Source organism: Thamnophis elegans, chromosome Z (genome assembly GCF_009769535.1).
Source record: "Thamnophis elegans isolate rThaEle1 chromosome Z, rThaEle1.pri, whole genome shotgun sequence".
Classification (NCBI taxonomy): Eukaryota; Metazoa; Chordata; class Lepidosauria; order Squamata; family Colubridae; genus Thamnophis; species Thamnophis elegans.
This window is the reverse complement of record NC_045558.1, coordinates 36,811,898-37,052,907: the sequence shown is the minus strand read 5'-3', so window position 1 is coordinate 37,052,907 and position 241,010 is coordinate 36,811,898. Positions and strand designations below refer to the sequence as shown.

Sequence of the window (241,010 nt, the reverse complement as noted above, 5' to 3'; positions counted from 1 at the left end):
GATCACAAATACTCAAAAAGACATAAGCCACCCAACATTTTTAAAGAAATGTTTGAAAGGATTTATTTTAAAGAAAATAAATTTTAATAAATAAATCCTACATGTAATTTAGCACTAATAATAATGTAATATCCCATATCATAGAACTTGTCAGAAGAATAATTTGGGGTTTCAACTTGAGCTGGGGCTACTCAAGATTAAATAAAAAAGAGATCCAGACAATTCTGAAGAAGAAACATTTATTCCTAAAAGCAATGAGTTTGCTTTTAGGTGCAGCGGCAGAGAAATGGGGTACAGCAACCCAGTTTTAATAGGGGAGCTTGTCCTTGGTGTGGAAATATCAACATGCTAATTTTAGGGTGATGGGTGTCGGTGTCTGTATCTGTATGTCTCTGATGTTTCTTGCTTGCCAGTTCTGCTGGGAGTCCTAATTTAATTAACTCTCTTTGTATTTACAGACCCTATCCTTTGATACGTGGTTTAGGATTAGGTAATTTATATTAAAGGTTTGTGGAAGTTTGAGTAAAAGTTTCCTTTCCCCCCTTTTGCTATTTTTACTTCATTAACTTAGTTTCATCTTAACTGTCAATGAGTGGAGATGCTGATTCTAAGTCCATTGCGGATTCTGTTAAGGTTTTTAAAAAAGATGGAAACAGTATAAAAAATAAAATATATTTTGATATAAAACTACTCACAATTGTCCCCTTGTTTAGGTAGAGTGGTCCATTAGTTAACATTGTTAGGGGGGAAAGCAACAGCTCTGCAATCCTATGTTCTGTGGACTGATAAATTATTTTGGGAGGGAAATAATTTGAAAGGGTGAATAAAAGACCAATTATCACACTCTGTTACATCCAGTTTTTCCTGAGTTTCATTTCAGGGTAGATTCAGTTATAGTCTTGTTTTGCCCATAAACATTGTTGATACATGGTACATCAATAATAATAGCATATAAAAGCATGCCAATAATTATAAGCATACAAATGAATATCCAGTTTTGTCCCTCTATATCCCCCTTTTCCACGAGTCCCAGTATAAACCCAATCAACTCAATTGCTCTTCAGTGGTGACAATCTGGTAGGTTGGTATTGGCATCCGTGGTGATCAGCAGGAAGAGGCACAGTAAGACATCAGCAGGCAGTTTGGTTGGTGAAAGCTAACCAAATCCAATGCTGTTTAATTTTCAGTAGCTTAGAGAACTTTTCCTGAAGTAACTGCAGTTTTTCCTATTAGAGTCTACTGATCGTTACAATTGTTAGCATTATTGTGAGGGGGCCAGGATCCCATTAACACTCACCATACATCTATAACACAGTAGAGCCATGCCTGTTATTAAGTATCCATTCATGTTGCACATTGATGATATTGGGCATTTTTCAGATCTATTACTGTAGTTTTCAATTATGTCCACCAGCAGGAAAGCACAACCTGCTTACCACATATGGGGTGTGCAAATATTTTCTCTTAGGGAAAGGTTCCCTTGCTAGGTAGATTGGATGAGCCTCAACAAATTGAGATTCAAGGTGGCTTAATTTCAACGTGGCTTCCATTTCCATGGTCAAAGGCCATAGATTAGCAAAAGAATACTTTAAAAATGATCAGTGGTATAACTAATTTGGGCTTTTTTCAACCTCAGAATCTGGTAAGCCTCCTGTTTTGGGCTTTAGTCCTGTTGCCAGTCATACTATGATAGGACTATTTGCATTCTGCTATATTGAAGTCTTTAAAGCAAGACTTGATTTGACTTTTACTTGAAGTATAAAGGTGTCTAATGCTTTCATGTTTCTTAATAATTACCCAGCATAAGATCTTGCAAAGCTGGGTGGGTTCCAAAGAATATATTTATTAATATCTATTTCTATGTTGCTTCCCAAGGCAAGAATGGGAAGCATTTTTTCATGTTTCAGATAAACTATTGTTTAATCAAATACTGCTTTCCCTCCTCCCTTTTCATCCTTGCCAAATGTCATGTTAAAGGACAAAGATAAAACCCAATAAATTGCTGTCATGACCCATTTAGGATTTTTTTAAAGGTAAAACACATGTAGAAGGTAAAAAAAATTACACACCTTTAGATATTTTTCTGACTAACCCACATGGAGTCAACAATGCTGAAATGTTCCTGGGTAAGATAGTTGATGGATTTACTGATAGAGGATGGAATGCAAATTTGTCTTGGAGACAGCACAGCACATTAGACATTTTAGGCATTTTAGGCAACATGCATGTGTATGTTTAGGCAACATGCATAACGGTATGCAGTATACAGTTGGGAAAGCAAAAATGTGCCTTTTTCCTATGGCTGAGAGAAAATGACTTGCCCCAAATCATCAAGCTGACTTTCATGGATGAGGTAAGACTTGAACTCACATTCTTCTATTTTCTAACTTTGTGGTTTAGACTTGGGGTCTCCAAACCCTGGCCTGTGGCCCACTAATGGGCCCTTCCCTATTTGGAATTGGGCCATGCAAGTAGGTGAGTGCTTGTGCAAACAGCAAATGCTTGCACTCGTGCAAGTGTTGGGTCCTTGTTCTCGCACATAAATCTTTATTCACTCAGAACCATCACTCTTCTTGTCAACACCTCTCCATTAATTAATTAGGAAAGAAAGACCACAAGACTCCATGTGTGGAAATCAAGTGTACTTTTACTAATTAAGAATGATTAAAGGCATAGCGAAGCGAAGTCTGATTATTTAGGCACGAAAGCAATTGATATATAGAATAGCCCATTCCCCACCCCTTGGCATCACAGTTCCAGTCCAATCATAATTCTTCCAAGTGTCAGGTGTGAGATAACTTCAAAAGGCATCACAAAGATGGAATGTCGGTGCCGTTAGTCCTGGCGGGAAACACCCACGCATGTGTAGTCTGATCAGCCGGTGAACTCCAGAACCTTCCTCCAGCACAATGAGTAACCCCTCCCAAATACCATGCCCTCCCTCCCCGTTTCATGGCAGCCGAAGCGATAGCAGAGCAGAGGCTGACATCCGGCCGTCCCCCGGAAAAAGGCGGTCAGGCCTGGAAAACGAGAAAACACAAACAAACAGACGAACAACAAAACATAGAAGAGAGAAAAAGGGGGAGGGAGAAGAGAAAATCAAGGTTTGTCAGGATAAGTAGCATAAAATTTCCGAAGCAGCCGGGGGGCACGAACATGGGATTTGTCAACCCATTCCGTATGAGAGGGAGGAAAATGCTTCCAAGTCACTAAGTATTGGACGCGATTACGCCCCCTGCGGGAGTCCAGTATTGCACGAACTTCAAAGTGCCGTTCACCATCAATCAATAAGGGAGCAGGTGGAGGGTCGTCAGGCGGACGTAAAGTAGAAACACGAACAGGTTTAATGAGGTTAACGTGGAACACGGGATGAACACGGTTGAGATGCTTAGGCAGCTGCAATCGAACAGAAACAGGATTGATGATTTTGATGATGGGAAATGGATCAACATACTTAGGCCCCAATTTTTTGGACTTCTGTGTGGTTTGAAGGAATTTTGTGGACAAGTAAACCAGGTCACCCTGCCGGTACTGATAAGGTAGCGCACGTTTCTTATCAGCTTGTTTTTTATGAGCACGATGTGCAGCATCCAAAGTAGCAAGAGTCAAAGGCCAAACATGGCTCAGACGTTCGCTCCACTCAGCGACGGAAGAAACTTGCGGTGGGTCACGAGGCAACTCAGGAATAGGAACAAAATCTTGACCAAAAACAACACGGAAAGGGGTGAAACCAGTGCTGGTATGGACAGAATTATTGTAGGCCACCTCAGCGTGCAGTAGCAAGTCAACCCAATCATCTTCCCTCCCCACTGCTTTACACCAAATTGATTTTCATCACAAATGTGTTTATCTTCTTTTCCTTGCTTTTAAGAAAAAGGAAAACAAGTTTAGCACTCATTTAGCAACAACTAGTATCATCTTTGTAGTTCCAAGTGCATTATTAAGGATACATCCATATTAAAATATAACAATTACTCACATGCTAGCTTCAGATTTTCTGAATCTCATTTCTTAGACTTTTGTGTTACTTTTAATATGTAGTATAAGCTTTTCTCCTGCTTGTTCTCTTTATCTATCTTTAGATATCTAGACTACTTTTCTAAAACATGACATTTCTTTCCAGACTCCCCTTCTACATATAGTTACAAATCATTACAAATGTAACTTTCTTACAAGAAAAGCATATACATTTCTGAAAATTATAAAATTACAACATGCATGCATACACAATAACAGTAAAATAGTCTCATTTTCAATTTACTGTGCTTTTTCAGGAGCAACTGGACTTGTTTTTTCTTTAAAACATTTCACTTTTCATCCAGGAGCTTCTTTAGTTCTAAAATACTTCATTTCAGGATGCAAATGACCAGCTGTCTGCAAGGAATATAAATCCTTCCATTTCTCACTATCCTGTCAGACCTGAAGAAGCTTATTGGATGAGAAGCAAAACATCTTCAAAGAAAAAACAAGAAAGTTCAGTGGCCTCCTGAAAAAGCCCCTTTGGGACATTAGTATGCTCAATAACAACTTTTCCATAAAATAGCAGTAGACTTATATACTGCTTCATAGGGCTTTCAGCCCTCTCTAAGCGGTTTACAGAGAGTCAGCATATTGCCCCCAACAATCTGGGTCCTCATTTTACCCACCTCGGAAGGATGGAAGGCTGAGTCAACCCTGAGCCGGTGGGATATGAACCGCTGAACTGCTGATCTAGCAGTAGCCTGCAGTGCTGCATTTAACCACTGCACCACCTCGGCTCTATAGTTCAAGGTCTGTTTTTTTTTAATTACAATTGAAAGTACCTCTGTTTTGCCAAATTAAATTAAATTAATCTCATCATATATATTGCTCATATATATATTTTTAAAAATAAATTATGTGCTTTCCCTTTTTTCAGTTTGGGGTATACACATACACTGGAGAAGATCTCCTAAGTGAGATAACTAGCCTTCTTTCTTTAGCAGCCAGCCAGTTTTCAAGTCTTTCTCTTGGAAGGAATTCTATATTTGAAGCAGTCTGGGAAACTCCATCCCCCCTATCACTTTGTGAGTGGAACGCCTTATTCGGAGGGCTTTTTATTAAGAAGTATGAGCACCTCCATATCTATATCTATATAATATATCTCTATAATATCTGCCTGCCTACCTACCTACCTACATACATACCTACATACCTACATACCTACATACCTACATACCTATCTACACCCACCCACTCACCCACACACACACTTTCTGAACAGTTTGGTTGTTAAATTTGAATCCTACCACTTGCATAAATTCGACGTATAGAGGAAAAGAAGGAAGGGAAAAACTCACGCAAACACAAACGCAATTCATTAATCCAAAAACTAAAAATTGGAGTACTTATAAAATTCTTCTTTTCAAGCAGCAGTCCCATTCAAAATTCAAAACCCTTTACTACCAGTGCCAAGTGGGCAGAATGTGGGAGCAGTACCCACAGACAAAAACAATCTGCTGCTAACTATGTGAACTTACCTAGGCTAGCTCCATTAGCTAAGTTAGTTTTGAGTTTCCATCTGGGATACCATATTATCAGAAGAATAATTTGGGGTTCCAACTTAGCTACAGGGTTGCACAAAAAGGAATAAAAATGAGATCCAGACAAGTATGAGGAAAGAAGAAATATTTATTTCTAAAAACAGTTTGCTTTTAAGGGCAGCTGCAGAGAAATGGGGCACAGAAATACATTTTTTATAGGAGAACTTGTCCTATGTGTGGAAATGTTAATGTGGAAGGTGGAAAAAGTATAAAAATGAAATATATTTTGATATAAAACTTTTCACAAGGTCAAAGCAAGATTAAACTTAAGGTTTATTGCCATTTGGCAATTACCTGACCATTGAAAGAGAGTGCAAACAATAACCAACACTGAAATTAAAAGTAATTGATTTCAGTGTGACTTACTCATCTCACTTTGCTGTTCTTTTGCTGTATTGCTGTTTATTGTATATAACAACTTATCGTGTAGGTATTTTTTATTCACTTTCAAATTTGAGGCCATCCTTTTGCTGTATGACAAAAGTTGAACTCTTAAACATACAGCGTCTGCAGAACTGCCCTGCAAAAAATCTGAATTACTAAATGCAATAAACATTTGCTGCCATCTAGTTGTCTAGATTTTAGCAGTTCAGATGTGGTAGCCCTAAATAACTCTACTTAATAGTTATGCAACATTTATACAATTAATTCTTGACATACAACCATTCATTTAACTGCAGTCCAAAATTATAATGGCACTGAAAAAATGATTTATGAATTCTTTTCACACTTATAACTATTGCAGCATCCCCAGGTCATGTAATCAAAATTTAGAATCTTGGCAACTGACACTTATTTATAATTGTTGCAATGTCCCAGCTTATGTGATCAACTTTTGTGACCTTTGGAGAAGTAAAGTCAATGGGTAAGCCAGATTTACTTAACTACCTTGTTACTAACTTAATAACTGCAATGATTCATTTAACAACTGTGGCAAGAAAAGCTATAAAATGGAGCAAAATTCACTTACAGGCTGTCTTGTTTAGCAATGGAAATTTTGGGTTCAACTGTGGTCATAATTTGAAGACTACCTGTACAAGTTTATTTAGAGAAGTACAGTGAATCGTGAGTTGCCATTTTAAAAATACAGAGCTGCTTCATATTAATGGACTTTCTTGATTGATCAGTCAAATAGCGTGTGTAATAGCTGCCATGTTTAATAGTTTTGAACTGAAATATTCTACAATTTCAATTGCTTTATTCTTCTATCTTACACTATTTTATTTTTTATATGGCCTGGACATACTGGCAGTGCAGGACCATTATGTCACAAGCAGCTGAGGTTTTTTTTTAGATATATATCATGATCTATTTGGCCTACATACTAATTTTGAATATTTTAGATGTGGTGCCTTTCCCGTCCCTTAACTGAGCGAGTTGCTGAGTTCATACAATGAATTAGATCTAATAATAACCCAGTTTATTTTGATGAATAACATGTAGAACTTTTAATTATATCTCCATCCAATTGTATAATAATAATAATAATAATATATTATAATAATATAATAACATTTAAAGACAATGGTATATTACTTAGGGAATCGATCAAGACCAGGAAGAGACAAGTTGAAAACCATCTTTAGTCATGAAAGCTCACAGTGTGACTTTTAACAGGCTCTCTCATTCTAACCCAGCTGTCATATAAGTTGAAGTATGGATAACATTGGAAGAAAAATTGAGTTTCTGGAAGAAGGATGATATATAAATTTGATCTCTAAAGAAGGGGGAAAATACATTTTAATAATCCATCCCACTTCTATTATTAGAAATACCTTTCTTGTCTTTCATTGAGTATTAAAGTAGGAATTCTCTGTGACCTTCAATCTGTGACCTTGTTCCAAGGTCATGCCTCTTATGACAGAACTGAACTTACAATAGTCCCATGTCTACATCCTGAAGAATGGAATAAACCTTTTTCTACAAGGCTCCTCTACAAAATACCTATACCTATGTATTTGGAAGAAGAAAACATAGATATACTGATATTTTGTCTCTACAAATCAGATTTTTAAATTATCATATAAATTTATTTGACATAATCAGATGGCAATTTTATTTACATATTTCAGTCATAACATCAGAGCCCTATGAGTTTCATGCACTTAAATTTTGGCCAAGCACTTGCAAAAGTACTCCATTAATACTAGTTCCTGATCTTAATTAGGCAGACGCACTATGCCACCTATGCCAGCTATATAAATCTATATGCTTTGAATTCTATTCTGTTCTATTCTGTTAAATGATGAAACTTCATTTTTTAAAAAAAGTTTAATCTTGAACTTGATCTTCTCTTCCTTTCTTGACAAGACAAACAGAACAAGTTAAGAACAAAATATTAGTCCAAGGCTTTGTGCTGAATTTTCTGAATTTTTTCCAGTTGAATTTCTTGGATCAATATATATTTTGGATCTGTACAAACAACCCATACATACAATGAGTGATCAGCTTGAGATCTGAAGCAATATTTAATAGTTGCTGTGTTGCAACTGAATATACTATTTATGGATTTTCCCCCCCAAGAAGATTTGTGTATATAATTGTTAGTGACCTTAAATAACAACAACAAAAGGCTTTGTTGAAGATAAACAGAGAACAAGGTTCCTAAGTTCTGGCAGCTATGTTCCTAATAGAGTTAAAACAGAGAGAGAGGGAAGGAGGGGATGGGGAGGTACAATTTTAGACATAAAAAGTCTCAAGGTTTCCATCTGGATGAACTTTCCCCTTTGTTGTTCCTTTAATTGCCTTTCACATCTCAGGGGAATCTACTAGGTTTATAGGCAAACTCATGTGCTCCATGGCAATCTCTGGAACACACACACACACACACACACACACACACACAGAAACACACACACGGAGAGGAGAGAGAGGGGGGAGGGAGGGAGGGAGGGAGGGAGGGAGAGAGAGAGAGAGAGAGAGAGAGAGAGAGAGAGAGAGAGAGAGAGAGAGAGAGAGAGAGAGAGAGATGTATCCCCAAGGATAAGTCTTCTTACTTATAGGACATTTTCCATCTGAAGTCAGAATTACTGTCCTAGAGGTATCTGAAAAAGTGTTTGCTTGTTTCCTTTTAAAATAGTTATTAAAGCCTAGTTTGCTATATGGCTATATTAATCTAGGTAATTTCAGAGTCATTTAATAATCTTTGCTTTTGGTACATATATTTTCATTCATTAGAGTTTAAATTAATAGTCACTTTGGAGTTCAAACTTTATAGAAATGGGAGTGCAATAAATTTTATTCTCATTTTAATCTACCTTGAAATTATTGTATATTACATAATACAGAATAACAAAATTGAAAGAGTCCTCGGAGGTCTTCTGGTCCAATTCGTACCTAAGTAGGACATCTTATACCATTCCAGATAAATGGCTATCCAATCTCTTCTTATAAACCTCCAATAACAGAGTACCCCAACTTCTGGAGGAAAGCTGTTCCACTGATTAATCTCACTATCAGGACATTTCCCTTAGTTCTAGGTTGGATCTCTCTTTGATAAATGTCAATCAGTTACTTCTTGTCTTGCTATCTGGTGCTTTGGAGAATAAACTGTCTCTCAACTATTGAAAGATTGTTATCATGTCATCTTTACTCCTTCTTTTCATTATACTAGACATATTCAATTCCTGCATCCCAAACATCGCAATCATCTTTGTTGTTCTTTTTTGAAATGTTCCTAGAATCTTGAGATTTCATTTTTTGTACTCATGTGACCAGAATTGGATGCTGTATTCCAAGTTTGGTCTTATCAAGGCAATATAGTGGAACTAATACTTCAAATGCTCTTAATACTATTCCTATTAATACATTTTGAGACCACATTGGCTTTTTTGTCAGCTACAGCACATTGCTGGCTCATATTAAAGTAGTCATTCAGTAGGACTCCTAGGTCTCTCTCACTGCTACATGTACCACCTATTCCCAGGATGGCAAACCTATGGCACATGTGCCACAAGTGGCACGTGGAGCCATTTGTCAGGGCACTTGAGGCGTTGCCCTGTCAGCTGGCCAGCGCGCACAGTCTTTTTTAAAGCCATTTTTTGCTCTCCCCAGGCTCCAGAGTCTTTATAGCCTGGGGAGAGCAAAAAGAGCCCCCCCAGAGGCCCTCTGGAGGCTTCAGGAGCTTCCCTGAAGCCTCCGGAGCGCAAAAACCCGGCCCTCTGGGCAAACAGGAGGTTCAGGAATGGACTTCCAGTTTGCTTGTAGGGTCAGTTTAAGCCCTCCAGAGGTGTCAGGAACCTTCAGGAGGCTTCCCCGAAGCCTCCGGAGGACTAAAAGGACCCTACGAGTCCTTTCTCGGAGGGTCGGTTTAAGCCCTTCGGAGGTTTCAGGGAACTCTGAGCAAATCGGAAGTGTTGCGTCCCTCTGACGCAGCTGGCAACCAAGCCACGCCTTGCAAGAAGCTGATTGGCTCTGGTGCGACTGCCGGCTGGCGGGAGAATTGCAGCCACCCCATTGGTCGCCCGCCTGACAGCTATCAGTATAAATAGCTGTCAGGCGGTGCTATCCAGCATGCATGTTCTGAAGTTGCTGTCAGTTCGGTCTTCAATAAAGATTTATTGTTGAACGTTATCTCAACGCCTCCTTGTATATAAAAGGAAGTGACTTATGGTTTGCTCGTAGGGTCATTTTTAGTCCTCTATAGGCCTCCTGAAGGTCCCTGAAGCCTCCGGAGGGCCTCCCGGGGACAGGGGAGGCTGTTTTTGATATCCCCAGGCTCTTATAAAGCATCTGGAGCCTGGGGAGGGCAAAAAAAGCATGGAAAAATGAGGGAAGCGCCTCTCATGTGCGCATGCATACTGGGGGGGTGTCACATATTACATTATGGGTGCGGCACGCGCATTATCCCCCCTGTGCTTCCCCCATGGCACGCGAGCCAAAAAAGGTTAGCCATCGCTGACCTATTCTATACCTGTATCTTTGATTTGGTTTGCCCTAAAGTAAAACCTTGCTTTGGTCACCATTGAATTACATTTTGTTGCATAGAGCCCAATGTTCAAGTCAGTCAAGATCTTTCTTGATCCTGAACCTATCTTCTAAAGTGTTGGGCATTTTTTCTAGCTTAATGTCATTTGCAAATTGGATAGGTTCTGTTTCTATACCCTCATTTGGATCATTTATGAAGATATTTAAGAGTACTAGGCCTAAGACAGAACCTTGAAAAACCTCAATGTATAGGAACCCTATTCCTTTCATGTAGAGGTAGTTTCACTGAGAATTAAAATATAGATTATATTCAAAACAATTTGAATGTATATATGTATTTACAATTAGATGAAACACATAATCTTAGTAAATTCCAGGAGTATGTTTCCCAAAAATTCTTCTGAGTTTTCAAGAAAATCTATGGAAAGATCTGGGATGTTTTCTGAGTAAGTACTATGGGAGAGTGAAAATAATAATAAAAACATGCAGGGGTACATGCAGGAGTATTCCAAATCTTTCTGACTATATAATTCCTAGGGGCTGGGTGTAAATGTTTATTTTACCAATGTTTTCCAAGAATGTTTTCTGACTTTGCTGCAGAAATGATAGACATGGCCTAGAAGTGAAGCAAGAGCAGGCTTTCTTCCACATGGCCCATAAGGGATCCATTGGAATCAAATGTCTTTAACTGTTATGAAATTCTTGATCTTGTAGTACTTTTCCTCAGATCCCTGGGAACTGTTCAATAGGTTGCAATTCACATTTCCATTTTCCCAAACCAACAAATCTCCAGTTCTTTAAATTTTGAGCATGATGTATAACTAGAATTATAATTGAATAATAAGTTTGACATCCAATGATTATTCAGCTAATCACTATTCTGTATAAAAATTTGTTTGAATATCAGGCAGCAATGTTCCAAGTGGAACAACTTATCCACTTTAATATTTTTATTTTTCATTTTAGTAATTATGCCTCTAACATTAACAATGAAGAACACTTCTAGATCTAACATACTTTTCCTTAAGAAATAAAAAAATAGTAGTTGTTTGTATCAAAGAATTTGCTTAGAAGTGTGTCTACCCACCCCCAAAAGAAAAAGTGTTATATTGTTAGAAACAATTTTTGGGAAAGGGACAGAAGGAGACAGGAAACATGAATCTTCCCAGTTTACATTTAATAAATGGATATTATCCATTCCATGATAGCTATTATATAAGACTGCTCAAATTCCATATGTGTGTACTGGTGTAATAGTATTAAGGACAAGCAGGATAATTTTAACGGTGGCTATTTAAATATTTTTAATATTTCTTAAAACCATGGAGCTGCTTTTGCTGTCACTGTTAACCACACCCATTGGAAGAAGGATCAAGAAGGCTTCCATATGAATGCTCTGTTTTGAAATTTCAGTTTGGTTGGCTCTAAAAACATTAATAAAAATATACATGAAAATCATTTTGAATGACATTTATACAAAAGATAGCAATAGCATTAATGCTCTAAGCTGTTTACTGAGTCAGAATATTGCTCTCAATAATCTGGGTTTTCATTTTACTGACCTCAGAAGGATGGAAGGAAGATGTATTTGTCTTGCTTTTATAAAGGATGTATCATTGGTACAAAACCCCCAAGAAATTGTCACAGTTTTATAAAGGTTTCTCAAATATATGCTAAATATAATTGTAAAAAAGGTACTTATTATAATCTCTGGTGTACTTGTGATAAAGCAAAAAAAAAAATGAGGCCATTTTTTTCATTAATTCATAACGTGTTTTAAAACAAACATGAAAGAAAATGTGCAACTTTGTTATTCTATATGTTGATAGTGGCAAAAAAAATTACATGTGCAAAAATTGGAAGACATGTCAATTTTCAAAATGGAACAATGGATAGAAAAGGTGATGGAGTTGGCAGTCATGATAAAGCTGTTTTAATTAAAGAGAAGAAATTATCCAGTTTCTCTCCACATGGAAATCAGTTCTGGATTTTATCCTTGAAACAGAAAAAAAAATGGAGATTTGATGCTTACATTAACTTCATTATTATAGAAATGGCGTGTATCTAACAGAAATCCATAGCAAAAAGTTGAGGGTGTAATGTATTTTCTATTATACTGCACCAAAAGAATTAGAATTAACTGATTTTTTCATTTTCATTTTCTTTAACCTTATACTACTTTTCCCCTCTCCCTCTGATCTTTAATTCAACTTGCATGTTTTATTACAATAAATTGTAATATGTGTATGTGACATATTCGTGTTAATGATCTAGAAGGTTTATCTGCCCTCTGGAGGCCAGTTCTCAACATTTCGTATTAGTGCTACACTCCAGCACATCTATATTGGAATTTTATATTAAAATTTTCTATATATACCTATTTAAAGTATGAATTTATAAATTAACAAATTCATATTTTTGCATAGCTTTACTAACATGTAATTATAAAAAACCTGCTGAACAATATAATACAGTACAGCACTTCTTATTTGCTATTATTTGCTGATTTGTTTTCCTTTTCTGCTTTAGGAAATGCCTCTAAACATTTGCAACTAGAGCTGCAGATGTCCAGTTGATAAAACATTGAACGATGTGGTTGCTAAGATACATTTTATCTTTCAAAGAGTCTCCATAAAAGACTTGCACAGAAGTATAGTTATTTCAGCAAAGAAGTAAATATGACTCATCAGTAACAGTACATGACATTGCTTTTAACTCTTATGAACACTTACACATATGCAATTTAAAGAGGAAATGTCTATGTGACCTTTTAATTCATAAAGCATTCGAACTAGAAATCAAAATAATGTTATTACTTCAGACAAACAGAATTGCCTTTTTGATTGTATCATGCATGAAAGACTCCCTAAAGTAATTCTTGCTGTTTCAGAAAATTAACTCTAGCCTACTTTGAGATCAGCGCAAACAGAATACATGCACAGCTTCCTATATTCTAAGCTATTCCATCTCTTGAATGGGGAGGAATAGAAGTGTCAAATTCAATAGTTTTCTCTGTACAACAATGCAGAGAAAACCTTGTTCTTACAACATCACGTATCCCTGAAAACACATAGCCAGTAGAAATGAACAGCACCATTTTAAAGAACCTTAGAATTTTCTCAGATAAACCAGACAGTGCATAAGGCTCTATTTTGGAGGCTTCAATCCTTTTTAGGAGACTTTGGGCATTTGGGCATTTAAATGACAAGAGGGCCAGACATTAGCTAGAAACAATGATGTTCGAGTTCTGTTTTAGGCTCAAAGACAGTTGGGTGAACTTAGGGCAGTCACTCTTCATATGCCATAGGAAGAAGCCAATGGAAAGCCATTTGTGAAAATGTTCTCAAAAACTTCAGGAGTTTGTCCAGGGAAGGAATCCATGTTAATTCAAAAGCACAATTATGTACATATCGCAAAATGAATTTTTAAATGTATTTCTATATACGTGTCCAAGGAGGAGGAAGAGGAGGAAGAGGAGGAAGAGGAGGAGGAGACCTGCAATGTTTCAATCAGGAGACAGGAAACAAGATGAGCAATAATGGTGTCCTCTATAACAACAAAAAAAAAACCTTCAGTTTAATTGGAAACATAGTAAAAAATAACAACAAAAATAAGGAAAAAATTAAAAATAATACCATCTACATCAGTGTTTCCAAACGTGGGGCCCACACCCCACAGGGGGGGGCATTTGATTTTTAATGGGGACAATTTGAACCTTTTTTAAACCAACTTAATTGCCTTTTAGGCTTCCTCGGGTTAGTAGAGTTGACTTTTTGAGTAAAGTAAGAATTATATGTCACGGGGTGGGGGCATCATGATTTTAGAGATGCTTAGGTTGGGCATGGCCAAAGAAAGGTTGGGAACCCTGATCTACATGATACATAAAATACTTTTTAACATTTTAATTCAGTGAGGAGACCTGACTTTGGGCTGAGTTTTTTTTTATTTTAGTAAATAATGATTCTTTGTAATTTGTTCTTTTGGGAATGGGAAAAGTTGAATAAATTTTATGGTCAAATCTTGTATTACAACTGAAAATTAACTTTATGATATAAAATTTATAGCAAACTTTATAAATTTAGAGAGCTTCAATTAGCCAACCTAAAATCATATAGTAACAATCTGAATGTCATGATTCTTGGAAACCAAGATAAGCATGGTGCTTAACAAATGTGCAAGGCTGGATAAGGGGAGGAAAAGAAAGAAGTTAAGCTCCTTCCATTCAAATGTCTGTCTTGAATTTCTCACAGTTTTTGCAGACTTTGGCTTGTTTCCAGCATACATCATTGAAGTCTGGTATGAAAAATGCCATCTGTAATGTATGAAATTCTTGTCATTAAAAGAGAAAAAAGTGGACTAATTATTCTCTGGGCAGGGGTCATTACAGGGCAGTCATGTGTCAGGCATCATATTATTTTAGAATGGCCTAAAATTGTCATATTGTACCAGTAAAGTACAGCAAAGGATAATATAACAGGAAGATAAAATTAGGGAGTTTGGTGTAATACAGAATAGAGAGATGGACTACCTTTAAAAACATTAACAGACTTTGAGTTTGGTCTCCATGCAAGCTTCTTAATATGAAGGAAACTCCCATTTATTTTTACACATTTAAGTTCAGTTCCTTTATATTCTAGCTGAAACATTTCAGGGAATTATCAGATTTCAAAAGTGAAATTATTTATTTTCCCCTCTTGATGATTTTACAGACATCTAGGACAATTTTTATAAGCTAATGTGGAATAATTATATAATAATTTGAGCTCTTCTGAACCCAGATGACTCAAATTCTTATGCTGAAATATTCATGCACCCATTCCTTGTTTAGGGAAAACACAAATTGTTATATGTATTGCACACAATACATTGTAAAGTGCTCTATATGTCACTTATTTGCTGTATATGTGACTCTGCAACAGTGACGTGCAGTCAGGGGAGGCAGGGGAGACAGAGCCTCACCGCTATCATCATGAAAAGAAAAAAAATATGTAAAAGGACAGGTCAGGCTGAGCTAGTTGCTGCCAGAGTCACCGTGGTTGACTCTACTTAGTGCTTAACTGTTTAAAAAAAGCCTCTTAAAAAGCGCCCTCCACAGGAGGATGCAGGAGAATGACATGCCTCATCTAGTTTGACTTTAGGCGTTTTATGATCACTCAGGCAGAGTTAAGCAAGGGTTAAAAGCCGAAAAATTCCTGACATATGTGAGGCATGTCGTTCTCCTGCCTCCTCCTATAGAGGGTGCTTTTTTAGAGGCTTTTTTAAACAGTTAAGCAGAGTCATCCACGGTGACTCTGGCAGCAACTAGCTCAGCTTGACCTCAGCTCTCGCCTTTTTCCTTGTTTAGGGAAAACACAAATAGTTATATGTACTCTCCTTTGAAGAGTGTTCGAAGACTTCAGCTAATCCAGAATGCAGCCGCGCGAGCGATTGTGGGTGCACCTAGGTACCCCCACGTTACACCTATCCTCCGTGAGCTGCACTGGCTTCCCATTGGTCTCCGGACACGCTTCAAGGTGCTAGTCGTTACTTTTAAAGCCCTACATGGTATTGGACCTGGCTACCTGAGAGACCGCCTCCTGCCAAATCACCTCCCAAAGACCTATTAGATCGCACAGACTAGGCCTCCTCCGGATTCCATCTGCCGGCCAATGTCGGCTGGTGACCCCCCGGGGGAGGGCCTTCTCTGTAGCTGCTCCAGCCCTATGGAACGATCTCCCCGTTGAGATCCAGACCCTTACTACCCTTCCGGCCTTCCGCAAAGCAACCAAGACCTGGCTGTTCCAGCAGGCCTGGGGCTGTTGAATTATCCAGCCCCATCCTAGGTTATGAATGTTGTTGAATTTTTAAGTTTGTTTTTATTTTTTTTATATTCCCCTTTCCCTTCTTATTTGTAAGCTGCCCTGAGTCTTCCGAGAGTGGGCGGCATACAAGTTAATAAATAAATAAATAAATAAATAAATAAATAAATAAATAAATAAATAAATAAATAAATAAATTTTCCTTTTACATTTTTTTTTCATGATGGCAGAGTTGAAATCCTCTCTGAAACAGCTGGAAAAGGTACATGTGGGTCGGAGGGAGGGGGAGGAATTCTAACTTTATCCACCTGGTGCAGGGCTTTGGGCAAAGGCTGGAGGGAAGTGCTCTCCCTCCCCAAGTGTAGTTTGATTGCAGGCAGAGCCACATTGTCTTTTCAAACCTGTAATCAGTGAAGCTGGGTTGGATCCTTCCCGGGCTGGGGGAAAGTGTGTGTGCTCCAGTATGGCTCTTTGACTGGCTTCCTGCCTTCTCCTGTGACTCCCTCCAATTCAACTTTGTGTGTGTGTGTGTGTGTGTGTGTGTGTGTGTGTGTGTGCTTGTTTGAGAGAGAATTTGTTTGAGTGAGAGAGGGAAGGGGGTAGGAGAGATAGTCCAATCCAACTTCTGTGTGTGTGTGTGTGTGTGTGTGTGTGTGTGTGTGTGTGTGTGTGTTTGAGAGGGGGGAGGAGGGAGAGATGGAGGAAGGAGGGGAAGGGAGAAGAAAAAGAAAAAGAAAGAAGGAAACTTATTTCGCAAAGGAGAAAAACAAATGCTGTCGCTTTAAATTGGAACTGAGCATGCCTGGCTGTGGAATTTTGGGAGTTGAAGTCCACAAGTCTAAAAAACTTTGTGTCAGTGCCTCACCAGCCATAAACCTCACCGCACGTCACTGCTGTGCAAAGCATTATCATAGAAAAAGACAAGTGCTATGAGAAAAGCTTTACCAATGATTACTCAAATTTGTGAAGTCTCCCTTTCAAAGGCTTTCAAAGTTATACAGAAATATCAATAATTATTTGATTTTCATTTATAATCATGGAAATGTTTCCAAAGAACATCAAATATAATTGATTCTTCCAAAACATCAGTAGATAATAATGATATAAATAGATTTTCAATTTTTCTATCCTAATCCATACTGGATATTTTGGAACAAGTCCAACTATTAATTAAATTCTTTCCTTCTTTCTATTTTATTTTGCTTTCAACCCTTCAGCAAAATCCCTCCAATAATTTAAAACAATATTACAATGCACATGAGCCATGAATCAAAATTAAAGCCCTAGAAAACAGCTATAAAAATTAATCAGTGAGCATATTAATAAATAAAAATCTAGATAAAAAGCAGTGTAAAGGCATATACTGTATATAAAGCCATATTTAAAGAAATTACACAAAGCCAGCTGAAATCTATTCTTTCAATGCAATTTTTTCCTCAAATAAGCATTTGCACAGATCACATAACTTGATTAAGTAAGCTAGTAAAATGTGTGCAAGTAAGTCATGCTTTACTGTGGCCATCAACTGCTGCCTTTTAGCCGTGTAATCCTGAGCATGTTTACTTACATGAAGGCATCCCAGAATTCAGTTCAGACTAAAATGTGCTGTATAGGATTTCAGTCTAATTCCTTACAATGATTTGTGATGTCGGGCATGTTTCCCTTAACATTAGATGCTGCTTTCCAATGTAGAACTCCACAAAGTACAGATGCAGATGGGATGCCCAAGAGAAATTTTTTCCTTTCTGAAATAACTCTGAACAGCAAGCAGATAATCCGGCCATGTCATAAATTGCTTTTGGCATTGTCTGTACTTCGAAGACTGGACTTTATTTTATTTTTTTCTAGTTATAGTCTACATACATCTGGTTAATATCAATGGTTAATCTGTATTGAAAAGCTTCCCCCTCCCTTCCTTGACATGCAAAAAGTATGTTACAGGATTGCTCCTAATGTTCTTAAAACACAGAGCATCCCCAGTACTTTAATACTGTAAATATACACTGATGACCCCAATCTTCCCAGCAGATTGAATATCTGATGTTCTTATAGTTTATAAACATGTGATTTACAGCTTTTATTTTTCCTTCATACAATTATGTCTGATTCTGGATGACTGCCTGGGCAAGTCCTTGCTGTTTTATAGGCAAGGTTTTTAAGACACGGTTTGCCTTCTAAGACTGAGAGAAACTGATTTGTCCAAGGTTATCTAGTTGGTCATGTGCTTAAAATAAGACCAGAAATCCTAGTCTCTAGCCTGATCCCTTAATCATTACACTGAAGTGGCTTTTATTTACAGATTATAGTTCAACACAATTAAATAATTAAACCCTACATTGGAACTGTGTGAAACATACTGTATATTATATCTAGTTAGTATACACCCGCACATTAAAATTACACACACACATAACTTTTGTATTGTATCATTTTAACATTTTTCTTCCTTTTCTTTTTCTACTATTGTTATTTTTTTCCCTCTTTGTTCTGTTCTTTCTGATAAACGCAAGAAAAAAGAACAAGGAATGAATTTCAAAGGGCAACAGACAACTACTTTACTTTCTTGGTTAAAACACCAGGCTAGAAACCAGACTTGGAATTCTAGTACCACCTTAGATATGAAAACCAGATGGATAATTTTCAGCCAGTCAGCAACTCCCCCTCATAGTGTTCTTGTTGTGGAGAAAGAAGAAGTAGGAAGAAATTTTAAAGAAAGTTGAGCTACTTATAAAAAAATGGGACAAACATCCTTCTAAAATGAAATAAATATAAGCCTAAAATAACATTATTACTTGTAAATTGTATTGGGCACTAAAAAAAAAAACATTTCCAGGCTATAAACAACAATACACATAAAAGGAAAGTACAAATTTTAGCTCTATGTGGTCTTTCTGAGACTTCTGGTTACTTCTATACTACTGCTTCTATTAATGTGATTATTTTTTGTGTATAACAGTTGAAAGGAAAACACTTAGAAAAATGCTGAGAAACTAAGATGGCTGTTTCCATTACATAGTGTACATTCACAAATCAGTTCTATCAGCAAAATTATGATGGGTTGGAAATATTTGCAATTTAAAACACAATATATCTTAATCACAAATTGGGCAACTTTAAGACTCTGCTTTAATCATAACTTCTCCAAGTCACGTAAAGACAAATTAAACTTAAAGCACCAAATACAAATTCCTTGTGTGTCCAATCACACATGGCCAATAAAAAATTCTATCATCCATCCATCCATCCATCCATCCATCCATCCATCCATCCATCCATCCATCCATCCAATCTATCTATCTATCTATCTATCTATCTATCTATCTATCTATCTATCTATCTATCTATCTATCTATCTATCTATCCATCCATCCAATCTATCTATCCATCCATCCAATCTATCTATCTATCTATCTATCTATCTATCTATCTATCTATCTATCTTCTATCTATCTATCTATCTATCTATCTATCTATCTATCTATCTAATCTAATCTAATCTAATCTAATCTAATCTAATTATTTATTACCTAAACAATGTATTCCTTTGTTAGAACAAAATGAAATGAATCTATTTGAAAACCACTTTGACTGAATCTACAATAAAACCTAAATATTAATATGGAAAGCATGTGTCTGTCTTGTGTATAAGTCACAGTCTTATGGTGGGGTAGACCCTAGTATTTATACATTCTGAAGTTTATGTGCTGTCATTTATATTGACATATAATTAAGGTAATAAATGTAATATCAAAATAAATCAACTGGCAAATCCAGAAATTGGAGTGGATTATTGTGTTTATACAGGATATTTTGTCATAGATTTCTCCATTCTTAATGACTTCACAGATAGAAGGGTTTTGGAAAAAAAACAAAAGGCTATGTTCTGCTTGTTATATTGTCAGTTTTTTTAAAAAAAAACCACTGCAATTAAGGCTTTTGGATTCATAAATGAAATTGGTCACAGATGTAAACAGCTTAAGGAACTCAATCAACAGAACAAGAATGATAGGAAAATAAGCTGAGCATTGGGCAAGATATTTGCAACTGTGCCAAATACTTTTCTGTGAAGAGGCTTCTATTCTTTTCTGCAAGATCTATGAGGAACCAAACAAGTTTGTAGTATTTATTTCTCTTAATTATTTTTAAAGGAAAAATATTACTGGAATCCTGCTACAATATCACAGAATTATTACAGGTTGAGGACATTACAGGTTGAGGACAATTTACAAACTGATTCCACAAGAGGTCAACACAATTGTTGCTTCAGCAGAATACACAAATAACTGTCTATAAAAAATACTATGACACAGCCTTTGCTAATGGTGCTTCTCCAGTTTAAAAAAAAGGTGGGAGAATTTTTAGTCCTCATTAAAACCTTTAAAAGCCATATATTATCAAGCCTTAGGCTTTTTAAACTCTTTCTTATGCCTTTTTAAAACTCTTTCTTATGCCTCATTCTTTCACTGCACCTCCAACAGACATTTTCTTCTTGTCCAGGATATTAGATCAATATTGACTCAAGGAGAAAAGTGTCAGCTTTTGAGTCCTCAAATCAACATGTAATGATGCCACTTCAGAATATTATGATTAAAAAGTCTAAATATAAACACATACCGACCACTTGGCACAATTAGCTTACCTAAGCAGTAATTTCACATGAAATATTGGATGTAGAGTTTATTTGTGGAAAACGCAATACATGTAATACACCACACAATAAATGTGTTTTATACACTATAAATGTGTAAATCTTTTTTTGTAATAGTTATATTTACAGATTTATGAAATAAAGCATTCATAAGAGCTAAACATTTGATTTCTGTAAAAATCTATTATGGCATCTATATCACCTTTATCCTGAGGGAATTATGGCAGGGTCAACACTTCTTCTAAGGCAGGGATGTCAAACTGGTGGCCTGCGGGCCAGATGTGTCAAACATAGGCCACGCCCACACCAGCTCCACAAAGGGGAAATAGTCACAAAATATCATGTGATGACAATGTGATGCCACAAGTTTGACACCCATGTTCTAAGGTGTTGAATCATATTTATGTACTATATTTTGGAAGTAGTCTCATACTTTTCATTGATATTTATGAAGACAAGACTTAGTAGGAAAAAATGTCTCAAAGACTGTATTCATTTCCTACAATACTAAACAGTCCTTGCTGAAATCAGCAGGATTATTATTACGAATAATGGGGTTTGGGCAAACTTAGAGGAACCATGCCATTCTGCACCTGAACATATTCATCTTTTGGCAAAAGTCCCTTTGATGAGTGAAGAGAGGGAAAAGAAATTTGGCTTTCTTTTCAAAGCTGACAACAGGCTCTTAGCAACTTACATACCTGTGGAGCACCTGGAAAAATGATTTATGACACTGGGGTACATGGTCCCACAAAGGGCCTCAATTATTAGACTTCAAAGTTAGTATAAAATCTTATGAGTTGTACAGAGCAACAAATCTGCCTCCTGCATTTACTGCAGTTCAGAATGTATCTGTAGATAAGATTTGCCTCTAATTTTTAGGATTTAATGCCTCTAATTTGCTGCCTGCTGCATGTACAGTCCATACATGTAGCAGGCAGCAAAGTCTGTATTTTAAAACTGGCAATTTGAAACTGGTTTCCTTTGTATGAAAAGATAAGGGTAGTTTGCAGCAGCTAAGCTATCCTGAAACGAAGCTAAGCTATCCTGAGATGCTTTCTGTAAAAGTCTCCCTTACCAAATGTCTGTGAAGATTCTCAGGTCCTAGTTGTTTCAAAAGTGCTCTTTTTTAAAGGCAACTGAACTATTTTTTTTTCTTGAGGAATAAGAACAAAACATTTTATAACTGGTTAAAAGCAATATTGCTTCTGGCTACAATATGGTGGAATTTGGGTGCCTTTGGTGAAGGTAAACAAACATTTGGTAAAGAAGAACAAAATGTTTTGTTTTGCTTTTCTTCACCAAATGTTTCTTCACCCTCACCAAATGCACCCAAATTCTAGCATACTATAGCCAGAAGCAATATTGGTTTTAACCCAGTTATAATACCAGCACTTACTGGTCAGCAGGCACTAAAAATGCACTGGCAATTATAAAAGAAAGCCTATGGTGGATGATTAGCATTTGTAACCTGCAGATAACAATGTAACATTATCTTGAACTGAACTTGAGTCTGATGACCGCATGAACTTCTTGGCAAGCAAACAAAGATCTTTGGAAATCTAGCATATTTCCTGGGATTTTCAGGTGATCTCCCACACAGTAATAAAGCATTGTGAAACTGCTGCTAGGTACAATTAGATTATCATCCTTTTCACATTTCCAAGCAAAGTGTAAATTATATAAGTACATTTACTGCAGAGCAGCTTCAGAAAAAAAAATCTAAGCTCTAATAACATAAAAATATCCTGATCTTTATATTAGTCTCCACAATGAATCTTCTCCCTACCTTTTTAGTAGATGCTGATCTTGAAGATTCTTTTCTTCCATTCTATATGTACAGAACAGTTTTTTCTGGCACCTTCAAATCTTTTTCAAAATCAAGTTTAATCACATTCTGATTAAACATTTGTTCTGAAAAATATTTTTTTTCTTCCCTCATGGCAGTGAATAAAACATGTGAGAATCCCCAGCTGAAGGAGATGGGTGGTTTAAAAATATGATAAACAAACAAACAGACAGACAGACAGACAATTATTTTACAGTATTACTTCATTCCATCCACCTGTAGGACAAGTAAAGTGGGTAATTCTATCTAATAATTAGAGCACCTGTATTTTTAATTCAGTGAATATAAAAGCAGTTTAAGATATAGAACATTTTTGAGAAGTAGGAGATCAAAAACATGTTTCAGTTCCTTCTCCAATTTTTCTTCAAATTGCTTCAGACACTGCAATATATAGACGTACAAGCCAATCCTCACTTTTGTTTTAAATCACAATTCAATTACAGCATGCATTTTGTGCTAAGTCGTAATTATTTTTTGACTTAGTATGCTGCATGGATTTACCACAAGATGTGAACCAGGTTGTTCTGTTGGACATGTGAAGGGGTGTTTTAAAACAAAGGAGGGCTTGTATGGCTCCCTTTTTATAAATGGAACACAACAATTTACTTCATGATTTTTATATAATTATTTTATTTAGGAATGTGAATCAACCTAAAGACCTTATGCATAAATCATCAATTAACCAAATGGTTTTTCTATAACGTGGATTGTCTATCACATGATATACGGTTCAACTCTGTACGTCATCCTTTAAAATAGAGTAATATGGTACATATTTATTAAAGCCTGCCAATGTCATCAATATGCCTTGAATGAAATCCCATATATTCAGACTTTTTCAAATTAGTAAATAAAAATACACTAAAAAAAATCCATCCACATTTTGACCACAGTTGTTGTCAAAACACTCTGCTGCTTGGAAGGATTCCTCCCAATAAATATAATTTGGTAAATTCCAAAGTTATGACTTTTCCTTTCTAATTTTGTAATATTCTTCTCAATGGATTTGGAAACAGCCACTGTGTGGAAGCCTGTTACTTACTGAAGGAATGACAGAGGAAAGAATTATGTGTTTTCCATACTTGAAAGGGCTGTAATCCAAAGCATTTTTATAACTGAATTGCAGTCGAATTTCCAATCTTGGGGAATTCTTATTATTCTTTCCTGCACATTATGCCTGTTAAGGCATTTGCTTGAAACAGACAGAAATGAAATGACACAAAGTGGTTAGCATCTTACACTTTTGCAGTTGGCTACCTTTTGTGGTTTAATACATCTTACTAAAGCATAAAGAAGTTCATTCTATTTATGTTAAGCATATTGGTGCCTGCAGCCTGTAGCCAAATTGGTTTCTTCTATAAATTGTGGCTAAGCAAACTATGGCTTAGCATAAAATACAAATAGGCTATGAAGCTGTGAGATACGAAGAGAATCTAGCCACCCACTCATCTGAATTTGAATATATTGTAACTTTCCAGATGATCTTGGCCCATGGTAATGCAGAGTTATGTTTTATCACTTTTCTCCTCCAATTCCTTGTTCGATATGGGAACTGAGATGGCAGGATCTGATGCTCTGGAAAGCAAATTCTGACTGTGGCCCATTGTACTGCATAGGGAGGAAATAGATACCAGTCCTATGAAAAATCAATCAGGAAATGCAGCAGAAGGATTAAATGCACAAAGAAGCAGATTGATAAATTGCAAAAATAGAATAAAAGAACTGTTCTTGTTCCCATTTAATAATTTTATATAATTTTAATTTGTTTAAAGTAGTAACTGTGATAATACTTAGTTCCATATTAGGTTATAGTGTGCTTAACACTGGGCTCATGATAAGCCATGATAAGCATTTCTCAACTTATGACCATTCACTTAATGACCGTTTGAAATTATAGCAACATTGCAGTGACTTATGACTGATCCTCAAACTTACAACCATTCCAGCGCAGTTGTGATCTTATGATCAAATTTCGGATGCTTGGCAACTGGCATGTATTTACATTGGCTTAATTAATATGGCTACCCCATTTTCAGTGACTTACAAAAACTGTGGTATGGGGGGAGGAGGTTCCACAGGATTGGCATTTACAACTTTCATAGAGGGCTTCTGAGAAGCAGAGTAAATGGAAAAGCTGAATTTGTTTAATAGCCAAGGAAACTTTGTTGTTGTTAGTTGCGAGGTTGTGTCTGACCCATTGCAACCCCATGCCTTTCTCCATGCCTTCCTGTCCTCTATACTTTGGAGTCAATTTAAACTCATGCCTATTGCTTCGGTGACTCCATCCAGCCACTTCATTCTCTGTCATCCCTTCTTTCTATTGCCCTCAATCTTTCCCAGCATTAGGCTCTTCTCCAGGAGTCCTTTCTTCTCATTAGGCGGACCAAGTATTTGAGTTTCATCTTCAGGATCTGGCTTTCTAAAGAGCAGTAAGGATTGTACTTATTCATGGCTAAATATATAATCTCAGCTGGAATGGCTAGTTGAAGAACTCTCGTTAAAAGTGCAAGTTCAAATCTTCTTTGCTGAAGATGAAAAAAATCTTTTCTGCCTGTAATTTTCCCATCATGCATGAATGTTTACATCTGTTCTAATAGCAATTGGAGTTCTACATATCTTTTTTACATTATAAGATTTTAGTTTTTATTATTAGGTTTTTTTAACTAGTGGCACTTGATTTTTTTTATTGCTTAATATTTGTACAATAACGAAAACACAGATCTTCTTAGTAAATAGATGGTCAGATACAAATCCTACCAATTTTATATTTGTGATAACAGGTTGCAAAGAAAATGTATGTAGCTTATTTAAAATATTAATTAGCACAAAGTTTTCTCCACAAAACTATGTATACCCGACTGTAGGGATGGTAATTTAGACATTTTCAGGTCTTGTTTATGAGGATTAATCATTTATTTAAGTGGCAAAATAGGTCAGTTGCTATCTGCAAAATATTTTATTGGATACAATATTAATCATGTGCAGATTAAAGTTAGATACTGGGTTATGAAATCTTAAGCAACGCACATATACAACTTTATGATTATGTAATGATGAACTTGGGACTCTTTTGCAATTACAGTTATCGTGTTATTGCACCAGATTAGGGCATAGGGAATAATGAACACGCAGAATCTTATCATATGAACAACAGATAGGAATAATTTGCAGTATTGCTACAGTGCTTACAAAATCTAAACTAAAATGTGGTCCATTTTTAAAGATCTAACATTTTTATTATGTAAAGCTATTCCCCATATTTAATGTAACTTAAATTCTTGTTCATACAAATTACTCTCAGCTCATATCTTTACAGTGAATTACTGCCAAAGCAAATGGTATTGCCCAACCCATTCTAACCCTATCCAATCCTATTTAATGTTGATGCAGTGTTTTGAAGACTCAAACAGGAAGCCTCTGGGTGTTTTCTGTTATAGAGTGGGTGGAGTTCTTCAGCGAAAACAAAAAACATGAGCTGCCTGCTGATCACATTGGATCAGTTCCTTAATATCCTCTAAGAATTTAATTTCCTTGGATACTGAAATAATCTTTTAGTCAATAAGAGAATCCCAGCCTTTTAGATGCATTTATTTATTTTTAAATTGTAACACAAAGAATCTTAACAAATATTAACATTCATATGGAACGCTGCTTTCTATGATTACCCACAAATTTTAGTGAATGATGATTGTACATACAAATAGGTATTATTAGATATGTATCTTGTCTTTTTATGTACATGAGAGCATATACACCAAAGATAAATTCCTTGCGTGTCCAATCATACTTTGCCAATAAAGAATTCTTTTTATTGGAAAAAAATTAACACCAATATCCTAGTTTGACTAGTAAGTGAAGAAGCTTTTTTAAGGAAAAGGGACAATATAACTAATTTTCCAAGACCACAGAAATAGATACAATTTCCATTCAACCCAGCTTGGCATTTATATCATCAGATAGATCAACGTTTTATTCAGGGAAATAAAAACGATGGGTTATAACATAATCCCAACAGTGATGGAGTTTATCTATATATACCCAATACTGAGCAAAGAAAAAATGAGCAAAGAAAAAAAACCATAAAGAAAATTCAACAAGAAAATGGAAGGAAGCTTAAAGGAGTATTCCAATCATGAGAATGTTTCATTTAGCATTGCATTTTCATGCAATCATTCATTGTGATGTCTCTTCTTTATCAAATTCCATATTTGAGATCACAATAATAAAACACCAAACTCTGATCACATGGTAAATATACAAATACAGAGAAATCCCTCAGCCATTTACTGAAACACAGTGAGATGTTGCTTTCCATAATGGGTGGGAAAATTACAGGTTAATATCATTTTGAAAGGATGTGGCATTAGGGAATTACTACCGACACATCCTGTGGCACTAGTCTATGTCATTTTCAGAGGGACTCCACCTCAAATCTTCAAAATAGATGATGTTGGAGAAATGAGAAACCTTGCATTTTATATGACAGTCTTAATTTCCATACAGTACTATGTTAGCTGTGTTTCCAGGTGCTATTTATAGAAGATACCTTCTAACCCCAACTAATTAATTACTAGTTATAGGTGCTCAGTAGTGCAAAGCATATTTTTAAAAAATAACACCATGAAATCAATGCATAATTGCAAAAATATTAAAATACTTCCCTTGTGCAGTTTAAAATTAAATTAAGGCACAAACCGACAACATTCAGTTTAGATAGTAAACCGCTATTTACTTAACGTTATTTCTTTGATTTTATCCCAAAGCTTTCCTCGTACAAGAGAATACCGAGAATCTAATTCTCCCTATGACATAAGATGACACGCCGCCCCTGCGAAACTAATCGCATTCCGAAACTAATTGTTTTCTAGCCTGTGAATTGAACTTTGTTCCAGTTGACAGAGCTAAAATATCTCCGTAGCCACATCGGATTGTCTCTCTCATTCTAGCTTCGCTTCAAAGAGGAGGCGCCACTTTCTAGAAGCCGAGGTGCAAACGTTTTAGGCCCTCAACCATGGCAGCCACGACCCCTAAACAAGCTGTCTCTGTTTTTCAGGAGTTCCGCGCCATGTTTTACGTTCTTGGCCCCAACGAGAGCTCCTTCCGCAGCGTCGAGGAAGTTCCCGATTACGTGGACAAGGTGAGAGCTCCTAATCCCACCTTTCTAAGTGTCCCCCCTCCCTCTTTTCTGTGCAACAAACTGCTACAATACAATTGCGAAACCCGCTGCGCTTGGAGAACGCAGCCCGTTTGCAAATGTCTTGGGTGAAAACAGGACCTTGAAAATTCACTTTTGAAAACTCACTTTTGAATCCTCAGCAAGGAAGAAAAAGTTCCTCCTAATTTTTTTTTTTCAGATTTAGGAAGTGTTTTCTCTAGATTCTTTCCGCCCACCCCAACTCCCCCGCCTCCGCGAGTGGAAGGAGGTATTTATGAAATCGCCTAATCGCTTGAAAGAAGACCCTGTCTTTTGTGAATTTTGGAGTTAGGTTGTAATCTTTAGCCAATCTTAGCTGATTCCCAAAGAAGCTGGGTTTGAATGGCGGAACGCGAGAAAATTCGGTTCATGGCTGCACTTAAAAAATAATATCCCAGGAGGAAAAAAAAACCTGGTGTTTCTTAACTAGTGTTAAGAAAACTACATGAAGATGTTTAATGAAGTCACCAGCAAGCAAGCTGAACTGAAAGGAGACTTATTTTATCTTTTGAGGTGCAGCTCCCATTGTCTTCAGGTTGATGGAAGCTATACAGTAGTGCAATACATTTGGAAAAGATCCTGACATCTTTCCTGTTAAGCGATGGCAACGACTCCAAAGTATGCTATATTCTGAACCTGTCTTGAACGATATAAGTGTACATCTGGTAGACATAGCCTTCTTATTTTTTACTCCTCCTTTAGTTAGGAAGAGCATATTATTTTTCTATTTTTATACATTTCTTAGATTAGTGAACTTTTTTGCTTAGGTTTTTGAGTCACAACATAAATAAATGCAGAGGAGGTGGTTGCATTTGTATATTTTGGCCCAGTCACAATCTCTTAGCCCAACTTTCCTTTAAGAATATTTTTGGGGGAAAATGGAAGAGTGATTCTCTGTATGATGTCTTACATTGTATAGGAGCCATGGTAGTGTAGTGGTTAGAATGCAGTACTGCAGGCTAATTCTGCGGTCTGCTGGCTGCCAGCAATATGGCAGTTTGATTCTCACAGGTTCAAGGCTGACTCAACCTTCTATCCTTCTGAGGTCGGTAAAATGAGGACCCAGATTGTTGGAGGCAATATGCTGACTCTTTAAACCACTTAAAGAGGACTGTAAACACTGTATAAGTTTAAGTGCTATAGCTATCCTTTAAAATATGAAAAGGAAACAAATAATATATTATGTTACTGGCAGCAATACAAAGTGAGCTGTTGTTTCTTCTGAATAAAAGAGATGTATCCCAAGCAAATAAGAAAAAATTCCTGACAGTTAGAGCAATTAATCAGTGGAACAACTTGCCTCCAGAAGTTGTGAATGCTCCAACATTGGAAGTCTTTAAAAGAAGATGTTGGATAGCCATTTGTCTGAGGTGGTGTAGGGAGTTGGACTAGACTTCCAAGGTCTCTTCCAACTCTGCTATTGTATTTATTTATTATTTCAAAGCCAAACAATGGCTTAGAACAGTGATGGCAAACCATTTCGGCACCCAGTGCCCAAACCAGAACACACATGTGTGCTGAAGACCTGGAAACTCAGAGACCAAGTGGCCGATGTGCACATGCCAGGTCTTCTGGTTTCCGGCATGTGCATGCGTTCCTGCCAGTTGGTCTTCGTATGTGCTGGAGCGCCAGAAACCCGAAGAGCAGGTGATATGTACGTGCCTGATGCATCCTAAGGATGCACGAAGATCAGCTGGCCAGCGTGCATGCATGCTCTAGAAACCAGAAAAGCAGCTGGAGACAGCATGCGTGCCCACAGAGCGCTCTCTGTGCCACCTCTGGCATGCGTGCCATAGTTTCGCCGTCACAGGCTTAGAACAATGTAGAAATATAGTTCTGCCTTTCGTTCAATTTCTCCTCCTGGATGGAATCTGAGGTTATCCCTATAAGTATAGATATAATGCAAAGAGGGATTATTACTTATAATTAAAGCACTGCACTGGCATAAGACACATCTCTCGATTGGCTTGCTACCTTTTTGTCATGTTACTTTAAAATATGTTAATTTTTATTAATATTAGTGCAAATGTTTATTAGTCCAAATTCAATGTTTTCAATCTTTTTGAATTTTTTTCGAGGGTATTGTCACAGAATGCATTGCAATAATTCAATTCCATCAGCAAAGAAACATTTGGTGTTAGCTGATGATTCATACCTAAATGTGGTAACTATATGTCTTAAAAGTGAACTTGTGCAGTGCACTTCCCAAGTGCAGAACATCCTCAGAGCAATCTGGAAAACATTACATTAGTGTAATCACATGTTATGGCTATATATGTACAGTTTATCTACAATGATACACTCATTAAGATATACAGATAATGCTGTACAGCAGCAGTGGTGGGATCCTAACCGGTTTACTAATGGTTTGCAGAGATGACATTTTGTGCACCATGTGTTGCTGGACATGCGCAGTTGACTGAAAACTGTCCTGCGCATCTGCAGAAACATGCCGATGACAGCAGAAGAGCCCGGAAGCCGGTTCGGGGTCGTGGCAGGGCTGGGTTGCTGCCTGTTCCAGCGACCCAGGCCACCATATCATACCGGTTCGGCTGAACCGGTAGGACCCTACCACTGCTGTAGAGGAAGTGATATCAAAATATGAGTGTTTAAGTTTAGATCATTATTGGAAAGCAAAAGCAGAGGGTACATAATATGCTTATTTTTTTATGTCTGTTCCCTTTCATTTTAGGCAACTCCCTTGTTCATTACCCTGGTTTTGCTGGAGGTCATAATTAAGTGGGCTCAGAAAAAACATTTTTCATTCCTTCACAGTGACGATATAGCATCTCTTTCTGCAGGTGTCTTCTCAAGAATTCCAGAGTAAGTTTAATCTGATGTATAGTTTAGTTGACTCAGATTTAGAGAGGGGAAATGGAAACGTAGGGGAAATTCCTAATTTTTCTTAATGTTTTTCCTAAACTTTGATTTTTAATGATTTTGATGACCAAATATCTACTCATGTAATTTTTACCAAATTTGCAAATGATAAAAAGGGGCGATAAGACATCTCTCGATTGGCTTGCTACCAACTGACATGAATAAATTTCCAAATATCATGAAGCCATGAAGGAATTCCAGCAACTGGTGTGCATAAAATACAGTATTTTTTTATAGAGAAGAAAAGTTTCAAATGCTTTTATTTCTTCATCTTGGTCATGCAGTGTGACAGATGTCACTGTCTTTAGGAACAAAATATTGGTTTCCACATTTAATTTTTATAATGGAGTAATCTGGTTTAACTCTTTGATTCTCACCTTTTGGGAACTGGCTCTCACTCTAATAATTTAAGAGGTATAAACAGTTTAATATAATCTTTATAGACTAGTTGATGGGCTAAGAACAGCATAACGAAGTGTAAATGAAACTTCAGTAATAAATCAGTAGAATATAAGAATTGTTTAGTAATAAAGGACATTGCAATTGTAACTGTTCAACAGTTGGATATGAGTCAGTAAGATAGTTATTTGAAAAGGCACAACAAAAGAAGCAGTTCTGTTATATTCTGCTTTAAACAGACTCATTACTGTAATGTCTGCTAATGTCAAACTGGGTAATGTGTAACAAAAAGCAGGAAAAATTATCAGGTGGCTGGAAAGTAGGAAATCCTTTGCAGTTCTATTATATATCTGAGGAATGTGCAACTAGAGAAGGAGTGGAGGGGAATCTCGGCAACAACAACACAGTTTCCTGGTGTGAAAAATGGTCATTAGTCATTTTTTTTCAGTGCTGTTGAAACTTTGAATGGTCACTAAATGAATGGTTGTAAGTCAAGGACTTCCTGTAATCTAATGTCAGGATAGTTGGATTCCTGTATTAAGAAGGGATTTGGATTCAATAGCTTCAAAAGCTTTTTTTGAGTTATGTTCTCATGAATGAGCAATCACTGCTCTGTAATGTTACTTGTACTTTTTGGTTGCCTTGGCGAACAAGCATTTAAAATGTTTTGTTTCCAAAATATATTTTAATGTTGATTTTTTTAGAAGACTACATAATTGCTTTTTAAAAATATAATTATAGTTAGAAACATGATTTGATTAACCAAATATTATTTTGCACCTCATGAGTAGAAACATTCAATGCCTTGCTGGGTTACTCATAGGATTATACAGGAGACAGGTGTGTAGGCCCCAATAATATGAAGTGAAGACATGCAGCATTCATCACTGATCTTTTTACAGCAGAGTATCTGCATTGGCAGGCAGTATAGATAGCTGACCTTTGACTGGGAAATCCTTTGCAGTTCTATGATATATTGAAGTCTAATCTCTCTGCTTAATGGCTTGATAAGTATCCCAACATTATTTCCTTAAAAGAATGACAACTTTACAACTTCATTCTAAGCAACCTGTTCTGACCTAAGCTTCCTGATACAGTAAAAAGCACACAATTAGGTTAAAAAACTTTCTTTTTATTTCAATGGCTGTGAATTATATTCATTCACTGCCAAATTAATTAGGAATTACCTTGGCAAGGCCACACAGAGCAAAGAGTCCAAACAGAGTTTCAAAAGGCAAACTGACCAGCATGAAACAAATTGCTTCCTGCAAAGGTTCGTGTGCCTTTGCTCCGCTTTTATGTCCTAGGGAGGGGCCAGTTACCTCCAAACCTTACTCCCAAATCATCCCTTCTGTTTTAACTGTTCTTGTCTTCTGGCAGTTCTGCGCATGTGTGCACTGGGAACAGGGGGAGCCTGTTCCTCTGCCTCACTGCTGTCCGACTCTGGAGGCTCCAGAGGCAGCACATAACTCCCAGATGGCCCCCTCTCTGTCTCTGATGCAGCGCCCTCATCTAAGCCTTCCCCAGATTCCAGGACTGGCCCATGTTCCTCCCCAACCTCCTCGCTGTCCGACTCTGCTGCAAGCTCTGCAGGCTGCTGGCAGACCACAAAACAACCTTCTCAGAAGAAAATGTTGCATTTAGCAGGATTTAAGCAAAGCAAGCACTGAAAATGCCAATTTTTTTCTGCATATATTCAGAATTAAGTTCTTTGAATACAGTAAGTAATTCAGGTAACTATAGAACTTAGTTACAGTACTTGGAACAGGACACACATTTAGTGGTATAAAACAGAGGGAGAAAATGTGAGACATAACTGGACTCTAAACTGCAATCATTGTATTAATGTAAAGTTTTTCTCACTTTAACCAACACCATTAAACAAGTTTCAATAAAGCACTCTGGCAAACCATTATTGTACAATACGGTTTGTAAATATTAAAAATATGTAATGATGCTAACTCAATAAAACAACACTTAAAATTCTCAGTTGGATATTACTGAGACATATTTATTCAAAAACTTAATCAATTTTATTTATTATGTTCTTAAAATATGTGTGCTCTATCTGCTTATTTAGTTTCATCCGTCTCTGAACAATGAAATAAGAGGCACAATTAGGTTTATGGTTTAGAAGTTGTCTATTGAATAATATGAAATATGTTTGCTACTTCACTGCTATTAGAAATCTGTAATCATGCTTTTTATTGAAACGTGTATAATTATATTGATACAGATGCTGCTGAGTGTACAAATTACCATACAGTTTCCTAGTTAAACATTGATGCAGAAATATTTGCAGCAAATATTATAGTTGATTTGGTAGTTACTTTGATGGTTTGAGCTCCGAGCTTGGCGATGTGGTTGCAAACGTTTCATCCTCATTCAAAGAAACACCTTTGATGCACTTTGGATTATGCTTGCCTAGGGAAGCACCAGCCTTTAAATACCTTTCTGAGTCCTGATCTGATTTCGGGTTGTGTGATTGGCTGATTTAGTTGCTGAGTCAGAGTCCTTGGTTTCAAGTACTGTTTGTGTGATGTGCATTAGTGCTGGTATTGTTTGGATGCCTTCTGATGATGTCATGGTCTGGTTTTGGGTTGATTAAATTGCCTGTGTGTGATGTGGTCTGATTTCTTGTGAGCTGTCGAGTTATAACTTCGTTTGCAGCATGGCTGTTTGTTGATCTTCATGTACAAATATTGCCTTCATATACTAGTACCTAAGTGCATAAACTTTTGCAATGCTTCAAATGTTTATGCAATTGGGTGCATAAGATTCTTTAATTTCTTCTAGTTAGTATGATTAAACATTAATATGCACTTGAAATGAATTATAAACAATAGGAAAAAACTAAGAAGATTTAAAAATTAAAAATATGTTTTGTTCCTCCAAAATACAAATAGTTATTCCCATCAATGCCTTTCAGCGACTCCATTCTCAGGTAACCTAGCTGAAACTGTTAAAATAATATTTCAGTTGAACTCATTGTACCAAGGGACATGGCAGTGTAAATCATTAACAGCTGAGGGCCAGATTAACGTGCTATTGATAGTATCTTCCTCTAAGATTAATTTTCATTTTTTTAAGGTAGCAGTTGAAATTTGTGACATTCTTAGAAAATTTGTCATTAACACATTTACTTAGTAGATAAAGCAGAGTTCCAGGTATAGAATAAATTAAAAACTTTTTTGCGCTCATTGGAAGAATATGAAACAGTGGTTTCTGGCTTAGAAAGGAAATAACATTTGGGCTGCTGTAGTACTTAATATACTTTTAGTAAATCAGCTGAATCGAACATAATGTTTACTTTTTTTCTTATTTTGATTCACAAATAAGTTATATGACAAAATCCTTCAAAATTGTTCATGAGAATATAAATATTTTATTGAAGAAAAATATTAGAAATGAACTCTATCACTTTAATGATTTTATTTGTCTCAGGGCCCAACATTGGTATCTTCAGAAGAAAGGTACTGTATATATCTGTAAGAGTGTAGGTTCTCCTCTTCCTCCTCCTCCTCCATCATCATCATCATCATCATCATCATCATCATCATCATCATCATCATCAATAACCTACCATTATCAATATCCTTGTTTGCTTCCCCTGTGTATGCGTAGGCAGTAATATTATTAAACTGTTTTGAACTTACAATATTTTTGTAGCAAAACTTAGCTCTACTATTATGGCCAGGTTTACAAAAAGTATGCCTGACTTTTTGATTGATTCTTGATTAGATAGGTTTTATGCAGTAATCTTCATATGCATATGGTTGCCACTTTCCTTTTATTTAAGTAAAGGTTAGATAGCTCAGGCAAAATCTGCCCATCTTATATGGCGTAACAAATGGAGGGAGTTGCATACCCTACAAAAGTGCAGCAATGAATACTGGATAAAGATTTTTTTCTTCCTTGAGATCAGGTTGTGTCCCATCCCTTTGACCCTTAAGAAATAGTAAAGACAAGCCATTAAGACAGAAATATCATAATTAAGACAGGATCATATTTTATGATCAGACTTACATGAGAGAAAACAAACACAACCTTCTACAAAATGCATGCACATATATTGTTCTGAATGCTTTTTTTTGTGGAAGAACAAATTATAAAACTTGCCATAAACCGTGAAGAACTTACTTTAACAGTGCCTCCCTCCCCAAAGAACAAGGAATGGAATTCTCTTAGGATATATGCTATATTATGCTATATATAAGCTATATATATGCTATATAATATTATATGTATGTATGTATGTATGTATGTATGTATGTATGTATGTATGTATGTATATGTATAAAATATTGTTAATTTTCATTTGCTGAATTAGTAAAACATAAGCATAACAACAATGGAATAGGTTTGGGACATAATCTTAATAAATATGTGTTTTAAAAATATTTTATATCTGAAGTAATATCCTATTTATTTCAAAGAAAGAATATAGGACTGTGGAAATAATTTATGTCCCTAATTTAGGAAACATTTTCTGTTGCTTTGCCAATATCCTTTTGGAGAAAAGCCAGAGATGGGAATCCTGTGGGACCCCAGATGTTTCTGGGATTCAGTCTTGTATGTTTGAGTGTATAGTAGTGATCAGAGAGGATGGGAAATCAAATCTAATAACATGTGGAGAGCAATACTGTGTGAACATGTATATTCAAAAAGTAAAATATTAGTGTGCGCATACCACCTGTTTGCAAGTACATAAAGCAGCTGTGTCTTTCACTGGGTTTGCATGGTTGCCTTCCACATCTGGCTTCCCATATTTGGGGAGATCTTGTGTGGTTTAAAATATTTTTTCCATATTCAGTGGGAATAATAGTGGTGAAATATGGGTTCTGGCAGGCACCAAATTGTTCTGTGCACACGCCCAGTTTCCATATAGTGTGCTCTGCTACTCTACTATTCACAGCATCTATATTTCTTAAAGCAATTTTGCATCTTTAGACTTAATCTCAAATGCAGCCTTGTGATTAGAGGCCAGAACGATGAAGATTAAAATAATTTTTTTCTTTTTTTAAAAAAAAATCTGGTTATTAACTGAAAATAATTTGCCTGTTGGTGTCTCAAATACCAATAGCTTTTTATTCAGGTAGAAGTAGGCTTAAAGTTATAAGTATAATCATTTGTTTGTTAACTCTTTGACTTTGCAACAGTGTTGTTGGAGTGCTCCTGTGGTCACTTGATGAAATATCAGGCACTTGGCAGCCTTTGCATGACTACCGAATGTACTTCAAAAACACAGGCTATTTATCTCTTCCCCTTCTCTGCCCTTTGGCTCCTGTACTCTTCAGTCACTAACCCTGTACAGGATTGTGCTCTTTGTCATTAAGACAGCAGCTGATTTTGACAACTCTTTCCTCTTTCTGTTGAGGTGTACAGGCTGTGTGCATGAGCCTTTATTTTTGAATCCTTGCAAGCCTGCTGACAGAGACTTCAGGATGGCAATGGTGGCTGGATCTAGGGCACCTGCAGCTTTTCCACTTTAATGGAGGAACAGGATTCAGCTTTGACAATGTGCTGTGCTAGATAATTGTGGCTTCACAAAAGGTTAACCTGGCCAAGGTGGCGCAGTGGTTAAATGCAGCACTGCAGGCTACTGCTAGATCAGCAGGTCAGTGGTTCAAATCTCACCGGCTCAGGGTTGACTCAGCCTTCCATCCTTCCGAGGTGGGTAAAATGAGGACCCAGATTGTTGGGGGCAATATGCTGACTCTATGTAAACCGCTTAGAGAGGCCTGAAAGGCCTATGAAGCGGTATATAAGTCTACTGCTATTGCTATTATTGCTATTGCTATTGCTTGCCTTATCAGAAACAGGAGAAAGAAGATAGTGAAGGATAGTTGGATAATAGAACATATGGGAGCTTACCTATCCCAGCAGCCATTATGTTTGGTATTTGCATTGGGCTGAGGCAGGCGTTTACTGACAGATCAGTCTGCTTGACTTTGCTTGTTGAAAGTCGGCAGGTATTCATTTAATGACCGGCAATCCTGCTTAATGATGAAATTGGGAATTGCCATCACTAAACAAGGACTATCTGTAATGCTAATTATCTTTGAGGTGCCAAAAGTGCTAATATTTGGAATTGGCGTATCATTACCATAGTTTTTCTAAATTTAGACAGTCCAAATTCTTTCTAAGTCCTTGTTGTATTACACCTAATGACCCAAAAACAATTAACTGTCTCCCAAATGTTTACAAGCTGTTTATACATACCAGTATTTTAAAAAGGTTTTCTACTCCTTGTCTTCAACTTAACTGTCTTTTGAAATGGCTTCATTGAGAAAGCAATCAGAGTTCTTTTCAGTGACAGTAAAGTTAATGTGTTATATTCCAAGTACCAATCACTCTGCATTGTAAGAACTCATAATATTTTTGCTCTATTATATTTAGTGACTTTCCATGAATTCATATTGCAAGTAATATGAAAGTAATGTTGGTTTTCTACATAAATGCTATTGCAATATTTTGCTAACTCAATCATGCCTATTTTTGTAACAAGTCTGGATTTTACTGCATTTAGTTATTAAATGGTGAACTGTGTCACCATGCATCTAAACATTTACTCTCCAAACTAGTATTTTCTCTTTTGGGTTAATTAACATTTGTGCATATGGCTTGTTCTTGGGTAGCAAAAAAAATCCCTCTCTTTTCTTCCATTCCTAAACAATTGCTATATTCAGGCACTGTCCAATTTTCCTTCAATATTGTTCAAACAATGCCTATGGAATGCTTTAGTTTTCAAAGTTTCTAGTTTCATTTCATATTGCTTGTAGTAGTCATAGTTATATTATATTTCTGTAACTAGCTTTATTTCTGAATTTATTTCAATAAAGTTTCATTGGCTGTCTTGATTAATTATTAACCATTTGTTTTTCCACCACTACAATTTATTTAACCTGGTAAAGTTATCATTCACCAAACCTTTTTTGAAGATACTGTATTTACAGTAACATGTATATTTTAGCTTTTTATGTAAATCCAAAATGTAGTGTGTGCACTATATCAATATTCAGTTAAATTTATTTTTCCCAAATATTTCAAAAGAAAATAGTAAAATGATTAATAAAATTAGATTTCCAATTAATTAGGAGAAACAATTTGTTACAATATGTAAAATGCTACTAACATTAATAATGTGCTACAAATAAACAATTGTGAATAATATAAGATTTCCTAAATATGGTACAACATTGCATAATGATTTTAACTATTTTTTTAAAATATGGTCAATTATTTAATCTATTAGGAACTCTTGTTTGTACTTAAACAAACACATGTAAAGTATTGGATAGGAAAACAAATACTTGGAAAAATATTTGAGTTTTCACTTAGGTTCAGGCTGATATTTTAGATGTTGAAATTTTATCTCTTATGTGAGAGATATTTCAGGCTTTTTCCAGCGTAATACTTTTCAGGGTGAAGAAGTGTTGTCAAATTATTAGTTTTACATCCTGTAAATAAGAACTTAACACAGGAAAATGTTCTAACAGCTTTCCAAGATACTGTTAGCAAACAGATAAATTTATAACTGTTTGGATATTAAAAATGATCATACTTGTAGTGCTGAGTGAAGACAGGGAGTAAAACTCCCAGATCTTTCTCACTTTTTCCAGCATCTTCTGGACTGTTTGACTATATAATAAAATGTAAAAGCAGAATGGGGAGAAACTATGACCATTATATGTCACTGCCTATGCAGCTGTTCAGAAAAATATAAGAGACTTTAAATTTAAGACAAGTTGTTTTCCTTTTCCAATGTGAGGTTTGACAAGCACCTTACACATCCTCTTCTATCTTTATTTGATATAGTCCTTGTTATAGGACATACATATTTCACATGTTCCAGTATTTCTGTGTGTTTAGCTTGACAGATTTCAGTTAACCTTTGGTACTTGATGTGCATATGAAAATTTAAGAGATATCAATAATTTATTGTTTTATTGTTTACAACATTATTTTATAAATTATATATAAAATATATAAATAAATTAAGATATCAATTAATTATCTTGCTTTGAATTTCATTATACTGTAGATATTTATCTTTTGACATATTTTTGAATATTTAAAATTGGCTGATTGTTATTAATTCATAATATCACATTTTCAGTAGTTGTCCTCTAAAATTAATAACAGTTAATGCATATTTCTATGTAATTGGGTCTTTCACATGCAGAAGTCATTTTTGATGAATTTTTGTTCGAAATAGAGAAATTTTGAAATCAAATGGGAATGAATAAATTAATTAATATTTCCACTGTTTTTCAGTGAGAATTTGTCAGACTACAATAGACTATATCTTAAAGTTTCATTTGCAATGAGTACAATTACCAGCAAAGTTCAGATTAAATATATTCTTAATTAGTTTTCTCAAGAAGGAAAAGGGAGATTTAAAGAGTTAGATTTAATAAATGTTGCTTTTGACTTTGGTAAATGTTCTTCCCAGATAAAGCCATTGTAAATTAATTTCCATATTTGACAAAGCTAACCCATTAATAATCCTGTTAGTATACTAGTGAATGATTTAAAATATGCAAATTTGACTTATATAACTTCAGGTGTAAAATGTGTACTTTATAATTCATGTCTACTTTTAGCGACAACCCAGTGAAAAAAGAGCTCAATGATCAAATAATCTCTTCTGTGTCTGGATAAGTTCCAAAAACATTTATAGTACTTACTGAGGCCAAAATGAGAAAATAGCACCCTATGGCCATAATCCAAGCAGAATCATGCACTTTTTAGTCTTCTTGATTCACAGGGTCTTAAGCATATATAACTGTATTTTGGACAATAGCTGGTAAGTGATATTAGGCAAAAGTGTCTTTTTTTAAAAAAAATCCTGGCAAAATAGGATTGAGAGAGTTTTCCCCTCTCTTTCCCAGTCCCTTTAGAGCAGCTAAAGTTCCTTTCTGGTTAGTTTTCTAAATGATTAAGAATTTAGGTTAAGATTTGCGGTGATATTTCAAATTGCAAAAATATGGTGAATTGCATTTTTAAAAACATCTTTAATAATATTTTGTAAGGCTCTTACAAAGGTTAAACATGTTCCAGGTGTTTTGCTTCAACAAAGAACAAGTACACCTGCCATTGAAACTTGTGTGAAATTGTTGGTTCTCCAGCTGCCAAAGTGAAGTTAAACAGATATGTTGGTTTGAAAATCAGGCCAGCTGTTAGAGAGCTATGAGTGAGTCACAGGTGGGCCTTGACAGCCAGGGTGAAACAGGGTCTTCTTATGCCCTCCCTCCTTTTCCTCCCATCTCCAACTCTTTGGGGATTTGGAATAACAACTAAGAAAAATTGAGGTTTTTCTCAAATGGTAATTTAGTGATATCAGACTTTGATCAGTGTGGGTTTTTGCTGGGATAAAAGCGAGGTGGTCAGAACATTACAGTCATTTTACTTTCGTTAGTTATCATATAAATAGACATCATATTCAGACGCAAGCATTTGTGCAATAATTGCTAATGGATTTTGATCTTTTGGTGATTTTGCAGCCATGTTGCTCATGAGCAAAATCTTTTAATCTTTAAAAAACATTTTTGCTTGATAGATTACAGAATTGCTCTATTTTTAGCTCCAGAGATGATTCTTCCATGCGACTTTGACAGACAGGTCTTCAAGCAAAATACTCTGAAGATGCATCTCTAATGTGCCTTTTCTGTTTCTGAATTTCAGTGTTATTTCTCGAAGTGTTGAAATATCAGCATATATCTATGTGTGGAACAACTATAGAATGCTGGAACTACCATGGGATTCATCATGGACATGGTTTTTGACCTTCATTGGAGTAGATTTTGGATACTATTGGTTTCATCGTATGGCCCACGGTAAGATTTTTATGTAATTTCTTTTTTCCTTTTGAGAATGGTAAACATTTTGAGATGTTTTCTGAAGGGTTGCCAAGAAAGAAAAGAGAATAGTAACAGAACTATATTGCTGTTAATTAAATAGTTGCTTTATTTCCAGAAAAAATAATTCTTGGATTATAATATAATACATGTATTTGTTATTTCTACGTCAAAATTTTGTATTTTTCTACATATAGAATCTGTATTAAAACTACATTGATAACTAGATTTCTAATATTATTATGTTGTAATTTTAACTGGATATATAATATTAGTGTTGACAAGTAGCTTGAAGCTTAATCATAATTTTTCATTTAAAAGTTCTGTAATTTCATAAGTAATATATTGGAAAATTAGAATTATTGTGTCATTTTAAAAATTTTTATTTACCTGGTGTATTATTAGTAAGTGGTGAAGTGACCTAGAGTTGAAGATGCCTACCTCCCACTTGGAAGGTTCGGAGTTCAATCCTAGGTACCGGCAGATGTTTCTCTATCAGGGTGCAAGAGAAAATATCTGCTGCAAACTCTACTTTTTTCATGTCTTATATTTTCCTTTGTATATTATTTTTTAAATAGAGTAGAATACAATAACAGAGTTGGAAGGGACCTTGGAGGTCTTCTAGTTCAATACCTTGCTTAGGCAGGAAACCATACATCACTTCAGATAAATGGTTACCTAACATCTTCTTAACCACTTCCAGTGTTGGAGCATTCACAACTTCTGGAGGCAAGTTGTTCCACTGATCAATTGTTCTATCTGTTAGGAAATTTCTCCTTAGTTGAAAGTTGCTTTTCTCCTTGATTAGTTTCCACCCATTGCTTCTTGTCCTGCCCTCAGGTGCTTTGGAGAATAGCTTGACTCCCTTTTCTGTGGCATCCCCTGAGATATTTGTATTTGTATTTATTGATATTTGTATGCCGCCCTTTTCTATCATGTCTTCCCTAGTCTTTCTTTTTATTAAACTAAACATACCCATATTTAATAATAATTAAAATATTTAATAATAATTAAAATATTTAATAATAATTAAAATATTTAATAATAATTAAAAAGTTGATTCCTTAAAGGAGCCACATTGTTTTCAATAGCCGCAGTTGGATGATGTGATAATTATATCACAAATACTTACAGAGATATTGACAGATATTGATAGAGCTAAAACTTTTGTCATTGACACTTTTTCATCTTTAGTACAGTATAGGTATTTGAATAATCAGGAGGAAAAAACATTGCATTTTATCTGCCTGTTCCTTAGGCAAATATAAAGGTTGCAAACATGTGCCTCATAATGCACACCTTAGAGCTAGATTGGGCCTTTTTTCATCAGTTGAATCAATTATCTAGCCATACTCTAAGTCAAACTTGATTTCATTGGGGCTACATGTGTTTCACTTCAGGGGTTGGAGTGGATGTGGCTTGGTTAGGCATGGCCCAATGTCACTGGTGTCGGGGTGTCTGCGGTGGCCCGAGCACTCTGCCAGCGAAACAGTCTCTCGAATTCCATTTTTGCCTGCAATGGCCTCCTGCAACCCTCTGCCAGTGAAAACAGAGCTCGGCAGGCCACGGGAGCTCTGTTTTCACTGGTAGAGGCACCGTGGCTAGGTTCTTTTCTGTTTCCAGGGGGACCCCGCAGGTCAGATCTAAGCACCCCATGGACTGAATCCAACCCTGGGACTTGAGTTTGAAATCCCTGCTCTAAGTATCTAAGGTTTTTGTTGTCAGATTTTTCGTACATGGATTAAATAGTTTGTAACTTTGCTGATATCAGAAAATTAAGTCAATGCAGTAAATGGCGGTACTTCTCTATAGAATCTACTTGGTTGCTCCAAATTAGTGGGATGAATTGGAATTTTCTTTATATAACAATTAATATTATTAGATTTTGTATGTGGAAAACATTGGAACAGCCTTTGAAAAATAATGGGAACATATGTTAAATTAATGCATTAATTAATGGAAGAATAGAATAGTCTTTCTGATTTTTAAAAAGTTTTTATTTTAATGTAATATAAACAATCCATCGTCCATTAAACAGTATGTCATCTGGCTACAAATATTTTGTGTCATAACAATTCAGATTTACAATCATATTCATTATTTATCTATTCCAGTTTAATACCAATACTGTAAATAGGTATTGTTTCTGATGATGATAAAACAGGATGGTGTCAGAACCAGGCGAGTAGAAGGTCGGGAGTTTCTGAGTTAAGTAGAAGAGGAAGGAGGTAATCTGACATATAGCAATGCTATGGGGAGGAACTTGATTTAGGGAGAGGGTGGGTGGGATGTTAGGAAATGCATGGAGATGAGACAATAATATAATGAGGAGAGGAATATTCATCATAAGAAGTAGCCAAGTTTGGTGTGTGGGTGTGAGAGAGACTGGGGATATGCTTCATAAACAACAGCAATAGATTTGTCCTTCTGATTTTCATTTTGGGAAGAATAACATTCATACCAAGATATATGAATATATATCATACCGAACACAAAATTCTGTCCCCCAAGCTCATTCTAACAGAAGGAAAATCCATCCTGTGTAGCAAAAGTGCCTTGAAAGCTGAAAGTTATGAAAGTCTTTGTTTCAGTTAGATAATTTTGCTGTATCCAGTGTGATCTTTTAAAGATTCCAACAGAGTAATATGACAGTGGCAACATTATTTCTTCAAGTATTTCTTTTTTATTGCCTTTTTTAAAAACTATGATGAAGACTAACAAAAGCAGCTCATCTTGCCATATCCTTATTTTCCTATCAATGCGGGGTCGAGGAAAGAACATAATAATATACTGAGCATAGAAAGAAGCACAAATTGAACACTATATGTTCTGTCTCTCAATTGGAGAGGATTATATCCAAATGTCTGGTTTTTTGCTTTCAACCTGTATCACTGAATGGATGCCAGTTAGCAAGTGGAACAAGCTTGTTCCATCATATTTGTATACAGTCTGGAAAACACTCTTGAAATAATACCCTTTTTATAAGAACATAAATAATAGCAGAGTATAAAAGCTTTGCTATCTCCATTGTGTTTAATCTTTTATAATAGCCAGGAAGATTCACAAAAAGTACAGCCTGGCGCCTCCTCCACTGAGTGCTATTGCAGAAGTGGTAGGGGGCCCAGGCCTACCTCCCGTCCTAGAATGATTGATATAAATCGCCTGCTGGAGGGAACGGAGGCTGTGAGAGGGGAAATGGGGTCTACGGGTGTGGGGGTGGGCCAGAGCATTATGGTTATTACGGGGAGGGGCAGGCACGACGGGAACTTCAGGGCTAGCCATTCCTGGGGAAGGAGTGTTCGCTACGTCACAGTGATCCCCCCTTCCGGCCCTGTTAGCTCCACTCCAGGACCAGATGGTGAGAGTTGTCAGGGCCCTGGTCTCAGGCTGTTGTTGCTAAATGCCAGGTCTGTGGTTCACAAAGCTCCCCTCATCCGGGACCTAATATTAGACGAGAGGGCAGACCTGGCATGTATTACTGAAACCTGGCCAGGCCCGGAGGGAGGAGTCCCCTCACTGAAATGTGCCCAGAAGGGTTTCAGGTGCTCCATCAGCTGCGACCCCAGTGAAGTGGTGGGGGAATGGCTGTCATCATCTGAGGGTCATTGGTTCCTCGTAGGATCCCTGCTCCAGAGCTTGTCGGGTGTGAGTCCCTGTTGGTGAAGTTGGACCTTGAGGGTCAAGTGGGCTTGTTGTTAACGTACCTACCTCCCAACAGCATTGCAACAGTCCTCCCCTTGCTCCTCGAGTCAGTAGCCGAGCTGGCGGTAGAGTTCCCCAGGCTTATGGTCCTGGGGGATTTCAACCTGCCTTCGCTTGATGAGCACTCTGATGGGGCGCAGGAGTTCATGGCTTCCATGACTGCCATGGACTTGACCCAAGTAATTTGGGATCCAACTCACTCAGCGGGTCACACGCTTGACCTCGTATTCCTCTCGGAGCAGTGGAGACGTGATCTAGATTTGAAGGGCATTGAGATCTTGCCCTTGTCATGGTCTGATCACTCCCTACTGAGGCTTGACTTTCAGAAACCAATCCCCCACTGTAGGAGGGGGAACCGATTAGGTGGTTCCACCCCAGGAGCCTGATGGACCCTATGGGATTTCAGACAGCGCTTGGAGAAATACCTGATGCTCTTGCACACAGTCCAGCGGAGTCCTTAGTCACTGCCTGGAATACAGCGGCGGTGGGGGCTCTTAACCGGATTGCGCCTTTGCAGCCTCTCTGAGGTTGCGGATCCAGGAGGGCTCTTTGGTTTACCGAGGAACTCCGGGAGATGAAGCGCCAAAAGAGACGCCTAGAGCGCTGCTGGAGGGCCAGTAACTCCGAGTCAGACCAAGCACTGATGAGAGCCTATATCAGGACCTATCTCGTGGCAATATGGGCGGCGAAATGTGCGCATTTTGCCGCTCTTATTGCATCCGCTGAATCGTGCCCAGCTGCCTTGTTTAGAATAGCCTGCTCCCTCCTGAAAGGGAGGGAGGCGGACGACTCTTTACAAGGTAGAGTTGAGGAATTTGTTCAGTTTCTAAATCCGAGCGATAAAGTCGCTCGGATTCGGACAGATCTGGACTCCAATTGCACGGTACTAGCCAAGGTACCGGGGGAAGATCTTGAGCGGATTTTATGGAGCGAGTTTCAACTTGTCGCTCCTGAGGAAGTGGACAAGGCCATGGGAGTGGTGAGTGCCTCCACCTGTATACTGGACCCATGCCCCTCCTGGCTGGTCTCGACCAGTAGGGAGGTGACACGTGGCTGAATCCAGAGGACAGTTAACACCTCTCTCCGGGAGGGATCCTTCCTGCTCCTCCTAAAGGATGCGGTGGTGAGACCCCTCCTGAAGAAGCCTTCTCTAGAACCAGCCATTTTAAGTAACTAACATCCAGTCTCCAACCTCCCCTTCGTAGGGAAGGTTGTTGAGAAAGTGGTGGCCTTTCAACTCCGGAGGTCCTTGGATGAAACCAATTATCTGGATTCCTTTCAGTCCAGTTTCAGGCCTGGTTACAGCACGGAAACTGCTTTGGTCGCACTGATCAATGATCTCTGCCGAGCCAGGGATAGGAGTCACTCATCTATCCTAGTGCTCCTTGACCTCTCAGAGGCCTTCGATACCATCGACCATGGTATCCTTCTGCGACGGCTACGGGAGGTAGGCGTGGGAGGCACCGTCCTATGGTGGTTCTCCTTCTACCTCTCAGACAGGTCACAGTCGGTGTTGGTCAGAGGGCAGAGGTCGACCCCTAGGCCCCTCAGTTATGGGGTGCTGCAGAGTTCGGTCCTGTCCCTGCTCCTACTTAACATCTACATGAAGGCCCTGGGTAAGATCATACGATGGCATGGGATTAAATACCACCAATATGCGGACGACACGCAACTGTATCTGTACGCCCCGTGCCAATTCAGTGAAGCAGTAGAAGTGATGTGCCAGTGCCTGGAGGCTGTTAGGGTGTGGATGGGAACAAACAAGCTTGCACTCAATCCCGACAAGACCAAGTGGCTATTGATGCTCCCTCCCAAAAATGGTCCAGCTATTCCATCCCTAAGTCGGGGGGGGGTGAAATCATTCACCCCTCAGAGAGGGTTCGCAATTTGGGAGTCCTCCTGCATCCACAGCTGACGTTAGAACATCACTTAATGGCTGTGACCAGGGGGACCTTTGCCCAGGTTCGCCTGGTGCACCAATTGCAACCCTACCTGGATCGGGAGGCCCTTCGGATAGTCATTCATGCCCTCGTCACCTCAAGACTGGATTACTGTAATGTGCTCTACATGGGGCTGGCCCTGAAGAGTGTTAGAAGACTTCAGTTAGTCCAGAACGCAGCTGCGTGAGCGATTGTGGGTGCACCTAGGTACACCCACGTTACACCTATCCTCCGCGAGCTGCACTGGCTGCCCATTGGTCTCCGGACACGCTTCAAGGTGCTAGTTGTTACTTTTAAAGCCCTGCATGGCATCGGACCTGGTTACCTGAGAGACCGCCTCCTGCCAATTACCTCCCAAAGACCGTCTCGATCGCACAGACTAGGCCTTCTCCAGATTCCATCTGCCAGCCAATGCCGGTTGGCGACCCCCCGAGGGAGGGCCTTCTCTGTTGCAGCTCTGACCCTCTGGAATGACCTCCCCGTTGAGATCCGGACCCTTACTACCCTCCCGGCCTTCTGTAAAGCTATTAAGTCCTGGCTGTTCCGGCAGGCCTGGGACTGTTGAAGTATCCAGCCCCACTTTAATTGTGAATGTTGTTATATTTTAAATTGTTGTATTGTCTTATTTATCCCCCTTCCCTTTTTATTGTAAGCCGCCCGGAGTCCTTCGGGAGTGGGCGGCATACAAAACTAATAAACTAAATTAAACTAAACTAAACTAAAATTTGACAAGAAGACAATAGCTTCCTTTCATTTCCCAAAAGCTGGTAGTTAAACAGACTGAACCATTTTTAGCCTGATCTTCCATAAATTCAGTTAATCATCTTTGGAAATGCTCTAAACCAGGGGTCCCCAATCACCAGTCTGGCCAATGTATGCCAGAAACTGTGCCACACAAACAAATGAAACCTCATCTGTACGCAAAACTACCCAGAAAACTCTTTCCTTGGAACCGCTCCCTAATACCCAAAAGGGACACTGCTCTAAACTATTGATAAGCACCACAAAATTGAAAATTTTGGCAAATAAAGACTTGTGGCTAGAAAAATATTCTGTTTTAAGCAATTATTAGATGTAGTCTGATTATTGTTGAAATAATTATGAATAAAATAGAGACAAAGATATCTATAAAACTGAATCATATATAATGAATCATTACCTGAAAATGTGGAGATATTATAATAGAGGAATATTTTCTATGGATTTTTGTAAAACTAAAGATTTTACAGTTACAAGTCCATCCTTTCCCTGTGACCCTGTGACTCCCGAGGGCATGGACAGGATTATGGGGAGACTCAGTGCTGCCACTTGTGTGTTGGACCCGTGTCCCTCTTGATTAGTTTCGGCTTCCCAGGAGGTGATACGAGGCTGGCTCCAGGCAATTACCAATGCTTCATTGAGAGAGGGGTTCTTTCCCACTGCCTTGAAGAAGGCGGTGGTGAAGCCACTCCTTAAGAAGTCTTCCCTGAACCCAGTCTCTTTAGCCAACTATCGTCCGGTCTCTAATCTTCGCTTTGCAGAAAAGGTTGTCAAGAGCGTGGTAGCATGTCAACTTCCCCAGTACCTGGACAAAGCTGCCTATCTAGATCCATTTCAGTCAGGTTTCAGGCCCGGGTACAGCACGGAAACAGCATTGGTCGCGTTGGTTGATGATCTCTGGCAGGCCCGGGACAGGGGTTGTTCCTCTGTCCTGGTCCTATTATACCTCTCGGTATCCTATTGCAATGACTCGGAAGGTTGGGAGTGGGGGGCACATTTTGTGGTGGTTCTCCTCCTACCTGTTGGATCAATTGCAGTTCATGTTGACTGGAGGGCAGAGATCAACCCCGAGGCGCCTCACTTGTGGGGTGTCCAGGGGTCAGTTCTCTCATCTCTCCTGTTCAACATATACATGAAACCGCTGGGCGAGATCATCCATGGTTATGGGGTACGGTATCATCAATGCTGATGATATCCAACTTTTCATCTCTACCCCAAACCACCCAAACGATGCCCTCAACGTGATGTTCCGATGCCTGGAGACTGTACGGATCTGGATAGGGACGAACAGGCTCAAGCTCAATCCTTCCAAGACTGAGTGGCTGTGGTTCCCGTCATCCCGATTTATGCGGCATATAAGTCCAATAAACCTCAACCTCCTTTCACCTAAAGATACTGAATAACTGACCCATTACATAAACTGTAATTTTTATAAAATGGAATAAATACTTCATAACACTGCAATCTACTTTAAGAATGACCAGAATTTGATCTTCAAGCTGAAGTTAGGAAAAAGTAGCTAAAAAATAAAGATAAATAATGCAAAACAAAATTACAAAAACTCAATTAAATAAAATCCAATCCAAACAAAAACTCTTCTTTCTCTTTGTCATAAATCATCTCTGAAGAAATTTTTCAGCAAGTCTTCTTAAGATCTCCAGTTCAGTATTCCCCAAGTATTCAACTTAACAGGATGGCTTCAAGATAATATCCTGGTGCTATTCTTGCAGTATTACATGTTATGCTATATAACATTTGTTTTTGCTATGGATGTTTAAATTAAATTTTGTGCTGTTAACTCTGGTCCTTATACATTAAAGCAGGTTTTCAGAGACCAAAATGTTTTTATTCAAAAATATGTGTTTCCCCATTAATACTAAAGCATTTCTTTAGTATTGATGATACAATTCTCAATTGGGGCCTGAAACAAATGGATAACAAATGTAACAATTTTAGAATTACAGTTAGCCCATAGCGATAGGAATGATATGTCAGCAGTCTAGTTGCAGCATTCTGGACCACCTTAAGCTTCTGAGTTGCCTCCAAAGACTGCCCAACACAGCACATTACAGCAGTCCAACTGCTTTGGGATCAATGCATGAAGTACCATCACCAAAGCAATTAATACTTCAATCAAAGACAAGTGAAGGTCTTTCTAGATACAACTTCCATTTTCTTCTTGCACATGCAGCAAGCCTAAGAAGTGTTAGAAGACTCCCAAATTATGAACTCCTCATTTTAGGGGATTTGATCTTGCCAAGAGTAATTATTTCAGCCAGTGGTATCAAACATCTTGTCAAATTTCCGAAAGATGCCCTAATTGATTCATGAGTTGACATATCTATCGTAATAAACTGAGCTTTGGAACTGTTTAATATCAGCTTGTTTTGATCCATTCTTGGTTTTGTTAATATACAAAGGTTCAGCCTGAGAGATTCATATATAAATGACTGTAATCTGCTTATAATACTAGGATAACTAATAAATATCCTTTGTCAGCAAATTCATATGTTAGATATTGTAAGGAAAATCTCTGAGCCTGATACTCTCCCCACTGGAACAAGCAAGTTCTTCAATATGCCCACAGATGAGAACCACTCCCATTCATGTAGGAGTTGATTTCTGAGATGCTCCAGCAAGATATTCTGGTAATAAATGCTGTCCAGTGATTTGAATGTAGTTCAAATTAGGAAACTTCTGTTAAAGTAAACATATTTAATGGGAAAAATCTATCCTGATTTTCCAGTCTGAATGCAGGCTACATTTCGGTGTGAGAACATCAGCAGAAACAATCAAAACTGTGGAAGTGACCTTTCAGGATGCTTTGAAGACTATAGAAAGCTTGGGGACTCTATCTGCTATATTCTGTTCAAAATATAGAAACAAATCATTTGTGAGGTTAGGATGCACAAATTAATTAGCATTTTGTATGCCTCGCCCTCCCTTCATTCTTAATCCAGCCATTGAAACTTTTGAAAAAAAACCTTCACAATTGTATTAATCATTAGAGCTCTCTGAAAATAACAAGCTTATACAATTTTCAGAAAACAGTATTGTTATCCCAGTACCCTTGCAGTGTATAGTAATACTGTGGTCATAAATATATACAATGATGATAACCAGAAATGACTGCTCTGGGCAAGTTCTCGTAAAGGGATTTGTTTTGTGTTATTGCTAGTACAGATGAAACCCTCCCTTAACCTGCCTTTTAGTGATTTGAGCTGTCACCAAGTAGAGGACCTAGATTGCCTGGAAAAAGTCAGAATACACAGAGGGATTTCAAGGGTACAATAGGCAGCTTGTTTTCTATGAAATCTAATTCAATGAAGCTGTGTCTACAGGAAAATGCATAATATGCTACACTTATGGTAGTAATCTAGCTTCATGCTAGCATCTTACTGTAACTAAGTGCAAAAAATAATTGTATCTGGGGAAGAAAATGAGGAATTTGGCGTGCCAAATTTACCCACAGAAGCGGAGATCTACATAGAGTGTCTGTCTTCATGTCAGGCACAGCAATAAATCTAGACACCTCGACCTATACACAGGAACTGGCTTAGAGAAGTTCATGGACATGATATGGTTAGATAAGTTATTTTATTACAAGGAAATAAAACTGTATATGCAGAAAAAATCTAATCCTTTTTCTACCACTCTGTCAAAACAATTGAAAGTGTCCATTTATGTTTCAATTTACAGAACAGACACTTGCTTAGTGTTAACCTAGCAGTTCTGTCTTGTCTGAGAACTGCTGGTCCCTGCCTGACCAGCATCATGACATGCAAAATGGTAGTATAAATGGCAGTATACTTCCCTTAGTTGTATGTATTATTTATAAATAATTCATTTTCTTTGTGAAGGGAACGTTTCTGTGTCATGGCAAGAATGTAGCAATCTATTATCTATAAGCAACACTGCAAAGCCTCATTATTCAGCCCCAATCAACAAAATTCTAATTTTGATCAAATAAACTAATTTTATATTACTTTTGCCTTCAAAATTATCGATCTTTGTTTCCTTCAAAAAAAATATTGGAACTTGATTTGTTTTAACTTCTTTTATTGTTCATTCTCACAAAATCTTCAAACATTTAGAAGCCTCTTTCATAAATCCATGGAAAAATTATTCAGGTCTTGCTTTTAATTTCTTATCTGTACATTTAATTATGAAGACATTATGTTGTATGTCCAGTGTGGCCTCTTTTTTCATATTATTCTTGTAGTCTGTATTTGTCAAATCAATCTTTTCAGGTAAAATATTTTTCTCTTTTATAATGTCTTTAAAATACAATCTTTCTATTTGGGAGTTACTCTTAAAAGTTACTAGAAATCTTGAGGTTTTTCTTGTTCTGTCATTAATACAATCTTCAAAGTCTCATCCTCTCATGTTCTTTTTTTTTTTTTTTTAAATCAAAACAGTAGCATTTTCTCATTGAAAGTATTCTTATAATTGATTCCAAAGTCTTATTTCAAATCTATCTGAATCATTGGTTCATTTAATTTTCCACAATCCAAGTCCTAATCATCTTTTTGTTGTTTATTGCAAAAGATTATTTGTTAAAGTCCTTAAATTTGTATGTAAAACTTCTTTCAGTAAGAATTGAGGGAATTCATCCAATGTTTTTCAAACTTGTGGATCCAAATGTTTCTAATAGTTGCAAAGTAGTTAACAAGAAATTTCCAAAGGTAATTTGAAAAGAACATATTGAAATCCAGTGTAAATTAAAGATGCAAGCTGGATTAGTCAAGATAACTATTGCCTTAATTTCAAAGAGCTCTAAATCCATTGAAGACTCCTGTTTTGCATTCTTCTTGCAAGAGACAATTATCCAAAGCACTTATGGTCAATTTCAAATCTCCTCTTATAGGAATTATGAAGAGACAGTCTACTTGCTGGCTCATCATTCCATTGTAGTTGTCAGCTGTGCTCTTCAGTTTGCCATTTCCCCCCAAAAGTCTGTACATCTCAGTTCTTATTAACTAGTAAAAGAAAAAATGTTGAAAACCATATCTGTATATTTACACATTGCAATTTTGGAAGTGGCTAATAATTCCTAGTTCTTTTTTTTGAGCGTAACTAGGTATTAATTTATGGGATGCATTTTTTAAACAATTTTTTTAAACTCAGTTGTCTAATGAATGAAATTAATTAAATATATTTCTTGTGTGGCCCTAGGAATTAATATGCATAGTCTTAAAACCACAATAAAAATACTTCAGACTGTTTATATTTATACTTATTGGCATCCTAGGGAAAAAAGTAAAGTTCAGATTATAAAACTTGGACAAAAAAGAAGGTATTTTTTTCTTTTCTCCCTTGGGGCAAATCTCAGCTGAAATAACTGACAATTTCTGGACTTACAGAAGGAAATGATGAGCTAAGATGAATATCCAGATGTTTGCTAGCCAGATGTATAATGTTACATTCTGGAAGACAATGTTATACCTGTATCTTCCGACAGGAAGATGTAGATAAACTTTTTTTTTTTTTTAAATCTCTGTATTCTTGATTTTGAGAAAAAAAAGTATCTGCATTTCTAAGAAATTTACAGATTGTTAAAAATAAGCTTGTAACAAATTTGAATAAGTCAGTGTGGGAATTAGTGTTGCAATAATAATAGAATCTTAATAACCTTACTCCCTTAAATTCACAAGAGGCTAAGCTTCTAATCTATTTCCATCTTTAGAAAATAGGCATACTATTAATTCACATTGGTGTAGTCATTTTCCATGTTTCATGCTATTTATTTACAAATCTGAAAAGTATGACTCTTTCCTTTCTACACATCCACACCATTTTGCTCATTTACTTAGTATTTGTTTCTGTTTCATTTCAAATACATTATTTGAAGCAGATGTCTTATTATTCAGTAAAAGTTAAGCTCACAAGGAAAGAATACATACTAAGGTTATTCAACCTTTAATTTAGCATTGTATGCTATTGAAAAGTTTGTAACTTATTTCTTAAAGATTCGATCTGTTTTTACACTTATCCTAGTAGGAAACACTATTGCTGAGTTTAAATGGAAACTGTTATATAACATTCCAATTTTTAAAAAAATCCTTTTTTAGTGATATTTAGGAGCTGTATGTAAATAGATTGTGTCAATTCAGATTAGGGATTTTCTGTTGGATTTTCCTCATCTAAATAGTTAGTTGATTGTCATATAGATTAAATGATCTCTGATTGAAATGAAAGCAGCATTTCTGCCAACATATTTGTTTATTTTCATTGTATTACCCTTTTTCCATTGTATTAGGAATTCAATAGGTCCTTGTATCCCTGGATTATTTAGAGAGAGACTTTGATGGGCATCCCACCAGAAATAAGGCAGGAAATTATGTCAAACTATATACCTGTTTAATTTGAGTATTCTGCAACATTGTAGATATCAAAATGCCATCAAAAATCCTGATTTATTATCTCCATAAAATATTAAAAGTGTATTTACTAACCTAGTTAATACATTATTCTAAACCATACTATAGTACTCAGGCCCTTTAAAATGCTTTCATACATCTTCTATAATTCCATCAAGGTTTTCTTCTCCACCTACTATTCTTTTCTTAGATTCTGTTAGCTAAAAATATTAAATGGAGGCTGGTAGACCTAAACATTAGCATTTTTCTTTCTAAGAATGTCTTGGATGTTCAATGCAATCAACAAACTTAAAAAACAACAACACAATAATCATGGGTGGCTGAAATGCACCACTTTGTTTGGCAATTCCCCCCCTCCAATAAAACATCTGGAGTAGTAGAAAATTCTCTAGAATCTATAAAGCTGAGCACACCACTCTGCTTTTTAGTAAATGAAAAATTAGTGACAGAACAAATATAGTATAGCTGGCATTTTGTGTGAACACATATGAGATTATGGTAAATCAATCACTTATAAGTATTTTTTTGAGTGAAATATCTCAACAACAATCCCAAGATTATGTGGATGTTTTGGAAGCACATTTGAAACATCAGAAGGTATTAGAAACAGTAAAAATCCTGGCCTGGATGGTTTTCATGTTGAATGATAATCATTTATATATTTGCTGCACCCAGCTTCATTAGAAGTTTATAATGAATTGTTTATATCCATTAAAGTTTTATAAACTTTAATAATATTCATTTTAAAATTAGATAAATGTTCTAAATTATGATGCTCTACAAGTCATTAGATATTGTACTAAGATATTAATTGCTTTATTGTCCACTTGATTGCAATGTGTTATAATTCATCTATATTAGTTTTGGATTTACCAAAAACAGTCTCCTAGCAACAGTCTGGATGAGTCCATACAGTTTTCTTTGCACAACTTTTGCTAGCTTTCTTTTGTACCACGGTGTCTGGTACAAAATCTGCCTGCCAGCATAGTGTCTAGGGCAGTAGTACAATTTGCAGCCTCTTGGTTATATCTTGATGTCTTAAACCATTGCACCAAAATGGCTCTGAAATAGGTACTAATCATGCTAAGTAATAAGGAGTAGCTACCATAAGGTAAAGGTTCCCCTCACACATATGTGCTAGTTGTTCCCAACTCTAGGGGGTAGTGGTCACCTCCATTTCAAAGCCGAAGAGCCAGACCTGTCCAAAGATGTCTCTATGATTATGTGGCTGACATGACTAAATAGTGCATGGAATGCTGTTATCTTGCAGCCAAAGGAGGTTCCTATTTTTCTTCCTGCATTTTTACATGCTTTTGAACTGCTAGATTGGTAGAAGCTGAGACAAGTAACGGGAGCTTACTCCATTACGTGATGCTAGGGATTCGTACTGCCGACCTTTCTGATTGACAAGCTTTTTGAGCGTCTTAGCCACTGAGCCACCGCGTCCCTTGTAGCTACCACAGCAATGGTAAAATGTCCCCTACAGAAGTATATTTCGTGGAATAAATATATTGTGACCAAGGATTAATTAAGGTATGCAGGATTCAATCAGATCACCATTTTAGATCATTGATCACAATGGTGATCACGGATCATCATTCAATTAGATCACTGATTTTAGTTGCACACAATTTATTCTTAAAGTGTGCCATCAAAACAGATATCTGTTTGAAACAAGGGAAAGAATTAGCATCATTTGAACTTTTTAACATGTAGTAACCCTAGGAATGTGAAATTAAAACTGTTGAAACAAAGCAGTTGAAACAAAGCACAGAAAGAAAGCTATGCCTTGCAGTTTTGTCCATTGTTATATTATTGCAGAGTCCCACAAGCAAGCCTAACATGACCGGTACAAAAACTTCACATCCTGACTCTTTTGATTCTTTTGTTTGCCCTCCAACCTACACGACCAGGAACTTTCAGTTGAAAAAGATTTATGAAGCCCTCACTTGCAGGGTCAGCCTTGTTATATCATCAGAAAGGCTCCTTCGTAAAAATAATAACATCCATCCGCAGCTCTGTAGGGTGGCCTTTCTTGGTATCAGTGTTCTCTGTTTGTCTTAACAATCTGTGCACACAACGGCTTCCCCCTCCCAATTCCAAGGAGGACGTCCATCATTCTGTTAGGCACAGTAGCTCCAGCTCTTGTTATCTGTCATCTCTAAGTCATCCAAGGTAATTGATATATTGGAAAGTTGCTAGGAATTTCGGAAAGGTGGGACCAAAAGTTATAAGGAGATTTAATATATATTTGGAAATTCCACATTGATTTCTATTAGCTCTTAATTGCTACATGCAAACATAAACAAAAACTTACAGATCTAGAGCCTGTAATAATTTCTCCATCAAACTGCTAAGTTTATTGCACTTTAGTTTAATAATTTAACTTAACCAACCCTTGTTGTTTATATCTATTTTCCAAAAGGTGAATAGAAAATTTAATATCCATATATATTTACATCTCACAATATCCTTTGATTTATAATAACTTTATAACTTCTTTTTTTCTCCAATTCTCATTTAAAAAATTCTTTGTCTACTGTGTAGAGCGCTTAAGCTTCAATAACACACACACACACACACACACACACACACACACACACACACACACATTTCTGGGTACTTAGCCAGACATTGTTAACAGTTAATATTCCCTCTCTTCTTTGTCAAGAGTCATGGGATTTCTAACATCCGCAGAATAGACAGGAACTTGGGTTTATGCCTTAAACAAAGGATTAATTTTTTCCATCACATAATCTATAGTGCAATTACTAGTAAAAAAGCAATATTTAAATACAATAAATCGAGCAATCTGCAAGAATTTTTTTCCGGTAGGATACAACCCGTGAAGTTAAAAAGACATGTGGAATTTACATCATGTGCATATATAGAATTAACAAAAACTGGATAGGTCGCCAGGTCTTGAAGATGGAAGGGTAGACAAAGGAATTATGGAAATGTTTGAAACTCAGATAATTAAGCTTTACATCTTTTTAAAAAGCTCTTCTGTTTCCGGGCTGTTCATTGGCTTCTATATTTAATGCATTACTCAATGGATGCTCCAGAGCATACAGTAGTTTCTTGCCATGTATATTGTGTGCTGAGGAGTAGCCTTAACAATTCTTCTCTTGTATAAAGAAAGAGTTGTTCCAGTGTAACTGAAGAACAGACTATATATGCTGGGAGCACATTTTATGATGTTTGCTGAGAAACAACTAAATTATACTTCTGCAACTTATGTTCCAATAAAGTTCATCCCATTTGGTGTTAACTCTTTCAGGATAACATTAATTGAAAACAAATGTCATTCAACTAGATTCAATCTAAATTGTTATATGTTAATTTAATGCAAGAATTATTTCAATATTGACCTGAAATTGGTAAGACCTTCTGGATCCAAATATTACACATTGTTGCTCGTTTGAAGAAGAGTCTATACAAGATAATAGCAATTACTCTCTGCCCAAACCTTCAAACTGTTTTGTTATTGAACCAAGATATACAATTGAGAGAAACTCATTTCTCCCAGAGCCTTCATTTTAATTTAGTTGTACATGGAAAATAGCTTTCTTATTTGGATCATAATGGAGGGTAAATTATGTAGATTTCAAATATAGCTTTAGGGAATGTTTTTTTTTTTTTTTTAAGAAAAACTAAATTAAAAAAACAAGCTGGTGTAAGCTGATTTAGTCTTATGAAACCAGATGACTGCAACTACATTGAAACAGATCAATATTTTTTATTTCATTAACAGCAAATTATGCTGTCCTAGCATACGTTATTTATTTTTATTCATTTGATTTATAAAACTGTCTATCTCAACACTTGGGGTGACATACATCTTTAAAACAAAATTAAAAGAAACAAAGTGAAAAACAATAAAATAAACAGTTAAAATAATAATGGGTACTACTAAAATTTAATAAGGTGAATAATTTAAAAAGTAAATTGTACAGTTTGATTTCAGAAGCTTAGCTTTCAAAGTTGGACAGCAAACAGTCTTGCCACAAGTGTTGACAGTATCTGACGTGACCAGAATCTCAAATCCAATGGTGGTTTTGCTTGGCTGGATTGAATAATTACATTCCTTAAGTTTTTTGCATTGCATTGACTGTGCTGGTGACAAGAACTAGTCAACAGGCTGAAAGTTGCCACTATTCAGCATATTGCTCACATGTGTTAAATTGTACTGTCTTTCTTTTTTCCTGCCAAGGACTTCGGATATTTTATTAGAAGAGTTCTATAGGAATACATTTAGGAAACAGCAAACAGTAAAAAAATTCCATTGTATTTTTCCTCCTTCTCTTTCAGTTGTTGCTTAATTTATTTCAATTACTAATATTTTAATAGATTCTTTTCCAGTGTTTTTAAAACATTCACACTTTCAACAGAAGCAATGGTATTCCATTTTGTAATCAATCAACTAGTCTTTCTGCTACACAATAATATCTTATGGCAGCTAATTAGCATAGTCAAGAGGACTATTGCCGTATAGCTAAGTTGAGTGGATGTCCTAGAAAGATGAGGAAATAAAGTTGAGGGCAGAACCAAATGGGACTCCAGAGGCAGCATAACTTGCAGAAGACAAATGGAAGTGTTTGACTTAGCTTGCAATGAAGAAAAAAATGAAGACATTTAAGAAACCTCTCTCCTCTCCTTAATAGATTAGGCATCATGGGGCACTACCTGCAGCAATATTTTTTTGGAATGGAACGTCACTTTTTCCATACTCCCCCCCCCCAAAAGGACAATGACAAGCAACCAATAAGAGAGCTAGAGAAGAGATTTAAGTTTAGAGGGGTTCTAGTAATGGGAATAAGAAATAACCAAGAGAGAAGTCAAATACATCAATAAATTATACGCAGAAATATAATTTGAAGAAATATTTCAGACATGATCCTTCCTTGGAGAGCTGACATCAAGCTTTAAAGTTTCAGTGGGTTTTCCCTCTCTCCCTTTATCTTCATGAAAATTAGGGAAGGTCATGTGTCTAAAATGCTTCTTCAAATTACCTTCTGGACTTAGATTTCTTTTAATTTACCATTGTCTTGGTCATGGCTCTTCCTTCTGTTCCTCAGGATTGTTTCTTCTGCCCACTACAATTTTACATGGAAAGCATAGGAACCACAGCCCTTTCCCCCCTGTTATTTAAGAAAAATACTAAGGGCAATACATTATACCCAGTGATTATAATTTGAGGGGCAATACAGCATTTACAATCTTTTATAATCCAGAAAGTATTTAGTTGTCCAAAAGAGACTGCTACATAATTGATACATTCTAGCTTCATAATTCTAATTTATGATTTAGGCAGCTGGAAGGTTCAGCTATTGCACAATAAATAATACTTTTTCATGCCCGGAACACATTTGGTCTAGTGGTTAACGGATAAAAGCTGTTGTGTGGATTGGAGCTAGTCTCTCTCAACTCAGCTTGCCTCATAGTGTTGTTGTGAAGGAAACAGGAAGGGGAAGTAGTATTATGGTTGTTCACCACCTTGAGTTATTTACATATATAAGTAATAAAGGAGGGATTTAAAAAAAATCTAAAACACATAACATACACTTATTTAAATAAAGCATCACTGAAAGTAACCTTTTTGTTATGGTAAGATGACCAAATGGTATACAGTGGCCATTTTAGGCTTACTCAAATGTTATTTCATTTGCTGCTTTTTAAAAGTTTAAGAGAGTTTTGCAGTGCAGTAATAAAATACTAGATTTTAACATAATTGATTCTGGGTTCATCTAACAGAATTTGCCGTGGTAAATGGCTCCTCTGCATGTGTGGACACTTGATCTTTCTTGGACATGTTTTCCCCAAAGGCACTTTCTTACACATGTAGAGGAAAAGTGCCAAAGTTACTGGCTATTCTCTTGTGACAAGCAATTAAAACCTATACTGGATATATATATATATATATATATATATATATATATATATATATATATATATATATATATATATATATATATATATATATAATATAGGTTTATATTTATATATAAACCTATACTGTACACACACACACACACACACACACACAAATTTATACATATTAAAATTAATTTCATGTCCTGTAGCTTTAAGGTGCTGGAAAAGGGAGGAAGTTTTTTTCTTTTACTGCGTTCTTGTGTAATGCGATGCGTGCATTTATTCTCCTGTTCGTTTGTTCTATGTATGTTGCAGGGCAGATTTTGCATGGTATTTCGTAGACTCCTTGGTTTTATAGCTGGATTTTGTCTTTGGGGTTTCTTAAGATGTTGGCTATTTTTTGGTCAGTGTTGAAGGCTGTCTTGATATTGTGTTTGTGGAGAATTTTGCTGATTTTATCTGTGGTGCCTTTGATGTAAGGGAGGAGGGCGATGCCGTTGTCGTTTTTCTGTGCCTCAGTTTTTGGGGGGAGTCTCCCTTTGGATTAGGTTGGTAATTGTTTTTCTTTAGAATCCGTTGGAAATTAATACGTTTGTGAGAGTGTTACAGTTTTCAGGTGGTCTTTCAGGTGTTTGGTTCTGGAGATGAGGGTCTTGGCTACAGAGTTTATCTGTGCAGGGTGGTGATGGGATTGTGTATTTAAATAGTGGTTGGTGTGTATTTTTTTCCGGTAGATGGTGTGTCCTAGGGAGCCATTGGGTTTTTTGTAGATTAGGACGTCCAGAAAGGGAAGTTGGTTGTTTGCTTCAATTTCCATAGTGAACAATTACCAACCTAATCCAAAGGGAGACTCCCCCACAAAACCAAGATACAGAACAGGACAACGGCATCGCCCTTCCTCCCTTTTTCAGCACCTTAAAGCTACAGGACATGAAATTAATTTTGAAGGAACCAGGTTAATCTCCAAAACTGAACACTTCAACAAGAGAATCATTATGGAAGCTATCGAAATAGAGAAACACCCCCACAACATGAATAAACATGACAATACCTCCCGCCTACCAGAGATCTGGAAACTAGCCCAAGTCAACAAACGAGACCCACCCACCACCCAGGCCGTTATGACATGAAACAATAACGGACACATAGCTGCACCAATCAGCACCAATCTACCAATCATGATACAACCACATAACCAATCATTCCACTTACTGAAACAAAGCAGCACTCCACATACCCCACCAAGATTTATAGAAGGAAGGCACTCTGACCACGCTTTAAGCCCAAAATCCAGCCTGAAGATAGCGAGTGAGACCTCACTGAAACATTGCCAAGACAATCTCAATCTTACATGGGAAAAGACCCAAATACAACAAGACCAGCATATACATTGTATATATGTGTATGTGTATGTGTATGTGTATATGTATGTATGTATGTATGTGTATATATATGTATGTGTGTGTATGTGCATATATAAGTATGTATGTATGTATATATATATGTGTGTGTGTGTGTGTGTGTGTCTATGTGTTGTATTTGTGCTGAAAAATAAACAAACACACACACACACGCACGCACACACACACACACACACACACACACACACACATATATATAATCTCCAGGTAGAATGGATCCATTTGTCTTTTAAAGGCTGCAGTCCCTGCACTGTTTTTTTCCCTAAGTGACATTTATGAATTATACAAGTATCTACCTCTAAAAGTGCTGACATGATAATAAAAGCTGTATGACACACTTGATATTGGTAAGCATTCTCGTGAAAGGAAATAAAATGGGATCCAAACCAACAGATCAGCATAATGTGTATGAACAGTGTTCTTTTTTTAAAGGAATTGGAGCTGGCTTTGGGGTAGTGTGATGCTGTTAATCTCTTAGATTTTGTGAAGATTCAATTCACCCAAATTAATAACATGTTTCCCAAGAAAGTCAGCATCATACCGCATATGGAAAATAAATACCAGAACAGAAAATTTTTGGTTTAAATCTTTCTGCCAAAATGTGTTGAATATTTTTAGATGGCATTGGTAACTAAAGATAAAATGGTTGCCAGCCCTAATTTGTGTTATACATGTTGGTTTAGACCACGGGTATCAAACTTACCACGTCACATTGCTGTCATGTGATATATCATGATTTTTTTTTTCTTTGTGGATCTGGCATGGGTGTGGCCTATGTATGATACATTTGGCTACCAGTTTGACACCCCTGGTATAGATGTTCTAATCATTTGGTTTTTTACAACATGTTTTCTCGGACTACATAGGTATAAGAGGAGAAGCACGATTTTCCTTCCATCCTCCAAGGTTGGTAAAATGAGGACCCGAATTGTTGGGGTCAATATGCTCATTCTGTAAGCCACTTAGAGAAGACTGTAAAGCTGAGTGAAGTGATACATAAGGTTAGGTGTTATTGCTATTGCTAGTCCTGGAAAATGTTCCAAACGATTCCTACTCCAAAAAGAAAATCTTTTCTTGAATCAACAATATAAACATAAGAGTGCCATTCTAGTTACTCCATTTTCATTAATTCTTGAACTATTTTTACATCAAAATGGTTTTGCCTAATAATAGTTAATGAAGGATAATGTAGGCCGAACAGCGAAATAAAATGGATTTTTCTATGACCATTTTGCTTTTTTCCTCCTCTTAAAATATTGATGCTTCAGCATCCTCTATGTTGTTTTGGCAATACAGAGTGAGCACCAATCTGTTCATGCTTGTCTTCCTTAGAAGAGTAATTGAACCTCTGTTATTGTCCTCCTGGGAGAGTAGTTAAGTTCATTTGTCCTAACTATTTTTTAAAAGGGAAAAATTGGCCTTGCTTAGGATCTCTGCCTTTTGGGAAGTGCTCAGAGTCTTAAATCCTGCCTATACAGCACCATGTGATACTGCTTCCTAGCCATTAAAAAAAAAATCATAGCTGGGAATTTTGGCCGTAGAAAGAGTTTTTTTAAAAAAAACAACCCTGTTATGTTATACATCCTACAAACCTTATTTAAGCATAACATATGAATTCTTGGCTCTATAAATTCATCTCAGATCAGCATTTTCTTCCTTACTCACCCCCGTTCTATGTGGTCTCAATTTTTTACTTGTTTATTCTCTTTCCCAATTTCCACTTATATATAATACCTTTGAGGTGTTGTGGAGCCATTTGAACTAGTTCTCTCCCACAAATATTATGACCAGCAGTCAGACTGTGCAGGTTGGAAGGGTTTTCATGAAAAGAGATATCCTTTATACAAATGCTGATCCTAATTGTGAAAATCATGTTTATATTTGTGGTAGGGAGCTTAGCCTACATTCTGTTTAGAGGTTCTTTCTTTTACAATTCTTGGCTACTGTATTGTTTACATCCTCTTTTGTCATGCTAAATCTATTGGAATGCTGAATGAATACTAGCTATTAAAGTCACCTGTATATCTCCTCCTTCCCCTTTTTATTTACTGTAAATGACAGTTCAGTTTAGTCTGTACAGCTTGATAGAATTATAGGAATCTGTAGGTATCGGGACTCAAATATATGTATACATTCAAAAACCTATTTGTTTCTGGGTCCTCTTTGCTACTTCTTTAGTGTTTGGGTTTGACCTTGAAATATGATTGTTAAAATGAGTTTTCCTGTCCATTCCATTTTCAGTCACTATGTACTGGTGCAGTGCTATAATGGAATACTATATAGTATGATGTTTAGCAACCACTTAACTAGTGGTGCAAAGTAGTTTAGGGAGAACATGATTTCCTTTTGTAAATGATGACATTGCCAATAAAACAAAGCAAAAAGAATTCTGCCAAGCACCAGTTGAGCATGCTGGGAAAAGGAATTAAGTATCTCAACAGAATGATACAACTCATAGAGGTTTGAATTTAGGAGCCAATATAAATAACACTGTTCTATTATCCGGACATACTTTTTGGTTGCAACTCAGAGGAAAACTGCTCCCACGATGAGAAACAATTACTCATATGTATTGTTATTATCTTAACAGTATCTATTGATATCTGTTATATTATGATAAATTCAATAGGGTCTTTTCCCGTGTAAGATTGAGACTTCTTGGCAATATTTCGGAAAACACCAGCCTGAAGATGGTGAGTGAGATCCCGTCAAAACGTTGCCAAGACAATCTCAATCTTACACATGAAAAGACCCGAATACAACAAGACCAGCATACCTACACCCGTGATACACACACACACACACACGCGCACACATACATACATACATACACACACATACATACATACATATATGTTTAAAGTCACAACCCCTGGTATGCCCAAATATGGGAGGAAGTTCACTGCTTCCATTCTCTGTCCATCGGCTCGTCACAAGAGACCATCCAGACAGAAACCCAATATTTTTACTGTTGCTAATAGAAAATAGAAAAGAACACTTCCATTTTCCTTTGCATAAAATGTATGTATGATTACAAAATTGTATCTTACTATATAATTACAGAAAAACCCAATCATTTTTTTAATTCTCAAACCTACAAGTCAGAAATTCATTTTTCCAGTTTTATGCAAAAAGTCTACATTGGAAATAAGCACAGTAATTTTTATTTTCTCTAATGGAGGAAATCAGTTTAGTCATTTCTACAAGTTTTCCAGAGTGGGAGGAGGGAATGGTCACACGTGGGTTTTATCACAGCCTGATTGGTCCAAGACTGAGAGGAAATCTATAAATACTGGTGCCTGTCCACTGTTAGCCCAGATTCTCTCTCAGTCTGGTCCAAGTCTCTTAGAGTAGTTTAGTCAGTAGGATTTCTATTTAGGGTAAGTTTTTCTTGCAATCTGACTCTATTTGGCTAATTGGGCACTTTAAATCGTTTTAAATTCCAAATTGTTCTGCCTAACATGTTCTGCCTCGGGCGGCTGGGGGAGGGCCCCGTGGGGCGTTAATCTCCCCCCGCAGGCCAGGAGCCTCAGCCCGACCCCCAGGTGTGCGGGGGTGCCAGCTCCGTTTCGGCTGCTTAGAAGCAGCCCGTTTGCAGCAGAGGCTTTAAAAGCGGCTTCGGAGCCTTGAGCACGCGAGCAGCCCGCCTTACAGCTGATCGCTCCGGGCAGCTGCCGCGCTGCAGGCTTGTTTACTTTCTTGCCGTGGGGACAGAGCGGGGGTGAGGGGAGCGTGCATGGGTGCCGTGCGGCTCTCCCCGCTCGTTTTTAAAGAGGCGCCGGCTGGAAAAGCCTGGCTGGACTGCTGGTGATCATTTGCAGCCTCTTTCTCCCATGCACGGAGTTCTGGTGGCCATTTTGGGGACTGCCACGTGCGCGAGGCCTTGCCTTCTCTTCGGGCCTAGTGCGGCCTAGTGCGAGGCCTTGAGCCTAGGTCTCCCCACAGGCTTAAGGCCCTGGTCTCAGGTGGGACTTTGGAGGCCGGTTCCCTGCTCCTTTCGTCGGACATGTGAGTGGGGAATGGACAAGGGAGCGGAGATTCTCCAGGGGCAAGTGGCAGGCCCAACTGGGAGTGATGAGGTCTTGGATCAGGAGGTGTGGGGGGAGTCCCCCCTCAGAGATCCCTCTCTTCTAGACGCCCTTCTAGGTCATTCACTAGGGAGGAGGCCAGGCGCCATAGGGCGCTGGAAAAGACCTTTGCCAGGGCAGAAAGGCAGGCCCAGTCCTCTAAGCCTTTATCTAGGGACAGATCCAGGTCCCCTCATGGGCCTATTTCAGACAGGTCTCCCGTTAGGGGATTTAGCTCGGCTTCTTCATATAGCTCCCCTGGTAGGTCTCAGGCCTATTCCAGGAGGGGGCGCTCTCCATCCCCCACAGATGATCCTCTGGAGGGTACGTCAAGAGGCCCCTGTTCCCCCCAAAGGTTGGCTCCTCAGGGCCCTGCTTCTACTTATGGGGATGTGGAGGATCTGGATAATCTCCCTGAAGGGATTAAACGGCTTATTTCTGCAGCCATCATTCGGGGCATTGCCCAGTGGGACAAAGGCTCCCTTTATTCTAGACATGGCGGCAGGGCTTAGTTTCAGGCTTCTTCTCCTTCCATGGTCAGTGAGGCTTCTTTCTTGGGGGGGGAGTTACCCCTGGAGATGGGATTCTCGGATGATGAGAATACCACTGTTTCTGAGGAGCCTTCTTCCAAGGTCCTCTTTGTGCCCGCCATGTTTAAAATTCTCTTGGATAAGGCGAGGCACACCACCAAGGTCGGAACAGGGGATCCTTCAGTGCCCCCCACTAGGGATCCCGACATGGTTATGTTCTCCGCCACGGCCACCAACAAGGAGGAGATCCCTGCCCCTCCCTTGTTTTTAGAGGTGCTGACTGACCAGTGGGCTAGACCTTCCAATTTCTCTTCTCCAGGCAGTACTGACCGTCGGCATTATAACATTGAGCAGACCTTTGCTCAGGCCATTCAGCTCCCAACGGTTGACACCCCTATGGCCGCTCTGGTGTCCTCCTCCCCGGTGGTATCGGGCGATGAGGCAGACAAGATGAAGCCAGAGGATAAGTGTGCAGAACTTATCTTGAGGAAGAACTTCAACGCCACAGCGTGGGCTATTAAGGTGGCGGCCTCGGCTTCATACTTTAATCGTGCCACGGTCATGTGGCTTAAGAAGTTTCAGAAGCGCATCCCCATACAGGAAGACCAAATTCATCAAGATCTGGTCAAGATCTTAGCAGCGTGTCAGTTCTCAGCTGATGCGACCTTGGATACGGTCAAGTTTGCTTCTAGCGCCCTGGCCACCTCTGTCATGTCCCATAGGCTCCTGTGGCTACGCCACTGGCAAATGGACAACAAGGCGAAGTGGGATTTGGCGGCTGCCCCTTCAAAGGGCCCGATCTTTTCGGGGAGGCCCTTACTCGCATCCTAGTGGAGGATAAGGACAAGAAGAAGGTCCTTCCCTCCACAGCTAAGAAGGCCGAGAACAAGTCGCGTCCCTTCCATTGGCAACGGTATAGGGCTCCTAGTTACGGCTATAACCAGCGCTTCTCTTCTTTCTCTTCTGACAGGCAATTCTCTGGGCAGCCCTTTCAGGACAGGAGTCGCTTCCAGGGCCAGGCTCTGCGGCCCTTTCGTGGAGGAGGAGGCCGTCCCTACCGCAGAGGGAAGTGACTCGATCCTGAGTCATCCTATTGGCGGCTGCCTCACTCTTTACGCGGACCGGTGGGACGAAATCACGTCAGACGCTTGGGTCTGAGCCACGGTTCGTTACGGGCTCAGGTTAGAATTTCTCTCCACTCCTCCAAACCTCTTCCGGTCGTTCCCTCTGTCCCGGAGTCGGGAGCACCGCCACCTGATGGGTCAGGCGATCACCCACCTCCTCGAAATTCAAGCGGTGGAGGCGGTTCCCGCAGGGGAACGGGGCCTGGACCACTACTCAAATCTCTTCGTGCTCCCGAAGAGCACGGGGGGCTGGAGAGCAATTCTAGACCTCAAGCGCCTGAACAGGTTCCTGGTTTACAGGCGATTCAAAATGTCATCCCTCAAGTCTATCCATCAGAAAAGGCGATTTCCTGGCCTCCATGGATCTCACGGAGGCCTGTCTTCACATTCCCATCCTGCCTGCTCATCACCGGTTCTTGAGGTTCTCTCACGGGTCCCGCCATTACCAGTACAGGGCTCTTCCCTTTGGCCTGGCCTCGGCCCCGCGGGCCTTTACAAAGGTCCTAGCTGCCCTGGAGGCTCATCTCCGATAAGTGCCAGTTCGGATCCAATGTTATTTAGACGATGTCTTAGTTCAGGCGGGATCCCTGTCTCAGGCTGTCTCAGATCTTCGGCTTACCATTCGGAGCCTTCAGGCCCTGGGGTTCTTGGTAAACTTCGACAAGAGCCATCTTACTCCCTCCACTCGCATCCTGCATCTGGGGACAGTCATAGATTCCAGGTTGGGGATGGTGCGGCTGTCTCAGGAGAGGTAGGTAAGCCTCCGTCGGCTGGCAGAAGGCGTTCGCGCAAAGCGGTCCACTTCCATCCTCTCTCTGTCACAGTTGTTGGGCAAGATGGTCTCTTGCATCGGGATTGTTCCCTGGGCCAGGCTTCATCTCCGGCCCCTTCAGTGGGAACTCATCCCCTTTCAGAGGGGACGAATGAGCAACTCCCTTCGGGCTCTCCGCATCCCGGCGGGAGTCCGTGCCTCCCTGGCGTGGTGGCTTTCCCCAGCCATCCAGCGGGGGTGTTGTTTCTGGGAGCCGAACAGGGTGACCGTCACCACGGACGCGAGTCTGTTCAGGTGGGGGTCCCTGGTGGGCTCTCGGATGGCGCAGGGCAGATGGACGGCCACGGACCTCCACCATAACATCAATTGGCTGGAACTGAAGGCTGCGCGACTGGCCCTGAGTCACTTCCGCTCCTCGGTGGAAGGACGCCACGTTCTCCTCCTGACAGACAATGTGGCCACCAAGGCACACATCAACCGTCAGAGCGGGGCCCACTTGAGAGCTCTCTGGCTGGAGGCTCTGCGATTGGGGTCATGGGCGGAGAAACACCTGCAGTCCCTGGTGGCAGAGCACATCTCGGGGCTCTCCAACGTCCAGGCGGACTGGCTCAGTTGAGCGACTCTGGACAACGGCGAGTGGCAACTCCACCCGTCGCTGTTCCAGAAGATCTGTCGACAGTTTGGGCCCCCTCAGGTGGACCTGTTTGCGTCTCCCGAGAATTCCCAGCTTCTGCGGTTCTTCACCCGTTTCCAGTCCAGTTCGGCGGAGGGCACGGATGCCCTCAGGAGCCGGTGGCCCCCGGGCCTTCTCTATGCCTTTCCCCCCATTCCACTCATCCCGGGGACCGTCAGGAAGGTGGTGGCGGAAGGGGCCTTGGTCATTCTGGTGGCCCCGTTTTGGCCCAGGAGGCCCTGGTTCGCGAACCTGGTATAGCTGTTGGTGACTCCCCCGTGGAGGATTCCGCAAAGGGAAGTGGTCTTGCGACAGGGGGCCCTGATTCACCCGGAACCTCAGTGGCTCCAGCTGACCGCGTGGCTCTTGAACGGCGGCTTCTGAGGGGGGCTCATTTGTCTTCCGGGGTCATTCACACCATTGAAGCGGCCCGTCGCCCCTCGACGACCCGCATTTATAACTCCACCTGGGCGGCCTTTGTCCACTGGTGCTTTCCCAGGGGCATTCCTCCCGACAGGGCCATCATTCCCAACGTCTTGGACTTCCTTCAGAAAGGGCTGGAGGATGGGCTTTCGCAGAACACCTTACGTCGCCAAGTGGCTGCTCTGTCCTCGGTCTTGGGGGGGGGTCTTCTTCCCTTTCCCAGTCTGCTCTGGTCAAGCTCTTCCTCAAACGGCGAATCTTAGGCCTCCCCCCGTTCATAGATTTCCCACGTGGGATCTTCCCCTAGTCCTCAAGGCTTTAATGGGAGCTCCGTTTGTGCCCCTCCGTTCTGTACACTTGCGCTTCTTATCGCTGAAAGTGGTTTTCCTAGTGGCTAACACTTCTGCCCGGCGTATATCCGAGCTGGGCGCCCTGTCTTCCAAGGACGACCTTTGTCACTTTCACCAGGACAGGGTGGTCCTTCGCCTTGACCCGGCCTTCGTCCCGAAAGTGAATACCCCCTTTCACAGGGCCCAGGAGATCGTCCTGCCCGACTTTTGCCCGGGTCCGTCCAATGACAGGGAACGTCTTTGGCATCGGCTGGATGTCCACCGCGCCCTGCGGATTTACCTCTGGTGGACCAAGGAGTTCCGCAAGTCGGAGGCCTTGTTCGTTTCCTTCCAACCTGGGGCGCTGGGTTCGAGGGTGTCTTCGGCTACCATCGGCCGTTGGCTGCGTCAGGCCATCTCAGAGGCCTACGTGGCCTCAGGGCGACCAGTTCCGTCAGGCATCACGGCACACTCTACCAGGAGCGCAGCAACCAAGACAGTGTGGGCCACGAGGGCCCCATTTGAAGACATCTGCCGTGCGGCTACCTGGGCTTCTCCAACCTCTTTCATCCGGCACTATCATCTGGATGCTTTCGCGTCTGCGGACGTGTCTTTCGGTCGTAGGGTTCTACAGGGGGTGGCGGCTGAGGCTCCCCTTGGGCCCTAGTGTTCTATTTTCTCTCCCTGGGACTTTAGCTTGGGTATGTCCCACGTGTGACCATTCCCTCCTCCCATTCTGGAAAAAGGACGTTGGTCTTACCTGAACGTCTATTTTCTGAGGGGAGGAGAGAATGGTCACAACCCGCCCTGAGTTCTGTCATTTGGGGCCAAGGGGAGGGCCCGGTGGGTTCCCGGGGTTTGTTGTGTTGTTGTTTTCTTGTCTTTTCAGTTGTACCGTTCATGTTCGAGAATCTGGGCTAACAATACACAGGCACCAGTATTTATAGATTTCCTCTTAGTCTTGGACCAATGAGGCTGTGATAAAACCCATGTGTGACCATTCCCTCCTCCCCTCAGAAAATAGACGTTCAGGTAAGACCAACGTCCTTTCTGTTGTCTTGGTAATGTTGTACAATCATGGGATTGAACAGCATCATGCAATCATGCTGTTGTCTTGGTAATGCTGTACAATCATGGATTCTGGGCAAGAATTAAGATACAAAACACCGAGAACCAATGCCACAAGATAGGTCTGCACACTATATGGACCATTAGCTGCCTGCTGCTAGCCAAGTAATCGTGTATGCTCTCCTAACAATGGTCAGTCTATTTACATCAAATAGTGATTCACAACAAAGAGACTGCCACTTGCCATCTAGTTTTTTGCAACTATTATATTTCTGTCCAGAAAAACATGCTAGCCCTCCGGTCCTAATGGACATTACCAACTCCATCATTCCTAGGCATTAAACTGATAATTGATTGGCTAGCTTTTCTTTTGGCCCACAATTATTTCTGCTCCATGTGCAAGTTTCCCATAAGACATTATTTTAAAGGATGCATCATATGGTAAATATTGTTTTAAAAAGTCTTCAAATACAGATAGCTTTCAATTTACCAACACAACTGAGCCCAAAATTTATGTTGCTAAGTGAGACATTTGTTAAGTGAGTTCTGCCCCATTTTATGCCTTTCTTGCCACAGTTGTTAAGTGAATCATTGCAATTGTTAAGTTAGTAACAAGGTTTTAAGTGAATCTACTTTACTTATTGACTGCTTGTCAGAAGGTCACAGAAGATGGTTACATGACCCCAGAACACAGAAACTGTCATATATATGCGTCAGTTGCCCATAATTTTGATCACCTGATATGTAAGTGAGAAAAATGGTCATAAGTCATTTCTTTTCAGTGATATTGTAAGTTTGAATAGTCACTAAATGAACAGTTGTAAGTCGAAGACTACTTGTACTTATTATGAGTGTTAGTATGTATTACACTATAGATGCATATTTTCATATGCAACAGTATTGCAGGAAGTTAAAGCAAGACCATCACACAAGATATGTAACCATTATGAAATATGAATAAGTATTGAGAAAGACATGTTCCCTTGACTTTGATTTGTATAAAAAAATATGTTACTAATATCTGCTCTGGACAAAGATTCGTATAAATAGCAATGGAATTTTCTCTTAAAAAATGTTGGTCATAGTTTATTCAGTTTTTTGGAATCTCTTCTGTTTTCTTTTTTACAAATTCTGATGTATTTAAAAGGAGTGGAGGAGTAGAAATGAAGTATGAAAATGAAACCGAACAATTGATAGAGAATATCTAGTTATTTTCTAATAATAGCTTTCTATGTTCCTCCTAGCATTCTTCCATCAATGAATTGTTAATAAAAGTTTTGGTTGGGTGGCATTTTGAACCACTCTATACAGCAGATAATGTATCCTAAGCCTTCCCACAAAATAGATCAGTAGGGAATTTTTGCTAAAATGCTAACTTTCTGAAAGACAATTTGCTAATTGCTCTCTGTGAACTTCTTAACTTTTTCCATATTTCTGAATGCTTTCTACTTGTCATTTTCTCCCAAAGGAAGTTCTAGGTGTTGTAGCCTCGTAAGTCCTCGGACTTACGAATAACAGCTCGGCAGCAGCCAGGCGCGTCTTAGCCAATCAGACGCGCTTGCCAGTTGCCGGGCTGTCAGACGAGAGGCAATTGGTTGAACATTTTGGCAGCCGAGTATAAAAGGCTGTCAGTTGAAAGAGACCTGCCGGTCTACTCACAGTTGTTGTTCTATGCTGTTCTTGTTCGAATAAACGGTTCACAGTTACCTCAGACGCCTCCTCTTAACTTTCTACCGCCGATTTAACATTGGCGACGAGCGGTGTGGGACTCCGGCTCTGAGCACAACCTGAAACCGAAGAGCAAGCAACGCTTATATTAGGCGCGTAGACCGGACAAACCAACCGCGCCTCATTCGCTTCAGCTGCCTCACAGACATCGCCTCAGCCGTTAACTGATGGCAGGCATGCCAGCCTTCGCTCCTTTCGGAGCTGGCGGAGAGTCCTGGGAAGCTTTCTTAGAAAGGTTCGAGTGCTTCCTCATAGCCAATAACAGGCAAGGGTACTCTCAAGCCAGAAAATGTGGCTTCTTCCTAACCGTCTGCGACTCTGAAATGTTCGCAACGGCCAGATCTTTCCTCCCTGGGAACTTGGTATGGGCTCAGAACTACTCTGGTGATCCTCGATGGGTGCCTGCCACCATCATCGAGGTAATGGGACCCGTCTCCTACAGGGCAAGACTTCCTGATGGCACCATTTGGCGGCGGTACCTGGATCAATTGAGGAGCCGCCACAACATCGAAACGCCAACTCAATCCGACCCGCAGGGGCCAGCCGCCGACGTCTCACAGCCAGCCCCGGTTCCGCAACCAAGCTCAACAGTTCCACACCATCCAGCCTTTCCATATGCAGGCCAGCCTAGTCCAGCCTCCGGGTCTACATCTTAGCTGTCAGATCCAACCCATCTCAATCCGAGCCCGCAAACCTCCAGCCCGAGTTAGTAGGCCTCTTTGGGCCTGGCCCTCCCCAATCCCAGGCCGCCTACCGGCCTATTCGAAATCCACCACCATCCTCGGCCGCGTCTCCTTCGCCCAGCCTACCTTCTCCTTCCAGTCATCCAGTACAACCGGGACGTCCGTCTGACGTCACCTGGAGCTTCACTCCCCGAAGGGAGGAGCTCGTACAGGCACATCTTCTTCCAGCTCCGCCTGCAGTCCAACTGCGGCGGTCGGGGCGTGTCCGCCGCTCCCCTGCGTACTTAAGCAACTACACTTGCGCAATTTCAGACGCATGCGCATCGTGGGGGGGAAGGAGTGTTGTAGCCTCGTAAGTCCTCAGACTTACGAATGACAGCTCGGCAGCAGCCAGGCGCGTCTTAGCCAATCAGACGCTCCTGCCGGTTGCCGGGCTGTCAGACGAGAGGCAATTGGTTGAACATTTTGACAGCCGAGTATAAAAGGCTGTCAGTTGAAAGAGACCTGCCGGTCTACTCACAGTTGTTGTTCTATGCTGTTCTTGTTTGAATAAACGGTTCACAGTTACCTCAGACGCCTCCTCTTAACTTTCTACCGCCGATTTAACACTAGGCATTAATTACTAATCCTTTTTAAAAAAAGAATATATTTAAGATATATGTAGCATCAAGAGATCACACAACAAAGTGATATTTGGTACTTTGATTTGTAGCATATCAGCTTATAAATACAGCTAGTTTGCTATTGGCTTCTAAATTGGATAGTCTTTGACTTAATATAGCAATTGGAGTTTCCATTGCTAAGTGAAGTCATAAAATCATAAAATGCGACTGCCTCTTTCCATCATTTCTTCCCTCTCATTTGTATCATACATAAAAGAAATAGTACTTAGTTAATAAATACCCTTTAAAAAAAAAGAGATATCATGTGCTCACTTGATATATGTTTTCCTCTCAAAATGAATTCTCAAGGCATCTTCCAGTTTAAAATTAATGCAACAAAAATGTAGAATTTATCCAACAAAAGCAAGTAAATTAATATAAATAAAAAATAACATCTTGACACTTTGGAAAATGAGTTCTCAAATTGAGGATCCAAGGCCTTAACCCACCACTCCTAGCAAGATAACAGGCTCCATAAATTTAATATTTCAGATATGCTTACAAGTAGACTATAATCTCATTTTAATGGACCATTTGGGAGAATAAGATAACCATTACTCTCAAGTGTCCAGTAGTATAAAACTATATTCCTAGTGCAATTTACATCATTTGCATAATAATATAGAGCATACATTTCCTTTCCACTGACAAGATAATCTCCATCACAGGAGAAATATTTTTTTCTAGAGCAGTGATGACGAATATTTTCGGTACTGAGTGCCCAAATTGGAATGCACGTGTATGTCTGCGTGCCGGAGTACTGGAAACCGAAAGACCAGCTGGCCTGTATTTTTCAGGCCATTTTCAGGATGTTTTCAGGCTGTTTTTTGGGACATTTTCTGGCTTGAAAACAGTCTGAAAAAAGGCCTGAAAAACAGCCCAAAAATCAGCCCGAAAAAAGGCTTGTTTTTTAAACCAGAAGAGCTGTTGGTGACAGCACACAGAGAGGGCTCTGTGTGCCATCTCTAGCACGTATGCCATAGTTTTACCAAGGTTCTAGAGGCTCCCTCCCTCTAGAATATACATATCTCATGTCTGTCTGTCTGTCTGTCCAACCATCCATCCATCCATCCATCCATCCATCCATTCCACCCATCTATCTACACACACACCTATCAACTAATGTATCTCATCTTAAGGACAGGGCCAGTCTTATATTGGAGCAGTGGTAGGTTCCTACCGATTCGGACCAGTTCGTCTGAACCATTAGTAGCTTGGCGGCCTGGGTCGCTGAAACCGGCAGTGACCCAGGCATGCCAAGCTCCAAAACCAGTTCTCCCAGCGGCACTATAGGAAGCGCTATCTTGTTTTTTTGCTGCTGCGCATGCACAGAGCATTTTTTATTGCTATGTCCATGTGTGCATGCGCCTGCAGCGCACCCACAAGCGAATTGGCAGTAGTGACTACTGGACCCCACCCTTGCATTGGAGCTAACGATGGCCTACAAGGTGGGAGCCAAAGCAGAAAAGACCCAAAGAGAGCTTATTTGCCAATAATGCCAGCCTTCTGAAAAGTAAAAAAAAAAAAACCTTTGGAAATTGTGAAAAATTTGCCAATTTTGTTTTTAAGGTCACTATTCTTTAGATAATAAAATTCTTATGATTTTTATTGATAATTGTTACAATCTCCCCTTAGCTTGAAAAAATTATTACTTTCATATGCAACCATGCAACAAATATTACTGGAATCAACTTGGATTACAGTATGTATAATCTTTATTGTCATTGTACTTAAGTACAACGAAATTGGTTACAGTAAACATAATTTACAATATTAGCCTGATAAGTCATCCTATATCATTTAAAAAAAAATAAAGAATAGAGTTTTCTTTTGGAAGTGAGGAACATACTTTGCATGCTGATTACCTGGATTATTAATAGCAAATGTCAGATAAGCTGCATTATTTAAAGGAAAACTGGCATATGCTAAACAATCTGCCTTTATTATCTGTGAGATTTCTTGGCTTGTATTATATAAAAAGCAAATTACTTTTCTTTTTTTCCCTATGCTGATGCCGGAAAAAAATTACACAATGAAACTTACTCTTTTTTTGCACATGCTTTTTGAGTGCAATTTTTCTGAATAAAATTGGCCAATAAAAACTCTTACTTACATGCAGGGCCACTTTAAATCCATAAGACAGAATCCAAAGAGCTACTTTACATTCCTTGTGGACTTTACACATCCCCAGTGGGATTTGTTATTATTTTCTTTTCTACTTCTCTGAACCTCTGGCTTTTATGTCACAATACAATGCAGTCCACTTTCACAAATCCCTTTCATTTTGAATGCAGTTTGTCATCAGATATGAAAAATGCTCCTCAATATTCTGGATGTGGAATTAGTTGTTTGTAGTTCTTTGGAACCTTGTTATGACATTAAGAATGAAATACGATTGACCTGTTTTTTTATTTCCCTGACTCTCTTTAAGAGTTTTCAGGATTTGCATTCAACTGCATTAATCTCAGTGGTTTTCCTCCTTGTGTAACTGTCTTTCTGTTTCTTTAATGTATGCATATTCAGAATTTTGGACGTTGTGGGAAAAAGGTTTCACTGGCAACTATTCTTGCCATTAAAAGCACTTCCCATCTGAATATCGGCTGCCAAAGTATGTGGTATCCAACAGAGAAAGGGGATGAGGACATAGATTGCAATGAAGCCGAACAGTCTGCACTTCCTAGAAGTGACACCAAACATCAATCTTTAACAAGACAGCCCAGTACAGAGAAAAATAAGAACTCTTAAAAAAAAAGAAAAAGAACAAAAGGAGAATTATCTTATTTCATTCTCATTCCAGTGGTTTCCTCTTCAGATCCTTCCAAAGAAAATACATTCTCTTTGACATTTCAGGTTGTTGTTTTTTAAAAAAAACATTATTGCAACTTTAAATATAGTTTTAAAGTTTTTAATATTTGCACTTCAAAAGTATGAACCCTTTGATTCTTGAAAAGCAGCTTCACTGTACATACAAGTTCATACAAAATAGGCAAGTAAACCAAGCATAGTTGCAGAAGTGTACTAGAAGATTTTTGTTTTATAATCTTAATTTTGAAAACTTTGAGGGCCACCAGATAGCAAAACTATATAAATGTTAAGTACCAAAATTTCAGGGGTTGTCTGAAAAGATTGCTAATAAGCTATGGTTTATGCCACAGCTTCTATATTTTGAATCTGCTTTCCTACATGCAATTTTCCTGATGCCTAAACTTGATTTTTTTTTTTTTTTTGATAAATTTGATTTTACCTCAATGGTAAATTAGGAAGAGAAAACTTTGTAGTTTTTGATGTTTCACCACAGCAGAGAATTACACACTTCTCCACTTTAGTTGCCAGTTGATATTTCTATCTTTCAGTACAACAAAATCAAATTAACAAAGTCAAATGCTAGATGTTGTAGTACTGAAAAAAAACCCAATAATTTGCAAAATTACTTAATGAACAGATGAGGCAATAAATGATTTACCATCTTCTCTCTATGAAGAAAAGCAAAACAAAACTAGTACTGGAAAATTTGGCTAATGAAGGACTTTTAGAATGGAAGGAGCCCATATTTAAGAAGTTTGGCAGATCAGTGCAGAATATATTTGAGTGATTTGACAAAATGCTGATTTTTCAAATTTTCAGAATGGCTTAGAACAGGGGTGTCAAACTTGCGGCCTGCAGACTGGATGCGTCACATGCTGGCCACTCTCACCCACATTTTAGTGAAGGAAAAAAAGGCACAATATGTCATGTGATGCCGCAACTTAGAAAGAAGGACTTAGTAAAGATTTGAAGGGTCAGAGCAGACAGGCTTTCCATTTTCTTACTTTACAATATCAATTAGCCAAGCTTGATTACTAATATATTTTCCCAATTAGAACATGAAGATAATTTTTATTTCATACTAGCCCTTTATAGTTGTATTATTCAGGTATTGTTGACTTCTGAATGAACACAACCATTTACAACTGTAACTCTAGGCTCAATTATGGTCATAAATCCAAGATTATTTGTGTATACAGAATTAAAGCTTTAATAATTAATAATGTTAGTACAGAGGAACTGCATAAGTACCATGTTTCCCAAAAAATATGACAGGGTCTTATTTTCTTTTTACCTACAAAATATGACTTGGGCTTTATTATGGGGGGAGAGTTTATTGTTTTGGGGGTTGCCAGACAGCTGCTCTCTTGCAAGCGGGCTCCCAAAGTTCTGTACACAGCCTCATGAGTGAATGGCTGTGTTACGCTGTTGCAGCAGTGCAAAACAACAGCCATGAAGCAACCACGCTCACGAGCAGCCACGCGGCAAACTCTCTTTGCAGCCAAGCAAAGCACCATTCACTGACCTAGGAGTATCGCCAAGCTGCGTGAGTGCTTTTTGCCACCACTCGGCTCCCGTGGCTTGATGACTTCCAAATGCCAGTGAATGGCGCTCTGCACGGCCGGAGAGGGGGGTTGTGTGAGCGGCTGTTCCACTCTTGCTCACTCGCCTACCAGACTCACGATGCATGGCCCATCTCTCATTATGGAGCCAGGCTTCCAACACGAGTCTTTTGGCAGTGGCCACTCTAGGCACACACCCTATGGTTGTGGGCCAACTGCCTGCAGAGCGTACAACCATAGAGCATGCAGCCAGAGTGGCCACTGCTGAAAGACTTGAGTTGGAAGCCGCGGAAAAAGCCAGGCTGAGATGGCAGCAGCGGCAGCAGCGGAGGTACCCTGGTTCCTTAATGAGAGCTGGACCATGCATCGTGAGGCTATGAGGTGGGTAAGCAAGAGTGGAAAAGCTGCTTGCACAACTCCCTTCTCCAACCATGCATTGGAAGGTGCCAATTTGGAAGGTGCCAAGCGGCAGGAACCGGGCGGCGGCGAGAAGGCACTCAGGCAGCTTGGCAATTTCTCTAGGTCAGTAAATGACGCTGTGCCCTGCTGCAAAGGAGGTTTGCTGGGTGGCTGCTCGTGAGCGTGGTTGCTTCACGGCTGTTGTGTTGCGCTGCTGTGACAGTGCAACACAGCCATTCGCCCATGAGGCTGTGTCCGGCTCTTTGGGAGCCCGCTCGCAAGAGAGCAGCCACCTGGCAACCCCCCCACCTCCGGCCAGGCAGAGCGATGCTCACCAAGCAACGCGATCACCTTTGCCTCCCCCAGGTTCCCGTGGCTTGGCACCTTCAGGATATTGCTAGGGTGGTGAGCGGCGTTCTGCCTGGCTGGAGGTGGGGGGGTTGTCCAGGGGGCTTGCCCACCAGAAAAATGTTGCATGGCTGTATTATGAGGACATGTTGTATTTTCGGGAAAACCCGTATAGATTACATACAGTGGTTTAAAACGTAATGTATTTAAAACTAGAAATTTTTCCTTAGTTCTAGGTTGCATCTTTCTTTTTATGTTTCCATCTGTTGCTTCCTTTTTCTAGCCTCAGAGGCTTTGGAGAATAGGTTGACCCTTTCTTCTCAGTGACAGAAATATATTGTAAATATTGGGATATTGTTCATCATATGGTTTGGTTTCCGGTCCCCTAAACATCTTTTTTTTTAACACTTGTCTGCATTCTTTCTCAATTTGTTTTTTGTATCTTGATAATCAAAACTACAGTATTTCAAGTGTGGCCTTACCAATGTTCAAAGTGTTATACTAAGAAAGTTTTACCTGTGTACTGACCACTTTCACTTCACCTTTTCATTGCATTTTGTTTTATTAAAATTATTTCTGTGTCTTAGATTGTGAAGCTGATAAATGACCAAAATAAAGAATTGGTTTTTTTCTCTTCAGATAATAACAACAAGATATACTCTTTAAGATATAGTGGTATATAGCTACTTTGGGATTTTTCTGTGGGTGTGATTGCCTCTATTGGGTGTGGAACTTTATATCTAAATTGCATTAGATTGGTGGTTTGTTTGGATTGTTATAACTTTAGTGGATCTTATCTGTGGGAGGGATTGCTGTCCTTCTCAAATGATATGGCAGGAGATTTCAGTTTGGCATATATACATATATTTCTAGGGCAGGTTTAGGACTCATTCTTGGCATGTATATCCTGGGAACATTTCCCCTAATTTTCTATTTGATACTAACTGGCCCATTCCTTGAATCCTTGAAAAGACCACACAAAGATTTTAATTTTTGAATGATATAAATAAGATTGAATGAAAAAAAGAAGTTATATCGAAGGAGCAAATTTCCCAGTTTTGTTTTCCCAAAAAGCATTTTACATCTATCTCACTGTTTTCCCCCACCCCCTGCCTTTTAATATTAAACAAGTTTGTATAAAACAATTTAAGGTCAATTATGTAAATACCAGTATTTTGTATCCAAACCTTAGGATGAATATGGGAGAAAGTCCAACAATTGATGTGAAACAAAAGAGAGGGAGAGAGGGAGAGAATATGATTGTAAGCAATATAATTTTTTTCACACATATGAATTACTTCTTGATCTAACATTTCCAAAGTAATTTATAGTAATAAAAATGTAAAAATAAGCAATAAAAACAGTAATGTAAACAGCAAATAAAATGAGCAAAGCAGCAAGTAGCAGTTAAATTTGAGTCAATCGTCTAATCACTTGGTAGAAATGAAAGTCAAAACCTGGCAGCAACATGATGTATCTGTCTAGACTATTCTAATAACATAGGACCCATGAAAAGAGTTTCCTTCTTGTTGCAACCAGCTAAGTGTTGGACAGATTCAGCATCATCATACAGCTTTCAAAACTCCAACATCATGTTCAGTCTCAACACTGACAGCTAACTTAAATATCTAACTTTTCAGTTTTCCTCTGGCCAATATTAATGGCTGAATTAAGTTCTATCACTTATGTTCTTCACAATAATCTATAGGGAAGGTGCTGTATATTAGTGATATTTAATAATTATATCTTGCAATATGTCCAGTAATTTATGACCTCAGATATATTTTGATGTTTAAATGATTAAAAACAAAATGCTGAGGATAATGTAGTAATAATGAATTAAGAACAAACTTGAATAAAACAAAGTTGTCAGTCACTCTATTAAAGGCATTATCCTAGTGTTATACAGGAGTGTAACAATAACATTAAATAATAACACTTATTGTTCTGGGAAAAATGAGTTTCTTACCATTCTGACAAAAAGGCATCAATTGGTTTGTTTCCTAGAGAGACACTGTAACTGACAAAAGCACAACTGATAAATATTGTTTTACAATCCCAGTCATTGTATATTAGTATCTTTATTTGACTCTAATTTAACTTTCTAAACTTTTTAAAGAGATTGCCTTGTCTAATAATAATGGCTATTAGAATAATTATTTTGTTTTATAGAGGATGTATAGAATCTTGAGAGCAATATCCTGAGTGCAAACATAATGGCTTGACTATTCTCCAGTAAGGGCCAATTTTTTTCTTATGTGCACAATATTTACCAGAAAGCTTCCTTGTGAAACTATTCCATGCCACACCTTGAATCCTGCACTCATTGCTCAATTTATTTTGATTATGTGCAACAAGTCAGTATCAACCACCTAATGTAGAACTAATCCTGCAGTTCTAACCATTCATCTAATGACTGTTCAAAGTTGCCACTGAAAAAAGTGACAGGACAATTTTTCACATTTAGTGGGCATTTCAGCATCCCTGTGGTCATATGTTCAAAATTTAGATGTTTGGCAATTGACTCATATTTGTGAAAGTTGCAATGTCATGAGATTATGTAATCACCTTTTGCAACCTGACAAGCAAAGTCAATGAGGAAACCAAATTCACTAAACAATCATGTGATTAGCTGCATTGCAATACAGTGCCTTACAACTGCACTGATTCACTTCACATCTATGGCAAGAAAGATTGTAAAATAGGATAAAACTTACAGAACAACTGTCTTGCTTAGCAATTGAAATTTTGGGTTCATTTGTGGTGGCAAATCAAGGTCTACCTTTATAACAGTGTTTTCCAAGAAGAGTTTACGGAAGAGTTTACCAAATCATATGATTGAGGGTTGAAAGAAAGGTAACTATTCTCATTGTTTCTTTCCACAAACATACCTCTTAAAATTAAAAAAAAGTTTCAATCTGGTATTCAATTTAGTTCTTGAATTTTTAATGTAAATAAGACTGAGGATAGATTGATATCATGGTTGTAACATGAATACTACATTTCGTCTGCAAAAATTTTGCTTCAAAAGTAGTGAAAGTATTTCACATTTGACAGATTGGATTTAATAAAGATTCTGAAATAAAACCATGCTGTATTTTATTCAACTCATTTGAAAATTATATTCTTCTAATTTTTATACTAAGGTTGGGGTAGAAAGCAAAGCCATGAGGTATATTGTAATTAATTCAGCAAACAATATTTTGAGATGAAAAATTTCCAACCAATAAATGTGCAGAATGTGAAAATTTCTCATAGAAGATTGCCATTTGTATAATAAAATTAAAATTTTAACTTTGATTATAAAGATTTCTTAATCCAAGTTAAGTCTGCAATGCTATATATTATTATTTATGAATGAGTCAAATCAAACTCAGTGGACACTTTGGAATGGCATTGTATGAAATAACTCATATGTTGTTTGATTGAAAGATATATTAGAGGATCTTTTTCTTTCTATTTGAACTAATCATTTATTTCCTAATAAATAATGGGAAACACTACAACAGTTGGAACTCCTATATGTCTCAAATCCACCTGTACATAGATTTTCTTGCTGGTTTTTTAAATGCACTAATTTCCCCGTTGACTGTTTAATGAATTTAAAATGAAGAACATAATTTGTTGTTTTTGCTAGCTTAATTGAATACTGTTTAGCAATAAAAAGGACTTGTAGTAATTGTTTCTGAGTATCATTTCACCTTCACATGAATAAGAGCAGAATGTAAAATCATCATATATTCTTTTCCTTGAACTTTTCACAATATAAAAAAAATGAAGGGGCTGCAAAAAGCAAGATTCAGTTACAGTATTGTATTTGTACAGCTGTATCTCATTGAATTGAGGCTTGTGTTACACACAGTTTGTGATAGGAAGTATATGCTTTTAAAACAACTAAAGAGACAGATCTTTAACCTCCACACTTTTCAGATTTTTTTTTTTTAGTTTTCTCATTTAGCTTCTGTCATTCTCCTAGGAAGTATTTCAAATGTAAATTATTTTGCACTTATTGTAGTTTGAATGATTTCTAATGAACTCATTAGGAAGGGTGGTTTAAGTTATTTGGTTTTCCTTAAAAATTGAAGTTTAAGAATATTGTATACTTGAACAGAATATGATTTTTTTTAAAAATCGCTTTAGAATTAGGAATTCTTTTCCAGGTTTAAATCATAAAGGGGGGGGGTCTAGCTGTACATATAGTGGGAGCTTCATGCAGTTATGTGTATAAAATATTTTATTCAATTTTCACATTCCATTTGCAATCATTTATATACAGGGTATTTACTATAAGAAAAGAAAAAAAAAGAAAAAGGGAATAAAACGAACAAATAAAAAGGAAACACAACTCATCATTCACAACCCCACCTAACCCTTGCATCCTCCATACACCCCATCTACCCCCTCCAACTTTCCTTTCTCCCTCTAACACTCCCCTCCTACTTCCCTTTCCCCTCAAACCTTCCTTCTCCCCTTACTCCCCAGACACCCTCCTTACATACTCCTTACATTCCCCTTACTCCTTCCTTACTCCTCCCTCTTCCTTCCCTCTACCTCCCTCCTTGGTGTATGCCTTTATTCGAGTATTGTTTGATCTGATAAAAGTAAAGTGAACCAAGGAAAATAATAATAATAATAATAAAAAAAGGACCACCGTATATAAATACATTCTTGTTCTTATTAAAACTATATTAACACCCCCCACCCCACCCCCCACAATCCCCATCCCTAATCCTCCTGACTTCCCAGGGCCCACACCTGGCACTACCTTCTATCTAAAATATCTTGTATACATATGGATTAAAAAATAAAAGTAATATATCAAAAAAAAAAAAAAAAAAAAAAATAAAAGCAGAGAAATAAAAAAAAAAGGGAAAAAAATAAAAGAGAAAAGAGAAAAAAGAAAAAAAGAAACCACTCTTTGTGTTGATCTCAGCCCCCCATCTTTATCTATGCTTAAATAGTATAAATCATTCTATCTATATTTTATTCTCATCTCTTACTTCTTTGCTATTTACCCCGACCTTCTGTAGGCTCTCCCGTTCCCTTCCTAAACCTTATGATCCCTTCCAATAAGATTTAAGCAACGTGGTTCATGCCATATATTCAAATATAACTTTACAGACAAGTAATCAAACTTTCCCTTCTAGTAAAATTTAAACAACGTAAGTGATCTTTCTTTACCCCTTTTTCAAACAGTAATTCAAAATAATCTAACCAGATTTCCCCTTCTTAGTAAAGTTAAGCAGCGTAGATCAGATATTACTTTACACAGGAATCAATTTCTATCTTAAGATAATTCCAACCGACTTCCCCTTCTAATAGAATTTAAATAACTTAGTTCATTCCACATGTATTTTACCCTCATCCCCCACTTGTCTGATATTTACCACTATCAAATTTATACTACCATTTGTTTAAAATATAACTCAGAGCGATTTGTAGCATAAATCATTCCACATATTCCAATAATACTTTCAGCAAGAATCAGTTAACCTTCTATTTTAAGGTAGTCGCTTCTAACAAAGTTTAAACAACATAAATCATTCCGCATTCTTTTTACAGTTATCTTAAAATAATCCCAAGCGGCTTCTTATTCTAATAAGCTTTAAACAACATAAATTTTGCCCTCTTCCCTTGCTTGTCTGGTATTTACCTCAAATAACGTAGTTCATTCCACATGCATTTTACCCTCATCTCTTGCTTGTCTAATATTTACCACTATCAAATTTATACTAGCGTTTATTTGAAATGTAACTCAAAACTATTACAACCAACTTTCCCTTCAAATAAAAGTTAAATAGCATGGATCATATTCAAATAATACTTTCAGCAGAAGTCAGTTAACCTTCTATTTTAAAATAGTCCCATCTAACAAAGTTTAAACAACATAAATCATTCCGCATTCTTTTAACCACTATCAAATTTATGCTAACGTTACTTTAGAATCTAGCTCAAAGTAGTTTCACCCAGCTTTCCCTTCTGATAAAAATTAGTCCACTTTTTCTACCGGAGAGAGGTCTCAAACCCCCATTCAGTCCTCAACTTTAGGAAGTCTTTTGAAGTATCTAAATTCTCGATCTGCGTTCTTCTGCTTCTCCGAGGGAGGAGGGGCTACCCCCTCCATCTTGCAGCCGCATGGCCAGCCGTTTGCTTTCTCCTTCCGCTTGTCTCTCCTCTCTTCCAAGCGCATCAGGAAGTCCCGCCTTCAGAATCCTACAATAGAAATCTTGAGCCTCTGAAACAGAATTAAGACGAAATCTTTGATTCTCAAATGTAACCGTGATGCCGGCAGGGGCCTCCCATCTGTATCGAATCTGTTGACTCCTAAGCTCTTTAGTTAAAAAGGTGTAGTCCCTTCTTGCTTTCAACATCTGGGAAGGTATATTTTTGAAGACAATCACGTCCTGGTCATCAACTCGGAGACTGTTATTATGAAACTTTTGCACAATCGCGTTTCTAGATTCTTTTGTAGAGAAATGTATAATTATATCCCTCGGGAGCTGTCGCTGTTCCGCTATCAATGAATTCTGGCGATAGATTTTCCGAATCTGCCAATCAAAGTTAAGTCCCGGGCTTCCCAGCGCATAGCTGAAGGCTTCAGCAAAGGTCTGTTTCAAATTCTCTTGCTCCTTTTCACGGAATCCTCTGACTCTTATTGAAAATGCCTTCCTATCAAAATTTAGCATCATAAGCTGTTCTTCGTTATTTCTAATTTTTTCTTGTAAAATTTGAATATTGGTAGTCAAATCAAAATTAGCCTTCTCCAGACTTTCCAATTTGTTCTCTATTTCAGCAGAGTAATCCGACAGGGCAGACACGGCTGCAAACGTATTCGCCTTCATTTGATTAACTTTAGATTTTAGATCATCATAAAGTTGCAATACAAATTCCTTAAGTTCTTGCTTAAAGGCATCAAAGATTTTAAAGAGATATTCCTGTGTTAAAACTTCTCCAGTAGAGGGCGTAGGAGACAAAGGCTGTATTTCCAAAAAAGATTCTTTAAATTCTTTAGACACATTTGTAGCAAGACGCTTCTTTGATCTGGGTGCCATAATAAATAAACAAGTAAGCAGCGCTTCGCTCCCCTCTATTTCCAAAGAAAAAGAGTTTATTTTGTTAAGGAGCGGTCTGCAGGAAGATAAGCCCGGCTAAGTACATCCAGTAATCATCCACGGAGAGAAATCGCCATTTTGAAGTCTATTTAAACAAAGAAGTCTTTAAGACGAATGGTGCTGGTATTTAAGATAGTAATAAAAGCATAAATCTCACAGGGGTGGTACCCTCAAATCTAGCTTGAAAAAAAACTTTGTTTTGTCCTGGGGGGGGCTGGCCTGTCTGGGGCTGCCAAAAAAAAAAAAAAGGCAGCTGAGAAGAACTGGCCGGAGATAAAAGCTCCGCTTCGGCTGGATCTAATCTCTTCCACAGCCAAAAAAAGAAAAAGGCTGTGGCTTACGAATAGACCCTAGTCTACGGAGCTACCCTCCCTGCCCCTTTCTTAGCCAAAAAGGGGTGCTATCTGTGATGTTATTTAGATATACAGACCAGATCTCTGAGGAGCTCGGTGGAGCCCTCCTCGGCAACAGGCCACGCCCCCAGGAAGCCCAAGCTTCATGCAGTTATGGATGATTGTTTCCTATAACAGGTTATAATTTTCTGGTTATCAATGTTGATATCTAGCTTAACACATAGTTTGAAATTTGTCCAGTACTTGGTCTTAAGATCTCTTAATGCATTTCCTTTAAGAGATTTACATTTTGGTGTTAAGCACCCAATGTGGTTTTTGGCATAGAAGATATTGTTGTATTAATTTTTAGAATGTCAGATAGCAGATGTATCCCAATTTAATGGCATGTTTACATTATTACAAAGAAGCGTTATCCTGGTCCTGTCCAGTCAATTTTCATATTATTATCATATGCTTTATTTAAATTTTACCTATCAAAACTTATAAATACTACAAGGCAGCATCTGGAGTCCACCAATCACCTTCACTCAGTGATGTACTTAAGGCTTTCTCACACCTCTTAGGCTTTACATCCATCAAATCCAAAAGAGTTAGTCTTTTTAGCGGTGTTTGCCAAAGACATATTCACATATCCAAGATTTATAAAATAATGATCTTAGATCTACTTTAAGTAAATGGCAATACTAAGTGGCTATTGACACTGAGTATTGAAGAGATAATTTGTTGGGCTAAAGAAGGAGTTTCCAAACCTGGCAACTTTAGTTTGTAGACTTCAACTTCTAGGATTTCTCATCCAGTTATGTTTGGAAACCCCTTGGCTAGAGATTAGCTTGTATCTACTTTCCTTTGTCCTGAATGAAAATATATGAATAGTGGCATAAAGTGTTAAATAGAATTTCATCAGTACCTCTAGACTTTGAGTTGTGTAAAGTGCAAAGTTGCTACCCCTAATGGACAAAATTAGGAGGCAAGTTCAAGTGGATCTTAAGAGGACTTTTCAGGCTTGAAGTTCGTCTGGTATAACAGTAAAATGCAAAAAGAGGGAGAGGGATTGCCAGCCTTGTATAAAATCTTTATCTGTCAATGTTGTTTTTATTCCCCAGTATGAAATTTATTTATACCTACCGTATTTTTTTGAGTATAAAACCCGCCTTTCCTCCCCAAAAAGGGTGAAAATTTGGGTGCATCTTATACACTGAATACAGCACTTTTGACCTCCTGAAACGTGTTTCACAAAAATGGACATGAATAGCCTTTAGGAGGCCCGTTAAGTGCTCCTGGGGGGTGGGGAGGGCAAAAATGAGTGGGCCGCTTTTTGCTTGTTTTTGCCTCCACCCCTTAAGAGCACTCTACAAGCCTCTTAAAGGCTATGCATGCCCTCTTTTTTTGGCAAAAAACAGGCCAGTTTTTGTGAAAAACAGGTCATTTTTAGCTTGTTTGTTCCACTCCCCCCAGTCCCCATGAGAACTCTACAAGCCTTCTAAAGGCTATGCATGCTCCTCTCTTTTTTTGGCAAAAATGGTTCCGTTTTTGTGAAAAACAGGCCATTTTTTTGCTCATTCCCCTCCCCCCCAGCACCCAGGAAAATTTTGCAGGCCTCTCAAATTCTCTGCATAACCAAAAATATGAGGTGAGCAGAGAGTTTGGAAGGTCTGCAGAGTGCAAAAACTTTTTTAAAAAATTACCTCTTCAAAATCTTGGTTGTCATATACTTTGGTATGTCTTATACTCAAAAAATACAGTATCTGTTTATTTACATATTTTACTTACTGAATTATCAAAAACCAAAAATATATATAACTACAATATGAAACAATAAATAAATGAGGAATTAATACATTACACAGAGATGGAGGTAGAAATGAGCCTAGGCTAACATAGGTAATCAAGATGTAATGGAAGTACTGGGGCTTCGGGGGGAGGACCTGCCGCCGTCGGGAGCTCAACGGAGCTCCTCTCAGGGTTCTGGTCTGTATATCTTATAAGATCTATAGATATCTCCCCTTTCTGGCAGAAAGGGGCAGGGAGAAGGTCAGTCGTTAGGATCTCTTTGTAATTCATAGCTTTTTTTTTTGCTGTGAATGGAGAAGAGGTTCAACATTAGCTGAGCTTTTACTCCAGCCAGTTCTCCACAGCTGCCTTTTTTGCAGCCCTAGGCAGATTGCCCCCCCCCCCCAGGACAAAGCTAAGCTATTTAAAAATTAACCCGGGCGGGGACCATTCCTGAGGAATTTCTTTTATTACTATCTAAAATACCAGCTTCAACTTTGCAAAAGGCTCCCTTTTCTAGCTGCGTCACAAGATGGCGATCTTATAGCTTTTGTGTTTGATGTGACGTACTTAGTCAGCCCCATTCTCCTGAAGGCTTCTCCGTATTAACTGTTAAAAGATTAACTGAGGGGAGCAGAGACTTTGATTCTTGGCTAGCCTGATTGCTTGTCTTTTATCTTTATTCTGGAATGGCTCCCAAATCTAAGCAGAAGCGCTTCCTTAATAATATATCTCAAAAAACTGCTATGAAGCCGCTACCCTTGCCTCCTACGTCCTCCACTGGAGATTTGTTAACACAAGAATTTCTTCTCAAAACGCTTAATAATTTCAGACAGGAAATTAATCAACTGATATCGGATTTATATGATCAATTTGATGCTAAAATTGCTCAAGCAAAGGAGGATATGATCGGAGTAATGACAGTCATGACAGATTATATTGCTGAAACGGAGGATAAATTGGAACTTTTGGAAGAAACTAACTTTAATTTGACATCCAAAATTCAAATGTTACAACAGGAAATTGAAAATGCTCAAAAACAACTTGTCATGATAAATTATAATAAGACTGCCTTCGCAATAAGAGTTAGAGGACTGCGTGAAAACGAACAGGAGAATTTGAAACAGATCTTCTTTGAGGCTCTTAGCCGCTCGGTGGGAAGTCCGGGACTTAACTTTGATTGGCAGATTCAAAAAATTTACCGCCAGAATTCGTGGGTAGCAAAACAGCGACAGCTTCCGAGGGACATAATTATATACTTTACCACAAGGGAATCCAGAAATGTGATAATACAGAAGCTTTACAACAAGAGGTTGAGAATTGATGGACAGGACTTGATTGTTTTTAAAGAGATACCATCTCAAATATTAAGAGCAAGGAGAGATTACATTTTCTTAACTGAAGAACTCAGAAATTCTCAGATTCCATACAAATGGGAAGTCCCAGCTGGCATTACAGTTACATTTGGCAATCAAAAACACCGCATTAATTCTGTCTGTGAAGCCCGAGAATTTTATTACAAGACCCTGAAGGCGGGACTTCCTGATTCATCCGGACCTGGAGAGAGACAAGGAGAAGGAGAAGACAAGCAGCGGGACACGTGGCCACAAGGCGGAGGGTGTTGCTTTCCTCTTCCGGAAGGGCAGAAGAGTAAAGAATAAAGACTTAGCGATGTTCTTAAAACTTTATGATTTCTGCCTGGGATAAAATGGAAAAGTTGTATATCGATGATGAGACATGGAGACTGAAAGAAGCGTTGCTGATTGTGGACACATATTGTATATAAGATTTGTTTGAACTCTAACTCAAATTGCGCATGAATTATTTTCCTAGGCGAGGAGAGCGGAGATCGCGATCTTTTTGAGTTGTGGTCTGGGACGAACGCAGTTGGGAGGCGCGTGGGAGAGGGAAGGGTAGCGAAAGCTTAACTAGAATACTTGGGGCTAGAATGCAAGCTGATGTTTGTATCAGTTGCTATTTCAATATAAGGTTAAGAAAGATTAGTCAGAGAGTCTCCAGGAAGGTGGAGTAAATATGTGAGGAGCAATGGACGCAGATAAAATATATATGTGGATATGGATAAAGGCAGGGTGGAAGGTAAAAAAAATTTACATGTGGATGTGGGTAAGGATAGAATGGGAGGTGTTGGAAATGAAAAATGCAAGAAGTACTTGAGTTTAATGGTTTTATAGAAAGGTTTGGATATTCGGATAAAAATGAGATAAATTAAAGGTCTAAATAGATAGATAAAGCAATGAGACTTTTAGTTGGGGAATCCTAATTGATTAACTTACCTGGCTCTAACACAGTTTGAAACCCTGCAAGTAGTAAAATAACCGAAATTTGGAATGAGCTACATTGTTTAAGATTTACAGATGATGGGAAGCTGTGTTAATGTAGTGGGTTTATTGATCTTTCTTGTTTTTCTTTTTTTTTTTCTTTTTCTGTGTGTGTTTTTTTCTTTTCTATTTTTTACTATTCCCTTTTTTTTGTTTTTCTTTTATTTTTTTTTAACTTTAAAGTTAGCTGGCTTTATTATACTCAAGTGCTTGTTAAAGAACTATGCCGGGTATGGGACCTGGGAAGCCGTAAGGGGGTTAGGGAGGGGGGATTATAGGGGGGAGGGGGGAGGGTGGAATTACAGTTTCAATTCTTAGAACAATAAGAATTCACTTGTATACTGCGGCTCGTTTTTCTTTTTTTTCTTTTTCTCTTTTATTTTCTAAAAAATAAACTGAATAGATTAATTGCAGGGATACACCAAAGTGAGGAGAAGAGGGAAAGAAGAGGGAGAAGTAAAGAGGGAGCGAGAGGGGAATGTAAGGAGGGTGAGATGGAGGGAGGGGGAGATGTCTGAGGGGGAAGGGAAGTAGAAGAGGGGAATGCTGGAGGGGAGAAATGAAAGTTGGAGGGGGAGAAGAAAGGGTGTATGGGGGATTGAAGTGTCATGTTGGATTTTTTTTTTTTTTTATGGTGGATTTTTTCCTTTTTTTGTTTTTTGTTATGCACAGTATATAAGTGATTGTATAAAATGAAAATGAAAATGAAATAAATAAAATGTTTAGAGGAAAAAAAAAGATGTAATGGAAGTACTCACATTTGAGCAGATATTCACTGAAATATCTGTGGTCAATTTGTTTGTAAAAATCTTACTATCTCTAAGGCAAACCATGTTTCATTACAGAAGGAATACTAACATGGAACATTCTTTGTTATGGAGAACACATCTAGATATACAAGATTGTCTTTTGAGGATTATGTATGTATGTATGTATGTATGTATGTATGTATGTATGTATTCAAATATCAAGTGTTTTTTTACTAACTACCTATACTAATATCTTCAAACATTATGCAAATATTTTATGCATGAAAGCTACTTTACTAGAAAAATTATTTGGAATAAGAAAAAATATGCTACAGAAGCTCCTCATAACTTGAGGCTTTAGATATGGTCCAAGTCAAGAAGTTTGGATTGGTCCCCTAACAAATACTTTTCTGCACTAATGGGGTGTACTAGATCACATGAAAGATTATTTCCTCCCTCCCGCTCCCCAAAGAAAATAAAAGTCAGTTATAATAGACTGGGCCAGGGTCTTATCACATAGAATATGCTTAATATAGTCTTTCTTACCCTGGAAGAACCAATGAAGTAATTTTACCCTAGAACCGTGATAGCAAGCATAAGGCACATGTGCCAGTTGCCACTGCAGAGCCCTGTCTATGGGCACATGCGCTGTCACCAGCTGTTCTTCTAGTTTTTGGCACAAAGACCAACTGGACGGTACACATGCACAGGCTGGAAACCTGAAAATTAGGTGGCTGGCGCATGTATGCACACCGGCCAGCTGATCTTTGAGTTTCTGGGGCTGCAGTTCCATACTTGCATTCTGCTTTGGGCACTCGGGGCCAAAAAGGTTAATCATCACTGCCATAGAAGAATCCAAAGAGTATTTTTAAGGTCTTTGGATATCATGTCCACAAATTATGATTTTATACATATGAAGTTTTTAAAAAGCCAATTTTTTTTCCCCAGTCATGATCTTTCATGGAACTCCCACTGACCTCTACTGAACCCCAAGCCTCCTTGACTCCAGGTTGAGAAAAGCTGGTTTATCCCAATATTTTAAGCAACTCATTCTTTTGTGGGCCTCTTATCTTTCCTGTTATTGAACAAGATACTTTAAAATTGGTGAGGAATATGTTCTATTATCTTAAGAAAAGATTAAATAGGTTAGTTACCTGGACAAGTGGATGTTGTTGTTGTATATACTTAACCCAACCTTGTCTTGACATCTTGTCTGAAATCTTTCTGTAGTTCTGTTTTGTTCTGAAAAGAAAGGCACCACCTGGGACAAATGGCAAAAAACTCTGTAAAAACATCTGTGAGATGTTGCAAAACAAACAAACAAACAAAAACTGACAGGACCAAATTAATTGCTTGCCTTCAATAATACAGGAACACCTTTCTGTGACTTGAATCTGTTGTAAAACCCTTTTTTAAATTAAATTTAAAATTTCAATTTGATGATCAATTTGTGAACAGATCCTATTTATTTACCATTAAAAAAATTAAATTAAAGATTCTATTCTATGCCAAATTGAAGAATTCAGTATTTTTTGGGGGGGCGGGGGGACTTCATGATTAGGAAAAAGCAACACCTGATTTTTCTGCAGTAAAGCATAAAACATAAAACATTTAACTTCAAAGGAATGTATGAACTGAGCTTTATCTAGAGTATGCAAAGGAATTGCTGTAAAATAAGCAACATACTTTTCTTTATTTCACGTTTCCTTTTAAATTCAAATAGCAATAGCACTTAGATGTATATATCTCTTCATAGTGCTTTACAGTTATCTCTAAGTGTTTTACAGAGTCAGCATATTGCCCCCAACAATCTGGGTTCTCATTTATACATAAATCATACTTGTCTGTTCAAATGCTTGTTTCTTTACTTCACAGTTTTATTTTTTAGATACTCTTTTCCAGATTAAAAAGAAACATTTTTTAACAATTATATATTGTTATTCTTTCCCCCAAAAAATAGAATATTGGAAATAAATTATATACAGAGGATTTGGGTATCTGTTGTATTCATCTGTCTTTCCATCAGCAGAGTAACTGAAAACTAAATAATACAAAGCGAAAGTTGCATATGGCAGGAGATGCTGGCAAAAGAAAGACTGAGTAAGAAAAAGGATTAGTTCAAGCAAGGGCTGCTATAGAGAAATATAATTTGTTTCCTCTTGACTACATGTGGTGGTGGGTTCCGGATCCCGTTGCAATCGGTACGCTTCAATGGGGCCAGGCATCCACCATGTGCATGTGGGCAGTGCGTGTGTGCATACCCACTGCCTGCGACATTCCAGCTGCTTGGCGGAGCATTGCACTGGCACCGTATGCTCCATGCACATGCGCAAATGCCTCAGTTGGCATAAATAGAGGTAAGGAGAGCCCTCTTGAGCACCGTACCAGAATGGTACCTGGTGCTCCCAGCAGACACCTGTATGCCAGTACCGGGGCATACCGGTCATAACCCACCACTGATGCACATCCATGCATTCTGATGAATATGCTATGTTATTACAAAGAAGAAAATAAAATGCCTCCTACTACTATGAAAAGAGTTCGGGAAAGAATTCCAGAAATCATTCTCTGCATTCTGTCAGACATTTTTTTTCAAAAGTAACTGCTAGGGTATTGATTGGACTGACACTTTACATATGTTGGGTATCATGCATATTTCTAAATGCAGAATTTCTGTGCACATAAAAGGATTTATTTGCTTATTGCTAAATTTTGTTTAAAAATATAAATTTAATCATATTGTGCATGGCTCACAAAATAATTTTCTTTTATTGCAGAAATTAATTTTTTATGGGCTGGTCATCAAGCACATCATAGTTCCGAACATTATAACTTACTCACAGCATTAAGGCAATCTATTCTGCAAAAATTTGCATCATGGGTGAGTATGTCCAGTGTGTAGTGCATGTTAAAGAAAAAAAAGAGTAAAACAATTAAAGATCTTATAGTGTTTTATAAACTATAAAAAGGAGTAAATTGAACTAGAAAAAAATTGCTTTTAGATACTTTTTAGATAGAGAACTAAAAGTACAGTTCCCTTACATATGAAGATCTAGTCTACATGTCAAACAAGGGTGCTTCGTCTGTCACCAATTCACTCTGTGTCATTGTGTGTGTACTCAAGAAATGATATTCTGAGTAGAAGTACCATTGAAATGGAACTCTTTTCAGTTGAGATATGTTTAGCATCAAATTAGGATGCATCTGTTCACTTGGGCATTGAGTTAAAATGGTACAACTATGGCTCCTGATCTGATTTTTAAGTTGCTTCCCATTTTCAAACTCATTTTAATAACGAGACATGGTTTTAAAATAAATTTCAAAAATCTAACTCTAATCTATAATCTAAGGCAGCGATAGCGAACCTTTTTTGGCTCGCATGCCATAAGTTGGAGCATAGGGGAGTTGTGTGCGGGCATGCCACACCCATAATGTAATGTGTGACCCCCCCAGTGCGCATGCCCCCTCATTTTTTGCATGCTTTTTTCATCATCCCCAAGCTCCAGAGGCTTTATAGGAGTCTGGGGAGGGCGAAAACAGCATCTCACCCCCCCGGATGCCATCTGGAGACTTCAGGGACCTTCGGGAGGCTTCCCTGAAGCCTCCGGAGCAGTCAAAATGACGTTCCGAGCAAACCAGAAGTCCGTTCCCAAACTTCCAGTTTGCCCATAGGGCCTTTTTTTGCGCTTCGGAGGCTTCACGGAAGCTCATGAAGCCTCCGGGGGGCCGGGGGGAAGCTCTTTTCACCCTCCACAGGCTCCTCTAAAGCCTCTGGAGCCTGGGGAGGGCAAAAAATGGTTTTAAAAAGGGTGAACTCAGTTGGCCATTGCACCTCGCATGCCCTGACAAATGGCTCCGTGTGCTACAGGTTCGCCATCATTGATTTAAGGTATATTCTCTGATTGTAAGACATTCTAATATATTGTTGGTCTATTTCTATGGTATGTATTACACTAAAAATTTAAAAACAAAACAAAAACCAACCCTTGATTACCATGAAATAGCATTTACCCAATATACCCAATAAAAAGATAATAATTTCATAAATTATTAATTAATTTGATAATTCTCAACTAATGCAATAAGTGTGATCAGAGGTAATTGAAACAGTAAATATAATTTATTTTGAAATGTTAGAATTTCTACTATATGTTAAAAAAAAATAATGTGAGTATTAAGATATTTAGTTGTAGCTGATGAGAATTGTACCATGATAAAATGATTGTAATATAATCCCTCTGAATGATGAAAACAGAAAATGGGCTTGTTGCAAGGCACTCAGAGTGCCTTGCTTAGTGTGGCTTACAGTGACTTTTCCTTAGTGACTCTGTTTATTACTTAGTTTAGCCTCTTCTTAAGACAGTTAATTTGTCAAATGATCAAATACACCTTGACCTCCATGGTGGATATGAGGGCAATCTTACTGTGACAGCCATTGATCACCATTCCTTCTCACACTATTGCTGTAATTTGAACCAGAGCTACAAGAGGGTGAAGAAGTTTATTCTTTCACATAAGTACTAGTCAACTTTGCTGACCCATGATCACAAAGCCTTTGGAATGGAATAGTTACAATGTAAGAAGTATATATGTAGTTTATTAATAAACAACAGAAAATATGAAAATAGATTCATTGAAAATAAGTTTAAAATGGAGTTGAAAACTATCTCACTTTATATTATGCCTACTTCTTTGAAAGTAATTCTCTACTGTTTTTATTGTGAGTTATTTCCACATAATGCACTAAAGTTTTTTCAGACTATGCATTTAAATTAAAATTATAATTTGTCTTTGCTTTTTGATATATTTCACTAACATTCACCCTAAAAGCTCTGTAACGTAGATGTATAACAATTTAAATAAGTATCACAATAATGTGCTAATTAATAAAATCACTAATCTAATAAACAAACTACACTGTTTAACATCATTGATGATTGGAATAAACTCATAAATGAATTAAGAAGCAAGCAGATTAATTTATATGAGTGAAGTTTTTCTCTTAATTAAAATGAGATGTCCTTGAAGATATGAGAGCTTATTAACTATAGAATCAGGACATATTTAAATAAGCACTTGTTGCAGAAGGAGACCAAATATTCTAATTCGTGTGGCATAATGAAAATCTCTGGCCTCCAGTGAAGCAATCGGTTTCTATTTAGATGGATTCAACAAAAAAGCAAAAATATTTTATGCTGCTTGTTTTGTTTCACTGTGCTAAAAATGAATTTTTTTGTCATACCAAAATGGAAAATAATCAGACTTCTCATAATCTTTCTTTGTTGCTTTGGAAAAGGCTATATGCTGTCAGTTCAAAATTTTCTATTTCTCGGATAATAACTGTTCCAAATCCTTCTCTTAAAATGCTTTATATAAATATACACTAGTTATACAAGCCTTTGTTGGATAAAAGTGCTAATGTTTTTGGCCTGGAGGTTTTAAGATTCTTTCTTAATGATAATTAAACGGAGGCACATGAGTTGTATGGAAAGTATTGCTCCTTTAGGAATTCATCATTCTGAGTAGTAATGTATTCCATATCAAAAGAGCAACAAGGAAAATAGTTGAGTTAAGAAATTTAAAATAATAAAACATGGCAACCCATTTGGTTATTTTCTCATCTTTATCGCTACTAGATTTCAAAGAAACATATTTCACTGCATTAGATTATCATAGGATGCCAAGAGTTTTCTGTTATCTGGCTCTTTCTGTCCATATTGTTTGAGGCATATCATGATTATGCAGTTAATTTTACATCCACAATACAGAGAGTTGCACAATGGAATCCAACCTTCCCTAATTTGATTTTGGCTTAGGAAAATCAAATTTTAGAGCACTGTATTTGGAGGATAAGAAATTGCTGAAGTTTTGTGACTTAATTTCTTAAGTAAGTTTTGTGACTTACTTAATTTCAAGTAAGATTCTTTACTTGACAAATTTTGATTTTAAAAGAATATTTTGGTCATTATTATTCCCTTTTATTTTTAGATATTTTACCTCCCATTGGCTCTTTGCATCCCACCTTCAATATTCGCTGTTCATCTTCAGTTTAATCTCCTTTACCAGTTCTGGATACATACAGAGGTAAATTTAGATATTCAGCAGTGCCTGAACAATTAGATTGGATCAATGTCTTGAAAACCTATTTGAAGCTGATTCATTGTATTAGAAAATTATTTTTATAACTCATTTGAAAAGAAGCTGAAGTTTATTGTTATTTTTCATTCTCCATTATATACTCAATTATACAAGTCTACAGGCACTTGGTCCCAGTTGTCATAAAAAAAAATTGTTTGTTTAATTTATTTTGCCCTAACCAAAATATTTTAAACAATAACAAGCATAAACTAATACTATACATCTTCACCTTATAAAATGTTTAAAACTGCAACACTAAAAAGAAAATTCATATATTAAATATTTTAAGAAAAATAAGACTATATTTATAATGCATTTATAAATAATGAAACAATTTTTCCATTGGCTTCCTTGGTTTCTTCATGAATGTTGCAGTTTTGTGTGTATTTGTGTATAAAATACTATCAGTTTTTATTTTTTTAAAAATACATCTTATTCCAAGTATTTTTAATATGCCAAAATGTGTATGTTAATTCTCTTGAATTTATGCAATGTGTTTTACATTTTTCTATACTCGTTGGACACGAATGATTACATATGCTATTTTAAAATTGTTATTTATTCGTTTATTTTTTATATAGAACATTTATTATAGATAGTGGTCCTTATTAGCTCTTAACAGAAACAGATCAAAACCTGCCTAACATCTGTTAAATGCACCACTGCCACCACCACCACCACCACCATCAAAACATGAGGCTAAAATAATAACATTTAAAACTTGAAATTAGTTTTGAGTTCTTTCCTAAATTGTAGTTGGGAAAAGATGGATATGTTTCAGCTCTGCTGGTAATTATTTTCCATAATAGGAAAACTGCCATATAGAATGCTAAGTTCATCAATGATCTCAAATATGTCCATGATGGGACCCACACACACACACAGACAAAAAAACGGATGAGAAGAGCTGATGTCGCGACGGCATGACGTATGACCTTGGTGCTCCGAGATTGCAGTTGAATTTCTGCCGCTGGATGGTCCATTTGGATCTAAACCATCCCGCAGAGACGATGATTGAGAAGGGCACCTCCTGCTGATCTCAGGGACACCGCAAAGTCCCTGAAAGATCCAGGAATAGCCCTTTTTTTCTGGCAACAGAAACGCAGCTAATGAAGCTACTGAAGTTCCGGAACAGGAAGAAAGTGGAAAGAGAAAGTATGTCGAATTGGTGAGGAAATTTAATTATTAGAGGAAGAGACTACCCAAGAAAAAAAATTAAGTTAAGATTGAAGACAGAAGACTGTAGGTGGCGAGATTGATTTGCATTGAACTTAGTATGTTATCCAGTTTCTTTTTTTTTCCACGGATGGAACTTTTGCAAGGGCTCCCTATTTTTTAAACTGAATGGATTAATTCTTTCTTCTTTTTTCACTTTTGCTTATACCTATGGATTAAAATTCTTCTTTTTATATAATGCTTGATTTGATTGATTGGATTGTTTTTGATCTCTATTTAAGGGTTTTTTTTCTCTTAAGCTTGGAATATAAAGAAGATAATAAGAAGGATTATAAAGAGGGTTGTAGCAACAGAAAGAAAAGCAGTTATACTGCCACTTAGAGGCTGGAGGCTGGATACATTGTTTTTCTTCTTTCCCTTTGATCACTTGAGATTCAAGGTTCTTTCAGTTTGTTTACTGATAGTGATAGTAGGAAGAGCACAAGTTGTTTATACAGGTGCCTTTTGGAAGTACTATCACTAGCTATTGGAGGGAAGACAACATTTTGATTTGAAAGATAATAAATGAACTTGTTTGAAGTTTATTAAAATAGCCTTAAACCCTGTAGTGGCAGTGTCTGCAAAATTGAAAGAATGGCTCAGCAGGAAAAAAAAACATTGCAAATGATTATGTTTGAAATTCAAAATTTATTAGTTATGACAGAGAGAATTGAAAAGAGATTGGAAGATATGGAATACAAAATAGAAAAATCTGATGGAGAAACTGAGGATGCTTACCAAATGAAGAAAGTGGAGGACAGAGTTCAAAAGATGGAAGAAAAAAAATGAGCAAAGAGATAATAAAACTCTGAATACTGATAACAAAGTGAGTGTGGCTGGTAATGGCAAGAGTGAAATATGGAAAGGGGAGATAGATGGATTGGAACTCTACCCCAGTTTTCAAAGCACAGAAGAAGAAAAGAGAGAAAAATTGATGGAGATAAGGAAAGAAATCTTGACAGAAGCACCAGTGCTAACCAAAGATAACCAAATGCTCAAAATCTGTTGTCATACACAAATATGTAACTTTTCACCATCCTGAATAGGTCAATGGACAGGTACAATGTTTTGGATTTTCTTTACCTAGTTTTAGGACTTGGGTGGAAAACAGATCATATTTTAGAACAGATTTATCCAGACATATTGAAAATTTTGTAAAATGTTAATTACTGCTGTGTGTGTTATTTTGCACCTAGATTTACAATATTTTGTAAATCTAAGCAATATGTTGCTTAGTAATGTTTGCTGTAGGAATACTACCATTCTTACAATCACATCATAGACATCTGTCTCTAGTTTGTGGCCCTACCAGATATATTATGCTATAAAGTCATAATTTTCAACCACATATGTAATCCAGTATAAAATAGTAAAATAGGTTTTGTATTATATTTTGATATAATCGGTTTAGAATAAATTGCATGCACATTCATTTTGTGTTACTTATGGTACTTTATTATTTTCTTCTTAATTTTTTTGTCTTTTAATGACCTTGTAATCCCTTGCATCTGGGTGGAGTTTGAGCAACTGAATGGAACTGAGGGTTTACTGGCCGATGCCCTTCCTGTCACCATTGCTAAGTTCGCAGCAGATATTTATTTATTGTGCCCCAGAGGGACAAATATCTGCTGCTACCTACAATCAAACTCACACTCTCCTCATTGTGAGGCAAGAATTCCACCTGTAGGCCACTGCACCACTTATTCTCGCTATATATACCCACATCTTGTTAATGTGTATTTCTTGATTAAGACTTTATAAATTAGATTAATTAGATTAATCAACAGTTGATTAGTGTCTTTAGTTTAAATGTTCAGTGTTTTTAATCCTTGGGATTCAATCTCTGGCACAACCGGAGGGTATCAGATTGAATTCAGATATTAAGGGATGTCTTCATATTATTCATGCTTACTTAATGTATTATTGTTATTGATTTTAAAACTTTAAGTGCACAGACCTATTGAAGTTACACTGAATTTTATGAGCCTTACATTAGTTGAGTCATGCATTAATTGCACTGTAATTTATATATTTTCTTTGTATAATAATCTAAAATTTGAAATTGGTTTGTATTAAATGTAGATATTAACCAATACATATGTCAGATCTGAATACCCTCATGTCCTGAGAATTTACATATTATGTTATTTTTCTGGGCATTCATATGAACAAGCTCTATATGTGCAGTTCTGAGTATACGAAAGCTTTCCCTGGTCCCAAACCAGTCTTTTGAAGTCTCTACATGTATTTCTGTAAATCTAACTGCTTCTCCTTTCATAGAGATCATAAGATACAGGGCTCCTGTCCAAGGGTGGGTTGCTGCCAGCATTACTGCCGGTTCGGTGTGTGTGCAATTCACTGCTCTGTGTGCATGCACATTTGCACAAAAATAGGTCTGTGCATGCGCAAAATATTAAAAAATAAAAATAAATAAATTTCTGCACCGAAAATTGTTCTGCACATGTGCAGAACTGAAAATCAAGATGGCGGTACTCTTGGAAAATCAGTTTGTGGGTGTGGCAGGCCTTGGTCACTGCCAGTTCCAGTGACACAGGCTGCCAAACCACTACCAGTTTGGCCAAACCGGTCTGAACTGGTAGGTACAGATGTGACATAATTAGATTGTTTGATTCAAACATACTAGAAGGACCATCTGACTTGAGTTCCAACAGGGAACAGAATATCTTATCAAACATTATAGCTGATATAGATGCATTATATGCCAAGTTCAGTCATAGGTTTAGAAATGTGGGTTTAGAAATAAAACAACAACAAAAAATCAGATGCCAGCACTCTGCCCTCAAGATAATTTATTACAAATATGACCTTGTGTTTCTTCTCTAAACAGTTTTGAACCCTAAATCTTCACTTCTTCATACCCAGAATATAGTTATATTAGAATTCAAACCCCCATGAATCCCTTTATGATCCCAACAGGCTGGTTCTTTTAGCTTGTTTTTACTTGCAAACCAAAAATATTATTGTTTCACTCCTCAGTGTGGAAATTTGGCTACCTCCATATTACATGCTTACTGAAGTAGAAAACTGCCTAATCAGATAGGAAAACATTTGGCGATGAATAAATCAGGATTTGCCGAAAATTTCAAAGTGTGCAAGCAGGCAGACAAGCGCATATCCTAGGGTTTTTGCTGTTCCCAGGTCCCCTGTAGAGAATTCACATGGCAAGTATGGCCACCAAGTCCATCTGTAAAAATACATGGCTCGCTTATTTTGAATTAACACAACAACTTTAGTAGAAAAGCAAACCATGCTTTTATTTTTATGTTTCCTCACCAGATGGTCTCAAATATGGATTCATATTCTAAGGGTGTGTGTGTAAGTCATGCTGAATTTGGTTAAGGAAAGTATAATAGTATTTTGAAGAAAAATACATTATCTAACAGTTTGATCAGTATAAATAAAAGTTCCTTGGCTCCTAAGCTTGATTGGATGTTTGTTTATAGGAAAGAGTTCTGTGTATTTATATATTTTTGTTTTATTTTTAAATGAATGAAAATAATTACAGCTACATATATAACAAAAGGTTTTTTAAAATCAGTATATTTCTCAAAAATTGGTGCTAAACATCTACAGGTGCTATTGAGAGAAACCTGTATATTTTGTTATATGCAACTTTCCTGGTTCCCAAATTGTGTGGATTAATGTCCAGAGAACCGAAGCAGATTTAATAACAGTTCCATTTATTAAGTAGTAAAATATACTATGACATCCCTGTGAGTTTACTATGGCACTATTGGGCCCTGTGATGTGCAGTTTTTGTTGTTCAGTTGTCAGGTCTGTCAACTTCTCTGTGACCCCCATGGACCACAACACGTCATCCCTCCCCTCCCCATCCTGTATTGTGTCTTGGAGTCATTGATGTCCACTGCATGTCTAACCATGTCATTGTCTGCCGTCCCTTCCTCCTTTTGCCTTCACTCTTTCCCAACATCATGGTCTTTTGCAATGTGGATTATTACAATATTACTACAATGTAGTTATATTGCACTGATGATACTATGGAATATGTAGTATGGAGTTGTTTTATGGCCCATGGTTTCTCAAATTACCTTGAATTCACCAGGTAGAAATATACAGAACATTAGAAGGGTCATTGATTAGAAAATGCTATATTTCACAAAATAGATTAAATACGGATTTGTGTGCAGTAATGATATAAGCTTGTTTCACAAGGTGTAAAATTTCCCTTGGATAAGGGAAATACATAATTCCTCCACCCCTTATTTGAACAAAAATTGCATTCAATACCTTGAGGTACTAATAGGTTAAATAAAGAGTAAAACATATTAAATTAAAGATTTATGTGCAGTAATGATATAAGGCTTCGCTTCACAAGGTGTAAAATTTCCCTCGGATCTCATCACATGGATTATTTTCCATTATTTAAACACAAATTGCATTTAATACCTCGCAATATTAACAGGAAAAAAGTTTCCCAGTATTCAGCCAGGCTCTAAGGTCACAAATTGAGATATAATTGTTGCAAAAAAATTTGCAAAATTTATCCAACCCCTAAAATTTGCAAAGGAATCAATTTATTTCTCACTATAGTATATCACTTTTTTATTTATATGAAGTAAATGCATGTGTATGTATGGATATAAATTATATATACGCATATATGCATAACATATACAATGTATAACAGCACTGATTAAAACAGATTATAGACATAAACTAATGAGGCAACAAGGATATGACATTTTTAACAGACCAGATGCTTTCTTTTTTTGAGATAAATTTCAAATTATACTTGACAAATATGTCAAGACAAATTTAGAGCTATATTCTGAAAACAATGTAGTGACGACAATCACTAAATTTAAATGTTACTGAAATGAAATACAATTATTAGGATACTGCTTAAGTCTTAATATTTTTTGCTTGTTATAATTTCAAACCAAAATATAGATTTCTGAAGGCCACATCCCCAAGTTTTCAGGACTACACAAAACCTTAGATTATATCTGAAAGATATAAGAACTGAATGGTTATTTGTTTAAACACAGCAGTAGTAGGAGTAATATTTGTAGGAGTACATCTATCTTATTTATACTAGTCAATAACAAATTCATAATTGTTTTAAAATTCCAGGATGAAATTATTGTGCTGAATTTCTTTACTGTGCTTCTGGCATAATCCATGGAAACTAAATTAGTAATCATAAAAATCTTAGTCTAATTACTGTTGGAGGAGATACAGAAACAACTTATTTAATATTCATGGTTATGTATCGAGGCTATAAGTTACTAATGTCATCAAAAAAGATGGTCAGCACTATACATCTTGGCAATTTCAGGTACCTGTGTGTAAATGTGTGATTCCAGAACTACCTTTATTCCTTTCATTAAGGGCTGGCTGAATACATGCTTCTAACTTGCATTGAAGAGAAGCTGTTTTAGGCAATATAATCATCCTCCCCATTTCATGACATGTTTGTAAATCTTTTTATAGCACTTTTTATTGAACAATATTTTTAGTCCACTTGGATGATGAAAATAACTTAAGCGTAAGTTAGTCAACATTATACACAGCTCGTCCTACCCTTATTGCAACACTTTCTCGTGGGTGAATAACATCGGTGTTTTGTTCTGTGATTTGAATTGCAGCCTACTGCTGTGCTAGAGATGTGGGCCAGAGGTTAAAATCAAACTCTTCAAAGAATCCATATTGTAAGCAATGCTGTTCGCAGGGATTTTAAAAAAATCAAAAGTGTCTACTTTGATCAAAAGTAGAGCCCTAAGCCACTTCTAAGCAAAGCCAAAAAGTATGAATTGGTCTATAATACTTCTGTTGAAAGTCTAAATATGGTATATTTTTACTAAAGCGTTTCAATGTTTATCTTAAAAACAAGCTGAAACTTGCTAAAGCAAAGTTAGTGTGGTATTTTAGCTAAACTGCTGATTTTTCATTTTATGAATCACAATTCATGGAGAATCCTTCCCTACTTTTAAAATAAGTAGAATACAGTTAAGTTTTTATTCAAAAGCAAGTACTTATGATTTGAATGAGGCCATCTCCCAAGCAAGTGTGTACGGGATTTATCCTTCTTAAAACAATAATGCTTTAAGAAGAAAATAGAATTAACTTGAAATGTGAAGATTTTTGTTCCAATCGAAGATAATTTGGAGAGCTTGAATTTATTTTGGGACAATATTCAAAAGCAAATGTTTCTGTTGTCTTTGAGTTTTGAATATTAAGAATAGAAATAATCATCTTATTGCTAGAGGGATCTGCTCTGTAGAAATAAAATTGTGACTCAGATAAATATGTGATCATAATTAAAATACATTTAGGTAATAGATTTCTTATTTAGTCATAAAGTATAATTATATCAACTTTATATTTGGAAAAAGAGCATAACGTATAAACACACCTCATTTTACTGCATTGAAATAATAATTTGAGATTAATAAATATTGCCATGATTGGTGAAGAACCCAGGGCAGGGGTGGGGTAGTGGTGGTGGTTATTAGGGAAAATCTCAGACCTCAGGAGGTCACTGTGCCTCGGATAGACGGGTGTGAGTCCCTTTTTGTGAAATGGGGTCTTGAAGTTCAGGTGGGCCTTTTTGTTACATACCTGTCTCCCTGCTATATTTCATCGGCCCTGCCGGAGCTGCTGCATATGTTAGCTGGATTGGCGGTTGATTTCCCCAGGCTTATGATCCTGGGGGATATCAATCTGCCATCTATTGGCAAGACATCTGAGTCAGCTCGGGAGTTCATGGCTTCCATGACGGCTATGGACCTAACTCAGTTAATTCAAGACCCCACCCATAATGGGGGACACACGCTCGACCTGATTTTTGTCTCTGGGCAGTGGATGAATGATCTAGATTTAGGGAATATTTCTATCCAACCTTTGTCATGTTTGGATCATTTCCTAATCAGGCTTGACTTCCATACTGCTACCCCTCATTGCAGGGAGGCGGAACCAACTAGATGGTTCCGCTCTAGGCGCCTGATGGACCCTGAAAAGTTCCTGATGGAGCTTGCTCACAACTCCCTTGCTCACAACTCGACCAAAGCCCTAGTGGAAGCCTTGGATAGAGCGGCAACTGGGGCTTTGGATCATGTTGTGCCTTTGCGGCCTCTGACCTGATGTCAATCCCGGGTAGCTCCCTGGTTTTCTGAGGAGCTCCAGGAGGTGAAACGCTGGAAAAGGCGCCTAGATAACGGTTGCAGGGCCAGCCGGTCCGAATCTGATCGAACACTAGTAAGAATTCATATTAAATCCTACTTAGTTGCGATAAAAGCAGCAAAATGGCAACATTTTTCCGCTCTTATCGCGTCCGCAGATAACTGCCCAGCCGCCCTGTTTAGGGTGACCCGCTCCTTACTTAACCAAGGAGCTGGGAAAGATCCCTTGCAGGTAGGGCTGAAGAATTTGTTCAGTATCTGCAGGATAAAACCGCTCAGATCCTGACAGGCTTGGACTCTGACTGGGTAGATTCGGGCGAGTTGACGGGGATAAAACTTGTGGAGACCATCTGGGATGAGTTTGATCCTGTGACCCTCCCGAGGGCATGGAGAGGATTATGGGGAGACTCAGTGCTGCCACTTGTGTGCTGGACCCGTGTCCCTCTTGATTAGTCTCGGCTTCCTGGGAGGTGACGCGAGGCTGGCTCCAGGCGATTATCAATGCTTCATTGAGAGAGGGGTTCTTTCCCACCACCTTGAAGGAGGCAGGGGTGAGGCTCCTTAAGAAGTCTTCCCTGGACCCAGCTTCTTTAGCCAACTATCGTCCGGTCTCCAACCTTTGCTTTGCAGCGAAGGTTGTTGAGAATGCGGTAGCACGTCAGATTCCCCAGTCCCTGGATGAAGCTGTCTACCTGGATCAGTTGGGTTTCAGGCCTGGATACAGCATGGAGACGGCATTGATCGCATTGGTTGATGATTTCTGGCGGGCCCGGGACAGGGGCTGCTCCTCTGTCCTGGTCCTATTAGACCTCTCAGTGGCTTTTGATACCATCGACCATGGTATCTTACTGCGACGACTCGAGGAGTTGGGAGTGGGGGGCACTGTTTTACGGTGGTTTTCCTCCTACCTGTTGGATCGGTCGCAGTTTGTGTTGACTGGAGGGCAGGGATTGACCCCGAGGCGTGTCACTTGTGGGGTGCCCCAGGGGTCGGTTCTCTCACCCCTCCTGTTCAACATATATATGAAACCACTGGGTGAGATCATCCATAGTTTTGGGGTATGGTATCATCAATATGCTGATGATACCCAACTTTTCATCTCTACCCCAAACCACTCAAACGATGCCCTCGATGTGATGTCCCGATGCCTGGAGGCTGTGCGGATCTGGATGGGGAGGAACAGGCTCAAGCTCAATCCCTCCAAGATGGAGTGGACATGGTTTCTGTCATCCCGATTTGTGCATCTTGTTCCATGATACGGGGAGAAATTTTAGCCCCCTCAGAGAGGGCCCGCAATCTGGGCATCCTCCTGGATATGCGGCTTAGAACACCTGACGGCTGTGACCAGGGGAGCCTTTTACCAGGTTCGCCTGGTACATCAGTTGCGCCCCTTCCTGGATCGGGATGCTCTGTGCACAGTCACTCATGCCCTTGTCCTTTCTCGCCTGGACTACTGTAACGCTCTCTACATGGGGCTGCCCTTGAAGAGCACCTGGAGGCTTCAACTGATCCAGAATGCGGCTGCATGAGTTATCATGGGGGCACCTAGGTGCTCCCATGTTACACCCCTTTTAGGCTGCCTGCACTGGTTGGCAGTTATCTTCCGGGTGTGATTCAAGGTACTAATTATGACCTTTAAAGCGCTCCATGGCTTAGGCCCAGGTAGCTGCGAGACCACCTACTGCCACCGGTAGCCTCCCATCCAGTGCGATCTCACAGAGTTGGCCTCCTCAGGGTGCTGTTGGCCAGACAGTATCGGCTAGTGACCCCCAGGGGGAGAGACTTCTCTGTGGGAGCGCCTTCCCTCTGGAATGAGCTGCCCCCAGAGCTTCGTATAATCCCCGACCTCCGGTCCTTCCGACGCGCCTTAAAAAGTTGGCTTTTCCAGCAAGCCAGCCTGGCCTGAACAAAACAAAATAAATTATTGATCACTGTTAATTTTAATACAATTTTTTTAAAAAAAATGTCATTGTCAATTTTAATTGGGTTTGGGATATTCTATTTAATTTTTTAAAACTTTTGTATTATGTGTTTCTTTTAATGTTGTACGCCACCCTGAGTCCTTGGGAGAAGGGCGGCATATAAATCTAATAAACCTAAACCTGAATGTAGATGATTATTATTTTTCTTGCAAGTGTTCTCAATTTCTTAACTATTTTTTCTATTGGTATGTGAGTTTGCAAATTCTACATTTACAGAAATGTTGAAATGTATAATGACTAAAAACCAAAAGTAAGAAAAGGCTCAAATATGCAGTGGATGATCTGAACAGATAATATAACTTGAAATTTACACAATAATGTTTTAAAAATAGAATTCAACAAATATTTCCTGGGACTCCTTCAGAAAAGATTATGATAAAATTATAATACCATATGAATGAAAAACAGCTTAATTGCAAATAATCAAAATGATAGAATATCTTACGGGAAGTAAGAAATCATTCTGAATTGTTATTGCTGCTGTGTTATTGCATACTGTAGAAATATCCATTTCATGAAAACTGACTGAGTTTTCTGAGTTAATTAAATATTTGTTAATCAATTTTCCTACCCTTTGTTTTCTTCTGTTGTAGCATCTGCTATCATTTTATTGATCTCCAATCCACTGTAATTATACTGCATGTTTTATTGTTTTTTCCAAAGGTCATTGAAAATCTTGGTCCGTTGGAGTTTATTCTCAATACTCCTAGTCATCATAGAGTTCATCATGGTAGGCAACACTGGATGTGTACTTATTTTGTTAAATATTATTCAGTGTGAGAAATTAGATAGAATTCTCTTTCGCAATGCCTTTTGGGTAAATGAATTGTAAAGTAGTGTTCTAAAATCTTACAAATGTCCTGGGTTCTCATTTCTAAATTAGATACTGGTTACCTATGGATAGATTATATGATTATATTTCTGTCTGTGTGTCCAAGTATCTATCAAATATTTTACTTATACAGACACAGACACGCCCAGAGAGTGAGAGAGACAGAGATATTATGAAATAATTATAAGTGATGGCCTTGATGTAAATTAGGTTAATAACGCTTAATTAAAACATAAGCATTTAAGTAATAATAATTACTCTCTTTTCTCATTTGTGTCAATGTCTGGTTTCAGCTTAATATATTGTTCCAATCCAATGGGAAAATGCCTTATTTTTTTCTGTTTAGGCAGAAATCGATATTGTATTGATAAAAACTATGGTGGTACATTAATTATTTGGGACAGAATTTTTGGTAAGTCACTTTTGTCATTACCTTATGTTCAGATTACTGTAAAAATGCTCTTTCTTGGACTTTCCTTGAAGATTACTTAAAAATTTCTGAATGCTGCTCTTGATAACACAACAAAGGTTAGTTCAGTAGAATCAGAAGTTAAAGAAGTTAATTTTTTCAGGTTTCTGGGTATAATTCAAAATAAATGTAATAGTTTACAAGTATTACATTCCAACTAGAAATAGGACTGCAACAATTTAGATAACTTAAGACAATTCAAGAATAAAGAATAAGTCATATATATTGGGGTAAAAATAGGAAGCCAAACAAAAGGAAATTCAGATAGTCCCCAAGAAGTAGGCCAAGTGACAAAGACATGTTTCAAGTCTTCTGACACTTTTTACCCATCCAAGCTAACATAATACTTGTTAATGGTCAGATTTATTTCTATCTTATTTTTTACTATCAGTGTGATAAGCAACGTAAAGCCATGCAGAATGATCTTCCATGACCAGAGTCTCCCTGACTTATACACTGTGGTACCCTTCTCCTCACCCTCACAGGTCTAAGGAGGCAGGTTTATGGAAACAAGCTAGAAACAGTAAAAAGACACTGTTTTTCTATGAGTTTATTAGGTAGTTAATAGGCTGACTGTATAGTAAGTAGATGATTAATTTATTATATACATCAACATATTTTAGTTCAGTGTTATGGCTTTCTGGTTTTAAGATTATTTTATTTGATGTTATAAACCATCCAAGGAATGTCATGTGGATCATATCTATGCATGAATGAAATGAAAAAAAAATATTTTTCTTTAAATTTTATTTTTAAAGCATTGTATTTATATTCCATCTAGGTACCTTTGCTGCAGAAAAAGATAAAGTTGTATATGGTCTAACACACCCCATAAATACTTTTGAATCTTTAAAAGTTCAGGTAGTCCCTTTTTATTAAATTTGCCTATTTTATTTTTATGTTTTAATAAAAGTTTTAGATCTAACTATCTCATTTCCCCCCCTAGGATGGTGATTATGTTCAAGCATCATTGCTTCCTATGGATTAGAACAAGTAGTCCTTGAGTTACAAATGTAATAGAGCCTGTCCATTCCATTTATAACCCAAGGATTCATGGGAGTGAATCTCATATCTTTAATGAAATCACTGCTTTTGTCTATATATTCGCTAATTTAATGTGTGGACGAATGCAGGGTTTGTTAAGTGAGGTATTTCCGGGTGGGGAAATCCATGTGGGGGGCCTAGTGATGGAACAGGCCACCTACTTTAGACTATCCAAGGCTTCCACCGACCCACAGACACCTCATTCCCTCAATCCTGCTGTGCCTGGTGACTTACTTATGAAGATCTGTCTCCTCTCCAGCGTGTTTCTTTGTCTGCTTCCTCCTTTCTCGTCAGGAAAAGGCTTGATGAGGCCTTTGATAATGAAAAAGGAGACCCGGGAGGCCATGCAGAACCTTCTGGACCTCCTTTCTGTCTGGAGAGCTGCTTGAGGCCTTTGGTGATAAAAAAGGAGATTCGGAAGGCCCCATGTGACCTTCCAGGCTTCCTTTTTCACTACCGCTTGAAGATTGTGCCCTTTAAGCTTTGGCGGTCCTTTTCAAGAAGCCCTTGCCAGTAGTAACAGTTTTGGAGGGACACACTCGCTCCTCCAAAGCTCTGCTGGTGCCAACAAAAGCTTTTTCCAAAGGGCTGCCAAAGTTTACAGGAGCACAATCTTGCTGCAGGCTTCAGCAAGGAAATAGCAAGTGGAGGAAAAGCCTGAAGGACCTTCCCTCTGTTTGCAAAAGTCAAGGCCTCAATTCACAGATAATAAGGCCTAAAGTGCAAGATCACATGAGCTCTATAGAATGAGATCTCATGCTACTGATCATTCATGATCTCATGGTATGTTAGGGTTAGAGTTCTCTGTTCTCTGGGAATGCATCAAAAGCCTAAAGCAATGAAGTAGGCAAAGAAAGTGTGACAGGGGAGGCCATCTCAAGGTAAGTTTCCACAGGTGAAGTGACAGCCCGGGGGGGGGGGAATAGGTGAGGCAAATGTTGCAGAGCCTCTGTGGTTATTCGTAAGAGCAAACAACTGCTATGGTGTTGCAATATTCATAATTTAAGGAACTTGTTTGTAAAAGCTAGGGGCCGCTTATCACATAACTTCGAATATTCACTAAGGGAACACTCCTAACCCGGGGATTACCTGTATATGAGATTCCAGGTCAAAAGCTCTAAAATAGTTTCAACTTTTGTTTTAAAAAAAAGAACAAACCCTTTCTATTTTGCCTATTCTGTCCACTTAGTGTGCTCCTTAATTCCCACATCCCCTGTACTTTCTGCTACTCTTCTGCCCACTTTTTAAATTTCATATTATTTGTAGTTTCATTTTTTACTTGTATTCATTTATTGCTTTGATATTGTTATGCTTGCCTTATTTTGATGTGCTTTCAATGTTATCTCTGGAAGCTGCCCACAATAGCCCTTAGTAAGATAGGCATCAAATACATTTAACAAATAAAAAAAATAAACAATCTTGGTCTTTCCCTTGTTTAATGAAGCTTTCAAACATTAAAATGATTATGGAGATTATCCAGGTCATGATTGTCCCAAAGAAAAAACTTTTTTTCAAAAGGCAACTGGAGGTTTTTCCTTGAAGACATTTTGCTTCTTATTGAAGAAGCTTCTTCAGTTCTACACACACACACACACACACACACACACACACACACCTCCTATAATTATTAAATTGCTTTAACACAATAAATGGTCTCATAGCCACTGGCCTGCCTTATATTATATTGTCATTTACATTACATTATCAGAACTTTAAATTATATACTAAAATAAATTATAATACATTGAATAATTTTAAACGCTTCTAATTTATTTCAGATATTTTGTTTATAACAATAGGTACTTGGGGCATAAACTTTTTCTGTTATTTTGTGTGTGTGCATTCATAAATACTTTGGTTTTCTAAAGAATGAACTACAAGGGGGAAAGAAAGTAAGTTAAATATGAATTTTATATTCCTTTTTCATTAGCCCATTGAGGGAACAAACTTTTGTTCCAATAACATTCAATGAGCTGTAATAATAAAAAAGAACAGGCTGCAGGTACATATTTTGTTATTTTACAAAATAATTCATAATATGTGATGTTAGCAGTGGGCATAGACCTTCCAACTTTTTCAGATTTTTTTTCATTTTTACATATTTCATGCTTTTTAAAAAAAATTGTAACATGCTTCTCAAATTTTCTATGTTCTGATTTTGCACACTGGTTTATTTCATGTGCCAGTTTCTATAAGTTTTGTGCACATTTTTCACAGTTATCTGCTTTCTCTACTGCCTTTTTTATTACTGTAGTATGAACATAAGATGCAAATGATGATGTCTATAGATATTTTCAACTAGCTGTAAATGTATCTAGTGCTAATTTGATTTAAGAAAACAGTCTTGAGATTGAGATTGAGATTTGTTTTATTTATATGCTGCCCTATTCTCTGACGGGACTCAGGGCGGCGAACAACTCAAAGGAGAAAGGGAACACAAAAGTACAATACAAACATTTAAAATAGGCAACAGCCACACAAGTCGAGAGGGGAAGGGAACTCATCAACCCCAGGCCTGCCGACACAGCCAGGTTTTAATGGCTTTTTGGAAGGCCTGGAGAGAGGTGAGGGTCCGAATCTCTGCGGGGAGTTCGTTCCAGAGGGCCGGAGCTGCCACAGAAAAGGCTCTCCCCTGGGTAGTAGCCAGATGGCATTGGCTGGTAGACGGAACCCGGAGGAGGCCCACCCTATGTGATCTAATGGGTCTTTGGGAGGTAATTGGCAGCAGGCGGTCTGTCAAGTACCCAGGTCCAATACCATGAAGGGCTTTATAAGTGACTACTAGTACCCTGAAGCGTATCCGGAGACCGATCGGTAACCAGTGCAGCTCGCGGAGGATAGGTGTAACGTGGGTGTACCGAGGTGCACCCACAATCGCTCGCGCGGCTGCATTCTGGACGAGTTGAAGTCTCCAAATGCTCCATAGATTCTGAATCCGGTTTATTTCATTAAAACATACTGACAAACAAAAGTTTAAAATCTTTTGTTGCAGTTGTTTTTATTTTGTTTTGGTGACTGGTTTCCCATTTCCTTCTTCATAGGGCAAAGAGAGAAAGTTATTGGTCAAAGTTACCCAGTTAGGATCAGACTGCAGTATGTCAGTTTCTGGCCTGATATCTTAACCACTACATCAGTCACTAGCTATCCTTAAATCAAATAATCCAACTGAAGTAAAAGTCAAAAATTAATTTCTCCATTCCAATAGAATGGGGAAGAAAGCACAGGGGATTAAAAATTGCCAATGATATTTAGACTGTTTATCTTCTAAAAAAACTCAAGCAAAACTTTGTTACAATCTATATTCAAATATTTTGTTTATAACAATCAGTAACGAAAGCTTCTCTGTTGCTTTGTATTCTCATTAATTTTGAGCAATATAAAGCTGGATGTTTTCCATTCCTACAGTTTCATCATTGTGTTTATATATGGAGCATATTTTGGACCACACCTGGATTTGTCAATAAACTTTCAGTTATGTTCAAGGGACCAGGATGGGCACCAGGCAAGCCAAGACTTGGCCTTATTGAAGAAATTCCAGAAGTAAGTATTAATGTCCATTAAGTTTTAAGCAATTTCTAGATACTATAGCCCTGTGTCTTTGCAAACAACCTGGGCTAACAGTCAGAAAGCCTGTATTTGAGACCCAACTACTGCTATGCCATGGGGTGAACTTTCATCATTTGTTCCAGCTCCTGCCCGCCTAGCAGTTTAAAACTGTGCAAGTGTGAGTAAATAAATACTTTGGTAAGCACATTAATGAGAACATTAAAGGAGTCCCAAACTGGGCATCCCCTGGCAACAATAAAGTTATTGTCTAATACTTTTAACCCAGAAGCACTTTGATGCTTCTGACATGAAAAAGCAACAATAATCATTGATTAAAATAATATATTAGTTAAAGATATCCCAGGGAAAGTTATTTTCAATAAAGGTAAAGAGAAATTATCAATAAAATATATGTGACAATGCATTTTAAATGACTGATTACTGATTATTTTAATAACAAAATTAATCTGCTTTATTAATTATAGATCACTGGGAAGGAAGTTCCTTTCAATCGCAAATTACCAAGCTACATGTATATCTATGTAATAGTGCATTTTGCCTTAATGATGGGATTTTATGTCGACTTAACTACGTCCAAATATGTAAGTAAAATTTAATAGAATTTAATAGAAAGGCTACTTTTGATTTTCTGAAAAAAAAAATTACAAATTGTTTGCATTGTTTGATGAATAAAACTGAAAAAAACTTGAACCTGACATACTACTGTATATTGTGAGGCATGATTGGCTAATTACCTTTAAAATATATATGATTTAAATATGGTAAGAAAATGGTGATTTTTATTTGTCATTTCTACAATTTTTAATCTTATGCTTATCCCTTAACTAGTATAAGCATCTCATTTCCTACTTATCTCTTAGCTAGTATAAGCATCTCATTTCCTATAACAAATGAACAAGTATACAACCATTACTATTTAGTGGGATTTGTTCAAAGAAGTAAGAGGTGGCATATTTTTTCTATGAACCACATTGTGTCCTATCTTGGAGAAATGTTTTTAGTTGCATTAATAAGGTGAACTGATTGAAGACGTCTTAAAATTTCCTAGCCTCTCCATTAAATGTCTGTTGTGAGGATATAGGGCATTTTTCATGGTACAATAATCAGAGCTAGAAGTAACTTATTACAGGTGATTCACCTGTGTCCTGCTTATTATGCACGGCTTTTGCTGGGTAAACTAACTGGTTTTTTAAAACCTGTCAATCAAGTTATTCCTCTCATAAATTCTCATAAAATCAGTATACCAAAGGAAATGTATTAATGATACTAGGGACGGTCTAGTAGAAATGTTTAGAGAAAATCCAGAATAAAATGCCAGATGTTTCTTACTTTATTACAATGTTTGATGGTCTGGGAGTTACTGCAAACCCTTAGTGATAAACTAATTTCATTGGATTTACCATGGTCATATTGCCAGAATTCTTTTACCTTACCCAAACATAGCTAGCTTTAATAAGGCTTCCTTTATATCAATTAATTACTTTTGAGTAGTCTTATCTGATTCATTTGTCTTTTTGTAACCAAGTACTTTTATATTGCTCCATCTTTTCATGTTCTGCTGTTAGGCAAGTTCTTAAGTAATGGGTGGAGGAAACTCCTGATTCCTCCTGTTGGGTTAAAGGCAGGGAGTCAAATATTTGGCAATTTAGTTACTGGGATAAGATCTTAGGATGCCTTATCAGTAAGAAGAACTCTTGAGAGAAGACCATAATTACTCTGCTCTGATTAAGGAGGTTTGCTTGGGCAGACAACATCAATTTAAGAGTATTGCAGAATGTGGACCAATGATTAATGCAAAGCAGGCAATAATTGTTGAAAGGGATAATGTTACAAAATAATGGAAAAACTGTGTAAGAGTCCACATTTCAGGATTCTTGGCCTAGGCATGTAATAGAGATTCAAGCTAGACAGAAATCTATGTTGCAGAAATCCTAAAAAAAATCTAGAGCTATTGTAGAAATAAAGCATGTATGTGAATAATATAACTTGGCATATATCTTCAATATCAATTTTCCACTACGATGAATTATGAAATGCCCGTAGACACAACTGGAGCTTTTTCCTTGGCTATGTCACAAATGTGGCAATAGTCCATATATAGAAACAACTGTTTTCCTCATTTTTAGACATATGTTCCATTCTACAAAGCACTTGAAACAGTATATAACTTTATAATTCTCATTACTATAGTGACTCTATCTTTGCTGTTACACACGAGCACATAATGTTTTTTTCTGTCCATGAAGTTCCTCAGCATGAAATGTTTTTCTTGGACAAAATAAGAAACACAGAAAAAATATATTTGGACCAGACCCCCCCCCCCCCCCCCATTTTGGTAGATGATTCTTCCACAAACAAGTTTAAATAGAAGCCCAATGGGGGGAAAAATCTCTACTGATTTCTAAAAGGATATGACTATTTCAAATTATATTAGATGGATATAACTTGAAACTTAATAGTTTGAGACAGCAAGAAATGCTCAGTTTAGTTTCCTTTCAGATCTCGTTCTATGTCCTTTTCTTCTCACCAGGACCTAAATGATGATTAATTCTGATTACTTTTGGTCTTAGTAAGGAAAGGTGGATACTGACAATGAATCACTGATTATGTAAGTTATATTGTTGAAAACAGTTTTGTTTCACTAAACATGGCTTGTAATACAAAAGTTACAATTGATGGTATCTAGCAGAATCATCAGAATGGATTTATTTGGCAGGAGGAAAATAAATAACCTAAGTGTCAACTTCTTGATTTGGAACAATAGAAAAATAAGAGTTGTTTTATAAATACTTTACAAAATGCAAAATTTGGATTTTGTTTTGACATACTAAAAGGTAGGTAGGAGATTAATGGATTCAAAAGCAGTAAACACAGAAATGAGGTAAAGCTGAAACGTTTTATTAATCAAGGCATAATATAGATAGGAAATAATTCCAGAAAGGACGAAGAAGGATGTATGGCAACTTTCAATAGAATTTCTGAGTTTGAAATAGTAATATTCTGATATTATTGATGAAAAGTCTGAAATAAGCATATAATTCTCTGTTCATATATGTTTAAAAGTCAAAAGAAAAAAAGACATACATACATACATACATACATACATACATCTCCACCTATTGGTTTACAACTTATAGGAACCATTGTTACTACTACGACTACTACCACTTTCTTGTATTTTTCTGCCTGAATTGCAGACAGACAGACAGACAGACATATATACTTACATACATACATAAATACAAATAATTAATTTTTGAATAAACACAAACAGACAAAACACAACAAACACCATAAAAATATATTCCATTACAAATTGTAAAAAGTGTGGCAATTGGTTACAAAGAGCTTTCGTGCATCCCTTCCACAGTCATCACCTACAATTCATATCAAGTTATATATATTTAAATCAAATATATTTATATATGTTACTATCATACCTCAATCTTCATATGAATATAATTGTTTTTACGTTCCTTTATATAAAATATTCCAAAATTTAAAGCAAAACCACATGATGGCATTCTGTTATCTATTTTCAATATCATCCAACAACATTATATCTTTATAACACTTTCTAAATAAAAATTAAGTATGTTTAATAACAACGTTTCTAGACCTCCTTTCTTAATCACTGTTTACAATTTATATACAATTTCCCTTTTATCATGTCAATACAAATATTACATTATTATAATTATCAATCATTTATTTAACAATATCCGTCATCATTTCTTTTTTTTTTTCTCATCTTAGTTTAACTAAATGATCACCATTTAGAATTTATACCAAATTTCCTCTTATCAAACCAATACATATGTGCACATTGTTATTATTATCAATTATTTATCTAACTATATCCATTATCACTTCATTTTAATGCTCTAATTTTAACTACATTTGACTAATATTTTGTTATTAGTTTTCATATCTCAACCTGTGTCTTTCCAGTAATAGTGCAGTCTGATGTCTTTTGCCATTTGTGGAATTAGTCTTCTGGTTATTTCCTTAATCAAATTTGTGTGGACTTCTCTTCGCAATTTATTGCTTTTTACTTATCTTGTAAAATCTTGAGAGCCTCCATCAACTTCTTTAATCAACTTATCTTTGGTTATCAGTAGTGCTTTTGTTTTTCTCCTTGAATCCATCAGTTTTTCTCCTTGAATCCATCAGTTCTTCTCTTCTTTCTTCTTCTATGCCTTGAAATCTGGGGAGAGCTCGTTTCCATCTATCTTCCCTTTCTATGTTCCACTCTTTCCATCTCCAACAACACTCAGTTCATTGTCAGTATCCATAATTATCTTGTCTCTTTGTTCATTTTTTCCTTGGGTTTGTAGGACTCTAACCTTCCTTTTTCCATTTGCTGGATTTCTTCAATTTTTCCATCTAATTTTACTGAATTACAATCAATATTTTCTAATCTCTTCTCAATTCTCTCTGTTGTTTCTAATAATTTTTGAATTTCAAACATAATCTGTTGTAATGTTATGGTTTCTTTTTGGTGTTGTGCCATTCTTCCAACCAGTAAACATTGCCACTCTAGTTTCAAAACAAGGTTTTGTTTTCACTTGTCTCCAGCTGCCAAAGAAGCAGCCAAAGAGCACCTGTATAAACAACCCATGCTCTTTTCCTTATCTCTTCTGTAAACAAGCTGAAGCCTTTGAAGTGTAAAGTCAAAATGATCAAAGAGAAAAAAGCGAAAGCAATATTTCCAGGACTCAACCTTCAACCTCCAAGTGGCAGTGTAACTTCTTTTCCCTCTGATGTTACTACCCTCTTTATATTCCTGTTATATCTTCTTTATATTCCAGGCTTAAAAGAAACAAAATTCTTAAATGAAGCAAAATAAAGAGAAAAAACCCAACCAAACCAATATTATCAAAGTAAAGAAATATATTTAATCCATAGGTAAAAAAGAAATAGAAGAAAAACCAATACTTTCACTTTAAAAAGTAGAAAATATTTGCAAAACTTCCATCCATAAAAAAGGATAATATATTGTCCAATAGAGCTTAATTTCGCCACTTATTTTCTTTTCTTTGCAAGTTTAATTTAGCTTTGATTTCTTTTGGGGGGGGGCTGTCTCTTTTATAACAATAAAATTTCCTCACCAGATGGACACATTTCTCTTTTCGCTTTCCTCCCGTTGTGGAGCTGACCCAACTTCAGCAGCTTTTGTCTGTGCTTCTGTCGCTGGCAAGAAGAGATTCTCTTGGATCAATCAGGGACTTTGCGATGTTCCTGAGATCAACAAGACATAGTCTTCCCTATCACCATCTCTTTGGGACGGTTTAGGTCCAAAAGGACCATCCAGCGTCAAAAAAAAAGCTTTGAGGGAGGAGGAACCAATGTCGCGATGATATGGTTGTATGGTCTCAATGCTCTGAGACCACAGCCAACACTTGGGCCACTGGGTGGTTCAAATGGACCTAAACCGTCCCGAAGAGACGGTGAACAGGAAGAATAGGTCTTGCTGATCTCGGGGATATCGCAAAATCCCTGAAAGTAGCAAGAGAAGTTCTTCAAGCCGACAACAAAAAATCCAGTCAAGGCTGACGAAGTCGGGGTGGCTCCAAAACGGAAGGGTATGAAAAGAAAAAGTGTTCCAGCTGATGAGGAATTTTTATTGTTTTAAAAAAAAGACTGCCTATAAAAACTTAAAAATCAATTTAAATTGAAGAATAGAAGAATCAAGCGGCGGAATTAAATTGGAATGGTTTTGGACAGTGGTTATCTTACTTTTTAAATGCTATTTACATGGATCAAATCTATGCAAACCTTTTGAAACGGGTGGATGAAGTTTTCTTCTACCTTCTCTTTGTGACTCTCTGTAATCTATAGACTAAAGTTTTCCTCTTTTATTGCTGTGGGTATTTTTCTAATTCATTTAAAGATTGGACCTCTTTTTCTAACTTGAAATACAAAAAAGATACAAAAAGAAACTCTTTAACAGTGTTTCCACTTGGAGGCTGGGAGGTTTTGTTGACCGGAGTTTTGTGTATTCAAAATGGAACGTTTTTTTCTTCTCACTGATTGTTTTGTCTTGGCACCACAAGGTTTTACCATTTGACTACAGAGTGATAAGAAGGGAAACACACAGATGTCCCTTTGAAGTATATTTTCAAACAGAGAAAAGTGAAAACAACATTCTTTGTGAATCTATGTTTTAATTTTATTAGCCTTGCAAGCTAGAGCAGCTGTGTTTGTTAGAATGGCACAACGTCAAGAGAAAATAGAGGTCTTAACTTTGCAAAATATATTTTCAGAACTACAGAAATTATCAAATATAGTAGAGATAAAACTGGAATACCTAGAGCACATAACAAGAAAATATGATGAAAAAATTGAGGATGTTCATCAAATGCAAAATGGGGTGATTGAAACTCAAAAAACCAAAGTGGAAAATGAATATATAAAGAGATTAAACCTGCTGATATCTATGGTAATTGGTTTGTTCCTGAAAATGGAAAGAATGGAATACTAAAAGAGGAATTAAATAGAGAGGAACTCTATTCCAAAGGTCAAGATATAGAAGAAGATAAAATTGAAGAATCTATGGACTTAAAGAAAGAAATTTTATTAGCCAAAGTATTGATAACACTGCTGACAATGAAAGACAAGCAGAATAAGGAAACAGAAAGAGGGCATCAAGATTATATGAGAGATCTTATAAGCAAGGAGCTACTAAGAGAAGTCCATACAAAGCTGATCAAGAAGATAATTAGAGGATTGGTACCACAAATGGCAGAAGATAAGAGATTGTTTTGTTATTGGAAAGATACAGGTTGATAGATGGAAGAATACAACTTAAAATTAGTTAAACTTAGTGAAATTTAGTGATAATAGATATAGTTAAATAAATAATTGATAATGATAATAATGTATACAATGTGTAGTATTACGATAAGTAATAATTGGATATGAATATTGAATGGTACCCATGAAAGGAAGATTAGAAATCCTTTTGGATTATATACAAAGGTTAATAAAAAATAACTACCGTATTTTCATGACCATAAGGCGCACCGGATTATAAGCCGCAGTATCAGTTAACGTTAATTTTTCAAACTTTTTCCATATATAAAGTGCACCGGGTTATAAGCCGCACGTTTTTTTTGCAACATTTTCCCGCCCTGCCTGCATTCCGTTTCCTAGCCTGCCTGGCCACTCGTTCATTTCGTTTCCCCCCCTGCCTGCATTCCGTTTCCTAGCCTGCCTGGCCACTCGTTCATTTCGTTTCCCCCCCTGCCTGCATTCCGTTTCCTAGCCTGCCTGGCCACTCGTTCATTTCGTTCCCCCCCCCGCCTGCATTCCGTTTCCTAGCCTGCCTGGCCACTCGTTCATTCCGTGGAGTGGGGTGGGAATGGGGATTTCATAGTATCCTTCCCCTGGAGTGGGAAGGAATTGGGGATTTCATAGTATCCTTCCCCTGGAGTGGGGAGGGAATGGGGATTTCATAGTATCCTTCCCCTGGAGTGGAAAGGAATTGGGGATTTCATAGTATCCTTCCCCTGGAGTGGGGAAGGAATGGGGATTTCATAGTATCCTACCCCTGGAGTGGGGAGGGAATGGGGATTTCATCGTATCCTTCCCCTGGAGTGGGAAGGAATTGGGGATTTCATAGTATCCTTCCCCTGGAGTGGGGAAGGAATGGGGATTTCATAGTATCCTTCCCCTGGAGTGGGGAGGAAATGTGGATTTCATAGTATCCTTCCCCTGGAGTGGGGAGGAATTGGGGATTTCATAGTATCCTTCCCCTGGAGTGGGGAAGGAATGGGGATTTCATAGTATCCTTCCCCTGGAGTGGGGAAGGAATGGGGATTTCATAGTATCCTTCCCCTGGAGTGGGGAGGGAATGGGGATTTCATAGTATCCTTCCCCTGGAGTGGGAAGGAATTGGGGATTTCATAGTATCCTTCCCCTGGAGTGGGGAAGGAATGGGGATTTCATAGTACCTTACCCCTGGAGTGGGGAGGGAATGGGGATTTCATAGTATCCTTCCCCTGGAGTGGGGAAGGAATGTGGATTTCATAGTATCCTACCCCTGGAGTGGGGAGGGAATGGGGATTTCATAGTATCCTTCCCCTGGAGTGGGGAGGAAACGTGGATTTCATAGTATCCTTCCCCTGGAGTGGGGAGGATTTGGGGATTTCCTCCCCACTCCAGGGGAAGGATACTATGAAATCCCCAATTCCTCCCCACTCCAGGGGAAGGATACTATGAAATCCCCAATCCCACCCCACTCCAGGGGAAGGATACTATGAAATCCCCATTCCTTCCCTACTCCAGGGGAAGGATACTATGAAATCCCCATTCCTTCCCCACTCCAGGGGAAGGATACTATGAAATCCCCATTCCCTCCCCACTCCAGGGGAAGGATACTATGAAATCCCCAATTCCTTCCCACTCCAGGGGAAGGATTCTATGAAATCCCCATTCCCTCCCCACTCCAGGGGTAGGATACTATGAAATCCCCATTCCTTCCCCACTCCAGGGGAAGGATACTATGAAATCCCCAATTCCTTCCCACTCCAGGGGAAGGATACTATGAAATCCCCAATTCCTTCCCACTCCAGGGGAAGGATACTATGAAATCCCCATTCCTTCCCCACTCCAGGGGAAGGATACTATGAAATCCCCAATTCCTCCCCACTCCAGGGGAAGGATACTATGAAATCCCCATTCCCTCCCCACTCCAGCGGTAGGATACTATGAAATCCCCATTCCTTCCCCACTCCAGGGGAAGGATACTATGAAATCCCCAATTCCTTCCCACTCCAGGGGAAGGATACTATGAAATCCCCATTCCTTCCCCACTCCAGGGGTAGGATACTGCAAAATCCCCAATTCCTCCCCACTCCAGGGGAAGGATACTATGAAATCCACATTTCCTCCCCACTCCAGGGGAAACTTGCTTCAAGTTTGAGCGTAAGTAAAATCGGGAGGGAGAGACCCAAGGGACGTGTGCGTGCTTCAAGTTTGAGCATAAGTAAAATCGGGAGGGAGAGACCCAAGGGACGTGTGTGTGCTTCAAGTTTGAGCGTAAGTAAAATCGGGAGGGAGAGACCCAAGGGATGTGTGCATGCCTGCTCACGGTCATTCGCTTGCGAGCTTCAAGTTTGAGCGTAAAATCAGGAGGGAGAGATTTTCGATCTTTTTCCATATATAAAGCGCACCGGGTTATAAGCCGCACTGCCGGTTTTTTATCAAATTTTAGGATTTTCAGTGCGGCTTATAGTCGTGAAAATACGGTAAGTTAGATACAGTTAAGTTTTGACTATTGGGGGAAAATGTTATGATATAGGATATAGTCAAATAAAGGAGGGATAATAATGACAACCTATATATATGTATGGGTACAATATAAGAAAACTGGATGAAAATTGCAAATAGTGATTTGGAACGGAGGATTAGAAAACTTTGTTATTAAATATTATGGATGTTTAGCTAGAATAGGACATAAGGATTCGGAGTCATTGGATGATTTTAGAAATAGTAAATGAAATGCCAGTATGTGGTTATGTATTAAATCTTGGTATATTTTATGATGAAGGACGTTTAAACAATTATAGTCAAATAAAAATGGAGGTATGATAAGGGTAACATGTACAAATATCTGAGTTACAATACTTGAGTTAATATGAATTATGCTTGATGACTGTGGAAGAGATGCACGAAAGCCTTTTGTAACAAACTGATACACTTTCTACAGTATGTAAAGAAGGAAGATTTTATGTGTTGTGTTTGTTTTGAAAATTAAAAAAATAAATAAATAAAAAAGCTCCGAGATCGCACGCACATTGTACGTTGCGACGTCAGCTCCTGTCTCCCGCTGTTTTACAATTTTTGTTGTGATTTTGACCAATGATTTGTGTTTAATTCTAGAATTATTCTTGCTGCAGAGTTGTTGATGTTGCATAGTACATGGCCATACCTGCAAGTGTACTTCTCATATTTTCTCAGAAATGGAAGCAACACCAATATTTTTATATGTGTTCATTTATCACTCTGTCTAGTCACAACCATTTAGCAATCTCACCTCCATATTTTTGAGAGTGTGTTTCTTTGTTGCTAGTCAACATTCCATAACTTATATTACCACTTTTCTGATGAGTATTCATAAATTTTAAGTTTCAGATATAGAAAAATTGTCTGATTTCATCGAACATCAGTAACAGTGAGTGTTAATTTCTCTTTAGTCATCCAGTGGCATGTTACAGTCTGAAGTCATATATGAACTCAGATGTTCACACTGGCTAATGCTATTGAATTTGGATCTATCTATTGTGACTATACCATTGGCCTGGACACTGTATTCAAGATATTTTGTTTTCTTAATGTTGACCTTCAGTTCAGTCATGAAGATGCATATCAACTCCTGTTATATAGTACAAATTAGAGGCTGTTTCATGTTTTGCTGCTGATAATAACAGCATCAGGAATATAACAATTAAAGTACACGTGGTATTCAGCAGGTTCTGATTAGTTCTGGCGAACCGGTAGCAGAAAGTTTGAGTAGTTTGGAGAAACACCTCTGACTGGCCCCATCCCCATCTATTCTCTGCCTCCCGAGTCCCAGCTGATCAGGAGGAAATGGGGATTTTCAGTAACCTTCCCCTGGAGTGGGGTGTGAATAGAGATTTTACAGTATCCTTCCCCTGCTATGCCCACCAAGTCATGCTCATCAAGCCACACCTACAGAACCAGTAGTAAAAACTTTTGAATCCCACCACTGAATCAAAGGATGTTGTGATTGGAAATTCTAGTCATAAAGTCTATACAGGAATGAAGGCGATGGTCAGAATATGGATCCCTTGTGGACACCAGTATTTCTAGAAACAATGTTTCAGCACTTAGAGATTGCTGGTGTTTCTGAACTTCGTAGTTTTCTTGTAGATGTTTCATTATCAAAGCTAGGTATTATCAGCGGCAGTGATAATGAGTGCTAGCACTGGTAATGTTACCTAGTTTGGGTAATGAAATGTCTGCAAAAAAAAATCAAGTTTGAAGAGCACAATGATCCCCTCATTTAAAGCCTGACCTACAAATATTTTCTTTTATTGTTTCACCACTTGTTGAATGTTACAGCTGGTAACATTGCAGTACAACAGTTTTAGCATGCAGATTCAGGAACTAGGTAAATCTAATTGATATCCTGGGAAATGCATGAGGACACTTTTCTTAGGTCAGTAAATATATGTTGTTGTATAGGGATATTTTTCCCTTCTTGTTTTTCTCAGTAAGCAGGTAACATCTATTACATCAGTTTCACAGTTCTTGATAAAACCACAGTGGTTTGGCTAAGTATTGAGTATCAAATCATATTGAACATTTAAAAATGTTCATGGTATAGAATACCAGATTAGCTTGTACTTTGAACAGTGATGTAGCCTTTCCAAGTGGGAGTGTTGTATTAGTTTGCCAGATACTGGTAGTTCATTTCCTTCTGCAATTTTATTGAGCAGTACTAAAACCATTGTGCTCCCTGCATTGTAAGCAGCTTCCCAATTAAAAATTCTGTTTTTCTGTAAGGGAAAATAGTTTAGCCTAAATCAGTGTATATTTAATTATATAAAATGTGCTAGTAACTATATTGTGCTGAGGATAATTGCTTCAATGAACTACCTTTCAACATCACTTTTATCAGTATGAAAGTGGCTCTGTGGTTAAAATGTTGGCACAAATGAGAAATTTGTGTTGGCTTATAAACTGACTAGCTGAATACCTGTGCCCCTCTAGGAAATTATGTGATTAGGCTTGATAAATCAACACCTACAGCTTGAAAATAAATGAGTAGTTACCATCGACCACTCCTTTCCCCTTCTCTCCTTCAGCCTTGCCCCACAGAATCCTCCCCTATCCTATCCCGTGTCTCCTGCAGGTTTGCCCCACAGAAGCTCCACCTACCTTATAACCTTCTCACCCTCCGGTTTGCCCCACAGATGCTCCTCCTGTCATATCTCCTCTCTTACTCAAGTTTGTCCCACAAAATCCTTTCCTATCCTATCCCCTTATCTCCCTCAGTCTGGCCCCACAGAATCCTCCCCCATCCTATCTCTTATTTCCCTCAGGTTTGCCCCACAGAAATCCCACCTATCATAGCCTCTTCTCTCCCTCAGACTTGTCCCATAGAAGCCTCTCTTACCTACTTCTCTCCCTCAGGTTTGCACCAGAGAAGGCCCACCTATCGTATCACCTTGTCTCCCTCAGGCTTGCCCCATAGAAACCTCTCCTATCTTTTTCTTTCCCTCAGGCTTGCCCCACCGAAACCCCACCTATTCTATCCTCTTCTCTCCCTCAGACTTGTCCCACAGAAGCCTCTCCTACCCACTTCTCTCCCTCAGGTTTGTCCCACAGAAGGCCCACCTATCTCATCCCCTTCTCTCCCTCATGTTTTCCCCAAAGAAGCCCCACCTATACTATCACCTTGTCTCCCTCAGACTTGTCCCACAGAAGAATCTCCTACCCACTTCTCTCCCTCAGGTTTACACCAGAGAAGCCCCACCTATCGTATCCCCTTCTCTCCCTCAGGATTGCCCCACATAAACCTAACCTATACTATCATCTTGTCACCCTCAGACTTGTCTGACAGAAACCTCTCCTACCCACTTCTCTCCTTCAGGTTTGCCCCACAGAAGCCCCACCTATCCTACCCTTGTCATGTTCCGGCGTTCACATTGCATACAAACAGAGATTCAATTTGTTTGGTGAAAAACGTTTATCTCTATCTAAGAAGCTACATGATAACCAGCACTAAATGACAATGATACAAAGGTAATCAAATCCAAGTCATTTCTAACCAAGTTAACACCATCACCCATATATATTTCTCCCTGGCTCTCCTCCGTTATCAGCTGAGCCAGGGAGAAAGGTATGAACTTCCTCCCATATTTGGGCATACCGGGGTTGTGACTTTAAATATATACCTTTCTCCCTGGCTCAGCTGATAATGGAGGAGAGCCTGTGGCTTAGTGGTTAACACATCTGCCTAATATGTAATACAGCCCAGGTTCGAATCCCAGTAAGGGTAGCTGATGAGAGCTAAATAGCTTGAAATAGATCTATACTAGTCTCCCTTTATTTATTTATCAGCACAAATACAACATACATACATACATACAAACATACATACATACATACATACATACATACATACATACATGTAGGTCTCTAGTTATTCGGGTTTTCTCCCGTGTAAAATTGGAGATGTCTTGGCGACGTTTCGATGAAGTCTCATTCGTCATCTTCTTCAGGCTTGGTGCTTCCAGGAGCAATGTGAGATCTCGGCTGTTTCTTCCTTTTAACTGCCAGTGTGGGTTTGAACTGATTGGGTGGGAGTTAGCCTCTTTAAACCCCTCCTATCCTTACATGAAACACAAATCCCCAAACAATCAGAACACACCTCCACCCAATCAGGACACCCAATCAAGACACAGCCAAGCTCCCACTCAATCAGTTCAAACCCCCACTGGCAGTTAAAAGGAAGAAACAGCCGAGATCTCACATTGCTCCTGGAAGCACCAAGCCTGAAGATGACGAATGAGACTTCGTCGAAACGTCGCCAAGACATCTCCAATTTTACGCGGGAGAAAACCCGAATAACTAGAGACCTACATACTAACACCCGCGAAAACCTCAGAAAACATATATATATACATACATACATACACACACACACACACACACACACACTTACACACTTACACACTTACATACATACATACATACCATTACCCCACCCAGCTCCACCCACAACTCCACCCAGATGACACCCACCCACCATCACCAACCACCATGATCCACACCTTCAGCCACACCCCCACTCAGTGTACCATACCCTCTTTCCTGGTTAGCCGCATCCATGCAAAAGTGTTACATCAGAGTAGGCAGTTGCACCTGAGTAGAAGAGTTTCATCAGAGTAGGCAGTTACACCCAAGTAGAAGAGCCACATGTAGCTACAGGCTTAACATCAGAGAGCAACATCAACGTGGCAGCGTTAGTGGCATGTAACATGACTGAGCGGGCATGGTGATGGACAGGTTCTCCCTGGATGACAGCCTGAGGGGTGACATTCCGTCCCCTACCAGTGGAGAGGATTCTGGAATACAAAAAGCGCTATTAGCAGTATCCTCTATAGGTTTATCTGGGTATCGACAATGGAACCGGGCGATAAGGCATGGTGCACACACCTCAGATGACCTCACCCATGATACGTCTGTAAACCAAACCCTTCCAAACTATTAAATACTGTAAAGTACCATGACGACGATGGGAATCTACTATCTATTCGATTTCATAATGGTGTTCACCATCAACCTGCCCCGGAGACGGTGGTGTTGGAAGATTACGTGGTGGTCACCAGTTTGAGTAAACTGCTGTGAAACACCGGGTGGGTTTTCCCCAACATGGGAGTTATCTTTAATTCTACCGTGACTGGATTAATTACTCTGATGATTGGGAATGGACCTATGAACTTGGGACCCAGCTTATGACAGGGCACTTTAAGGCATATATACTTGGTAGATAAAAATACCTTATCCCACACCCGAAACGTTCGGACATTTTTCCACACTGGATACATGTATTCTATCCATTCCTTTATAGTTCCGTGATCAGCAGTGGCTTGAGGACATTCAGGTATAGCCATGAAATCAAACTCATTCACAATACGGTAGGGGATATACCCAGTACTACTATGTACTGCATTGTTATGTGCAACTTCAGCAAATGGCAGTAGACACGCCCAGTCAGTTTGCTGGTAATGCACATAACAATGGAGATACCATTCCACTGAAGCATTAGTTCTCTCTGCTGTGCCATTGGTAGCCAGATGGAACACAGAATTCAAACCCTGAGAAGACCCCATCCTCTTCAGGAAACTGCGCCAAAATTGAGCAGTAAACTGTACCCCATGATCTGAAATTATACATTTAGGTACACCATGCAAACGGTAAATATGAACTAGGAGTAGTTTGGACAATTTTTTAGCTGAAGGAAGCCCTGGACAGGTAATGAAATGAGCCTGTTTTGACAACAAATCAACTACTATCCAGATAATGGTATTCCCCCTACTCTCTGGCAGCTCCACAATGAAATCCATTGCTATGTCTTCCCAGGGCCAAGTGGGCTTTGCTACTTGTTGTAACAAGCCAGGTGGCTTTCCTAGCTGGCTTTTCATAGTTGCACAAACTTTACAACTCCAAACATATTCCTCAATATCCCACTTCATCTTTGGCCACCAAAACTGCCGATTCATCAAATGCATGTTTTCACAAATCGGTAATGTCCTGCTACCCGTGAATCATGACAACACTGTAAAACTGCTATCCGTTGTTCTGTTGGAACATGTATTTTTGGCCCTTTCCAGGCTAAACCATCTCTTTTGGTTAGAGTCTGCTGATTCACCTGGAACCAAGGGTCTAGTGGAAGTGCATCTCTAATAGACTGTGTGATATCAACTGGAGGCTTTCTGCCCTGACTGCTGGCTGCTAAAGTTATATTCGCCGACTGGGGAAACATAGGCTGGAAGGTCTGCTCTCGATCACTATTGAATTGTGACAAAGCATCTGCCATAAAATTTCGCCCACCAGGAATATATTTCAGTTGGAAGTTAAAGCTACAGAAGAATAGCACCCATCGTACTTGCTTGGGCGACAGCTTCTGGGGAGATTGTAGAGCCTCCAGGTTCTTACGGTCAGTCCATACCTCGAAGGGACCATAGTCCCCTCGAGTAAATACCTCCATGTAAGCAGCGCCCATCGCACCGCAAAAGCCTCCTTTTCCCATATAGCCCATCGTTGTTCTGTGTCACTTAGTTTGCATGAGGTATAGGCACATGACTGCAGTTATCATTTTTCATTTAGTTGAAGTAAGACAGCTCTCATCTGCTTGCACTATAAATTTCCTGGCTGGAAATTTCATGTGCGAACAATCGCTTCAATGTTTCAAACACTTTTTAACAAACAGATCCCCCTGTAAGGGTTGACTTTGACAAGGCTTTCTGGCAAAGTGTCTTGTTTTCAATAAGTCGGTAAGGGGGTAAAGCCACCTTGGCAAATGATGGTATGAACTGACGGTAGAAGTTGACAAACTCCAAGAAGCTCTGTAATTGTTTCTGAGTTCTTGGAATCTGCCAGTCCCTTACCGCCTGTATCTTTGCTGGATCCATTTCTATTCCCGCCTTGGAAACTCTATAGCCTAAGTAGTCCAAAAGAGTCTGGTGGAATTCACATTGATGGTTATATAGAATAGTTTATAGAAAGGAAAGAGTCATGAAGGCAGTGTTGATTATTTGAAAACTATTAAATTATTTCTGAAAAGACATGGCAGCTGAGAGAGTAGCAATCAGCCAGGATGCTGTTGAATAGCAGCCTTAAATTCATCAGCAGCACAAACACTTTTTCTCTGGATATGGACAACTCATTACGCCATCTGATCCAGGCCATTTTTCAGTGGGTTTGCTTCCCTGAAGATTCAAAAGGCAGCCATCATCCCTAAAGTTTTAACTTCTATTAAACTACAAAACAGATCCATTGCTTTAAATATGCACACAACTTTATCTATCTATATATATAAACATGAAAACACCCAGCAATCACAAAATCTCCAGAACTATAACCCTACAAACTTGAAATTTGGCGGCCTTCTGTGGGGAAAGCCTGAGAATGCATGTCTTTATCACTAATAAATGAACAAATGTTATCTTTTTTTCTAATCGAACAAGCTAATTTAACCATTTTAGCAAGTTCTGTTATTTTCACCAACAATTCCACCTTGTAGATATTAGCAAATCTGTCTGTCTGTATAAAGAATAATCTCACTGTGGTTATCATATATAAAAAGAGTGTGACATGGATTTTTTTTCAAACCACTTATTCAGTTGTCCCAAAGTTCAGTTGAATATTAATTTTTATAGGAAGTCTTCCAACTTATGAACAATATTGGGACCGAAACTCCAGTCATAAGTTGTTGCTGTCATAAATTGAGGTTACCATGTCATTTTTTGCAGTAATGTTTTGTCATTAAACAAAACACTGTAGTCTTTAAGTGAATGCCTTATTCTTCTAAATAAGCATTTTTTTCTTTTGATAGTTATAAAAAAAATCACAATTCACAATTACACGACCATGCAATGCTGAAACAAGTCATCAAGGAAAGAAGTTTGTGAAATGCCTGAAATATGGTCATGTAATCACATTTTACAATGGCCATAAAGCATCCATTCAAGGCCATTTTAACTCCAAATGATTGTAAAATGACAGATAGTAAGTTGAGGATTATCTGTAAAATCCTTAGAATTACTGTATATATTTGAGTCCCAAATTTTTCAGCCAACAAGCATGATAAAATAGCCTTCCTGTTGTTCACCTTTCCAACATAGTCTGAAGCACCTATATACCATCTAGATTATTTTTCTGATATAATATGCCAACAGTACATCATTTTATAAATATATATATAATATAATATGGATTTAAATCCTTTCAACCACATATGTCCCATTGGTATATTATAACCAAGGTATCTGAATTGAACTGAATGCACTTAATTTTCCACTTGATTGAAGAGCTCAGATTCCAAATAGTAATATTATTTAATAAATTTAATAGCTATGAAGCAGAAAAATACATATAAGATTAAACTGAGTTATTCTCTTTCCATACTTCCACCGCTCATTTTAACAGCATAATTTTTTTCAGTTGCTAATATTCTCCAGAGAATGCAGATTGGAAAATATAAAAATCTAATGCGAGTAAGAGAAAGGCTGGAGAAAAGAGGCAGATATGTGATATGATATTTATTTAGAAAACAGGTCTACCACTTTGTTTCAGGTCATTAAAGGTTCAAATAATGTCAGGAGAATAAACCATAATAAGAGTGAAAGAATTATTTGCAAAAGTAATATTGTGCAAAGAATTATTTGAAGGAAAATATCCAATTTTTGTAACCTTCAGCTTTGAAATCTAAAGACATGAAGGAGGAATAGAGGATCTGCAGTGAATTTGCAGTTGTAAAGTTTAAAGTATCAAACTACTCAAAAAGCAGACAGTAACAAACTCATATAATTGAGACTGAAAGTTCAGACTACCTCACTGGGAAGTTTAGAACACAATATCTCTCCGGAGAGCTAACCTAAATGAATAATTTGTCTGCTTGTTGTTTTAACAGACGTTATCACAGGTAACTCTTCTCTTGAGGGTTGGCTACATTGTTCTGACATTGACCTCCATTGGTTTCCTTATGGACCAAAGGTAGGCAATTGAGCCTTTATTTCTATATCCGTTCGTTAGACAGTAAAAGCATTTTGTTTGCCAAAATAGTTTCTTCTGGTGCTAAAATCACACAGAGGACAAATGTCAAAGTGATATTTTGTGATTTAAAAAAGAGAAACATTTTATATATCTCTTCTGAATAATAGTGAAAGTGAAAATAATGCATGCTTAAAATGCTGATTTTTTAAAATCTAGGTGTCAAATAATGAAGGACTTTTTCATATAATAGCAAAACAAATGTCTTAGTGCTAAGTGCTTAGTGATGCCTGTTGCCACTAGAAAATTTTAATTAAAAAGTTAAATGCAAACTGTCCAGCTTCTGGCTTATTTGTTTTCTTGAAGAATCTAGGCCAGCGGGTCTCAACCTTCCTAATGCTGTGACCCTTTAATACAGTTCCTCATATTGTGGTATTTTATGTTTTCTGTATTTTTTTGAAAATATGTGTTTTTCGATGGTCTTAGGCGATCCCTGTGAAAGGGTCGTTCGACCCCCAAAGGGGTCCCAACCCACAGATTGAGAACCGCTGATCTAGGCCCTTGAGACAATGAATCTATGAGACAATGCAGTACTAAGATGGGTTTTTTCCATTTTTATCTGGGGAACCCTGGGATGCAACAAGAATTTGAAGAGGTTCAGCAAGAAGTTAAGTTAACTTGACCCCAGAAAATTTTATATTATTAAAGCTTTGCCTCTTAATCACAGTTCCAGGATTTTTTATTTTATTTTTTTAACAGGTTTCTCCAAGTTGAATGTTTTTTCTTAAAATAACAAACTTTTGATATAGAATAGGCAACAAACTGCCCTCGAGATATTTTGGTTGATAGCTCATCTGAATGATCAAGCATGATGAATAATCAGAAGCTGAGAAGATTTTCACCCTGGGTTAACAGAAGGATTCAAAAGTTTCAGGATTAATTTAAAGAAGTCTGATACTTTAAACCCATATGTACACATCATCTTGGGGTTTATTTGGCTTGGTTTCGGGATCCACTAATTCTGTAGTGTGTTTGCTGAAGTTCTTATTGCATGATGTGAGAAAGAGTTTATTGTTTCAGCCAGCTTATTTATAGCAAAGCCTGATAGTGATTCAGGACTGAAACAAGTCACTTGCTCAAGGTCACCCAGGTGGCTTTCCTGCCCAAGAGAGATTTGAAACCTGGCTTCTCTCTCATAGTCCAACACCTTAATTATTTCACCATATAGGTTCTCTATGCACATGTTTAAGAAATAATGACATTTTCAGAAGAAAATCATATTGAAGCATAAAATTGAATATCATTACTGAATGTATCACTCTTTGGACTATGGATCAAAGCAAAAGTTCAAAAATCCACATTAATGTTGGAAACCTGTTAAAATAATGTTGGGAGCATTAAAATCATTAAAAATCATAATACTGCATTTAGTTTTGGTCACCACGATGTAGAAAAGATGTGGAGATTCTAGAAAGAGTACCGAGAAGAGCAGCAAAGATGATTAGGGGACTGGAGACTAAAACATATGAAGAACGGTTGCAAGAACTGGGTATGCCTAGTTTAATAGAAAGAAGAACTAGGGGAGATATGATAGCAGTATTCTAATATCTCAGGAGTTGCCATAAAGAAGAGGAAGTCAAACTATTTTCCAAGGTACCTGGGAAAGGTCTGTCTTTCCAACTTTTAGAAAGGTTGAATAGGTCTTTGTTAATCTCTGTTATTTATGTTTATAAAATAAACCATGTAACCAATTAAAGAGTCAATTAATTTTGGTCATTTTAAAATTGCAATTTTAGACCTGAAATGGCTTTCATGGAATCTGCACGTTGCTATGCTTTTCTTGCTCTGCAGAAGTTTGGATATTTGGAAGTACATTCTGCGCTTTTATCAACTACCTATGAGGTAAGAAAAGTTGTTTTATTATAGAATTACCCAAATTGATTTCCATACAGCACATTTATTTAATAAAAGTGACAATACTCTATAATACTTTACAAGCTTTGAAAAGAATAGATATTCTGAAACAGACATTGTAATTTAAGTAGAAAATGCATAAATATAATTTATGTCTACCAAATTACTCTCTTGGTAAAAATAATTATTTAAAATATCATCTGTATAATTTGTTTATTCATACTTCCAAAATTTGTAAATATGTTTACACATTTTAAATTAACACAATTTTTGATATAGATATTAAATATTTCAGCTAATCAGTACATAAAATTGTTGATTTCATATGCAGTGTTCAAGTATTTATGCATACACATGTGCATTTGCTTCTATAAAAACTTCTACATTGTATTTATTTACTCTTTCCATTTTGTTTTCTTTCCAAAGAACTCAAAATATGTTGACAATTTGAATAGATAGTACTGTTTGTAAGACTCTGCTTAAAATACTGTATAACAGACATAGAAAACATAGAGAAGTATGGCTGGAGGCATCAGGTAACTTGAGAGAATGCAATATAATTTTATGCCCCCTTTCCATATATCTGTTTTAGGAGTAGGTTCTGGCTTCTGTAACTGTTAGTTCGTTCAGGGATATGCTTCGTGTGCGCATGCACTTGATGCGTGTGCTGCACGCATTCACAGTAGCAAAAAAAATACTTCTACACATGCAAGAGATAGAATCTGTTCAGGAGGGTGTCCGGCCGAGTTACTACCTACTCGGCCAAACCGGTAGGAACCCATCTCTGATCTGTCTCCTAAGCTACTTTCTGACAATACAGGTAGTCCTTGACTAATGATATGGTTTCTCAGCAACCATTTAAAACATTAATGGACCCCAAAAAAGATATATATCTCAGATTCGAAATTCCAATGATCAACCCTCCACGCTTTGTCATTGCACATGACTCCTTTTAGGATGCTCAGCAACCAACTCATTTTACATCCATTTGCAGTGTTCTGTGGAGAGATATTGTAACCACAATGTATGATGTTTGTGCTGGAAACTACTGCTTACTTTCATTTTCTGGCAACTCCCTTCCCATAGCAAACAATGGGTTTGTTTAATGACTATCACATTTGCTTCACAACTGCTGCATTCACCTAACAACTGCAACAAAAAATGTAAAAAAAATCAGATAGTCGTGTGGTGACTCACTTTACAACTCTATGATGTCCGACCAAAACTGTACCTTAATTACAATTGTATGTCAAGGAGTACCTGTAGGCACTTTACCTATTGAATACTCCCATAGCTATACTTGTTTCTGTTGCTTTTTATCTTCACCAGTCCTTTTTGTCTGCTTTCATTAGTAGACAAAAAGTTAGCTTAGCAATTTACTCCTCTGAATCCTCACTTTTTTGCCCTTTTCTCCCTCTCTACAAGTTATCTACCCGTGGATAATTCCTGGCTATTGTTCTCTTCTTGCTCATAAAATTTTAAGCTGATCCAATTATTCCATCAATAATAAAAATAGTTTCATCAAGTTTTGGAATGCAATCCTTGATGCATTGCAAAAACCCAGTGCAACCTTCAAACTTGATATTTCTGAATTTAGAAAAGAAGTTACTTACTTGAGATATCTGTGGAGGAATTATATCTGCTGAAGACAATTATAGATAGCTAAAGAGAGAAAGTGATAGGGGAAAATGAGGGCTTAAAGGTTAAATGCCTGTGGAGTTCTCAACCATCCAGCTCATTATTCCAAAGATGCTTTTCAAAAGTTCATTCCCAAAGAAGCTTCTTTGATGAGAAGGGAAATGTTTTCAAAGAGAAACCACGGAAGTTTTCAGTTGCCTTTTGGGGCCTTAAAGGTTGGTATCATATATTGATGGAAACCAAAGATGGACATCTTGTAACAGTTCCTTCTTATGACTTCCAGATCCCTTCTCCCAAAATACTGATTTGCACAAATTGTTTTGGGTTATTTGGAGAACTCCCCTGAACCCCAGTGTTCAAAACTTTTGAAAATCTTCTCTCTGATGTATTCTTTAAGTGAACATGAGATGCCACAGTTGCCCTTTCTCTCCACATAGTAAGTGCTATCCTGACACCACAATTGTTTAAATAAACAGAAGCCATACTGTTAATACCATACCCGCTAACAAATAAATCTAGACTCATCAGGTAGTATGATATATCTTTTCAATAAAATGATGGCACAAGTGGTAAAGATGTCCTTTGGAAATATTACTTTCCACCTCATTGTGACAGAGTAATTACCAATGCTATTTGTAGTTATGTTGGCTTCATTACCATCCACTAGAGATGATGATGTATAGTTTCAAATGCTGTGGCCAATTGACCGTAAAATTGTTCTGCAGTTCTGGTGGGGCAGCCAAGTTAGAGCTTTTAAAATCTCCATGCTGAAGCTCAACACCCACTGTTTGGAAGCTGATCATTATTTTTCATGTGTCTCCTGAACCGAACAAAAGAAAGACTTCTGGAATTAATTAGAAATGTCTACTCTTGATGAGATTTGCACGTGAGTTTGCAATTGTGAGGCTTTGATAATGTCAGCCAACAGCTGCAGCTTCAGGCGGTAAAATCAAGAGACAGATTTTCCTTGGGCTTAATTACAATCAGAAAGTATATATTTGAGGGAGACTGGACCAAGTCAGATTGGAAACTGTCAAGTATTATCATTGAAGATGAGACTTAAACATCTGTTTCTTCATAGAAAAGTAAACAAAACATTTATTGTTAGGACCTCTTGGTTGTGAGACTCTATCTAGCAGTTGTATATAACTGGAAATTATGAAATTTTCTATAGTACTTGCTATAAAAGAAACATCTGGCACTATTTATGTCATTCGTATTTGACAACTCAAGGCAATAATTTGTGTACAATGTGGGATGCAATTTTTCCTAGATAGTGTTAACAATATGATACTAACCTTTTTCCTTGTTCAAGAATGAGCATTTAAAAGTATTTCAGCTGTTTTATTTAAATAACTAAAACTTCATAGAAACCACTTTAATTATAAATTGTCATCTAGAGGATTTACATCCTATTCTTTTACAATTGTATTGATTTTTTTTATATATATTTAATCTAAAAAGGATATATCACCTTAACTATGTCCTAAAACCAGAATCCACTGCTTATCAAGATATTGTTAATAGAAAGTTTAAAAAAATCTGCAAAGAGAATCAGATTTCACAGCCATATCTCTATAACTCATGTTTTGTTTTAATAGCTTCAGAAAGATATTAGAAAGAGGTGCGTGTGTGTGTAAGTATATATATGTAGGTGTATGTGTGTGTGTATGTGTGTGTGTATGTATATATATATATATATATATATATATATATATATATATATGTATGTATGTATGTATGTTTGTGTATGTATTTATATGTGTATGTGTGTGTATGTATATATATATATATATGTTGCACAAATGCAACATATATACACACATACACACATACATACATACATACATAAATGTATATCCTGATTTTTTAATTTTTACAAATAACTCAAGGCAACATATCTCCTGTTTTTTCTACAGCAATAACAACCTCTGGAAGTTGATTTTGGGAGAGAGAAAGAAAGAGAGACAGAGACAGAGACAGACAGACAGACACAGAGAGAGAGAGAGAGAGAGAGAGAGAGAGAATTTATAGATTAGAGTGGAACGTGAATTCACTGTCTGGGGCTTGCTGCCCTGTTGCCTTAACTATTAGACAAAACCGGATCTCTCTATATTAGTATTATTATTATCATCTGTATTCAATAATTATTTCAAAATAGATTTTTTTAAAAAAAATATAGGAAATAATTGTAATTTAAACCTTTAAATCAAACAGTAGCATTAAAGATGCAAGTAATATGATCTCTGAAGGATTGAAATGTGGGCTAATTAAGTGGAATTCTGAATCACCTTACTTCTGACGTGAAAAAGAGGGGGGGGGAAATAACTACCGGTATTCCAACAATGTGATTGTGAAAGTTTTCAGCCTAAGTAAAATAGTTTAAGAAATGTTGCCATAATTAGTGTACTGTCATGACAACAGTATAATAGAAGTCGGCCCTTGGGTTATGCAAATCATTTCAACAAGCAGAGTGCTTCTCAAATCATCAGAGATTTGTTTTGGTGTCTATTGCAATTGGAATGTCTTCTGTGAACAGGAAATCTTGGGCAGGCTCTGAAGCAATAGCACAAATCCTTTGAGCTGCTTTAACTAATTTTCAGCTTTGAGGAATAGATGCACAAGGCTGAACAAAGCATTTCATTGTATGGCTTGCATAGGTCTAGTAAATTTAACCCAATTCAATAATCCAAGAAAATAAAAATTATAGTTGGCTCAATTTTAGCAGATGTATTTGAAAATTCAAGTTCTCATTGAAAGTGTAAGAAATCTATTGATCATTTTAAAAAATTCAATAGAACTGAAAATAAAGTGAGAGTTTATAGTGGTTGCATTCTACATACTAGGGGTGTCAAATTCACATCATCACGTCATCATCACATGACGTATCGTGACTTTCTCCACTTTCGCTGGGGGTGGAGGTGGCCAGCACGTGATGCATCCAGCCCATGGGTCGTGAGTTTAAATCCCTGCTATATATTAAAGATAATGTGTAATTTAGTTCAGACAACACAAGACAGATATTCAGTACTGAATATTCCATGATGCTTGTAATATATATGTCATAGTATAATCATTGTTGTAAAGAATTACAGCAATCAATTTCTAACATTTTGTAGAAAGGTTTAATAGTTTTGTATGTCATAAATAGCATTCTATAGCGTAAAGCAGCTGGCTTGATTAATTGCATCAAGTCTATATTAAAGTGTTTTCAGATTTCAATCTGCCACAAGACATTTATATTTTCACTGTTGCTTTGCAGATAAACCATTAGGCAAAATGCTGCCTCAGATAGCAGATATTGAGAGTTAGGTAAACATCATTTAAGAAAAGGGAATTCTTTGCTCTATGAGTCCTATATTTTCTAACCTGGCCTATTGACTCCATTGTAGAATTTTGCTGCAGTGGCAATGTTAAATAAACTGCTAATCTAATCAGGTTTTGGATATGGAAATAAAAAGAATTGTCTCATTCTTTGCTGAATGCAGCAAAATATATTACGTTTCTTGGATAATTCCATTATCTTCCTGATTTATATGTATTTACCATAAGTTATGTGTATCAGAGAAGTCGAGTAGAAAGTTTGCCAAATATTTCTACAAGAGCTCGCCTCATAGCATTCCATCATTTTGACTTGCACTCATAGAAAAGATGGAATGTAGGACCATTTCCCATGTTTGCTTTTGATGTGGCAAGCTTTAAAGAAATTATATAATCATAGTAACTATTATACTGGATTACCTAAGGGTCGATCTTTTTCCAAGAGCTCTACTCGTCCAATTCAATTTGGTAAACTGTGCATGCTGCAGATCCTGCCAGACAATCACTTTCAACTAGTAGGGACTAGAAGATGGGTTTTCTGTGCCGTAGTTCCTGCTTTGTGGAATATTCTTTTTTTTTTTTTACATTAGAATGGCACCTATGTTCTAATGGCTTTAAAAACTTTCCTTTGTCCCTGGTTGTGAATGTGATGAGGCCCCATTTTGTTGGCCATACTATTACTTTATTAATTATCTTGGCTGCTTATTTATTTATGTAAACATATAAATATGTGGACTTAAGTTTTAATTATTTTTAATTGTTAAATTAAATTAATTGTTAAAAAGTTTTAATTAACTTTAATTTTATAGTTTTAGAATTGTAAGCTGCCCAGAGTCACTTGACTGAGATGGAGGCTATATAAATTAAATTAATTAATTAGTTAATTTTGGGAATTCCTCCAAAGATGGAGCATGCAATGTTGTTTATCTTGTTTTTTGTCAAATTGTATACAGTATAATCTAAAACAACATAAGGTTGCTTGCAAATTAATTGTTACAACTGAAAAATTAATGATGAAAAATCCTGTAATTACTACTTTAAGATGCAATATTTTTAGTTCAGGATTATAAATGTTTTTAGAATTAAACTAGTGTTTTAAGCTTAAGAGTATACATATGAATTATTCATAACATTTTTCTTGTGATAAAATCGAGTGTTATTAGAGGGTTCAAATCCTGTTAGTTGAGGTATAAAACCAAACACAATAGAATAGCACTCAGCTATGAAGGGATTGTTTTAGTTCTATTTAGTTCTATTTAAATATAAATATTTTCTTTTATCTTGCATTTTATTATTTATTTTATCTTGCAATTATTTTGTTTTTGTTTATTCAACTTTATTGTACACTATTTTTATGGTTTAATTTTAAATAATTTCAAATTTTTGCTGCATGTTGGAACAATTGAGAAGCATGTTAAACCGACAAAACCATGAAATACTAAAAAAAAAAAAAGAGAAATGTAACAGGTTCTCTAACTTAAATGAATTACAGATTTATTTCTTGTATTTGAACTTTCCATCCATGTTTCTGCAAACCAAACCCTTGAAATAGATAAATAACGCCTGTTATTGCTCATGTTATTTCTCCACATGGGAGATTCATCATTTGTGAAGTTTGTGGGTGTTTTATATACTATTAATAGCTTCCATCATGTGCTATTACTGCCATCAAGTGTAATTATATCATTATGGACGTGTAACTGTTCACATGCTGTAATTGTCCAGGTATGACTGCTCTCTTATGATTTAATTTTTGGTAAGGTATTTTTGACACAGTGCTTCAAATACAAATTGTTACACAAACCAGACCATTAGTTAGTTGGAATATATATGACTTAAGTAGTAGAGGAGAAATAGAAATTAGCAGTAAGAATAAGAAAATGTGCTTTTATTTTAATGCTGTTTTTATATCCTACCAAAATTATATACTCTGGCTAATTAAAATAATCCACTGGAAAAATAATAAGCAATCAGCAATAATATTTGTAATAATTTTAATTCAATGTATATAATGAAGAATAGACCTCGGTTGTTTGGTATTTAACGGTTCTAAAATTAGATTAAAATTCAAATAGCTAGAATCTTAAAAATGCACATTGCTTATTAATTTAAAAGATAAAATATGTCAAAAATTAAGTGTTCATCTGTATCTTTTATAGATATACATGGACATTATTTCATATGAAAACAAGGACTATAGTTTGTCCTATGATATTGCAAGTACATTTCATTTTATTTAAAAAAGAATTACTGTATTTGTATGCTGTTTACTCCCAAGGCTAACAATCAGAAACACAATAAAAGAGACTAACAAATATAAAACATGAAAAAAATAATCTCAACACCATGATAAAGAACGTAAAAAGCTTACAAGATCCTGTGACTGACAATGCATCCAACATTCAAAGATGCCTTCCTCCTGGACTAGGTGGAAAAGCCAGGTCTTACTACTTTCTTCAAATGAATGAAAGAATATCATATCTACAGAGGATTAACATTAAAAAATGTTTTGTAGGTCCTCCCAGATTTCATTCTCCTATAAACAGTAACTGAAGGGAGTTGACTGTATTTAATCTGATCAGACTAACTTGCAGGGGAACATGGAAGTTGATTTCAAAGATGAACAGGTGTGGAGCCATGTAAGTCTTTAGAACTGACAACCAGCTACTTGAATCATATTCAGAAGCCAAATGATAGCTTATGCAACCCTCAAAAATGTGGGCTGGTCAAAGTATAATGGGAAACACCTATCTTTGCAGGGGCAGCTGCAGTTTGCAACAGCTTTTGAATACTTTTCAGCCCTATTTGTACTACTTTATTGTAATCCAGATAGAATCTTGTATAGGGTGTGAGCAAGGTTTTGTAATATAGGAATGGCTGCAACTATGTAGATTTCTGAATACAGGAGGACCCCCATAATTTCAAATCACTGTCTTGAAGTATGGTGGTGGATTTAGGCTTACTGATTCTGTGTTGATGATTTTAAGCAAAGTATCAGAGAAGAACCTTTGATCTCCACAATGTGAAATCAAGACATGTGCATTGCTTCTGGAGTTGAAGGTAGCCCCTTGAAGCACAAAATGCTTCTTTACATAGTAAAAGAGAATACCGGTGGCTTAGGGTCAGTGGTGGGTTTCAAAATTTTTTAGAACCTCTTCTGTAGGTGTGGCTTGCTTTGTGGGAATGGCTTGCTGGCCATGTGACCGGGTGGGAGTGGCTTGCCAGCCATGTGACTGGGTGGGAGTGTTTTGGCAGTCATGTGACTGGGTGGGCATGGCCAACTTGTAAAATGTGGTGAAACTCACTTAACAACACTCTTGCTTAGCAATCAAAATGTTGGCCCAGAAACTATGGCATTTGAAGCAAGCAAGTCTTAAAGCTATCAAGTTACAAGACCCTTGCACCCCTAACCCTTTAGAAAAAAAAACCCAGGGGTGTTCAAACTTGGCAGCTTTAAGACTTGTGGACTTCAACTCCCAGAATTCCTCCTCCAGTCATGTTGGCTCAGGAACTCTGGCATTGAAATGTGCAAGCTTTAAAGCTGTCAAGTTACAAGATCCCTGCACCCCTAAGCCTTTACAAAAAAAAACCAGGGGTGTTCAAACTAGGCAGCTTTAAGACTTGTGGACTTCAATTCCCAGAATTCCTCCTCTCGCTCTTCATCTTGATGATGTGGGGATGGGTGGGGGGAGGGAGCTGGAACCGGTTCTAAACAGCACTGTAGATTTGTGGAACCTCTTCTATAGAAGAGGTTAGAACTTGGCAGGAACCTACCCCTGCTTAGGGTTGAAATGAAGAGTCCTTGGTGCTCTTTGAGCTTGGTCACTTTCTTGCAGATGTTTCATTACCAAACTAGGTAAAATCATCAGGAAGTCTTTGTTAGCACTGATGATGTTATCTAGTTTGGGTAATGAAACATCTGTAAGAGAACCAAGCTCAGAGCATACTAAGGACCCTTCATTCTTCACACATTTTTTTTTTAAAATAGTTAATGAAGACCATTAGAGTCTTTTTGGTTTATGTATATAAACTAGGCCACAATATCTAATTTAACATAATTAGATTTTAAAACTTAAAGCTTAATCATACATGTTATCTTTGTAACATTAAACTGACTTCAATAGTTTTAGTTAATTTCTATCCTAAAGATGTAGAAAGACATTGTAGAAAGACATTCTTGGCTTGAACATTAGAAAAAATAAAGTATTCACATTAGTTGAAGAGCGTCACTAAAAACCCACACCAAATAGACTGGTCTCAAATGGAATTTTGGCATTTTTGCAGTTTTATTAGGAAGAAAAGACCATTTGGCTATCTGTTTTCAGAACTGTATTAATAGATAAATGGAGCCATTGGTCTATTTCAGCAAAACTGTTTTTGCCATTATGAAAGATATGCCTTTTAACAAATGGAAGGATTGAAGTTATTCATAACTTGCTAGTAATTATTTACAGATTATTTTCAATCAACATTTATTTACAAAATAAAACTGTTCATAGTAGCAAAAAATTGGAAAACACCAGTGCAAAAGCAGAATAAGAGCTACTTTTGTGAAGCAGAACTTACAATATGACCAAACATGTAATGAACCTTAAGGCTAAAATACTCTATCAGAACATTTTTGAATTAAGGTTTATTATAAAGTGGTAGACTTATCTAAACTCTTCCCTTGGCTATTCTGGCAGGAGGGTCTAACTTCAGGAATCAGGAATGAATAAATCTTTAAAAGTTTAGCTTTATGCCTGATCTAAATTCCTGAATTACTGTTCCTGTACCAAGTCATAATCTAAAAGGGAGCTACCACTATTTCTAAAATGCTAGATGTTTTATGATTAAGATTCTAATTAACCATAGTTACGCTTGTTAGAGAATATGATGCTATATGAATAGACATATTCACATGTAACTTAAAATTTAGAGTGTTCAGTAATTCGGTCATAAAGTTTTTTGAAGTTTGGGCCACTACCCTATTGATTACTTGCTCATCAGCAGAATTTTTAAAAAAGTTTCTCATAGATAAATGAACCATTTGAAGGTGTGTTTTTTAAAGTGAAAAATCCTTAGTAAACTAAAGTATTCCCTAAACTTGACAGACCCACTTTGACAGGTTCCCCAAGTCCTCTTCAATACCAATAATAGGCTGGAATTTAACTTTTGAAAGGCCCCAAATGTTGATGAAGAAATTCAGTCATCCAGGTAGAGTTATCCAATAGTTGAGTCATGCCATTGAACTTATTTTTCTTGTTTTTTGCTCCTCAGCCAAGTAGCTTTTTTTAGTCTGAGTAAGTTGATTATGGGGACCCCATTTATGTCCCCCAAGATTTTGTGTGTATGTATTATAACCAAATATATGAAATTCAGTTTGGTTAGTGGTCAAGACTCCAGGATAGAAACCAGGAGGCTAAGTTGTAATTCTACCCTGTCAGCTGTGTGACTTTGGCCCAGTCACTCACTCTCAGCCTGAGAAAGCAGGCAATGCAAACTACATCCAAAATCTTGCCAAGGAGATTCCATCTATTTTAAATAAAATATTGTTAAGCTGTCAATCAGAAGTGTGATTATTGTGACTGTGTCCAAACCTGTAGAATGCAGAACACAAATTATTTGATATGGATAAAGCTTAAAAGTACAGTTGTGAAAAGTAAAATAATATCCGTAATTTCTGGTGTAATGAATTCTTACCTGGCAACTGCCAGTCAAAGTCCATTTAAAAGGTACAGTTGGTCCAAGATTAAAATAATTTGTCAGAAATTTGACCCATTATATATTTTCAGAGCCAATCTGAGCAAGGATGCTGGCAGTTTTAACATGATTTCTATTCCAGGAGACAACTTTCTGTCCAAGGTAGCATACGAGTGACCAAATATTTTCCAATGGAATTTGAGCACTGTAAAAATTTCCGGAACTAAGCTGAAAGATTGCGAAGCTTGCTAAATGTTTTTTCACTGTTTGCATACCAATGTGATGGTGAAATATTTTCAGCTGCAAGACAGTGAAAGGCAGTAAATTTAAATAAATCATTTTTCATTGAACTATTTTAATGGTAATTTAAATTGCAGCATTGTATTATTATCAATCAACAATACCTTTCCTCTATTCTAATTACAATATTCTAACAAGATGATTAAATACTACTACTTTTCAATTATATTTTAAAGAAAATAAATAGCAGCAAAGGAGGTGTAATGACATCAGATCTGTTTCCATCAATCCAACAAGCCTCATACCAAACCATTTGGAAATGGGAACAACTTGTTAAAAAATCTGTTAAAGACTTATTTTTTTGTACTTGCTTATCTTCCCATCAGGCATTTTTAGAATTATTTTACAAAGGTTCTTATGACTAGGTGTTTTAAATATAGACCAGGCAACACATTTGTACTATCAATGAAAACTAAACATTTTATTATGATGCATATCTTCTGGGCTAAGTAAGAATCATCAGCTTGCTCTCATACTTTATTTACAGTTGGGATTCTGTAAAGTTCTATAAACTTTTTTTTACCATAATTTAATTTAGCACACTTGGAAAAGATACTGTAGCAGTATTATGATTTAGAATAAATGATGCAATTCTCAGTTCCAGTTACTTATATAGGTTTCTTGCTTCAGAAGTTGCTTGTTCTATGACAGTGCCTATCAAGATATCCACAAATGATTTTTTCTGAATGGGGAGAGGCAATAAAACTGCACATGCTTTGAATGGAAAACGAGCTTTAATGTTTTTTGCCTTAAAGTGGAATGAAGAGGATATTAATGTAATGAACAAATAGATATATGTGTACCATGATTTTTAGATCATATGAACTAAAATATACTGCATTAAAAAAAATTAGAAGACCGTATGCTGAATTGAATACATTAATATATTATTGACCAGATTTACATATTATAATGTGGTTAGTTGGCTTTGTCTTATTGAGTTTGTATGAACCAGATAGGGCATTTTGGAAATAGATTTCAGATTTAATATTATTTGTGATCCAAGACATTTTGGAAGGTTAACCTATATATACCTTCATAATTTAGCATTTTAAAAATAGCTTGGGCTCTAATACACATAAACCCTTTCTAGCTATGATTCAGTATGTAATGTGTGAGAAAGATAAATATATATGAGCTTCCTCTTTTAAAAAAGGAACATTATTATCTTACAGATTCCATATTTTTTAACAATCTTATTTCTGTAAAAGTTCATACCTTCATAATGCCTGAAATAAACACATGGTAAAAGCTAGCCAAAACTTGTATGAATGAAAGTTAAAAAAAAAATTAAATCACCCTGTACATTTTACACTATTGATTTATAAAATTACATTTATTGCATATGTTGCTTTTAATACAGTAATTAATAATAACTTAAAATTGTAGCCTGAACCACTATTTATCTTGATTGATATTTTGCTTTATGCATTTTGTCAGATAATTGATTTTTTTAAAAAAAATTTAAAAGAATCCTGATTTATTTACTGATTCTCATAAGTCCTGGTCATCACATTACCTTACATTGCTGATGCTTACTATATACTCTCTCCCTTTCTCTCTCCCTCTCCCCTCTCTCTTTATATATTTTTATCATGCCTTTGTTATTTTTGCAAATAAATCAAGGGGGTAAATATATCTACCCCTGTGAGATGGGTTTGGCACACACAGAGAGAGAATGATTAGCCCAAAGTCACCCAGACGACTTTCAAACCTAAGACAGGACTGGAACTCATAGTCTCTTGATTTCCAGCCTTCTAGACCTAACCAGTAGTCCAAACAATGTATACATTCACATTTTTTACTTGATTTTATTTATTTCATAAATATAGTCTGTGTGTGTGTGTGTGTGTGTATGTGTGTGTACATACATACATGCATACATATATACATACAGTTAGCCCTTGACTTATAACAGTTTGTTTAATGATCATTTGAAGTTACATAAGCCCTGAAAAAAGTGACATGACTGTTTTTCATACTTGCAAACTATTGCAGGATTCCCACAACCAGGGACGCTTGGCAACCAGCCCATATTTATGATAGTTGCAATGTTCCTGTGTCATGTGATGACCTTAAGCAAACATCTGATAAGCAAAGACATTGTGGAGCCCAGATACACTTTAAAACCGTGTTATTAACTTAACAACTGCCATGATTCACTTAACTATGGGAAGAAAGATAATAAAATGTGGCAAAATTCACTTAACCACTGTCTCGCTTAGAAATTGAAGTTTTGAGTTCAATTGTGGTCATAAGTCTTGTGTGTGTGTGTGTGTGTGTAATTGAGATAATTAGTATTCAGTACGAATGAAGGAAAATATATGTGTCTCAGGATAATGTTGCAAGATTGAATCTGGTCGGTCAGCTGGACCAGATCTGTGGTCCTGGTGACCAATCCAGATTCGATCTTGCAGTATCCAATACATTTATTTTGATAGCATGTTTTATGCTTTATGAGATGCAACAATGTTAGTGCTGGCAAGCTGAAATTTTCACTTGTTATTGGTGTTGACTCACATCATCATTTTCTGTGGCAAATAGTTTCTGAAATTCAGTGATACACATATACACATGCATGATTGCATGCATGCATGCATGCATACATACATACATACATACATACATACATACATGCATGGCTGTATTTTATTTGTGCTTGTTCTTAAACATCCAGTGTTTATCCAATTTAAAGGCTGTACTTAAGTAACAGAATAACAAAGTTGGAAGGATCTTCAAGATTTTCTCATCCAATCCCCTGCTCAAGCAGAAAACCATATACTATTTTAGACCAACAGTTGTCCAGTATTTTCTTAAAAGCCTCCAGTTGGAGCACCCACAACTTTTGAAGCAAGCTGTTCCACTGATTAATTGTACTGTCAGGAAGTATTGGACTAATTAAGTAAGATGGTAACGCTGTTTATTTTACTGAAATTTCTGAAGATTATGAAGAGCTTTTTACTTTTATGTAGAAAATTGCTATGGAGTTGAATGCATACATCTAAGCAAATAATTTAGCTTTAATTGCAAGGATAAAATGCTTTCATATTATTCATTCTAATTTTTTGAAACTTGAACTAATCCTCTAAAACCAAGCTTGATATGGAAAGCAAGCTTGTTTAAAATAAACTGCCTTTAAGTTATGTGTTATTTTTCTTTTTTATTTATCTCACTATTTTATTGAAACCTATTTAAATTCTTCAGAAACTGTAAAGGAGTTAGTATTTCTTCTTCAGGTTAACTTAACTGCAGCTGAGGAACTGTAGGCATTATATTGAAAAGTAATCCTTATAAATCTATTTTTTCCCTACAATCTACTTAATTAAAATTTATTTTGGAATGCAATCTGAAAAGTTATTTAAAAGTTATTGATTTATTTATCATCATCATCAGCCATTGTCTATCTGCAGGATGAAAGCAACTTCCACAAGCCAATTGGCCATGCAATACTTGTCAACATTGTTGCTTTTTTTAAAGGTCTCTTTTGTAGACACTTTTTATCAAGTGGAATCCATTCTATGGCTGACAGCCCATTTCCATTTCAATTCTTTTACTGTCTTGATGATATCATGAATTTTAATTTGTTCTTTAATCCATGTGCAGGTCTTTCTATCTTGTCTTATGATGCTGAGCACGTATCTTTTCATGGCTTTTTGTGCCACTCATAAGTTTTCATATTTATTGTGAGATTAATGTCTATGTTTTGCTAGCATCTGGTAGAACAGATAGCACAACTGATCAAAAATCTCTTCATAGGAGGCATAGGAGGAGGTTGTTCTTGAAAATTATGCTTAATTTGCCAAATGCCTGCCAATCACATTTAATATGCCATCCAATTTTGTTTTTTTGTATCATCTTCTATTGAGATCTGTTGGCCAAGGCGTATGTATTGGTCTGTTATGTCTAGTTCTTCTCAAGATACATTTTCTTTCTTTATTTGGTGAATTTATTAAACTTAACCTAGCCCTTTTTCAGAATTTTTTAAGCCAAATAGTTTTTCTGCTTTGTGCAGAATATATATATGTCTTTGTAGCTCTTCTGATTCTTATAAGAAGAAAACAACATTTGCAATCTTAAGTGATTTACCGTATTTATCGGCGTATAACACGCACCGGCGTATAACACGCATCCCCCATTTTAACACAAAAATTTGAGTAAAAATTTTTTTCATTAAAAATAAATGACTTGGAAGCTCAGAACTTAATGTTGGATTAAAATTTATAACATTAGAACATAAATTATAACATTAACTCCTCAACATAAAGTGCCTTCCTTCCTTCCCTCCCTCCCATCCCTTTCTTTATGTTTTCTTCATGCTTTCTTTTCTTTTTCCTCTGCTCTTTTTAAATCCCCCCCCTTCTTCTCCTCCTCTACATTTAGGTTGGATTAGTTTGTACAACGGTCATCAAACTTCTGAAGTAAAAATAAATAAATAAATCATATTTAAGAAGAAGAAGAAAAAGGAAGACGTTTTTAGTTAAGTCAAACGTTTTAATAAAAGTTTCATCTTTTAAGATTTGTCCAACACATCCAATTGTAACCTTAACAGTAAAGAATATCACCCCAGCTGCTAAAGGTTCAACCAGTCTGAGAACCATTGAAAAGACAACAGTGCAAAATCCAAAAGACACAACTTCCTCACCGCCATTGCTTTGGTACCAAATCTTTGAGGAAGGGGCTCCAGAAAGAAGGAGGAGGGGGAGGAGGAGGAGGGGGAGGAGGAGGGAACCAAAGAGAGGCTTTTACCGAGTCTGCGCCCCACAGCCAGGACCGTCCTTGCGCCTCAAGCCGCGTTTCTTCCCTGCAAAGCCCTTCGGGCAACCCGAGAGTTCCTTTTGGCGCCAGAAGGGCTTTGCAGGAAGAAACGCCGCGTTTCTTCCTGCAAAGCCCTTCTGGCGTCAAGCGGAACTCTCGGGTTGCCCGAAGGGCTTTGCAGGAAGAAACGCGGCTGGAGGCGCCAGGACGGTCCTGGCTGTGGGGCGCAGACTCGGTAAAAGCTCTCTTTGGTTCCCTCCTCCTCCCCCTCCTTCCACAGTCTGTGTGACACTGCCGCCAGGCTGAGAGCTGCCGCTGAAACAAGTTTGGGGAGGTCCTTTGCAGGCAGCCAGTTCTAGCTGCCTGCAAAGGACTTCCCCACGTTTGCTTTGAAAGAAACCTCTGCGCGGGAGTTAGAAACCTCTGCGCGGGGGTTTCTTGCCATGTGCGCGGCCGCGCGGCCGCGCACCTTAGAGGGAACAGTGGACCCGGCGTATAACACGCAGTATCGGCGTATAACACGCAGGCAGGGTTTAAGCTTGCAATTTTAGTTTTAAAACTGCGTGTTATACGCCGATAAATACGGTAAATAAACACCATTGATTTTAATTCCATTTTTTCCCAGTCTAGTTTGTGAAATACTTCTTCAAGGCAGGCTGAGAAAAGGATAACTCATATTGTAATGCCCTATCATACACCTCGTTCTATGTTAATTTTCACTTTAAGATAATTAAGGCAAATTGTTGTTATTGTTTTTTATATTGATTTATTATTTCAGCCTAATAATTTTATATTTTTGCAACACTTTCCCTGCATTTATTTATATACCATTCCCAGAGTAACAGTCCCCCCCCCCACTTTGTAATATTCAAACTCTATATGGTATTATGTCCAATTTTTTCTCTCCCTCTGAACTGGAATACTTTCCAGCTGTTCCTGTTTTAAAATATTTTTTTATTTCAACTAAAGATCAATTGCATCCTTTCAAACAAAAATAATTTTTCATCATTATATTTTTAGATTAGATAAAAAATAGAGTAAAAATTATAATTGTTTATGGAAAGAATTCTACTATTGGATTTCTTTGAGAATAATGATGTACAGTGGATATAAACAGTCTATACATCCCTGTTGAAATGCCAGGTTTTTGAGATGTAAAAAACATCAGAGCAAAATGAATCACTTCAGAATTCTTTTAAGCTTAAATATAAGATATAAATTGTACAATTCAATTGAAAAACAAATTTAAATATTTAACAAAAATGCATAGTAACGTGATGGTATAAGAGTGCTCCCCTTAAACTAATACTTTGGAACACCTTGTCATTTTATGATAGCATTCAGTCTTTTGGGTTATGAGCCTATCAGTATGGCACGGGTTGCCTTGGGAATCCTTGCCTATTCTTCCTTTCAAAAGCACTCCATGCATGTGTCAGATTGCAAGAGGATTTCAATTGATTCATTTCCATGTTCTGCCTGGGCCATTCCAAAACTTTGAGTTTATTCTGATGAAGCCATTATTTTGTTGATTTTGAGATTTGCTCTGGCTTATTGTCATGAAAGTGAAATTTGTCTTCAGTATTTTATCCGAGACTTGAAGGTTTCTGCCCAAATTGATTGATATTTGGAATTGTTCATAATTCTCTCCACTTTGACTTCTTAAGTCCCAACTGAAGAAAAGCACCCCCAAAATATAATGCTTCCATCATTATATTTCATTAGGAGTATACTTTTGGTGATGTTCAGAGTTGTTTTTGCAGCAAACATACTTTTTGAAATTATGGCCAAAATGTTCAATCTTGGTCTCAATAGATCGTAATACATTTTCCCACATGCTTTTGTCAGACTTGATGTAGGATTTTGCAAAATGTAGCTGGGATAGGATATTGGTCTTTGGAAGAAAAGTCTTCCATTTTGCCATTCTGCCCCACAGTCTAGGCATGGGAAGAATACAGAGATTGTTGTCTTTTATAATACATAAGTGATTGCCACAAATTGCTGAGTTCTTGGCAGACTCTCAGATTTCATCTTGTTTTTCATCAATTTTGAAGGGACATCAATTTCTTGGTAATGTCACTATTGTGCCATGTTTTCCTGAAATTTTTTAAAAATTGTTTGTATCATTCTCCTGACTGTTTCCTCCCCAACAATGATATATCCCTCTAATGTTTTTTAAGCTTTTTGCTGATCATGGCTTTTGCTGTAAGAGGCCACTAAATAAATATCATAAAAATCCTACTACACCTGAACTTTATATCAGCTTAGTCATTGTCACTTTAATTGATGGCAGATGTGAGCTGACTACTATTTAACACTATTCTGAACTCAACAACATCCCTACTTATAAGAGGGTGTGCAAACTTATGCAACCACCTTATTATAATTTTTTAATTATTTTCCCCCCTGAAATTTTCATTTTGTTTTTCAATTGATTTGTACATCGTATATGTTATATTAAAGAAGAAAAAAACTGAAGAGACTTATATTAGTCTGATTATTTTACATCTCACCTGGCCTTTAAACAGGGCTGTGTAGACTTTTTTTTATATATCCATGGCATAATTAAATTATAGTGATCTCAAAATACTTCCGAATGCCAGATGCTGTGGAGAAGACATTATCTGACTATTGTTAGATATTTTTCTTTTAGATTACAAAGAAAAGAACCTTCATAGCTCAATAGTAAAATTTTCACACAAAGCCCAGGTTCATTCTCCAATATTTCTTGTCCAATAATGCCTATAAGCCATCTATCAATATTAACAATAGTTTACATTTGTAGCATTTTAGTTTGTTGATTTATAACATTTATAGTTCACATTTCTCAAAAATATAGCTTACACAGGAATAACACTCTTCATCATGTCCTCATAATAGTTCCACCTATATGAGTAACTGTTCTGAGAAAGAAAGTGATTGGAAAGAAGGTACCGAGCAATTTTTCATGGTTAAGAGTTGGTTTCATGCTGGATTTCCCCAGGCTTAGTCCAACACCTTATATACTACACATACTATGAGGCAGGAGATAATCCAGATCTCCATGTGATCCAGGGGTGGGTTTTTCGCCCCGTTCCAACCGGTTCGTTCCTCGCGCGCGCACGTGCACACACATGGCGCGCGCATGCGTACTAGCGTCTGCGCGATGCTCCAGCTGCTCCTGGAGGATCGCGCAGGCGCTGTATGCGTTCTGCGCATGCGTGGAAGTGCAGAATTCGTAAAAACCGGGTAAGGAGCGGGCGCAGGTGTGCGGGCGCGCGCGGGCGCGGGGGTGGCTTCGCCGTTCCCGGAAGTTACTTACTTCCGGGTTCGGCGACCAACCGGATCGCAGGGACCGGTGCGATCCGGTTGAAACCCACCCCTGATGTGATCCCACAAATCTATCTTGAATTTTGAAAGTGGCGAGGACCATTATTAGGGTAAAAGGAATTATCCTACACAGGCCCTTCACCCAATAGAATTAAACAATAATGTAGTAAGAAATATACATTCCCTTTTAACTTTAGAAAAATAAGTTTCAGTTGTGCACTCCTTTGCTGTGTTTTTTATTTATCGATTGGCTAGTTGTGAACCAGAGGTGGGTTGCTCCCACTTTGGCCCAGTTTGGCTGAACCTGTAGTGAAATTCAGGCCTCGCAGAACTGGCAGTGACCCAGGCCTGCCACGCTCCTGAACTGGTTACCTCACTGCCGCTGGGCCGCCGCCATTTTGGTTTTTAGTGACTGCGTGCGCAGTTCACTGTAAATTGTTCTGCACATGTGTGAAGTACAATTTATATTGAACACTGCATGCATGCACATTGGTCACATGTTGCAAACCAGTAGTAAAACCGGCAGCAACCCACTCCTGTTGTGAACATATGTAAAAATTAATATAAAAGTGAAGATAAATGTTAATTGTGATAGTGCCATCATGTATTACACATCTGTGTACCTAGGTGGATTCTGGCTCATTAAATACTTAATTAACTTTTATACTAGATTTTTGAAATAGGGAAACTGATTATCAAGTTTAATCATGATTACATTAATATAACAGATACTGTGACTTCTTGATTACTTTCGTTGCATTCATGGCTGCCATGTGACAAGTTTAGATATCAGTAAGTGTTGTGGTTTCCCAGCTTACCTGAAGAAAATAAAATATTATTTAGGTATGAACTTTTAAAAATATTACTGGTTCACTAACCCAAGGAAAAGACTTCCTGTATTAAAGCTAAAGCTAAAATTCTGCTGCCTCAGCTCTTAGGAGGATTTTGAGAATATAAAGAATCTAGCCTGGAAGGGACCTTGGGAAAGGGAATAACATCATTTTACGAGACTGGAGGGATTAATAAATCTTTCTCTATTTCTTGGAATCCTTTGAACTATCTTAGAAGCATTGGAGACAAGTTTCTTCTGGAGATTGCTTTATGTTCTGGGTTGCACCATTGGCCCTGAAAACTCATTTGCTCAGGGACATTTTTCTCTGTAATCTAAAATATTTTCTATATGTGCTTTGGGTGTTTTGCATGATATCTGAGTAATTCCTTTTAAAGGCTGGTTTGTAGTCTTATAAATTCATGTCATGTTCATTTTCTTTAAAGCTGCAGATCACTATGTCTTTGATACTTTACACATACTGCTGAAATAGTTACTAGTTAAGATTATTTTAACCTGCTTAGAATGACTCAACCTTTTCAATTGAGCTCATATACCATGCTGCACACAGGAAAACACGCCTCTGAAATAGGTGTTTCCCTGAAAATAAGGCAGAGTTTTATTTTCTTTTGACTCCCGAAATAACCACTTAGCCTTATTTTCGGGAAGGTCTTATTATTTTTGAGGTGTAGGAGGCAGTTAGTGTGGTCACTTCATGGCTGCTGTTGTGTTGCGATATTTTTGGGGAGGGCTTATTTTCAGGGGAGGGCTTATTTTAGCACATGTGATCAAAAACCCAATTGGGCTTATTATCCAGGGAGGTCTTATTTTCAGGGAAACAGGATATTATCTGATTCATTATAGTTTTACTGGATGGTAAATATAATCTGAAAAAGAAATTTGTTTAACTTACACTTAAAACTCCACCTCTGCTCATACAATACCCCCAATTGATTCAATGGGACTTACTTAGAACAAATACTTGGGGAGTTAGCTTCATTAGTTTCATAATGATTTTATGTATTTCTACCCTATACATTCTGGAAAAGAAAGCAGTTGCTAAATTTGAATTGTTCAAGGGAATCCTTCCTTTCTTAAGAGAGCCATGGTGGTGCAATGTTTAGAAGGCAATGTTACAGGGCTAACTCACTGCTCACTCCAGGAGTTCAATTCTGAATGACTCAAGGTTGACTCATCCTTCCGAGGTTGGTAAAATGACCTAAAATGAGATTGTTGGAGGCAATAGGTTTACTCTATAAAATGTTTAGAGAGAGCTATAAAGCACTGTGAAGCAGTATATAAGTGCTATTGCCTAGTGCTATTACTAAGTGCTATTCAGTAGATCTGCAAAATCATTGCTATCTAAGAATGGAAAATCTTGATTGCCAACATGGTTTGGCTAATAGCATTTATGAGGGAAAACATATTGTTTCTTCTCCATATGACAATGTGTTAGGTTCTTTTTGAGTGTCCAGACTTATGAACTGAATGGAAAAGAGAACCACAGAAAAACAGTGTACCTTTATTTTAATTTTATTAGTAATATTTCCAGCAAATATCTGATTGGATTTCATCTAGCATTGATTTGATCATGTATTGCTAGTCTTGAATAATTTGTTTTCTTGTATTTGTATTCTCAATAAATTTGTCCAGCAAGTTTTGGGAGGAAAGGATTGGCTTTTGAAATGAACCAATTTTTCAAAGCCATAGTACACCACTGGGAAGTTCACAGCCTTCACAGTACTTATCTTTGGAGTTAGTGTCAATATTTAGTCTACCATTGTTAAAATATTTCTTGTAATTAGCTAACGTATTTTTATTTCATAGGTATAGTTAACATCATATGAATACAGTCAGGCTACATTATTTTTTTCCTCTATTTGTATTAAATTGGTATTGCCCGTTGAGATAATAGTTGTGGTTGTGGTTGTTGTTTTAATTTACATTTTCTTCTTTTATCTTTAACGAGATTCCAGAATTGTTTTTCCATCATCCCAGCCATGATAGTGGCATTATTAAAAGACCTGGTGTTATTAGTGTTCTCCCCCTAATTTTACTTTTGATTTCTATATGTTCAATAACCGGAGCAGGTGTGTTGTACACCAGTGTTTTAATACATAGCCACTGATTTATAGTTAAAAATCTTTCTATAATCAATAAAACAAAAAAGTTGGGTTTTTTAAAAGCTGTCTTGTCTTTTCCATTGTCTATTAGACTTCAGCTATGTGATTTAGGATGCATTTGTTGGGGTATCTAAATATCCATTAATTTATTCTGATTCTATGTCATGGATACTTTTTTACAATTCAGTAGAATTGTAAAATTCTAATTGTTATTACTGCAGCTGAAATAAAAAAGATTCCTGTGCAAGAAATGCTTGTTTCTTTATCTTATTCTTAGGATATTTTGAAATTAGCAATAGCAATAGCAGTTCGACTTATATACTGCTTCATAGGGCTTTCAGCCCTCTCTAAGCGGTTTACAGAGTCAGCACATCACCCCCACAGTCTGGGTCCTCATTTCACCCACCTCGGAAGGATGGAAAGCTGAGTCAACCTTGAGCCGGTGAGATTTGAACCGCTGAACTGCAAATAACAGTCAGCTAAAGTGGCCTGCAGTACTGCACCCTAACCACTGCGCCACCTTGGCTCAGTGCTTTTGGAGGTTTGGTGTTTTTATACTTTGTAGAAAAATAGAAAGTAAGGGAACTTATAGAAATTTGGATACAATGAGAAACAGGACACAGATGCCTTTTGGCTTTGTCCTAAGTAAGATAAATGAAAGTTACTTCACCCCAACTATGAGAATTATACTATTTACCATGATCTAAATAAAAAAGAACATTTTTCAGAACCCCATAAGCTAGGTCATGAAAAGCAAGATTGAGAGTTGCTTGCTATAAATATGACAGTAAAGTTTGTAGATTTCTCATCAGATGAAAAGGATGAAAAATAATTTATATTATTGCTGTCAGTTAAAAATTTGTGGGAGGATGAATCCAGATTTCATTATACTTAAAGTAGACCCTATGAATTAAACGTCACTTAAATTTATCATGGGCTCTATTCTATATATGACAAGTCTGAATCCAGCCAGTGCTAAATATTCTTTCGTTCTCCTGTGGTTATCATGTTGTTTACCTATTATTAGGAATTCTAGGAAGAAATATTCATAATACACAGTCCCAAAATAAAATAAAAAGTGACTGAACTTTTAAAATATGTAATGCAGTTGCCCAGTCTCTGGAAATATACTGGAAAGAAAAAAGAGGAAAGTATATTTTAAACAACTGCCAAAGTTACTAAATGACAACACAATCCCTTTGTTTTAGTCAGTGTTTGAGGCAATCAACAGCTTCCCAAGGCTGAATTTTTCTATTTAAAGAAAAGTTGTCAAAGAATAATGATAAAGATGGAATTCTTTGCTAAACCTGTAGGCAAGAAATTTGTTTTTTGGGTGTGGTAATGAAGATTTTATGCATTTTACACTTCCTCTTCCAAGAGAAAGCAAGAGCCTATTTAAAGCAAAATGAAATTTAGGAATAAGTATCTTTTTTGTTTTGTTTTGGAACAAACTCTGAAACAATAAACAATAAACCAGTTTGCCCTTCCATGCAAATGTACAAGCTGGTTCATTTCAGGACATTTGAGGGAACCTTAAAATTAAGCAGTACCAATGACAAATAGTTGTAATGTGAACAGAGTTCCCAAAGATTGGCCACTATTATGTTTTTATTTCTTAAGCATCTCTGGACAAGAAGCATGGCAGTCACTCCATGGTTACTCATTGTTTTGAACTACTACACTATTTTGATTGTCCCTTCAGCTTAAAACACATTCTCAATAAAGAGTTAGTAAGGTTAGAATGCATCATCTAAGCAGGTTTTGATCTGAACCCAGTTATTGAGGCTCCTAAATAATGGTTTTGGTTTATATATGATATGTGAAGTCATATCATTTTAAAAGTGTGATATAACATTCCACATTATTATACCAATGCAATATTTAAGGAAAGGAATACTGAACTACTGTTGTTGAACTTCATTAAGTCATGGCAATCTGGCTCATTCAATGTATGTATTGCATATGCTTAGCATATGTATGCTTGCAATCTACACTGCTTGTTTCTCAACATAACTGATACAGAAATGCATTTTATGGCAAATATAATTAGTGCAGAAAAGATTTATGCTAGAAAGCCTAAAAAGCACATTTCATTTTGGATCAATCCTAACCCACAACCATCCGGTATTTTTTATTGTACCACAATTCAGTACTACACACAGTGGTGGGTTTCCAATTTTTACAACCTCTTCTGTAGGTGTGGCCTGCTTTGTGGGAGTGGCTTGCTGGCCATGTGACTGGGTGGGAATGGCTTGCTGGCCATGTTACCAGGTGGGTGTGGCTTGCCAATCATGTGACTGGGTGGGCATGGCCAACTTGTAAAATGTGGTGAAACTCACTTAACAACACTCTTGCTTAGCAACCAAAATGTTGGCTCAGAAACTCTGGCTTTGAAGCACAGAAGTCTTAAAGCTGTCAAAGCACACAAGTCTTAAGCTGTTTTTCTAACCTTTTAGAAAAAAAAGCCCCAGGGATGTTCAAACTTGACAGCTTTAAGACATGTGGATTTCAACTCCCAGAATTCCTCCTCTCGCTCTTCATCTTGATGATATGCGGACGAGTGGTGGGAGGGAGCTGGAACCAGTTCTAAATGGCACTGTAGATTTGTGGAACCTCTTCTATAGAAGAAGTTAGAAATGGCAGGAACCCACCCCGACTACATAATTCCAAATTTCAATATCATGATAAGCAATGCAATTGAGTATGTAATATAATAAAGTTGACAAATGTATCTGAAACAATAGTTTTGCTTTTATGTTAAATTAACTTAATATTTCTATGAAATCCAATAATTTTGCTCCATATGATACCACAAATTGATAGCACTAATTCAGGTAATGACACCTGATTGTTTTTTTATTCTAACTTTGAACAAGCAAATATATTGAGTTCTAGATGATCCTTATAAAAAGCCAGTGCACATTTAATACTTTCCTTATTACCATGTAGCTGAGCCATTTTATATGTTGAAGCCCCTGAATATTTACAGTATGGGCCTTTGCAGTAGGTTGTGGAATCCTACATTTGTTGAATAATGTTATGTGTATCTATAAGAAATTTAAGACTTCAGCTGATACAACATGCTTTGTATAATACAAGCTATAGAATCACAAGCAGTATGCACTTTTTAAGAATTTAATCTTTTTTCTATTGTGTGTTTTAATATTTGAGTGAAGCTGTGATTAATTAGTAACAAGCCTGCCAAAATTTAGACCTTCTACTTTTGATGGAAATGAATTGTATTTGATGGAATCAAGCCATCAACTGATCTGCCAGAAAGTAACTGAGCAAAAATCTAACTAATATAAAATAAAAGTAAATTGGGCATATGGGGAATTGGACAATCAAAAGATTTAAAGAATAATTTTAAGCAAGAGTGGGTTTTGTTCCATCTTCCGGAAAATTTTTATTGCTTCACTTTGTTTTATTCAAATTATGGGAAAAGGGGCACACAAGTACTTGGCATTTGTATTCTAGTCTGTGGTTTGTAAGATAAATGCAATTTATATTTGATACTAATTGAAATCTGGGAATTGGATTAAATTAGATATGTACTTTTGCAAATGGAAGGTATTAAAATTTAATAACCCTTTTTTGTTGATTATATGCCGTAACATCAGTCAATTCAATCTCCTAATTCCACTTGGGTCAATTTAATCATGTTTGAAAATAAACATCAAGTTGAATGGAATGTTTTAGTGTCAGTGTAATAGTTCCAAATAGTTTTCTCTCCTCACTCAAAAATCATGAAGGGAGGATATTTAAGAAATGTTTTGATGTAGTTAGGGGAAATTGTTGTCTTCCTTAGTACTATCTTACAATTAAATCTCATTTCATGAATCAGCATTACTTCTGGATGCCAGTTAAATCCAATAATTCTGCATATGACATACATTGCTTAGACCAGTATTTCTTAACATCAGCAACTTTAGTACGCATGCTGGTGGGGAATTCGGGAAGTTGAAGTTCACATATCTTAAAGTTGCTGAGATTGAGAAACTCTGGCCTAGAGTACTTTGCATGGAGTTGTTCACTATTTTATGAGGATGTTCTCATGGAATTATGGGAACTCTGCTAAATAGGATTCCATTAAAACTAGATTATTTGGGGAACATTAATCAAAACGTCTGAGGTGACAAGTATATCCTATGAAAGGGAATATGATTAGATTCCATATAAGTCCCAATTGAACCAAGGTATACCAATTGGTATGGCAATTGAGTAATTTATTTATTGGATTAGATATAATAAACAATTTCAAGTCTCCATATATTGGTGGAATTTTTGGGATGATTTTGGCCAATTGTTGTCTCTCAGCCTGTTTAATCTCAGGGGATGGTCTTTGTGAAAATAATGAAGGAATTTCCCTCCAAACATCCATCTGCCATATGTTTCCTGGAACTTTGGGAGAGAAGATGGAGTATAAATACTTAGTAAGTTTCTATTTATAGTCTCTCCACAAAAAATCCATGCTGATCTGCCTTCTTTTGTTGCACAAAGCAGTGTCTTACGTAAAGTACAAGGATATTCTAGTAAAGGATGAGCAACTAGTTTTCACATGTACGCAGAAATCTATACATAGCTCTTTGTATCAATCTAAAAAGAGGTTATGCCCAAGAAATATTAGTGGAAGCAATTCAGGTCTTCCTTTCTAGGTCAGACCACTTTTATCAGTATAATAAGTCTGAAGTTCAGACTTATTTTAGTGATTCTTAAAATATTCTGCAAACCAATGTTTAAAATGAAAACCAAACCTGCTCAGTTCACATTGAGCCAAGTTGCTTAGAGGCCTGCATACTGTATCAGATCTCAGCAGCTGTTGTTCCTGAGCAAATTACCCAGAGAGAGTGCAATGATAGCATTAGTATGAAATGTACTGATGAGTGATGACTTATTTCACAGCAGTACATGATTTATGTTTGCAACCCAAAAGACTACATATGGCTCTATAAATTTCTAAAACCAAGAAACCAAGATCCAGTTCTTTAGTATAACCATACTGGCAATCATAACTTGTCTGGAAATTATTCTTAACCTGTGGTGGAATTACCAGCTCCTGTGTGTGAGTGCATGCATGTGTTTTTCCAGCATAGTTTCTCTCACACCATACTCTCTGATACATATTAATGAACCAGTATTCCAAGATGATATGTACATGTATTACATATGTACTTCATTATCTAAGCAATTGCTTCATGGCAGTTTGTGAGTCTTTTATAAGAGTAATTGTTTGGTCCAATTAATATAATGCATGCCTTGCAATCATTCCAGAACATCCTCAGCAATTTTTCTTCCCTTGAGATAAACACATTTAGGTAAAATGTGCATATAATCTACAGTCAGAATGGAAAATCTCTGCCCTCCAGCTGTTGTTGATCTGCAGGTTCTAGCCTGTTCAGCCAGCATGAGCAGCAGCCGTGATGTTGAAAATTATAGTTCAATAGAAGTTGAGATGCCATGAGTGTCTCACCTCTGACGACAGGAAGCCAGCTATGTCCATCTTGCTTGGGATGGTGAATTACAAATATATGAAAATACAAATAATACTCAGAAATTATAGTATTTGGAGAAATAGTCTGCCAATTGTTAAATTGCAGTCTCGCACTTTAGGACCAAGGGTGGAAGTAGAATGGTTTAGCAGTATGTAAGGCTGAGAGCATTCACATGTATGAAAAACTCTAAATTGGTTTCTTCTTCCCATGTGAATTGTATTCTTTTGTTGATAGTTGTTTGTGTTCTGTTGTTGGTCCTTTTTTATTATGTCAAAGATATCATCTATGTACTGAATCCATACTTTGGGTTGTATGTCTGTTCAATCAGAATAGAGCTGGAAGGGACCTTGGATGGCTTCTATTCAACCCTCTGCTCAAGCAGGAGGGCCTCTAGACAAGTAACTAGCCAGCCCCTTCTTAAAAGCTTCCAGTGATGAAGACCCCACAACTTTTGATGGCAAGTTGTTCTATTGGTTAAGTGTTCTCATTGTTAGGAAGTTTCTCATTAATTCCAGGTTGCTTCTCTCCTTGATTATTTTCCATCCATTGTTTCTTGTTCTGCCCTCTGGTGCTTTGGAAAATAAATTGAACCCCTCCTCCTTGTGGCAGCCTTGCAAATACTGGAAAACTACTATCATGTTCCCCTTGTCCTTATTTTCTCTAGACTAGTCAAACCCAAATTCTGCAACTTTTCTATATATGTTTTAATGTTTAGGCTTTTAATCAACTTAGTTGCTCTTCTTTGCACTTTTTCCAAAGTCTCAACATCTTTTTTGAAATGTGGTGATCAAAACTGGATGCAGTATTACAGGCATGATCTTACTAAGGTTTTATAAGGCCTACGTGTAAAACCTTACTTTTCCCTACATAAATTAATGTTGTTCGATAGGGACTGTTGTTCAAGTCTGTCAATATCCTTTTGGATCCTGAGTTTGTCTTCTGGGTTGTTAGCTGTTCCAGCCAGATTATGTCATCTGCAAATCTGATGAGTTCTTCTTCTATTCCTCATCTAATTCATCTATGAAGATATTGAGGAGTACTGAGCCTAAGAAGAAACCTTGTGGTGTACCCCACTGCTTAATTCCCTCCATGGAGATAAGGTGTCATTAAAGATGACTTGTTGAATATGAGAGGAAGTATACATGGGAGTGCTATAAATTCTAGGTATGGCATTGCATGGTTTCATCTGTGAATCCTGAAAGCATTTATCTCAGGGGTGTTGATTTGATTTGATTTGTTGATATATTTGTCTACTGAACCTAAATTATGTGCTACTGAGTTTTTTAATGTTGGTGTATTTGGCTCAATTGGATGTGGTGTAGGAGTGCTGTCAGTTCCTTTCAGAGGTGAGTTGCTCCCAGTTTGGCCTGGTCAGGCAAACCAGTGGTAACAGTGGTGGAACGCTTCACCCACCCACCCAGATGCTATGTGCAGAAGCATCATGCACACGGGGGAGCATGCGCAGGAGCGCATCCAAACCAGTAGTAAAAAAATTGACAACCCACCTTTGCTAATTCTGGTCTACAGATGTGAAGTGATCTGAAATGGCTGTGACATCAAATGAGACCATGATTTCATTTTCATCTATTGTCAATCTTTGATTCTTTGGTGGCGCTGTAGTGGGAAATTGATAAGAGTATTTGTTTCCATCTGTGAGGTGTCCAATCTTTTTTGTCAATTCTAGTGATGTTGTAGGTTGGAGTCTCTGGTAATGACACAATTAGACAGAAAAGTATGTCTGACTTGTGTGTTGTGGCGAATATATAGTGGCATGGGAAAAAGGTCCACTACTTTTCCTCTGCCACTGTTCTTAGTGATTTGATGTTCCCTGGCAAATTGGCTAAGAGTTCTTTTGAGCCAGTTGTCTAGTTTTTATATTGCAGTGGTTTTCACAAATGTCAGTTTCTTTGTGTTCCAATACTTTTTGGGCTTTTTGATCTGTCCATGAAAGCTGAGAGAAGGAGCAACTGAAGCAGATATGAAGTCTGAAGAATCTTAATCCCCTTAACTTTCTCACAACTCCGAAAAGCAAAAAAATATAATAAAAGGCTCAAAGGAATGCTGACTATGATAGCCACATAGTGTCCCCCAGCTTTACTTTTTGTACCCCTGATTTTGATGTGTCCAAAAGACAATACTTCCAAAAACAGATAAGACCCTAGAGGAATAATCAGGAATTGGCACTCTTGTAGATGTCAGCATCTAACTACTGTGTTTCCAAAAAATAAGACAGGGTCTTATTTTCTTTTGATGCCTGAAAAATACTTGGCCTTATTTTGGGGGAGATCTTATTATTTTTGAGGTACAGAAGGCAGCGAGCGTGGTCACCTCATGGCAGCTGCTGTGTTGAAATAATTTTGGGGAGGGCTTATTTTCAGGGGAGGGCTTATTTTAGTGCATGCGATCAAAAGCCCAATTGGACTTATTATCAAGGAAGGTCTTATTTTAAGGGAAACAGAGTAGGACATTAATCAGAGAGGAAGGATCAAAAAATAAAATTGTGCCTGCAACCATATGATCAAAATTCCTCCACTTTCTTACTGTATTATAATAAAAAGGATTAGCGCTTTGAATATTCATTGGCAGAAACAGGTTTGACTTTTTTTAATGTCCCTCGTGGAAGCTCCTAAGTGGCTTAGAATGAAAAACTTTATTACTGGGATCTGTCCTATTATTCAGAACAATATTTTCCTCAAAATAATCTTACTGTAGTTTTACTATATTTATTTTTCATGTATTTATTTAGGTAATTTATTTCATATTAGAGGAACTTCTAATACCTTAGCAGGAGGTATCTAATATCTTAGCAGGAGGTATCTATTTCTTTTCAGAGTTGACAAGTGACTGCAAGAAATGTTATAGAGGAATATTTTTTTGAATAGCTGTTGGAAATTATGATCTACATCCAAATAAGTTTGTCAGTTATTTTATTTAGTCTGCTTTATTTAGCAGAAAGCAAGCATGAAAATTGTCATAAGGAAAAAAAAAGATTTTGACTCAATAAAAGCATGCATGCATATAAATATGTATGTGTGAATACGTATAAAGATAATTTACATTTGTATTTAGCATAAATGTATTTATAGTGGTACTTCATATTGATTAGAATATTTTGAAAGGTTTTATCATATTAGATAAACTGTTCTTTCATTGTCTGTAATCTACTAATTACTCAATAAAGGATCTTGTAAATTTAATTAATTATATTATGATTATTCTTTAGTCTTATTGGGGAACTTATTATAAAAAGATGCTCTATCAGGAATGAAACCCCAGGTTAATACTACATGCCTGAAAGTATGGATCTGTATTTGGATATCTCCCTAAGGTGAAATGATACCAGAACAGGGACATGCAGTCAGGGGAGGCAAGGGAGGCAGAGCCTCACCACTGTCATCATGAAAAGAAAAAAAAATGTAAAAGCAAAAAGGCAAGACCTGAGATCAGGCTGAGCTAGTTGCTGCCAGAGTCACCGTGGATTGCTTTGCTTAAAAAACTGTTTAAAAAAGCCTCTAAAAAAGTGCCCTCTACAGGAGGTGGCAGGAGAACAACATGCCTCATCTAGTCTGACTTTTTATGATCACTCGAGCAGAGTTAAGCAAGGGTTAAAAGCCAAAAAATTCCTGATGTAGACGAGGCACATCATTCTCCTGCCTCCTCCTGTAGAGGGTGCTTTTTAGAGGCTTTTTTAAACAGTTAAGCAGAGTCATCCACAGTGACTCTGGCAGCAACTAGCTCAGCCTGACCTCAGCTCTTGCCTTTTTCCTTTTACATTTTTTTTCTTTTCATGATGACAGGCAAGAGCAGAGTTGAAATCCTCTCTGAAACAGCTGGAAAAGGTACATGTGGATCGGAGGGAGGGGGACTTCATCCTTCTGGTGCAACTTTGTGTGTGTGTGTGTGTGTGTGTGTGTGTTTGAAAGAGGCGGGAGGGAGGGAGAGAAGGAGGAAGGAGGGGAAGGGAGAAGAAAAAGAAAGAAGGAAACTTATTTAGCAAAGGAGAAAAACAAATGCTGTTGCTTTAAATCGGAACTGAGCATGCCTGGCTGTGGGATTCTGGGAGTTGAAGTCCACAAGTCTGAAAAAATTGCTGCCTCATCAGCCATAAACCTCACCACACGTCATTGTACCAGAAGGATATATTTATGCTAGGACATTTGTTCTAAATAATTGATATTTCAAAAGTCTTTTTTTATTTGTGAACAAAGTCATATTCAATTCAGCTGGTTAAATCTTGCCTTAAACCAAACCTCTCCATTTTTTCAAGGTGGCAAAAAAGCAGCTTTCAAAATGTCCAATCGCTTCTTTTTTCTTTGCTTGTTTCTTGAGTTCACGAAGTTATGTTTATTCAGCAGCAATCCCAGCCTTTTTAAATGATCCAAAGGCCAAAATAATGTCTGATATAACTTTATGAATATGCAATATACTGGTTACAGAGATTTATAAGGAAAATTTAACCAACTAGTTCCTGGCGTCCTTTGTGCCACACCGGCTGCCCATTGATCCTCGTTCCAACCATACCTTTCATATAGCAGTAATACCACAATCTGGGATGAGTGATTATAAAGTACTTAAAGTACTTCCAAGTCTAGACCCATTTTTGTGACTGCCAGCACAGCACAGCATAAAGTCTTTAGGAGTCAATAGGAGAAAGATAGCAAACAAAGCTGATTTGGAAGCTAAGAGCAAAAGACGCTGAAGTAGAATGGTCCGTAATGTCAACAATCCACTTAGATTTAGCTTAAGATCTCTAGGGTCCAAAGTCTGTTAAAGCATGAAAGAAAGATGTGCTGTTATTAAATTAAAAGAGGCTTTAAAAGGACCTGCACCTTTACGTTGACAGGGAGTAATAACATGTTTCATGGATTCATTCTTGTTCCCCAAAGAACACTATTATTTAGCATGCCAAGTTGTATGTCTGCTAGTCTTAATCTCAGTTCAGTTATATAGACAGTAAAGCCATATTGGATCAGATATTCAGGAATTACTTCCAAGGCCGTACCAGAAAGTCTGACACTAATACTTTATGGGACTACTTTTAAATATATTTGTTTTGTATTTTCTGTATCTTTTTGTCTATGAATCTTGGATTTTTAGTTATTTGTTAATAATTGTTATTCATAGTTGATTTTCTTTTTAAATAAATGATCTTCAGGGCAGAACTTTCAATAAGTATTGCTCTGATCACTTCCACAATTTCCAAGCCATATTTACCCTTCCATTGTTGCACTAACATTTTTATACACCTGGTAACTTTGTTGGGTGCTTTCAGTTCAAATAGGAAAATGCTACTTTTAAATACTAGTATGATTAAGAATGCTATATAAGGGGGAAAAACTGTTATCAGGGAAAATACATGTACAAATGAGGAAGAACTCTGTATATTATAGTAAAACTATATAATATATAACTTTTCTACACTGAATAAAATGTACTGGATATCCAATTGTTTTAAAACAGTAGTAATAAATAATTAGTTAAATTAATTAATTAAAATAATAAACTGTTAAAATATTTTTTTAAAGCTACAAGTGACACCAGTATAATGAGAAAGCTAAATTTCATAGGAGATGTTGGTCATTTTTAACTTACAATATTTACAATATTTACAAATATTTTACAATATTTACAATATTTACAATATTTTATGAAGTTATAGAGTGAAACCAACAGCTAGAAAATGTTACCGACTCTTATATAGCTACTGCTAATTTTCCTTGTGTGTCTGATGTATGCACATGCATTTTAATCAGTCTTAACTTCAGGGAACTATCAGGATGAGGTCAGCAGTTTCCTTGGCAAAATTTTGAAAGTGGTTTGCCATTGCCTGATTCCTAGGGATGAGACAGAATGTTTGGCTCAAGGTCTTCCAGCTTGCTTTTAGTCTAAAGCAAGACTAAAACTCACTGTCTCCCAGTTTCTAGCTTACTGCATTAACCATTTATACTAAAGTGCCTCTTTTCTGATGTTCTAGTGATTTTTTATGGAAGTATTTCCATCAAAACTCATCTACATTCTTGGTAATTTCTTAGAGTACTTTTACCATGAAATATTTATCATTTTATTCCATTGACTGCTTTGTGAAGATGCAGAATGATTTTTTTCAGCAGCAGAGTTTTCAAGAACCATGCACTGAATTAAGCTTCCATTAATGTATTACTATATTGAATCCAGTTCATAGGAATCAAACTGAAGTGGTAACAAGAAAATAGCAATTTAAAGTCAGCAGACAAACAAAATTGGTATTACTGAAGTATCTGGATCTTTGTAGGTATGTTCCTGGGTTTGACACACTTTAAATTAATTGGTGTTCATTTCCACTGAGATCAGTGGAAACCTAATTTGTTTAAACCACACTACTTTTGTCAGAAACTATTGCTGCCATATATTACTATATTGAGAGAACAATTCAAGAAGCATTGTAAGGATTATTTCTGAGCTCATCAGAATCATAACATGGGAACTCATTATTCTGGAACTGTGGAGTTTTAGAGTTTGTTGGATGCTCCAATTATTAGAATCACTTATCTCAATAGATTTATAATGATCTGTTGAAAAGATGCATACTGTTCTATAAAGGAAGACAGAATTGCTGTTACTTTGGCCCAAAACTTATTTTAGGTCATATATAAGTTCCATTACTGCATTATTATTTTTTTCCATTTATTTAGTCCAAAATAAATAGGTGCTACTTCAGAATCTTATTTTTAATATGTTTATCAGTTATTAAGAAAAACTTACAGTTCTTAATAAGCTATGTTTTGCCTTTATATTACATTTTAATTGCTAGTATTTTTGAGTTTCTATTGGCTTGGCAAAATAAAGATAAACTTGGTCCAACTTTTAAACTGGGATGTGGTCCAAAAGAGAGAGGGGGAAAAAGGAAAGAGAGGGGGGGTATCAGTAATCTGTTAAGTGTGTTATTTTAATATTAGTCAATATTTTTGGCTTTATTTAAAAAGCTTTGTAGACTGAGCCTTTGCATGATTTTGTTCAAAAAAAGGACAAAACTTTTTCTTGACATCTATACAAGAATGAATTCTGCCCTATTCCCTTGTTTATCACATATATCTTTGGACATATAGTCAAAGAAATAAGTGCTCTCCTATTTTTGATAGGAACATTCTCTGTTAAAAATTTCAACTTAATGGAGCAATCTTAAACATTTCCAAAATCTTGACGGTCCACATGGAATATCTTTTGTTTTATCTCATCTGTTTTAAAGTTACCTGTAAGTGAGGAAATGGAAAAAGTGAATCATTATAGATATCAGACATGCATAAGAACATTAATAACCCAATTGGAATTGATCAAAAGGAAATGTAGTCAAAATAATCTTTGAAGAAATGTTCCCCTAACTTAAATCCCTTGTACTAAATCGTTAATAAACTTTTTCGTGGTTGATTAATTAGAGTTGTCTTGAATAACATCAAGTTGTCTTGATGAATTGTAAAGTGAAAGAACTTTCATTTTGAGCATAAAAAATGAATAATCTCATACACATTGGCTATAATTCAAAAAAACTTTTGTGCATGCAGATTCCATGACTGAATAGTCATAGAAATGATTGGCAAAACAAAAGCTATTATGTAATATTTAGTTGAATTGCATAGGTTGGAATCCAATTGTACATTTATATTAAATGGTAACAATTTCTATTAATGGTTAAAAAGAGGAATGTCTGAAGTTCTATTCCATGACTAATGTATATTATCTAATTTAAATATATTTCATAAATTCTGCACTTTAAAAAAAATAGTACTGGGTATTGGCTGATCAGCATTGAATGCATGAGTTCTTGTGTAACATTTATAAAATTAATTGTATAGATTAATTTTTATATTGATCTGAAGTATTTAGTCTTCATTTATTATTTTAAATCCCAATTTTAGCATATTTCTTAACCATCATTTCCATTCTCCACACCCTCAAAAACACCCTGAAACCAATCCACAGTCTTACTTTTTGCCCAGATAGAAGCTCTGAGAACAACATATGATTTTCTTTTCTACTTTACACAAAATGGGAGGGAGGGAGGGAGGAAATTGCACATTTTGTTCTAGCTCATTTTGTCAAGTCTATACATGCTCACTTCATGTACACTACTATGTGGGAAGAAAGAAACTATACTACTGAAAGAGCATTCCTGTACAGTATTTGCTATAGTAGTTGAAAGGTAAGACCTGAGGACAGGTATAAATATGTTAGAGTTCCTTCAGTGGACAGACACTCCAGCCAAAATTTGAAGAATTACCAAATCTGAAAACCAACTTCAGATTGGTTTCATTTGGGTTATAGCTATATATTATTTCATGTGCAGAAAACAGATGATTTTGGTATCATAAAGAAGCATAGTCAATCTTGGAAATCACTGGGATTCCACTTAGACATTACTATTTTTTCACACTTATTTCACTCAAATTAAGTGTACTTAAATTTGATTTAAATTCTATATGTACTTGGAAATCACTTGGATTCCACTTAGACATTATTATTTTTTCCCATTTATTTCATTCAAATTAAATGTAATTAAATTTGATTTAAATTATATATGTACTTATCAGGAGTCAGTCTCAGCAGTATTAGAAAAGTAGTTGCATTTTGTGGACTAGAATTGAAAATCAAAGCACAATGGAATTAGTTCAAATTAGGATCAGACTACTTCATAATAAATTTATGTGCAATTTGTATTAAATGTACATGCTACATTTTATACACTATTAAATGTGTATACAATATCAGGAATAATCTAACTTTATTCCTTGCCAGTGGAAGAAAAATATTATACTAAAGAAATTTGTGAATGGATTTTGGGATGCAGCCAACATCAGAAATAAATGTCTTTTATTTTGAATTAATAATAATCTAAATCTCATGAAGTTACTTTGCTCTTAAATGGAATACGAGTGTAGGATGATTGTGCATCTGTAACTATAAAATTTAGGACTTTTTTGTTGTTTCTGTTTGTTAGACTTGTATTCAATTCTAATTCCACTCCCAAATAAAAGTTCTTCAGTTATGAATATTTACAAAGTAGTTGATTATTACAGTCTTATATAATTAGAATAGTGGAGAGTCACCGTCAAAACATCCTCTAAAAAAGAGATCAAAGTTTTCCATACCTAATATTTAGACCATTTTCAGAAAGTTTTGATGCTTTACAAGAGATGCTTCTCCCTAACCTGTTAGCTTCTCAGGCTATTGAGGTGATACTTATGGAGTGAAATGCAATATACATTATCTTTCTCAGACTGGAAAATGGCAGCAATATATCATTTCACCCACTCTTATTATTTGTTTAAATTTATTATAGCCACTCACTCCCATAGACTCTGGTTGGCTTACAAATACAGATATATTGGGGTGAAAATTGCTTTTGTTCCCTATTCAGTCTGGTCTTGCTTGAATCACTTCTATGAGTAGATTTTGATGGAAAATTCTCTTTTCCATCTTAGGTAAATTTTTGGAATCACAGTGTAACAGGTTTACAATGAAATAAATATACTATGCACTTTCATTTGAAAATGAATGACTTTGTTTTCTGTACAGAGATTCATCTACATTAATATTATAGTCAAGTAGCAGCCAAGGGGTCAGATTTAATTCCTGGCAAATATATAGAAAATGTTCTTCATGTTGTCTTGCCACTTAATAAGTAGCTTACTGAATGATGTTTCTTTTGCTGCTTTGAGCACTCAGAACAATCTCTTTGTTTAGAAAAGGAGTTCTTTGTAGAACAATCTACTCTAAGCTTGTGCCTTCCAGATGTGTTGAAATTTCAGCAGCCGTATTGGCTCAGAATTCTGGTACTTGTCCGACCACATCTGGACCTACTAGGAATCATTTATATGCTTTTGCTTTTCTTATTAATCTGAAGAAAAGTGTGATTGTAAGAAGTGGTAGAGAACAAATGCAATCCTTGACCCATAATTTGAAAGCAAGTATGAAAAACAAATTGATCTGAATTATGCTGATTCTTTGCAAATATTTAGAATCCATTCCATTAGGATTTCTTTAACAGTAAGACAGTCATCCACCCACTTCATTCCCTTTTTCTACTGAGAATAAGGATTTTGTATCATCTGGGTGATATTCAGATTTATAGGTCATACAAAGTATAAACTAACATTTCACCTTCCATTGCGCCTCCATTCTACTTCCTTCATAAAATATTCTCCTATATAAGTTTTTTTTTCTTAAAAAAGAAAGTTCCTGCTTTCACATATAATGAAATTTATAAGTGCATTGGAGGAGTGCTTTTGTTTAAACATCAGATTATTGTTTTAAAATACAATTTCAGAAGCAATATGTGTGAAAGAAAATAAAAATATATTTAAAATATGAAATATGTATGTATGAAATATGTAGTTAACCATATGCATGGATAACTTGAGTTCATAAGTGGCAGCAATATTACTGCCATATAAATGACTTTTTCCTTTGTATTAAATAGGCATTTGGGGAAAAAGCTACTTAACTCTATTTAGTCACCTCTTCATCTAGGGAATAAAATAAAATTTATTTCTTTGATATTTTAAAGTTGCATTGCAAAAGCCCCACTTCACATTCAGTAATTTATGACATTAACTTTGATTGTTCTTCACACACACACACACACAAGCACAAACACACACACACACCCTAATGAGCCAAGTGTAAAATATTTGTTGTTGTAGACATAAAGACTGTTTTTGATGGGGAGTGGGGGAAGCATTCCAAGATAATAAAACAGAGAAAACTTGCATAGTCTTTTTAGTGGATGGACATGTTTGGAAATTCATGAGCATGTTATAGGCATGCTCACAAAATGACTACTAAGGATTTTGGCTAAAATGATTTCTATGGTGAAATCTAACCGGTTATAAATACAATGTGTTAAATTGTTTTCTGACTTTTTATCACTATCCTGCAGGATATTCCGTTTACTGAATACTTGAACATACTTTCAAGCTCTGCACCAAACTGCAGCTGCTCATACTTTCTGAGAACATTTTTGGGGTCTCTTCTTTTGAGTATAATTGTGGAGTTTAGCAGTTGCTTCGTAGTATGCCAACTTCTCTTTTCTTTTTCTTTTTTTTAAAAAAAATAATTTGTCAACAAATGAAAAAATACAGATGAGACAGGAAATGTAATGAGGTCTGTGGGCATCTGGGCAGTAATAGCCACCTGGGAAACATGGAAAGGATTTTTAAAGGTGCAAAGGAAATTTTAGTGTGTGTTTGTTTGTTAATATCTTCCTTTTATTATTTTTATAGGCTCAAGGTAGCAAATATATCTAATACTTCTTCCTTTGGCACAATAACAACCCTGTGATTGGGCTGAGAGAAATTGATTGTCCAAAGAACATGGCTAAGACTCTTGAACTCAGAGTCTCCTGTTTTCATGTCTGATGTCTTAACCACTACAGAAAACTGCTCTCAGTCTGTGTTTAGTCAAATGAAAGCCCACTATGAATATAAAGCAGTTTATTCCCATTTTAGTCAAGCGTTAGCATTCATGAGCACTTCCTGGGATTGTGCATACTTTCAGAATACTTTTGAAGAAGAGTTGATTTTATATGGATTATGTCCTTCCTGCAAAGACGTTGATTATTAATGGAACAAAGAAGAAAATAGGAATAAAGAAGAGAATGATAGAGGAGAAAAGAACCAAGTTGTCTAATAAATACAGGAGAGAGAAGAAGGTTAATGTTAAAGAAAAGTGTTGTGTGACTTGCTGAGGCATATCTGTAATTGTTTCAATAAAACCTACAGTACAATAAAAAGTACTGTAAATTAATGGGTTTAAGTCTGCTCTGAGAAATTTGGTGTAGAGTTGAAAAACTCAAAACCATGAAGAGTGGAAAATATGAAAAGGAAGGCTAATAGGAGAGGTTTGGAGTAGAGTTACAACAATGCAAGTTCATGATTGTTAGACAATAGAGAAGTACGGAATATATCTCAGATGCCAAGAATGTGGCCACTAATTCAATCCAGATGACAAGACTAGTGGTAAGAATGCTAATTAGCTATTTATGGGCAGAAAGCCCAATTTATCTTCCCTTCAAAGAATTGATTGATTCTGTCATACGCTATTAGATCAGTATGCAAATAACTTCCAATGCTAGCATAAATGTATCGTGTAAGGCCATCAACATAAGGATAACTACCTCAAATCTTTCTCAATACATTTTATTTATTTCATTTCATTTTCATTTTATACAATCACTTATATACTGTGCGTAAAAAAAAAGAGAAAAAAAAACACCCCAACATGACACTTCATTCCCCCATACACCCTCTCTTCTCCCCCTCCAACTTTCATTTCACCCCTCCAGCATTCCCCTCTTCTACTTCCCTTCCCCCTCAAACATCTCCCCCTCCCTCCATCTCACCCTCCTTACATTCCCTCTCACTCCCTCTTTACTTCTCCCTCCTCTTTCCCTCTTCTCCTCGCTTTGGTGTATCCATACATTTCAGTTTGTTTTTTTTTTTTTTTTTTTAAATAAAAGAGAAAAAGAAAAAAAGAAAAAAGAAAAACGAGCCACAGTATACAAGTGAATTCTTATTGTTCTAAGAATTGAAACTGTAATTTCACCCTCCCCCCTATAATCCCCCCTCCCTAACCCCCTTACGGCTTCGCAGGTCCCATACCCGGCATAATTCTTTAACAAGCATTTGAGTATAATAAGGCCAGCTAACTTTAAAATTAAAAAAATAAAATAAAAGTAAAGCCAAAGAAAAAAAAAGAGAATAGTAAAAAATACAAAATAAAAAAAAAACACACACACACACACAAAAAGAAAGGAGAAACAAGAAGGGTCAATAAACCCACTACGTTAACACAGCTTCCCATTATCTGTAAATCTTAAACAATGTAGCTCATTCCAAATTTCGGTTATTTTACTACTTGCAGGGTTTCAAACTGTATTAGAGCCAGGTAAGTTGATCAATTAGGATTCCCCAACTAAAAGTCTCATTGCTTTGTCTATCTATTCAGACCTTTAATTTATCTCTTTTTTATCCGAATATCCAAACCTTTCTATAAAACCATTAAACTCAAGTACTTCTTTCATTTTTCATTTCCAACACCTCCCTTTCTATCCTTACCCACCTCCACATGTAAAATTTTTTACCTTCCACCCTGCCTTTATCCATATCCACATATATATTTTATCCGCATCCATTGCTCCTCCCATATTTACTCCACTTTCCTGAAGACTCTCCGACCAATCTTTCTTGACCTTATATTGAAATAGCAACTCAAACAAACATCAGCTTGCATTCTAGCCCCAGGTAGTCTAATTAAGCTTTCGCTACCCTTCCCTCTCCCACGCGCCTCCCAACTCCGTTCGTCCCAGACCACAACTCAAAAAGATCGCAATCTCCGCTCTCCTCGCCTAGGAAAATAATTCATGTGCAATTTGAGTTAGAGTTCAGACAAATCTTATATACAATATGTGTCCACAATCAGCAACGCTTCTTTCAGTCTCCATGTCTCATCATCGATATACAACTTTCCCATTTTATCCCAGACGGAAATCATAAAGCTTTAAGAACATCGCTAAGTCTTTATTCTTTAGTCTTCTGCCCTTCCGGAAGAGGAAAGCAACACCCTCCGCCTTGTAGCCACGTGTCTCGCTGTTTGTCTTCTCCTTCTCCTTGTCTCTCTCCAGGTCCGGATGAATCAGGAAGTCCCGCCTTCAGGGTCTCGTAGTAAAATTCTCGGGCTTCACAGACAGAATTAATGCGGTGTTTTTGGTTGCCAAATGTAACTGTAATACCAGCTGGGACTTCCCATTTGTATGGAATCTGAGAATTTCTGAGTTCTTCGGTTAAGAAAGCGTACTCTCTCCTTGTTCTTAATATTTGAGATGGTATCTCTTTAAAAACAATCAAGTCCTGTCCATCAATTCTCAACCTCTTGCTGTAAAGCCTCTGTATTATCTCATTTCTGGATTCCCTTGTGGTAAAGTATATAATTATGTCCCTCGGAAGCTGTCGCTGTTTTGCTACCCACGAATTCTGGCGGTAAATTCTTTGAATCTGCCAATCAAAGTTAAATCCCGGACTTCCCACCAAGCGGCTGATAGCCTCAAAGAAGATCTGTTTCAAATTCTCCTGTTGGTTTTCACGCAATCCTCTAACTCTAATTGCAAAAGCAGTCTTATTATAATTTATCATGACAAGTTGTTTTTGAGCATTTTCAATTTCCTGTTGTAACGTTTGAATTTTGGATATCAAATTAAGATTAGTTTCTTCCAAAAGTTCCAATTTGTCCTCCGTTTCAGCAATATAATCTGTCATGACTGTCATTACTCCGATCATATCCTTCTTTGCCTGAGCAATTTTAGCATCAAATTGATCATATAAATCCGATATCAGTTGATTAATTTCCTGTCTGAAATCATTAAGCGTTTTGAGAAGAAATTCTTGTGTTAACAAATCTCCCGTGGAGGGTGTAGGAGGCAAGGGTAGCGGCTTCATAGCAGTTTTTGGAGATATGTTATTAAGGAAGCACTTCTGTTTAGATTTGGGAGCCATTCCAGAGTAAAAATAAAAGACAAGCAATCAAGCGAGCCAAAAATCAAAGTCTCTGCTCCCCTCAGTTAATCTTTTAGCAATTAGTACGGAGAAGCCTTCAGGAGGGTAGGGCTGACTAAGTACGTCACATCAAACACAAAAGCTACGAGATCGCCATCTTGTGACGCAGCTAAAAAAGAAAGGGAGCCTTTTGCGAAATTGAAGCTGGTATTTTAGATAGTAATAGAAGAAATTCCTCAGGAATGGTCCCCGCCCGGATTGACTTTTAAATAGCTTAGCTTTGTCCTGGGGGGGGGCAATCTGCCTAGGGCTGCAAAAAAGGCAGCGCGGAAAGCTGGCCGGAGTAAAGGCTCAGCTAATGTTGAACCTCTTCTCCATTCACAGCAAAAAAAAGCTATGAATTACAAAGAGATCCTAACGACTGACCTTCTCCCTGCCCCTTTCTGCCAGAAAGGGGAGATATCTATAGATCTTATAAGATATACGAACCAGAATCCTGACAGGAGCTTCGTTGAGCTCCCGACGGCGGCAGGCTCCTCCCCCCGAAGCCCGATAACTACCTCATATCTTTAACAGAGCAGAACCTGCCAGCATTGGAAACAAAAAGCTGTTTTTAGCTTGTAGGCTCTCTAGCCAGACAGACCTATTATCAAAATAAGATGCATTTGCTTTCTACATCCAGTATGAGGAAACAAATGGTAAAAATCCATTCCCATTAAGGGTTTCAACCTTGCTTGATATTTCTACAAGTTTCATTGCTCTGACCTGCAGGAACTCTTCCTCTTCAGTATCAGACTTCTTATAATTGCAGTAAAAGCAGCCTGCCTGTTTGAACCTTGCCCTTGACTCCATCACCACTAGATCCTGAGTGCTGCTTGTTCAATTTTTAGAGACAGATTTATTGCCAGACCTTGGGTGAAAGATTACAGGCATATACAAGAGAGGATCGTGGAACCTGCCAAAAGAATATTCTTTCAAAAACTGCAATAAATTAATAGGATTTCATTGGACAAAAAGGGAAAATATGAAATACACATGGACTAATTATATTAGTTGCATTGATTTAATTAAATTACACTTAAATTAAATCCAATTTGACTCTGTCCCACCTTTTTTTGCAATGCAGCTCTAGAATGTTATTCAAAAACAAAAAAAGTTTCCACATTCTTGTCAGGTATAATTATTTGAGGCTAAACCTCATTGAATTCAATTGCTGACCATTCTTAGGGCACACATATTAAACCCCATTTAATTTCTCGTTATTCATCAATGAGTGTGCTAAGGACCAAGTGGGCTTGATTTATGTTCATTCACACTAAGCTTATGAAAGACTCCTACAAATATACTGACAGTATCAAAGCATCTACAGTCAGGTAGGATTGGGATGTTTATTAGCTGCTCAGCAAATTACCCTTTTTGAATGTTCACTTAAAAGTGTAAAGCAGGGTGGAATGGCCCTTATTCCAATAATGGACATATTCCAATTCTATATCTAGCTACTGAACAATCAAAAGGAATAAGAATTGTTCCTACAATTAGAATTAATTGGATGTAGTATTCATTGCTTGAGAAATACTGATCTAATTATTTCATAAATGGCCATTCAATGTGAAATAATAATTTTGTAGGAAATTACACTGTTCCCATTAGAAATAATGATCCACAGACTGAACAAATCCATTGTTGAAAAGAAGTGGAGAAGCCTTTTTTTTGGGGGGGGGGGCTAATTTTCTATGATTCTGCAACATTCTATGTGTCTGAAAAGCTGCTTTTAAAGTTTGATGAGACCTTCCAGAACAGTATGAAATGATGTAGGAGACTATAAGAAGGACATATATAAGAAGGCAAAAATCTCTGAAAGTTTGAGAAGCCCTTGTCTTTTTTTGTCCAGATGGGAATTTACACTGAATCTGGGTTCTCTCCACTAACAAATAAAACCTGGAAAGCCTACTCCATGGCCAGGATAATAACTGGCTGAGATTGAATTGCTGAAAAATGGTAATCTTATTTTAATTTAATTTTATTACAAACTGAATAGCAATAACATAGACAATTAACTCTTAACAATACATTTACCACACCTTGGTTGGCTTCCAAAATCAGCTATTGAAATACTGCTTGAAATTAAATTTATCATGTGCAGATACTGTACAATCAGATAGATGTGAAAAATCCATTTTGAATGTGTTCCATTTTTCCATATTTCTACTTGTGGCGCATGATAAAATTATCAATGAAGCTTCTAATTTGATTCTTGAGCAAAGGGATGTTGCCCTATGAATCATTTTATGTTTGTGGGAGGCAACTTTGGAACTAACAGAGCAGGAATCGGAGCCAGATGTTTTCTGGGAACCTGGCTGGAGTGGAGGCTGTGTATTTCCTAACATAGGCAACCATATGGAAGAAAAGGTTGGAAACATCCCATTACAAGTCATATATCACCCATTTGACAGCAAAGATTTCAGATTGTTTTTATTTAAATCATGAAAGCAGCTGTTCAGCTATCCAGCTGTATTAAATTTAACCCCGTTTCCCCAGAAAAAAAAATCAAATGTAGTAATTTATGTAGTGGTACCCAACAATTTAGGGGGTCCACAATATCTTGTGAAGAAAAATAGTATAATGCAACAATAGTAAAAATAGAGTGATAGTTTTGGCCCTTTTTACTGCTAGGAAATTTGAGCAAAGTAATTGTCACCTTTGCCACAAAACTAACTTTGGCTCTATCATATTTCAGATTAGGGGTGTTTTAAGAAATGTTCTTAAACAAGTTTGGGAATGAATCTGTCTCATGGTTGTGCTTGCTCTTTCTAGCTTCTAAGTTCACTAAGTTAATGGAATGGCAATCTCTTTATTAAGGTGTATTCCAAACTGAAATGATCTTAAAAGCAGCACCACAGTCCAAGACCCACAGTTTCAGTCTTGCATTGTTTTGGGTATGTCTAGAATGAAAAGAAGGACTAAGGGTGACATGATACAGTATTCAGTATTTGAGGGACTGCAACAAAGAAGAGGGGTCAAAACTATTCTCCAAAGCACCTGAAGGTAGGATAAGAAGCAATGGGTAGAAACTAATCAAGGAGAGAACCAACTGAGAACTAAGGAGAAATTTCCTGACAGTTAGAACAATTAATCAGTGGAATAGCGTGCCTTTAGAAGTTGCGGGTGCTCCAACATTGAAGGTTTTAAAGAAGAGATTGGACAACCATTTATCTGAAATGTTATAGGATTTAAAGGGGGTTGGAATAGAAGAGCTCCAAGGATTCTTCCAACTCTGTTATATATGAAGATGCAGGTATATACATTTTTAAAATTAATGAGAATATAAAATACAGAGAACTAATACTGGAATAGCTTCAGTGTACTGAGATGTGGTTCTCAACCTGTAATCTTTATCTGAAGTCAGCTGAGCAAAACAAAACCACTCTCTGGAGAGTAACATAGATCTCAGAACAAGAATCCAACCTAAGCTAGATTAAGCACTGTCCTATGCAGGGCAAGAAACAATGGCCGTGGAATACCAAGAACCTTTGGTCTCCATGTAGAGCTTTTGCTTCCTAGAACTCAATGGGATTTTGTAGACAAGAGAAACAGGAAAGAAAAAGAGAGAAATAGAAGATGTAGAATAACAAATAGCAGTTGAATAGCAATTGAATTGTGGCAGAAAGTATGCATGCAGCTAAGAGAATCCATGCAGTTTCTCCACATGTTGGGAAAAGTACACTTCCTTAAGTAGAAAACAGGAGTGCTAACATAAAAGTACACAGTTGGACAGTTTAACCATGGATACTAAGGTTGCTATTCAATGCAAAAGGATATCTTTTTTAAAGGTTTAATTCTTACAATGACTCCACTCATAACAAGGGTTGTTTCATTTTGCTAGAAGAAAAAAAATTAAATCTAAAAAATATCCAGGAAAAGATTTATAGGTAGACCCAGAAGAAGATTGACAGAATTAATGAAATTCTAGAAAAGAAATGGAAAGAATAATGCTTTTTGAAGTACTGAATTGTTCATCTAGGACATGTTAAACCACAAAATGCTTGGAAGTCAGAAAGCCTGTGAGTAGTCATTTACTACTTTATCTAAGCCAGTCATGTAATTTCTGTAAGTAGACAAATGATTTATTTGACTGTTTTCTAACATGGGTGGAATTTTAGATTAGATACACCAATTATTCTTAACCTCAATACATGGCTGCTTTGATTGTTCTGTTCCATTAGTTTCTACATAAAAGACATATGCAGTATTTGTGGGTCTCTTTAGTGGTACTCAGGAGAAAAAATTGGAAATATTAAAGGTATTTGCAACTGATTCAGTGTCATGCAAAATAATAAAGAAGAAATAAAAGCAAAAGCAGTCCTGATATGTGTGTTCATAAGGCCTGTTATTAACACAAAGAGATCATTTAGATTGCATTATTTTGGCGGGATTCAACTCACACACTCTGCTAAGCCATGATTTTAAACTCTGGTTTGCTGACTGTGTTGCCATCCAGTGGTCAGCCAGGAAACAGCACTTTATTTAATATTTATTTATTTAAAATTCCTTAGAGAAAAATCTCAAAATTGGGTAAAATGTCTAAAATGAATTTTATTGTGTAAACATTAAAGTACTACAGGAGGGAGATATAAAAAGAAATTTCACAATCTGTCTTTATTTCCCAGCAATCCTAGACTTAGTGATTGATAAATCCTGCACAAAGCTGACAATTCAGCACAAATCACCCTTCTCATTCAATGCATCCATTTCATATTTTCTAATAAGACAAGTAATGTATGTATGTATGTATGTATGTATGTATGTATGTATGAAAACACTTAAATATGTTTTGTTACCACATAAGTGATTTGATCACAATAATTTGCATATTTGTTACTCGACTGCTATTGAATTTCAAGTACAAGAGTTAAGTTAGAATGATACCAAAAGGTTAATCATTGTGTTTTCAAGTCTCTCTCCACACACTAAAAAAAAGACATTCTCAGTCTTATATGTGATATGTGTCTTTCTCAATCTCTGTTGAAGTCACTCTCCCAACTTGGGTTACAGCCCCAAGTGTTTTTTCCACCATTGGAAACACTTTCTTTTATTTTTGAACTACATCTTCTGTAGTTCTTTATTCAGGCTCTAGTACTTCTTCAGTTTCTCATAATCCTTCTTTCTGATGTTGCTGTTACTTGACCATTACATTATGACCATTGCTGTCTTCTGGTCCTTGTCTACTATTGGTTGATTGGCCAGTACCTGCCTGCTATATGTATCTGGAAATCCCTTGAGATCTTAGCCCTGTAGTTTTCCAATATTGGACCACATGTGGACTCTCACATGTGGTCTTGGGAATGTCTAGCCATTATATTGTGCAAGTGTTCTTGTATACAATATCAGTTACTTGGTTATGATATTCAGTATTCTAGCCTGCAACTTACACCCTACCACAACTCTCAAGATTCTTTTTTCCATTATGTATTAAAAATGGTCTCCAATTAATACAAGATTTGGAATCATTTTTGTATAACATGGTATTCTTATTGATGCTGCTGTTATAATATTGTTGTTATCCTTGGGATGGTTACAATGTTTTGTGGGTGGTATTGAGAATGGGGCATCTAAATTTCATTTAACTGTATGTCGTTGGATATACAGGTAAATGACAATAAAGGTTATTTCATCTCATAATCTTATCTTATGCTGGATTTTGCCATTTTTCTTGCCTCGTCCTCATGGTTCCTATTTGATTTTGAGTTACCAAAATACTTGTAGCTGATCTGTATGTTTACTACGTGTTCTGCTGGTAGTTCCACTCCATCAGTCTTAAGAACCTTCTCTCGACTACTATCTGGCTATCTTCCTCCAGTTCAGATGACATCTCAATGTCCTCAAAAGCTAGTGTATGGGACCTTGAGGCAGATTTTGCATACTAAACTCATATGTGTAAAATGTTTGGTATATTTTAATGCATTGGAGGGGAAGAAGAGGAAAATGAACAAAATTAGATATGATTTGGGTATTTTGCATTTTTTTTCCCACAACCAGCTTTTATAACACCATCTTGATGAATCTGGAAAACTTCACACTCATTCAAGCCATTTTTCTTTTTTAAATGTAACTTTATTATAATAATGTACAAGAAAACTAAGAAAAAGATAAATAAGCAAGAAGAAAAATTCTGAAAAAAATAAAAATCAAGGAAAAGCCAAGATAAAAGTTTAAAAAGAAAAAAGAAAAAGAAAAAATAACTGAAAAAGAATAACATATCTTTCTTGGGTACAGATATAGATAAAAATACATTAAATTTTTACTCTAAAATTAAAATAGTTTACATTATTTCCAAACCCAATATCAAAACTTTCATTTCTTCCAATTTCTCACGAAGAATCCAAAATGATTTCCAAATATAAATAAAATTGGTCAAAATATTTTCCCCTGGAAAATCTTCTCCTCTCCTATTTAGTCCTAACATTGGGTTTGTAAACATTTGCTGTTAGGAAAATCTACGTTACTCAGATGTTAGCAACTATTACATGCTTTTTAGTATGAATTTCAAAATGATTTCACAAACAATGGTTTTAACTTAACATGTAGGGCACTTGTACCAGTTTACATTTAAAAAGCTTTAAGTTTCAAATGAAAAAGAAAAGAAAAACCACAATACATTTAAACTTTCCTTTTTATGGGAATTATTTGTATTTTTAACAAACAGTGTCTGCTGGTTTTCCTTTGTTAAATCGAAACCTTGTCAGAACAGGTAGTTAAAAGTGGACAGTAAGAGGAAAAAGTTCTGACAAATGTATGTTCTCTCTCTCATTCTCAGGAAAACATCTGTAGCTTCCATAGGAAGCGTTCATTTTTCCCATCAGCCAAGTCCCAGTATCCCCCTGGGTCTACTTTTGGCATAGTTCATCAAGTAGGATGCAGTTTATGGCTTAGAACTTATGAGAGAAAGCATTTGGGCCATTCCTTTCCCTGGCAGAACACTGAGAGCAATTCCCAAGGCTTCAAGCCACATGTGAGCCTCTGACCTTTTCTTAGCACACCATGGGAGAGGTTAACAATGGTTGAAACTTCAGCCATCCCTTTGACATAGAAGCAAAACAATAACAAGCTCTGCCAGGATACAACTAGGTGGGGTAGATTTTTCCTCAACCCCCCCCCCTTCTTAAATAAAGTGGGGCTTTAGTTTAAGTGGGGCAGCACAAACAAAGCTGAAAACAATACTCAAAAAGAGCGGTTTAAAAACTCAGTATAAAAATCACAACACATACAGTAAAATAACTTATTAGTATTGTTATTTAAAATGATTTCATTGCTTATGATTCAGCCTTCAAGCCGGATGCCCTTTAGATGCATTAGAGTTCAATTTCCTTAATTCTCAACCAATTTCTGGCAGGAACTGAGTTCCCCAAAGACACCATTAGAGAAAAGCCTGGATTAGATTATTTCCACCAAAGCATTGGGCCTGACAGGCCATCACGAAGACCAAATCATTTCACATATGAAGTGGTGGGTGCTGAATCATTGCTGTTGCATCATCTGGGCCCAAATCATCTTTCACCTCCTGTATTCAAGAAGCATGAATTCTAAGCAGTTTCAAAACTTAAAGCAAATTCTCAGGAAGAGAGAGAATAAAATATGAATTTCCTAAGAATCCCTTCCCACACTCACAAAAAGTTTGGTTTTGGTCTGGTAGCTCACTTGTTTTAATTGATTGACTCAAGGGATCTTGTTTTTCCAGGACTGTTTATATGTAGTGTCTTGGATCTTATAAATTCAGGTTTGGTGTCATCAGTAATAGGTATCTACTTACGTTGTCTTCTGATGTACTTGTTATTACCTTTCATTTGTCCAAGCATCTGAGTCTTCTTGCTTCCCAGTTATCTGCCCAAAATATATACATTTTTGCTACCTTATTACAGAATGATTTTAATCTTGAACTGGGCTGCCAAATATAAACAAGCATTATATGTCAGTAAATAAAAACCAAAGGTCCATATTAGTTTCATGCCATCAAATTGCCACCTGAATTTGTGTGCCCACAAGTATGAGTCTTACTAGAATGCATATTGTACATACCTCAGGTAGAATTATCAACAATCTATATTGAGCAATTGAGAACAATGGGCATGGTGGGGATATCATTTGATATAGTGTTTTAAAGTACAAGTCTAGACACTAGAAGTTCTAGTCTCTCCTTAAGCACAAAGCCAACTGGGTGACTTTGGACCGGTCACTTTCTCTCAGCCCTAAGTAGGAGACAATGGTAAATTGCCTCTGAAGAAACCTTGTAAAGAAAACAAGAATCAAAGCTCATTGAAAGAAAGAAAAATAAATGAACAATTACTATGGCAAAGTTCACAAAGTCTTTATGATTTTGCTACTGATCTGAGGTTTCCATCTGAATTATGGTTAACCTTGAGATAAAATCAGTTTTCCGGAAAATGTTGGTACACAATATGTTTGTATTGATCAATTCACCATTAAAACAATTCAAAACACAACTTATAAGTACTCTTTTTCTTGAGATAACAGAGGGCAGTATTAATTGTGCAAGAGAAAGGCTGAGGTTTCTGACTTCTTTCTTTTTTTCCTTCCTATCCCTGAAGAATACAAGGTTTCTGTAACAACCATAAAGTACATTGAATCATCACTTGGCCCACTATTTCTAGAGTAGCACAGGAACTACAGATTATAATCTGTAGTATATATATCAGTAGTATATATATATATACTCCCTTTATTTATTTATCAGCATAAATATAACATATGTATGTATGTATGTATGTATGTATGTATGTATGTATGTATATGTGTATGTGTATGTATATGTATATGTATATGGCTTCAGCTGATAAGGAGACCTGTGAGGAGGAGACCTGTGGCTTAATGGCTAAGACGTTTGCCTAAGATGCCAGACAGCACAGGTTCGAATCCCATTAAGGGTATGGCTAGCTGATGAGAGCTAAATAGCTTGAAATAGATCTATACTAGTCTCCCTTTATTTATTTATCAGCACAAATAAAACACACACACACATATATGTGTGTGTGTGTGTGTGTGTGTGTATGTTGTTTCTGCCTCAAGCAATGCTTCACTGGTGGAATTTATTAAAGTTGTACCTTTGAATCTGATGAAAGATTATTCATGACAGGTAGAGTATTGAAGGAATAAATATATAAATATTCACATACTACCAATTTGATTCAGAGTTTTGTATTTTTTTGTATTTGTGTTTTTTCTGGAATTCTTTTTATGGAATGAACTTCCATCTTCATTGTAAATTTAATAGGCCTTCTGGAATTAGTGCAGTGCTGCCTCTAACATTGTTGTAAAAGTGATCTTTTTAGTCTTTTTTCATGACTTTCTTTAATAACATTATGTGAAAAGAATAATTAAAAGATAGAAGGTATGTATTGGCACCTTTCTGTGTTGGGTTTGAAACTTTGATGCGACAATTGTACACTAGCAAATGAATGTACAGTACAGCTTCCATATCTAGGCTGGCAAACTCCAGACAACAGCTAGTTGGCAGCAAAGAATTAAAATTCCATAAATTTGTTTCCATCTATTGGCCACATATATAAATACATGATATTCACAGTGCAGTACTATGTTTATGTTAACTATTTGAAATAACTTTGGGATGAAGCACATGAATGATCCACCCTATAAAAACTTTGTTGTTGAAACCAAATTTGATATCTTTTCCATAGGCCTTTGAAGTTTTGAAGTTTGTGTGAGAGTTAAACTAATTTTATTTTCCTTTTCCATTATAAAAGGTTGCTTGCTTTTAAAGTTAAAAAAATATGAAATTCAACTCTGAAAGTAAACATTTGCAGGAAAATATATAAAGACACAACCTATTACACTATGCACACTTAGTCAATAAAAATAAATTATAGTTCTCTTCAGACATTTTGTGTAAACACAGGAAACACTATTGTGCACCAATGAAAAGATCTGCCTCTAAATTTTAATTTGCACAGAGACAGAAGCAACTAACACAAAATTCATATCAATGTGAAGTGAATTTATATAAGGGAAACAATCTTCACTCATTATTCATGCCTCAATAGCAGTAGCCTTGTGTAGAGCGTCCTACAAATGTACAACAATAATGAACTAAGTAAAAGATGTTACCAACATAAATACTGAAACCTGAAGGCATAATTATCTTTGTTATGCATAACATTCCCACCATGCCCATTGTTCATATTGACTACTTAGAATCACAGAGAAGGCCTGTTTTTGAATCCAGGTGAATGTTTAGCTTCTATCTGAATGCACCTCAGTATTAAAGGAAGTTCCATAAATCTACCAGACATTGCTTTTGTTACAAATTTCTCCATCCTGACATTTGATTGGTGTCTACGTATCTGTAATTTACATCCATTCTATGAATGTATTTTGGAAAGAAAGAAAATAAGTTTTGATTTTCTGCCTATGAAAAATAAATTTCAGATATTTAGAAAGTTTTATCATATTTCTTGTTTATGTTCTCTTCATTGAATATCATTTTTAGTCCGCTAATAATCTTCATTACCCTTCAGCAAACCTGTTTCAATTTCTTCCAATTCCAAAAGTGAGGTGTTTACAATTGTACACAGACCTTTGATGAGGTCTAATCTAAATCATGTGACAATTATTTCCTATTTTTAAAAAATTATACTTTTCTTTGTTAAATTTATTCTGTTTCTTTTTTCTATCTATCAACATTGTTTTGAATTTTAGTTGTGCTTTTGAGGGCAATAAGAATTAGCATTTTTATAATCTGAATATTACATAAACAATCTCTTTGATACTGTATCCACATGATAAATTAAAATAGACTGATCATTTTTGCACCTTCCATAATACCTCTTTCCTATCTGATAAAACATTAACATGTACTCTTTGAGCATGATTTTTGGATCATCTATGTACCTACTTAATTGTTGTGAAATTCAACACAATTAAACACTTAAACAGCTTGCTGATTAACCCATCATGTAGTATTTTGTCAACTGCTTCACTAAACTTGAAATATATTAAGTCTATTGAATTTCGTCAATCTAGTAAGAAAGTTAATTATCAAAAAAGTAAGATAAGAAGATTGATAGTATCTGGGAGAAAGAATGAGAGGCAGTTTTTTCCAACCTCAGCTCACATAGGAAAATATTTCTAGAGCTTTAGGATAGTTTTAACTACTAAAAATTCAATTGATTCAGAGAAAGAAAGAAACCACTGTAGCTGGTAGATTCAAATAAATTATTAGCAACATACGGTATTTCTTGAATTTTCATATCAAAAGCCAAAGAGTTGCATAAGCAAGTTGCCTATGGTGATTTATTTTATACACTTATTGAAACTTATTACTGTCTAATTTTTCAGCAGCAGGATAATTTGCCTAGTTTGTAAAATAAGAAATCAGTAAAATGCACTTTCTTATGAACTGTTAGTACAGAACTGAAAACAGTGAAAATGACAGTATATACTAATTTAAAAACAAAGTAAAACTTTTCATTCATATTAGATACCCCTTTTATCATGTAATGTTAATCAGTAAGCATAAATGTTTTTTCTTAATTCTAACATTAGAATGGATTATTGTTTTAATCTTGTTAATTATAGTTATTATCTATCTAAGAATCAAAGTTATCAGGGTTACGGATTTGTTTAAGAGGTTAGGTAAAGATAAAGGTTCCTCCCACATGCTTGCTAGTCATTTCCGGTTCTAAGAACGATGCTCATCTCCGTTTCTAAGCCGAAGAGCCAATGCTGTCCAAAGATGTTTCTGTGGTCATGTGGCAAGCATGACTCAACGCCAAAGGTGCATGGAACGCTGTTACCTTCCCATCAAAGATAGTCCCTATTTTTCTACTTGCATTTTTTATGTCCTTTCGAACTGCTAGGTGGGCAGAAGCTGGGACAGGTAATGGGAGCTCACTCTATTACACAGCACTAGGGAACTGCTGAACTGCCAACCTTCTGATCGACAAGCTCAGCATCCCTGTTTACGAGATTAAAAGGTTCTAAAAATAATAAAATGTATGCATGCATAGTGTATGTACTTCTAAGAAGAAAAAGAATTCCAAGTTCATTTGAGATAATTTATGTGTACTATATGAGAAATATATGAGTAACTATCTACACGTATATGTATGTGTACATAGTTACAAATATATACATACCAAGCCCTTCACTAGTCTAATTCAGTCTACTACATACCAAATTGAATGCAAACTATAAAATACCTTGAAAGAGATCTATCATTGCCTGATACTAAAGATATATTAGGAATTCTGGGAAATCTTTTCCTTCTTATGAGGCTCCTCTACATTACATTACTTGGCATGGATAACTCAAAATGTCCTCAGAAATGATCAGAGTGACTCTACAGGTATAGAGTCCAGAAGGTAAAGTTGAAAGCAAAATAAATGATAAGCAAGCCCTACTTCTCCCTTCAAGAATGAATACTGCAATTTGAAGAGGGAATAAATTATCTCATACGAATTTGGTACATTAGAAAAAAACAAAAAAAATATTTTCATATCTGGTGGAAAAATACTTTTCCCTGTTCATATATATAATTTGCTTCTAAATTGCAGGAGTCAAAAGCAGACTAAATTTAAAAAGTAAGACTGAATGATAATATATTCCTATACAAATTATACATATTTACTCAAAAGTTATTATCTCTAAATTACCTTGAATTATTTTATGTATGTAGAGAACCACAATATTTAATATTTTAATTTCAGCTCTTTTTAAAATTGAAATATTGTTAATCAATTAATTTATCAGCTGAACCTTTCAATTGTGTGAGACAAAATTAGCCACAAAGTTATTTTTTATTATAGAATATTTACAGAAATAGATAGGCATTATATATTTTTTTCTTTGACATTGTAAACTACATTGTTTAAACTGCAAGTAAAATGGATATTGTAATTTGTAACATTTTGATAAATGAATAAATATTATTGGAGATATCAAAAAAGGAGTTATTTTTGCAGTTGTAACATGATGGTGTAAAATAAGGTCCATTTGTTTATTTCAGGCTACATATGTGTATTTGGGGACATTTGGGGATAGTTTGCTATCCTAAACTAATACATTAACATTGGATTGAAGCAGGAGTGGATTCCAGCAGTCATTACTGCCAGTTTGCTCGTGGCTGTGCCATGTGCTTGATGCACGCTGTGCATGCATGCACAGTGCAATAAAAAAATTATGCGCATGTGCAGAAGCAAAAAAGAAGATGGCAGCGTCTATTTTGCCACCAGAAAACCGGTTCAGGGCGTGGCAGGCCAGGTCGCTGCTGGTTCCAGCAACCCAGGCCGCCAAACTACTACCGGTTCGGCCGAACAGTAGGAACCCACCAGTGGATTGAAGTAGTGAAACATGTTATTTGTATTATTATGGTTTGTTGCACAGTTATCCAGATACTTAGACTGGCATTTTTATCTGCCCATCAAGACGTTACCAAGATTTTGTTGTTTTGCGGTGTTAAAAGGCATTGTTGCAGGATGTAAGCTATTCCAAGTAAAACTACTTTATGCAATTGACTAGTGATTTTGTCAATGGTGATGATTCAAGTAATGCTCCAGTTCTTTTAGGATTAGATCAAATATGCCTTTTACTATTGGTGTTATATTTGCTTTCTTTTATACTGTTGGTCTATATATATTTGTAGATCTTTGTATTTTGTGATTTTCTCCAGTACTTTCTCCTCTGTTATGCTCTCTGGAGGTATAGTGCCCACTAGCAGACTTTCTTTGTACTATTGTTGTTGTTACCATTATTTAAATAATGTGTTATATTTCCTTCCTCCCTCCCTCCCTCCCTCCCTCCCTCCCTTCCTTACTTGAAAATATGTATGTGTGTGTGTGTATTGTGTCATATATTGTATATATATATATATATATATATATATATATATATATATATATATATATATATATGTTGCATTTGTGCTGATAAATAATGTATAATATGTATGTGTGTGTCTGTGTGTGTGTGTGTGTGTGTGTATTCAATGAATTACAATCAATTTAAATATATTTCATCATTAGAGCAATTCTGTCTTTTACCTTGAAACTAATGAAAATAAGAATGGCAGGAGGTTTAGAAAGTTTGAATTATTGTTAACTGAATTTCTGCACTCTAGACAACATTTAAATGTATGACTTTAATTGTTGTGCAATTCTCAAGACATTTATCCTATGTAAATCCTGATGGAACTGAATGGGATTTTCCAATCAATAGAATTCCAGAACATAATCAAGCCCCTCACCTTCAGGGACATTTTTGGCTTGTTAAACTCTTTAGAAGAACCACAATTAGATCTGTACTTAATTCTTTCTTGGATAATGCAACTGTTTTTTCATAAATCTTCTGTCCTGTCTCTATATCATTCCAAGCCAACCACAGTTCCTTATATTCAGATGGTCCTCCCATCTTCCCAATAGCATCTTGGATTTCTATTATGGATGCATACGTCTACTCATTCTTGACTCTTTCCAAACCATATGGCCTCCACAGATTCAGTTCCCAGAGGCATGTTCATTGAATACATCATTTTCACAGCATGGGGAGACAACTTGCAGCTGTGGAATGCATCAGGCTAAGTTAACACAGTCTTCTATTTACTTTCCAGAGCAGTCCATTGTAAAGAAAGAGAAAGGGGGAAAAAAACCAGAAAATTGACATAAAAAAAAATACCCTGCCCAATTTTAGCTGTGGTACCACTGGTTTCTGCTCTGTCCACCAACAACATGCATCCTTCAACAAATTAGCCCACCAATATAAAAACTGACTGTAATATTGGAAATCAGTATTTGTTAATGATCTTTTATAAAATTCAGCTGGAGGGATATTTTAATTTAATACATCTTGTCTCTTTTTTAATACTGTATATCTTATTATTTTGAAATGATTAGCAGGTTATTACAAATAATTTTGTAATTTGGCAACATATGTGTCTTTTTAACTGCATAATTCTTAAGAAAATAAGAATGTCTTTTTTGTGTTTATATTTTATACAATAGGTATTATTTTTCCTCTGCATTGCATTTTGGGGGATTCAGATCATAAAGCAACTCACTTCAAGCCCACCAAAGCAACACTAAGAAGAAGTCTACCAAAATTGTATTCTTTGTGATGGATTACTTTCATATTTTGTGAAGAACTACAGTAGAGTATTCTTTAATATATTCATCAATAGAAACAACAACATATAACCAAATCAAAGATCAACATATCTCAATTTCTTTACTTTTTTTAAAATTTGGAAACCTCTGAATTTTCTGCATCAATTTCATTTGTATACAAATGTATATGTAATTTTAACAATAATATTAATAAATATTAATCATGTATGGTGGCCATAAGCTCATTTGTTTTCTTTATATGTTGATAAAAACAAAGGATTCTTGACATTTATACGGTGAAGTTTCACTGATATAAGATGAATATTGAGCAAAATTTTGCAATTAAACATATATACACTTCATACTTGCAAATATAAACTTTAACCTGGGGTATTTATTTTTTAACTTGACTATAATTTATTTAAGTGGATTGAATTCCGCCTTTCTTTCCAGAAAGGATGCAAAGCAATTGCCATATTTTTCGGAGTATAAGACGGACCTCCCCCCCTAAAAGAAGGCAAAAATTTGGATGCGTCTTATACACCGAATGTAGCCCCGCCAACCCACCGGTCTCCACCCTTTGGCCTTTGCCTCCCAGCAATTTACCTCCTTGCAGAAAATGTGAAAATGGGGCTTGTGGAGGCGGTAATAGGCTATGGCAATCACTGTAGCCTGAAACAGCTGATCATCGCGAGGCCCATCTTGAAACTGAAAGATAAACCAGCTGTTGGTTGTTTGCTGCAAAGGACAAATTGCTGGGAGGCAGATTCTTCTAATCAGACTTTACTGAAACAGGCTATTTGCTGTTTGGTGCAAAAAGGTGAGTCAATACACTATAAATGCATATAGAATGTTCAAATTATTAGACTTATTTTTTTAAAGAATGTGTTATTATTGTTTTAGACAACTTAACAAAATGAAGAAACTTTTTAAAATAAATGCTTGATTGGAAGAGGCCCAGTGCTATTGCATATTCTCTGCTATAGCATGTTCTCTGCAAAAGAATAATCTGAAATGTAACATCACAAACAGTGTATATCGTCTGTACTGTTTGCTGCAAGGAAGCAAATTGCTGGAGGCAGAGGCAGATCCCCCCCTTTATTTTCTTCTCCAAAAGCTAGGTGCATCTTATACTCCAGAGTGTCTTATACTCCAAAAAATATGGTAATCATTAAAATAATGATGAAAAGACCTGGATAAAAATAAAAGTCTTAATATACTTTCTAAAAGTAGAAGGAGTGGGGCTGAACACAATCCAAGAGATTCTATTTTATAATTTGGGAACTGCACCAAAGGCTACTCAATACGTCTCAACCATACAAAAGTTGAAACCAATGCTAAAGATTGCTTTTTTGTAGAATAATGCTAAACATTGTATTGAGTAACTACAGATAGTCCTCGACTTACAACAGTTCATTTAGTAACCATTTGAAGTTGCAACAGTGCTGGAAAAAAATTTGCACTTACAACACTGCAGCATCTCTGTAGTAATATGATCAAAATTCAGATGTTTGGCAACTGATTCATATTGATGGTTGCAGCATCCTAGAGTCATGTGATCCCCTTTTGTGACCTTCTGAAAGTAAAGTCAATGGGGAAACCACATTTACTTAACAACCATGTTACTAAATAAACAACTGCAACGGTTTACTCAACAATGTGTGGCAAGAAAGATCATAAAATGGAGCAAAACTCAGTTAACCAATGTTTCACTTAGCAAAATGAATTTTGGGTTCAATTGTAGTTGAGGACTAATGTACTCTCTCCTGTATCAAACCTCAAATTGTTCCAGATAAAAGCAAAAACCTGTAAGGCATGCCCAGCAAACAACTGGCAGTGCTTCTAATATCATGAATTGGTTAACACTCTGGATTTTGTACAACTAGAATGTCCAGGGCATAAATAATCTTTCAGTCATTTCCTTTGGCAAAGTTGTTTGTTTCTTTTGCACCAGATTTTATATACACATCTTCATAGACAGAGCCTTGGGTATGTAAAGAAGTTTCAGATAAAGGACTTAGAGGCATGTTTGCAAATGGAGGTGATACTGGAGCTTGGCACTTCACTTTGCAACATGTCACTTTTCTGATACTTCTTTTAAGTATCTTTTGAAAATGTATAAATAGGCAGGTAACGTATTTTGTACCAAAGGAGATGTGGATAGCTCATTTATGCCCAGAGTCCTGCCATGGATATTCTAGTTGTATAAGCTATTATATTTCTTCTCCTGCTTCCTGCTGTTCAAGCTTTTGATCCTCAGTTTCACATACTGCTACCCAGGACTCTGAACTTCTGCTGTCACCATGAGTTATTAACTGTGTCTGATTTTTTCCTTGAAACTCTGTTGTTGCTTTTGGTGTATCCAATCTCTGATCTTCAGATTGTCTTCTTTCTCAGCTGTGTTTCCCCTTTTCAATTTTGATGGATTTTTGCTTTTGGTTATTGGTTATAACCTGCAGGCTAAATCTGCTCCTTACTATAAATCTGTATCCTAGTATAACAGTGAAAATTTTAGCCCATCCGGATGCACATTACTGTCTAAATGATATCCTGTTTTGTCTATCTGTCTGTCTGTTTCTTTCTCTATTCCCCTACATTATCTATCTATCTATCTATCTATCTATCTATCTATCTATCTATCTATCTATCTATCTATCTATCTATCATCTATCTATCATCTATCTATCATCTGTCTGTCTGTCTGTCTATCTATCTGTCTATCTATCTATCTATCTATCTATCTATCTATCTATCTATCTATCTATCGAATCTATCATATATACTGTCTTTATTATTTTTACAAATAACTTAAGGGGTGAACATTTAGCATAAACACTTTAAAAGAATTTCATTCTTAATGATTGAAACTAGAATTGATCAGGAAAAACTGTAGGAGCTATAATGGAAAAGAGGGAGCTTGTATGAGGTAAGCCTTTGGATAATGGTTTGTACAACACTATATCTTAGAAGACATGGCTAAGCCTATACTTGCATCTTTTTTGCCATTATGCCCAACTCTTATTTATTCAGATCCTTGAGATCTGTTGAAATTTTTATTTTTTTCCTATTATTTTGTCACATTATCTATTTATGTCATGTTTATGTTTATTTGTATTACTGATATATATCTGAATGTTACATAAATTCCTAATTCAGCTGGATTGTAATGTCTGAAGCGGATTGTAGCAATAATTGAAAATATAAAAAGCAGCATAATGAATAACAGGAAGTAACTTTACACAAACATGTCTGAATCTGATCTATTTATTTCAAATTGACACGATATAACGCACTGATATATTCTACAATTGATTTCTCAATTGATGTTAATGTGTTTTTGCTGTTCCTATTATGACAGCATAATGTCATAAATGCAAAATCATTTTTCCATAGCAAACCTGATAAAAAAATTAACAACATTTGTCATTAAGAGGAACACCAAAATTTATTGATCTGGTCAGTTGTATTCCATTGGGCCCCACATTCTATCTAGATTTATACAGTACCGTATAGTAAATTAATTTGGAGGCCAAGAAAGTAAACAAAGCATTAGTCCTCTAGATTAGTCCTGAAAATGATACTAAAGGTAAAGATTTCTCCTGTCCATTCTGTCCAACTGTGGTGGGTGCTACCTATAACTGTTTCTTAGCTGACAGAGTCAACATTGTGCAAACAAATTACATGTCCTGTGGCTGGCAAGTCTATATATACTAGATAAGAACAATAAAGCAATATATCCTGAACCAAAGGATAAAAATAATAAGTACACTTAAAATATTTTAATAAGTTAATTCTAAAAGCATCCAGTTTTGGGGTAGTTGTTATTCTGAATATATATGGAAAGCAAACATTTCTTACATGTTTCTTGAACCAATAAGAAATGCATATCATTATTTTGCAGAAGTGTGTGATTTACTGCCATTCTTTTGTATTTGTAATATTTAGATCTTCTTATTTTTATCCCTTCCCCCCAATGGAATTAATCTTCCTGCATTTCTCTAGCTATGTATTCTAGGACCTTCTTATTACTAGAAATGTTACACCTTTACATTAATTAAATATCTTGAATTCTCTCAGAGGTAGATGCTTCCTCCCCAGTTTATCAATTCTAACTTCTGAAACTGTGTCTGCTGACAATTGTAAATTATAAGCCTTCAGAAAGAAAACGGAAAAGAGTCTACGGAAAAATATATTTCACAAAATATGACAGAAAACACAAATGCATTTTTAAAACATGTGTTTTAAAATTGTAAAGTATGAAAATGTTTTAAAGGCATAGTTATAAAAATGTTTATATTTTAAACAAAATTCCAGATCAATTTGGAGTAAGCCAAAATAGATTCAGAAATAAACCAAATCAAATCACGAAAAGCTCACAGAACAGATTGGGTCTTTCCAAGCTATATGTAGTGTCCATTATTTCTTTCCCATATTGTACCCATCCTCTGTATTTCATTGTTTTACTAACCCCTTAATGTCTTTCATGTTATTTTTTGCTTAACTTTTTTTTTACTTCTTTATATTGTCAATCACTTTGCTTATATCTCTGGATATTCACTGTTTCTTTCACAAAGAAGTGTGCGTTTTAACATGTGACTGAGTATACAGGTGATAGCCAACAATGGCATCAAATTAATTGAAATTAACAATTTTAAAGGAATTCAAAATTGGACTACTGAAAATATGATCATATCAACAATAGGATCTCTCACATACTCATACTCTTTCATTCAATACAAGCCTGTGCTCTCCAATCTCAATAAAATAATCTCATCATATTGTGATGAAGTGAACTGCAGTGAAACATAAAAATTTATGCTTTTGACTAAAAGAAGTTTCCAGTTTCCTCCGGATGTTTTGCTTTTTCACAAAAAACAAAACAATGAGGCAACACACAGAATCTTGCAAGTGTTTTATTCAAATCCTTTCCCTTCATATGTACTTCTCATTTTTATCTCTCTGCCCCCCTCCCGCTCCCTAGATACATATGAAGGTGATGGTTCATATTCTATTAAAGTTTTACTAAGTTAGGCCTCATTTTAAATCTTATCTCAAGACATTATTTTGAATTGACTAGAATAGTCAGCAATGGGGTTGTTGTTTTTTGCTTGAATTTATCCTTTTGGCATTTCTCAGTTAATTAATCTTAATTCTTGCCTTAATTTTGCAAGAAAATCCCTGAAATCCCTGAAAATATAACTTGTGCAGCAGTGGTACTTGGAATGTGTAGGGACCATTAAATGATTTTTTTTTTAGAAAGTTGTCATATAGTTCATTGCTTTAATCGAAAATCATTAATATAAAAAGGAGCATTAATGAAAGGATTTAAATTTTAAAAAATAGTAAGCAAGCAAGCAAACAAGCAAATAGAAGCCAATACTATCCTAGTCTGTATTTAAAAAGGGATACAATCAAGATTGTGTGAAGTATTAATATCACTTTATATTGTTTTTGTAAATACTGTAATTTGTATCCAGTTTTGGTAACAATATGAAAAAGATGTTCAGACTTTAGAAAGAGCGCAAAAAAGAGCAACAAGATGTTCAGGGCACTGGAGGCAAAAGTTGTAGGAATTGGGTATATCAAGTTTAATGAAAAGAGGGCTAGGAGTGGCTCCAACAAAGGACCTGAAGGAAAAAGTGGATGGAAATTAACAGGAAGAGAAGCAACAAGGAACTAAGGGGAAATTTCTCAACAGTTGAACTATTAATCAGTGGAGCAGCTTGCCTCCAGAAATTGGAACTGCTCCAACACTGGAGGTTTTTAGACATTGGACAACCATTGGTCTGAAATGGTATAGGGTTTCTTGCCTGAGCACAGGATTGGACTAGAAGACTTCCAAGGTCTCCCGCAACTTGGTTATTCTGTTAATTTCTGCAATAGCACTTAGACTTACTGTATATACCACTTCATGGTACTTTACAGCCATGTGTAAGTGGTTTAGAGAGTCAGCATATTGCCTCAATAATCTGGCTCATCATTTTACTGACTTCAGATACTCAGCTGCAATCTAACCAATGTGCCACCATACTTCTTCAATGGTGTTATATTAGTATGGAAAGTGGAATAATAAATATAGACAGATGAAGGTTGTTTATTTATTTTGCTAATTTCATAAAGTGTTAAGAGATTGGGATTTATTTAAAAATTACATGAAACTAAGTGACATTGAAATTGGCAAATTTTCACATTTTTAACAGGGCCACCCTAACCCAGTGTGTAATTTGTGTGCAGCACAGGGATGCTACTTGAAGCACAGCTATTAGATACATCAGGGAAATATCAGCAGCAAAAACACACATATTGAACTACAATAAAGTTTTTTGGGGGGTGGACAGTGGGAGTTTTGCTCTCCAAATTCAAGGGACCTAATCCTAATCCTAAATTTGTTTCCCACCCCCATGGGATTTTCCCATGTATTTCACCAGGACGAGTAGATGTGGGGAGGGCTCGAAAAGTCATAACCCTCTTAACCATACTGATCAGCTACGAATCTGTTAGTGATGTCCGTTTTGCTCTACAAATTCAATGGGACCTAACCCTAACCCTCAGTGGGATTTCCCCCAATGGGATTTTCAGATGTGTTTCACCAGGAAGATTAGAAAGGGGATCCTCAAAAGGTCACGACCCTCCTAACCATACTGATGGGCTACAAATCCATTGATGACATCCATTTGGTCTCCAAATTCAAGGGAACTCTAAATTTGTTTTCCCCCAATGGGATTTTTGCATCTATCTCACCAGGAAGCAAAGAAATGGGGGGCTCGAAATATCATCCACCTCAAAACCATACTGATGGGCTATGAATCTATTGGTTATGTCCGTTTTGCTCTCAGAATTCAAGGGGACCTGTTCTGACACCCCCCTTCTTCGTCCAGGAACGAACGCCGAAACCAACATAAATGAGAATTTTTTTAAAAAAATCAGTCAAGACTCTCATTGGCTGCAAGCCACATAAAAAGAGAAATAAGCATTCTGGTAGCAAGTCCTACAAAGTTTGGCAGCAATGCAAACAAACTCTGGCAGCAATCCAGCTGCCAAGTTTGTTTCTTGTTAGTCCTTAACGTTGACATCTGCAGAAGTGCGTGGCACAAGCAGTCTCTTTTATAATCAGGAGAGGATCTTAATGAGCATCAGCTGAACGTAATTACCTCCTGTAATTACGCAGTTGTTCTTGACACCGAGTAGCCCTTCGATGGCGTGCATCCCGAAACAACTCACAGGTGTTTTCTGGATCACTCACTCTTGTCCCCCCCCACTGATCCAAGGCTCAGGCGCCACCTGGTGGCCAACCAGTCTCTCCGCACCTGCTCGGAGTCGGAACCCTGTCCAGCGTCCTCCATCTCCTCCAAGGCCAACTCATAAAACCCCTCGCTGTCGAAGTCTGGCGGCAGCTCCAACCGGGCCACAACACTATCCCTCACCACAGGGCCCTTCCCCCAGGTCTGACGCCTGGGATGTGGTCAGGAGGGGTTGTCCATATGATAGGCTCACAACAGGGCAGGGGCATGCACGGCTGTTGCTTTGGTCCAGGTCACCCCATCCGACCCCTCGTCTGCCCAATCTACCAAATACTGGAACCGTCCCTTGAGCCATCTGGAGTCATGGATCCAGGCCACTTCATGCGATGGCCGCGTGTCCACTGCACGCAACGATGGTTGAGGGGAAGAGAGTAAGCGGAGAGGACAAGCTGATCATTCAGGGATCAAGAGCGAGCGATGGAACACCGAGTGCACTCGCATTGAATGTGGGAGGGTCAGGCGATAAGCCACCAGGTTGATGACAGCTTCCATGGGAAACGGTCCAAGATACCGGTGGTTTAACTTCTTAGCCAGCCGGTGGGATGGAAGATGCCATGTGGACAGCCACACACACGATCTCCTACAGCCAACTCCAGCACCGCACGCTGAGACTTATCTTCCACCCTTTTGTAATCTTCCTTCGCCTGGTTCAGATAGCGGCGCACCACTTGGTGGACCACCTGGAGCTCAGAGAGGAAGTCCTATGCTGCGGGGACCGAGGAGTCCATCGAGGTGAGAGGGAAAAAATGAGGGTAGTACCCGACGTTAGCCATGAAGGGCGTTGTCCATGTGGAGGTATGCTGGGAGTTGTTAAATGCAAACTCTGCCACGGCCAGGTACTCCGCCCAGTTGTTTTGCTGCAGATTCACAAAACAGCGCAAGTACTGTTCTAGAATCCCAATCACCTTCTCCGTACCCCCATCGGTTTTGGGATGGTGCACTGAGGACAAACATACTTGCACATCTAGAGCTTCCATCAGCCCTTTCCAAAACTGGGCCGTGAATTCTGTCCCACGGTCAACCACCACCCGGTCAGGTAGTCCATGCAAGCAGAACACGTGTTAGATGAACAGATGGGCCGTGGCGCGGGCTGTCAGAAATCTCTGACGGGATGAAATGCACCATCTTGGTGAGCATGTCCACCACAACGAGGACCGTGGTAAACCCTGATGACGGAGGCAACTCGGTCAAGAAGTCCATGGATACGGCTCCCCAGGGTCTGTCTGGGGTTGGCAAGGGCTGCAATAACCCTGGAGGAGCCTCCATCGCTGACTTAGCCTGTCAACACTGGACACATGACATCACGTACTTCTGTATGTCATCTCATAAGCGAGGCCACCAGAACATACGGGAGACCAGGTGCAATGTCTTGAAAAGACCAAAATGTCCTGCTGCTGGAGTGTCATGACACTGGGAGAGAACCAGTCCACGGATGGGCCCTGTGGGCACATAGAGCCAGTCCCAATACCTCAAAAGGTCCTCATCAAAGGTCCACGGGGAAGCCAACCCTACTTCTGCCTTTCGTTGCTCCACCCACTCGTTGCCCCACTGAGCATCCCATATCAGAGATCATACGTCCACTGGTTCATGAACTGCAGCGAAGGATTCGACGGGTAGAACGGTCCGGGGTGGAAGCGACTCTGCAGGGTCAGAATACTCCAGTTTTCTAGACAGGGCATCCGCCCTTTGATTCAACCCACTAGGGATGTACATCACTTTAAAATTGAACTGGGCAAAGAACAGAGACCACCGGATCTGGCGTTGGTTCAGCTTACGTGCCGTGGTCAAAAAATCCAAATTCCGATGATCCGTCTGGACCGCGACCTGATGCCTGGCCTGCTCCAGGTGATGCTTCCAGGCCTCGAACACCTTGATAGCCAACAACTCCTTCTCCCATATGGTGTAATTGCGCTCAGAAGGATTGAGTTTCCACGAGTAGTAAGCACAAGGGAAAAGGGTACCATCAGGGGCATGAGCCTGCAGTAACATCACACTCACCGCAACGTTAGACGCATCTGCCTCCACGGCAAATGGATGATGGGGATCAGGGTGCTTCAAGATCGGCTCCTTCGTAAAAGCCTGCTTCAGGGCCACGAATGATCGCTGCTCCATGGGACCCCAGTGAAACGGCACTCTCTTTTGCAGAAGCCAAGTGAGGGGCACGGTCAAGAAAGCAAACCTGGGGATGAAGGTCTGGTAGTAGTTGGCAAACTCGAGAAGTCTCTGCACATCCTTCATACATCGAGGAGGTTGCCAACTACGCATCGCCTCCACCTTGCCCGGCTCCATCGCAATTCCTTCAGGGGAGATACGGTGCCCCAGGAACTCAATGGTAGTCTGCCAAAACTTACACTTCTCCAGCTTTGTGAAGAAATGATGTTCTCAGAGTCGCTGCAAGACCAGATGCAAATGACGTTGATGATCCTTCTGGGACTTCGAGTAGATCAAGATGTCGTCCAGGTAAATGACAACAAACTGATCCAACAGATCCTGGAAGATATCGTTCATAAAATGTTGGAAGACCACTGGCACATTGGTCAACCCGAACGGCATGACCGTGTACTCGAAATGTCCGTATCGGGTGCCAAAGGCCATCTTCCATTCATCTTCCGTCTGACTCGAACCAGGTTGTAGGTGCCACGCAAATCCAACTTTGTGACTACCGTTGCCTCCCGGGGCCGTTCCAACAACTCCGAAATCAGGGGTAGCAGGTACCACTTACGTACCGTGATGACATTCAGGTGCCGGTAATCGCAACAAAGTCTCAGATCCCCGGTCTTCTTTTTCACGAACAAAACCAGGACAGACAAGGGCGAGGACGAAGGCCGGATAAACCCCAGGCAAGGTTTTTATCAAGAAAGTCCCGCAATGCGGCCAACTCCGGCTCAGACATGGAGTATAGACGACCCATAGAGAGCTTCGCATCAGGTACCAGGTCAATGGGACAGTCATAAGGCTGATGCGGTGGCAGTTGATCCGCCTCCTTTTCACTGAAGACATCTGCAAAGTCCGTTAAATCCAGTGGCACGTCACCTTGGCGAGCTGGATACCTGGGCCGCATAGACCTGCCGGATGTGGTTAACACATTGCAGGGATCGGAACGTGACCAGATTTTGCGACCAGTAGATGTGAGAGTCGTGCGCCCGCAGCCAAGCCAAGCCCAAGACCACGGCCTGAAGTCACGTAAAATTGGATGCCCTCCTCATGCTCCCCGAGGATCAAATGCAAAGTTTGCGTGGCGGCCTTGATAGGCCCAGACAGAAGGAACCGTCCACAAATAGTCTCGACTGGCATCGGTGGGTTCACCGGACACAGAAGGACGTCGTATGCTGTAACAAGCGCCGCATCCATAAAGCTCGTGGTAGCCCCAGAGTCGACCAAGGCATGGACCAGAATTCCCTGCAAACTACCCGACAAGAGGATGTGTGCTGCTAGAACCATGTGCCATGGTGGCCCATCCACCTCTGTTTTGGATTGCGTCCTAGTCCTGACACGTGGCTCTGGAGCTGAAGGGTTGGTCTCAGACCTCGCAGCCCCCCTACTCTTCTTAAGGCAAGCTGTGGCTAAATGTCCAAGAGCCCCACAAGAAAAGCACAACCCCGTCGTGTGCCGTCTGTCCATCACCATGCGTGCCACTCGGTGTGGCGGCACTCAACTCCATGGGCTTCCCCCTGGCAATTGCAGTCTCCTGAAGAACCGGCACACTAGTGGTCTCCTGGGATGCACGGTGAGGCCTCCGCCTCCTCAGCTGGGTGTCTATCCGGAGGCACAAATAGACCAACGTGTCGAACATCGGTGGCCTGTCCACTCTCGCCAGTTCATCCTGTAAGTCATCGGACAGCCCGTCCTGAAAAGTATCCATAAGGGCTGGCTCAGCAGCCAGAATTCGCTGACATAATCCTGCAAGGAGCCATTGCCCTGCTGCAGTGCCCTGAGTCGTCTGGTGGCTGTTTCTTCCTTAATGGGATCCTCAAACATCAGCCAGAGATGATTACAAAAGCCCTGGAAATCATCCAGCAGAGGGCTAGGCTGAGATAACAACAGCATAGCCCAATGGGCAGCTGTGCCTGAGAGCAAGCTAATGATAAATCCCACCTTTGTCCGATCAGTGGGAAAGTCCTCCACTCTCAAGCTGATAAACAGCTGGCATTGTCCCAGGAATGCTGCAAACATAGCTTGATTGCTATCAAACTTGTCTGGTGTAGCCACCGGACACTTCCTCCTTGGCTGGGTGGGGGAGTTAGCAAGTCCCAGAAGCTGAGAGACTTGACCAGTCAGCAAAGCAAGCTGTTGAGCCAACTGGGCATTCTCAGCACGGAGTTGCTCCATTGTAGCTGAATGGAGGTTTGTCTGGGGCAGAAGTCAATGAGAATGTTTTTTTTAAAATCAGTCCAGACTCTCGTTGGCTGCAAGCCACATAAACAGAAAGATAAGCACTCTGGCAGCAAGTCCTACAAAACTTGGCAGCAATGCAAACAAACTCTGGCAGCAATCCAGCCTGCCAAGTTTGTTTCTTGTTAGTCTTTAATGTTGACTTCTGCAGAAGGGCGTGGCACAAGCAGTCTCTTTTATAATCAGGAGAGGATCTTAATGAGCATCAGTTGAACGTAATCACCTCCTGTAATTATGCAGTTGATCTTGACGCCGAGTAGCCCTTTGACGGCGTGCATCCCGAAACAACTCATAGGTGTTTTCTGGATCACTCACTCTTGTCTCCTCCCCACTGATCCAAGGCTCAGGCGCCACCTGGTGGCCAACCAGTCTCTCCGCACTTTGCTCGGAGTCAGAACCCTGTTCAGGGTCCTCCATCTCCTCCAAGGCCAACTCATAAAACCCCTCGCTGTCGGAGTCTGGCGGCAGCTCCAACGGCTCCTGCCGAGCCACAACAGGGACCTAACCCAAACCTTAAATAGGTTTTGTCACCCCAATGGGATTTTCCCATGTATTTCATCAGGGAACGTAGAAAGTGGACCTCAAAAAGTCATGACCCTCCAAACCATACCGGTGGGCTACGAATCCATAGAGGTAGCACTAAATGGACTTCAGCACAATAAAGACTTCTATGCCAGCAGTAGTCCTACCTTCTTAGAATTCTTTGCATGTTAATTCTTTATATGTTAACTGTTAAATCCTCTTTTGAACTTTTACAGCGTGTATCATTGAACATTTTAACTGTTCACAGAATCCAGAAAAAAAACTTGTTAACTGCATCACAATTTACGAAAAAGAAACATTCTTTGTGTAGCTTCTTGTCTGCATTAGAATTATTACACTGAAGATAGCAAGGCTTAACATGTCCTTTTGATTGTAGTGCGCCCCACCCCTTGGAGTCTTTATGTCCAGGATTCTTTATTGATCTCATTATAAAACAAAGATTTCAGACACTTGTGCAATTCATATACCTTCCCATTCCTCATAAGAGTATTAATTTCCAAATGATGACATGTCACATGGCTTGAAGGCTGATAAATAAGCATCCTTTCAGAATTTTGCAATATGATAGTTGATCAGGAATTACATAATCTGTGAACCATTTCTTCATATAGTGAAACATTATTCTCCTTATGATAATTTCAGTCAAGTATGTACCTAAAAGAATTAAGGACATGGTATCTGTGAGGGAAAAAACTCTATGGTGCCACCTTGATTTGACTTAATAGTTAATTAGTTTATGAGTTTATCTTCATATGAGCTGATCTTCATATGCAGTTTATCTTCCAACTGAGAAGAACAAGAAGACTTCTGGTACTCCAGCATGTATTTTATATATATTGATTTTTTTTGCTTCTGAATCTTACTGTAATTTGTATTTAATTGAATCTATAAATTTAATTTATACTTTCCTACATAGTAATATATAGATACTACTAATATTTAGATAAAGCAAATCTGGAAAGTGAATTGAATTTAGGAAGAGAAAAAAAAAAACAGAAGACCTGTCTTATTTTTAAAGGCTGTGAAAAGACTGAAAACAAAAATGAGGAAAAGTTCAGTTATGTCTGTTTATTGGGATTAATTTAGTTCTACCTTTACAAATAAGGAGCTACGGTGAAATCAATGTTGTTACTCTCCTTCTGTATTTATGTAGCAATTCCCATAATCAAATCTAAGTAAGTTAATGGTAAAGATTCCCCTCGTACATATGTGCTAGTCGTTCCCAATTTTAGGGAGCGGTGCTCATCTCTGTTTCTAAGCTGAAGAGCCAGCACTGTCTGAAGAAGTCTCTGTAGTCAAGTGGCAGGCATGACTAAATGCTGAAGGCATGCAGAATGCTGTTATAGGTGGCCCCTATTTTTCCACTTGCATTTTTAAATGCTTTCGAACTGCTAGGTTGGCAGAAGCTGGGACAAGTAATGGGTGCTCACTCTGTTATATAGCGCTAGGGATTTGAACTGCTGAATTCCCGACCATTCAGATCGACAAGCTTAGCATCTTAGCCACTGACCCACCCTGTCGCTAGGAAATCTAAGTACAAATGTCTTTTTAAAAAAAGTTCATAAAGACAATTCTCTCTCTCTCATTCTCTCTCATTCTCTCTCTCATTCTCTCTCTCCCCCTCCCTCTCTCTCTCTTCCTCCCTCCCTTTCCCTCTCCCTGTTTCTTTCCCTTTCTCTCACACAAAAGATGTCCCATTCAAGACTAAAAAACTGGATTTTGGTAATTTAATTAGATGAAAAAAACATAATGTGGGATCGGCTGTTGTTTGTATTTTATCTTCTGAAAATACAGTTTCAGCATGGGAGGGGAAAAAGGATTTTGGAAAAAGTGTAGGAGAAGATTCCTGTGCAGTGTGGGAGAAACATCTGCTTTGTGTCCACCAAAGACCACCAATGATGCCCTTGAATAACTCTATAAAGGAAAATAAATGTGGGAGGATGACAGCTACATAAGTGGATATAGCTTGGGGAAAAGCCAGACACATATAGTAAAATAAGTTTCTATTATTTGGACACACCTCTCTTTCCCTAGTGGAATTCATTTCCAGTTTTTATAATAAACCAAATTAAATTATAAACTAAAGGAACAGAATTGCATAACTACTGGCAAGTGTGCTTGTTATTCCTCTTGTATAATGCCACCCATGATAGATAGATGAATGGATGCATGGATGGATGGATGGATGGATAGATAGATAGAGATACAGATAGTAGGAATTAATATTTTAACAAATATTTATAATGACCAGGTTTAATGAAGATATTTGGAAGGAAAGAATTGCCACCTTTGTGATAGATATTGCATTCAAATTGGAAGGAGATTATTTGGTTTGATTAGCAAAAGAAATAAATAGAGAAGCACCCTTTCTACGTCAAGATAAACTCGTTTTGGGACTATTGTAAGCCACAAGGGAAGATATCAGAGGTGGGTTGCTCCTGGCTTGGCCCTGATCAGACAAACTCCGCCTACCTGCCTGGATGCTTCTGCACATGTGCAGAAACATCGCACGCGCGCACACCAGTAGTAAAATAATTGGAAATTCACCATTGGAGGATATCCTTCTCTGAAAAAAAATCATGTGTTTAACCCAATGTATAATATTTTCCTCTTGTTATTACACCTGTGCCTGGTTAGGCTCACATGCCATGCTCAGGTTTAATTGCAATTGACTTTTGCTCTTTCTTTAAATCAAAAGTAATTGCATGAAGATATTTTTTCTAATCATAAGTAGGGTATGCATTCAGATAAATGTTGCCTAAAAGTAGGTATTCTCTTGTGTTATAGAAGAGTATGATTATTTCTTGCATTTTTCTACTTATTTTAGCTATAGTATACAGGGTATTAAAATCAATAAGTGGAAATAGAGTATGTACAATGATTATACTAATAGATTTTCTTCTTAATTAAAAGCTATAGACTTTTTGCAGGAATGCCAATTTTAAAAAGTGGGGTACATTCATTTATTATAATTCTTCCATGAATCTTGCACCATGATTCTCTTTGAAAATGCCTATATTTAAAATATACCAAAAATAAATTATTATGTGTTTTATTGATTATAAAAAATCTTTGATTGTGCTGATCAGGTCAAACTATGGAAAGTGCTCAGAAAAGTGGGAATCCCAGAAAATGTAATTATGCTCATGACAATTTATATATAGATGAGGAAGCCACAGTATGATAGAACATGGTTATAAGTTAGCAAAGGAATATGCAAGACTGTATACTCTATTTATTCAGTATATATGCAGAATGTATATTAAGTAAAGCTAGATTGGAAGACCTTGGAAAAGAAGTTCAAATGCCATGATGTCTCTGGATCTACAAATTGTGCAAGTCATGACATTCCATGTAATTGAAAGCATTATAGGAAAAGTATTTATATATATTTTTTTTAATTAAGAAATTTTTTAATTTTAAATTGAAACGAGTACAACATCTTTCTTTACATCTATAGAAAGTGTATCAGTCGATCACAAATAAACTTTGGTACATCTCCACAGTCAACAAACATAACTCATATTAATTCAAGCATTTTAACTCAGATATTCATACATATCACCATCATCATATATCCATTTTCATTTGACTGTAATTATTATTTAAAAATATTAATAAAGGTAATAATCTTGAACAATACATGCCCACACCAGTGGGAAAAGAAAAAATCAAAAAGAAAAAGCAAAAAAAAGCAAAAATAAAACAAAAAAGACAAAAAGGACAAAAGACAAGACAGGAAAGAAAAAACAAAAAAGAAAAAAAAAGAAAAAAAAGGAACACAGGTATCTATTATAAAAAAGAAAAAGTATATCAGCTGGTTACAACATGCTTTGGTGCATCTCTTCCATTAACTCATATTAATTCAAATATCTTAACTCAAATGTTTACCATATTAACATCATTATACCTCCACTTTTAGTTGACTACAGTTATTTAAACATCCTTCATCCTTAACTATGCCAAAGAATTAATCCATAACACATGCTGACATTTCATTTATTTGTTTGTAAAATCCTCTATTAACATCAAATCCTCATATCCTATTTTAGCTGAACATCCATAATATTTAGTTATATCATATATCATAACATTTCCCCATATTAATTAACATTTAACTGTATATATTTTATTTAGTTTTTAATAGTGATAATTATTGTAATTAATGCCCTTTATGTATAATCCAAAAATGTTTCCAACCTTCCTTTCTCATATCCAATTGTTATTTATCATATCAACTCCACATTATATACATTACTATCAATATCAATTATTGTTCAGCTATATCTATTACAAATAAAAGTAGTTAGATTTAGCTAATTTTCAATTATATTCTTCAGTCTATCAGCCTATGTCTCTCCAATAGCAAAACTTCCTTAGTCCTCTTACCATTCCTAAAACAAATTCCCCAAACGTTTTTATAAGCAAGTCCAAACAGAAATATCTTCACACCTTTTTGCTTAGGATGCCTCTGACATAATAACTTTGTCCTTGGCTTGTTCCAATCAATTTGTCTTTGACTTTCAAGGGTGGTGTCGAAGGTTCTGCAAGTAATGTTTCATAAAGTATAGATTCTTTAATGTTTCTCATTCCTCCTGGAATCTGTCTTTTAAGATAAATTTTCTGTATGGCCCCCCTTTTTTCAAACGTTACATCTCTTTCTCTTTCTGCCTCCGAAGTAAAACAGACGCCTGGCGTGTCAGCAAATTGAGAAACTTCCTTTCTGACATTCTTCATTTGGATTTCAGGAGCACTCAAACATTCAACGCTCTGATTCTTTCTTTCATAGTTTGATGTTAAAAACAAGAGATAATCCATTTTTTTTCCAGATTTTTTTTCAGATTTTTCATAAATATCAAACAACTTCTGAAAAGCGGAGAAAATCTTTTGAAATGAATCACTTGAAGCAAGTAAAAACGCCATGATGTGACGCAGATGAAATTGCAAATAGGAACACGCTGGAAGCTATGCAGTCTTATCTGATCTTAGACCAACACAGCCAAGCAATAAAAGTGTCAAGTTATAAGAAGCCAAATTATAGTAAATTGGTTTACAGCCCACTTAAGGAGAGCCGTGAGGGAGTGTTGAAGTAAAATAAACTTTCCTTTATCCACGTAAACAGCATTCAAGACATTTAAGAGATAGAGTAACCACCAGCCATAAATCCATAAAAAAAAAAAACAAATTCGCCGCTAGATTCTTCTGTTCTTTGGTTTCAATTAGCTTAAATTTTAGTGTGGACCGTCTCTCTCTTTGAGTAATAAAATCAGCTTACCAGTTGGAAACACTTCTACCATTCTTAGGGGCTGCCTGCAGTTTCGGTTAGCATAGAGCTAATCCAGGAAGGTCTGGCAAAAGGGGTTGAAATCCGAGCCCCCCCCAAGACCTGCGGACGTCTCTGAGGTCACTGGATCTTCCCCAAACCTTCACTGTCTCTTCGGGACAGCTAGGGTCGTAAACGGCCCGTCCATTTCTTCCGGAATAGGGGAATTTCAGGAATGGCCTGAAACTCCGTCTTCTCACTGCTAAGCCCCGCCTTCTTCCAAAATGTATTTATATTTTTGTTGCCACACTCTTGTAGTAGCATAGCTATTATGACCCATGGATGGTGCGCAAGCAACACGTGCTAGGCAAAATCTTGTCAGTCTTTATTCAAACACCGTACCCCAAAATCCCCACAATCCAGCAATTCCCAGTCCATTCCCCAAAGCCTATGCCCACAGTCCAAGAGAAAGGCTAAAATCCATGCTTCGTGCAACTTCCAGGAAAGGAGAAGTCCGTCAACATCAAGGCAAAGAATCAAGCCTCAATCAACAGCAAGGATTCTGGAACAAAGTTCTTTTAGGATCCTTGAAGACTATTGATGTGAAATTCAACACTTGTTCCTGCTGAAAGCCCCTCTCCATGGTGTCTCCTTAAATGCTACTTTCCAGTGATTCCTATGAGAAGGGGCATGGTGCCCTCTTCCCAAGTACTCAGGTCTCCCAGAGCTGACTCTGCTTCATCTCCATTCTCCACACTCAGGGATCGGGGACTGGGGGTGAGAAGCATTTGTGGTCCCTAAAGCTCCACTGCTCCTCTGCTCTGCTGCCTTTTCCATCTCCTCCCTTCTTCTTCAGTCTACCTGCACCCTCTCTTCCTTCCTGCCTACTCTTCCGAGCCCTGATGAACCTGGGATTGTCTTGTCCTCAACCCCAGGTCATTTCTCATGAGCCAAAGGAGCTGCACTCACCCCCTTCATTGGTCCCAATTCCATCTCCTCCTTCTCCTCAGACCCAGACTCTGACAAGATCATGACAGCAACATTTGGCTCAATTGTACATAGTTTTATGGTGTGGTAAAAGATAGATAATATCTCCTTAGAAACTCCTTTATGAGAGACTGAGTTAACAGCTCTCACAGGTTTAAAAAATAATAATGAATAATACTAACTAATTAGTATTCAGCCTATTATTATATAGTAGTATTTTGAATCACTAAGGAAAAGTCCTCACTCCTTTGAATCTTGATCATGTACCAAAACTGGATTTTTCCCAAACTCATATAGTTTCGAAAAATCATATAAATGTGTTCAGTATTAAACTAATGTGCTCAATATGATATTCAGATGTATAACATACACTGAGTAACATACCTGATCATCACTCTTGCATCCCCTCTGGAAGAGGTTGCATTAAAACAATATATTCACTACAACTTTTTTCTTTTTTAAAAAAGTAACCCTATAATTGTGGGTAGAGCCAGGGCAACTGCATGTAGCTGAGCATTTACTAGCTGGATGCCTTTCCTGATGCCTACATGGAGTTTGCAGCAGATATTTTCTTCAAGTGGGGGGCGAGCATCTTCACCTCTAGGACACAATGCCAATTTTTCACTTCAACTAAATTGCTAAATTAAGTATCATAGAGATTACACAAAACTCCAGAAAATGAAATATGTTCAAGTATTTTCTGTGAAGTGTCTATTTTATATACTTCAGCTTAAATATGAAATCTAATTCTTTTTCTATTTGCTATCTTTGTTTACATATCATCTGAATGTTTCTAAATTATTGTCTATCTTCAAATTTGTTTCCACGATTTTAGATTTTCCTAGCCAAACAAATCCTCCTAGCTTCCCATATTTGTTTCAAATTACTGTTTTTTTGTAAATATAATTTTTATTGAAAGTTTTAAAATAAGTGTAAAGTTACTATAAAGTAAAATAGAATAAGAAATAAAAAAGGAAAATGAAAAAAGCTGAAGTGCAAAAAAGAAAATGTAAAAAACCCAAGAAAGAACAAAATGAAGAGGTGGCTTCCAATCTTCTTTACAACAAATATGCTAGACAATACATGACTCATTGGGTCATCTTTATTTCCATATACTTTATTTCTTACCAGCCTCTGGTGAAGTCACCTTTACTGCCTCCTTAGATGACCCTGTAAACCGTATGGCCCTTTGCTGATGGGAGGGTGAACCAAGGAAATCATGGACAGTGAGGAAAACTTCACTTCTGTTCCCTCTCCAGGAAGAAGAAAACTAACTTGTCAACTGACAGAACCCCTTAGTCAGACCTAATCTTCCAGTAGGCACCCAAGTCACTGCCTCATCTTACCCTCAACACCCACTGCTTCATCTTACCCTTGACACCATCCATTAAGACCTTTGAAATTTTAGCCTCAGTCCCAGAAGCCAAAGGCCACTCATATATTGAGTCTTGCCACCATCTGATTGGGTGTAAGGGCCAAAGGGAGGGAGGAAATAGGGCATCTGCCACTATTATTGTTCCTTGAGCCACATGGCTTATGGGTTTCTGGGAAGCATAGTCATACATCATGATCATTTGCAGCAATGCTGCAGGGACCACAGGCTTGTGACTACAACTGTAGGAAATTTCTTGTAATTTGAATAATGGGAATTTGGATATTTTCTGTAAATTAGCCTTTTTGAGATAATCCCAAAGTGTTTTTTTCAAGAGGTAACTGAACTTTCTTGTTTTTCTTTGAAGATGTTACTTCTCATCCAAGAAGCTTCTTCAGCTGCTATTTGAAGTACTTTTAAGTGTTTTGAAGTGTTTTATTTTAAAAGTCCTTAGGGAGTTTCCAGTCAGCAATAAACATAGATGTTGTCTTTGGTCAATTTGACTATCTCAGCAAGTTGCAACACAGTTGTTCTATCTGTATAAAAGAACCAAAATTTATCATACTGTTAATCTTTGAATGATGACTGTAATAGAACCTGAGCACCACCCTCATAACTCATGATGGTTGTAAATTGGCTTGCCCAGCTGATCCAATATTTGATCTTTTTTCCAGCAGTCATTAACTGAAGATGGAAGTTGTTAAGAGAACATTAAGCAAAACCAACAGTCATTAAGCAAACCAAACGGTTAGCTATGTGCCAATTGTGCTGAAAACTAGAAATAAATGCCAGTTTTCAAGGGGGGGGGGGAGCCATTGTCAAGTGTGCTTACAAAATATGGTTGTTTATAGCAACTACAAACAACTATAAATATGACCCAGTTGCCAAGTGTCCAAAGTGTGGTCATGTAACTAGGGGGAAAGGCTAATTGTCATAACATCAAATCTATGTGATAAGTACACCCAGTACACTTTAATGATAGCTAAGTAACAGGTTCTGTACATTATTTCATTTGTTCTTCTTATATTTCAAACTTAAAAGTTTATATATTTTATATAATGCATATTCATCAATTGTATACAATTCTGTTTTAAAGTCAGAATATTCAATCCCATATTTTTTTGTGTTGAAAGAGTTGAAACTTTCTGATAATTGTAAATAGGAAAACTATTAAAAACTGTTGTTCTCTTGATTTTATTTAGTATTTCCCTTGACAGAATTTGTTCCAGCATTTCTGTTTGGTGTTTCTTTTTTATTTCCATACTGACCTCTATCGTAGCTTTGTGGAACAGACTTTTGAACATGCACTGTTATTCACTTTAGGAGGTTCATATTCAATATCTCTCAAATTTCAATTGCAACCAAGATACATCAAAGAAATTAAGATTAGTTTTCATGTAACTGCCTTTCTAGCTATATGAATACAATCTTATAATAATGCTGCATTGCTGATTAAGGTCCTAAATATAAAGTTAATACAAACCTTTGGTACTTTTTATTACAGGCATGTAAATGTTATTTTTCCTGTACCATTTATTTATTTTGTAGTGTTATGCCCTGCTTTTGTTTTACATATTATAAATGAGAAGAGATGTGTGAATCCACGATCCCTAGACATCTTGTGACCTTCACCAATTCAACACAAACTCTGACATTTTAGAAAATTTAATACCAAATTGCAGTTGTATATTATTGGTGTTTTTCTCCTGGGCAGGTGGAGGGGAGAAAACATATAAATACAAATAGATCTTTTTAGGAGGTAACCCTAACAGATTGTTGCTCTCAAGGCTGACCAGCAGTAAAACAGAGATGAAGGAAGTACATCCATTCACATTCTGCTAGATTTCTTGGTGGGCTTTGATAAAGTTGACCATGGCAACCTTACTGATCACTTGTAAGGGGAGGGACTAGAGGTGTTTGTAGTGAATCTGCTTCTTTTGATGGGCAGTTGCCATTAATGGTTTTAGGGTGGGCAAGATCAGATATGCAGCCAGCCACTATGTTATGGTGTAATGCAGAGCTGGATCTTTTTCTCTGTCTTGCCAATAGGTCTTCAGACTGTGTATTGATAAGTACAATTAAAAATCATTGCTATCACAACCAACTACTGCTGTTGATGCACATTGTATTGGTTTATTGACCACTACAGAGACATTTGTGATTACAGAGCCAGGTGGGTAGGATTAATACAAGGTAGGACTGCCTGAAATAAACCCTGATTTTTAAAAAATTATTTACATAACTTATACCGTATTGATCATTGCAGCTGATTTGACTGAACTTAGGGAGTGGTCTGTTTTTAATTCTGAAAGATCACAATTTGGGTAACTTTGCTTTATCAAAGAAATGAGAAAGACATCATTTTGTTCCCTCAGATGTACAGTTCAATAAGATCCATTAGAAAGGTTCATAGTGGTCAGTGGCAAAGAAACATACATATTCAGGACATCTGAAAAGAGATGAATGCTTTCTCATAGAATGGTAATCTAAAAATCTGCATAAGACTTCCCACATTTTCTCTTAATTTTACTAAGTCTCTCAACTCTGCTATCCTTTTTTAAAAATCATTTTAAGCACTTTAATTTTATTGGTACTTTATTACTTTACTTGTTTAGCAATGTTTGTGCGGTAAGGCTTGGAAATGCTATTTGGCCTCGAAGAATGGAACATAACTTACATGATCTTTTCTTTCTAAATGTTATATCTGGACATTATCCCTATCATTTGAGATGAGTTGGGGACGTAAGATAAGAAAGATTTTTTTAAATTTGGCAAGTTAGTATATTTAAACCATTTGTTCCCCACTTAGTCTAAAACTTCCACAGTTTTTTACATTGATTTTTGACCTTCATGACAAAAAAATCATCTAGACCTCAAAAAGAATTTTTTGTAAAAGCAAAAACACTGTAAAAACAAGTTTATAAGACAACTAGAATATATTTTGTTATCTACTCTTGGCAAGAATTTCTCTGTATTGGCAAAATAATAAAATTGTTTTATATACTGTAATAAAATAGGATTCTTTAAAACAATAAGTCAATAGATTTGTGCAGAAGTGGGCTAGTTTGCCAGGGCTTTTATTTATATTGATATAAAATGTATAAGGCCACCCATCTCCATTATGACTTCTACATATTTACTTATATAAAATTTATAAGACCACCCAACTCAATGATAACTTTGGATGTCTTACTACAATAAAAACAATATGAAAAGCATACATCAAGAGAGAAAAATGGTGCATATCTGTAATAGAACAAAACATCTAGGATAACATACTTTGACCAAGCCAGGGAGGTGGGGAAGGAATCATGTTTTTAATGAGCTATTAAATAAGGTCAGGAAAAGACTACGTGGACCTCTGGGAAGATACTGTCCTAAGCAGAAGAAATGATGGTCCTTGCTTAGATATTATTTAAATTAAGGGACCAAAGCAGGTCTGATTGTACAGGAACTTGTTGAGATCGGTGTTCTTTCAGATAGCCAAAAATAGCTTTATAGATTCTAACTAGCAAACTGAATTGAATCTGGAAATTACCTGGTTTATCAGTGCACTGCTTCTCATAAGCAAAGATACTAAATAGTAATACCTTAACATGCCTATCATGTACAACAGTTTACAATAATCTATGGCATGAGTCTGGAGAACTTGAGTTTGATATAGGAATGCACATAAACAATGTACAAAAAATTGCTGTTAAACATTTCGTAACCGCAACTGCTCCTGGTTTTGAGTAAATCCTATGAATCCATAAAAAAATTGCAGAATATATACTTGTAAATGAAAAAGAGGCTACCATATAATATGAGCATTATCTGGAAATGAGTGATTCCAGTATTCATAGAGCTGAAACTACCTGACAGAGAAAAAAGAGAAAAATTGCTGTTCAATGCATTCTAATTCTGCATTCCTGGTATCTCTTTTTCAGAAATACTGGGAAATTCTAACATTTAAATTAGGATCATTTTGAATGCAAAGCATTTATCTATCACTGAATTACTATCTTTCACATTTTTGTTCTGGCACCTCCTCTGTAGATATTCATCTTTAAAGAAGCTTTCATGCTTGCCGATTTGCACTTTATGGAATCAAATGGACCAGCTTGTTGATAAATTGTGGACCAAAAAATCAAGTTGGCAGTCCCAATTCCAACAATGTGATTAAAGCTCTCTTGCATTTTTAAACATGTGGAACTTTAATCATGCTATTACTTGACTTTTTATTACTATACTCTGAGAATTTGTTTAAACTTTTCAAAAGATTCATTGCTGTAGATGTAATTTTCTCCCAGATCCCTCCATGACTCTTGTTGCTCTGTGCTATTTCTTCCATTGAAGGTATTTATTTGTTTGAGATCAGAAAGGAGAAGCAGCAAAAAATGAACCAATGTAATAAGGAATTGTGCAACATATCCACAGGAGCACACTTTTACCTCCTCACAATAATGGAAGCTGGAAAAGAAACTCAAAATATTTGATAATGTAAATGTTACACAGGAGAAGAGATAGCCTGAGAAATAAGAAGTCAGATTTTGGCACTTTAAGTCTTCTCTGCTTCAAGTCCCTTCAGTTCATTCAGTCACATGTCAGTGAGTTATCATTTCATTTATGATAGATATTATTTTTCCACTTCTTTTCAAGACATAACCCAAGAAGGATATCAAGGATTACCTACTGGTCTATTTATTCTGATTCCTTTGCTTATCTGATAGTTAAGGTTAGATTCTGTCTATCTCTGTAAATCCATTATTCTTAAATGTCCTATTAAAGTATATGTTTTTCTATCTTATTCTCAAAGTGATTCAGATTTTTTTTCAAACTTTCCTCCAGGATGGTTTTGGGGTTGCTATTCCATTGCTGTTTTTAGTATACATTTTATATTACTCTGAAGTCTGGCTGGCCCCATTCCCCAGCCTGAATTTTTCAAATCAGAACATCTCTTGAATGGTAACACACCCAGCCATTTAAGTTCAATGTAACAGCTATTTTTTTTTTAAAAAAATCATTGTTAGAAAATGTTGTTATCTACTATTGTGACTTGTTGCTTTACTCATGCAAATTGACCCAGTTTTCCTGGTATTTTGTAACATGATGTTTTTATATAGCATGAATTATATGCTGTTATATTTTAAGTAGATTACATTTTATTGATTTTTTGTTAACCAAAAACTAAGATAATATGTTAATTCCTTTGGTGGCCTATTTACATGTCATTATGTGTGAACTCAAAACTAATAGCCCAGAAAATTATGATTTAGCAAGATAAATGGTTCTAAACCATCAATCAAAGTGTATGAAGGATAAGACATATACTGATGAAATATATCATGTCCAAGAATGTATCATAGCAGAATTATATTGAGAACAAATGTAATGAAGTGGTTAAGAGTTGGAGAGATGCAGAATCATCTACATAGAAACTCACAAAGAGTACTGTTCATAGAATTAGGGCAGACTATCTTGATAGGGTTGTTGTGAAAATAAAATTAAGGTAACTATTTGGGTAATGGAATATTTATCTCATAGATATTTAAATCTACAATTCTTTACAATTTTAAATAAAATACAATCATTTAATCAAGGAGAGATGATTGGTGGGCTCACAAACCTTGAATATTAGTTGTTTTCCTTCATGCTAACATTTTTTTCTAACTGCAAACAAGGACATGCTAACATATTTCCTAAATGCAAACCAGGGTGCAAGCATTTAGATATTGTTTAACATCTGAGATTACATTTTTGTTGTAATTCACGATACATGTACCCTAGGGCATTATTTCTATATGAATCCAATGCTTTTTGTTATATTTAATATTTATCATGCACCATGTTCCTCTGCCAATCTTCTTTCCATTTCTGTCAAAATTAAAATAGTATGAATACTTGCAGATTTAAGATTTCCCCTATTTTGCAAATTTAATGATACTGTGTTCAAGAGTTTTGTCTCACTACTACTGATAATTATTTTAAGAATATCAGAATTAATATCAGGAACCTTATGGAGGAATCTTTGCTCGGTGATTTTGCTAACGTTAGGGTTTTTCTCTGCAATTACCAGTTTTGAAAGCAATTATCTTTGAAATTATAGTAGAGAAAAGAAAGAAGAATAAAAATGTGGAATAAAAAAGTTTAGTATAGAAGTATTGCTAGTAGCAGAAAATAAATAATTAGGGGCAGTGTTTTTTTTAAAAAACCATTTTTATCACCATCTGTATTTCATAAGTAGGACGAAGCTGCCCTTAGAATTTATATTATGTCATGCTTACTTCCTGGGCAATTGCTCTCAACCCATCTAGACTTTGTTTCAAAGTTCAATGTATATTTCATTTTAAATATCATTATTCTCTGTTTTGCCAAGTGCATAATCAATCAGCACAATAAAATGAAGTAATTTAAAAATCTACGTTGAATTTACAAATTCAAATACATACTCTCTCTTTGGGAATCTCTACCTAAATTCCCTTAAAAAGTATAAAGTTGTTTATAACCCAAGCTTAGCTCTTGGTGATTTCTGGTGATTTAAAGGATCAAGTAATTTGGGGTTTGCTATAACATAAGGTTCTTAGCTTTTATGCTGAACCAGTTTATAACCTATTTCAGATCTACAAGTGACACACCTAAACTAACATTCTGGATTTTTTGATCTGACATATTTTCAATGACTTTTACACATATTTGTATAGTACGTCAGGCAGAAATTTCACCTTAAGATGGCACCACTAATGGCAGTCTTGGTGAAATGCTCTCTGATAGTTTTCTAAAAAAATATTATTCTCTGTGATTCACTTCCTTTTTCATATCTGAGAGAACAACTATTAAGCATCAAGTAACCTTTTTTAATGGCCAGGTTTCTGTGACTTTACCCCTCCCCCTGTCTTTATAAATGAAGAGGAGATTCTCACTGAGGAAATACCAGCTCCCTCTGAACAATGGAAAAACAAAAACAAAGATGATGGCGAAGGGGTCTCTGCTTTTATATCAACAACCAATAGTGTAAAAATGTAGCATCAGTAATTTCTGTGATGTGTGCTAACCAACTGGCTCCCATCGTCACTGGCATCTTTAATAAATCACTAGATATGTGTTATATTCCTTCTTGCTTCAAGCACTCTACTGTCATCCTAGTGCTGAAGAAACCCTCCATCAAGGAGCTGAATAACTACAAACTACAAAACTACAATAACTACAAACTGATAACTCTAACATCCATAGTTTATGAAAACCTTTGAAAGGTTAGTGCTTCTGAAAACCATCATAGATCTGCTGCTAGACACTAAATTTGCTTACATAGCAGCATATGATGCTATTAACATGGTTCTGAACTACATCCTACAACATCTTGAATCTCCAAGGACCTATGCAAGGATCCTTTTTGTAGATTTCAGTTCACCATTCAATACCATCAGATATTCTTCTAACTAAACTGATTCAGATAGCTGTGATTGATCAGATGTGTATGTGAGTCATAAGCTTTTTAACAGACAGGAAGCAGCAGGTGAAGCTAGTCAAAATCACATGAGATACCTTTACAAGTAGCACAGCCCTTCCCAGGGCTCTGTGCTGTCTCCAGTTCTCTTCTCTCTATATATCAATGATCAATGAATCCCTCGGTTAAAGTATTGAAGTTTGCAGATGATACAATAGTGATTGGTCTCATTCGAGACAATGACGAATCTGCATACAGCCAGGAAGTTGAAGAACTAGCCTTGTCACACATCTAGAACAATCTGGAACTGAACACACTCAAAACTATAGAAATGATAGTTTTTAAAATGGTAGATTTTAGGAGAAGCTGTCCTATTCTACCACCTTTTATGATACTAGGCAACACAATATCAATAGTAGACACCTTCAGGTTTTTAGGTGCTGTAATATTTTAAGATTACATTGTAATATTTTAAGATTAAAATGGACGCCTAACATCAAAAATACCATCAAAAAAGCACAACAAAGAATGTTCTTCCTGTGCCAACACAGAAAGCTCATACTTCACAAAGAACAGCTTATACAATTCTACAAATGAATTATTGAGTTTGTCATTTGCACCTCTATAACTGTCTGGTTTGCCACCAAATAAGACAGACATAGACTTCAATGGATAGTTAGAATTGCAGAAAAAACAATTGGTACTAGCCTGGCTTCCACTGAGGACCTGTATACTACACGAACCAGAAAGAAGGCTGTGGAAATATCTACAGATCCCTCATATCCTGGAAATAAACTTTCAACTTCTTCCCTCAAGACAATGCTATAGGCATTGCATGCCAAAACAACTAGACCAGTGATTTGTTTCAAATTTTTTTACTACTGGTTCATGGCTTATTTTGTGGGCATGACTTGGCAATCATGTGACTGTGTGGGAGTTGTTTTGCCGTCATGTGACTGGGTGGGCATGGCTAATTTAGCAGTCTATTAAGCAATACGCAGCAGCCCCTGTTTCTCTTCTTTTTAATACTACATGAAGTTTTTCCTCTAGGTTTTTTTTTACTAGGGGGAAGAGGTTGACTATGCCTGGGGATTTCTGGGAATTTTTTCTCTGTGTTACAGTTACTAAAATAACCAAGATGCTATAATGTCTCCTGCTGCAGCAGGGGGTTGGACTAGATGACCTCTGAGGTCCCTTCCAACCTTGGACTGCTGTTCTGTTTCAAAGCATCCTCTGAAGCTGCGTCTAGTACCAGGTTTGTGGTTCATTCTTCCTCTCCTGTTTCTCACCCTCCCTCCCTCCCTCCTTCCCTCCCTCCCTCTATCTATCTATCCATCCATATCACATTCACTTTCCCTTCGCTTTTTCTCCCTTCCTTCCCTCCCTCCCTTCCTTCCACTATTGATTAGCTTGGCCTGAGCAAGAATAGCTAGCCACACTTTCAATAAGCTCTCAACTCCATGCCAGAGGTCTGCAAACTTGGCAACTTTAAGTGGACTTTTAACTTGTGGACTTTTAACTCCCAGAATTCTCCAGCCAGCAGGGCTGAGTTCTGGGAGTTGAAGTCCACAAGTCTTAAAGTTGCCAAGTTTGCAAACCTCTGCTCCATGCACGTGAGAATTCTCAAAAGGTGAGGATTTCTTTCTTTTTCTCTCTCTCTCTTGAAGCCCGCATTTTGGTCCTGTTCTATTTTAGGCCTAGTAGGCCTCCCTGAAGTCTGCTGGGAGCCATAATTGGCGCACCCCCTCTGTTCTATTTTGGGCCTAGCAGGCCTCCCTAAAGTCTGCTGGGAGCCAAAATGGCGGCAGGGCCCCCCATACCCCCATGCCCTATTTTGGGCCTAGGAGGCATCCCTAAAGCCTGCTGGGAGCCAAAATGGGACTGATGAGGATCCTGGAATGGGTGGGGGAAGGGAAGGTTGTGAACCTGGTGGAGGGGGGGATACAGCAAGCTCTGTGTGGTGGAGGCTAGAGAGACTTACCTGTAGGCAGGAGGATGTGGTAGCTCAATTGGGGCGCAGGGCAGGCACCACATTGCAGCTTAACCGAGGAAGCCTTCTTGTCACGCTGCCACCGCTGCCACTTGGGCTTGGGGCGTTTTTGCACGCTGCCGCTGTTGCTGCTTTCCTTGTTGTGAGGCATTAGGGAGGAGAGCGGTGGTGGCGGCGGCGGCTGGCCCTTCTCCCCTTTCCTCTCTCTCACTCTCTCTCCCCCCTTCTGTCATCTTGGCTTGCCCCCCCTCTTGGGGGTGGGTGGGTGGGGTGGGGTGGGGTGGGCAAGCGCCTTCTCCGCCATGGCCACCAGCACCACAGGCTCAACACTGCTGCAGCCGCTGAGCAACGCCGTCCGGCAACCCATAGACCAGTTGTGGAAAATTAAATTTCCAATAGTAAGCATGTAAAAGCCGCTTACAGCAAGATTAAAAGATCTGGGAACTGTGCATGTGCAGGATGGAAAATGGATGCCTGAGCTAAATGCTCAGGCTTGTGAGGAGCAAAGGACAAGCAAATTCTCAGGACTGAGTTTCCGGTTTTTAAAAAAGAGGAGTCCCTGCAAGAGATCGACTACCGGGCAAGCCGGGGAGACGTTTATCAGTAGGGGGTCGGTTTCGGGAGGCCCCTGGATGGCGTCCCTGTGCTTTTATACCTCTTTACTGGCTGGTGGCGACGGCGGTGGCAGCGGCATTCCATGGACGGCGGCGGCAGTGGCGGCGCTTGTGTGGTGAGTACCTTTTGGCTGTGCTGCTGGAGAGAGGTTTTTGACCTGTGCTGGGCCTGCTTTTGTACCTCCTTGCTGACTGGCGGCAATGGCAGTGGTGGTGGCGTTTTATGGACAGCGGCGGCAGCGGCTCTTGGGCGGCAAGTGCCTTTTGGCTGGACTGCTGGAGAGAGGTTTTCAACCTGAGCTGGGCCTGCTAGACCTGCTGGACCTGGGCTGGCCATTGTCGGAGTGGTGGCCTACGCCTCGCCCTGAAAAGGGGGCGGTGAGTCATTGCAGCAATGTGTGCCGGGACTGGGCGGCTGGTCCTTGCCGCTGCCGCAGTTCTTCTAGGCCTTCCCCCCTCCTTCTCTCTTGGTGAAGGCCTCTTGGCCTTCTTTTTACTTGGTACTCTGCTGCCTGACATATTGTTCGTTCTTCACTACGGTCAGTGCGGCCAGCGCTATCTGCTGCCCCCTCAGGGGGACCATCTTCGACAGTACCTATTCTGGGTCGATGAGAAGTGGGGGGGGACGAGGCCGTGAACTTGCCACCTATTTTAAACTGGCACCTATTCCCCCCTGCAACCACTCCAGTCATCTTAGACTCTGGGCCCTTGGCCCCCCTTTTGCATTTTCTGGACTTACAAGAGGGGAGAGGGACTGAGGAACTCTCCCTCCTTTTTTTCATCATCATTGGTCCTGACCTCCATATCTGCACGAACCCACTTGAGTGGAATTTTAAGATCTGCACAATTTTTTTTGTGGATGGAGTGTGTATGGTGTGATTGTTTATGAATGAACCCACTTAATTTTAACTAATTTTATATTATTGTGTCATTGTATTTTTGTACTTTTTAAATTGACCATAGTGGGATATGTATGAGAGAGTGACTGTGGGTATACATGAGAGGACCAAGGGCGCAGCCTGGTGCCTCTTCCACTGAGTGCATAAGCAGAAGTGGCAGGGGGCCCAGGCCTACCTCTCGTCCTAGAATAAATGATAGATGCGGCCTGCCGGTAAAAGCGGGGGCCATGGGGGGGTCTACGGGGATGGGGGTGGGCCGGAGCATTCCAATCATGATGAGGAGGGGCAGGTTTGATGGAAGCTACAGGCCAACCATTACCGGGGAAGGAGGGCTCGCTACGTCACAGCGATCCCTCATTCCGGCCCTGTAAGCTCAACTCAAGGACCTGGTGGCAAGAGAAGCCAGGACCCTGGTCTCAGGTTGTTGCTGCTAAATGCCAGGTCTGTGATTCATAAAGCTCCCCTCGTCCGGGACTTAATACGATGAGGGGGCAGATCTGGCATGTATTACTGAAACCTGGCTGGGCCATGAGGGAGGAGTGCCCCCCTCAGAAATGTGCCCGGAAGGGTTTCAGGTGCTCCACCAACCATGACACCAAAGAAGGGGTGGGGCAGTGGCAATTATTATCCGAGGATTAGTTCCTCGCAGGATTCCTGCTCCGGAGACTGTGGGGTGTGAGTCCCTTCTCTTGAAGTTGGACCTAGGGGTTCAAGTGGGCTTGCTTTTGACGTACCTACCTCCCAGCTGCGTCACAACTGCCCTGCCTGCGCTCCTGGAGTCAGTAGCCGGGTTGGCGGTTGAGTTCCCCAGACTTATAGTACTGGGGGATTTCAACCTGTCATCCCTAGGCGAATGCTCTGATGGGGCCCAGGAGTTCATGGCTTCCATGACAACCATGGACTTGATCCAGGTAATTCAGGGTCCGACTCATAGAGCGGGGCACACACTCGACCTAGTGTTTCTCTCAGGGCAGTGGAGACGTGATCTTGAGTTAAGGGGAATAGAGATCTCGCCCTTGTCATGGTCAGATCATTTCCTGTTGAGGCTTGATTTTCGCAAGCTACTCCCCCACTGCAGGGAGGTGGAACCGATTAAGTGGTTCCGCCCCAGGCATCTGATGGACCCGCTGGGATTTCAGAAGGAGCTTGGGGAGATACCTGACTCTCTTGCCCACAATCCGACAGAGTCCTTGGTCACCGCCTGGAATACAGTGGCGACTAAGGCGCTAGACCAGATTGCGCCTTTACGGCCTCTCCGCAGCAGTGAATCCAGGAGGGCACCTTGGTTCATCGAGGAACTCCGGGAGATGAAGCACCAAAAGAGATGCCTAGGGCTAGCAACTCCGAATCCGACTGAACACTACTAAGAGCCTTCATTAGGACTTATTTAGTGGCGATACGGGCGGCAAAATGTGCACATTTTTCCGCTCTTATTGCGTCTGCAGAATCTCGCCCAACCTCCCTGTTTAGGATAACCCGTTCCCTCCTGAAAGGGGGGGGAAACGGGGGATGCCTTACAAGGAGGGGCTGAGGAGTTTGCTCAGTTTCTGTCAGACAAAATCACTCAGATTCAGACAGACCTGGACTTCATTTAGACAGAACCAGCGGAGATGCCGAGGGAGGGTCTTGCTCAGACTTCCTGGAATGAGTTCCAGCTTGTCACCTCTGATGAAGTGGACAAGGCCATGGGAGCGATGAGTGCCTCCACCTGTTTACTGGATCCGTGTCCCCCCTGGCTGGTTTCGACCAGCAGGGAAGTAACACGAGGCTGGCTCCAGAGAATTACAAACGCTTCCTTGCGGGAGGGTTCTTTTCCACAACCTCTGAAGGAGGCAGTGGTAAGACCCCTCCTCAAGAAGCCTTCTCTGGATCCAGCTATTCTTAAAAACTATCATCCAGTATCCAACCTCCCTTTTTTAGGGAAAGTTGTTGAGAAGGTGGTAGCCCTCCAACTCTGACAGACCTTGGATGAAGCAGATTATCTAGACCCTTTTCAGTCTGGTTTCAAGCCTGGTTACTGCACCGAAACCGCTTTGGTCACACTGACCGATGATCTCTGGCATTTATTATTTACTCCTCTATCCTAGTGCTCGACCTCTCAGCGGCCTTCGATACCATCGACCATGGTATCCTTCTGCGACGGCTGGAAGAGGTGGGGGTGGGAGGCACCCTTTTATGGTGGTTCTCCTCTTACATCTCCGACAGGTCGCAGTTGGTGTTGGTTGGAGGGCAGAGGTCAACTCCTAGGCCCCTTAATTATGGGGTCCCACAGGGGTCGGTCTTGTCCCCCCTCCTATTTAATATCTACATGAAGCTACTGGGTGAGATCGTTCGTCGGCATGGGATTAAATACCATCAGTACGTGGACGACACACAGTTGTATCTGTCTGCTCCGTGCCAACTCAGCGTAGCGGTGGAAGTGATGTGCCAGTGCCTGGAAGCTGTCAGGGTCTGGATGGGAGTGAAGAAACTCGCACTCAATCCTGACAAGACCGAGTGGCTGTGGATGTTGCCCCCTAAGGACAGCCCAGCTAGTCCATCCCTAAGCCTGGGAGGAGAAAATTTGCTCCCCTCAGAGAGGGTCCGCAACTTGGGAGTTCTCCTGGATCTGCAGTTGACGTTGGAACATCACCTGTCGGCTGTGACCAGGGGGGCCTTTACCCAGGTTCGCCTGGTGCACCAGTTGCGGCCCTATTTGGACCGGGAGGCACTGCAAACAGTCACTCATGCCCTCGTCACCTCAAGACTGGATTACTGTAATGCGCTCTACATGGGGCTGCCCCTGAAAAGTGTTCGGAGACTACAATTAGTCCAGAATGCAGCCGCGCAAGCGATACTGTGCAAGCGACACTACACCTATCCTCCGCGAGCTGCACTGGCTTCCTATTGGTCTCCGAGCACGATTCAAGGTGCTGGTTATTACCTTTAAAGCCCTACATGGCCTAGCACCCAGATATCTACGAGGCCGTCTTCTGCTGCACACCTCCCTAAGACCGATAAGATCACACAGGATGGGCCTTCTCCAGGTGCCATCAGCTGGACAATGCCGGCTGGCGACGCCTCGGAGTAGGTCCTTCTCTGTTGCCACTCCGGCCCTATGGAATGAGCTACCCCCAGAGATCCAGACCCTACCCATTCTCATGGTCTTCCGAAAAGCTATTAAAACCTGGCTATTCTGGCAGGCCTGGGGCTGTTGACCTCTTGATTGAGGTCCAGCCCCGCTTAGACTGGGTGCATGTTGTGTCCCTTTTAATCTGCTGTGTTATTTGTTTTATTTGTTTTTAATTTTTTTTCTTAATTTTTATTTCTGTAAGCCGCCCGGAATCCTCCGGGATTGGATGGCCTATAAATTTAATAAACAGTAAACAGTAAACAGGGAGGTGAGGAATTACTGGGTGGGGTGGGTGGGCGGGGCATTTGCACTTAAAACTGTCTGCGTATGCACACAACAGTAAAAAGGAGAAAAAATTCATTTTTCCATGGATTGTTCTGTGCAAGTGCAGAACAGATGCCGGCAAGATTAGTACCACTACGGTCACATGTCTGTTGGAGTTATACTTATTCGCCCCTACTGGACCTAATAGGTAGGAACCCACCTCTGAACTAGACACAAGGACAGTTTTTCCCTCATGCCATCACTCTGCTAAACAATTAAATCCCACGACACTACTTAGTAAATATTTATTACTATCATCCTTCTCATCTTTCCCATTACCCATTTCCTTATCTTTTTATGATTATAACTTTGTGCTTGTGTCTAAAATTTATATTAATTGTTTTATTTAGTATTCTAGTATGATTTAGGTTGATGCTTATTTAGTATCATATGACTATCACTAAATGCTGAATCTTATTATTTATGATGAATGTATTTTATGATGATTATAATCATGATTTATCATTTGTTGCTTGTATAAACATTGAGAGCTTATATAACCGGAGACAAATTCCTTGTATGTCCAATCATACTTGGCCAATAAAGAATTCTATTCTATTTAAAAAAATCCTGTTTATGTTCTAATTGCATTGGGTGCTTACATTTATTCTAAGCAACATATAAAAATAATGAATAGATTTTTATATTCAAAAGTAAGTTTTTCTCTAAGTCCAGTAGACTTCCGTTTTCAACTTGTAAAGGCTTATTTTAATTTAATTAAATTCTGTGAAAAGTTCCCTTGCTAGAAAGCAAAGTTGCAGCTACAGGCACTATCATTGAAAGGAACTGATAGAGTCAAGGAACTGTTATGAACAATTCAAAATTTCCTGTCATCGGTAACCATTTCTTCATCAAAATCAAAAACCTATTAAAAATAAACTAAGAGATTATCTTCCCTAATGTTTACAAGATGTATGACTGAAAATAGTTTAGTTGTTGAAATTTTTGTAACCAATAAAGGTTATTAAAGAGGAATCTCTAAGGTTCCTGTTTTGAAAAATCAGACCAACATGTAGGCATGGTTCATGATCCCATCACTAGCTGAATTCCTGCTTTTTATATAGTTTGATGAAGTATCACGGTTGTCAAGAGCTGTTTGAACCTAGGATTAGTTATGTACAGCTGTGTGGAAATACTTTTGCCTGCTGAGCTACAGGCCCCTTCACAGATCTAGAAAAAATTGAGCCCTTTCAGCATTTAAAGCTTAAAGGAAAACTTTATATATATATAGATTGAGTGGATGCAGGCAACATTTCAAAATTCTAAGTTAAAATAATTAATGATCAAGCCAGAGATTTCCTTTGAGACTTGGGCCCTGCCCAAATAACCCTCCTGCCCACTTAACCCCAGTGATCATTAAGGGATACTAGTTGAAGCATTTACCTCAGCAGCAGGATTCCTAGCATTCAAAGAAAGCACACTTTATTTTCCAACATAAGCAGATAAATTGAAACTATTCTCCCACATGAAAAGTGTATTAAGCTTGCAAGGTTTTCACCTTTGCCAATATGACACAAGTTTCTGTTCTGAGGAGTCATTAAAATCGCATTCAATCTTGTTGGCCAGAATGGCTTGGAAAATGTACAACAGTTGTAACTGTAAAAATACTTGTCTTTTGAACAAAACTTTATCTGGTGAACAAAAGCATCAGGGAAGCATAACAATTCTGCATTGCTGTTGGACAATCCTATCTTCTGGTTGGACAAACCTATCTCTTGTGTGGGATTGTAGCTGAAGGTTATATAATGCCCTGTTTTTCTCCAACTTGCAAGATAAATGTACCTACTGAAGTAAATACCCTGATTCAACAAATTCAAGTTTTGATTAGCGTGTTCAATAGTTTGGCTTTGTCATACTTTGTAGACTTATCATCCATGTCTATGAGAAGAGGAATTAAGAGCTCTTAATTCTTAAAAGTAGATATATCTTCACTAGCTTGTTTGAATGAAAGTTATACTACGAGTTTAGTGACTACTCTGAGTTTAGTAAATATACTATGAGTTATACATTATGCCTTGAGTAAATATACTATGAGTCAGAGTTGACAAGAAGATTTTTTAAACCTCATCTTATATGAAGCACTGCTTATATATATTTTCTTCTGCCACAAATAACTATTTAATTCAGAATAATTAAATTCATTAATTATCAAATGCATTAATAATTAATTCAAATATTTCAGTAAATTTCCATATGTATTAGATATTACAGTAATATTGTTGTAATTTAAAGGAAACAATCTTCACTCGTTTTATTTCCACAACATCTTGTAATGTAAGTTGGATTGGGAAGGAATAATTGTAATTACATCTCACCATATTAGTTATTAGAAATAAATAACTATTTATTTTTTTAATCTTCATCTGGTTCCTCTGATAAAACCTGCCCAGTATGATTGAACCTCTGACATAGCTCTCATCTTCCTCAGAACATACAAGTTCATAACCATATCAAGGTAGTACTGTATTGAGGGAATATTAGTATTACTGTTACATTACAGCATCTTAATAACCATCTCATATCATTATCTATTACCATGTTTTTATATATTATTTATTTTTCTGCTGAATGGTGAAGTATTTTATAGTGGCGCATATGAAACCTACGGACAATGCCTAGTTAAATTAGTTTACAACTCTTTGTTTTTCCTGAAATAAAATCTCATAAATGAAAATTGAATTCATGATTCATATGATATTATGTCCATGTTTGGCAGAAATACAGGTAGTCCTCGATTTACAACTATAATTTAGCCCAAAATTTATGTTGTTAAGTGAGACATTTGTTAAGTGAGTTTTGCTCCATCTTTCTTGCCATAGTTGTTAAATAAATCACTGCAATTGTTCAGTTAGTCACACAGTTGTTAACTGAATCTGGCTTCCCCACTGACTTTGCTTGTCTGAAGGGCACAAAAGGAGATCACATGACCTTGGGACATTGCAACTGTCATAAATATGAATCAGTTTCCAAGCCTCTGAATTTTGATCATGTGACCATGGACAGGCTGAAATGGACTCTTAAGTGTGAAAAACGGTCATAAATCACATTTTACAAAGTGAACTGTTGAAATCAAGGACTACCACTTTACATTCATACACAACACACACACACACAAACACACACACACACACACACACACACAGGTTTAGCAAAGGAATATATTACATTAAATGAAAAAAAAAACATTTCTATGATTCTTTTAATTTTTGTCAATTTTTTGTCAATTTTAATAGATTTGTATGCTGCCCAAGCCTGGAGGACTCCAGGTGGCTTACATAAAAGACAGTTTAAAAAAGAAGATATTAAAAATTTAAAATATAAAACAGAACAAATTAAAACAGGACACAACATGCACTCGATCTTAGTGGGGCTGAAGGTCAATCAAGATCAGCAGCCCCAGGCCTGCTGGAACAGCCAGGTCTTAACAGACTTTTGGAAGGTCGAGAGAGTGGGGAGGGTCTGGATTTTGGGGGGCAGTTCGTTCCAGAGGGCCAGGGCAGCTACAGAGAAGGCCCTCTTCCGAGGAGCCACCAGACGACATTGTGTAGTCGATGGTACCCGGAGAAGGCCCACCCTGTGCGATCTTATTGGGCCCTGGGAGGTATGTTGCAGGAGGCGGTCACAGAGATATCCAGGTCCTAGGCCATGTAGGGCTTTAAAGGTAATCACCAGCACCTTGAAGCATGTTCGGAGACCAATAGGGAGCCACTACAGCTCACGGAGGATAATGTAACATGGGTGTATCTAGGTACACCCAGTATCGCTTGCGCGGCTGCATTCTGGACCAATTGTAATCTCCGAACACTTTTCAAGGGCAGCCCCATGTAGAGCACGTTACAGTAGTTGAGCCTTGAGGTGACGAGGGCGTGTGTGACCATTTGGAGTGCCTCCCGGTCCAGATAGGGACGCAACTGGTGCATCAGGCGAACCTGGGCAAAGGGTCCCGTGGTCACAGCTGACAGATGGTGTTCTAGAGTCAGTTGCGGATCCAGGAGAACACTCGAATTGCGAGCCCTCTCTGAGGGGTGTAAGATTTCACCCCCCAAGTTTAAGGATGGAATATCTGGGCTATCTTTGGGGGGCAACATCCAAAGCCACTCAGTCTTGTCAGGGTTGAGCACAAGCTTGTTCATTCCCATCCAGACCCTGACAGCTTCCAGGCACTGGCACATTACTTCCACCGCTTCACTGAGTTGGTATGGGGTGGACAAATAGAACTGAGTATCGTCCGCATACTGGTGGTATTTAATCCCGTACCGGCGAATGATCTCACCCAGCAGCTTCATGTAGATGTTAAATAGGAGGGGGGACAGGACTGAGCCCTGCAACACCCCGTATTTAAGGAGCCTAGGGGTCGACCTCTGTCCTCCGACCAACACCGACTGTGACCTGCCAGAGAGGTAAGAGGAGAACCACCGCAGAATGGTGCCTCCCACTCCCACCTCTTCTAGCCATCGCAGAAGAATACCATGGTCGATGGTATCGAAGGCCGCTGAGAGGTCAAGAAGCACCCGGATAGAAGAATGACCTCTATCCCCGGCTCGCCAGAGATCATTGGTCAGTGCGACCAAAGTGGTTTTGGTGCAGTAACCAGGCCTGAAACCAGACTGAAAGGGATCTAGATACTCTGCTTCATCCAAGGTCCGCTGGAGTTGGGAGGCCACAACCTTCTCAACAACCTTCCCTAAAAATGGGAGGTTGGAAACTGGATGGTAGTTTTTAAGGGCGGCTGAGTCCAGAGCAGGCTTCTTGAGGAGGAGTCTCACCACCGCTTCCTTCAAAGGTTGCGGGAAAGACCCCTCCCAAAGAGAGGTGTTTACAATCCTCTGGATCCAGCCACTTGTCACCTCCCTGCTGGTTGAAACCAACCAGGAGGGGCACGGGTCCAGTAGACAGGTGGCGGCACTCATCACTCCTATGGCCTTGTCCATTTCATCAGGAGTGGCAAGCTGGAACTCACTCCATAAAATTTTATCAAGGCTCTCCCTCGGCATCTCTGCTGGCACTGTCCAAGTGGAGTCTAGGTCCATCCAAATCCGAGTGACTTTGTCCGACAGAAACTGAACAAATTCCTCAGCTCTTCCCTGTAAGGGTTCACTCGCATTCCTCCCTTTCAGGAGGGAGCGGGTTATCCTAAACAGGGCGGCTGAGCGAGATTCTGCGGACACAATAAGGGCGGAAAAATGAGCACAATTTGCCCCCCTTATAGCCACTAGATAAGTCCTAATAAAGGCTCTTAGTTGTGTTCGGTCGGATTCGGAGTTACTAGCCCTCCAACGTCGCTCTAGGCATCTCTTTTGACGGTTCATCTCCCGGAGTTCCTCGGTAAACCAAGGTGCCCTCCTGGATCCACTGCCGCGGAGATGGCGCAAAGGCACAATCCGATCTAATGCCCTAGCCGCTGCTGTATTCCAGGCAGCGACCAAGGACTCAGTCAGATTGTGGGCAAGGGAGTCAGGTATCTCCCCAAGCTCCATCTGAAATCCCAATGGGTCCATCAGGCGCCTGGGGTGGAACCACTTAATCGGCTCCACCTCCCTGCAGTGGGGGAGTAGCTTCCAAAAATCAAGCCTCAGCAGGAAGTGATCTGACCATGACAAGGGCGAGATCTGAATCCCCTTTAATTCTAGATCACATCTCCACTGTCCCGAGAGAAACACAAGGTCGAGCATATGTCCCACTACATGAGTCGGACCCTGAATTACCTGGGTCAAGTCCATGGTTGCCATGGAAGCCATGAACTCCTGGGCCCCATCTGAGCGTTCGCCCAGAGATGGCAGGTTGAAGTCCCCCAGTACTATCAGTCTGGGGAACTCAACCGCCAGTCTGGCTACTGACTCTAGGAGCACAGGCAGGGCCGTTGTGACACAGCTAGGAGGTAGGTACATCAACAACAAGCCCACTTGACCCCCTAGGTCCAACTTCACAAGGAGGGACTCACACCTGACATTCTCTGGAGCAGGGAGCCTGCGAGGAGCTAATGACTCCCGGATAATGACTGCGACTCCTCCACCCCTTCTTTGGTGTCGTGGCTGGTGGAGCACCTGAAACCTTTCTGGGCACATTTCTGAGAGGAGGACTCCTCCCTCGTGGCCCAGCCAGGTTTCAGTAATACATGCCAGGTCTGCCCCCTCATCTAATAATAAGTCCCGGATGAGGGGAGCTTTATGTACCACAGACCTGGCATTTAGCAGCAGCAGCCTGAGACCAGGGCCCTGATTTCCCATGTCACCTGGTACTCGAGTTGAGCTATCAGGGCCGGAACGAGGGATTGCTGTGATGTAGCGAACCCTCCTTCCCCGATAATGGCTAGCCCTGAAGCTCCCATCGTACCTGTCCCTCCCAGTCATGACCGTAATGTCCCGCCCCGCCCCTATGCCCGTAGACCCCCCTCTATCTCTCAAGGTCCCCGTTCTTCTCGGCAGGCCATTCAAACCAGACATTCTGGGATGAGAGGCGGATCCGGGCCCCCATTCACTTCTGCTTCTGCACTCAGTGGAAGGGGCTCCAGGCCGCACTCTCAATACCCTCATACGAACCAACCAGGCATTCTCCATATGCATACCCCACTATAGTTAAAAAGAATACAGCAATATAATATAAAGGTTGAAATGTTTGAAATGTTTATTCCATTTGTATGCCACCCTATTCCCAAGAGACTCAGGGCGGTTTACAAGCGGGGGGGGGGAAGGGGAATACAAACAAAAAAACAAAAAACAAGCAAGTTAAAACAAAGCAACAGCCGCAACAGTTTAAGTGGGGCTGGGATAAGTTACGCTAATTTAAAAGGTGGGATCATTCACTCACAAGCATACACAAAGACTCCACATACGAAGAAAAGGGGGGGGGTTGCGCAGGTATTAAAATTAATATTAATGTTGTGCGAGTAAGTTCGTGAGTTCACAGAGCAGAGGCACAAAAGTCAGGTCAATGGTAGAGGGGTGCAAAGAGAGTAGTTCATCTTCTCTCCTAAATACCGTAGCAGGGGGCAAAAATCTGAGTAGGTGAGATGGTGTCCCTGGGGTAGCGGTGGGCGGTAGTGGTCATGACAAGGAAGAAGGTCGCGGATCTGAGAGTCCAAGAGTCCCAAGTCCGTAGGCAGGGGGAGCCAGGTGGTAAGGTGGGGGAGGCCCCGCAGCCGCCGAAGGCGAAGGAGAGGCCACACCACAAAGAAAGTCTGATCGGATAAAAGGGGGGGCACACCCAAAGGGGCCACAACAATGACACGCAAAATCAGCTGCCCACTTCTGTCCAGCGCCACACAATCAGCCACCCCACTCCGAACGACAAGTTGGTACAGCTCCAAAGGCTCCAAGGGCTCTTCTGATCATAGAAATAAAGACAAAGATCTCCAGGACTGCCACAGGCCGAAGTACGGTGGGGGGGGGGGGCTGGGAGGGCCATGGCAGCGGCAACAGGCCAGCCGCCCAATTTCATATGGCGCCATCCGGACCAGCCACCTCCTCAATGATACGGTGTTATTAATGCGGTCCAAAGCTTCTCCCAAGTCTCCCAAGCCAGAAAAGTCCAAAAAGCAAAGCCAGAAGACGCTGGCGTTGTTAGAAATCACCGGGAGTGGCGCCGTCAGTACGCCGCCGCCATCTTCGCTGCCCGATCTAAAGCCACCACCAAGGAGACCGCGCCGGCTGGACCCCAGCCAAAGGTGGCGATCCTCCAGCTGACTGTTTGGTCGGGTCCCCTGGGTCATATTTTACCGTTAGACCCTTTTTCTTGCAGGGTTCGCTGTTAAGGTCATGATGTTCCCAGTGTTTCTTTCTGCCTCCCCAGCCGGAGCAAGGAGGCTGCCGACCATTTTGCAAACTCACACATGCACAACTGCATTTCTTCTTGATTTCAGGTTGCTTCTCTCCTTGATTAGTTTCCGTTGTTTCTTGTCTTGCCTTCTGATGCTATAGAAAATAAGTTAACCTCCTCTTCTTTATGACAGCCCCTCAAATAATAGAATACTGCTAGCATGTTGCCAAGAGTCTTTGATGCTCTCATGTGACGTCATCACGTCCTGCCGTTCGACGTCCGCCGCACGGTTTTAAGGCTTTAATCGCATTCCAGATGAAGGGCAACCTGTCTCAATCAGTGATCATTAAGCAAATACTACAGTTGTTGAGCAAATGCTGTTGTCTTAAAGCAAAATACCATGGCTGACATTAAGTAAACCAATTGTGTGCTATGTTCCAGTTTTGAGGAAAGCTGGAGGTATATGCTTGTTTTTGGAAAAAATTTCATAAAACACAGCCATATGACTACAGGATACTGCAAATAGCTATAAATATGAGCCAGTTGCAAAACCTTTGAAATGCAGATGTGACCATGGGGGAGAGGGAACAGTCATAGAAATGGGAATTGAGTCATAAGTACTCCCAGGTAGGTCCATTGTAACTTTGAAGGGTTGCTGACCTGTCATAAGTCAAAGATTACCTGTACTCATCAAATAATGATTTAATATTTATCTACATTCTAAAAAGTTTAGAATTTGGATTATTTTTGGATCTTTTTATCAGAGTTCATTCAAACAAATTGTTATATTCAGGGTACAGAGTTTGGAATACTTTTGTACTTAGCACGCTCACTTTAACCTAGGTGTTTTAAGGTTTCCACATATGTTATTGAGAGATATTCCCTTTGATAAATTATCTTCATATCCTACAATGTAAAGCATCAATATATCAAATCTGACAATAAGAAATTTTGTTCTTGAAAATTATACATAGCAAATATTGATTCATATTTATTATACTTTACTGAATTGTTAATCATATGTCCCCATGGAAAAATAAATGGTATGGCAGAAAGGGAGATGGAATAGAGATACAAACATATATCTATTCTTAGTTTTCCTTAAATGTTTATGTTAAACACATTGATTGATCAAGAAAAACTAAGAGAATTCAGACTCTTTAAGCAAAACTTAAAAGCAAAGCTTAAACAATGGTGATCTAATACACACTGAGAAGTAGAAAGGAACCAGTCTTAATTCTTAATTCTCTTTGCCACAAAACAGAATTTTTAGTTCTCTTATTTGCAAGCCATTCATAATAGTTATAGGAATGCCAGCAGTAGAATGATTATGCTTTCCACATATGTATTATATGCCCTTTCTTATTATTACATTTTACAATGTTATTATTTCAGCCTTGCATTGCAGCAGATACGGTAACTGGCCCACTTTAGGCTAAAAATAGCTCTGCTACTGTTGCTGAGCATGACTACTTCATCATCGCCCACGCACTCTCAGCTTTGTAACACATTTTTGTATCTTGCATTTTCCTGCAATTGCAAACAGATGGAGGTTGGCTATGAAAAGAGCAATGCCTAAGTGATATTTCATGGGAGGGTCAGGTAGATGAACAGAACTATTATTTCCTTCTATGATCCTGGATGCAATACTGGATATGTAAGTGCATACTGTTATTTCTGATTTATCAAAGGCTGAAAAAGTCCCTGCAATAGTAATACATGTGAAAGATGAAGTAGCATATAAGTATTTGTGTGCTCTCCACAGATGAAAATGCAATAAGTTCCTCTTGAGATCTCCATCAGTGAGGACCAGAAAAGTGGACTTTCATTTCAGTAGACTCTCCTAGTAACTCTTACTATGTTTTTAATATGAATGTTTGGCATGGGTTTGACAAACATTTGCATTTTTTTCTAGGCCTACATTAAAAAAAATGATATCTACTTTCCAATTATAATCTGATTCATTTACTTGATGAGCTCTATTCTCAATATATTTCTTGATTATAGTCCAATGGAGGGGAATATGGTTGATGTGATAGGCTTAAAACTTAAACTGGACACATGGATTGTGTGACTAGACTCTAAAAGGGTGAAGTTGTGTTCAGGATTACTTTTCTTTTGTATCCTATATATAAGAAATGTCCAGTTAAGTATATCTGGCAGAATATAATCAGTGGGAAAACACTGCTAATGTCCGCTTAGCGGCAAAAATAGTGATAAATTACTTTTGAGTGGTTGCTGGTAAATCAAAAGGAATTGTCTATGAAATCATTTCGATCTTAATTTAAAGAAGGTTGTATCTTTTATTTTAAAATGTCTTGGATTAATATTATATAAATAGTATAATACCAGTTTGATTAATATATTAGAATTGTAACATATTAATTAATTCTTTATGCGAAAGAGAAGCAGAATACTGAATTCAGGATTCAGAAATTCTTTATGCTTGGAATTATTAAAACTGATAGCAATGATTTTTTTTTAAGATTTCAACATCTGTCATCCAATTTGGGTTGTTTAGATACTGATTGTTTGACACTCCTTGCTGAACAATCAACAATACTTTAGATATTCTTGTGATTTCTTCATTCACAAAGTATGGTTGACTCTGTAAATACTTGTCCAAATCTCATGTTCAGGCAGACATAAGTTAAGAGCTAAATGTAAACCAGTAAATGTATCCCATGTGTTTATCTTTACATGTGAATCTATTTTCTCTGGTACATATTAGGGTTGAAGCAATAGATCAGAGTTTGATATGAATTTAACAAATAGCAACTCAGAAAGTAGATTCATAGGATTATCAAGATGCAACCAAAATCTGAAAAATGTGATAAGTTGTACTAACTTTATTGATTTGGATTTGGATTTGGATTTGATTCGATTTGTAAGACGCCCTATTCCCTGAAAGGACTCAGGGCGGCTGAACAAAAACCAAGGGAAAGGGAACAAATACAGAAAAGTATGACAAAACAGGGCAACGATACAAACGATTTAAAAAACACAACAAGCACAGCAAATTCGAGTAGGGGGGAACTCAACCCCAGGCTTGCTGGGACAGCCAGGTCTTAACAGCTGAAGGGTGGCGAGGGTCCAAATCTCCACGGGGAGCTCGTTCCAAAGGGCCGGAGCAGCCACAGAGAAGGCCCTCCTCCGGGTGGTCGACAGCCGGCATTGGCCGGCAGATGGAATTCAGAGGAGGCCTAATCTGTGGGATCTAATGGGTCTATGGGAGGTAATTGGCAGGAAGCGGTCTCTCAAGTACCCAGGTCCAATACCATGTAGGGCTTTATAAGTGACGACTAGAACCTTGAAGCATATCCGGAGACCAATAGGTAGCCACTGCAGCTCGCGGAGGATAGGTGTAACATGGGTGTACCGAGGCGCACCCACAATCGCTCGCGCGGCTGCATTCTGGACCAGCTGAAGTCTCTGAACACTCTTCAAGGGCTGCCCCATGTAGAGCGCATTGCAGTAGTCCAGTCTTGTCACAAGGGCGTGAGTGACTGTTGTAAGATCCTCCCGATTCAGGTAGGGGCACAATTGGTGCACCAGGCGAACCTGGGCAAATGCCCCCCTGGTCACAGCCAACAAATGGTGATATAAGGTCAGCTGTGAGTCCAGGAGGACTCCCAAATTGCGAACCCTGTCTGAGGGGCGTATAATTTCACCCCCCAGCCTGAGAGATGGAATACCTAGCCAATTTGTGGGAGGAAAAAACACAAGCCACTCGGTCTTGTCAGGATTGAGAGCCAGCTTGTTCACCCCCATCCAGACCCTCACATCCTCCAGGCACTGAAACATCACGTCAACCGCTTCACTGAGCTGGCACAGGGCGGACAAATACAATTGAGTATCGTCCGCATACTGGTGGTATTTTATCCCGTGCCGTTGGATGATCTCTCCCAGCGGCTTCATGTAAATGTTAAACAGGAGGGGGGACAGGACCGACCCATGTGGCACCCCATAATTAAGGGGCCTAGGGGTCGACCTTTGTCCTCCAACCAACACCGACTGCGACCTGCCCGAGAGGTAGGAGGAGAACCACCAAAAAAACGGTGCCTCCCACCCCCACCTCTCGCAACCGCCACAGCAGGATACCATGGTTGATGGTATTGAAGGCCGCTGAGAGGTCCAGGAGCACCAGAACGGAGGCCCGGCCCCCGTCTCTGGCTCTCCAGAGATCATCGGCCAGTGCGACCAAAGCAGTTTCCGTGCTGTAGCCAGGCCTGAAACCAGATTGGAAGGCGTCTAGATAATCGGTTTCTTCCAAGGACCGCCAGAGCTGAGAGGCCACCACTTTCTCAACAACCTTCCCGACAAAGGGGAGGTTGGAGACTGGACGGTAGTTATTTAAAATGGCTGGATCCAAGGACGGTCTCTTCAGTAGGGGTCTCACCACTGCCTCCTTTAAAGGGGGGAAAAGTCCCCTTCCCGGAGAGATGCAGTCTCTATCGCCTGGATCCAGCCCCGTGTTACCTCCCTGCAGTTCACGACGATCCAGGAGGGACACGGGTCCAGTACACATGTGGAGGCACTCACTGCTCCAATGGCCTTGTCCACTTCCTCAGGAGTAACAGACTGGAAATCAATCCAACGATGTCGTTCAAGACCCTCCCCCGGTACCTCGGCTGGTTCTGGAGTCCAGGTTTGCCCAAAGCCGAGCAACTTTATCCGCGATAAATTGGACGAACTCCTCAGCCTTACCCTGTAGGGGAGTGCCCGTATCCCTCCCTTTAAGGAGGGAGCGGGCTATCCTAAACAAGGCGGCTGAGCGGCAATATGAGTTCTTTTTGACATCCGAATTCCCGGAGGTAGGCTCTGATGCAGGATTTTAACAGTGCTCGGTCTGACTCGGACTTACTGGATCTCCAGCGGCGCTCTAGGCGTCTCTTTTGGCGCTTCATCTCCCGGAGTTCCTCAGTGAACCAAGGAGCCCTCCGGGATCCACTGCCTCGGATCAACCGTAAAGGCGCAATCCGGTTGAGGGCCCCTGCCGCTGCCGAGTTCCAAGCAGCAACCAGAGTCCCAACCGAATCGCGGGCGAGAGCATCAGGTATAACGCCGTCTGAAAGCCCATAGGGTCCATAAGGCGCTTGGGGTGGAACCACCTAATCGGTTCCTCCTCCCTACAGTGGGGGATTGGCCTCCGAAAGTCAAGCCTCAGTAGGCAGTGGTCTGACCACGACAGGGGCAAGATCTCAATACCCCTCAGACCAAGATCGCAACTCCACTGCTCCGAGAGAAATACGAGGTGAAGTGTGTGACCCGCTGAGTGGGTCGGATCCCTAATTACTTGGGTCAAGCCCATGGCTGTCATGGAAGCCATGAACTCCTGCACCCCATCAGAGTGCTCGCTGAGTGAAGGCAAGTTGAAATCCCCCAGCACCATAAGCCTGGGGAACTCAACTGCCAGCTCGGCTACTGACTCGAGGAGCGAGGGGAGAGCTGCTGCGACGCTGTTGGGAGGCAGGTACGTTAGCAGCAAGCCCATTTGACTCCCAGGGTCCAACTTCACCAGCAAGGACTCACACCCAACAAGCTCTGGAGCAGGGATCCTATGAGGAACTAAAGACTCTCGGATAACCAGGGCCACTCCCCCACTCCTTCTCTGAGGTCGCAGCTGGTGAAGCACCTGAAAAACCTCTGGGCACATCTCGGTGAGGGGAACTCCTCCCTCTGGGCCCAGCCAGGTTTCAGTAATACATGCCAGGTCTGCCCCCTCGTCTAAAATTAAGTGCCGGATGAGGGGAGCCTTATGAACCACAGACCTGGCATTTAGCAACAGCAGCCTGAGACCAGGGTCCTGACTACTTGCCTTGGAGTGGGACTAATAGGGCCGGAAGGAGGGATCTCTGTAACATAGCGAACCCTCCTTCCCCGGTAATGGCTCGCCCTAAAGTCCCCGCCATATCTGCCCCTCCCAGTTAGGACCATAATGCTCCGGCCCACTCCCGTATCCATAGGCCCCCCACCCTCCCCCAAAGCTACCGACATCCCTTGCAAGCCCTTCGAACCATACATTCTAAGGCTGGGGGTTAAACCAGGCCCGTAGGAGGTACCCGGTTATAGTCCCAGCCTTCTCAGACATACTAACTCATACAAACAAACACTCCCCCACGACAATTGAAAAAAACACAAATACAGCTATATGATAAAAGTGGGTACATACATACAGCACAATCATGCCTCAAGCACTCACCATACATTAAAAATGCACAGAGCAATGCGATAGTGCGCTATCAAACAGTGATGTAAAGATGGAGAGAGAACTGCTCTGCTCCTCTCCCTCCTCTATGTCCCGGAGAGACGTCCACAGCCACCAGACCAAAAGTCGATAGTGTACAGGGCAGTCGTACGTGGGAAAGGGTAAGGCATAAAAGTCTGATGTTCGCAGGTAGCAACCGTTCAGTCTTACCCCTCTTAGAGTCCAAAAGAAGGTCAGCGGACCACGTGCACAGAAGTCTCTTTTCTGAGATTAAATAAGGTGCATAGTCTGGGGGGCCAAAGTCTGAAACTGGCCTGAGCCGTTCTAGGAGGGGGGGGGAGAGAGTGCTGATTTTTCCGAAACCAAGTTCTCGCCCTTACGGCCGCCATCCTCTATCGCTCCTAATCCCAATCCAACCCCAACCCTACTCCTAAACCTAATCACTAAATCTAATCTAATCTAATACTAACCTACACCCTAATCCACACCCAATCTTAGCCCAACACCAAACCTAATCTAATCTAATACTAATCCTACATTAACCCGGCCCTAGCCCAGCCCTAACTCTATCTCAAGCCCTGACCCTAGCCCTAAGTCCTGCCATTATCAGTCCCTCCCACCCCCGGGTGCAACCAACTGTTATCCTCGTAACTGTTTCTACACTATATCTAACTATCTAACTATCTACCTATATCTACTTATGCCTATAACTAACTATATCTATTTCTTATCTAACTCTATCTAACTAACCAGAGCAATGGCAGGTGGCAGACGGGCGGGGGAGAGCAGATGTTACGGGCAGGACATCGGACACAGGCCAAGGCAGAGAAGAGTCAAAACGACTAGGGAGATGGTAAAAAGGCTTCCCAATAGCTAGGAGGGAGGCAAAGGAGCAATGTCTGGAGGAGGCTATGATGACACGGAGGCCAGAAGGTGGAAGAAAAAGGGCGGCATCCAGGCCTCTCGTTTCCTCGGAATCTGAAGCACAGAACAATAATTATGCTGCTCGGGGCACCATCCTCCTCTCCACCCGAGCACCACACCAGACAGACGAACGGCCAGATCTTTTCCCCAGAGGACCGCAGGACAGCAAGGCAGCAGGCAGCAAGGCGAGCAGAATAGAATGGGGGGGCGTCTGGGGTGGCTATGGCGGCAGCAGACACAGCCAGCCGTCCGATCCGCCGCTCCACAGTCCCAACAACAAAGCCATCCGAGTCCCGCACATGTGCATTTACGCATGATGTCAACACTGAGTATAGAGGATAATTAAGAGAGAGAAAATGTAATGACTTGCAACTTATATCTGAGCTAGATCTAAATCTTAATTGCCTTTACAATTATTTTCATTTACGCTATAAATCTAAAGGGGGGAAAAAGAAATTACAAGCTGAATGTCCATAACAAATATCTGCTGGCTGCATATGAACACAAGGTCTGTGCCAGAGTATTACACACAGAATAATGGAGTTCAATCATACAAAGACATATTCCAACTGAATAGTAGAGATGTTACAAAAAATTATAAACATTTAAAAGAGTAAGAATGGTACAACAATAGAATCAATTATCCATGGAAATGGTGGGCTCCCTCCCCTTAATTAGATGTAGAATATACATCTAACTGAGACTTTGGATGAATGAGGCTCAAAGGAAGAGAATGTTCAAAGTGTCCCTTTGTTTAGCAATATCAAAATATATACTAGCCCCATCTGCTAACAGCAATATATTTACATAGAGTCACAAAGCAACTTGATGGTTCCATATGGATCACAAATTCCACACCTAATATTTAGAAAGCATTTGAAAAGTTTCTTGCAAGAAAGTTCCACCAAAAGCAAGACAAATCAAAATGGATACTTTGATGATGCCTTTTGAGATGTTTCACCTAGCTATCCTTCAAATCACTGTCCATACCCTACTCTATATTAAATCATATCAGAGAGTTCACTAGTTCTGTACTATCTATCTGAAAAACTAATTTGTCCAAAACCTCAGCTGGAAATATTTTTTTTTGCCTTTTTATTTTTATTTATTTATTTATTTTATTTTCCCATGTGAGTAATTAGAAGAGAATTTGGTGTTCTATCCCTTCAGAATGTGAGTTTTGGCAACTTAACACAATGATATATTTCTATTTCTTTTATTTGAATATGGATTTAATTGTAGTAGAAATCATGCATTTCTACTACAATTAAAATCATGGTAGCCATAGATACAGTATATAGACCTTCTGAGGAGAATAACTTAACTGAGTACCGTATTTTCACGACCATAAGGCGCACCGGGTTATAAGCTGCAGTATCAGTTAACGTTAATTTTTCAAACTTTTTCCATATATAAAGCGCACCGGGTTATAAGCCGCACGTTTTTTTTGCAACATTAATCCGCGCGCAACTTTCGCAAACAAATTACTAACGAAATCGCAACATCTGCCACTCCTCGCACTCCGTACTACATGATACACACAC

General features: G+C 38.0%; 1 protein-coding gene across 2 annotated transcripts; it reads left to right on the top strand.

Annotated features, from left to right (window-relative positions):
• Window positions 1–27,626: 27,626 nt before the first annotated feature.
• Window positions 27,627–190,589, top strand: AGMO (alkylglycerol monooxygenase). Of its 2 annotated transcripts, none has more exons than XM_032235225.1 (13): window positions 27,627–27,919; window positions 30,669–30,799; window positions 40,943–41,094; window positions 93,465–93,568; window positions 96,676–96,771; window positions 107,849–107,915; window positions 108,364–108,429; window positions 109,268–109,347; window positions 112,936–113,070; window positions 113,562–113,678; window positions 131,267–131,349; window positions 133,143–133,248; window positions 135,182–135,280. In XM_032235225.1, exons 1-13 carry the CDS (start codon window positions 27,794–27,796, stop codon window positions 135,242–135,244), a joined length of 1,326 nt encoding a protein of 441 aa, XP_032091116.1. In that variant the 5' UTR covers window positions 27,627–27,793; the 3' UTR covers window positions 135,245–135,280. The 2 variants fall into 2 exon arrangements, with proteins under 2 accessions (XP_032091116.1, XP_032091115.1); XM_032235224.1 differs by lacking the exon at window positions 135,182–135,280 and adding an exon at window positions 190,255–190,589 and having other exon boundaries at window positions 27,631–27,919.
• Window positions 190,590–241,010: the final 50,421 nt, after the last annotated feature.

Excerpts from the sequence above, each read along its gene's own strand:
- AGMO (XM_032235224.1), top strand. The coding sequence starts at position 27,794 with ATGGCAGCCACGACCCCTAAACAAGCTGTCTCTGTTTTTCAGGAGTTC. Across the intron at positions 27,920-30,668 it reads TTCCCGATTACGTGGACAAG|GCAACTCCCTTGTTCATTAC; the intron begins GTGAGAGCTCCT and ends CTTTCATTTTAG. Across the intron at positions 113,679-131,266 it reads ACTTAACTACGTCCAAATAT|ACGTTATCACAGGTAACTCT; the intron begins GTAAGTAAAATT and ends TTGTTTTAACAG.